This window comes from Carcharhinus amblyrhynchos, chromosome 3 (assembly GCF_965287045.1).
Source record: "Carcharhinus amblyrhynchos chromosome 3, sCarAmb.v2.hapA, whole genome shotgun sequence".
Taxonomy (NCBI): domain Eukaryota; kingdom Metazoa; phylum Chordata; class Chondrichthyes; order Carcharhiniformes; family Carcharhinidae; genus Carcharhinus; species Carcharhinus amblyrhynchos.
Window position 1 is genome coordinate 89,264,928 of NC_137326.1, and position 243,793 is coordinate 89,508,720.

A 243,793-nucleotide genomic window follows, 5' to 3' on the forward strand; every position below is an offset into this window, starting at 1 on the left:
AATTACAAGAGAGTTGATCCATAGCGATTTTCCTGAGCCATTTTCAGCCAAATCCGCTACATCTTTGAGATGGTACTCCAGTGACTTGGATGGTGGAAGATGGAGATTCTTGTGGTTGGTGACCTCAGGATCATAGGGGCTCAGCTGCAGCTGGCAACATCTCAGCTACTGCAGCAACAGCTGCCTTCTCTGTACCACTCCAGTCACTGACTGAGTGGCTGGTATTGGAGCTAATGGGTGAAGTTTTCAAAAAATTTATGAAATGTCTTTCTTGGAATGAAGGAATTTTCTTATGAGGACAGGTTGAGTGCATTGGGTCTGTACTCATTGGAGTTTAGAAGAAGGAGAGGAGACCTTATTGAGATCCATGGGATTCTCAGGGAGCTTGACAGGGTAGATGCTGACAGCTTGTTTCTCCTTGTCAGAAAGTATAGGGCCAGAGGGCATTATCTCAAAGTAAGAGGTCACTCATTTATGACAGAGATGAAGAGGAATTTCTTCTCTCAGAGGGTAGTGAATTGATGGAATTCTTTACCACAGAATGCTGTAGAAGCTAGGTCATTAAGTTCAAGGTTGAGATAGACACAATTTTAATCAGTAAGGGAATCAAGGGTTATAAGGATAAGATGGGAAAGTGGAGTTGAGGATTATATCAGATTAGTCATGATCTCATTGAATGGTGGAGCAGACACAATGGGCTGATTGGCCTACTTCTGCTCCTATGTCATGTGGTCTACCATTCCTCACTGTGAGTTGTCATCAACCTCCTGCAGTGATCAGGCAGACTCGTCAGCCCCAGCCACCAAATGATTGATATCTCTGCCACCTTCATCCTCCGGTCACAGAGGGATTACAAAACCTTGAGACGTCACACAATCGGCGAGCGAGCTGGTCCTTCTCCATGTAGCTGGACGTGATGTGGAACAGTTGTCCTGGTTATTTGAATACACCAATCGTCTGCTCAATGGTTTCTGTGCAGCTCTGGTGACTAACATTCCATCACCCTCAAGTCAGGGAGAAAGGGATCTGCAGAGGTGTCATGATCCAAGGGTAGAAAGGATGCCCTTTGTTGCCAACCTGTGACTTGTCGTTTCTTGTCACCTGATGGTGGATAGAGGTAGGGGTGAGGTGGAAGTGGGGGGTGTCAGTGGAGTTGGGAAGGGTGATTGCTGGATTGCTAGATTATTAGGAAAGCATCATGAAAGCATCATCTAGCCCTACTGCCCATGTGCACCCTCACTCCCACCTGTCTTCCATTCTCGGGATCCTCAGCAGTCTCTTCCTCAATGACCTTCTGCATGTCTTCCCTATTCACGGACATGTGCCACTCCTCGAGTTCATCCCCACTACAGAGCCAGATTGTGGAGGGTGCAGCAGACCACAACAATGCAGCAGATCTTCTGGAGATATATTGGAGGGCCCTACCAACCAGTCATAGCAACAGAACCACATCACTTGGTGATAGAACAGGTTGCACTGTGCATGGAACTGTACCGCTCGATGACAGGTTGGGTTACATAGTGTGCCTCATTGTACCGGGCCTCTACTGAGGTCTTTAGCCTCCTCACTGGCGTCAACAGCCACAACCTGAGGGGAAAACCCTTGTCTCCAAGGGGCCATCCACATAATATGGGGTATCCCATGAAGATTCCAGGCATCTGTGAGGATGTAGTTGTCATGCACACTCCCTGGGAAACCTGCATACAGTCACTGATTCATTTATAGCTGGATGCCTGTGATATCCCACAGAGGTTCCCTGTGAAGTCCTAGAAGGACTTTATGGTGTAGAAGTTGAGGGTTGCCTTACCTTGATGGCCAAGGGAATGGGTGTCTCTGCCACACGTGGTACCAAGTCCGCAAAGTCGTGACACAGGTGTCATAGAGTCTCTCTCATCAAGCTGAGTGTTCAAGACCACATATCTGACAGCTTCATGAAGGGCACATGAGTCCAATAGACCCTTGGTCTCCTTTATCACTTCATGTCCCCTGCAAAGCTGATGAAGCCTCTGGCCCCTGAACCTGCCTTGCAGCCCCCTTGCCTCCTTCTGTACGGTCTTCCCTTGGAGCCGCTGCATGTTGCTGCTGGAGTCTGTGTTCCTCCAGCAGAGTGATTAGTCAGATAGGTAACTCCACTGGCTCCATTTCGATATTGATCAGAATCCTGCCAGGGGTGAGAGAGAGAGAGAAAGTCAGATTGGTGTCACAGCCGCTGACCATCATTACCTCCCCTGACCTGGATGCAGACAGTCCCAGACCGCTCACTGGCACTTACAGCTCAGGTGCTCCCCCATTGCCAGAACATGACTGGCCCCGACTTATGCCCTCACCCACTTATTCTTGCCTGTAACCTTCCGCCTGGGTCTCCCTTTCCTCAATAGGGTCCTGTGCTCCCTCATCCTGACTGGCCAGAGTCTTATGGACAGGTATGTCCGCTTGCAGGTGCTGGGGTCTCAGCAGAGAAGCCATCCTCTTGATCCCATGCCACAAAGCTTGGAGCCCTGAACCCTGAGGATTCATCCCGTTCCTTGATTTTGAGACTGTTGGGAGCTAACATTGCTAAGAGTTAATGGGCAATAGTGTCACAAGCATGAGTCTCAGAAATGATTACTTTTTGCTTCAGCAAGAGGCAGTGCTAATAGACATCCTTCTTAGTCATACTACCTAATTCTGAAATCTCATTGCTTTCATGCCTCAGCACTTAAGTCACATGGAAGCTACTAGCCAAGCCCTCTCCCTTCACCCCCGCCCCTCACTCACCCCCCAACAACCACGTCCCCCCGCCCCCCCCCCCCGCCCCCCCCCCCGCCCCCCCCCCCCCCCAACACAATCCCCAGGCCGACAGAATGTTGTTTTCTCTTTAGGGATCTGGTGCACCTATCTCATTAGGCCTGGATCCTTGACTCACATCACACCCCATCCCTACCCCATGTGCCCCACAGCGATACCAATCCCATCCCCACCCAGGCTCCTTTGCTGCCTGCAGCAGCCTTACACAGCACTAAAAGCTAACTCCCGTGCCACAGATGGCAGACCCCTGGACAACCAACGCCAACTAAGACCCCCAGCCCATCCCATGAGTACAGTGGTATGCCCCTCAACAGTTGCCATCCTCTTTCTCTCCCACCACCCTCCCCCAATAACCCCACTCCCCACAGGACAACCCCGACCACCACCCCCCAACACCAGACACCCGGGACTCCACTCCCCCACTGCTCCTAGAACTGGCTAATGGCCTTTGTCCCCTTGGACTGGTGCTCGGTGGAGACAGTTGTGCTCACCTCCTCTGACCTGTTCAGACATCATGGTGCCTGGTTCGCACTTTTAAAGAGCAGTAGTAATTTGGTCTGGCACGATGTCACCACTGGTTTTGGGAAGATTTGAATGCTGCTGATGGATTCAAATTCATGTTAATCAGCGTAATTAGGGAGGGCCTGGGAAGGTCGCATTCAGAAACCTTGCTGTTGCAAATCCCGTTTTTGGCCTCTTGTGATTTTTAGCAGCCATAATGGGATCTGTGCCCATGACTAACGGGGCTGCTAAATTAAACCCAAAGCTCTATCATCATGACAGAGGACAACGTGTTGCACTGAGCTGCCAACACTCCCATGGAGCTATTGATCACTCTTCTGTGAGAAGAACAAACTGTAGGAGAACGTGCAAAGTGGCCCATACGTTCCAGTAGCCTTTCTGAAACTGGCACAAATGCTGGCGCCCAAAATTTTCTAATACCATCAATAATTACTGGTACGTATCATGAAGCTTCCTTTTGTCGGCTACCCTTTACAATATCTTTATTCTTCACTGTCGAGCCAGTATTCTATTCAGCAAACCGCCTCCTGGGCTTTCCTTTCCTGCTGCAGTGACCAGGTGAATTGCTGCTTGTGCCGGTTTTGAGGAGATTAGCAACAAGTGACTGTGATTGGAATGAGAAAGTGAAATAATGTTGTAATCCACTGTGATTGGAGTAGAAAAATGTGGCGAGGAAAAAACTGGTGTGTCAAGGTCTAATGCCCAGGGATAGTGACAGCAGGTCATCAATCTCACTCTCGCGTTTCTGTTCAGGTCATTGAACACTTCACAGTTTAGAATTCTTCTTCTGCTTCGGACATTTATGATTTAAGCCATTTCCCTCCAGGTTTGTTACTGAGTTTCTTTAGGGATCCAAAGGAAAGCAAATCTGCCTGTGTGCCCTCACCTACTCCACCACAATCCCCACTACAGGGGCACTGAACCTCGAAGTTCTTGCACTTAACACTGCGTGCTGTAACTGCCAGTTTTCTCTGGGCAAAATGGCAAGCATTTTATTCACCTCTTAAACTTATAAAAATTTCATCCACCAATTACACAAGCCATCTGTCACTTCTGTAGATTAATGAGTCTGACCTTCAGTTAACATATTCAGGCAATGGGCTCCATCAACCAACTACTGAAACAGATCGTAGTCAAAGGTGTGTTGTTGTTACAGTGACATAGAGACTAATCGCATATAAGGGGTTGTAGTTTCATTTATTTAGGCATGTGAAAATTTATACAGGGATAGAAAGCTTGAAGCCTTCAGCAGTAGAGTTGTCTGTGTATGTGTGCGCTGCTCAAAGGCAAAAGTGAAACCAAGATGCGATCACATGATACACTTTCCTTCCATTGATGCCATGTTGCTATCCCTAAAAGGCGTATCCCAACTCTATTCTAGTGTTTTAATAGCCTACTTTTCAAGAGTCCACAAGAGGCATAGCCACTTTGTTGAAGGACTGAATGCCTGCCAACACTGATGAACCGAATCATTAGTTAGGCACAAAGCGAGAAAAACTGAAAAAGAAATGCAAAGAACCAGTTCGATTTAACTCATGGATTTAACTCACTCAAAGGGTGGTGAATCTCTGGAATTCTCTGCCCGTTGAAGTGGTGGAGGCTGCCTCGCTAAATATTTTTAAGAAGCGGGTTGATGGGTTCTTGATAAGAGATGGGATTAAGGGTTATGGGGAGAGGGCGGGAAAGTGGAACTGAGCCACAACAGATCAGCCATGATCTTATTGAATGGCGGGGCAGGCTCGAAGGGCTAGATGGCCTACTCCTGCTCCTATTTCTTATGTTCTTATGTTCTTATGAACAAGGTAGTATTTTGAAATAAAATTGCAGCCTCAAACAGAAAGACAAATCTGATTTTTTTTTCCTTTAGTATAACTTCCAAGCTTTCATAGAAGCCAAAGCAACAGGCAATAAGAATCACTATGAAAATACAGCACATTATTTTAATGTCATTATCTGCTACTGGATGGAATTTTATAACATTATCACACCGTTTTGCAGCGGGAAAATGTTGTAAAGGTGCCTCAGGGAATGGTGGGGGGTGAGGTGGGGGCGGGGGGGGGGGGGTGGTTCAGCCACTCCTGGTGCCTGTTAAAGTGAAAGTTGGTCTGTCTGAAATCTTTGGGACTCCTCCCAACAGCTTCGCAATTGGTCCAGTGTGGCTGTCAGCCCCTCCTGCATTCCCCGGCTCTGTTGCTGCATCTCCAGCAGCTGAGGGAGAAGTGATCTCAGCAACCCAGCATGTAGTCTGAGTCCAGCTGTGTCCTCGCCTCCACAGGCTCCTGCACGCCAGAGGCCTCAGACGTTCCCTGTTCCATCCAATGTACATCAGCAGGTCTGTTGTGCGCACCCGACAGTGACCTAGAAACCAGTGACCTAGATGCCACTAATTTGACCCACCAATTTGAGAGTCTTTAGGATGGTGAGTTGCAGAATGGAACTGATGCAGAACTGGTGCCAGTCTGAAAGGTCCTTTCATCCACTTTATCCGAGGAGTCTTCCGAGTTGTCAGGGGCAGGATGGGTGGGAGCAGTAATGGGGCTGTGATGCCAGATGGCCTAGACGCATTGGGGTCCCTTCCTGCAACACAGGACACAAGATTAAGTGCAAGGGAAGGAAAGGAATCTGGCTTGCATGCAACTTACTTGAGATTTCTCCAACAAGTGGAGGATTGGCAGGTGCTCACATCTATGCTCCAGCCTAACAATGCTGTTGCTAATGGTCTGCACGCCCTCCTCTCTCACAAGCTCCAGTGCCCACTCCGCAAATGGGGTGAGGACCTGGATCTCAGGCATACCACCCCATTTTTGCTGTCTTCCGGCAATTATGGGTATTCTTCTCCTGCGGAGCCATGTAAAATCTGATAGCATGGGAACTCAGGGTTTGAGTGGGTGGCCCACAGAGGGCAAGGGTTGTGTTAAGGGTTGGGGGTCAGGGGCTGGAAGCATGCAGGGTGCTGGGAGTGGGGGGCATCTAGGGATCATTCAGAGGAAAGATGCTAGATGAGGTTAAATACTCACCCTTGCTGCCTTGATGAGGTCATTTAGTTTCTTACAACACTGCTTCCCAGTTCTCCTTGCCAGTGCCCTGGCACTTATCGTATGCTGCCACCACCTCCCATCCCTTCCATCCCTTCTTCTAGAACGGCACCTTGCTGGGGATAAGAGGGTATCCGTCTTGCCTCCACTGCCTCCAGCAACCTGGCACCATAAGCATTGGAAAAAAATCAAGGGGGGGGTGCTCTCTTCCACGAGAGCATTTCTCCCTGCACTGCCTACCTATTTGTCCATCCTTGGAGTTTTTATGGAGCTCTCCTTTGTAAGGGCAGATCAGCTGCAGGCAGTTTGGGCAAGTCACTCTAGTGAGTTTAAAGCAGTTGTTACCGTGGCGAGGGAGCCAAGTCAGCACTTGCCGGTGTGCTGATGGAGGGTTGGGGGACGAGGGTGGAATTTATGCCTGTGATAATTAGGGGCAGGGGATAGAGAGGGTCATTTCAGCCAGCTATTAGGGCCGGATGTTGGGGGTGGGAGGGGTGGGGGTGGTGGTGGTGGTGGTGAAGAGATGATGAGGAGGCCATATGACTGGGAGCCCAAGGTGAGGGGGGGTGGGGTGGTAATGTTGTGCTGGGGTGTTCTCCAATGTCTGTGAGGGGGAGACTGTATCCAGTCCGGGGTGGGGGTGGTTTCTGTCAGCAGAGCTTTTTTTTTTGCTTTCCCTTTTTGCGCATGTGCAGTTTGTGGATCCTATCTGAGCTGCAGGATATCTGGCAGCTAGAAGTGGCCTAGCCCATATTATCAAAGGCTGAGGAGTGCATTTGATAGGGTGTGAAAACTGGCCCAAAAAACGGATCAAGAACTCTCTCTATGTGTTTACCTTTGGATTAGGGGTTTGAGTGCAACCCATTCGGGAATAGTAATGGTCTATTCATTCTTGAGAGCTCATAAATGAAACACATTAGCAGCTTCAGTTTTGTTCCCAGGACTCCTGAGTCTACTGCACAAAACCTCCAAGCACTGATATGCCCATCAGACAACATAAGAATGGAGTGCAAATAGAAACAATCTCCTCTAAAATTGCAATTTAAGAATATCAAGAAAGTAAAACAGTGTAATATTCACAACATTATGATAGGTTTGCCTTAAATAGCATTCCACGCATCAAATTTTAAGGGCCATAAGTTTCCAATCCAAGAAATGTCCTTTCATCCATAACCTTTCTCTATTCTCCAGCCATCTCATTATCTATTTGCCATATTCCTCTCAATTCTCTGTGATTATCAATGCTGTTAAACTTACCTGATACCTTACCAGATGCTTGGTGAATATCAATAATCCAGATGGAGTACACTTCTTTTATTTCCTCTCAGTTTTGATGAGTTTTATAAGGTTGTTGAAGCATTGTCTAACTGTTAAAAATCTGTGGTGACAAAACTTGAGGAAGACATATCAATATTATGCACTCCTACAACTGAAGTGAGACCAAATGGCTTTTAGTTTTTAGTTTTTTCCTGGCTTCTTCTTTTGAAGAAAAAGATATATTTGTTACCCTCCAATCCTCCAGTACAATTTTCCTTTCAAAGGATTTTGAAAAGTTATTGGCAGACCATTATTCCCTGGTAGCCCTCTGGATCCTCATCTGGGCAGGGGAAAGGGCCTAGGTGAAATACTCTGTCAGAAAGTTGTTGCAGACATGAGGGGCTGAATCACCTCTTCTGCAGCGTAGGGATTCTATATTCTATATTGTCTAAGATGCTTCGTAAAACCTACCACTTGATCTAGCTTTACGGGGCCTATCCTAATGTTTCACTCTTTGGCTCATTGTAAATTTTTACCTGACTTTGCGCCTGAGATTTTATTTATTATGTCAAAATGCTATGCAAATGTCACTTAATATTTCTTCCATTTTCCTTAGCCTTGAATACAAGCTTTCCCCCTACATATATTAGCACCCTAGCCTGGCTATTATCATATTCCAAAACCAGTCATTGTTTGAAAAGCTTTCACAGGATATTTATTGCATGCAGTAGATCGTGTGACAATAATACAGGTCTGGGTGCATACTTCATCATCACACTACTGAGTGTTAAAATAATTCCACATTTGCAGCTTACCCATCAACCACATAGCTTTCCCCAGCCAAGAGGGCAGAAAGATAACCTATCCGAGAGTAATGAATCTGCCAGATATGTGATAATCGCATTGGTTTAGATTCCAAATTTTGCTAATTACATGTCAGGAGATTGCTCGCTCTGCTTGGCATGCAACTCCAACAAGCAGCCTGAAAATGAGAATCTCACATTCTTCAGAACCACAGGCACTGGTCTCTGTTCTATTATCTTCCATTATAGAGTATTTGGTAACAATGTTACCTCTAACATTTTAAAGTAAAATTTTCAAAAAATTAGGGAGAAAATGCTTTGTGGCTGCTGATATAAGAGACCAATATATGATATGTGGGTTAGGTTGATTTGTCTTGCTAAATTGAGCCTAATGCCAGGGGTATTAGCAGGATAAATGTGTGCGGTTACGAGAATAGGCCTGCGTGGGATTGTGGTCAGTACAGGCTCGATAGGCTGAATGGCTTCCTTCTGTACTGTAGGGATTCTATGACATTGCCTATTCTAGCACTTGTAAGTGATGACATAACCCAATAAAATAGTAGTTTTCGTATTTCTATGTACCTGTTCATTTTGCTTTGATCAGGACAGAGTGCATCAGAACCTGAAGTCAATTATGTATCTCAAATTTACATGTCCATTTTAAGGTATTTGAATAAAATTACCTGATACTACTTTGCATTTGTTTTACCATTAAAGGGAACAGCACAGCCCGCATGACATAAATGGTGTTACCTGAATATTTCTGACAATGCAGCCCCTGAACTTTGATTTTCTATTTAAAACAAGCATACAATTGACCTATCATGCCACCAGCAGTGGCTAGATGATGACACACCAGTGACAACTACAATATATTCTTTGGAATCTAAAACAATTATAGAAAGGCAGTTACTATATTGCAGAAGGTGAAATTTATGAAATTTCTTTTTCTGAATTGATGATATGCATTATATGTCATTTAGTGTGCTGTGAAACTGACAGCATTCTTCCACTAGCCTCAGCTTATCCTATACTCATGGGGAATTCCTGGCTGTATTAGTATGCCACAGAAACTTCATTAGGTCTTTGGAGCATCATCTACTCAGCAATAAACAAAGATTCTGCTGATTTCAGCATATGTCTGGCAGTTGCAGTGAATCCAGGATCACAGAAGCAGCTTAGTACTACAATGTTATTGAGAAAATGGATAATGTTTTTTGTGAAAGTAAACCAATAATATACCTCGCAGTTTCTTAGAATGCTGAGAATGCTTCTATTTCTGTAAAGTAGCCATAGGAATTTTTTCCACAAGTCTTACTTCATTACTGGCAGTTGGAGGAACACCCAGAATAACAGAAAATTGAGCTGCATGTTAAGAACCAGTCAGTCCAAAACACTAATTGAGAGATTTTAATGGCCTCACTTGTCCCAAAACCGTGAAATCCCGCCTCAGGTCAATAGACCTTCCCATTGTCCGTTCCTCGCCCGCTCCGATTCTGTGGTGGGCGGGACAGTAAAGTTCTGGCTTAAGTGTTTCTATGCAACTATTCTTCTAAATTGCTTAATAAAAATTGAAACTATCTAACACATTTATGTCATTCAGAACCCTCTTCAAGTCAGAGAATGTAGTCTCTCTGAATTTCAAATGAAACTGTCATTCAAAAATGTTCCATTTCATTGCAAAGATTAATGATCGCATCAGTTTTATGTGGATAGAGATTCACTCAGTAAATTGTTTGCAACTCTAATCACAACAATCTTTATGCTGCTATCGATTGATATTCAAAGTGATATTCAGCAGCAAATTTATGCTGTACTTGAGTTTATTTGAGCTAGGACTAGAAAATCTTTACTGCAAAGGAAGAAAAAATCTCAGCGAGAAAAAAGTGGGCCTGTGTGCCCATTTTCCAGGCGACACATTCACTGATTGATTACTGCAACTTGTAAGTGTACAATTGCTCAGAACTGTCTTTTTAGATTGGTGGCCTTAAAGCCATTAACTTAGTTGGAAACTGAACAGCATAATCATGCTCCAGACCGTTCAGAATTAATTTCGCAGGAGATCTGCTATATAATCTAAAAATGAGTTGCACATTTTTGTTATGGAGTGATTTTTATGTTCTTATTGCGCAGCTCATCTTACAAATATAAAACAGGTGTCTAAAAATCCAGATTTCCTGAACTGGTCCAGCTCCGGCTGCAATCCAGCCAGCTCAGTTTTACCTCAAAAAGATGCTCAGGTCCCTATCTATTATAAGCAAAGGGCATAATGTGTGCCTCAGTTCCAGGTCACCAAAGCTTTTTCAGTGTGTCACACTTTCATTACATACCAAAAATGCCATGTGTATCATGCATCTACAGCTCACTGCCTTCTCATAAATAAGACCATAAGACATAGGAGCAGAATTAAACCACTCAGCCCATTGAGTCTGCTCTGCTATTCAACCATGGCTGATTTTTTTTTCATCCCCATTCTCCTGCCTTTTCTCCTGACGCCCTTATTAATGAAGAACAAATCTATCTCTGTCTTAAAGACACTCAATGACCTTAGTCAAATATTGACTGTGTGCATTCAGGTCTCTCCATTCCAGCATCCAGTTTGCTCTCTGCATCAAGTTCATGCCATAAAGAACCAATTTCCATTATTATAAGCAAGTGTATATTTTCTGTTCACATTTGTTTTAAGGTCTATGCATGTTTTATAGAACGTGGCAGAGTGACACATTGCATAATAATTGTTGGTTAAGTCATCTTTTCTGCATTGATATAAATGGAAATTAAATGAAAGCAAAGGTTCATGTGGATGAGACATCACAACTCTTCAGTGGGATATTTTGATTGGAAGGTTGACACGAGGAATGAAATTATGTAGGTCAGATTGACTTGATTAGCAAATTCTACAATGAAATTAAATATAATCTTTAGTTACTAAAAATATAAAGGCATTACAAATACTAAAAATGCAAATAAAAGAGGTTCCTTTGCTGTATTCTATCAAACAGTATGTAAAATGCAGATGAGAGTTAAATAGTTGTTACTAAGGAAACTCCTCATGCTCTTCTAGAACCTGATCTTTCTTTGGAGTTATACTCAGGGCTGAATTTTACAGCTGTACCAGCCAATGATACCTCTGGTCCCGCCAAAGGTGACCCCATCCCTCCACCCTGCCCTATCGCACCAACCCCCCAACACCCAATGTGGCGAATGTGCAAGCCACATGAAGCACCATAAACTAAACTAAGTGCGAGGAAAGTTGATCGACGTTTACATTTTTTTTAAACCCCAAAAACAAAATTTAAATGTGGATGAAGGAATGGGAAATAGCACGTTCAATTGTATCAATAAAACTGTACCAGGTTACTATTCCTAAACACATCGATTTTTAATGCAAAAAACACAATTGCGTTCTACCACACTGCCCAATTATGCTGATTCATGGAAGATTTTTCATTTGTGGACATGCAAATAAATTAGAGCACAACCTCATCCAGCAATCCCCAGCGGTGTAAACCTTATAATAACTATCCAGTATAATGTGTTGCTTCAGAACTGTCATCTGAAATACACAAAAGCTGTTAATGGAGACAAGTGGCTAGATTCTCCTGCAATCAGCAATCAATAGCGCTCGAATTTGTGTTGGTTTTCCGAAATGAAGCACTGCTATAACTCATTTGAATGTCCAGAAGTGAAAAATCTTCCAGCACAATTGGGCAGTGTGATAGAATGCAATTGTTTATTTTTTTCTTGCATTAAAATTTTTATGTTTAAGAATGGTCATCTATTTGTATTAATACAACTAAAAATGTGTTTATCACCAAATTAAGTATTTTTAATAAGCACCCCAGTCCACCACTTGTGAGTAATCTGATTTTAATCTCCAGAAGTGACTTTTCAAACATTATGGAAGTTTTTACTAAGCTTCATTGCTGTAGGTTACTCAGCTTCCAGTAAATTCAATATTTTTTAAACTATATTTGGAAAATTTTAAAATGTGCCTACTAGGCCCTTTGCATGCAATCGCACAAGTTCAATTTGAAGCCCTCTTTGAACAGTAGCAAACATCCATAAAAGAAACTCACAGTAATATTTTAAAGGGTGGGACACCCTGGCCAATTTTGTGGTAGGGATCAGCATTAAAGATTGCGGTAAATTGATCTGCACTCAAAATAAACTCGTATTTAAAATTTTTCAATTTTTTTTATGCTGGTTTAGTCAATTACAGGCAGATTGCACCAGTAAAACCAATGCAAACTAAAGAAAACAGTTCCATAATTTGCTAATAAACCATTTAGGTCTACAAAGATGGTTTGCAGTTTGCACATCGTTATTTTGTAACCTGATTATTTGTTAAGGCAAAGATTGTTGCGTTACCCATGTTAATGTTTCAGGGAGCTTATCACAAATGTTGATTTTCACAATGGTTTATTTTCAGGTCAATCGTAATGGTCCCTTGCGGGTGTGAGGGAATATTCTTTTGGATTATGCCACTCTCTCTGTCTCATCTAGCTGAACACAATGAAACATGGTTTGAAAGATTTACTAAAAAAGGCCGGTTCTTTGATTTTGCAATCTATTCTGCCAGAATAAACAGCAAACTGTAGAACATCAAGGTTACACTGACTTAACAATGTAATATCAGTCTAATGACCTGGAAATTGAAGACATTCATAGATACGTTTCAAAGAAAGCTTGAGGAAGTTAGTGACACTATTACAGAATTATTGTATGAGTTTACATCTGTAGTCAATAAACATTAATGACATAAATTTGTTTGCAATAGTTTTATTTTGAAATCTTTTTAAGTGTCTGTGCTAAATTTTACTTAGCATTCTCAACGTCTATCAAATCTTCAATTTTACGGTAGAACATTTCAGAGACAAATCAGCTACACATGTATTTGTTATTGCAAATAAAATCAAAATGGCTGCATATTTTGGCAGCATCTTAAGTCTGTTATTCTTGAAATAAAGTTAGTCACAGTTACCTTGTTCTAACGTTAAGGCTAGTGCAGGTTGACCTTTTCACTCTGATAAAGGTCTCCCACAACGTGAAATGAAATTGTGTCAGTTATCTTTCAGGGATAACAGGGGGAAGATTTTTTCTATGTTCTATACTCTCCTCAGCAACAGGCCCTGCTCACCATTCTTCAGCCATTAATCCTCGGTTACATTGTGTTTTACCATCTGCAAGATTTAGTCAGGGCAACACTAAATCAGTCAGACAGAATTGTTCCCTCGAGGTACATTCTGCTCACATTTGATGCAAAGAAAGTCTCAGGGGAATTTTCAACCTGCATTTGTCCATAACAAAGTCACCTTCTCAAAACATTAAGTCTGTTTCTCTCTCCGCAGATGCTGCCAGACCTGTTGAGTATTTCAGTAGCTTCCATTTTCATTTCACCTTGTTCATTATTGCCTCATTGTCATCACAACAAACAAAGCTTTAACTGCTTATGAACCAACTGACAAATAGTCAGAACGTAACCATCATTTTCCTTTTGAATGAACCATTTGCTATATGATAAAGAAAGCAACATATCCAAATGGTTAGTATTATTAGAAAATTGATAGCTCACTTTTAGGCGACTGTCATGGACAGAGTTTGTGTCATAGGCGTTTACAGCATGGAAACAGGCCCTTCGACCCAACTTGTCCATGCCACCTTTTTTTAAAACTCTAAGCTAATCCCAATTGCCTGCTTTTGGCCATATCCCTTTATACCCACCAGACTATCTAAAAGCTTTTTAAAAGATAAAATAGTACCTGCCTCTTCTACTACCTCTGGCAGTTGTTCCAGACACTCACCACCCTCTGTGTGAAAAAATTGCCCCTCTGGACACTTTTGTATCTCTCCCCTCTCACCTTAAACCTATGCCCTCTCATTTTAGACTTCGCTACCTTTGGGAAAAGATATTGACTATCTACCTCGTCTATGCCCCTCATTATTTTATCGATTTCTATCAAGTCACCCCTCAGCCTCCTACACTCCAGAGAAAAAAGTCCCAGTCTATTCAGCCTCTCCTTATAACTCAATCGATCAAGTCCTGGTAGCATCCTAGTAAATCTTTTCTGTACTCTTTCGAGTTTAATAATATCCTTTCTATAACAGGGTGACCAGAATTGCACACAGTATTCCAAGTGTGGCCTTACCAATGTCTTGTACAACTTTAACAAACGTCCCAACTCCTGTAGTCAATGTTCTGACCGATGAAACCAGGCATGCCGAATGCCTTCTTCACCACTCTGTCCACCTGTGACTCCACTTTCAAGGAGCTATGAATATGTACCTCTAGATCTCTTTGTTCTGTAACTTTTCCCAATGCCCTACAATTAACCGAGTAAGTCCTGCCCTGGTTCAATCTATCAAATGCATCACCTTGCATTTGTCTAAATTAAACTCCATCTGCCATTCGTCAGCCCACTGGCCCAATTGATCAAGGTCCCACTGCAATCGGAGATAACTTTCTTCACTGTCCACCATGCCACCAATCTTGATGTCATCTGCAAACTTACTAACCATGCCCCCTATATTGTCATCCAAATCATTAATATAAATGACAAATAACAGTGGGCTCAGCACTGATCCCTGAGGCACACCACTTCAGTTTGAAAAAGAACTCTTTACAACCACCCTCTGGCTTCTGTCAAGAAGCCAATTTTGTATCCATTTAGCTTCCTCACCCTGGGTCCCTTAAGATTTAACCTTATGCAACAACCTACCATGCGGTACCTTGTCAAAGGCCTTGCTAAAGTGTATGTAGACAACATCAACTGCACAGCCCTCATCTACCTTCTTGGTTACCCTTTCATAAAAACAATCAAATTTATGAGACATGATTTTCCACTCACAAAGCCATGCTGACTGTCCCTAATTAGTCCTTGCATCTCTAAATGCCTGTAGATCCTGTCTCTCAAAATACCCTCTAAGAATTTACTCACCACAGACATGAGGCTCACTGGCCTGCAGTTCCCAGGCTTTTCCCAGCAGCCCTTTTTAAACAAAAGCACAACATTTGCCACTCTCTAATCTTCAGGCAACTCACCCTATCGATGATTCTATCGGTGATTCAAATATCTCAGCTAGGGGACCCACAATTTCCTCACTAGCCTCCCACAACATCTTGGGATATACCTCATCTGATCCCGGAGATCTATCTACCTTGAAGAGCTTTAAGATTCCAGCACCTCCTTCTCTGTAATCACTATTTATTTCCCCAAGTTCCCTAACATCCAAGCTTTTCTCAACAGTAAACACTGATGAGAAATAGTATTTAGGTGTGTTTTGTAATTATCTGTGATCAAAGTATGGGAGGTGTGTGTTTCCTTACCCACCGTGGGGTTGTTCCAATTTAAATAATTCCAGCTCCAGTCTTTTTTTTGTAAGTTTTAAAATTAAAAAGATCATTTATTATCCCACATTTGTCCCAGAGATTTAAAAAATTATGACACCTCACTCGAACAACTCTCAAATTTTCACTTGCACAAAAATTAGAAACAGATGAAGAAAGAAACAACAATTACAAGGTGTAATTGCCTCCATCTCTCTCACATGACAAGACTGTTGATTTTTTAAACAACAAAAACAGAAGATGCTGGAAAATCTCAGCAGGTCTGACAACATCTATGGAGAGAAAATGGAGCCAAGTTTTGAGTCAGGATGACCCTTCGTCAGTGCTTTTACTTGGGCTGATGCTTTGGTTGGAGTGACAGACTTTAAAGCAAAGTAAGTTCTGAGGCTTTTAGTCTGTTGAATTTTCGGGAGGTAGGTTCTCAGGCGAACCTGAAGTTAGAATAGATTTGGGAGAGTTCTTCTTCCACTTTAAACATATTGCTGCCCTTAGTTTTGCTGCATAGGTGACTTGTAACTGGGTCAATGTCAATGGCTTTCGAATCGTCTCTGTCTCTCCAGACTGATTCTTGATTTTTTTTAAAAAGCAGCTAACATACGAACATACAAGATTGGAGCAGAAGTAGGACATTCAGCCCCTTGAGCCTGCCCCACTATGCAATAAGATCATGGCTGATCTGTTTGTGCTTTGAATTCCACATTTCTATCTACCTCAGTAACCTTTGATTCCTTTGCCTAACCAGAATCTATCTACCTCCACTTTAAAAATATTCAATGCCCTGCCACCACTGCCTTCTGAGGCAGGAAGTCCTAAAGTCACACAACCCTTTGAGAGTAAACAATTCTCATCTCTGTCCTAAAAAGGTGACCCCTAGTTTTAAAACAATACCCCTTGAGTTCTGGACTCACCCACAAGAGGAAACATACTTTCCACATCCATGTTGTCAAGACTGTCAAGGTCTTATCTATTTCAATCAAGTCACCCCTCACTCTTCTAAACTCCAGTGGAAACAAGCCCAGTCTGTCCAACCTTACCCACTCATTCCAAGTGTCAACCTAGTAAACTTTCTTTGAACCATCTCTAACACAATTACATCCTTCCTAATAAATAAGAACACCAAAACTGTGTCCAGGATGTGGTCTCACCAATGCCCTGCATAAATAAAGCATAACGTCCTTACTTTGACATTCAATTCTTCTCATAATAAAGAATAGCATTCCACTAGTGTTTTTGATTACATGTTGTACCTGTGTGCTAATTTTTTGTGACTTGAGCACTAAAACACCTAGATCCCTCTGCACCATGGCGTTCTGCAATCATTCTCCATTTAAGTAACACTCTTTTTTATTCTTCCTGCCAAAGTGAAGAATTTCACATTTTCCCACAGTATATTTGCCAGATTTTTGCCAACTCTCAATCTATTGAAATATGTCTGCAAACTCCGTATGATGTCTTCACAACATGCTTTTCTATCTATTTTTGTGTCACCTGTAAAGTTAGGTACCATGCCTTTGTCCCCCTCATCTAAGTCATTAATGTAAATTGTAAAAGCTTGAGGCCTAAGCACAGACCCCTGCAGGGCTCCACTCATCGCATCACTGGCCCCTGCAGCTCCCACTCTTATCCAAACAAGCTGAGAACCTCAAACCTATTAGACAATTGCAGACACTCATACATTCCTGTCCTCTCAGTCCCCTTGCCTAACTCGCAATGAACATGGCCTGTGACCTGTTAGAAGTTCAATGTGCTTTTCCAAACAAGGTGATATGTTAGGCCAACAAACATCCGGTGTTGTGACTTTTCACACTTTGAGAGTTGGAAGCAGCCAAGGATCTTTGTTTGGGTGAGGGGCCATCACAATGTAATGGAAGGTCAATGAGATCCACTTCACATTCGGTGAACACACATGGTTTTGATGTTCCTGGCAACACATGGAGACAAGTTGTCTGTAAACCTCTCTCTCTAGTTTTGGTCCATATTTGATCCAGGATTAGCTGCAGCTTCTACTATCTACAGTCCAAATGCTAAAAATCAAATAATATTCTGGAACTCAACAACAAACACTTTTTAATACATAGCTTTAAAATTTATAATATCATCATACCTGTGATGATACAACATGACTACCAGAAAGACACACCTTGGATATGTAAACTTTTGATTGAAATATATTCAAGATAAATACAATAAGCTGCCAAAGAAACAGTTTGTCATATCCTTAGAATTGATAATTGGAGAAAAATATGTCCAACCTTCTTGTCTACAATAGTTGCCCATACCAATTCATTCTGCAGCATGATAGTATGTCCATTCAGAAATAGAAGACGACACTTAATCAATTTCTAGTATTCTATAGTCTATCTCATTGCACACACGCTAATATCTCACGAGAACTGTCACATTTTTAAGCATTGAGAAAGCAATGCTTAAAAATCTATCTTTATAAGCACAAAAAATAAAATAGATCTCATTTTACCTTAGCAGGCAGTGTTGCAAATTTGACAAATAACATTTATCATTCAGTGATAACAAACAGTAACATTTGGAATGCTAGAATAAATTCACTGCTACAAAATGAAAATAAAAATGACAGAAGTTGCATTTTCAACGTATAGGTGAAATGTGTATGTAAATGCATGGAAGAAAAGAGCAGAACTGGAAAATATGTAACAAAAATCACATCATGCAAGAAGATTTTCCTCACATGCATCTTAGACCAGAAAATTCAGAAAAAAAACGCAAACCTTTGTTCAATACTGGTCGAAGCAGTTCTATTTATCAGAATTCTACTGCCATCTACAGGCCCATGACAGCACTAGAATTCCTCACAAGTTTCAAAATTGTTCTTTGAATTAAATGTGAACAGTAAATAAGTGAGCATATACCGCAGAGCACTAAACCTACTACCGTGGTGTTCTGTAAAAGTGAATCATGAACGGAAATCACCTTAGACTAGCAGTTTTGGTATGCAACTTAGTCCCAGAGGGCATTGTGCAAAATTATTTACCAAACTGTTTCAAAGACAGTAAGAGTAGGATGCCCTCAATGAGGATAATTACAAATACATTCCTTGCCCCCTTCCAGCTGGCAAAATGTAACTATACTGGTTATTGCTATACCAGGGTTGACACATTAAGCCACAATCTGTGGATCAGATAATTGTAGTACGTGAATAACTTCTTTTTTGTGTTTTTGAATTCAGAACTTTTATTTTGAGAAATACTGTAAAGGGTTATAAAGATTCAGAAGCTTGCTATCCATCTCTCATTGTTTTTCTATCCATTGATTTCAATGGAATTAATAATCGTGAGGGCTGTCCAACAAGCTGTGTTGATTGGGTGGTCATGTGGACACTGGGATGGGTACAAAAGCGGTCATAGGTCATGAGCGCAGGTGTTCTCGCCTGGGTATGGGCAGACACACAGCATGTAAGAGCTGCTTAGTATTATCAATAAATCTCTGTTGTTGATGGTCCCTGATTGCCAGTTATTGCAAACCAGTACTTCTATAGGCTGTCTTGTCCATTTTACTATTTTGTTCAAAGTCAGAATTATCTTCAAAGAACATTATTCCAGTTGCCAGCTATCAAAAATGCTACCAAATACAGTTTGCTTAAATGCCAGCTTATATATTTCTAGTTTAATGGTGCAATATGCCTTTCCCTTTTACAGCACAATTGTCATAAAAACTCATTTATATTTCCTTGATTGTTAACATGCCACAAGAATGGATGGCTACCATGATTGATGAAAAACTTAAGCTAACAAAAAAATACATTATTTCTGTGTAATTGTGAGCCCTTGTGGTTGATCATCAAGTCAAGATGACTGATGGGCTCTGTGCAACAAGTGACCGTGCCAAGTTGTTCAGCCTCACAGGGAACAGTGCTGGCCAGGATATCTGGGAGTGAGTCTGTTGGAATACCGAAAGGGCTCAATAACAGATGGTGTTCCCAGAGACTTCCTTGTCACTGCAGCCAAAGTCACTTACATCAACGTGAAGGATGCTAGCAAAACAAAAAGCTACAATGGAATCTTGCTGATATTAGTGCCTGTTAGTGTCATAGTATGTATATTTGATGCATTACAGGCTTGGATTACAATGTAAAGAGACATTATACAAGATATTAAGTAATTACTTTAGCTGTCTATTTATTGACTGTGACATATTTAAGCAAACTGGGTGTCTAATCAGACGTTACCTGTTACCAGGCTGAAGAATCCAACCACAGATACGTAGCTTCCTTTTGCAAAGGGCGAGCACCAGAAGGTAATGCAGTCAAAAGTTATTTATCCCAGTTTTTATAAGAAAATTGGCAAAGTTCCTCAAAAAAGCTTGTTGGCAGGATGAAAGCAAATGAGGTCAAGGAGGAAACTGTAAACTCGATAACAAATTGACTTAATAGCAGCATGCAAAAGATAATTGCTGGTGGGAATAGTTCCAGCTGAGTAATGGTGATTACTGGCATTCTATAAAAATCAACCCTGACACTTTTGCTATTCTAATATTTATTAACAGTCTTATTTTGTTTTTTGAAAATGAGTATTTTTTTGTTTCTGCACTGTGGTAGGACCAATGACGTGGTGTCTCTTGACTTTCAAAAGATGCTTGATCAAGTTTCACACAAAAGATTATTAATTAGACACAAGGCTGCTGGATTCGGGAATAATTAAGAAACTGGTTGAGTAACTGAAACTGGTGAGGGCTCATGGTAGGTCTGAGTGTGAGGGAAAAGGTTGGGCGTTGCTGAGTTGGATGGCTTAGGGCTCAATGTTGGGACCATTGCAGTTTTTAATTCACATAAATGACCTGGATTCAGAAACTCTGTGCAAAATGGGCAGATTTGCGATTGATACCAAATAAGTTAGGTAATGAAATCAGGGGCACAGGTTAGAAATTTCAAAATGAGTTAAGCAAGATATGAAAGTGAACAAAATAACAGAGGATGAAATTTAGTGAAGTGCAGTGTTGCACAGAAACAAATGAGCAAAAACATGACTAACCACAGAACTGGAACAGCACAGAAGGGGGCCATTTGGCCCACCCTATTTGCATTGGATCCCTAAATGAGCATCATGACATTAATGGATTTACAGTAAGCTCTGACTTTCAATTGCCCTGCTTAATGCTGTTTTGTTTTAATTTTGTGTATTCATTAGGGTCTGTATTCTCAATTTGCATCAGTATTTTAGGTTTCACATTGGCTGACTCTGGTCCCACCCACCACCCCACACCGCACACTGCATTGCTCACCAGAGGTTAGGAGAGAATGTGGCCCAAGATTCGGGAACAGGAGTGCAGCACAAGGACAGAAATCTGATTGCCCTCAATTAGAAATCATAGAAACCCTACAGTACAGAAAGAGGCCATTTGGCCCATCGAGTCTGCACCGACCACAATCCCATCCAGACCACACCCCCATATCCCTACGTATTTTAAGCACTAATCCCTCTAACCTACACATCCGAGGACACTAAGGAGCAATTTTAACATGGCCAATCAACCTAACCTGCACATCTTTGGACTTTGATGATTGGGTGATGAATTATGACTAACTCAGGTTAGTTGGGGATAGTGGGGGGTTGGGGGGGAGGGGGGAGAAATACCTGCTCTTTCAATGGCCTGTGGTCTCCCCTCTGGCTCCATCCACAACTCCCCCAGATCTACCTGGGGCCCGGTACAGAGGTTCAACCCCCTGCAGCCTGTCAGGTAGAAGTCCAGACTCTGGGCCAAGGTGTCACCTTGGACTGGGAGTTGGTCAGAACTTTGCGTTGTTGAGTCACTGCCCTGGGCCACATCAGGGGTGAGGATGAGGAGGATAAGAATGAGACAGAGTGGGAAAAGAGGGAGAGACAGGAGGTGGAGGAAGTAGGAAAGAAGAATCAGAAAGGAAAAAGGGGGAGCAGGAAAGGAAGGGGAGAGACACAGAGTGGGAACGGAGAGAGTGTAAGATTGAGGAAGTTAGCAGAAATTTTCAGGGGTGCTGTGCATGAAACAAATGGTATGCTGCTCAGTATTTAGTGACTTTGTTACCTAATTTGTATTTATACAATACTTCTATCATATTCAGTGATTTACTCTATTTTATAAGTTATTCCAGCTAGGAATTCACATTTCTGCACATGTACAGTACAGTATTTCAAATTGTACATTGGCTTTTCCCACAAAGAAACATCTGAAGGAATCTAACTCCAGCATTAGCGCTGCTTTGCTTAAAATTGTGATTATCAGGAACAATCACAACTTTAAGTGAGGACTAACTGTGGAGACTAAACACTCCAACCAATTCAAAATTACAAGCAATACATCCAAAAGATATCTAAATACATCATCAAAACAGTGGAATCAGAAAAATCAAACATCAGACTGCTTTGGTCTGACTTCACCTTGAATATGGCATCGAGTTCTTGTTGGCCAGAAATATATTCAAGTTCTGCATGCTATTCAGGAATGAACAGCTAGACTGATCCCTGGTTTTTAGGGGCTTACTTTATGAGGAAAGACTGGAGAATTTAATATTTTCCATCCGAGAAAGGAGAGTCTCAGTAAATATAGAATAGTGCAGAGGAGGCAGAAAAGCCTGGTAAAGTTGGAATGCTTAGTTTCCTGGGAAACTGACCTATAACAAGTGTAAGATCAGACTAATGATTGCCTGTGAATGGGAGCTTTTTTTGGTTGTGTTTATATACCCCCATGGTTCTGATGTCTGCTGCTGTAAAAAAATGGTGGCCACCATGTAGATGTTGAGCATATTTTCCCTGTATTTTTTAGTTACCCAGGCATGGCAAGGACTAATATTAAAGTCTGGGTGTTTCAGAAGTGGGGCAGGTTTTCATTTGCTTGCTATCCTGCTTTGCATTGTTAACGGGTTGGTAGCAGAACAAAAACACACTGTTAAGATTACTGATTTAGTGTCAACTGTGGCTCAGTTGGTAGCACCCTCAACTGCGTCTGTAGTTCCAGGTTCTTGTCCAATTCCAGGCCCTGGGCACATAATTCAAGGTCAATGCCTGGCTGCAGTACTGACGGAATGCTAAACTGTCAGAAGTGCCGTCTTACTGATGAGACATTGAACCAAGACCCTGGATGTTACAATCCCATAGCCTTGAGGAATGAACCAACAAATGGCTATCATTTATCTTGTTTAGCTGAAATGTACAGTGTGTGAATGTGCTCTTTCTATTTGCAAAGAACTGGACCTGGTGTGTTAATGTATGTGACTTCCAGTGCATTCATAGTTCTGTCATACATCAGGCCTATTTTGAGCACTCCATAAAACAGCCTCATCAGGTCTCATTTAAATCACTGCACTTGTTTAGCTGGCATCTTGCTATTAAATCTCAGTCAGTTTTGGCCTCAAAATCATTTGTTTTTGCTGCTTGTACTGTAGTTGAGCAACTTGAGGAACTATAAGGGGGTAATGGCAACATTTTTCAAATGGACATCATTTTGGCTATTTCAGTTTGGTTAGAAGAAGAGCAACAATAGGTTGAAAGGCAACATGGAGCTGCAAGGGAACTATAAAAGGAAAGCTCACAGAAATCTTCATTTTTTTTCACAATGCATTCACACTGGGCCACATCCCTGCACTTTTCAGAGGAGCAGAAATTAAGGAGAGAGTCACAGCCCATCGCCATCTCCTGCAGCAAGATCTGCAACTCACTGTCCGACTGGCATTGCATTGAATATTTCAGTCAAAGTTCAACAGCATCAAATTATTTGCCTCTAGCGTTTTCTTGACAGTCACAAGTGATATAAGTAACATTAGTCACTCTACAGTTGATGCGTACATTGAGCAAGCAACCAATGCCACTTTTATTATAGCTAACAATTGCAACATGTTCCCTATAGATTATAGCATGTTAGGACTCTAAGGTTCATGCACATTGTAAACTCACTTCAGTCCAGGTTATAGTTATGGAACACACCATTATTCAGAGTCGTCTAACCAAGCTCACTACTTTCATTAATTACACCCTATTGATGTTGCACAACATCTAGGCTGCGTTTACTTTCCTGAAAACTGTTGAGATGCCTTTATCTCGAACATATCCTTCACCCCAGCACTCTGATTCCACACAGCTAGAGGGATGCTCTACTTGGGAACATGCTCTAGCGCCTGCAAAGGACACATGATTCCTTTCCTGAAGTCATAGAGGTTTACAGCGTGGAAACAGGCCCTTCAGCCCAACTTGCCTATGCTGCCCCTTTTTTAACCCCTAAGATAGTCCCAATTACTCATGTTTGGCCCGTATCCCTCTGTACCCATCTTACCCATGTAACTGTCTAAGCTACTAACTCTGGCAGCTTGTTCCAGACACTCACGACCCTCTGTGTGGAAAAATTGCCCTTTTGGACCCTTCTGTATCTCTCCCCTCTCACATTAAACTTAAGCCTTCTAGTTTTAGGCTCCACTATCTTTGGGAAAGAATATTGACAATCTAGCTGATTAATGTCCCTCATTATTTTATAGACCTCAATGTGATCACCCCTAAGCCTCCTACGCTCCAGAGAAAAAGTCACAGTCTATCCAGCCTCTCCTTATAACTCAAACCATCAAATCCCAGTAGCATTCTATTAAGTCTTTTTTGCACTCTTTCTAGTTTAATAATATCCTTTTTATAATAGCGACCAAAACTGTACACAGTATTCCAAGTGTGGTCTTACCAATATCTTGTACAACTTCAACAAGACGTCCCAACTCCTGTATTTAATGTTCGATGAATGAAACCAAATATGCCAAATGCTTCTTCACCACTCTGTCCACCTGTGACTCCAGTTTCAAGGAGCTGTGAATTTCTTTGTTCTATAACTCTCCCCAACGTCCTACCATTAATTAAGTCCTGCCATGCTTTGATCTACCATATGCATCATCTTGCATTTATCTAAATTAAACTCCATCTGCCATTCATCAGCCCACTGGCCCAATTGATCATGATCCCATCACAATTCTAGATAACCTTCTTCACTGTCCACTATGCCACCAATCTTGGTGTCATCTGCAAACTTAGTAACAATGCCTACTAAATTCTCATCCAAATCATTGGTATAAATGACAAGTAACAATGGATCCAGCACCTATCCCTGAAGCACACCACTGGTCACAGGCCTCCAGTTCGAAAAACTCTCTAGAAACACCCTCTGTCTTCTGTCATCAAGCTAATGTTGTATCCATTTGGCTACCTCACCCTGGATCCCGTGAGATTTAACTTCATGCACCTATCAGACCTTGTGAAAGGCCTTGCTAAAGTCCATATAGACAACATCAACTGTACTGCCCTCATGTACCTTCTTGGTTACCCCTTCAAAAAACTCAAATTTGAGAGACATGATTTTCCACTCACAAAGCCACGCTGACTGTCCTTAATCAGTCCCTGCGTCTCTAAATGCCTGTAGATCCTGTCTCTCAAAATACCTTTTAACAACTTATCCAGTACAGATGTGAGGCTCACTGGTCTGTAATTCCCAGGCTTTTGCCTGCAGCCCTTCTTAAACAAAGGCACATTTGCCACCTTCAGGCACCTCACCTGTGACTACTGATGATTCAAATATCTCAGCTAGGGGACCCGCAATTTCCTCCCTAGCCTCCCACAACATCCTGGGATATACCTCAACAGGTCCCAGGGATTTATCTACCTTGATGCGCTTTAAGACTTCCAGCACTTCCTCCTTTATTATATGTACACTTCTCAAGACATCACTATTTATTTCAAGTTCCCTAACATCCATACTTTTCTCAACAGTGAATACTGATGAGAAATATTCATTTAGGATCTCACCCATCTCTTGTGGATCCGCACATAGATGACCTTGTTGATCCTTAAGAGGTCCTACTCTCTCCTGTGTTACTCTTTTGCCCTTTACGCAAACTCTTTGGATTCTCCTTTGCCTTACCTGCCAAAACAAGCTCATGTCCACTCTTTGCCCTCCTGATTTCTCTCTTAACTCTACTGCTACACCCTATGTACTCTTCAAGGGATCCATTTGATCCCAGCTGCCCATGCATGTCATATGTCTCCTTCTTCTTCTTGACCAGGGCCTCGATATTCCAAGTCATCTAGGGTTCCCTACCTCAACCAGTCTTGCCTTTCACTCGAAGAGGAATGTGTTTACCCTGAACCCCGGTTAACACACTTTTGAAAGCCTCCCACTTACCAAATGTCCCTTTGCCTTCCCACAGACTCCCCCAATTAACTGTAGAAAGTTCCTGCCTGATACCATCAAAATTGGCCTTGCCCCAATTTAGAATTTTAACTTTTGGGCCAGGCCTATCATTCTCCATAACTATCTTAAAGCTAAAACAGTGAATTATGGTCACTGGTCCCAAAGTGATCCCTCACTAACACTTCTGTCACCTGTCCCTCCTTATTTCCCAAGAGGAGGTCAAGTATCCTTTCAGAAACTTTTAATGTCCTTTCTATAATGGTCTGCCCTAAAACACACTGTACTCCAACCAAACAGTTTTCTTATTGTCTAGTTAGGTTTTTCCCAAATACAAATATATAAGCAATTACTTCACATATCTAATTGAGGGATTTAACCTCTTACAGCAGGATCTGATGTGATAATAAAGTTGTTATACAGCAGCTTTATTAAGAGAACAAATGTATATGCTAACGGCAAAGTTCAGGCAGTGATTTGCAGCAAACATAAGCTATCTTGTTCCTCCCTGGGTAACAGTTTGCTTTCCATTTTGCGTATTGTCAACTTTCTTGCATATTTACCAGCTCCCTTTGTCTTGTTTCTTGCTCTTTAGTCTTCCTTCCTTTGTTCCAATTTGCAGCCATGGCAGAGCCCCTTCAAAGGATTATAATGGCAATCCAGCCCCCACCCCCATCCTTGACTCCCCTGCTGGTTTGGAGGATAGGTCTTGAGGAAAGGTTGAGGAAACTGGCGCTTTTCTCTTTAGAGCGGAGGAGGATGAGAGGCGACTTAATAGAGGTTTATAAAATGATGAGGGGGATAGATAGAGTGGATGTGCAGAGACTATTTCTTTGGGTGGATGTAACTGTTACTAGGGGGCATAACTATAAGGTTCATGGTAGGAAATATAGGAGGGATGTCAGAGGTAGATTTTTCACTCAGAGAATGGTTGGGGTGTGGAATACACTACCTGCTGTGATAGTGGAGTCAGGCACTTTAGGAACTTTCAAGCAGTTATTGGATAGGCACATGGAGTACACCAGAATGATAGGGAGTGGGATTGCTTAATCTTGGGTTTGGACATAGCTCGGCACAACATTGAGGGCCAAAGCACCTGTACTGTGTTGTACTGTTCTATGTTTCAGTTACGTTTCTAGAATCTCCCATCCCCTGCATTGTCTTCACAAAATCCCCTTCCCTGCAATTCTACTCCCTCACAGTCCTGACCTCATTGCTTTGGTCTCTCCCCATCCTTCCCACGTTCCCATTGCTACCTCACTAACCTGGGGTCCAAAGTGGTCTGCCTCATCCTCGCCATGGCCACCATACCTCTGAACCTCACAAACCTGCAGTTGGCCGTGTGTGTGTGTGTGTGTGTGTGTGTGTGTGGGGGGGGGGGGGGGGGGGGGGGGGGGGGGGGGTTGGGGGGGTAAGAGAGGAGACTGCACTCGGCTTCCCCACACTTTCTTTGCCACAGCCAGTTGCCATCCTCTCCCTCACCCCACTGTCCTGCTGCCATCTTCCTGGTTCTACTTCCACTTGCTACTACCCCCAATACTTGTGGGGAACAAATAATATGCAGTTTATGCTTTATTCCCATTATTTCTTGTAGATGTGCTATATGTTAGTAATCTGATCTTTTCTTAATTTCCTAAGCAACATAATGTGAAATAATTTAACTTCCTTTTTGAGTAAAAAGGTATTGTTGCTGGGTTATTTTTAAATTGAGTGCTCCATTGTGAATTGAACATTAGGCTTTTGAGAATGCACAGCTTAGATTCAGCAGGACAATGCCAAGACCAAGGAACTATAGCTGTGAAGAGCGACCCTGTTGCCCTGTTTATAGCCCCTTTACTGTTATCAAATTGTTAGGTCAATAGCCTATAGCTAATCAAACAAGAACGTAGTTTGAGAACTCTGATATAAATAATTTACTTTGTTCTGTAATACCTTTGAATCCTAATTAATGCACTGATTTTTTTAAACCTTAAAAATAAATCAGCCACATTTCTAAAGAGGTGTTAGATTTCATTCTGTCACAGCACTCACTTCTGAGTTACTTGATTGTGGCCCAAACTGTACTTCTGAATGAATATTACTTTTACCTTACCCATTCATCACCAAACCTCTATTTAACTGGCTGTGAATTGCTTTGACATGTCCTGAAATTGTGAAAGCAGCTGAATAAATGCAAGGACTTTATTTGAAGCACAGGGAAATAAAACTGAATATTTCTTTAATCTTATATTTTTTATTTAAGAAGATTTAATATGATTATGGGTTATATATATTTAAACCAACAACTCTACTACATCCAAGTTGCAGCAAACATTATGGCATATAGTTATTAGTAACTCATATTGTAAGCCATCAGATCCTGGAATCTTTATCTTAAGATATTTGCATATGGAAACATAAAGCTTAACTTAATCTTTGGTGATAAAAAAACTTCATAAATGTGATTCAAATCCAAGTCTCAAAATAATGAGGAGTTTGTGTGTATTGTATATGTATCCATAACTTCTATGTATTATGTACACTTACACAAACCTGAGTTAGCAAGCTTCCCATATGCAGATTACCAAAAGATTACTTAATTTACTCAATTTCCATCAATTCCAAACTTAATTATCTTAGAATTTGTGCAAAGTATGCTGGAAGCACTCCTGCACGAGTTCTGATAGTTCAGAATGTGTGTAAGGTCTGACCTTTACTCGAACTGAATCCCAGTAATACAGCAAATAAAATTAGACTTTTTTTAGGTTACCATTTTTAAGAGCATTTATTTCAAGAAAGCTTTCTTCAGTCAATCATATCTGCTCCTGCACCGCCCGTGGCATCAACAGAAATATGAAGGTCCTCCAACATCTCTGCTAAACTGATGCGTGGAGCACCATCATCATCAGTATCACTTTCAACTGGAATTTTTGAGGAATCTATGAACAAAAAATTATTTACATTTAAAGGATATCAAATTTACTACAATCATATTGTTAACTAAAACTCTGAATACAACAGTATCAAATGGAGCAGTTTGAATCCTCACGAAAATGATATTAAAAAGCATACAAGTTTTAACGGATTCTGGATCAAATAAGCTGTCTTTTACTGGTGATGTTATAACTAGTCAGCAAAATAGCGCATTTCAGTCAGAAGGCTGAATTTTACCGTCCCATTTGCCACAGGAATTGTACAGGGGCAGAATACGGACCATGCAAAGTCAGTTGACCTCGGGTTAGATTTTCTGGCCTTGGGATGAGCGTGGCCAGAAAATCCCAAGCAGAAAGTTTGCCTGCAGTACAAAATGTGGAAGCAGACACACCTAATCCACTGTACATTTGAAGATTTGCCAGATATAAAATTAATTTTTTTTTGATACTAGAGATTTGCACCACAAAACTATTAATTTTTCAAGTTTTTACACCCATTAATCCTAAGCAATGAATAACACTGATGCCATCTAGTGGTAAATGATGCCTTCTATACCTACTGTTAAACTGGACATATTTTAGATGTTGTTGCTCCACATGGCTGCAGAATAAATTAAGATAGATTTCTAACAAAGAGATTTGGGGATGGATGGGTATGGTAGAATGGATGGGTACGGTAAAAATAATATTCACTCCTCATGCTTCCCCTACAATAATGTCAATGCTGTTGTCTTTTAGGCCATTTTTGCATGAACCTTAATGCAAAACTCACCACGATAAATATTGACATTCTTCCTAATGATATCATCTTCCTCAAGGTCTTCAAGGAATTCCAAGTATTGTCTATGATTTAAAGAAATTTCTGTTATTTCATATTCATTACATCATTTTGGAATATGACATATTTTATTTTCCCCATACTTTCCTACTCCACATAGGAATGGATTGTGTTTGATTTTAGAAAGCAATTGTACATGCTTGTTCCACATGGCAATTTCTTCAACTAAAATTCAATAAATCTCATCATCCTAGGCAAGCACCAGGAATGGTGGCCATGAATGCTACCAAACTTAAAGAAAATTAACTGATTCTTGCCATTCATTCTCGTTCTGGCCTACATTTTTAGGCTTTAGTCCCACACTACATGGCTGACTTATGGGAACAAGAAGTTCATTCAGCATCTTCAGCACACTCTGTCCTGCAATTAATCATGGTTTATCTGTAACTCAACTCATCTTACCAATCTCTTCTGCACAGATTAATATCAAATTGCATTGCTCAGGTTTTAAAAATTTCAATTCATTAGGTACAACTTTTGAGCAGGTTCCAGATTTCCACTTTCCACTAATGATCACTAAATCTAGCTCTAGTTTCAAGATGCCCTTGTTCTCGATTTATCCATCAGACAAAACAGTTTCTTTGTACCTGCTTGTTTAAAACTATTTTAACACCTTGCTCAAATGACCCTCAAGTTTCTAAACTCAAAGGAATGTGAGCCAAATTTATGCTGCCTGTAATTTAAGACTCGGTATCTAATAAGGTGCATAAATACTGTAACTTCTCAAAGATCCACCTATTTGAAAGAATGACCCAGATTGGTCTGAACAAGACTTCACCTAATGCCTAACTAAAGTATCACTTCTGAATTCTAATGCCCTTAAGTAAAAGCCAACATCACATCAGCTTTTTGATTACTTTCTGTACCCACAAACTAGCTTTGCATAGATAACGCAATCTCTGTTCTCCCTAGCTCCTAGTCTCTCACCATTAAGAATGCACAATAAAGCTCAGCTGAGAGCCATACATTCATTTGTTAGTTTTAACAAATGTGCCCATAGGAAAATATTGCTTGACTGACACATCTGTGATCTATTTTCTCAAGTGCACAGTATTTATTTACATAAGATAAAGAGTGTCAAGTGCTTATAGTTTGTGCTGAGACTTAAAAAATCTGGATGATTAACACCTTTATAGGACTTAGTAAGAGCAGTATTTTAATGTAGAAAGTTATAAACGAATAGCCTTTTTAAAAATGCTTTTCCACTTTTACTTTTGGGTTCATTGGTTCTGTAGACTGGGTGACTAGACATAGAAGTGCCATAGGCTGGCATGGGCAAAATTTTTTGAATTTGCCTTTTAATAGATTCCCTCATCCAAAGTATGGATCATGGCTTCTCATGAGGGGCCATGAGCCATGACCCTTTGAAAAGCTGACCCAATCCCATGAAATTTCTGGGGAACCAGGAGAACCCTACAGCCATAATGAAATCAATCGGGGTGCAGGGTGTAGGCTTGCAAACTACAGCAGCCCGCACTATATGCCACACTGGTGAAAATTGGGGTTTGAAATCTAAAAAGCAGGTTCCAGCCACCAATTTTAAAGATCCACAGAGATTCCTCAACCCCACCAAAAAAATCAGTTCTGTGTCTCTGATGATAAATTCTTCTTGCATCTGCACAATTGCTGTAATCACCTAGTTTAATTCCTCATTCCAGTCTTATATATTGGACTGCCATTTACAATTTTCCAATCCAAAAGGATCATACCCAATCTAGAGATGTGGAAAACCATACAAATTCCAAATGAATTTTTAATATTCTGGAGAGGAAATTCTGTATTAAATCCATTCAGTTCCTCGCTGACATATTTTAGATTCCCTTTGTACAATTGTTATGGTGGTATTTTATCCTCTTTTTCCATTGTAAATATAAATACAATATGATTATTTAACAAATCCACCATTTCCTTATTACCCAAAGGCTTAATAATCTCTGCAAAAGTAGTGTAACAAGCTCCTCTTTATATAGTATTAAATAACATTGCTCTAAATTTTGCAGTCAACAACAATTGCATTCACTGCTGACTTTGAACAAAGCTGCCCAAGTAATCAGTGTTATTTGGAATTCCCCTTCCCAAAGTCAGTTTGAATCTGGCAAAGGGTTCCCCAGGTGTCCAGCAGCATTACTATTATTAAGCAGGATAACTCCCAATCACAGTGAAGTATTTTCATGGATACTGTAACTGCAAAATCCAGGGGTAGGATTCTCCCAAAAATATTCTGTCAAATTCATGACAAAAACTGGAGTAAATCCTGCTGGCTTTTTCACTGGGATTTTCAAAATGAATTTCCCCACTGTGTGCAGTGCAGAGTGCACTGGCGTGAGCCACATTAAAAATCGGGGGCGGAGCCTATTCGCATGCGAGAGGCTGGCAGCATAGCACTGAGTGGGCAACTGTGCATGTGCTAATCCATCATAGCAGACATTGGCACAAGCGAAGTAGGCCCGCACTACTGGCCTCCCGATCACCAGCCAGCCCTGTCACCCTGCATCGCAACCTCCGCGCCCACCGCCCCCCCCCCCCCCACCCCCCCCCCCCCCGCCCCCACAATCACTGGCCTCCCAGACATGCCTGGGCTAGCCTCGATCTCTCCTCCCTTTCCCCCAACCCAACCTGCAGCCTTGACCCACCCACACCCCACCTCTCCTCCTGTCTCCAGCAAGCCCCAATCCCACCCACCTGCCCCTATCCCACCCACACCCCTGATGTCCAGTCCTAATCACTGGTCTCCCTTCCTCTATTATTAACCCCGGTGCAAAGTGGCAGCGGGATCTCCACCCTCACCAATCTCCCCCAAAAGGCCCTGCTCCCTAGCCCTGTCCAATGCCTGAAGAGCCAATGCTCAACCTCGGCATTACCCATTGAGCAGTGCCAGTGGGCAAGGCTGGCACTGCCAATGCCCATGGGACACCTCCTCTTACCCCTAACCTCCTCGGGGGCCTCCATGCCCCCCTTCACTCCATCTCCCCACTAGGAAGGGGGAGCTGTTGTAAACCACACTAGAGTGGAACATTCCTGGTGAGGGCAGAGAGATGAGCGAGCCCAGAGACTTCAGTCCCGGGCCCCTTAATAAGATGGTAATTCTCACTTACATAAATTTATACAGCTCTGTGCCGATTTCTGGAGCAGAGTCGTCGGTGCCGGTAATCCGACAGCCAGAGATGCGTGAAGGCTGTGCCACCCAATGGGCAGCCTGCTCAACAGCCTCCATTTGAGTCTCCCAGCCCGCTGTGCTGGGAAACCCCCCCTCTGCCCATCCCATGCCCACCTTTATAAATACAAACTGTGCTGACCAATGTTACACTTAAATCAGGTAAACTCATTTTTTAAAAACTGGCCTTAAAAGGGCCAACTTATGCCAATATAGCTCAAGATTAATTTTGCAATGGCATTTCCTTAAATATATTTTTCATGTCTATGTCTGATCATCTTTCAAAATTGAAATACTTTCTTAGTTCCAAATAAATTGGTACTTCATCTTAAAGAAAATTACAATGAAAGTGTTGTTGGTGCAACTCCTGGATCTCCTAAGGAGACAGTAAGGGTGACATGAATACGTAAAAGAACATTTTGCACAAGCAACTCTTTTCAAAAAGGCTGGGATGGCCTTTTACATTTGACATTGCAGAATTTACAAATACATTTTTTGTTAGGTTTCAAGTTACTTTCAAAGTAATAGCCCCATAAACCTATTGTATTATAATCAGAGGGCAAAAAATACACTAGATTGTACTTTTCATCGTCTGTTCCCATGTCCTCATGGTCTTTGTCCAGTTCTTTAAGCTTCCAGTTCCTACGATGTTGCCTACTACCCCGATCATAGTTTTTTTTTATCAATACCTAGAAGAAAATGCATAATGGGTAGGCATACATAAATAATTGGTCAGTTATGTATTCTCATCAATCTACACATCTCTAACAAAATGAAAAATATTCTTTTATTTTACTAGAATATCTTGAATCGAAATCAGTTGGTTTACGCAAGTTAATCCTAAACTCCAACACCCTCCAAATTTTCTCAAAGTTTCATTGTCAGAAAAACATTCAAAAATGTAATTCTATGCTGGATAAAAGTTATTTCAATTATACTAACCACATATAGAATCACAGAAAAACTACCGCACAAACAGGCTTTTCAGCCCACAAGTTGCGCCGATCACATATCTACCTACTAGGCTTACCTATAACCCTCAATCCTATTAAGTCCCACATAAAATACCGAGAGACATTATTGTAAAATTGTGAAAAGAATGGGCATTACCCTAGGAAGGAGGAGAAAACGAAAAAATTGGGCTGATGAGTCTTGCTAAAAAAAAGGAAGAGGCGGCAGAGAAATTTGGTAAAGTAAGTTACACTGCCACAAACAGTGAACATAGAACATAGAACATAGAACATTACAGCGCAGAACAGGCCCTTCGGCCCACGATGTTGCGCCGACCAGTTACAAAAACAATGACCCACTAGCCTATACCAATCCCTTTTCGTCCATAAACCTATCCAGAGATCTCTTAAACACCCCCAAACTAGACGCATTTACAACTGCAGCAGGCAGGGCATTCCAATCCCTCACCACCCGCTGGGTAAAGAACCTACCCCTGACATCCGTCCTGTAGCTACCCCCCCTTAATTTAAAGCCATGCCCCCTCGTGCTAGCTTTCTCCATCCGAGGAAAAAGGCTATCACTATCCACCCTATCTAAACCTCTAATCATCTTATATGTTTCAATAAGATCCCCTCTTAGCCGCCTTCTTTCCAACGAAAACAACCCTAAATCCCTCAGTCTCTCCTCATAGGACCTCCCCACCATACCAGGCAACATCCTAGTAAACCTCCTCTGCACCCTCTCCAACGCCTCCACATCCTTCTTGTAATGCGGGGACCAGAACTGCACACAGTACTCCAAGTGCGGCCGCACTAGAGTAGTGTACAGTTGCAACATTACACTGCGACTCCTAAATTCAATCCCCCTACCAATAAACGCCAAGACACCGTACGCCTTCTTAACAACCTTATCTACTTGATTCCCAACTTTCAGGGATCTATGTACACACACACCTAGATCCCTCTGTTCATCCACACTATTCAAAGTCCTCCCGTTAGCCCTATACTCGACACATCTGTTGCTCCTACCAAAGTGAATTACCTCACACTTCTCTGCATTAAATTCCATCCGCCACCTCTCGGCCCAGCTCTGCAACCTATCTAAGTCTCCCTGCAGACTATGACACCCTTCCTCACAATCTACCACACCTCCAATTTTGGTGTCATCAGCAAATTTACTAATCCACCCAACTATACCCTCATCCAGATCATTAATAAAAATTACAAACAACAGTGGCCCCAAAACAGATCCCTGAGGCACACCACTCGTAACTGTACTCCATGATGAATATTTACCATCCACCACCACCCTCTGTCTCCTATCTGATAGCCAATTCCTGATCCAACTTCCTAGATCACCCACAATCCCATACATCTGCATTTTCTGCAGAAGCCTACCATGGTGAACCTTATCGAACGCCTTACTAAAATCCATGTATACCACGTCAACTGCCTTGCCCCCATCCACCTCTTTGGTCACCTTCTCAAAAAACTCAATAAGGTTAGTAAGGCACGACCTACCCGCTACAAAACCATGCTGACTATTTCTAATCAATTCATTACACTCCAAATAACTATAAATCCTATCCCTAATAATTTTTTCTAAAACCTTGCCCACAACAGAAGTAAGACTCACCGGTCTATAATTCCCGGCAAAGTCTCTGTTCCCCTTCTTAAACAATGGGACAACATTCGCTATCCTCCAATCCTCCGGGACTACACCAATGACGACCTGAAGATCTGAGCCAGAGGCTCTGCAATCACCTCTCTAGCCTCCCAGAGAATCCTAGGGTAGATCCCATCCGGACCAGGGGACTTATCTATTTTCAGCCCCTCAAGAATTTCCAGCACATCCCCTTTATCAACCGTAATACTGTCTATTTTACACCCCTGCAACCCAATGTCCTCCTCAGCTATATTCATGTCCCCCTGTGTGAACACCGAAGAGAAATATTGGTTCAATACTTCTCCAATCTCCTCCGGTTCCACACACAACTTCCCCCTGCTGTCTGTAACTGGCCCTAATCTTGCCCTGACCAACCTTCTGTTCTTGACATACCTATAGAACGCCTTAGGATTCTCCTTAATCCTATCAGCCAAAGTCTTCTCATGTCCTCTTTTAGCCCTTCTCAACTCACTCTTCAACTCCCTCCTAGCCAATCTAAAGCTTTCTAGTGCACTATCTGAGCCCTCCAATCTCATCCGAACATAAGCCTCCTTTTTCTTTTTAACCATCGACTCAACTCTTTTAGTGCACCACAGTTCCCTAGATCTACCAAATCCACCATGCCTGACAGGGACATACCTATCAAGGACTCGCAGTAGCTGCTCCTTGAAAAAACTCCACATTTCAGACGTTCCCAGTCCCTGTAATCCCCTAATCCAATCCATGCTTCCTAATTCACTCCTGATAGCCTCATAATCGCCCTTACCCCAGCTAAAATTGCTGACCCGAGGTTCATGCCTATCTCTTCCCATCACTAAGGTGAACGTAACCGAATTGTGGTCACTATCACCAAAATGCACACCAACTTCCAAGTCTAGCACCTGGTCTGGCTCATTTCCCAGCACCAAATCCAATATAGCCTCACCTCTAGTTGGCCTGTCTACATACTGAGACAAAAAACCCTCCTGCACGCTTTGTACAAACACTGACCCCTCTAGCGAGCTAGAACTATAGCAACTCCAATCAATATTCGTAAAGTTAAAGTCCCCCATAACAATTACCCTATTACTTTCACTCCTAACCAGGATTGTCTCCGCAATCCTTTCCTCAACCTCTCTAGAACTTTTAGGAGGTCTATAAAAGACTCCCAACAGGGTGACCTCTCCTCTCCTATTTCTAATCTCCGCCCATACTACCTCTACTGACAAGTCCTCATCAAACTTTCTCTCCGACACTGTGATACAGTCCTTGACTAGCAATGCTACCCCACCCCCCCTTCTACCTTCTTCTCTACTCCGACTAAAGCATTTGTACCCCGGAACCTGCAACATCCATTCCTGACCCTGCTCTATCCATGTCTCAGAAATGGCCACAACATCAAAGTCCCAGGTACTGATCCACGCTGCAAGTTCATCCACTTTATTGCGAATACTCCTCGCATTAAAGTACACGCATTTCAAACCCTGCTCCGCCCCACCCCCACTATGCCGTGCCTTGCATTCCCCAACTATGCCCCCCTCACTTTCACCCCCTTTCCTCACTTCCTCACTGAAGATAATGATAAGTTAGATAATGATAAGTTAGACAATGTAGGGATACACAAAGTAAACCAGATTGTTGGTCCATTAACAGATTGATATCAATGCTGTACAAGAACATTAGTAAAAGAACTACATATTACAAGAGTAGCAAGAAGAGTGAGGAACTTAAAATAATGGATACATGTTGATTATAATGAATTGCTCATTTTGTGAATGAAGGTTAAAACCAGTGTACAAATAGTTAGAAACTGAAGAGTTGCATCTTCAATAATATCATTAAATGCACTGAGTAAATCCTCTTGTGATCTTTACAATCAACTGCCCAACCCCATTCCCCACAAGGCAAGCTGTCTAATGTCCTCGAAATACTCGCAATTGTGTTCATCACCAGCTGTTATGACATCAATTATGCACAGAATTACACAGAAATTGCAACACAGAGCCAAGCCATTTGTGTCAACCAGCCCATGCTAATATTCATTGTTCACACAAACAGCTGAACCAGTGTGTGATCCATTGTTCTTAGATACTTATTTATAATTCCTTCTCTAACCTATTCTTAAATACTGAATCTGTTTCAGAGGAGAATCTTTGTAATGATGCTCACTTTCTAGTATATCGGCAATATGTTTTATTTGTTAACATAAAAACAACCCATTGATTAATTGCCTATACTATATCCTCCATTTACTGAGTATACTGCTTTTCAAATAAAACCAAGTTCATTTTTTTCCAAACAAGATAGTGAAGAAAAATAGTTATATTCCTATTATTACTGTTGACAGATATTTCTTACCACATCAGGAACATGCTGAGGATTCATCTTGTTCACATATTCATCATTGAGGTTTGAATTAACCAGATCAAACCTAAAAGTCAAAACAATTTTATTTAAATACATGTTTTTAGGCTACATGCACAGACCAACTGAATCCCCATTTTATTCAAATACATTTTCTTACAATAATTTCAATGTAATACTTGCAAAGATGCTTTAGCATTGCTCATTTTGTCAGGGGATACGCTATTTTGCTATTCCATGATCATATCCCCTGTAGATTTATTGCAACATTTGAACCAATGTGAAAAGCAGGTTTAAATCAAACAAAAGTCTGTTCAAGATTACTTAAATCAAGAAATTCTTAATTTGAGTACTGCTGAAAACAAGGCATGGTCAATGCCTTTTGTCTTACATTCATCAAGACAATTTGCAAAAATGCCAGTTTGAGGGGAAAACAACTATTTATACTGCATGAGGAGAGAATGCTGATTAATTGAGCCCTCACAGCCCCTTGTGCCACATTCTGGGTCACCATGTTCAGATGCCTGAGCTTCAGCTGCAATTCCCCCATGCTGACACTATGGTTAAGAAAGCCCACCAACATCTCTACTTTCTCAGAAGACTAACGAAATTTGGCATGTCAGCTACGACTCTCACCAACTTTTACAGATGCACCACAGAAAGCATTCTTTCTGGTGTATCATAGCTCAGTATGGCCCCTGCTCTGCCTAAGACCGCAATGAACTACAAAAGATCATGAATGTAGCCCAATCTATCACGCAAATCAGCCATCCAGCCATTGACTGTCTACACTTCCTGCTACCTCAGCAAAGCAGCCAGCAGAATTAAGGACCCACACATCCTGGACATTCCCACTTCCACCTTATTCCATCAGGATAAAGATACAAAGTCTGATGTCACGTACCAACTGAATCAAGAACAGCTTCTTCCCTGCTGTTGTCGGACTTTTGAATGACTTACCATGCATTAAGTTGATCTTTCTCTACATCCTAGCTATGACTGTAACACTACATTCTGCACTCTCTCATTTCCTTCTCTATGAACAGTATGCTTTGTCTGTATAGCGCACAAGAAACAATGCTTTTCACTGTATGTTACCATATGTGACAATAACAAATCAAATCAAAGCAAAGCAATTAGCAGAAGCTCAGGCTGTAGGGAGAGAATAAGGCTCAAAGCCCAGGAGCAGGAGCACAAGAAAGGGACAGGAAACTGGCAGCTGCTGAATGGGTGGTGAAATGCGAGTAACCAGTGGCAGGAGAAAGGGGAACAGGACAACCAGCTTGGCTCTGCCTCACGGCACAGAGATCTGGTTCTTGTTTGGTATGGGTGCCGGTTATGGGGAACAGTTGGGAGAATAGGGTTCGGAGACATACCAGCCATGATCAAATGGCGGAGCAGACTTGATGAGCCAAATGACCTAATTCTTCTCCTGTATCTTATGGTCTTATGGATAGCAATCACAGCGCAACAGCCAATTGCTGATATTTCATATAATAAAACACTGGCAGTTTTCCGAAATCATGTGCTGGCATCATTAGAAAAGCATGGTTCATGAATGAAGATTAATGTCGAAAGTGCACACCATGTGCAAAATGCTTATTAAATACAACTGTATTTAAGTTTATAGAATGTCTCACACTTGAATGAAATGCGTAAAAGTCATATATAGATTTAGAGTAACAGAAGTCAAATGAGTAGTTTATGGAAGAAAACAAAAACATTCACAGAACTATATGCATTTTAAAATGTACTTCAAATTGTATTGTGATTAAAGGATTTCACATCTTAACTCACAGCACTTTACAATTCTTAAATTAACTGTCCCCAACAGTTGGAAATTACTGACCCCAACACCAGATCCCCATGATTAAGCAAATGTCCCAAATGAGTACGGCAATAGTACTGTTGGTTAGTGTCCATCTCAGATGTTTTCTGCACCCAGACCTCAGCCAACATATGCTAGAATGAAAGTTAAAAAAGGTTACAAACAAAATCACAGCAAAAAATAATTACCTTTGAAAGAAACATTTTTTTGCAGATTAGTTTAGCTACAGGGAAACAGTAAAAGACATGCTGCAATTCATTACATTTACTTTGTAAAGTTTACAATAACTTTCAGAATTATCTCTTACAAATTTTATGCATCTGCAGAAATGCAAGATGAGAAAGAGATAAAATGTTTGCTAATGGAATACAAAACAGTTGAACCTAATTGGTCTGCTTATTGAAATATATTAGTTTCACATACTGCATTAATAACCTAGAACACTCTGGTCAGCATAGTGTATTGTCAAGAATGTAACCATCTCGTTCCACTTGGAAAAGTTTACTGTGGAACAACAGTTGAGAAATAAATTATTTATTTGTGTCATAAGTAGGCTTAGGTTAACACTTCAATGAAGTTACTGTGAAAATCTCCTAGTCGCCACATGCCAGTGTCTGTTCGGATACACTGACAGAAGTTAGCATGGCCAAGGCACCTAACCAGCAGATCTTCTGAACAGAGAAAACCAGAGCACCTGGAGGACACCCAGGCAGACATGGGGAGAACTCACAGACAGTGACCCAAGCTGAAAACTGAACCCATTGTGAGTCAGCAGTGCTAATCTATGTGCCACTGTATTAGTTGTTTATTTTTAAAATACTATTGGTAACTTTGAAGAAAGTAGCACCACAAATTCAAAATTTAGGTACACAAAAAGCAACACTTCACACAAAATGCAGCATTCCAGTGTCAAGAAGGCTTTGACTTCACATCTAGAATGCCCAGGTTTATCCTCTTGCAGCGATGCCCAATCCAAAATATTTTTAATTAGTACAACTGAGCACTAGCTAACCTTCAGAGAATCTCTACAGGACAGAAGGCCATTCGGCCCATTGAGTATGCACCAACCACAATTCCACCCAGGTCCTATCCCCAAAGCCCCATGCGTTTACCCTAGTCTCTGACACTAAGGAACAATTTAGCATGGCTAATCCACCTAACCCGCACATTTTTCAAGTTTCTTCAGTTGAAAAGGAACAAAGAAGCATGGTGGCTGAGGTCACCAGAAGATTGTGGGCTGCAGTGCCCCAGACCAAGTCAGAGTTACAAATGAGCTAGTCCAGGAAATCAAAATAAGACAGAATTTGTGCTTTCTTTGTTTTAAAATTGTGTTTTCAGAATACAAGTTAACAAATGTAATTGATGAAAGTTACACAATATAACTGAAGTACTTTCCCTTTGATAAGGTGCCGCATAGGAGACTGTTAAATAAGTTAAACTAAATAAGCCCATGGTGTTAAAGGCAAGATCCTGGCATGGATAGAGGATTGGCTGACTGGCAAAAGGCAGAGAGTGGGGATAACGGGGTCCTTTTCAGGATGCAGCCGGTGACTAGTGGTGTGCCAGGGGTCATTGCTGGGACCACAACTTTTCACAATATACATTAACGATTTGGAAGAAAGAAATGAAGGCACTGTTGTTAAGTTTGCAGATGATACAAAGATATGTAAAGGTACAGGTAGCTTTGAGGAAGGGGATGGGTGGCTGCAGAAGGACTTTGACAGGCTAGGAGAGTGGGCAAAGAAGTGGCAGATGGAATACCAATGGGGAAAAGTGTGAGGTTAAGCACTTTGAAAGGAGGAATGAGCGCATAAACTATTTTCTAAATGGGGAAATGCTTAAGAAATCAGAAGCACAGAGGGACTTGGGAATCCTTTAATATTCTCTGAAGATTAACATATAGGTTCAGTCAGCAATTAGGAAGGCAAATGCAATGTTAGTATTCATGTCAAAAGGGCTAGAATACAAGAGCACGGATGTACTTCTGAGGCTGTATAAAGTTCTGGTCAGACCCCACTTGGAGTACTGTGAGCAGTTTTGGGCCCCATATCTAAGGAAGGGTGTGTTGGCCTTGGGAAGAGTCCAGAGAAGGTTCAAAAGAGTGATCCCTGGAATGAAGAGCTTGTCTTATAAAGAACGGTTCAGGACTCAGGGTCCATACTTACATAGAACAATGAACAGTACAGCACAGTACAGGCCTTTCGACCCTTGATGTTGTGCCAAGCTTTGTCCGAAACCAAGATTAGGGAGTGGGATAGCTTGATCTTGGTGACGAGATTGCAGAGCTCTTGGCTTTGATCTTTGGGTCCTCATTTTCCTCCCAAAGAATCCGAGGATATATCCCATCTGACCCAGAGGACTTATCGACCCTTAGGTTTTTCAAAATTGCTAATACACCTTCCCTCAGAACATCTACCTCCTCCAGCCTATCAGCTTGTATCATTCTCTCATCCTCAAAAACATGGTCCCTCTCCTTAGTGAACACTGAAGATAAGTATTTATTCACTGCCTCACCTATCTCTTCTGACTTCATGCACAAGTTCCCACTACTATCCTTGACCGGCTCTAACCTCACCCTGGTCATTCTTTTATTTCTCACATAAAAGAGTAAAAAGCCTTGGGGTTTTCCTTGATCTGACCCGCGAGGGACTTCTCACGCCCCCTCTTAACATTGGAATAGTTTAGGTTAGAGGGTCATTAGATTGGTTCCACTGGTCAGCGCAACATTGAGGGCCGAAGGGCCTGTACTGTGCTGTAATGTTCTATGTTAACTCTCCTAAGCCCTTTTTTTTAGCTCATTCCTTGCTAGCTTGTAACCCTCAAGCAATCGAACTGAACCTTGTTTCCTCATTCTTACATATGCTTCCTTTTTCCTCTTGATAAGGCATTCAACCTCTTCTGTGAGCCATGGTTCCCTCACTCTGCCATTTCCTCCCCACTTGACAGGGACATACCGATCGAGGACACGCAGTATTTGTTCTTTGAACAAGCTCCACTTTTCATTTGTGCCTTTCCCTGACAGTTTCTGTTCCCATCTTATGCTCCCTAATTCTTGCCTAATCGCATCATAATTACCCCTCTCCCAATTATAAACATTGCCCTGCTGTATGGCCCTATCCCTCTCCATTGCAATAATGAAAGACACCGAATTGTGGTCACTATTTCCAAAGTGCTCTCCCACAAACAAATCAAACACTTGGCCCGAATGTGGCTCCACCTCTTGTCGGCTTATCCACATATTGTGTCAGGTAACCCTTCTGCATGCACTGTACAAAAACTGCCCCATCCAAACTATTCTACCTATAAAGGCTCCAATCAATATTTGTTGGGAGTTTAGAAGGATGAGGGGGTAACATACTGAAACTTACAAGATACTGTGAGGCCTGGATAGAGAGTGGATGTGGAGAGGATGTTTCCACTAGCAGGAAAAACTGGAACCAGAGAGCACAACCTCAGGCTAAAGAGACAATCCTTTAAAAACAGAGATGAGAAGGAATTTTTTCAGCCAGAGGGTGGCAAATTTGTGGAACTCTTAGCTGCAAAAGGCTGTGGAGGCCAGGTTATTGAGTGTTTTGTTAATAAGGGGATTAGGGTTATGGAGTAAAGGCAGGAGAATGCGAATGAAAAAAATATCAGCCATGATTGTATGGCGGACCAGACTCGATGGGCTGAGTGGCCTAATTCTGCTCCTATGTCGTATAGTCTTAAAAATCAACAGCAAGTCACAATTATGAGAAAATATTTGCAGCTTTTTTTTAAACAAGTTCATATGCAATAATCTATACAATTTCTTGATTAATATGTTTACCAAAAAGCTTTCATTAGGAAATAAAATTGTTGTGAAACAATTTTATTTTACTAATGATAATGCGGAGGCTGTGTCTAATATTTGGTCAAAGGCTGCTCTCAAAACTCTTGGGAACTGTGACACATTGTCATCTGCAGAAGTTGTAGCAATGTCAAACCTCAACTGTCTTAGGAGCAAATTTCAGTCCCAAGTCAGTTAGAAAATGAGGCTCTTACCGTACATTAACAAAAATAGTTAAAACAATCAAGTCAGTGTTAGCCTGTCTGTTTCAACGCCACAGTTTTCTATCCTATTGTTGATGTGACCTTTCTGAACGACTAATTGCTACAGCAACAGAATCTCTTGTTAATTGCAAGAAATACTGCAAACCATAGCGTGTCAGAAATCACCTTTGAAAGGTGGTTCTGTACCTCAAATGATAAGATGGAATTGCACGATAAAAGTAGATGGACCTATGCCAGACCAAAAAAGCTTTTAAAATCAAAACAAATTTGGATATTCACTAACTCATCACTCTAGTGATTGGAACAAAAAATCTCAATCGTTTCAACCACAAAAAGAAGGCTTTGTGGAATGATTGAGATTAATGCCACTTTAATGTATTTTGACTGTGCATGGAGTCCTGAATTGCATCACTCAAACCAGCCTCCCACCCACTGACACTGTCAACACTTCCTGCTGCCTCGGAAAAGCAGCCAGCGTAATCAAGAACATAAGAACATAAGAAATAGGAGCAGGAGTAGGCCATCTAGCCCTTCGAGCCTGCCCCGCCATTCAATAAGATCATGGCTGATCTGTTGTAGCTCAGTTCCACTTTCCCGCCCTCTCCCCATAACCCTTAATCCCCTCTCTTATCAAGAACCCATCAACCCGCTTCTTAAAAATATTTAGCGAGGCAGCCTCCACCACTTCAACGGGCAGAGAATTCCAGAGATTCACCACCCTTTGAGTGAAGAAGTTCCTCCTCAACTCCGTTCTAAACCGCCTCCCCTTTATCTTGAGGCTGTGCCCCCTAGTCCTACTGTCTTTTTTGAGCGGGAAGAGTCTCTCCACCTCTATCCTATCCATCCCATTCATCATCTTATACGTCTCAATGAGATCTCCCCTCATTCTTCTAAACTCTAACGAGTACAAGCCCAGTTTATTCAGCCTCTCCTCATAGCTCAATCCCCTCAACTCCGGTATCAGCCTAGTAAACCTCCTCTGCACTCCCTCCACATCCATGTGTAGAACCCTACACATCCTGGACATACCCTCTTCCACTTTCTTCCATTGGGAAATAGATGCAGAAGTCGGAGGACACGCACAAACTGACTCAGGAACTGCTTCTTCCCTGCCGCCAGACTGTTGAAGCACCTGAAATTGATCTTTCTCTACACCCTAGCTATGACTGTAACACTACAATCTGCACACTCTCCTTTCCTTCTCTATGAACAGTATGCTTTGTCTATATCGTGCACAAGAAACAATAAATTATATACCAATACATGTGACAATAATAAGCCAAATCAAATCAAAATGTACATCACTAACTTCTTAGCAAGAAAGGAATAAGAGGTTCCCACTGAAGTTTTCAGTGCAGTATAAATGTATTGGTATATGCCACACCATTTCTTTATTCCTACTTTTTATCTATTACAAGCATGAAAACCTACCCAATCACACTAAAGAGGTCTAAAGGATAAATAGGCTTCTACTTGTATACTAAAACATCTTTTTGCTGTATTGCACAATTACTTATTTCCTAAAACATCAAATATTTAATTCAAATTCCCACTATCCAAGAGGCAGATTCTTTAAATCTAAACAACCAATACAGAAAATATTACAGTTCAGACCCATTAGTATTTAGTCATTGGTAGTTAGCTATACTCCACAAAGGACCTTAGACATTTCTCTCCATTAGGTATATATCTCACTTGAGACACACCACTCCACAACCATGGGGCATGTTGAGAAGAAAGGTCTCCATGAACTGCCACAACCAGATGGGGATTGAACCCATGTTGTTGGTGTAATAATTCATCAGACTTTAATCATTTAGTCAAAGGAAACAACTGATCCCCCACAACGTGAAACAGATGCTTAGACGTACTAATGCATTGAATTTAAGATGGATTTGTTTTAACTACACAACAAAGGTCCACTTGGTTACTATGAAGCTGTTGTGGAAAATAGGAAAATATATGTTTTACAAATGTCAACAAATATTGAATACAACTCCATAAGAATAAAATCTTTCTGAATAACTGAATTTTCACAAGATTTTAGTATAACCCCAAAGGCCTCCCAATCGTGAAAAAAATCTGATACATGTAAACACAGTAGAACACTAATGAATGCCTGCTAGTTTGGAAGATTCTGAATGTTTTTATTTCTTCCTTCAATAATTCTAACAAAACCCAACATGTGCAAAAATTGTTTTCTTAGGTGTCAAGAAGAAAATACCGCTTCAAAGATAATCAGTTTACTTACCCTGGTAGATTTTGTGCCTGTACCAGGAACATGCTTACAGTCTCCGACTATGTCAATATCCATCACAATAAACTCCTCCAGCTGCCCAGGTTGATAAAGGCTGTAAAAGGGGTAGCGCCAATAAGTAGAACCATCAATTTCAGCAACTGCAAGTAATTAAAAAAGGCAAATTAGGACACTTCAACACCATCTATTGTGCCACTCATTTCCATATTGCAACACTGAAAGAATTATGTCATGTGCTCTCCCTGAAGGCAAGTCCTTGGCTCAGAGTCAGGAGATGCTTCAGCTCGAGCTGTTTTCTTGGCAGTTTTTGTCAGTAGCTGTTTGCCACTGCCTTCCACTTTTGAAGCAGGGTGAGGAGGACAAACCCAAATTTACCGCAGCCAGAACAGGAATCAAACCTGTGCTGGTACATTATTATGAACCACCTGCTAGCCATCTAACTGAACCGATCCCCCAGTGAAGGAATACAACTAATGTAATTACAAAAAAAGCTTTAAAAATACAAAGTAAACTTGAAAAAGTACAAGCTACACAGTTGATTTAGAGTAGAGAAAAACTTTAATACAACCGAAGGATTTAGATGACAAATTGGGAGAATGATGTACAACATACCACCTAAGCCAGCAATTATTTGCATCATCTATAACTACTCTACTCCAATTTATTTTGTTGATGCACGTAGCAAACTGGTCAGATCCATTTATTGCGTACAATATGCAACAGTTAAGAACCTGGAACTCCCTTCCCAACAGTATTGCCAAGATACCTACATCACATGGACTGCAACGATTCAAGAAGATAGTTCACCACTAACTTCTCAAAGGCAATTAGGATAACCAATGTATGCTGGCCTTGCTATTGGTATCAGTATCCCATGAACAAAATAAAAGGATCATGTTGTACAAGACAATAATTGTGCTGGAGTGGAGTAATAGATGTTCCTCAAGCTGTTCTATATATTTAAAAAATCATAACGGATACATTAATACCTCATTTCAATGTTTCCCAGAGATTTTCTTACACTTAGTATAAATAAAGAACCAGGGGACAGCAATATCTGTTGTAAACAAAAGCATCTACTTCTGCGGCAACTGAAGTGTACAGTAGACAAGCATACATTAAAGTATTAGATGCCTCGCTTTTAACAATCACATCCCAAAACATGCCACCCAAAATAATCTCAACCCTAGTAAAGATTTACTTCTGTTTAAATGAGTACATCATTAGCATATATATAATCCTCCATCATTGTCATAGCAGTTACTGACATTATGTAACGGACAGACAAACTTCAAGATATACCTGCAAATGCAAGTAAAAACAAACATAATTGCACAATGACTTTGAAAAAACATCTTCCAACCCTAGTTTGCATTAGCAAAAATTATTTCAAAATGAAAACACTCAAGTAGAACTGCAGGGAATCATGGTTGGTGTTTCAGATCAATTATTTAGTTCTAGTAATCATTGAAATGTAAATCGTTCTTTTCTCTTTCCCTACAAATGCTGCCTGACCTGCTGAATATTTCCAGCAACTGCAACATTTTTATTTTCTGTCATTATTTAATCCGCATTTCCTGTTGTCTCCTAAAACAATAATTCAAGCTGAATGCAGTTTCACGGACTCTCCTACAATAACTTATCTCGTGTCAGGCAGCTTTAAAATTATAGTAGCGGCATCAACACTGAACTTGTCTTCATGCACATTTTCCAGCAAGTGGGATAGGGAATTGAGACTGATTTTAGCTTAACCTAGACCACAGGCAGCATACAATCTCAGAATAAGGGCAAATCAATTAGGATTGAGATGAGGAAGAATTTATTTACTCAGATGGTGGCAAATCTTTGAAATTCTCTACCAAAGAGGTTTCTGAAAGCTCAGTCACTGAACACCTTCAAGATAGAGTTCAACAGATTTCTATACGCTAATGACAAAGGGATGTAGGGATAGAATGAGAAAATGGCACTGGGGTAGACAAATAGCCATGATCTAGCGAAATGGGAGAGTAGGCTCAAGAGGCTGAATGGCCTATTCCTGTCCCGATGTTCCCATCAGGGGCAACTGTATTGTTCGCATTGCTGCCAGGCATGAGATCACTAACTCAGCACAAATCACTGACTAATTACATTGAGCTTTATCAGCCAGAGAGGTCTCATGACCACCTCAACGGCATTACCAGTATTGGTAGATGGTATTCTGCAACACAACTGTCATAAACAATCCTAAACTGCACTCTTATTGTAAGCACTGCTTTCAATTATTCACCACTTGTTAACACTGGGTCTTCCCTGCAATACAATTACAATGTTATGCTACACCACTTTAAATTACTCACAACAAAATTATATTTTCGATACAAAAAATTTAAATTTGACATACATAAGCATTCAAGCTGTGTGCTCTTCACTTGCGATTGTCAGAATCCATTCATTGGATTGCAACCTTGAAGCTACTTTCACAGCATTCTTTACAGGATGGGCACAACCAATGAATCATTCAAGCTACACCATGTTTCAACTCTGCAAGCGTTGTAGTTCTAAAGCAAATACCTTGATGTACACAAAATCTCTACCACATATTAAAATCATTAAGTTGATTACCTCATTCCAGCCTGGATAAGGAAAAAGAAATTGTCAAGTGCTAGTGCATACCTGTAGCAACAGTACACCTGTAGATGAAGCTTTACATGAGTGACTTTAAATCAGTCATATATTGATTTTAGGTGAAGCAGCTTTGGCATTGTTGATCTAACAGTAACCTGGTGGCTCTACAAATTTAATTATTTCCAGCAGCTTACATTATCATAGTCGAATCATCAGTAACCCCCACCACGCTCCCCCCCCAAACCCCCGCCAAGCTTTCCCCAATTAGGATGTCAAAAAGTTTAGCAGTATATTTTTATCAAAGGATCAGCTTAAAGCTTAAGTGGAAAGCATAGTCTTGCCTCAGATATGTAACATCTTACAATTTTTTCTTCCTAAAAAGGGCATTTGTTCAGCCATTCTACCACTGTCTCAAAGCCTTCCTTTGGGCCACTGCACAACGGAGTATCACAACTGCTTAGAAATATACATGTATGTTTTTGATTTGATTTATTACTGTCAGATGTTTTAACATGCAGTGAAAAGTATTGTTTCTTGTGCACTATATGAAGGATACCGTTCATAGAAAAGGAAACGAGACAATGCAGAATATAGCGTTACAATCATAGTTAGGCTGCAAAGAAAGATCAACTTAATGCAAGGTAAGTCTATTCAAAAGTCTGATGGCAGCAGTGAAGAAGCTGTTCTTCAGTCGATTGGCTCATAACCTGAGACTTTTGTATCTTTTTCCCAACGGAAAAAGGTGGAAGAATGTCCAGTGTGCATGGGGTCCTTAATTATGCTGGCTGCTTTGCTGAGACAACGGGGAGTGTAGACAAAGTCAATGGATGGAGCTACGTTCACAACCTTTTGTAGTTTCTTACAGTCTTTTGCAGGACAGAAGTCATATCAAGCTGTGATACAACCAGAAAGAATACTTTCTATGTTGCATTTGTAAAGGTTTGTGTGAGTCATAGCTGACGTGCCAGATTATCTTAGTCTTCTGAGAAAGTAGGGGCATTGGTGAGCTTTAAACTATATGTTGGCATGGGGGGACCAGGACAGGTTGCTGATAATGTGGGACACCGAAAAACTTGAAGCTTGCGACCATTTCCAAGTGCAGGTTTGGTTAAAGCAATTTGCTGCACGACAGACTTTTAAATTCCAACTGCAATTACACACATGGCCACTGGATGCCCTTAAAACAAGAAGCAGCTTGCCAACGTGTAGACCTTTACAATTGTACAAAATACATACAATGCCCTATGAAAGTTATAATTTGAAGACTACCCTAGCTGTCAAATAGTTCTCTCCCATTGCCAAGAACTTCTAAGTTTCAATCACAGCCCTTTGTTAAGCTCAATGTTTGAGAACTTACATTGCCAGTGTAAGAGTTTTCCTCCCATCAAGCAGCACTACCTCAATGAATTCAAAGGCAGGCCAGTGAAAGTAAAGTTCGTTGCTATGATAATGAATGCCCAAAACAATATAAAGTTATTGACATACCTCTGTCAAGTTTCCATATATAGGGGGTGATTTTTTGGCTGCGTTGCACCTGGTACAAATCCCACTATATCGAAAAAATTCCAGCAGAGGCCTGAAAAGGGATTCGCACAGGCCCCCAAACAGTTTGCGATGTTCCTGGCCCTTCCCAGCAGATGTAATCAGATTTGTGACATATTTAAATATATTTTAATATTCAAAATCAGCTTAATTCTGAATCTTCCAGGATCATATGTTCCCAACAATCATGTATGACACATTTTAACAGGTTGGCACCGGCAGGATGTCAGTACCAAGGGGATGGGGCCTGAAGAGGGGGCCCGATGCTGATGAACATTGAGGGGGGGGGGGGGGGTTCCTTTAAATTCAACGAGAGTTTGGGGCATCCCTCAAAAACGGTACCCCGATTTCTGTGACATTGGGCTTTCTGGTGTGCTCAGCCTTCACACGCCAGTTTTCTGACTGAACCTGACACTTTGCCATTTTTTGGCAGAACTTCACCAATGATATTTCATCTGACTACAACTATCACCTTCACAATATTAACAAAAAGTCAGGTTGGACTAGAGGAATTCTGTTTAGTTCCATCCCACATTGAAATCTCAGGATCCAAGGGAGGGCAGATTATTGTAACCCCATGACCCAGCAAAAAAAAAAGTGTTCGACTGGAGGAGGGAAGATTACTTCAACACAACCTCTGTATCACCTACTGAGCAAGTTTACTGACTTTCTGGATCGCTTTCCTCCCCACTTATTCTTAAACTGCTCTCTCCCCTTCTTTTAATTTTTGTCATGTGTCCCCACCCCCTCTCTTTCCACCTCCCCCTATTCTTCTCAGCCTGGGTACTTTAAATTCAACACGAGTTTGGGGCACCCTTCAAAAACAGTACCCCGATTTCTGTGAAACTGGGCTTTCTCGTGTGCTTAGCCTCCACACGCCAGTTTTCTGACTGAACCTGACACTTTGCTATTTTTTTGGTAGAATTGCACCAGATGTTTCCGTACTCTCTCACTATTCTACAAAATGCATTCGATATTGATTCTCCATACGCAAAGCACCAGGCGATCAACTATGATTTATTTTAAAAATTGTTTAGGACTTAAATTGCACTAAAGCCAAATGGCATTTAAAATAGTCCATTTTGGATCCTCTCGTAAGAATTCCATACCCCACCCACAATCGGAGCGGACGAAGGGCGGACAGTGGAAAGATCTGTTGATTTCGGGTGGGATTTTCCACTCTTGGGTCAAGCAAGATTGTAAAATTCTGTCCTAAGTCTCTATTTTGTGTTCACTCTTTCTAGTTTTCATGTTATATTCCTCTGTCTAGTAAACCACTAGTACAATTCAAACACCCATTCCAGAGTTTATTGGGCCACCAGACCAACCAAATGGTATTCCTACTAATTTGCTGCTGTGCTAAAATATGAAAACAAACATCAACAAACTCTCTAATTTAGTATCAGTACAGCATATATTCATGTAAACAGAATTAGTTGTTAATATTACAGTGCAAATATGGGCAAACGTACTACAAAAACTTACTCTGCAGACTGTTAGGATCAATGAGGTGTATTGTGTTAGTCACACGAACGCAAATACAGATCTGTTTCATGTTTCCAAGGCTCTGAGCAAGTCGTGGTGGCAGGCATACTAAATTGTCCTGTTAAATAAAAAAAGAAAATTTTAAAGCTTCTTGTAATGTCTTTACTATGAAATGTTTAAAGGATCACTTCTACTTCCTTTATTATTGATCAAAATTAACAGAACCACTAAATATCTGCTACTTTATAATCACATTTTTTTTAATTTATAGCACGTTCATGTGAGCTCTGTTTGTTCATCTTCCCATTAAAAATTATGTTTCACATCTCCATACTAGCTTTAATGATCAATGCACCATGAAAAATGTCCATGCTGAATAATTACTAATTACAGTATAAGCAATGCATGTTTAGAATTAACAGTTGTATGGAAATATATTCTACAGGCTGTCGACACATCCAATAAAATAACAAACTTCTTAGACGTCGGCAATGCACTTGTCTAATTAAAGATTCAAATATCATGAACAGCTTTTAAACCACTGCCACTCCTCTATGAAAAAAATATCATTTCAAAGGATGGTACACAATAGTGATTGCCACAGAAATCCATTGAAACCCTACAGGGCAGAAGGCCATTCAGCCCATCGAGTCTGCACCGACCACAATCCCACCCAGACCCCATCCCCCATATCCCTACATATTTACCCATTAATCCCTCTCACCTACACTTCTAAGGGGCAATTTTGCGTGACCAAACAACCTAACAATTTCTATCCCAAGACTGTGTTAAAAGTATAGCATGAACAGCTAAACATCATTAGTCTAGTAAACATTAATATGGTAATTTAATTAGAATGACAACTTTAGCCAAATTAGAAGACTTGTTCCAGTGACATATTAAGTTGCATTTTTGCAAGTCACCACAATGAAACATCCATACAAAAGAAAATCATAAAGTGTCTTAAAATACAACATTATTACAAAAGTAGCACTTAAAAATGATTGCTTAAAACCATGTTATCACCTTACAGACAGGAACAATTTCCACAGAGAAAGTACTTTTGTAATTATAACTGTTGGAGTGGACATCATGGGAGATTAGACGCTGAGATGTCTTGTACCTTCAAAAACATAATATAAAGTTCTTTTATTGACTAAACAACATATTTTCCAGAGAATGAATTTTCATAATGCACTATACCTTCTTGACTAGCCCAAAATGTCTTCTCATTTAGTTTCTTGTTAGATGACTTGTATAAGGCAATTTTCCATCACCACCGCACCCCCCCCCACCCCCAAAATATAATGACAGGATAAAATGGAACTGGAGGCCAGCATTCTTACAGAGGGAATCTTCATTCAATTTAATCTGGGGTGACCCACCAATGTGCAATATAACAACTGACAAGTACAACACTCTGCATATATATTTACTTTTAATGTAGAAAAATATCTAAAATGCTTTGGAAATGTCATCTGCTAAAGAATTAAATATTAGAAGTGACCTTCAGCTGTATTAAAGTGGAGTGTTATAGTTAGGGTCATAAAAGCAGAAGGTTTAGAGATGGTGCGCAATCAGAAGGGCTGAAGCAGGGATGAAGCCAGATGAGGTTATAAAGTAAAAGGTGATTTTTCAGATGCAAATTTGGGAAGATGGGACTCGCGGGAGGATGGTTATTCTTTATCAATGTAATCTTGCATAGGCTGATCTACTGCTGTAGCGGTTTCCAGGGATTGCTATGACCTTGCAGTTTCAAGTGCTTTTAAAGGCCGAGTTTCTGCACGTGTTTGAATAGTTTAATTTGATCAGCTGCCTACTTACTTGGTGACACTCCAGCATCTACACATCATAGAATGCTACAAATCCATACGGTGAATTTATTGTCATGTTTGTTCTCTCACCACCACCTTTAAGACCTGACTGGCAGCAATGTGCTTCAGGATTCATCCAGTCAATGGTGGTGTTACAACTGAAGTACTCTAGCCAGAATACATTCTGTGCTCTTGCTAGTCTAAGGCCAGGATTTTGCAGTCAGCAGCAAAGCAAAAGCACTTGTTCATTGTTGACTGTTTGGCAATCTGTTGAAACCACCTCAGCAAAGCTTTTGGCAGGGTACAGCAGTTTTAAAGGTTTGTGACAGATTTCTGATTGAAGAGATTCAGGTATATGTGGGAAAGATAGGCAGATTTGGAAGGTGATAACATGGGCAAAGGCATCAGAGAAAGAAGGGAGATTGAAGAAAGGGTTGACAAGTGACTGAAGGTGAATTACTTTGAGACAGAACATAAGAGGAGATGGAAGAGAAACTACAGACAGATGTAGCTTTGGTAGGAGGGATGGAAAGCAGCAGAATATTAAGTTTTGTTGGAAGATCATAAGGAGCAACTGCCTTAAAGAAACCCATCATCGCGGGAGAAAGAAATCATGGAATAGACTTTCTGCCCAGAATAATCTATCGAGTTATCGATGATTAATGCACAGAACGAGGCCAAAAACACTCCAACCAGATCTGGTGAGGAGAAAATCTTTGAAGAGGTAAAGTTAGCAATGGATGCACAAAACAGAAAGATTGGCAAGAGACAGTGGGGCAATTTAGGTTGCTGCTCATTAGTGCAGTATTGACTCCCACTTCATGAAATCTTCAACTTAACACTCAAATTTTCACAATACATTCTATTTTAATTCTTCAGAAATTATTACTGTGCCCTATATACGGGCATATGTAGTTTATAACCTTATTTCTTCAATGTTCTACTGACACAGATAAAAAGTATTATTTGAACCTCAGTCATTCTGCTTTGTCAGTGGAAGAACAGAAGTTACAAAATATATCTTATTACATTTGCGTATTTAATAACAAATCTAACTGTAGTTGAGCTATGTATATATAAAGATCGGGGGAACCCTAAGAAACAAAAGGTAAGCACCCTATATTAATCCAAGAACAAAACGCGCTCCCAGGGAAATACATACATTTGCTTAATTAAAATAAAATTATCTGACCAAAATGAATACCAATTGCTAGGATTGAAAACTTACTAGAAGAAAATTAAGGAAATTTAAACGAGTGATTATGGAAGCAGCCAAAATTTTATAAGAATGTAAAAAAATTTCAATTATCAATGTAACAAAACCATCTGAAAAATAATTAACAAAGTGTAAAAAAACTTATCTTAATTGTCTTGCTATCCTAACAATTATTTCAGTTTGTCTTCAATCCATTTCAGTATACACAAACGGTGACAAAATACAATTTGATTAAAAATTCAATTCATTCCAATTATCCAAGATTAAAGAATCCAAGTTCAGTTTAATAAATTGCACAATTACTATAATAGCAGAAAAATAAAGCAATAATCAGGAATATGATCCCATAAGGACTACTTAGTATGATTCAAACAAGATTTATTAGTAATACTCCAATAATGCTAACACACATATGTATGCACTACAGAACAGCCACCACATCCTGACATTAAATATACATTCCAGTTATAGACAAAATAACTGAAGAAACTCCAGGAAGATGAGAAGGAATACATAATTTTGACAAATTAGATACTTAGGTTTGTAAAGTTCAAAATACAACCTGCCTTATAGCACCACGGGGTTACCGACTGCAGCAGTTCAAGAAGGCAACTCACCACCACCTTTGCATGGTCAAACAGAAATGGGCAATAATTGCTGGCTCTTCCAATTACGCCCACATTCCAGGAATCAATGTGTCTCTCAATTGTTTAGTTTTGCTCAAGATACGTTTTTTATACCTACTTGCAAGGAACTGTACATTGCAGGAAATCCACCATCTTTTGTGCATGTTGCTTGGATCCATAATAGAAATCCAGACCATCTAAAATCAAAAATTCAGTCAGTGTCAAGGCTAAATATTTGTGTTTTGAAAATATTCAAAGAATCAATTTCAAGAAAACGGTTGTACATAAAAAGATTAAGGCAGAGTCATAACCTTGCACTGCTTTATGCAAACATGGCTCAAATTTACCTTTCAAATAGTCCAAATCTTAAAGTCGGAGATGGTTATTTAATTTTGGGAGCATAATTTCAAATAGCATGTCTCAAACTCTACTTTGGCACTTTATTGTCATGAAATTTTATCTGCATCGCCTTGATACTGTACTGTGCAACAAATATTGTATGAGTACTTAATATTTTCTTGCACAGTTTAGTTTATGAGAATTAATTTACTTATTTTCAGAAAACAGGAAATTGAATTGGAGAAAATATTGCTGTAAGCTACTTTTCACCTCCACACACCTGAGAATTCACAGCTTCCCTTGAAAACTGTAAAGGCTATAACTGAGCCATATGGAGATGAAAGATTGAATTTGTAGTATTTCTTGAACTTAGCCAGAACATCAATGGATAGCAAAAACAAGTCTGACTCCTAGTCCTAATATTAGTGAAAGCACCTTCCTAGAAAGGATGTGCACATGAATTTTAGGGAAAATTGGTCAAGTTCAGCTCTGATGCCCTCTCAAATAATCCAATTGCTTCTCAGACTTTCACGTGACTATTTGGCCAACTTACAATTGCTCGTCAAACTGGCAACTTCAATATGCGTTATAAGGAGCGGCAAAAACATAAATATTGCAAGAAGTCTGAGGCACTTCAAACCTGTCAAGACAGAACTAATCCACTTACCGTGGATTTCCTTGACACGAAGTGTGTTTTGATGCAGTTTATGTTTAAGGATTAATTGTTCCAAGTAATAAAATGTTTTCTTATGTGAAGTCTAAAGAACAAACAACAGAAATAGGAAGGAGAAACTACTAATTTAGTCAGAAATAAGATTGTAATAAAATTATTTTCAAGTTATATAGTGTGAAAAATCTTCACACCAAACTATTCAAAACAAATAAAATTTCAAATGATAAACACATATCAAAGCATGCTGCAAGATTTTGATGAGGTATATCTACAGAATAAAAGTTTCACTAAACCAGGTCAAAATTATCTAACATAATGTAGTGTCAAATGGTTTCCACTCCAACTACTGCCAGTTAATAGACATATTTGGGTTGCAGCTAAGGGGGCACAGTGGCAAGCATTGCTGCCTCAAAGCGCCAGCAACGCGGGTTCGATTCCCAGCTTGAGTCACTGTCTATGCAGAGTTTACACATTCTGCTGGGGTCTGCGTGGGTTTCCTCCAGGTGCTCTGGTTTCCTCCCACAGTCTGAAAGTCATGCTGCTTAGGCGCATTAGACATGCTAAATTCTCCCTCAGCATACCCAAATAGATACCAGGATGTGGCGACATGGGGATTTTCACAATAACTTCATTGCAGTGATAATGTAAGCCTACTAGTGACACTAATTTTAAAAAAATGTGTACACTTACTCGCAACTGACAGCACTGCATTTTTAAAAGTTCATTCTTGAAATGTGGGCACTGCTGATGAAGGCAGCATTCATTGTCTACCCCTAATTGCCTTTGCGAAGATGGTCGTGAGCTATTTGAACCTCTGCAATCCATGTAGTGTAGGTATGGCCACAGTGTTGTTAGGGAGGGAATTCGAGGATTGTGACCCAGTGACAGCGATGGTATAGTGATATATTTCCAAGTCAGAATGGTGTGTGGCTCGGTGGGGAACTTGCTGTTGGTGGTATTCCCATGTGGCTGCTGTCTTTGTCCTTCTAGATGGGAGCAGTCGCGGGTTTGAAGGTGCTGTCTGAGGAGGCTTAGCGAGTGGTAGAGAGAGTGAATGTTTGTGGATAAGGTTTCAATCAAGCATGCTGCTTTGTCCTGGATGGTACCAAACTTCTTGATTACTGTTGGAACTGCACTCATCTAGACAAGTGGAGAATATTCCATCACTCTCCTGACTCGTGCCTTGTAGATTGCAAACAGGCTTCAGGGAACGAATTACTCACCACAGGATTCCTAACCTCTGACCTGCTTTTGTAGCCACAGTATTTATGTGGCTAGTTTTATTGCAGTAAAGAATCATACATTTAACAGTATTTATACATCTATCTTTTAAAACATAATAAATGCAAAGGCTTTTAAATGTTACTATTTCACAATTAAAACATTTTATTCACCTTTTGTCGGACTTGTACCACTGCTTTCCAATAGTCTTTAGCTTCAACACGATGACAATCATCACACATCTGTTGCAGGATGACAAAATCTATCACAAAAACTTGCTGCAAGATTGCTCCACTCATTACCTGCACACAAAATCCTCTGTTAGGAAAGTTTAAAACACGTTGAATATTAAATGCTGCAATTTAATTTTGTAATTGCAATTAGTTGCACAGATAAGAACTGCTTCATTAATCAAAAAGTCAAGACACCTAGGAAATATAAAGCATTCAAACATGTACAACGAGTAGTAAATTCTGTCAAGAAAAACTAGACAGAGAAAAAGAAAAAAAATCGAATACATTGTCTCGTACGAAAAACTGATCTTAATATCTACAAAATATCTGCCTCAAACCTCATACTGAAACAGCATAGAACATAATGGCACAGTAAACCACTAACTGCCTGAGTTAACATTCCAATTTTACATTAATATTCTCAATGCTTCCAGTTAAGTTATTTAATGTAACAGAGGGAGAATGCCACTTCAGGAAGCTTCAGATTTAAAACACAACAACACTTTCCCCAAAAAAGTATTCACTATTGTTGAAAAATTATTTTCTTCTCACCTCCTTTTGAACTGTAAGTTTGACCTTTATTCTTTTGGAATGAGGTTCGGTCCAAATAAAGCCAGCATCAATTAGACGTACCTGAATAAAATAAGTAACTAATGCTGAAAATGCAAACAAAATATCTCCACAATTTATTTTCCCCACTAAATAAATTTATACTTAAAAAGAGACTTGTTCAAACTAGCAATATTTTATTTCATACTTAAAATTGTATGAAAATTCCAGGATTAAGTATTTGTTGCTAGTTCAATCACCAGACCATCCCAAAATGTCACACTTTGACATTTTTTCCGTCTGCCAAGTTTCTCCCCACTTCTGGTAAACCTTTTTTAAGCTATCAGGTAAAGATATATATGAAAAATAGAATCCCTACAGTGCAGAAAGAGGCCACTTGGTCCATCAAGTCTACACTGACAACAGTCCCACCCCGGCCCCATCTCCGCAACCCCACACATTTACTCCACTAATCCCTCTAACCTATGCACCCCACGACACTAAGGGGCAATTTAGCATGGCCAAACTAACCGACACATCTTTTGATCTTGGGAGGAAATCAGAGCACCCTGAAGAAACCCATGCAGACACAAGAAGAATGAGCAAACTCCACACAGTGACCCAAGCCAGGAATCGAACTCCGGTCCCTGGCGCTGTGAGGCAATCTCCCAACTCATCTGGCTTTCATGAAAACAATATGATGCCCTCTAAATCTAATACATTTTTAGTTCCTTGTCCAACCAAACCAGCCTTCAATAAAAGTCTCCTCCATTTAATTTGAGTGGGTTTTAGTGTATTCACTCTCAATAGTAGCATTCAAATGGCAGCCTTGATTTTGTTTTCTTGCATATGTCCTGTACTGAACCCACAAACTTCTGATTCAAGAGACAAGTCTATTACTAACAGAGCCACAGCTGATATTATAATTATTGTGAATAGATTGTGATCAGGAGATACAGCTCTGCTTAGCATGCATGACCATGTTGATCTTATTTCTATCAATCAATAGTTCGAATTCCTGCCATCAGTTTTCCACAACTCGTATCAAAGTCACAAATGCAATCTATATCACTGTGACATAGATAAACAATCAGTCCTTGTTTTTCTCAGTCCATCTGCAGCTTTTGGGACTCACTTATCAAAAGTCTGGAAGTGCTTTCCACTGTCATCCAGCTGGCACTCACCTACGCCCATGCTCACCTATTCAGCTGTAGCCGGAGAATCACCTTCTCGTCAGGCTCCCTGCTCTGTTATCTGTAACCTCCCCAAGGATCTATCCACACCCCTTCTTATTTTTCAATGACATGTTGCCCCTTGGCAACATCATCCAAGAATACTGCAGTAGTTTTCACATGTACATTGATATCATGTACTTCTCCCTTGCTACCAACTATAAGTAAACTACCACACTGTCCTACCTAACATCAAATACTGGATAAGCAGAACTTTCCTCATATAAATATTGGGAAGACCAAAGCCACTGTTGTCATGTCCCCACCAAGCTCTGAACTCTAGCCAATGACGCAATCTCTGGTAAATACAAGACTAAACAAACTGTTTGGAACTATGGTGTCAAATCCAATTCCAAGGTGAGCCTCAGATCCACATATTTGCATCACCAAAACTGCCTCTTTCCAACTCCACAACACTGCTTGATTTCACCCATGTCAGTGCTCATTTGTTGTTGAAACCCTCAACCATGCCTTTATTACTTAGATATGATTACTCTAATGCACTCCTAACTGCACCCTCAGATTCTACTCTACATAATCCCACATCAGCCAAACTTCTGATGACCATGTCTTAAGTCCTGTTCAATCACTTTTGTGCCGACTGAGCTGTAGTGACACCCAGTTAAGCAAGACCTTTACTTTAAAATTCTCATCCTTATTTCAAATTCTTCCATGGTCTTACTCTTCCCTACCTCTATCCTACACTCCTACAATTCTGGCTTCTTGAGCATTTTGATTCACCAAATACTGATAGACTTCAGCTATTAATGATCTAAGCTCTGGAATTCCCTCCCTAAACCTCTCTGGTTCTTTCCCTTGCTTTCCCCCCTTAAGACACACCTGGAAACCTACCTTATGTTCATCAGTTCAAATATTTTCTTATGGGGCTTGGTTTCAAATTTTATTTGATAATGTTCATGAAACTAGTTGGGATGTTTTATATCATTAAAGGCATCATATAACTAGCAGTCAATGTGTTAATAAAAAACTCAACAGGATTTCAAAACTATTGGTTTGTACAGACGTTGATGCCCTAATGAATTACTACTTCTGTTTTTCAAGATTCAGTGCTGAACACAAAAATTCAAAACTCAAATCAATAAAGCAATGACTGCGTTTACTTTGCTCTTAATTTTTTAAAAAAATTGCAATTTCCCATGTGTATTTTGCAAAATTCAGCACAAGAAATTTACAGAAAGAGACACTTTCTGATTCAAGATAGAAGCATGCTTGTTGTGTTTTTTTTTGTTTTTATTCCAATTCAATCAAATCAAGTCCAATTCAGAGTCTCAACAAGTTGAGACATTCCCGATCCAAGCTGACAAGACAAGGTTCTCACCTCCTGTCTTGGGCTTGATCTACATGATCCAAGCTGACTAGAGTAGGCATAGATTCTCCTCCTAGGCTTGATCTCATTTGCATCTTTGCCAAAAGGCTGCGATGCCACTTTTAAAAATTGCTTCAAATGAAGCTAAAATGTAACTTAATGACTTCAACCAAGCACAGCATGTCGATACTACACTTGATCTATGTCTAAACATAAATACATTGAGGGTATGATGAAAAGATGAGGAAATTTTTAAGTTATAAACAACAGCAATTGACAAAATAGTATTTAAACTCACCAGTAAATCAGCAATGTTATTACTGTAATAATTACTGAAGCTAATATGAGAAGGCAATGCTGGTGTTCATGCACAACTGTGAAAAATATTCAAGTAGCATAATTATCAATGGATTTGAATTCCATGGCTAACATTTTTCATTGGATAGCAAAACAACGACAATTTGAAGCTAGGAAGCATAAATATTTTGACTGAAATTAAATGATCATCTCTGAAAAGCAAAACATAAAATGAAATACAATTTTGCCATAAGATCCTGTCTACTAACTTTGGTCAAAGCAGACTTCAGTTTTTTAAGGCACAAAGTTAAAAGTTCTCTTGATTCCAATGCACACTGTATCCACGTTCCTGGAGGCTGAAGATATCTGTGGAGCAAAACCAAACGTCATTAACTGAGTTAATTCATCCAGGAAATCATCAAGCCATTACTCATTAATATATTTGTCAATCAAGGCTGATATTTGTCCACTCAACTTCTGAAAATATTGCATGCCAGTGGATGGATATATCCTCAATGATCAATCACTGGATAGCTACAAATGTCATCTGCTGGTAAACTGCACTGTTTAGCTAGTTGAATCCTACAAGTCATTTATAGAAATTTTAATCCGCAAGTCTTCATTCTGCACCTGACAGTCTGCATTTAGCTAAGCCAACACCTTGCATAATTAAATTTGGACACTTAGTATTTCAATGACTTTCAGACACACATCTGACATAGCTTAAAAAGAAATACACTGTTAGTAACATTTACTGAGATTCAACATACTAAGGCTCAACATTCTGATAGTAAAAAAATTGAACAGCATTGTTTCCCATGTTCAACACAATTTAAGCATATTAAATACTACACAGCACCAGGGACCTGGGTTTGATTTCAGCATTAAGTGACTGTGAGGAGTTTGTACTTCTCCCCATGTCTGCATGGTTTTCTTCTGTGTGTTCTAGTTTCTTTCCACAGTCAATAGTTGCGCAGGTTAGATGGATTAGCCATGGTAAATGCCTGAAATTACTTGTATAGAACAAACGGGAGGGTTTGGATGGGATGTCCTTCCAAAGAGTCAGTGCAGACTCGATGGCCTCCTTCTGCACTGTAGGGATACTACGGTTCTAACACAGATTCAATTAAGTGTTTTTTCCATATCAATTTTTATAACTGTTCAGACTTTTGACTCAAAATTATCTGCAAATTAGTAGCCATTTCAATATGAATTTAAAACAAAATCAGATTTCAAATAGCCCAGAACTGGCTGGCTGAAAACAACTTTATCTCTGCGACAAAATTTCAAATAACGCTTTTGTTTACCATCTGAACTGCGGAATGAGAGAGCAGAACGCGATTGTTGGAAAGAGTTTATGACTATTTATGATGGTGGATGGCTGACTGAAAAAGCCAATGAACCTAGGCTAAAGAAAAATGCTGTTTACATGGTATATTTTGAACTCCACTATCCGTTGCTGTTGGAGACTATCAATGTGTTGGAAAATATGGCATTTAATCAGAGTGCTGTATTATTCAAAGAGGTATAATGAGATTAACATAGAACTTAGCTTTTCATTTAATATAAAACAATTTTAGATTATAAAAGCAAGAAGCCAATTTTAGTTTATAATAATGGAGAATAATTCTAAATATATTTACAAAGTTATCTCGGATACACAGGAAATTGTGTGTGCCTGGATAACTGATTTCATCCAGAAAAGATGTAAATATATGAATCAAAGAGGAAATTTATCATCTTTGACAACTATGAATTACTAAAAAATTGCATGAAGTATAAAATTTAAATGTCTTGAAAAGCCACAGATTTATTAAATCTTTTCAGTCCAATCTTTCTAAAGTCAATTTAATATTTAAACAATGCCAAGGTAGCTGCCAGAAAGAGAAACATTGGCTCAAATGTTCTGATCTCCAAATCATCAGAGAACGGACATACAATCCAAGGCGTGTATCGAGGTCTCACGGAAGTGGAATTGCCCAAGAAGTTTGAACTTCTAGTCGAAAATTCCTATTAGGAAATTGTGTAGGAATCCTACTCAAAATAATCAACTCTGAGCTAGAGTTGAAGATTTCAGACAGTTCTGTCAGACTTAACTAAATAGTTACCAGGAAATCTTTTTAAAAAATTCCAGCTTGTTCAATTAAGAGACCAGTGTAATGGTTGATGATAAACTGACAAGTGTGCCTATCAGTGGCCAATCCATTTTGAAATATCTTTGATTAGACAAGCTGGAAGGACAACTGTTTTCAGATTTAAAACAACCAGATCAACCAGAATGAGTCCCAGTGTTCTGCAGAACCCAGTTCGGGAAATGCTGAACTACCCAAATCATTTTTAAAAATTTCTGATTCTTAATGTTTCCATGTCGATACTAAACCATCAACTCACAAAAAAATTCAGGTTGTTAATTATACACAGGAGAATAGGGCATTTTATAATAAATAAATGCCTCCTACAAAAATATAAATAGACAAATTTACATTCAGCCTGGACTATAAGTGCTGCCCCTTGCACAGTAATTCAGTTAGGAATCAACAGGCAACCAATTCTAACAAAATTACTCACTATGAAATTTCAAGCACAAAAAGATCAATTCTCCCAAATTTATCTGTTTCAGGGAAGCACTTCATTTTACCTCAACAGACCAACATCTAAAATTTAAATTAGTGAAAATGTGTTGCTTTCAATGCCATTATCACATAAACAGGCTTTTCTGAATGACAAAAATAGTCCAAATTATTTCTAGTCCACAACCATTACCTTTCACATTGTTTGCAGAAATTAACATTTACTTGTTTTGGGATTCCTTCTGTGATGTCAACTTGGATTCGCAAGCAGGCAACGCACATGTTTGCAGGATTTGGCGAGATGGGAACACCACACTGGCAGCACAGGCTGAGAACAGAAGCAAACCAACTGAATTTGAATCCAAGAGATTACTTAGTTTACCCCATACATGAAGGTCTAGATCAGTAAAATACACATCTCAAACCTCTGGTTCAATGATCAGGAAAAGAAAAAGTTCAGCCATACTAATAATAAATTAAATACTCTACTTACATACGTGCCTGGGTGCTTGCAGCAGGTTCTGGCATATATTCCATCACGGTGATGTTGACCAATACAACGTGTGCAGATCTGTAAGAGAAGGCAAAACAAGTATGTCAGCAAGCTAATCATTAGATGCTCAAGCCCTCCCTCCTCTTCTTCCCCCACTCACCCATTGAATTCCCACTTCCAAACAACCAACTGTCCCTCCTAAACTTTCTTTACTCCACTCCCTCCCACTCACCTCCACGTTCCCATTCCCCATCACCATCTCTATTCCCTCCATCTCACCCCTGCTATTTAGCCTATTCACCCCATTACTCACATCCATCCCTTTCTACATTTTCTCCTCAAATCTCTCTTCTCAAATCACCCTGGCCTTTACTCCCATCTCCCCTTTTCCCCATTTATTCCAACCAACCCTCCACATAATGGCCCATCCCTTTACCCCCATTTATCTTCTCTGTTCTCCACACCAACTACACTTCCACCATCTCCATATCCCCCCCTCAATAAAATTTTACTCCTCCCTCCAAATCTCTGCCCTGTCACCCCAATATTTCCCCTTTTCATCTGTCTATCACCCTTCATCCCCTCACTGACAGCACTTCCCCATCTCCCCACCCCATGTCACCCCCACCAATAATCAACCCAGTGTCTCCAACATTCCCCCCACCCCCTCAGTTCCCACAGGTGTCTCCAGCCCATCACTTTGCTCCCCCCACATGCACCATATCTCCATGGGCTGCTGACGCTCCCCCCACATGCTCCATATCTCCATGGGCTGCTGACGCTCCACCCACCTGTCCCTCACAAACCTCTGAGACTCTTACCACACCAGTGCACAACCCTCCAATACCTCACTCACTCCCCTCCCTTATGCACCCGCCCCCCCCGGACTCAAACATGCCCCCACTATCAGTTGAACCATTAGACCACACCATGCCAAAGAATACCATACCTTCTCCCATGACCACATGAACCACCCTCATTCCTCCATATATGCCCTCCAGCCCCCTCCCTCTCCCCTGTGACACCCACCTCCCCACTGCCCCTCCCCCTCACCCCCAAGCCACCCCACCCCCCACTGCCCCTCCCCCTCACCCCCAAGCCACCCCACCCCCCACTGCCCCTCCCCCTCACCCCCAAGCCACCCCAACCCCCCATCCCCACTGCCCCTCCCAAACACCACCCTGCCCCTCCCCGCCTTGCCCCTCCCCCTCGCCCCACCCCCGCCTTCCCCCTCCCCCTCGCCCCAGCCCTGCCTTGCCCCTTCCCATCCGTACCATCACAATACCACGACCATCCCTCCTCCTCACATGTTGTGCCCTTTACCCCGCCCCCAGTTCCCTCCACGTGCCCCCCCTCCCATTATTCTTCCTCCTTCTCCCCTCTGGCAGCGGAAGCCCTGTATTTGAATGTACCGGTTTCTTGTTTGGAGTCACGAGCCTGTTCTCCAACAGCCCGAACCCCGCGCCGCTCGCGCTCCAACCTGACCATCAGCCGCGGCTCCGATTAGCTCCGGCGGACTGAGCGACGCGTGCCGCCCCGAAGCCCCCTACCGGTTTCCGGTTCCTCTGGCAGAGCTGTCCACGACGCGCCTGTCAGTGACATTCAATACTTCGCCTTGACAAATAGAATTGTCTAGTTACTTACATTACTTATAAATAATGACCTAAAACCCTTTTTTTAATTATTTTAACAAAATAGATGAATACTTGTCTTGCTTTGCTGAGAACAAGTGTCCATGTTTGTCCCCCATTTTTCCCAAACTGGAAAACTGAACAACAGTTTCCAAACTGTCAGAACTCAAAAAGAACCAGGAGATAAAGCCCATGTTCAGTTAAAACATGTCAATGCGGCATTCCTTAATTCGTACAGAGGAATACTTACAAAAATAGTATTATCATCACAATTCCAGACTGCACTGATTTCCAATGACGCATCCATACCCAGAGGATACTGTACAACTGTGCTCCAGAGTCACCCACACAGGCAGGCAATCTGATAGAAAATCTGAACATAATGTTTTGGTATTTGTTTGAATAATAATTCAACTTTTTAAATTTGAATAATAAATCAACCCCTTTCATTCCACTTATTCATATGTTTAAGACTGGCAGAAATTAATAATTGATTACAGCTGATCAACAAGTTGTTAAGGGATATAAAGTTGAACAGGTATTTATTTTGATTAACCAATTAGATAGATAGTAATATCATGGCACAAATTATCTCCAGATCTTTGTTTTGGTAACTGAATGGGTTGGGTGGTGCCCTGGGAGGAAAACTGTACATAATGTTTTGGTATTTGAATAATAATTGAAGATTTTCATTTGAATAATAAACCAACCCCTTTCATTCTACTTATTCATATGTTTAAGAATGGCATAATTTCACATTGGTCTTAATCACGTGCTTTTCAAAAAAGCTGACAGCAGATACTAACATTTGACAAAGGCCACACATTTCTGAACTGTAATATTCAATCACAGGCCACAGCAATTTAGTTCATTGACAGACTGGCAGGAAATTAATCACCTCACAGTTGTGACAGCAAGGTGGCACTGGGACCATATATCCCATAATTCCAAGACTGAAAAAAAGTATTAGTTGATGTTGGGCTGCGGCTGCGTATTTGGGACTGCTGATAGTAATCCTCTGAGCAGTCTAAATTTCACACCTCTCTCAACTCTTCCATTGTTGTCAAATTATTAGACTGCTATCTGACATCCAGTCCTGGCTAAGCAGAAATGTCATTCAATTAAATATTGGGACGACTGAAGGAGCTTTTGTTTTCAAACTGCTCCAAACTCTCAGTTCCCTAGCTGCCTACCCCAAACCTCTCCATGGCAACAGTCTGAAATTAAACCAGTCTGTTTGCAACTTGGTATCACATCTCATCTCAAAACGAGCTTGCAAGCTCATTATTTGTTCCATCACAAAGACTGCCTATTACCACCTGACTAACATCACTCAACTTTTCTCCTGTTTCTGCTATCTGCCCTACCTGCATTTGAAATGACCAACTCATGCCTTTATTACCTCCCACAGGCTCTGTCCTATGTTATTTACTGCTTTGGCTTAGCTGAAGGAATGCAAAGAGTTCTGGATAGCTCCAGCATCTAACCAATGAAGGATAAGCAATATCATCTTTTGCATGAATCAAATCCTTATCTTGTGTACCCCAGGAGCCTGATTCTTTCTAAAGAGTAGATCTTTCAGTTTTTTGGCAATTTGTGCAAGAGCCCATTCTGGTTATATGATGCCTGATAGCTCACTTACATGAAGTGTCAAGACCCAGATGCTGTAACGAATTTCTGAAAAATAATTATGCATTCACTCGAAAAATTCCTGAAGAAATCTCCTTGTTGATGATGGTCAGTGAGCTGGCTGAAGATTCTTATATTCCTAGGGAGTGAACATGCAAGCTGAGGAAAACTTAGTACAGACCAACCATAATTATATTTTAATCATTTATAGAATTGAATCTGTACTTTATGCCACAAGCTTTAGCTCCCTCTGCATACTATTTGATCCAATGCAATCTCAGTTACCTCAAAATGATTTCAATTTGATGTAGTCTTTGGAGTTTTTATCAATCATAGTTATCTATTGCAAGTCTGCTTTACAAGTATTCCATTTGCTGCTAAGTCTTACAATACATAATAACCATCAAGATATTTTGTTGTAACCGAATAATTAAGATACAATCAAAATATATTAATAAACCATCATTATAAATTATTGTTATCAGAAATTCCTACTGCACCTTTAGGACATAAAAGCTGCAACAGACATGAGAGCAGATTTCAGTGTGAGAGTGATGGAAAATGCAGGCCTTGGAGTGAGGCGGGGGTGGGGGGTGGGGGTAGTGAGCATAGGAGTGAGAGGAGAGGAAGAGCAGACCCTGGAACGAGAATGGGGCCATCAGTATATGAGAGGGAGGGTGTAAGAGTGTGTGTGTGAGAGAGGAGTGCATATGAGAGAGAGTATTTGTGTTTGTGTCTTTTTGGGAAGAGTTTGTGAGAGGGTGTGAAAGAGTGTTTGTCTATGTGTGTGTGTGAAAGGGGTGAGCATAAGAGAGGGAAGAGTGTGTGCATGTGTACGAGAGTAGACTGTGAGAGAAGAGCGTGCGTGAGAGGTGGTAGAGTGTGAGTCTATGTGGGAGGGGGGTATTTGGGTGCACATATATGTGTTTGGGAAGAGTGTGTGGAAGTGGGAAGAGAGGAGAGAAAGAGTGTGTGTATGTTTGTGAATGTGTGTGTTTCATCCCCTGTCTCAGGAACCTCAAGTCACCCTCACCCCCCTCATATCAATATTAATCCTTTTGTTAATTATCAATTTAATGCTTTGACATTTCTTTTGCTCAGTAAGTCGTTTTTCTCATCCTTCAGGTTTTTTTGAAAATCATTTTTAATGCTGCGTAAAAACCTTTTATTTCCAAAATCTGTTCATTGGCCCCTTGAGTGAGAAAAAAATTGAAATTGGGACCCCACACAAGCTGGATTTGGACTGTACCTAAACTAATTTCCTCTTTAAAAGCTAGCCATTGCTTCATTACGTTTCTGTTTGCAGGTCTTTACTTTACCCAGGCCTGATCCCTCCTCGTTTCACTGAAATTAGCATTCCTCCAAAGAAATATTTTTATTCTTGATTGATCCTTGTCCTTTCCCATTACTAATGCAAACTTTATAATATAATGGTCAGTAGGATGGCGTGGTAGCACAATGGTTAGCACTGCTGTTTCACAGCTCCAGGGACCTGAGTTCAATATCCGACTTGGGTCACTGTCTGTGTGGAGTTTGCATATTCTCCTCGTGTCTGCATGGTTTCCTCAGGGTGCTCTGGTTTCCTCCCACAGTCCAAAGATATGCAGGTTAGGTTCATTGGCCATGCTAAAATTGCCCCTTAGTGTCTTGAGATGCATAGGTTAGAGGGATTAGTGGGTAAAATATGTAGGGATATGGGGGTAAGGCCTGGGTGGGATTGTGGTCGGTGTGGACTCAATGGGCCGAATGGCCTGTTTCTGTACTGTAGGGTTTCTATGATTTCTATTTCTGAGCTGCTATCCACCCAGATATTTGCCATTTGGCCTACTTAATTTACAAGACTAAATATAACAATGCCTTGTTCTTCATTGGGCAACAAACATACCAATAAAGAAAGGTTTCTTCATTACACTTCTGAAATTCCTGCCCCTCTGTCCCATTCAATATTAGATTTGTTAAAGTCTCCCATTACCACTGTTGTGTAGTTCATATCCCTCTCTGTAATTAACCTGTTATTCCATTTCTTTCCCATTATCTGGTGGCTTTTAAATATACCAAAACAGCTCCTGTATTATTTCTTAAGCAGATACTTTGCTTTTATCTCATTTCAGGTATCACACTTAGAAAGAGCACTGGCAACGTTGGACCTCATACGTGATTATGCTTGGGCAAGATATTGCAGCAATTTGCAATTGCCTTCTGCAGATGACAGTATTCATTTCATGACTGACCAGAATTCTCTCCTGTTCTTACCACCTGCCATTTGTTTATCTTTGAAGGATTTTACAAGTTGATACTCAAACTGGCCGTGTTAGCAATATACTTCATTCACAATCAAGACCTAGGGCGGAATTCTCCATTTTTTGGTATAAGTGCAGTGGCATGCAGTTTTGATGGTATCATTCCCACTGGTCAGAATGGCAATTCCGCACTTGGAGCATCATTAATTATGCACAGGTCAGGAGTTGATTCGTCTACCCGCTGTCATCTGGCAGGTTTGAAAGTACCAGGGCCACATTTAGATGCCAGTGCAACACACTCATATCATTCTCTCCTGCCTACCTTCACCAGGAATCTGATCAACATGACATCCAGCCATAAGCAAAAGGCTACTTCACTCAAAAGGAGGCAGTACCTCACTTCAGCCACCCTCACTTTGAGGAGTCTGGGCAGAGGCATGTCTTCTACCCAAGGAATGGCTCCAGGAAGCATCCAGATGTTACTTCCCTGACTTGAGAGGCTGTTTCCCAGCAGGTCAGCATAACTGGCAATCTCGCCAGAAACGCAATGGAAATGCAAGAAGCGGATGAACAATCTTATCTGCTCTGCCGGGGAAATCATCTTTCAATTCCTCCAATACCAGACTCTCATCATGGCACCGTGTACTCAGTGGGTGACTCTTCATGGATTGCACTTATGCATTAGCGAGGGACACATATCAACACACTTTCTGATGGCCACCACAGTCCCAACTGTCATGTTGCTCACACTCCAAACCTTGTCCCTTTGGGTCAGGGCTCACTATTCATAAGGGACATGCATTTCACCCATCCCCATTGATTACATGCCTTTCTTTCTTCTTCACATAGGCCAAGGTGGCTAGTGGAGTGCCCCAGGGGTCGGTGCTGGGGCCTCAGCTTTTTACCATTTATATAGATGATCTGGAGGAGGGAACCGAGTGTAGAGTGTCGAAATTTGCGAATGACACCAAGATTGGGGGAACGGCAAATTGTGCGGAGGGTGTGGAGAGTCTGCAGAAGGATCTAGATAGGCTGGGCGAATGGGCCAGGAAATGGCAAATGGAATTTAATGTTGGCAAGTGTGAGGTGGTCCACTTTGGTAGGAAGAATGGTGGAAGGACTATTACTTACGGGGCGAAAAACTGCAGCAGGCGACGGTGCAGAGGGACCTCGGGGTCCTTGTGCATGAGTCGCAAAAACCCAGCTTGCAGGTGCAGCAGGTGGTCAGGAAGGCGAATGGGATGCTGGCCTTCACAGCGAAGGGGATTGAATATAAAAGTAGGGAGGTCTTGCTGCAGCTGTATAGGGCATTGGTGAGGCCGCAGCTGGAGTACTGTGTGCAGTTTTGGGCGCCGCACCTGCGCAAAGATATTTTGGCCTTGGAGGGAGTGCAGAGGAGGTTTACTAGGCTGATACCGGAGTTGAGGGGGTTGAGCTATGAGGAGAGGCTGAATAAACTAGGCTTGTACTCGTTGGAGTTTAGAAGAATGAGAGGAGATCTCATTGAGACGTATAAGATGATGAATGGGATGGATAGGATAGAGGTGGAGAGACTCTTCCCGCTCAAAAAAGACAGTAGGACTAGGGGGCACAGCCTCAAGATAAAGGGGGGCGTTTTAGAACGGAGTTGAGGAGGAACTTCTTCACTCAAAGGGTGGTGAATCTCTGGAATTCTCTACCTGTTGAAGTGGTGGAGGCTGCCTCGCTAAATATTTTCAAGAAGCGGGTTGATGGGTTTTTGATAAGAGAGGGGATTAAGGGTTATGGGGAGAGGGCCGGAAAGTGGAACTGAGCCACGACAGATCAGCCATGATCTTATTGAATGGCGGGGCAGGCTCGAAGGGCCAGATGGCCTACTCCTGCTCCTATTTCTTATGTTCTTATGTTCTTATGTAACAAATGCAAGAGAACTCAAACTGGGGTAGTGACGGCCGCGATCAGTTCTCTCACAGAATTCAAGGAGGCTGCAGCTGACCTCGCTGGGGAGGACGGGCTTTGCTCCTGTGGCAATATGGAGATTGGCCTCTCCTAAAAATCTAGCACAGATCACAGCTTCATCACTTCATCAAATCCTGATGATCATATTGAATAAAATGTACTCTGAAATAACATCTTTTCTTTCTGGTAGGCACCAGTTGATTACAGTCAGACAGACAGCTAAGCAGCAGCCAAAGCCCATGCAGCACATCTGAGGACGAGGGGCCTCTCAGAGATCTGTCATGGCATGCATCTGCACCCTCCACTAGCACAGAGACACACGCCTCAGTGGGCATAGTTCAAGGTTAGTCTCTGGGTCACTTTCTGGAGAATACTTACTGGTACATCCCTGCAGCAGTCAGAGGCAAGAAGTGCTCAGGTCTCTAGGACTCAGAGGACAGATCTCATCCCTGTCAGATGATGAGCCTCTGGAAGCAGCTGCCAGCTCACTGGTGAAGGTACAATGGCAGGCAGAGGGCAGAAGGAACATCAGATAGAGATTCTAGAATCACTCAGCAAACTAGAGCGCATGATGGAGGACTCCATCTGCGTTCTGTCAGATGTTGTGGCTCCAACATGCGAGCGCCTCAAATCCACCAGAGGAAGGTTGGCAATCACCACGGAGACCCTGGTCCAGCAGCTTTTGCCACATTTGTGCTTGGCCCAGCATACAATGGGCACACACCCTGGTTGGTACCACCAGGATATGGACCACATGTGGCGTCCCATCTTCTGCAGGAATCATGCCAGAGCCCCCCCTCTGGCATTCACAGTGTGGATCCTTGGAAACCCCCAGGATCAGCTTCAGCTAGAGGTTCCCACTCAGGACACTCCAAGGATGTGCAGCCGAGAGTCTCATCTGTCAGTATCCACAACCACTCCAGTAGCACAGGTTCCCGAAAGCACTTTTAATCCTGAGCAAAAGACCTTTATTAGGCTTGGGCCCTCCAGGCCTCAGTCCACGACATAATGTCCACCAAGGTCATCATAAACATCAGGTTGTAGTAGTCGGCAGGCTGCCCTCAACCCTGCTGCAGATGTTGGGGCTGCACCACGGTGTAATGGTCAGGTTAGGAAAGTTAAAATATTTTCACGTCAATGTTCCAGTCAACCAAAGGCATTTTGATTTTATATTTTGAAATTCTTGTACCTCGAGGTTTAACCATTCTCCTGCTGATGTGATAGTGTCCCATTCTAAAATGAATATTAACGTGATGTCAACCTCAGTGCAGCTGGTCTCCAGACCCTTGTGTGTTGTCCGGAAAATGTGTTCAAATCTTTATCAGTAGCATATAATGGGAAAGTTTTGAACCCTTAGTCCTCAAAGGCCAGCAATGGTTCAGGATAGCTCATCAGCAATGATAATCTAGCAGTATCTGGGTCTCCTCACTGTTAGTGTACAAATCCAAGACATGCACTTTAGGATCAGAGCTCTAAGCTGGTCCGCATCTCATTAATGTCAGTGTTTGCATCATTAGATGGTGTCAAAACCATCAAGTATTGTCTCATACCACTGTTATTCCTCAAAGGGCTTTAAGTTGACAGAGTGAACATATTAGCTGGTCACCACTGATCAAACCTAAGATCAATCCTAGCAAGTCACGAGCTCAGAATGCACAAGTATGAATGCAGAATTCGTTCTCTCAACAATGGTTCAGCTGTCTCCTGAGATGACAGAAAATATCTTGGAGGGCTAGGAGAGATGTTTCCAGATTACCTCGCTTAATTTTATTCCTGCTGGAACCTGTCAGCCATTAAAGTATCTCGGGCATGTCCCCCGTGTCTTCTTTCCTCCATGGCATACTGTCGCTGAACAGCCCCCTGAGCTTTATGCATCTCCTCATCTTCTGATGAGCTCACATCCTCCTACAGTTCACCATCTGGCAAGGGCTCACCTCTTTGCATATCCAGATTGTGAAGGGCACAACACACAGCAATCATGTGAGAAATAATTTCCAGTGCATATTGCAGAGTGGTCCAGGCATCTTTAAGTTTAAGTTTATTTTATTAGTGTCACAAGTAGGCTTACATCAACACTGCAATGAAGTTATTGTGAAAGTCCCCTAGTCGCCAAACTCCGGCATCTATTTGGGTATTGAAAGAGAATGTAGTATGGCCAGTCCATCCAACCTGCACATATTTGGACTGTGGGAGGAAACCAGAGCACCCAGAGGAACCCACACAGACACAGGGAGGACATGCAGACTCCATACAGCCAGTGATCCAAGGCCAGTATTAAACCTGGATCCCTGGTGCTGTGAGGCAGCAGTGCTAACTACTGTGCCACCATGCCATCCAATTCGTGACTTCTGAAGTACATCTTCAAAAGTCCTCTAGTCTGCTCTATAAGGGAGCGTGTGGAGCTGTGAGCACATTGCACTTCTTCTCAGAATGACTGAGGGCAATGCACCAGAGCCATCAGCCAGAATTTAAATGGATAACCCTTAACCCCAGCAGACATCCCTGCAGATGTTCTGGCTCCCCAAAAATCCCAGGCATCTTCAAGTGACTGAGGATGTAGGAATCATGGCAACTCCCAGGGTATTGTGTACGTACATGCAGGATGTGCTTGTGTGGTCACACACAAGTTGCACATTGATGAAATCGTAGCCTTTCCAGTTTACAAATATTAGGGGCTGTTGCCAGGAGCCACATGGGTGCAGTCTATAACATCCTGCAATTTTGGGAAGTGTGAGCTGGTTGCAAAACCAGTGAATCTTTAAACCTAGCTATGTTCATCCAGAGCGAACTGGATAAAATGATGGGCCCTCCTGTAAAATGTAGCAATTTGTTACTGACACAGAGGTGCCCTACAGGTCTCCTGTTGATCCCTGGAAAGACCCAGAGACAGAGGAAATGAGTGCTGTCCTCACCTTCAAAGCCACTGGCAGGGGAAAGCCTCCAACTCCATGTGGTATTAGATCTTCACTAAGACTGACATTTGTGATATATAACATCTCTGGTCAATTGCAGGCATGCCCGACACTGCCTCTCACTCACTTGTAAGTAGGTCACTCTTTGATGATAAATCCTCAGGGAGCCAAGTCACCTCTGCTGTCTCTCCTCCTTACCCACCTTTCTATGATCAGGCTCCCATGTGCACACTGATGCCTCTCCCTCCTTCTATGGTGAATGAGGTCCTGGGGGTCCTTATACATGAGTCACAAAAACCCAGTCTGCAGGTGCAGCAGGTGATCAAGAAGGCGAATGGTATGCCGGCCTTTATAGCAAGGGGGATAGAATATAAAAGCAGGAAGGTCTTGCTGCAACTGTACAGGGTACTGGTGAGGCCGCAGCTGGAGTACTGTGTGCAGTTTTGGTTGCCGCACTTGCGCAAGGATATTTTGGCCTTGGAGGGAGTGCAGAGGAGGTTCACTAGGCTGATACCAGAGATAAGGGGGTTAGACTATGAAGAGAGACTAAATAGACTGGGTCTGTACTCACTGGAGTTTAGAAGGATGAGGGGGGATCTTATAGAGACGTATAAGATAATGAAAGGGATGGATAGGGTAGAGGTAGAGAGATTCTTCCTGCTTAGAAAGGATAGCAGGACTAGAGGGCACAGCCTCAAGATAAGGGGGGGCAGTTTAGCTCGGAGTTGAGGAGGAACTTCTTCACTCAAAGGGTGGTGAATCTCTGGAATTCTCTGCCCGTTGAAGTGGTGGAGGCTACCGCGCTAAACATATTTAAGTCACAGGTAGATAGGTTTTTGACAGACGAGGGAATTAAGGGTTATGGGGAGAAAGCAGGAAAGTGGAACTGATCCACTTCAGATCAGCCATGATCTTATTGAATGGCGGGGCAGGCTCGAAGGGCTAGATGGCCTGCTCCTGTTCCTATTTCTTATGTTCTTATTAGCTCTTTTGCCTACTCTCTGAAAGATAGCATCAAAAACCATGGGGGCAATTCTCCCAAAAACTCTTAAGTGCCATATTCCCCCGGCCCCCCTCCCCAACCTGAATGGCCAGTCCTGACCATCCCTTTTCCTCCATCTACCCGTGATCCTTATGCAGAGTGGCAGTGGCACCCACCTCCATCGATCAGCCCCTATAGGCCGCACCCTAATAGCCCTACCCCTTTGGCACTGCCTGATGTCCAGTGGGCAGATGAGCCTTGGACATTGCCAGTTTGCCCCTTGGACAGTGCCAGTGGACCAGACTGGTAATGCCCAGGGGGCACTACCCCTTACCCCAATGTCCTGGGTGGGCCTCGATGGCCATAGTTCCTTCTAGCAGCGTCGGCCGCCAATTCCCCATTCGTAGGGAGCTTTGTAAACACTGCTGGAGTGAACCACACCTGGCAGGGGAGTGGACACTAGCAGACCGAGAGCTTCAGACCAGGCCCGCTAACGATATTTAAATGTAGATTTAAATACAGAAATCAGCTCCATGCCAATTTACAGCACAGAGCTGATTACTCTAAAAAACGTAGCCTCGAAGACATGCAGAGGCCATGATGCCCAGCGGGGAGCCTGCTAAACAGCCTCCACTGATGTTTCCTGGTCAGTTGCACTGCTAGAGCTATGCTGTGGGCTGGGGGAAATCACCCCCAACAATGGTTAAAGGGTATAGGAAAGGAAGGTCTGATTGTGAGACCTAAAGCAGATGTGGGGCTAAACCCTCAGGGAGACAAGTCACCTCTGCTGTCTGGGTCTCTCCTCCTCACTCTCCTGTTCATGATCAGACTCCCATTGTGCATACTGATGCCTCTCCCTCCCTCTGCATTGAATGAAGACTCAGCCTGGAGCCATGGATCCATTAGTCCTTTTGCCTTCTCTCTGAAAGTAAGCATCAAAAACAATGGGGGAGATTCTCTCAAAAAAAACTCTTAAGTGCCAAATTCCCCCCAGCCTCCTCCCTCCGCAATCCCGACCACCTCCCTCCTTGAGCCAAATGGCCAGTTCTGATAATCTCCTTTCCTCCATCTACCCATCACTCTTATACAGAGTGGCACAGGGACCCACCCCCACCAATTGCCCCCTATAGGTCCCAACCTAACAGGCCCTGTCCATTGGCATTGTCTGATGTTCGGTGGGCAGTGCCAAGGTGTCCCTTGAGCATTGCCAGTTTGTCCCTTGGGAAGTGCCAGGAGGCAAGACTGGCAATGCCCAGGGGCACCACCCCTTACCCCCAGCATCCTTGTCAGAGGCTTTCATGGCCTCTCTTTAGCATGGTCAGCTGCCAGCTCCCCATTTGTGGGGACCTGTTGTAAACTTTGGTTGCCTTGATTACATTGTGCCTGATGGAGCCTTCTCCTAACACACATGAGATGAGCAGCATTCCATTCTGGAGGTGTGAGATCTGGAGACCTGTGGGGGGTGATAAGATGTCAATGAGATCATTAAACCAAATTAGCCAGCTCCAGACTCCATTCTTTGAAATGGCATAACTATGACCATCAGATTCAATGATTGGAATCCATCAGGCCTGTGCATTTATTGTTATCCTGTGCCTGTCCTTCACTGATGGGTTGGCAAATATGATGTACTTATGCCTCCTTCGCTATCGCCTTCACTCCCAGGCTGCATTCTGCCCTTATACTTTGTCGATGGTGAGACTTTGTGCTGAGGCTATTGAGTTTTGTCTATGATTTCAACAGCGCTAAATGAAACAATTGACTTTCAGTGCTTTCTGGGCAATGAAGTCTCCCTCCTTTGTAACTGACCTGGATTCTGTCCATTGTAGCAATGATAACAAGTGGGTGTGTGTAACAAGAAGAAGCCCAATAGTCCAGCTTAGCAGTCTTCTCAACTCATAGCCCCATCAGACAAAACCAATCTCACTTTTCTTTTTGCATCACACCATTGTTCTGGAAGCTAAAGGTGGTGCTGCGACACCTGTACTTCAGGACGAGGTTCAACCCACCCTTCCTCCCTAACATTTCAATCCCCCACCCCCCCCCCCCCCCCAGCGAATCACCACATTCCACATGAACCTCTATCCATCCTATCTGGAGGCTGTGTGCACCGCAACATACAGAGAAGAATTCCCTCCCCACACCCCTACACCACCTACTGAGAGCTTCAAATACCATTGCCCCCGTCCCATATTATGTCTTCTCTATCCACAGTTTGCTGCCATTAAATGTCTCCAGTGACCAACACCACAGCCCAGTACAGAGTCCACCAAACCAAGGGATATCAACTGTAGTACAGCCCTGCACACCAAGTTATGCAATTTTTCTATGGAGCACACAGCTCTTGCTCCTCTCTAAAGCTGTGGTAAACAATGATCCCAATGATTGCTGCTGTTGCAATGTCTCCTATCTCTGATTTCTGACTGAAGTCCTCATACCCCAGGACCTCCTGCCATCTGTGACTCCTTTCCCATTTTGAAGAAAGAATCCCTACACTCTGTGACTCATGTCTGCCAGCCCCTGAACTAAAATTGAAAGCTTGACACATTCCAACAGTGACACTTCCAAACCACACCAACCAACTTCTGAGTTTCGGTGCGAGCCATCCTTAACATGCCATAATAATGACAATCCACCCTCTCCCAGGCCATTCCAAAGTCGCATGCATCCTCTTCCAGTAAACAATGTGTTATTCTTTGGCCCCCTTGCTTACTACCAGCATTTCATGTACCCTTGTCAGTGTCCAGCTTCCCACGCCTTGTTGTTCCCTCAGTATTCCATTTTTTGTCATCCTCCACCTCCCTGCACCTTTGCCTTCCATGGTGCTTGCGCTTCCTCCCCTGCCCTTGCACAGGCCTACTTTCCCATTGTCCTCTTGTTCTTGTCAGTCCCACTCTTACCTTGCACCCCACCCCCAGTCGAATTTTGGTTGGGCCAAGTGGAGGTTCCTGAGTCCCTGAGCACCATGCTGTCTAAAGTAAAAGTAAAGTTGATGTAGATCCCAGATGACCTCAGGCTGCTCTCCCCTTTGAGGGGTGCAGCTGACTGGTGGTGATTTAACGTTGAGGATTACTACACCTCAGGGGAGGGGCAAGGTTGAGAAGGCGAGGCTTTCATGAATACCCTTAGCTGGTACACAAATTCAACCTGCGCTGTCGGCATCGTGCTGCATCCCCAACCAGCTATCTAGGCAACTGACAAGATCAGCATGGAGCTGAAAGGCATGAACTGGTCTGTTCCAGTCAAGAAACATTCACCACAACAAGGAGCAGTGCTATGGCGGATAGGTTATCTATGTTACACGCACCTTTAAGTCTCAAGAAAACTGAGGTCCACCTTGTGCATGCCACTTTTTGAAACAGGTTTGAGGCTGACGTAATTTCCCGCTGGTGTGACGTAAGTTTGGTACGTGTAGGGAGACTAACAAATAGCCATGTGACTAAGCATTCATTACATACAAATGAGTGCAATGGCATTCATGCCACACGGAATGAATGCAGGTAAATCAGCCTGCCATTGGGAAAATTGGTACGGGTTTTTATGCTGGCGAGTTTCAGAATTTTTGCTCTTGCTGGAGGCTCTGCTCCTGCTTACCACTAAACCTGCCACAGGCGGGATGACAGAATTTTGCCCCTACCATGGGACTTGTACCCAAAGCTTTTGGCTTAGAGGCAGGAACACTAACTCTGCACAAGACCTTCTATTGCTTTTTTGTAACATTTTCCATAAACTGCCACTCTGCTTCCTCTGTTGTCCTTTAACTTCCCTGAATACCTTGTATTAAAGAATATTAAGCATTCAATCTCTACTTTTGGATCAGACCTCCTTTATCGCCACTACATCATATATTCCATGTGGCTACTTGCGCTTGCATTTTAACAATCTTACTAAGCACACTTCTTGCATTTACACAATGCACTTCAAACCTAACTTAGAATGCTGTATTTTCTGCAATTCTGCCTAATTCTGCGTTACATCTCTAACTGTCTCTTCCAGGCCTCTTGTACTCCTCGTTTTGATTTTTTTCATTTTGCACCTTGGTGCTTTCCTGCCGAATTTGTTCACATCCTCCCCTGCAGCCCCAGTTAAAGTCATAGAGTCATAAAGTTACATCATGGAGACAGGCCCTTCAGCCCAAATTGTTCATGCCGTCCTTTTTTTTAAACCCCTAAGCAGTCACCAAGTTGAATCCTCAAGCGGATAGTTAACCTACCTTTGAAGCTGGAAACAACCAAATTGGTGGAGAATTGCTGAGTTCAAAAGGTAAAGGAAAATAATTTGCAAGAAATGTGGGACAGTTATGGACCAGGAGAACAGAGCTATTAGAGACCAGGGGTGTTTCTAAGTTGTTATTTAAACCATGGTGCAGATATTGCAAGAGAAGCTTAACCTTGAGAGAAAAAGTCTCAGCCCTTACAAGGCAACTGTTTGGAGTTGACCTCAAGAAAGTGCGTTGAGAAGTTCTAAGTGACCAAAGACTTTTTGAGGAAGTCATAGCGGAAAAAGGAACATTCAGTTGAGGATTTTAGGCTGCTGTACTTACGGTTATATTTTGTTGTGCTTTTCAGTACAAAGTATTTGTAATTTCCCAAGTCGGTGTTTCTTTAATGATGTTTGCTTTCCTTGATTCTTGTTTATCAAAAGTGATTTGCTTTAAACCATGAAATCTTGTGGCTTCATTCTTTCTGTAGTGAACTGGAATTTTGAATTTCTCTTTAAAAGTTAACAACATCTATGGGGATTGTAACACTTCTTATACCGGGTCTTGACATTGAGAATAATCCAGAAGACTTTGAGGTCTGGATCTTTGAATTCCTCTTTAGCTCCTTAAATTCTGTCTACGGGATCTCAGTCCGATCTTTCCCTATATCATTAGTTCCAACATGAACAACGTTTACTTCTCTCCCACCCAGCCCTCGAAATGTTCTACACCCTCTCTGTGATGTTCCTTACTCTGGGACAAGAGAGGTACGATATCACATAGGACTCACAATGATGGTAGCAGAACCGCCAGACAAATCCCCAGTTATCACTGCATTCTCACAATTTGCTCTAATCTCCTATGTCACACAATGTCAGGTTCAGGACAGCAATCCTTTGATGTGTCATCACCTTCACTGATGTTCAATGCTACTGAGAATGCCATGCTCCTGAAGGATCCCATACTGTCTATCTCTTTGTGCACTTCAGGGTGGCCTCCCACTTGTTATTCTGGTCTATCTGGCAATGGGATAACCATTTCCTAGAATCTTTGATCCAGAAAACATTCATCCACCTCTGTGCTCGGTCGCGAAATCAACTGCATCGTGAGCTCAGAAATGCTTGGTCTGAACTTAAGCAGCTGAAGGCTTATGTGGACTCTGGGGATACATTCTGAAGTTCCCCATGATGCAGAACAGATGGCAGCTGTCCCTCAGTTCTAATTTAAAACTTCTCTTAAAAAAAACCTTAGATTATATTGGTGCTAACTAGGCTTACATATTTTAAATGTATTAAATTAATTATTTTTCTACTCACTTTTCCAAGTGAATTAACCAAAGACTGATTATACACTCCAACTTAATAAGCATCACTCAGATTAGTAAACACAAGAAACCTAATTATTGCATATCTAACTGTAATGTCTGAACTATGTTAGGGGTTGTGGGTTTTAAACAAAAAGAAAGAGATGTGGTTTGCAGACGTAGATTCAAAATAAGAACAGGTTTATTGTCGTAGATGTTTACTGAGCAGAGTAGAAAATGAAACTGAGCAGGAGACTTTGAAACCCCAATAAATCACCAACTTGTGACCAGCTCTTAAGGGAATTGAACAGCCTCCTACGTATATAACATCCTCCCTAATTTGCTTCTGTAATCATGCCAATACATTATTTCAATGTTATATGTAGGAGCAATAATGCTTGAGACATAGTACTATGCATCATAAATAATTATACACAATCAATAAGAAATTTGGGGCCATCTATTCCTCTGGTTGTATACAACATTCTGGAATTTGGCTGTCCTTGACCCTAGACGTATGATATGGAACTTCAGGAGACACTTCTACTTGTGGAACTAATTATACATGGTATAGTAGCTGAGACACAATGATCAAACAACTCAGATTCAACTAAGTTAACTGTAGTAGTATTCACAACACGAGGGACTAAAGAAATTCATACTTCTGGAGATGATGCAGAAAAATCATTTTGAGAGGACGATTGGTCAGCATGGTGTTGCCAAACTAGTTCACCTTTGGTTCGAAATTGGATCCGTTTTTGCTAAAACTATGCTGGTATCCATTTCTCTCTCGTGGCACAATTACATGATAACACTTAATCTCCTTATTGAATCGAATATTGCTTTGCCCTCACGTCACGTCTAACAGCTTGAGATTTATTGTTGACGTTCTACTATCTCTGAAGTTTCTGGAGGTAATAACAAATCAAATGTAGTTCTCAACTTTCTCTTTAGGAGTAGTAATGCAGGTGAACTTTGGGTACGCACACGAGTAATGTTTCTTTAAGATGGCAAAAATCTGTTCATGTGACATGATTATGCACCTAGCTCTCTTGAAGGTTTTAAAGAATGTTTCAAGGATTGTATGAATCTTTCAGCTAATCCGTTGGTTGATGGATGATAAGGCATGGATTTTGTTTGCTGAATACTATTTACTTTGAAATAGTCCTCAAACACTGTAAACTAAACTGTGAAGCATTGTCATTAACAATCTGTTCCAGTTTACCAAATCTTGCACAACCTTTGTCAGGTTTTTCAATGGTTTGTGGTAGGTATCAAGGTAACAACTTCTGGCCACTTTCTGTGTGCATCAATTATGACAATGAAAATGTAAGCCTCAAATAGACTAGCAATCATTGCCATAGTACTTTAGGCCATTCCCAAGGGTGTAAAGGAGCCAACAATGGTGTATTTCTTATTTGCACAGGGTTGACACTGTCCCACCTTTTCTTCAATCTGGGCATCCAGACTTGGCCATCAAAAATAATTATATGCCAATTTCTTCATCTGGACTATACCAGGATGTCTTTCAGGTAGTTGTTCAAGAATTCTTCTGTGCAGACGAAGAAGAATGATCACTCGGATTCCCCACTAGAGACACCCACATTGGACAGTCAACTCAAGCTTCCATGACACGTATGGGCCATGATTCTCCCAAAGGTGCTGACTTGGTGGGAAAACTGTTCTAATTCCCGGCTGTTCTGTCAGTTCAGCTTCTCACCTGCATCTTTGCACTATGTGCACTGAAGAGGTCCCAGTCAGGACCCAGAGGGGTGTGGCTTATTGTTGGAGTTTGACAATTCAGGAGTTCTGCGCAAGTGCAGTGGCCCCAAACTGCCAACCTCCTGTTTGCTGGCCAGTCCGATCACTGGCCAGCCTGGCACCCTCCAGCCTTCCCCACAGCCCAATCACGATCCCCACAGCAATTCACAGGCCAGCCCTGACCCCTCCACTGTCCCAGAATGCCCCAATGTCCAGGCTCCACCACCCCCAGGCAGTGGCGATCCCCCCATCCCCCCTCACTGCAGCAGACCCAGGGTCAGACCCTCCAGAGGCAGGCCACCCCCACCACCGGCAGACAACCCCTCCTCACTCCCAGTCTGCCCCAATGGCAGCTCTCCCTCCATCCCAGACCAATCCTGTCTGCAGAGTGGCAGCAGGACACCCCACTGATCACCCTAGGCCCCACCCATAATAGGCCCCACCCCTTTGGCACTACCCATGCCTAATGGACAGTGCCAGGTTTCCCCCCTGGGCATGGGCACTTTGCCTTTTGAACAATGCCAGGGGCACAGGCTGGTACTGCCAGGGTGCCCATGCCCAGGGAACACTACTCCCCGCTGCCCAACCCGCTGGGGGGCCCCGATTGCCCCCCTTTACTCCAGCAGAGTCTCCCGCTAGTTCCCTGAATGTGGGGAGTCTGAACCCCACCAGAATGAAGTCCTCCTGGTGGGGTGGGAGATTCAATCAGGACCTGAAAGGACCCGATAATTAACTAATATACATATTTAAAATAGATTAAAAACAGATTTAAATGACTACCTGCCTTCCCGCCAGTTTCCAGTGTGGTCTGACCAGCGACTGTTCGCCACCTCTGGGAGATGCGTGTGTGTTCCCGGCGTATGTGCAAATCCCTGTTCAAAGTCGCAAACGTGCATCTCCCACCGCAACCCGACAGAAAAGTTGTGAATTGCAATGGGAGAATCACCAGGCATGATTTCAAATCAGAATGTGAACAATGCGTTCCAGCTATTTCAATACCATATCCATCACCTTCCCCATCACAGGATCATGTCTGGTATGTTTCTTAACTTGAAAAGCTGTCATAGGCAAATGATCTAGTCGCAAGAAATAAAGAATATTGGCAAAACAAGTTGGTGGCATCTGCTCAATAGGGAAAGGTAAGCATGATAATGCACCAGCATTAGCGTGGCACTTTGATTGACAAATCTTTATATCATAGGAGTGTGCAGATAAGATCAGTGACCACCTTGCTGATGGGCTAGCAACTAATAACAGTTTGGCTTTATACGACCCAAAAATGGTAGGTAAAGGTCCATGATCAGTCAGTAATGTGAAATGATGACCTTCTAAATAATGATGAAACCTTCATGCACCAAAGATTTTACTCAATGCTTCTTTTTCCAGCTAACATAGTTAGATTTAGATTCAGCACTAGTCATAGTATGCAAAGCCAAAGCTATTGATCGTTCTTCTGAAGGCATAATATGTGATAGTGATAACTTTGGATCAAAATTAATACTTCAGATTTCTGCAAAGCATCTTTGACATGCTTGTACGCTTTCTCACATTCTATTGTCCAGTGCAATGACTGTTTCACACATAGTAAATTATTCAATAGCTTCAATACTGTAGGTAAGTTAGAAATAAATTTGCCATAATTTACTAATCCTAGAATGGATCCCAATTGCATCATATTTCTAGGATGTGGTGCTTCTAAAATATCTTCCAAGTTTTTAGGTGCTTTATGTAGGTTTTAATATGAATAACGTGACCCAAAAACAGGACCGACATCTGGAAAAAGTCACACTTTTTGCTTGAAAACATTCCAACGTTGCTTCTAAATTATTTAAGTGCTCTTGTTCACTGGACCCTGTAATTAGAATATCATCCACGTAATGATGTACACCAGAGGAACCACTTAAAATCTGATCCATTGATCTTTGGAATAGGGCTGTTGCAGAAGTCATTCCAAAAGACAATCTTTCATTACGAAAAAGACCTTTATGAGTAATGATGGTAAGCAATCACTGAAATTCAGCAGCCTCATTCATCTATTAAATATGCTTGTGAAAGATCAATCTTGCTGAATTTTTGCCCAGCTGATAAACCAGCAACAAATCTTCAATTAAAAGAAGCGGACATTGATCAGCAAACAATACTGGATTCATAATTGTTTTAAAATTACCGCAAATACAAACTGCTTCAGGTGAAATGGGGTAACTCATTGTAACTGGCTCTAACACATCAGTGTTAACAAGTCATATTAATTCTACTTTGACCTTCAGACAAATTGCATATGGCACTGCATTTGCTGTCAGACTTTTTGGTTCATAAGTTTCACTTTAATTCCCTTCATTGAGCCAAATGTATCTTTGAATGCATTCTTGTATTCATCCAGAAGGTGCTATAGGTCTGATTTGCCATTGATCAATCTGTTGTTAACACTGCAGTTAAGCTTTCTCTTCTCCAACAATGATCTTCCAAATAGAGCTGGAAAATTACCATGGATAACATGGAGAGACAACTCCACTGTTTAACCTCTCTACTTTGACCATGATGTAACCTTTAAATGACATGACCTCTTCCAAGTAGATCCTTAAAATCACTTCAGCTGGTTTTAAAGGAAGATGCTGCAGCTTTTGTTAATATGTAGTCTCAAGAAATAAAGATACAGCAGCACCATCCTAGTACTCTACACTTAACTTTGGAATCACCCAAAATCTACTTAATTCACCCTATGCGGATAAGATGTTCAGTTGCAGCTCTTCATCATATTTCTGGACATTCTCTTCTTCACAGTCATAACTTTTTCTTCCATGTTGTGAATTATTTTTGTAGCATTCTTGTAGAATTCTTTTGTAAAATGCAACTTTGCAGCATGATGGCACAGTGGTTAGCACTGCTGCATTACAGTGCCAGGTTCAATTCTCGGCTTGAATCACTGTCTGCAGAGTCTGCGAGTTCTTCCTTTGTCTGCATAGGTTTCCTCTGGGTGTTTTGGATCCTCCCACGGAATGAAAGATGTGCTGGTTAGGTGCAAAGGCCATGTTAAATTCTCCCTCAAATTGTCCTTCTGAACAAATGCTGAATTGTGGCGACTGGGGAATTTCGAACCTGGGTTCGTTTCCCGGCTTGGGTCACTGTCTGTGTGGAGTTTGCATGTTCTCCCTGTGTCTGTGTGGGTTTCCTCTGGGTGCTCTGGTTTTGTCCCACAGTCTGAAAGACGTGGTGGTTAGGTGCATTGACCTAAACAAGTGTGGCTAGGGGAATTTCACAGTAACTTCATTGTAATGTTAATGTAAGCCTTGTGACTAATAAATAAACTTTAACATTTTAAATAACCCAACTCTGTAACCCATTACACTATTGTTTGAAAGTGGTTGGAAAGTTCATACAACTTGTAAATAAATGGTGTATCTAAAGTTTTGATTATTATACCTTCAAATCAATATTGAATAAATATTTTTGGGAAAGTAGCCAGAATTTTACTTTGAAAGGAAAATATTTGATAGGTTGTGGAAAAGCTAATCATGCTTGCTACCGATTTTACTGTGCAAATCTTAACATCAAAAGCAATTATTGTTCTCACCGCTCCTTCTTCCATCACCCTGATACAATGCACTGGGAATGAGCAATGTTTGGAAGTATGTAATGGGTGCTCCTATAAATAGAGTATCCATTAGGCGGCACGAACCGTGGCTCTAAATACTTTGTTGAGGGAACAGCGCATTTCTCACAATGATTGAGTTTTGATCCTTCCTACCTCCCGTTCAATTTCACTTGCAGGCTGAAAAGTAGAATCTACCAAACACAGAGGGGAATGAACGAACCGAAATGAACTTCATGGCAATTCCTGAGGATTGTTTGAGACGTCGCTTAGCCCCGCATAAAGACAGAATTCGTGTTTTAAGAAAGAACATGATCAAGCCACTCCGGATCAGTCAGAGTAAAAAAAGGGAATGTTTTTGCAGGACCGGCAGGTTTACCCTGTTGCCGGCGATGGGGTATTCCCGCAGTGGGAATGCGGCAGATCGTGTTGTCAGGAACAGAATAAATAAGGATCTCTGGTGGAAGCGGCGTTGGCTGGGTTCGGGAGGCGAGGATTCGTGTCGCTGCCTGTTCACACTCAGCAATAGTGCATTTTTGACCCCCTGTTTCCATTATCGCTTGCAGGGCTTTCACTGTCTGTGACCCAGCTCATCTTGTAGACGGATCGAGCACCAGAGACGCTGCCTTCTTTGCGCAGGTCCCTGTTTTAGAGGATGCTGGTGAACTGATTGTTTGATTCTCTCCCAAGTTTGTAGAATAAATGATAGAAGACACAATGACTCTGTTGTCTCTTTTAGGCCGCATTATGCGTTATTTTCTCCTGAGGCCGGAAACTTTGTTCCTATTATGCATTAGCCTGGCTCTTTGGAGTTATTTCTTTCACACGGACGAGGTGAAGACCATCGTGAAATCGAGCCAGAATGCGGTGAAAATGATGAAGGGGAAAGTGGTGGAGATCATTCAGAATGATCGGTTCGGGGGGCTGGACGTCCTGGAAGCCGAGTTCTCCAAAACCTGGGAGTACAAGAGTAACAATGTGGCTGTTTATTCCATCCAAGGCAGGCGGGATCATATGGAAGATCGATTCGAAGTCCTGACTGATCTGGTGAACAAAAGTCACCCTTCCATTTTCGGGATTTTTGATGGGCACGGGGGAGAGGTGAGTCCAACAAAACCAACAGTCTTGAGATCCTTTCAGTTCGCGACGTGGTCCTTACCATCTATAGTGGGGGGGATGTCTTTAAGTGTATCGCGAGCTTTTAGAAGATAATAGAAAATGTTCGGAATACTCACAAGGTCTGGCAGCATCTATGGAGAGAAACGGAGGTAATGTTTCAGGTCGGTGACATTTCATACGAACTCATCGATCTGTAATGTCAACTATTTCTCTCCACAGATTGCTGAGCATTTCCAGTGTTTATAATGTCAGATTTCCGGCATCCGCAGCACTTTATTCTTTAATAGAGCTTACTAAGGTACCAGACAACTGATGGAGCAGATGATGTATTAAAAACCGCATCAGCTGGACTCTGGACTTGAAGTTCAAGCTTTTGAAGAATTGTGACTCCCCTTTTGAAATCACGTTATTAAAGACTAAGATCGCCAGTTATTTGGTCAAAAAGACAAACATTGCAGATTGAGTGCGTCTAAAAGGTTTGAAATAGAATCCACATAGACGTCAGTTTTAGAATGGTAGTTAAAGCTGTATTTGAAATTGCAATTTCATTCTTACCACGGTGACATTTCTGTACATTCCATTCATATACGTGGGGTATTGTGTTCACTTTATAATATGAAAGGTTGGCTTTGTATCCAAATTTAAGAAATGACTGAAGTTCTTCATAGATTGGTTTCCTTCTATAGTGTACCTACTCTGCCCATCACCACGTCTATGCTGACTCTCTGGGGAGATCTTCTGGCTGCGGCCGCCCTAATGCTGGAAAATCCCACCCAAGGTCAATGGACCTTTGCGTGTTCCGTGTCCCACCCACTACGATTTCCATGGAAAGAGAGACGGTAAAATTCCAGGCTCTGAGTCTGAAGGACCACTTCACCTAGTGCCATTCCTCCACCTTCACCCCATAGTTCCACATATTCTTCCTTTTCAGATAATCATTTCCTCTTGAATGCCTCAATTGAATTGGTTTTGATCACAGTCTGAGGCTGTGTGTTCCAGATCCTAACAATTCGCTGTTGAAAAAGTTTTTCCTCATGTTGCCATTGTTTCTTTTACTTATTGCCTTAAATCTGTGCCCTCTTGTTCCCCGTCCTTCCATCAGTGGAAAGTGTTTTTCCATATTTACTCTTTATAGACCCCTCATGATTTTGCTCAGCTTTATCAAATCTCCTCTCAAACTCTTCTCCAAGAAAAACAGTCCAACATCTCCAGTCTACCTAGATAACTGAAGCTTCTCATCCTTGGCAGCATTCTCTCAAATCTATTCTACACTCTCTCTCTAGTGCGTTCACATCTTTCTGAAACTACAGCCTCCGGAACTGGGCACAATACTCCAGTTGAGTCCAAACCAGTGTTTTACACTGGTTTAACATAACTTCCTTACTTTTATACTCTTTATCCCCGTGAATAAAACCTCAGCTGCCATATGCCTTATTAACCACTCTCTCAACCTGTATTTCCTCCTTCAAGAAATTATGTATGTATACTTGTTTCTCTGCACATCTTTAGAATTCTACCCTTTGTTTTATATTGTCTTTATGTTCTTCCGACCAAAGTCAATCACTTCATATTTATTCTGCCTAACTGTCAATGATGCTTTGAAGTTCTGCACTATCCTCTTGTACTTCCATGTTTTGTATCATCTATAAGTTTTGAAATTGTGCTTTATAGACCAAAGTCTAGGTTATTAATATACATCAGGAAGAGCAGGGATTCTGATGCTGATCGCTGGGGAACTCCACTACAAACCTTCCTCCAGTCCAAAATCATCCATTAATCACTATTATTTCCTTTCACTCAGCCAATTTTCTATCCACATTGTTGCTGTCCCTTTTTGTTCATGAGCTATACCTTTGCTCATAAGTCTGTTAGAACAGAAGAACTAGTAGGCCATCTGGCCCCTGGAGCCTGCTCCGTCATTCAATAAGATCATGGCTGATCTTTTTGTGGACTCAGCTCCACTTACCCGCCTGCTCACCACAACCCTTAATTCCTTTCTTTTCAAAAATTTATCTGTCCTTGCCTTAAAAATATTCAGTGAGGTAGCCTCAACTGCTTCACAGGGCAGGGAATTTCATATATTCACTGCGCAGGGAATTCCACAGATAGGGCAGGAAATTCCACTTTTTCAAACGCCACATTGACAGAATTACCTCATCAATCCTCTCCATTACCTTATCAAAAAACTCCAGAAAGTGAATTAAACATGATTTGCACTCAACTCATACATGCTGGCACTCTTTAATTAATCCATATTTTCCCAAGTAACTATTACTTATTGTTTCTATAAGTTTCCACACCACTAAGGTTAAACTAACTGGCCTGTAGTTTTTGGGCATAGCATTACACTCTCTTTTGAACATGGGTGTAACATTTGCAACTCTTTCAAATCTCTAGCATTTAGTCCCCTTTTGTCTAAAGAAGGCTGAAAAAAAGGCTCCGTTTCCACTATTACTACTTTCAATATGTGTGGATGTACCTCATTCGACTCTGCTGTTCTACTGTCAACTTCAAGTATAGACAGCCTAACCGGTACCCCTCATCACTTACCTTCAAATGCCTAAATTACCTCTTTTTTCGCCAAGACCTACACAACACATTCTTCCTTGATGAAGACAGATGTAAAGTGTTAATTTAGTACCTGAGCCATGCTCCCTGGCTCCATGAGTACACTACTTTTTTGGTCCTTACTCAGCCTGACTCCTCCTCTGATTAGTTGTATTCCCGTAGAATACTTTTGAATTCCCTTTCATATTAGCTGCTGTCTCTTTTCATACTCTGTCTGTTTCTCTTATCTGCTTTTTCAATTCCTGGCTTCTATAATTCAGCCTGGTTCTCGATTCTGTTATCCACCTGATATCATTCAGGCACATATATTTCCTTTTTCATCTTAATCCCTATATTTTTTGTCATCCACAAACTTTGTCCTACCTTTTCTCTTTGTAGAAATATACTTTGACTGTGCCCAAGCTACCTTAAAGGCAGCCAATGCTCAGTTATAATATTGCCTGTCAACCTTTTTAATTTCCAATTTACCTGGGGTGAGATCCATTATTACCCCACTAAAGGAGTGACATGGTGGCACATGATTAGCACTGCTGCCTCACAGCACCAGGGACCTGGGTTTGATTCCTGCCTTGTGCCACTCTCTGTGTCTCCTCGTATCTGTGTGGGTTTTCTCCAGATGCCCCAGTTTCCTTGTCTTTTTCCATAGTCAACCTAAACCTTTGGATTCAATGATCACAATTCCTAAAACATGGTCCTCTCCTGACACTTGGGGTGGAATTTTCCCATCCCACCCGCCACAGGAATCGTAGCGGGGAAGACAGGACCATGTAAATGTCTGTTGACCTTGGATGATATTTTCTGGTCTTGGGGTGAACGCGGAAAATCATATCCTAGGTCTACTTCAGAATGGACCAGATTTATCCGTGCCTACATTTTCACTGGGCTGGAAAATTTTTCTGAACACACTGTGGGTATGCTTGCCCCTCTGCCCCTTACAGTAACACTATGCCAGTTTGTTTCAGATAATGAATGTCCCCCATTATAATTATTTCATAATTCTTGCACCTCTGTGTAATTTTCTTGCAAATTGTTCCTCTACATTTTTCCCATTAGTTTGCTGCTTATTGACTACGCCAAGCCATGTAAATTTTCCTTAACTCGCACCAGATTCTGTTCTCTCTCCAGCAGTATAATATTCTACTTAGTACATCCTCTCCCCTTCTCCTTCATTGTCTATCTCTCCTGACCATCTTGTATCCAAGAATATTTAAGACCCAGTCCCACCCTTCTTTGAGCTAGGTCTCTGTTACAGCCACAACATCATATTTCCACATGACAGTCTGCACCTGTACCTCACCAATCTCATTTGTCACACTGCACACATCAACATACATGTGCAGTAACCCACTTCAGGCTATTAATTTCTCCCATACTCTGAACCTACATAATAAATTACTACTTCCTATTCCTGTGCTATTTCTATCGCACAGCATCTTGTAGCACCTTATCACCACCTGGTTCCCACACTCCTACCCAGTTAGTTTCAATCCTCCCCAATTGTAATTGCAAATTGCCGTGTAAACTCAGTTCAGGCACAATCCATCCAGCCTGTATTGATCCCATCTCCCCAGAGCTGGTCCCACTATCCCAGGAATCTAAAGCCCTTCCAGTTGCAACATCTTGGCTCTCTTGGCTGACAGTTTCTAAACATGTGAGATGGTATTGGTCTGTTAATGTTTCATGTTGGATAATCCAAATTGTTGCATTGGTAAATTTGAGATAGTATATTGTGGTCATAAAGATAACCATGATTCCCTTAATGGAGGAAGTAGGGTGATCTGGAAGAGTCGAAGAATTTAGAATTCAGTTTCAAAAATTAGCAAAACTGGAAAAGTCCATAAGAAAGCAACTGGATATAGGGTCAAAGGACTTGGAAATGCTGAGTCTTGTATCAAATGATATTGAATATAAAAGTCAACATATAATGATGAATCTACATAAAATCTTAGTAAGAACATAGTTGGAAAGTATGGTGTTTAGTTTTGAATGCCACATTGTAGATATGCTATCTTGTAGGTCTACAAGTATAAGTTCATGTTGGACAGATAAACCGCAACACTGTTGTTAAGTGGATTGCTTCAAATTCTGCAGTTAGCTTTTGTGGTGAAAAGTCTGATCCAGGTGACCACAGCCACATGCTGGATTTAGAATTGTATTTGCATTTGGTGAGTAATAACGGGCTAACATCCTTTCATGTTTCTAACATGTGCACGATGAGAAACTCACAGTGATCCATATTGCATACTAAATTAACAAACAGCTTCTGGGTTGATGTTATTTTAAAACATGTGCATATTGGACTTCCTATGAGATAGTTCTCTAGGACCAAGTTTCAGAATTGACATTTCATTAAGAAGTGTATCCATATGTTCTTCGGATCTATTTAATAGCCTTTCTCTTGTGCAGAAACAACTGTAGGGTTGTTAAAGGTTTCCAAAGGCAGGACCTAAAATTATTACACCAAATTCCAAATGTAATTGTACGGGCAAAGAAAAATTCAAAGGGTACAGCAATAATGTGGACTTTGTTTGGAAATGATGATCACGGATTGCCCTTATGTGGCTTTGTGTCGCGCAGTATAACAGAACTGTAACATGAATTTGAAGACATTGTTCAGTGTTAACATGCTCAGAACAGGTCGTAGCAACCAGAGATACTACACCCAAATGAATCATTGTGTTACTATGGTTTCAAAGGTAATATCCACAGTCTGCAATCTATGTTACACAATGTTTTTACACATAAAGACAAAAATCAACAAACCTTGTCTGAAAAGGCGACCTTTTTAAATGTTAATTATGCTGAAGCTAAGGAGTTGGGCTTATCGGGATTGCCATTTTATCATTTTGGGCTTTTCCTGCACCGTTATTGTTATCAGTTAGTACAGGTTTTTGCTTCAACTCTTAATGGTGTTTATTTATTCATTTGAGGGTCTTCCTCAAATTAGGATTATTTTCATATTGCTAATCTTTGTGAAACATATCCCATTATATTACAGTTGTCGCATTCAATCTGCTGTGAACCTAGATTTATGTTGCACATGTTCCAGGAGTAAATGGGAAAACGTGGCATTCTTGATTTTGATCTTCAGAAGTGTTTGCAATGTGAATGTTTAACCATAGCTGCTGGAAAAAATTATCCATGTGTAACCTTTTATGAAGACTGGTTTACCTTTTTAGTTCATTGTCATGTGGGTTTGTGAAGTTAACAGTAGGGATAGAGCTATTCGTATTGCTTGTGGGTTTGGGGAGAAGTGCTCAAAGCTGGAAGAGTGAGCTGGTTCAATAGACAAGTGAGTAGACCTTTGACTTCAGCAAGTGAGCTCATCATCTGCGACCTTGCATTTCACAGTTCTGCAAGCAGCTGCACCCTATAGCCAGAGTAAGACGTGTTTGTATTACTAAATAAGGTATACATTATCAATCACCTATGCCCCACTCCTTCCTTCCAGAATGAATGTTAATTTAACATTCGATTGCAAGTCAAATGTCCCTTAGGGTACACATGTACTCACTGATAACTCTTTTTTTCTATGAAAGGAATTCGGTTGCTAACTTTAATGTGCACATGTACTGTATATTTCATTCCACTTACTCCTTTCAAATTAAATACCAATTGGTATATTTACAACCCACATCGATCGCCTGGAATGTGACAACCAGCAAGTATTTAATAAAAGATGAAGGTAATGCCTGAGTACAAGGATAATTCCCTTTGTTTGTCAACCCCATGTAAAATCTGCAGCTGGATTTAGAAGATGATGATCGGATTTATAATTATAATTAGTGTTTGGTTGTTCATTTTTGCATTTATTATTTCATAACCACTAGTTATGTTTTTTGAGAAGAAGATTGTTCAAAAGAGGAAAACCTTCAAACATTATAAAGTAATCTAAACAAGAAAAATAGGACCAGATCTTCTGTTTTCTGGAGGATCATAATCTGAATGTATCTTGGAAGATGCACTCGGGAACCCCTCTGACATCTTCACACAAGGGCTGCACAGAAATTGTCCAGGAAGTTTCAATCTTAAGTTTGGCAATTAACCTGCATTTGGTACCCTCTGAAACTCCAAATTAAAATCAGAAACTGTGGATGGTTACTTAGCAGAATTATTATCCAAGATAAACTAGAAGGATTAAAACTAGTTTTAACTCTTGGGTAACTTTAGTACTTTACTATGAACCCTTCCCTCACTGGCCCACCTGGCCAACACCCCCCACAACCTTCTACCTCTACAGCATACCCCCCCCACCATGCAAAATTGGCCCAGTGATCTCTGACCATCCAACAATGCTTTTACTACCCTTCAGACCTTTGACTGTCCCTCTGACCACGCGTCTACCAGCTCCCCCCACTACCGAAAAGCCCACCTTCCCCAATCCGACCAATCCTTCCCTCTCACCCACTTACACACTTGCCTTGTCTTCTAGCTTGTCAAAGTGGCTGGAACATTCAAACTTATGGAATACAGCAGCTAGTAAACCAAGAGACATGGCCTCTTTTCTCCCCAACAATCCTACATGTCACTGAAGGAACATCAAAGCTCCCCATGCCGAGATCAGAAGTCTGTGCAAGAGAAACTCCAGATTAAGGTCAGAAAATATGAGTGCAGTGATATTCCAACTATGATTGTCACTCCATGGAAGATTCGGCCCTTCACTACTGACAGTGGTCACAGAGTGCAAACATTAACGGATGCTAGACAAACCTACACCTAATAAAACAGTTGTAACAGAATTCTGCTTAGAATTAGAGCTCCAGGAAAACATTGCCAATTATTTTATTTTGTTCCAACCAATTTAAAATATTTAATTGTGAATTAAGCTTTTTCACCGGTAAGTATCAAAATTCGCACAACTCAACATCTAAGGTGATTGGAACACCAACCACCACTCTAACTTCAGTCATACACAATCCTAACATGGAAATATCTCAGGTAGAATTTTCCCAAAATATTTCTAATTGTCAGAACAGCATAAAAATTGAAGTCCTCTGTGCTGGTCTTTTCGGCAAGCCTGGCACTGCAATCTTCTGGCATTCTGTCCATTTCTTTAACAGCTGGGAGCTTTGCACCAGTATGTGGGGACCATTATATCGGTCCTAGGTACACCAGTGAAGCTGGCTTCAGAACATTGGGTACCATTGCGCAGGGCATCCTGAACTGCTTGTGAACTGGGAAACCTCCTTCCAAAATCCCCATTACCACCCCACACTGACAACTGTCACTGACATCGGGGCAATAGGGCTCTCTTGATGAGTTCTGTGGTGGATGCCCCAACATGCTCCCTCATCACGACCCCCCCTGTGGGCCTCCCTTACACCCCAAACAGCACCCTCTCCCTTGCGTAGGTGCCCCGTTATTGTGCATAGCCCCATACCTATTCAGGTCCCACCCCCTTGGCACTGCCCCAGCACAATTATGGTGCCGCTCAGGTACTGCCAGGTTGGCACTGCCCAATCATGCCCCCAACTACTCAGGGGCTTCAGTGGCCTCTGATTTCCCCCTGGTATGGCCATGGTGCCTGGAACCTGCTACTGCAGAGCAGTAGTGAATCTCAGTGGTATTAATGTCATGTCTATAATAGCAAAAGACGAGTGGCAGGTCAGAAGATTGAACAGAATATTAAGAACAGCAAAGAATGACTGAAAGATTAATAAGGAGGGAGAAATTATAATATGAGAGAAAAGTAGCCAGAAATATATAAAAACAGATTTTTAAAATTAATTATTAGTCACAAGTAGTCTCACATTAATACTGCAATGAAATTACAGTGAAAATCCCCTAGTCGCCACACTCTGGTGCCTGTTCGGCTACACTGAAAGAGAATTTAGTATGGTCAATGCACCTACCCTGCACATCTTTGGACTGTGGGAGGAAACCAGGGCACCTGGAGGAAATCCATGCAAATTCGGGGAGAACATGTAAACTCCACACAGACGGTGCCCCAAGTTGGGAATCAAACCCGAGTCCCTGGTGCTCTGAGGCAGCAGTACTAACCACTGTGCCACGTAAGATTCCATAGATGTTAAAAAATAAAGTGAGCATTGATCCTCTAGAGAGAGAGAGAGAGTCTGGAGAATTAATAATGGAAAATAAAGAAATGATAGACAAACTGAAGAGATTTTTTTATGTCTTTCCTCACTGTAGAGGATACTAATAACACCCTAGAAATAATTGTGAATTAGGATGAGAAAGGGAAGGAGGAACTTAAAACAATATAACCACCAGGGAAAGGGTACTGAAAAATAATTAGGACTAAAAGTCGCCAGGTCCTGATGAACTTCATCCTCAAATTTTAAAAGAAGTAACTGCTGAAATGGTAGAAGAATTGGTTTTAATTTTCCAGTATTTCCTAGACTCTGGAAACATCCAGTCAAATTGGAAGATAGCAAAAGTAACTTCTCTATTCAGGAAAGGAAAGTGACAGAAAGCTGGAAACAGGGTAGTGAGCTTAACATTATCAAGGAGGTTATAACTGGGCAGTGAGAAAATCTCAATGCAATCAGGCAAAGTCAATATTGTTTTGTGAAAGGGAAATCATGTTTGATTAGTTTATTGGAGCTGTTGAAGAAGTAACAAGCAATGTGGTTAAAGGGGAACCTGAGTATGTGCTGCACTTGGATTTCCAGAAGACATTGAATAGTGTGCCATAGAAAAGGTTACTACACAAAATGAAAGATTATGTCTAGGGCGTAACATCCCATGCAGATGAAGGCCAGAGCCCCCACACCAGGTTCTGCAAGGTGCCAGCAGGAAAACACCAGCATGAAAAGTTTTGAGAACAGCAGGGAATGCAGATGTCGAGACTCACCTGAATAATGCCTGGGGCAGCCTGCAGAGTTCAGGATGGAGGCCACCCACAATCTTGGACCCTAGAACACCGCAGTAGTGGGTCAGGAGATCATTTAAAGATGGACCTTCCAGATTTGGCGCCCTGAAGGGGGTTCATCTTCCAACCTCAGAATATTTTCGGAGATCCATCTTAGTCCTCAGGAGATCTGCCTTTTTTCTTCAATGGTGAGTCAGTGATTCGGGCACCTTTTTAGTATGGCACCTGGGCACAATGACACACCATGCAACATCCAGGCCTGCTCCATCACTGAATACAACATGAAACACCCAGGGACAAAATTACTGAGGTCGCAGCTGGAAGATTTGGTGTGTATTTTTGCTGGCCACCGGCAACAGGAAACATTGCACGTTCTTGCACCCAGCATAGCACTTTATCTCAAAATGGGAGAATTCTACCTGTGGTAGCTGCTGAGAAACTCTTGCCGCTGAGCAAGCAACCCAGTTAAGTTACAGATGAAAATGGATGCAAGTTATATCAACAACTTGCTAATCCCTCCTGTCAAAGATTAAAAATCGTACTAAAGAATACAGGGGTAGTTGACGAATACAAAGTTTATTGAAGAGATGAGTGCAAAATGTGATATGATGTAGGCAAAAAGTATTGAAGACAACATCACTAAGTTTCCTATTAGCACAAGACTTTAATGAATTAGTAGCTTTGGATTTAAGTGTGGGACAAGGATAGAAACATTTTCATTTTACATTTCAAGAGCAAGGCAACTCGTTCAGTCTTTCCACAAAAATACATGGGAAAAACAATGAGTAATTGTGGATAAAATCATAGAAAAATGGATTGGGATGGGAGCATCAGCTAAATTCCTAACTGACAACAGGGGGGACTTTGGCAATGACAAATTTAAAGATGTGCACAAATATGAACGGTGAATAATTCAGCTGAAAGTCCCTTCAGGAGTGGGCATTGTGAAATAAATTATACAGTGATTTGATGAGATGCTTCACAAGTTCTTAGCTGATCAAAATTGTAAGCTCACATCTGTCTTGATATGGGCAGTACATGCGAAGAATTCACTTCAAATAGTTTGGGGCTATAGCCTATTTGAGCTAGTCCATGGGAGAGATCCAAAAATAGCTTTGGTGATGTATGATCACCCCCATCCAAGGTTCACACCTTGAAAGGGTTCTACCTTTTCCAGGCACTTGAATGGCCTGCATGCAGGCAAAAGGGCAATCAAGGCAGAAGTCTCAATAACAATTGCAGTGAGGTGATGGTGTAGTGGTATTGTTATATGACTAGTAATTAAGAGACCCAAGGTAATACTCTGAGGTGGCGAAATTTGAATTCAGTGAAATTCTGGAATTAAAGATGTAATGATGACCATGAAACCATTGTCAATTGTCATAAAAACAATTACCTGGTTCACGAATGTCTTTTAGGGAAGGAAATCTGCCATCCTTACCCAGTCAGGCCTATGTGCAATTCCAGTGCACACCAATGTATTGACTTTTAAATGCCCTCTGAAATGGCTGTGTAAACCCCTCTGTTCAAGGGCAATTGGGGATAGGCAATAAATGCTGCCCCAGCCAGTGACACCCAAATCCCATGAATGAATAAAAGCAATTGCATTAGACAATTAGCATTAAACTTTAATCCCGTGGATTTAGTAAACTATAAAAGAGAGGAACAGAAAGAATGGAATGGTGAGGGTCAAGACATAAGGTGTAATGAGAAGTAGTAATTCTCTAGCATGGCAATTAAACTATTAGGGTACATTCATTTAGATGATAAGCTTGCAGAATCTGAGCAATTGCTAGAATGTGATAAAGAAGTCTCCACTTCACATATGCATATGTTTGATAGTAATGAGGATCAGAATATGTTGATAAGGGCTGGATAACAATGGACAAAGTGATACTGATACACAACATGGAACTGTTAATGCTAAAGAACAACAATCAAAAGTTGGCACTGGGGTAACGTACATACCAATGAATAGATTGCAATCATTGTCGGGAGAGCAGGAAAAGCCACTGACAAGTTCAAACATTGGCTGAGTGTTCAAGATGATGAACTATGGACTGAGATCTATGAACTGGCAAAATGTGAAAAGCTTGAAAATGCAATTTCCCATAGCTGATCTGGAAGTGACCGTGACTTCAGGAAAATATCACAAACTGGCAACAGAATCTCTGATAGCAGGAGGGAGAGCTCATATAGTAGTCATCAGAATGAGATACGAGAGCAAGTAAAGGCAGCCATTTGATTAAAACAGGGCTATAAAACAAACCAGGAATGCCATTAGAAGTAGAAACCTTGAGGGCCCTATTTTCCCATTTTGATTCGAAGTACCGGGTGCTCTTGAAACTGGGAGTGTTTCAGATCCGACTTTTAGACCTGTTCTGAGGCGCCACCCCCCCCACCCCAGATGCACTCTGCTTGCAAAAATATCAGTGAGTTCACATCGTGCTGCACAGGCCTGTGGGTGGGGCTTAACGTGCCCAAACAGCTGTGCATGTGCAGAAAAATAATGGTAGAATGATGCTCCCTTGTAACACCCCTCCTGGAATGGATAATGCCTCTGCCTGGCCCCCACAGACATTGCCCCATCCCTCAACATTACTGACCCCCTTATCCCCCACCCCCTTCACCACCCAGACCAATCGCTGGCTCCACCTCTCCTTTCCCCTCACTGATCTCAGGCAGAGTGGCAGTAAACCCCTCTCTTCCCTCCACTGATCTCAAGCAGAGAACTGTTGGACCAAGATCCCCCCACCACCAATTTCAAGCAGAGAGCTAACGGACCCACCTTTCCCCTCCCCCTGCCCACTGATCTTGAGCAAGAACCGCCAGCCATTTAGTACTTACCTCCTCACTAACTGGAGTGCCCAAATCCGACTTTTGTAGAGCATGTCTGTTTTGCACCAATTCTGCATGGGCGAACACAGTGATAAAGGGGGAAGTGCCAGTAAGGTTGGGCATGCAACCTATTACGTCAGTTTAAAAAATGCAAATGCATTTAAATGGCTATTGTGCCGGTTTCAGGTGTGGTGCCGATTGCAGCCATTTTCAGGCCTTGGTAAAGGGGGAACCGATGCAAGGGCAAGCACAGATTGCACTACTCACCTCATGCCCGACTTTACCCAGATTTCGTGCCCAAGAAAGGCTTAGCTTGATGGTGAGGTCAGGCCCTGAGTCAGGAAGTTTGAGTACAAATAAAGCAGCACATATACTAAAATTGGAATAGTGCAGAGAATAGTATGGCCCCTGCGCAAGGATGACACGCAAATTTGTGAAGATAAATTGATAAGAGGGACATTGGTGTGTTATAATAGTTTATGGAAAAACATATTTTTTATTTGTATAAGCTTTTCTTAAGAATAGAAAGGGAAATCTGTGAATATTTTGATTATGTTGTTAAAGATACATGGGTGATGGGCACTGTTTGAATAAGGACTAGGATCACATATAAAGACAGTCATCACAAATGATGGGTGCTGTGGGGGCTAGGGTGTATCATCATCCCCAGTAATGACATTCAGTTTAATAGTTAAGTATTTCCTTTGTCGTTTGTTTTAGTTATAATGCCCCACAAGGACTATCCTCTCTCATTTTTGTTTAATTTGTTTTTGGTTTACATTAGTATGAGTATTAAGAGAGTCACCGTAACTGGTAGATGGTGGGAGGGTGGGAAAGCAGTTTGATTAGTTACATTTCCTTTTGATGTTTTAGTTACAGTGCTCCACATGGGGCTATCATCCCTGTCAATTTTATTTAATTTATTGATGTTTTTTGTTCTAATCAAATACAAATAAAGAGAATCACCGTGACTGGGGACTGGGCTTCGTCATCATTCCTGAGAATGATATTTTAGTATGATTAGTTAAGTTTCCTTTGACGGTTTGATTTTTGTTACTGTGCCCCACAAGGGGCCATCATCCCTTGTCAGTTTTGTTCAACTTAGATTTTTAGTTCTATTCAAAAAGAGTATAAAGAGAGTCAGCTGGGACACAGTGGGTAGTAATTAGGAGGCAGAGATCTGTAAGACTGCATCCTGTGAATAAGCCTATTATCAAGGAAAAGGTCTTGTCATGTTCCATGCTTGATCTGGTTTGGAGCCATTTAACATGAGGTGCACATCCCAACCTCTAGTCTCATCCATCAAATCTTGATTGACCCTTTCCTTATCAAACTACGCAGTTCTTCTAGTCAGAAGGGACCATGGAGAAAAGCACGGAAAGCCAGAAAAGGGCAGAGCAAAAGAGCTATTCGGACATAAGAGATGCAGAAGCAGAAAAGGCATGTTGGAAAAAGAAAAACAATTCAAAAACATCAGTAAAAATAAGTACATCCTCCAATGACCTCATGTAATATTGTAGGAGAATGTATATATTATAATTTCTATATGCATGGTATATTTTGGTTTATTTCATTCAAACTGAGAGACTCTACCTAATTGTCTACACCATCATCTGAACATGGCAAATTTGATGCAATTTATTGATTCAGGATGGGATTCTCTGGTCTCATTGGAGCAGAACCCGTTACGAGCGAAAATAGAAAATTTGGCATTCTAGCCAAAACTCCATTCATTTGCAGTAGCACTGGAAAATCCCAGCCGCAATGAGGATGGAAAATTTCGACCACAGACTGCAGTTGTAATTTAAATATTGAGACATTGCTTGACCGTGTCAAAGGTGTTTACTAAATATTTGCTATTGAAACACAGATCTTCCACCAGCTTGCTTGAAGTTTATAGTTGAAAATATATTTGTATATTCTGAGACTGCTTAAATATTTTCTTAGATTCTCAAGCTCTGTGAGAAAGCAGTTTGCTATTTTACATTTCCTGGTGCCCTTATCCCTTGTATTGACATCTCAATCAAAAATAAATGATATTTTTATGGTTTTATCTATTTAACTATTTTACTGCTGTCTAAATATTCACTATCAAGAGAACTTACAAAATTAACCAAGTATTAACATCATGGCCAAATTAACAAACAAGGAAACCTGTGTACATAACATACTGGGAAATTGTCCAAATAGTTTAATGTTTAGCAAAGAGATGTTTTCAGGAATTTAACTGGCTATTTACCAGTCTGGTGTCATCATTTTACTCAGCTTGCAATTGCCTCCCAAATTTAAGAACATAAGAACATAAGAAATAGGAGCAGGAGTAGGCCACCTAGCCCTTCGAGCCTGCCCCGCCATTCAATAAGATCATGGCTGATCTGTCGTGGCTCAGTTCCACCTTCCCGCCCTCTCCCCACAACCCTTAATCCCCTCTCTTATCAAAAACCCATCAACCCGCGTCTTAAAAATATTTAGCGAGGCAGCCTCCACCACTTCAACGGGCAGAGAATTCCAAAGATTCACCACCCTTTGAGTGAAGAAGTTCCTCCTCAACTCCGTTCTAAACCGCCCCCCCTTTATCTTGAGGCCCCCCCTTCCCTACAACTTCTAATAATCATGTCAGATTTTTCTTCCTGCCACTGAAATGGATCCTTTGAAAATCACAAGTCACATTCTGTATGTGTGCCATCCCATTTTATCCTTCTTGATCACTCTGCTGCATTTGACATGATCAACCACACCAGTCATCTCCAAATTCTTTCCATTGTCGAACTAAGTGAGGTGCCCTCCACTCTTGCCCAGAATGTTTCCAGTGGAGGCTTCTTGTCCTGCCACTGCAACATTACCTGAGGAGTTCCTCAAGGGTCTGTTCTTCTCCTCCCCTGCACCCCCCCCTTACTCATTAGCATTCTAACTTTCATCAACCTCATCCAAGGACAAAGCATCAGGTTCTTATGTATGCTGATGATGGACATCCAATTCTATCTCTCCATCATCTCTCTTGATCCTTCTGCTATTGTCAGGCTGCTTGCTTGATGACCAGTTATTGGTAAATTGCAATTCCCTCCTGTTAAATATTGGAAAGATCAAAACCATTGTTCTTGGCTTCTGCCACAAACTCTGCTGGTCACCGTCTCAGGTTGAAACCAACTGTTTTCAACCTCAAGGTCCCATTTTATTGTGGGCCAAGCTTCAGATCCCATTGCCTTTCTGTTACAAACACCATTTACTTCCATTTCTGTAAAATTGTCTATGCACCCAATCTTCAGCTGGATCACTCATCCTCCTTGCCTTTGTCATTAAGGTCTGACTGTTGCTACACTCCTGTTAGGGACCATTAATGTATAAAGTAAGAATCTGAGCATTCCAATTAACTGACAGAAGTATCCACAAGTTTTCCATTTTTAAACACAAATAAACATTGTATATCAGTCAGGATTAAATAAAGTAAATACTATAAAGTTAACACCAAAGCATATGAAGTAATAAGTTGGGTGGGATTTTCTGTGCTGCTGTAGCATGTTTCACTGTGAGAGAAGCAGCCTGCCATTGGCTGGCAGCAGAATCTTCTGATCCTGACACTGTCAATGGAGTTTTCTGGCAGTGGGAATGTTTACCATCAGCGGAACTGGAAAACCCCAGCAGTGAGAATGGCCAGAAAATTACAGCCATTATAAACTCAGTTTCACTTTTTACCCTATCTCTCACCCAATCCTGTAAAGAGTTCCCTTATCTTCCAAAATCTTGAAAGCTCACTCACCTTCTCTGGGAAAATATCACAGTTCTCTGGATTCACCCTGGTTTCTCTTCAGTGTTCCAACTATTCTCCCACATACAAAGAACAACCCAGCATGGGAAACAGGCCCTTCGGCCCAACGAGCCCGCGCCGCCGCATCACCCTACACCTATTCTACCCTGCGTGTCTACGAATGGAACCCCTAACTTAGCCAGATTCAGGGGAGAATAGTGTCAATTTGGTAAACCAATCAGCCTAAGAGCACATCTTTGGGGTGTGGGAGGAAACCGGAGCGCCCGGAGGAAACCCACGCAACCATAGGGAGAATGCACAAACTCCCACAGACACAGGCCCAAATCCATGTATCTGCACAGCTAGCAGTGCTAGTCACCGAACTGTTGCGGTGCCCGTCTACCGGTCCAGGATCAAGCACACACACCGACACGAAGTACTAGGCCACTCCCGGAACCTCCAAGAGCAGCCCACGCACGACCCACCGTGTGCATGCCCCTCGTTTGACAACGAGGTGGACCTCCACCTGCGGAATAAAAAGACAAAAACGTTAACTTACAAGTCTGCATTTCCGGTGTCTCCCGAGGCTCTGACCTTATTTAATAGCCCCTACTATAACCCTCCATCCTCGTTTCGCTCATGTGTCTGTCTAATTGAAACTTAAACGAGTCCAACGTTCCCACCTCCACCACCCTACTCGGTAGCGCGTTCCATACCCCCATGACTCTCTGCGTAAAGAACCTTCCTCTCACATCCAAATTATACCTCTCCCCCCTCACCCTTAAATCGTGACCTCTCGTATTTGTACCCAGTCTAGGGAGCAGTCTCTCACTATTGACTTTATCTATTCCCTTCAGTATCTTATATACCTCTATCATGTCCCCCCTCAATCTCCGTCTTTCCAAGGAGAAAAGTCCCAGTTTCTCCAACCTTTCCTCGTAACCCAGCCCCTCCATGCCAGGCAACATCCTGGTAAACCTCCTCTGAACCCTCTCCAGAGCCTCCACGTCCTTCCGGTAGTAAGGTCACCAGAACTGGACGCAGTACTCCAAATGCGGTCTAACCAACGTTCTGTACAACTGAAGCATTAGACGGCAGCTTTTATACTCTATACCTCTTCCTATAAAGGCTAGCATTCCATAAGCCTTCCTAACAACCTTCTCCACTTGTGTGTCGCAACCTTCATGGACTTGTGAACCTGCACTCCCAGGTCCCTCTGTATTTCTATACTCTTAATTGGTCTACCTTTTATCACATAGCTCCTCTCTGCATTATTCCTTCCAAAATGCATCACCTCGCATTTGTCAGGATTAAATTCCATCTGCCACCTATCTGCCCAATGCACCAACCTATCTATATCCTGTTGTATCACCTGACATTCCACTTCAGTACCCGCCAACCCTGCCATCTTGGTGTCATCCGCAAACTTGCTGATCACACTACCTACGCTCTCTTCCAAGTCGTTTATGTATACTACAAAGAGGAGAGGTCCCAGTACTGAGCCCTGCGGCACACTACTGGTCACTGGCCTCCAGCCCGAAAAGGTCCCCACATAAAACATTTTGTTAACTTTTGGCTAAGCAACCCTCCAATTTACTTTATTGGACAATGGATTCCACAGCTAAAGCAGGGCCCTCCCAATGACACCTTAAAACATCAAAAAATGCTCTTGATTTCGAACCTTGTTATCATAGTTTCAAATTGCAGCCAGATAATCAAACTGATTATTTCCAGAATTCCAACCACAACAAGGTTACTGCCTTTCACAGAGGATTACTGTATTTTTTTTCTTTTGGCCTCCAGCTATAAATATTACAGTAGCTTTTCCTCTTATCAACTTGTCTTACATTGTATACGCCAGCTCCCTGGAGTACAGCCACATATAGACAGTAGATTTAGTCTTAAGTTTTCAAAGTTTATTTATTTGTCAAAGTAAGGCTTACATGAACACTGCAACGAAGGTAGTGTGAAATTCCTTAGTTGCCTCACTTTGGCACCTGTTCGGGTCAATGCTTTCAGACTGTGGGAGGAAACCTTACGCAGACACGGTGAGAACATGCAAACTCCACACAGACAGGGAATCGAACCCTGGTCTTTTGCATTGTGAGACAATAGTGCTAACTACTGTGCAACCATTCCACCTATCTGGCTTTATTTCTTAAGTTCCAAGGCGCTACAAGCTACATGATACCCAAAGCTGATTCCATGTCTTAGCTGCTTTCAAAACAGAATACCAGGCTTGCCTGATGGCTATGTACTAATTGAAGTTACAGAGAGAAACTCAAAACAAAGAATCTCACTAAATTCTGTCCATCTCCATGGTAACTGGCAAATACAAAATCACAGAATTGTTACAGTGCAGAAGATGAACATTTGGCCCATTGTGTTTTATATTGTATACACCAGCTCCCTGGAGTACAGCCACATATAGACAGTAGATTTAGTCTTAAAAAGTTTTTAAAAGTTTATTTATTTGTCAAAGTAAGGCTTATATAAACACTGCAATGAAGGTAGTGTGAAATTCCTTAGTTGCCTCACTTCAGCACCTGTTCAGGTCAATGCTTTCAGACTGTGGGAGGAAACCCCACGCAGACCACCATGACTTAGTTCCCAGGTAGAAATGCAAATTAATCATCTTTCAATTCCAAAGTTAATTTGGGAAACCACATAAATAACTTGTCCACATTTATTTCAGTAAAGGATATCAGGTTTCCAGTTCTTTAGCTGAGTAAGTCCATCTGCCTTATTATTTACTATTTTCCTTTTCCAACATCATTCTGTGAATACAGGTGATGTTTTGAATTGTTATTATCTTATGCCTGTGTGGCTTGCCAGCCTCTAGATACTTACTGGGGTTTTTCCCCAACTGAACTCGCATTTAAAATTCAAAGTACAAAGAACAAAGAAAAATTACAACACAGGAGCAGGCCCTTCGGCCCTCTAAACTGACATGCTGCCTGACTGAACTAAAACCTCCTATCCTTCTGGGGACTGTATCCCTTTATTCCCATCCTATTCATGTATTTGTCAAGAAGCCCCTTTAAAAGTCACTATTGTATCTGCTTCCACCACTTCCCTGGCAGCAAATTCCGGGCACCCACCACCCTCTGTATGTAAAAAAACCACTTACCTCATACATCTCCTTTAAACCTTGCCCCTCGCACCTTAAACCTATGCCCCCTAGTACGTGACTCTTCTACCCTAGGAAAAGATTTCTGACTTCACTCTGTCCATGCCCCTCATAATCATGTAGACTTCTATCAGGTTGCCCCTCAGTCTCTGTCATTCCAGTGAGAACAAACCAAGTTTCTCCAACTTCTCATAGCTATTGCCGTCCATACCAGGCAACATCCTGGTAAATCTTTTCTGTAACCTCTTCAAAGTCTCCACATTCTTCTGATAGTGTGGCAACTAGAATTGAACACTATATTCCAAGTGTGGCCTAATTAAGGTTCTATAAAGCTGCTACGTGACTTGCCAATTTTTAAATTCAATGCCCTGATGAAGTCAATTTCTAAAAGTAAAATGCTAAGTCCTTAAAACATATGAACAATGACATTAGGCATACATAACATTTCTATTTCTTTCCCTGGGCAGCATGGTGGCACAGTGGTTAGCACTGCTGCCTCACAAGAACCCAGGTTCAATTCTGGTTTGGGTCATTGTCTTTGTGGAATTTGCACATTGTCTCTGTGTCTGTATGGGTTTCCTCCAGGTGCTCCAGTTTCCTCTCACAGTCCAAAGATGTGCGGGCTAGATGACCATGTTAAATTGCTCTTTAGTGTCAGGTAGACTAGCTAAGGTAAATGCATGGGGTTATAGGGATAGGGCCTGGGTGGTCCCTACCCTTCTGCGCTGTAGGATTCTATGGTGCTCTCTCATCCTCCACGCTCCATAGACTTCAGGGTATTCAAAACTTTGCTGCGGGCTGACTCATTTTAGCTTCTGGCCCCACAACACCTCCGATTTAAAATTCCCGTCTTCTTGTTCAAACCCCTTTGTAGCATTGTCTTCCCCATTAGTGTAATATTCTCTAGCTCTAAAACTTTCTGCATTTCTCCAATAAATCTATCTATATGCGCCCCTACTTTCTTTGCCATCACTGCAACCCTCACCAGTCATTAGCAGTTATGCCTTCAGATATCCAAAGTCCAAGGCAAAGAAGGTCCAGGCTAGGTGGATTGGCGATGCTAAATTGTCCCTTAGTGTCGGGGGTCTAGCTAGGGCAAATACATGGGGTTATGGAGATTGGGGCTGGGTGGGATTGTGATCGGTGCAGACTCGATGGGCCAAATGGCCTCCTTCTGTACTGTAGAATTCTATGATTCTATCTGGGCCCTAAACTCTGAAATTCCATTTCCAAGCCTGAACACTTAACCGCCTCTTTTTGTTTTAAGAACATTGTTAAAACCAATTTTTTGATGCTGAAGATACCTTCTGATATCTCTGCTTTGTTGCCAATTGTCTGATTCAGCATCTGTGAAGCATCTTGGGACATCTTTCTATGTGAACTTGCTGTTGTATTCCTCACAGCCTATACAGAAAGCAGAATTGTATTCTCTCAATCTAGATTGCTTTCAAACTCAGGCCTCAAGAGGTGAAAGGATAATATACTAACCCACTGTTTCATCAATTTCTTTAAAGTTTTTAAATGTAGTGTAATATTATCTCAGTAAATCTAAGTGAAAAATGAGTTAATTACATAAAATTTTCCCATCTCTAACTTTTTCTGTGAAAATATCAATCATTTATGCACCATGGACTACATGTCACCACCAGCCATTTTTCTAAAGTGGGATTTTGTACAGATGTGCTTGACCACAATTATTTGCACTTTGTGCCTTTTTAAATACTAATGGCTGCATATTTAAAGGTGCAGCTGAAATACATTGTAATGAATGAAAACTTATATTACAGATAAGAAGACTCTCTAAAATTTGAAATGTCCTTAGTTAAAGTCTTTTGCTAAAAATGTTATTAGAAATTTTAGGCAGAAAAATCATCTCAAAAGCAGCACGTTTTTCATTGTTACTTTTATGAAGTTATTGGAATATTCTTACAGAAAAATATCAAAATGTGTAATTTTTAAATTTGTTATAAATAATAAATGCTTTTACAACCCAGTTGATAATTTAAATTGCAACTAAGGACTGAAGATAAGCCTGGAGAGGAGCGCTGAAACAGAGACTGGCAGCAACATAATTTTATGCCAGCAGCTGGTGTACTGATTTGCCCAGAGTCCTTTTCCTGGAGGCCGGGTTGGGATGGAAGTGGTGGATTGTCTATTAAAAGTCAAAAGTTATTAAATTAAGGCCATAGATCAGAAGCCAATTGGTCTGCAACAACCCCCCCCCCCCCCCCACCCCCCCAGCACAGGTAGCTCAGCAGCGACCTGGAGGCAGTATTCTGGCAGATATTTGATTTTGATTTATTAATGTCACATGTATTAGTAGACAGTGAAACACATTGTTTCTTGTGCACTATACAGACAAAACATACCTTTCATAGAGTACACTGGGGAGAAGGAAAGGAGAGGATGTAGAATATGATATTACAGTCATAGCTACGGTAAAGAGAAAGATCAGCTTCATAGAAGGGAGGTCCAATCAAAAGTCTGATGGCAGCAGGGAATAAACTATTCTCAAGTCGGTTGGTACATGATCTTTTTCCCAACGGAAAAAGTTGGAAGACAGTATGGCCGAGGTACATGGGATACTTGATTGTACTGGCTGCTTTTCCGAGGCGGCAGGACGTGTAGCAAGATATTAAGGTCTAACCCACCCCCACCCTTGCCTCAAATCTGGCCACAGGTGTGTCCCTGCCACGATGGAGACCCATCAATTGTAGCCATTTTTAAAATTCACCTGTTTTACAAATTGTTGAAAGAATGTGTTGTGGTGGAAGTGGCCACCCTCTCCCTGACCTGCAACAGCAAACTGCTTCTCCTGCAGCTTTGAAAGCACTCCTTGTAATCACTAATTAACCATTCAAAGCTAAATCGCTTGTCATGTCACTCACTGTTCCCAACACAATGGGGGTCAGTACTCTTTAATATCAGGGACTGCACCTGAAACAAAATGCTGCCCCAAAGGAACCTTGGCTTATGCTATGGGTTTGATGTTAGTGGGAAGCTTAACTAAATGTGGAAAGAGAGCAAAAGTGTATTTAATTTGAAATTTATGTTGTGTCCATCAAAGCCACATTTTTCCGATTATTATTTTTAATGTTGTCATCATATTCTGATATGTAGGCTTCAAATCAGCCATCAACCTCTATACTTTCAGATGGTATTAACTCAAAATTGAAATATTTGCATTGCACAAATGCGTGCAATGGTAACTTGTACATACGAACATCGTATGAATTGATTTGTCTGGCATTATTCAGAAGGGAGCAACACATTAGATTAATTTTGCAGTTAGTGCTCAGGGATTTTTGTTGTGCAGTGGAAAGGTTAGGAGATCACAGCTTCAAACCTCATTCAGAAGAATGGTACTTCTAACGGCACCCAACTACCTTCACTGTGTGGGGCCATTACAGTTAGCTGCCAGGTGAGTTTAGCTGTTCTGGACTCAGGAGATTTTCATCAATAGGCAAAAGTAAAATCAACTGAGCTGATCATATATCAATGTGACCTTTCTTCTTTCCATCTTTCATAAGAACAAAAATTGCATTACTAAATTGACTTTAGGACACCCAAAGCATTAAGTATTTTTTGAAGTGGAGATAGGGCCTGGGTGGGATTGTTGTCAGTGCAGACTCGATGGGCCAAATAGCCTCCTTCTGCATTGTAGGGATTCTATGATTCTAATGTAGGGAAACATGGTTGCCAGTGTGCACAGACCAAAGTTCTATAAATGCCAGTGAGATTAATGACCATATGATATTTTTATAGTGATGTTGACTGAAAGACAAATATTGACTCGGATACCAGGAGAGCTCCCCTGGCATTTGAATAATGCCATAATATGTTTATAGCTACCTGAGAAGACAGACATGTTATTTCTGCATAATCTGATTTGCCTAACAGTAGAGTTGATGAACACCAGCCAGTTTTTTTTTGTAATAAGTGGAAAGGTTCAAATTCAACGTCTGAGAGTCATTTATATAATAGGACATTTTGCCATCTAGTCACATTTTTTAAAATGTGTCTTTTGGATGTGAAGATAGCTGATAGGACCAATGTTTATTGCCCATCTTCAGTTGCCCTTGAACAGGTAATGGTGGGCCACCCACATCTAAGCAGCATGCTACCCATTTAAGAGGGCATCGAGGGTCGAAGACTCTGGTGTAGACTAGAGTGGATAAGGACAGCCCTCTCCTGAGGACATTAGTAAGCCAGGAATTGTGTGATAATCATTACTGAGACTTGCATTATATTCCAGATTTATTAATTGATTTTTGCATTTCCCCAGCTGTTGGGGGGGGATTTGAACTTGTGTCCCTGGACTATTTGTCCAGGTCTCTGAACTACTAGTCAACTAACATTACTGTCATGTTACAACCCCACCGGTACCCCCATATAAATGTGTTTGGATCAGTAATTATATTGAAATAAAAACATTTTTTATGGCATATTGTCATTGTTCATATAAACATCTATAACTCTGTTTATAGGATAAAGTGTGTATTTATTTGTGCCATTAATTTCATAGCAATTAACTTCATATGAAGTGCAGTAACTTCATTTATGTCAGAAATATTTTCACTCTTATCATGTAAGATGCATTGTCACTTTAAATCAAATCATACAACTTGATTGCAAAAACTCTGAATGTCCTTGAGAAAAATAATCTTATTACACCAGAAATCTATGTTTACAATCAACACTAAGCATGACAAAAATAGAGTATTGCATTAAATAAAAAATCTGAGGTTTAATGTGATGATACAGACAAACTGGTTTCTATACTGATGCTAAGTGAAAGATAGAGATTGGCATTTATGTTTCCTCACACAGTAGGTAGAGATCACAGGCCAGGTTATTGGGATTACATCAAGTGGAGGTAAAGTGCTTCGAAGGAGGTAAGTCAAATGCTGAGTTGTCAATTAGCATTCAAATGCATATCTAAGTATTCAGTAACAGGGTGGCACTGAAGAGACTGCACTGTAGCTTCCTATCCAAATTTCCTTTTGGGAATGGTGCCAAGAATGGAAAAATCCCTGCAGGAAGGAAGAAATAGTCTAAAAGCAGAACATACAAAAAATTAGAAAGTTGGAGTCTTTTATTAATTGAGTCAGTGAATCATGAGAGTGAGAGCTATGTAAGAGTTTGTCTTGGAGATGCTTTCATTAATTCCTTCAAAAGATTACAACACATTTCCATCAAATATAATTGTGCAGTATAGTGAATTTATTTTCTGACAATATCGTAAAAATACTTTATTTTCTGTCTCATTGAATTTGGTTTTCAACTGTATCTACAGCTGATTAATAAGGATTTGTTCTCAGTGATAATTACTACCCGTGTTCCTATCTGCTGTTGGTTCAGTTTATTAGAAACTATTTAAGTGTCCGTACGACCAAAGTGTTGAAAATGTTATCATGTTCCTTATAATACTTTGATGCATTTTTGTGCAATACATTATCAAACTATCAATTACACATTACTGATGGAACTTTGTTAATCTGTAAAATGACCCAAAGGAAAATGACACAGAGCTAAAAATACAGGTTGAAGAAATACTGACAGCCGTGACTCAAAGCTATACTTAGGCATGTGCCTGTGAAAGGACTAGAGGTTACAGTTGACATCATTCTATGTTGGTAAACTTCGTATGTGAATGAACTGAATAGTATTGCAGCAAACTATCTGCTTTCTTTTACTCCTTACCACTTTGACCAAATCTTTGGTCACCTGACTATCTCCTTATGGTGACTTGATGACATATTTTGTTTTGGAATGCGCCTGTGAAGCATCTTGAGCGGTCTTATGTTAAAGGCACCATATAAACATAAGTTGCTATAAGTTGTTGTTGGGTGGTGATTTAGTTTAATTGGTGTTAAAATTGTGCAGTAATTAGTTTTACCAATTTGAAAACATATTGTATGACTCCAGTTGAAATAGAAGCCACTGTGGAGGGCAAAATGACATAATCATGCCTGACATGGTAAAATTAATACTGGGGACTCGGATTCAATTGAAATGGTAAAACGTATAGAGGTTATGCTGTAATAGAAATACTACTATATTATGATGGCTAACACTACACAGAACAGTAATGGAATTTTAGGAGCTTCATGTCATTTTTGTCCTCCACTGTAGCTGAACATGAGAACCAGAGCCACCACCACATAATCCAATTTCTGCTGAAACCTTATACTTGGGTAGATGAAGGTCATAACTTGTTTGGGTTATATTTGTCTGAAATGTTCCTAATATGTTGTTGTTATCATTTTTTGAAAATGAAGGCCCTAGGGTTAGAATTATATTAATTGGACCAATGGAGATGATCAATTATTTGCAATAAAAATTATTCAAGCTGGAAGACAAAAAGCGGCTTATGAACAAAATTGTTCATTTTTATTCAGTGTATAACTACTGTAGACAAATGTGCACAAATGCTCTGTTAGATTTTTCTGATTTACATAGAACAAAGGTATCCTGGTGATCCTTGCAGCATTTAACATGTCTTCAACACATTACAGAAACTGGCCGGAATTCTCCAACCTCACACATGGTCGGGATTATCTGGTCTCGCTGTTGTGAACAGAGATTTGGCTGAACGCCAATTTCTCTGTTCTCATTGGCGGCAGTACTGGATATGCAAAACCAGAGAATTCCTGCCAGTTAATCCATTGTGAATCCATCGATGTAGGTGGAAGTGCAGTTTGCTTCCTTACAAATATTAGTGCAAATGATTTTGGGGAAAAAAAATTAATTCGCAAATGACAGCAGAACTTAGTGTTCACACTGATTTGGTTGGTGAGGATTGGTATTGTCAGAACTGTGTAGGTGTTTGCCACGTGCTTATGTTTTTTCTTAAGGGGCAGTTCAACAAGGTAAAGCGACTCACACAATACTTTATCCATGTTGTAATTGAGAAAATGACAAATTGGATATAAGAGACCAATCAAGCCTATTCCTTCTATCATTAAAATCTACCCAATGTTAACATCCCAGAATATATGATTATTACTTATCTATGAGCTCCTACCTTTACAATTCTCAATGTAATTTGACAGAAGAGTTAACTTCGTTGAGTCATTGATGCTGTCTGCCTACAATAGTGTTACAATCAAAGTGAATAGAAGGATAGATGAAGATACATGGCTGTACCATCAGAAGATGTAGCATGAGCTCCAAAATTGCAGCATAGTCTACTAGTGTAAAAATAGGACAGTTACGGGACTGAGCTGATTATTTATTAGAATCAAATCATGCTTACTCAGCTTTCCATCCTATTCGAAAGTGAATTTGTCAGAAAGCAGAGACCCACAGCCTGAGTTTTGTCCACAGATTAAATATCGACCTGCCCTACAATCTATTTACATCATCAGTTATTTGATAGTACGTCTACTGCAAGTTCTCACTGACTATTAACTGCAACAGTTCAATGTTTCTATGTATCAGCTTGCTACAGTACCTTTAACATAGAAATAGTTAATGGTGCTGCAGCCAGTAAAACAAAACTTTGTATATTCAGATTGAACATTGAACATTGAACTGGAAACAGTTGAAAAACTGCTACCTTCATGTACAAGCTTTAAGCAAAATGTTTTTCACATGAAAAGAAACCAGGAAAATATTCCCTCCATGTGCTATACGCAGCAAACTGTAAACATATCCTTTAAAAACTGTTTTGTAGAAAGAATTAAAGAACAAATGATTTTGCACTTATATCGTACCCCTCATAATTTCGAGCACCCAAAGTAATTCACAGAGCCTTACTTTAACATGTCATCTAAAAGATGTTAGCTGAGATTTTTCACTCCAATTCATGTTGGCGGCTTGGCAACAGGAGCAGAAAATATTGCAAAGTTGTAAACAGGTGACATGATTGTCCCCTCTCCCTGTCAGTGATGGGGCATGTTACCCAATGAATGATGGTCAAATCAGGAACTTCACTTGAAAACATACATGTATTTATCAGGGCGGCGCGCCGGAATCATTTCCTCCCCATCAAAAAATCCATCCATAGCAGTGGGACAGCATGAAGCCTGACTGATCTTCAAAGGTTCTTGAACCTTCCACACATCTGATGAAGGAAAGCTTGTAGGATTACTGTCAAATAAACTGGTTGGACTTTAACCTGGTGTTGTGAGACTTCTTACTGTGTTTACCCCAGTCCAACGCTGGCATCTCTACGTCATGACTACCATCGAGCAGACCCCCAGGAGAGTTCAGGTGAGTGCAGTGCTTGGGACAGAGGGTCATGTACTCCACAGGTAATGCCAGGGCACCCCCTGACACTACCCAAGAAGTGCCAGAGAGCGCTCCAGGGTTAACTGGCTTGGTCACCTTATGCTAGGGCGGCCTTTAAAAATGGCGTTCCAATCTTTGTGTTTCTAAATCATTGACGGAGTGAGTGAATCAGAGACCACCCTGCTAGCCATACGTCATGGGATCCGTCCCTGAACATTTTTTTCCTAAGTCCCTGTTTCTAAGTATGAGAATTTATGTAGCACTTGTCAATTTTGTCACGTGCCTCAAAAGAAATCCTCCCCATCCTTCCATAAATCATTTGCCAGAAGCTCATTTTTAATTTAGTTTTATTGACTGTAATCCCAGATCACGATCTAAATCAGCTTTTCCTTTGGAAGAATCAAGTTGGTCTTATCTGACTGCATTTTACAGTTTTTTGTTCAGGGAGGCCAACTGTTGAAATTTCTCAGTAAAATCAGTATCTTATCTGGGATTAAACAGAGAACCCTCTTCACCGTATGGGCTTTATCATGTGCCCTTATAGCAACAGAATGATGCCTCGCTAGATTTTTACTTTTAACAATCAAATAGTAAGATAATAAGTAAAAAATGGATATGGTACTGTAGATTTTACAACAGTTAAGCATTTATTAATTCCTCACCCAAGTAGAAAATCGCAATTGCTGTGCTGCACTATAATTTACATCATTTTCTCATGTAAATGCCCTTGGAATCCGCATGACTATATTTCTTCAAAGCTCTAGTTGAATTCTTCAGTTTGAATAAGACAGTAGTCACCATCATTGAAGCGGTCATCGCTTTCCCTCTGCCATACCTCACCATAAATCTTCCTAGCGTCTTTCTCAATTCAGAAACCACAGGAACTGTAACTTGGTCAGGTAGTGGTGGAAAAGCCCGAAGTAGATGAGTAGGAAGACAGTGGTGAAGAAGAAATGCCATGCATTATTTATAGCTTAGATCTCCACATAGTGAGATACTGAGTCAATTTGGCCTGTTGCCTGGGCAGGGAACAAAAGCTTCAGAGGTGCCACTTTGCTGGATGGTAAGGCAATAGAGTTTTGCTGCAGAGGCTTCAGATGAGGGAAGTAAACAGTAGAAGGCTGTTGGGAATGCACAACAAAATATTTGGCTTGAAAGTCTGCGTGGAGTGTCAAGAAGGAGTCTAATAACAATTAGGCTCAGGGCTTTGTGCAGACCTTGTAGTCCAGTTTTTCTAGTATGGAAAAGGATGGCGAAATCCACATTTGTGGAACCAACTATAATGTTCAATAGCTCACTTTTCATTGCAACACAAGCAGAAGCCACCCAACGTCTGGCTGCTGCAGTGGATGTTCAAACTTCTGGAGTGCAAGGTCAACATTGGGCACTAAGGAGCCTTGTGTTAACACATCCTTCAAACAGTATATATAAATCGTTACATCAGAGAAAGAGGCCTTTCAGCCCTTCCTGCCCTTGTAAGATTTCTACAAGAGTAACCCATCCAATCCACTCCCTTTTTGCCCATAGCCCTGATTTTTTTTTTTCTCTCCAGATGTTTGTCCATTTTGAAAGGCCTGACTGGATGTGTTTGTACCACACACTCAGGTTGTGCATTCTGAGCCTAACTGCTCATTGCATAAAGAAGGTTTTTCCTCATGTAACCATTGATTCAATTGAGACAATGGCTGGAATTTTACTGCCTCGGGATTTTACGAGCCTCGCCCAAGCGGGGTTGTAAAATGCTGGCCAATTTCTCGCTCTATTCTGTCTCAACCCATGATGACTTTCAACACTTCAATCCAAACTCCTTTCAATATAGTATAAGGAGAACAGTCCTAGCTTCTTCAATCTAATAACCATTATCGTAAACTTTTTCTGCACACTTGCTGAAGCCTTCATATTCTTCAGATGCTCAGAATTGAACCAGTTGAAGCCAAACCAGAGTTTTATATAATTTCATTGTAACTTCCTGCTTCTAAATTCTGTGCCTCAATTTCCATATACCTGTTTTTTAAACCCCTTTCTCAACCTGCCCTTCCACCTTCAACAATGTGTACGTACACACCAGGTCACTCAGTCCTGCACCCTCTTTAGAATTTGCCCTTTATATTGCCTGTCCTAATATTTCCTACCAAAATGTGCCATTTCACACTTCTTTGCATTAACTTTCATCACTCATCCACCTATTGCACCATGTTCTCTCAAAATCTATTTCAAAGTTTTGCATTGTCTGCAAACTTTAAATTGAGCCCTACACACTTAAAATTTCCCCACACCGAGGTTAAATTAACTGGTATGTAATTCCTGAGTTTATCCTTACAATTTTATTTTAAAAATATTATGATATTTTCAGTTCTCCAGTCCTCTAACACCACCCCACGATCTAAAGAGAATTGGAAAATTGCCAGTACCTCAGGAATTTCCACCCTTACTTCCCTCAGCATCCTCAGATTCATCCTACCTGGTTGTGATGACTTATCAATTTTAAATTCAGCCACTCTTTCTCCTCTTATCAATTGTTGATTTTCACAGTAACTTCATTGCAGTGTTAATGTCAGCATATTTGTGACACTAATAATAAATGTGCTTTATTAATCTCAATTATCTAATTTTTCACACTGATTTAGGCAGCGTCTTCTTTCTTGGTAAAGACCAAATGTAACATATTCATTTAGTGCCTCAGCCATATCCTCTGCCTCATGTGTTCATTCCAATTTTCATTCTCAGCCTCATTTTACAACCTTTAATGCTTTATATATTTATGGAATACTTGGTTCCCTTTATGCCAGCTGCTGGTCCCTTTTTGTACTCTCTCTTTGCCTTTCTTCATACCGTCTCTGCTGCATTCAGGTTGGTTCTCATTTATATTGTTAACCTGACATCTGTTTTCCTGCTAAATTTTATCCCTACATGTTTCATCATCCAGCAAGATCTGGCTTTGTTTGCCCTACCTTTCCTTTTGTGGGAATGTATCTCGACAGTACAAGAACTACCTCTTCTTTAAAGGCAGTTTATTGTTCTATTATAGTTTTGTCTGCCAATTCTTAGCTATTACCATTTGAATCGGATGGAACCTACAGAAAGTAAGTCAATTTCCACTGACAATTTTGTGCTGAATAAATCAATACAATACAGCAAAAATGAAGAATCTACAACACCTACATCCTCCTCCAACACCATCACCAGCTCCCACACAACCCCATCTCCCCCAACCCCCAGGCACCTTTGTGACAACTGTGACAAATATAGAAATCTCTGTTTCTATGCCATACAGTTTTGAAATCGCCAGAGTTCAAGTGAAAGCTTTATTCCCTTGCTAGGAGTAAAAATGGAGAATGGGAGATTGGTTGCCATGGAAACTAGGTGAAGTTGATTGTATTGGAAATTAGTTGAATTGAAGCTGCTTTATCTTAAGTCTGCTTATCTACTGTCGATTGTTAGCAGGTCCTTGGGATTCAGAAGTTCTGTCACAGATTTTTATCAGCCCTGTGTTTTAAGCTTGATTTTCACTTGTTCTGCCTGACATTATCAGATTGCAAGCAACCTGAAAATGGCAGTAAGCCACTTATCACACTGTTTATGCAGTTTGCTGCCACTTACCATCCTGTTTACGCATAGTTTGCTACCATTTTGTATCAGATTCTGAGTAGGGTAACAGGAGTTTCAAGCAGGAGCCTACGATGAGCCCTATGATGTAGCTAGGATCCTGAAGCAATTTCAAAGCCTTGATATTTCAAATAATTTTAATTTATGATCTCCGTAGAGACTAATAACTTTTAAGAAGAGATTTAAACTTCCAGCTATTAGGTGAAAGGATGTAGTTCCCACCATATTCTCCTGTTTTATAAAAGATTTCACATGGTAAGACTTTTACTTTAAATTAAAAAATTATTGACTAAACACTATTTCTTTTTGTAGGCATCTTATAATTTAACTACAGAAAATGATATCCCCTTGTAGACTCAACAGTCATCATAGAACAGAATTATAGTTTTAACAGACAATCCATTGTTGCTTCTAGCTTCCAATACTCTACCAAATCTGCTTCTCTGAGTAGTAACTTTGACCATTTCCAGGCAATTTTCTCAGTTTTTGAAGAGTCACTTAAATCAATCAACAGCGGTAAAGCTTGCTCCAATGATTCTTCTTCCCCTGGCCACACCAGAACAAATCTCCTAGAATCCATAGATTCTGCAGGATATGTGTCTTACATAAGAACATAGGACTTAAAAGCAGGAATAGGCTTTTATTGAATGATTCACATTCAATAAAAACACAGCTGATCTGGATATGGTTTTAACTGCACCTTCCTGTCTGCGCCCACCTCCCCCCTCACCCTCAATACCCTTGACTCCCTTATGTATCAAAAATGTTTTCTAAATCAGCTTTGAGTAACCCCAATGGCCCAGCCTCCACTGCTCACTAGGGAAGAAACTGAATAATGACCCTCAGAGAAAAAAAACTCCTAATCTCCATCTTAAAAGAAAGAGCTCCTATTCTTAAAATGCATCCCCTAATTCTGGTCTCTTCCACAAATATCCATCCTATCAACTCCCCTCAGGATCTTGCATGTTTCAAAAATAAGATCACACCACATTCTTTTAAATGCTAATGGATACAGGCCTGGCTTGTTCAATGTTTCTTCATAAGATCAGCCTTTCATCCTAGGAATGTGCAAGTGAACTTCTCTGAACTGCTTTTTGCACAATTATATCCTCCTCAAATAAGGAGACCTAAACTGTACATGGATGTAATCCCACCAATGCCTCGCACAGGTGCATTTAAACTTTCTTGGAGATTAATTCTCCTTGCAATAGACACCAACATTCTCTTTGCCTTCCTAATCATTTGCTGTTCCTTTATACTAACTTTTTGTGATTCATATAACAGGCTGTGATAACTCACAAAGTCAAGCAGTCTTCTCCCTCTGTTGACCACACAGAACCTCTGCTATCTGTCTGTGACATTCGTTAATTGGTAGGGATGCCTGGAATCTGTTCTCAAAATGAATTCTGCCCTCTTTCCCATGGCAACATGAAACATATTAATTCGTGCCAAGTTAGAAATGCTAATCAGTTATCCTTGATCTGAAATGTAAATAGTTTACAGCACAACCATTTACAAGCTGATACCTACAATACCTTTCTGGGACTTTGGGAGATCAGAGACTACTCATGGTAAACTCAGAGTGTTTACTATGATTTGTCTCTAAGTGTAAGTATCTTGCACCTCCTTCCCAGCAAAACAATGTAAACCTTCCTTTAACTTCCAGCAATCAAATTACCCAGGCTTCCTGTTAGGCACACTGCATATAAGATCACATGACCCTCTTAATTTGCCCTAAATTTAAAGCTACAGTCCAAAAATATAATAATCTGATAAATCTCCTAATTGTAACACTTTCTACAAGTTGATTTGATGCCATGATAATATCTAATCTGGAAGGGACAGTTTTTTCCCCCCAGTAATCAATATCCAATGATTAGAGGCTAATTATGAAGCCTGAAAATATATGCCAACCCTGTACTTAGTGAGTACAGGACACTGGTTTTTGTTTATAGTGAATTCATCAGCTTGTGGAACCTATCTTTGCCAATAAAAATAAGACAGAAATGTGGAGAAACTGCACCCTCCATTGACATTGTTACTGATGATCAATATGCCTCCAGTAAGTACACACAACAGTATAAATAATTAAGCTCGCAGATGCAGACTTTCCAATTGGCATCACTGCAACTGTGAAGTTAACAGCAACTTCTGGCATCCACATGTGCAGTTAGGTGTAGAAATTCAGAAGCTGCAGATCATGATTCCTTGCCCGCTCATTGGGTATGTTGTCAAAGTCCTTGCACAGTAATCTTTAGAAATCACTTGAATCAACATGAATGTCCTCATTTTATGCTGTAATCTTGCTGTACTGGGACACAGGTTTGAAGGACATGATAGACAACTGATTTAAGCCATTCTCTACCAGATTGGCTGGACCTCATAAAAGATTATTAGGTCTGACTCTTATCTGTGAAAACAACTTACTATTCCAGGATCATCCTGAAATGCAAAAGTTAATACTATTTTTGTAAACCATCTTTTTTAAAACTCTCGCTGTAGTCTCCTCCACCCTCTGCTCCAACAACAGATGTGAGCAGCTGCTAGATTTCTTTGTCATCATGATTGAGATCATTCATTCAGCTGCTTCTGCCACTTCCCTCCTTTCCTCAGCCCAATGTGTCATATTTCTTCAGGCCCTAGCCTGGAACTTGTATACTGCTCTAGTTTTTCTGCTGTCCCCCCTCAGACCTGTTCCATGCTCATCTTGTCTATGAGACACATCTTGTGCTCTCTTGACTTTAGTCTGACTCAACTTGCCTTCCACAATCTCCATGCTTTGCATTCCAATTTAAACTTAACTTAAAAATTTCATGCCCATTTTTCTCAGAGCCTTGTGTTTGAATCTCTCCAGAGAGCTTTTTGCCAGTCCCTGTCACTTACATCAAAGTCACAAATGGCATCCTAGGTGACTGTAACAAAGAAAACTATCCTTCATCATCCTTCTAAACTTGCCTGCAAATTTAGGGAGATATTGGAAAGGAAATGAGTCTCCCATTGGCTGCAGATCTTCATTTCAGAAGGCCCACTGCATTAAATGCCAATCAAACATTTAACTGGGCAGAAGTGTACCATCTGCCTGATCAAGGACCTTGGGGACAGGTTCCCTCCACCCACAGCTGCTAATCAGTCAAGGGCTGACATATTTATTGCTCAGCAGCACCACTGGGATGGCAGTGGTTGCACTGATACTGCACCCACCTCAGGCACAGGTGAATGACAGCAGGAAGGAAGACATTTGCAGGGCGGTGGTTGCAGAGGAAGGTTCAATAGAAAATGGTGTGCGTAACTCTCAGTGGACCAACCTGATGTTGGGTTCCTCAATCGGAACCTTGGGATTCTGGCATGGCAAGTATCTCACCTACTGCTGAGTAAAGACCAGAAGCAGTAGTATGAGGCACTTAAGTGGGCATTTATTGACTACTTAAGGGTCTCATTCTTTGACTGAAGTGAAGATTGTCCACTGACCTTCCCATCATGGACTTAATCAAGGCAGTGGCAAGAAGACAGCAAGATCCCCACTTGTTACCCTCCTGCCAAATTAAATGCCACCCTGTGCCACCAAACTTGCCATGATGTGGGTATGCCGGCGTTGGACTGGCGTAAACACAGTAAAAAGTCTGACAACACCAGGTTTTAGTCCAACCGATTTATTTGATCATAGACTCACAAGCTTTCGGGGTTAGTCCCTTCGTCAGGTGAATGGAGAGTTCTGGCCTCAGACAGAGCATATAAAGCACAGACAGTTTAGAGATTACTGATTAGAATGCGAATCCTTACACCTAACCTGCTGTTCAAGACCTGAAGTGGCTGATAATGTGAGTGGAAGGAGCACTGATCACAGTTTAAAGAGATGTGTATTGTCTCCAGACAGTACAGTAAGTGAGGTTTTGCAAACCCAGGCAAGTCACGGGGGTTACAGATAGTGCGACATGAACCCAAGATCCCTGTTGAGACCGTCCTCATGTGTGCGGAACTTGGCTATCAGTCTCTGTTCAGCGACTCTGCGCTGTCGTGTGTCGTGAAGGCCGCCTTGGAGAATGCTTACCCGAAGGTCAGAGGCTGAATGCCCGTGGCCACTGAAGTGTTCGCCAACAGGAAGGGAACAGTCTTGCCTGGTGATTGTCGAGCGATGTTCATTCATCCGTTGTCGTAGCGTCTGCATGGTCTCCCCAATGTACCATGCTTCGGGACATCCTTTCTTGCAACGTATCAGGTAGACCATGCAGACGCTACGACAACGGATGAATGAACATCGCTCGACAATCACCAGGCAAGACTGTTCCCTTCCTGTTGGCGAACACTTCAGTGGCCACGGGCATTCAGCCTCTGACCTTCGGGTAAGCATTCTCCAAGGCGGCCTTCACGACACACGACAGCGCAGAGTCGCTGAACAGAGACTGATAGCCAAGTTCCGCACACATGAGGACGGTCTCAACAGGGATCTTGGGTTCATGTCGCACTATCTGTAACCCCCGTGACTTGCCTGGGTTTGCAAAACCTCACTTACTGTACTGTCTGGAGACAATACACATCTCTTTAAACTGTGATCAGTGCTCCTTCCACTCACATTATCAGCCACTTCAGGTCTTGAACAGCAGGTTAGGTGTAAGGATTCGCATTCTAATCAGTAATCTCTAAACTGTCTGTGCTTTATATGCTCTGTCTGAGGCCAGAACTCTCCATTCACCTGACGAAGGGACTAACCCCGAAAGCTTGTGAGTCTATGATCAAATAAATCGGTTGGACTAAAACCTGGTGTTGTCAGACTTTTTACTGTGTTTCCACCAAACTTGCCACAGGGAAGTGTATTGAATTCTATCCTTTGACATAATTGATTACATCCATCCTTCTTCCAACGCCTTTTCACCTTTGTCCATGTATATAGGACTGCACTTTACTGATTCCATGCTTAGACATCTAACCATAGCTTCAGAATTGCCATCAATGTCTTCTCTTCCTACAGCAAAAAGGGTGGCACAATGGCGCAGTGGTTAGCACTACTGTCTCACAGCTCCAGGGACCTGGGCTTAATTCCTGGCTTGGGTCACTATCTGTGTAGAGCTTGCACGTTTTCCCTGTATCTGCATGGGTTTCCACCGGGTGCTCTGGTTTCCTCCCACAGTCCAAAGATGTGTGGGTTAGGTTGATTGGCCATGCTAAATTGCCCCTTAGTGTTCCCGGATGAATAGTTTAGAGGAATTAGTGGGGTAACTGTGTGGGATGGTAGGGGTAGGAATGGAGGGGGGGATTGTTGTTGGTGCAGACTTGATGGGCCAAATGGCCTCCTTCTGCACTATAGGATTTCTGTGATTCTATGATTTCTTGTATACATGCTACCATTCAACAACAACCCCATAAACAGTTTCAGCATGTATGCGAACGTAACCCAGCCTACTGCTACCAGCACTTCTCTTGACTCCTCCATTATCCTGGTGAACCTTTTTTGCACTCCAGAGCTTTCATGCCCTACTGGTACTGTGGTGACCAGAACTGCAAGCAGTACTCCAAATGCAGCCAAATCAAGATTTTATATAGCTGCAACAGGATTTCCTAACTCCTGTACTCAGTGCCTTGGCTGATGAAGGCTAGCATGCCAAATGCTTTCTTAATCACCTCAGCCACCTGTGTTGTCATTTTTAGGGAATTGTGGACCTGCATACCCAGATTTTTTTGCACGTTAATGTTCCTAAGGGTCCTGCCATTTACAGTATAAAAATTAAAATTGATCCTCCAAAATGTAGCACCTCGCATATGTCCAGATTAAACTCCATCTGCTATTCCTGTGCCTGTCTCCAATCTATCTATATCCTGTTCTTTCCTCTGACAATCCCCTGCACAATCAGCAACTCTACCAATCTTTGTGTCGCCTGCAAACTTTCTAATTGGACCCCCTACATTTTCCTTCAGATCATTTATATCTACTACAGAAAGAGATGCCAGCACTGATCCCTGAGGAACACCACTAGCTACAGACCTCCATTCTGAAAAACACCCTTCCACCACTGCGCTATCTTCTATAACCAAGGCAGTTCTGTATCCATCTAGCCAGCCCAACAGAATCCCATGTGATTTTAATTTTTGTGCCATTTGGGACTTTATCAAATGCTTTCCTAAAGTCCAGATAAACTACATGCCCTTCCCTCATCAGTTATCTTTGTCACCTCTTCAAAAAACTCATCACGTTGGTGAGACATGACCTTCTCCATACAAAACCATGCTGCCTTTCGGTAACCAATCCATCTTCTTCCAAATGTGTGTATATCCTGTCCCTCAGTATCTTCTCCAAAAGCTTCCCCACCATGGACATCAGGCTCATGACCTATAATGTTTTGGATATTCCCTGCTTCGTTTCTTAAACAAGGAACAACATTAGTTATTCTCCAATCCTCTGGAACCTCGCCAGTGGTCAAAGAGGATGTGAAGATAACGGCTAAGGCCCCAGTTATTTCTTCCCTTGCCTCCCACAGTAACCTGGGATAGATTCCATCCGGCCCTGGGGATTTGTCTATCTCAATGCAATTTAGGATCTCGACACTTCCTCCATCGATATGTTGACATTCTCTAGAGCGTTCACACACCCATCCTTGACTTCAACATCTGTCATGGCCTTCTCCTTGGTGAATACTGATGCAAAGTACTCATTAAGGATTTCACCCACTTCCTGTGGCTCCATGCGTAACTCCTCTCCATTGTCCTCGAATGGGCCTACTCTTTCTCTTGCTACCCTCTTGCTCCTAATATATGCATATGAAGCCTTGGGATTCTCCTTGACCCTGTTTGCTAAAGGTATTTCATTGCCCCTTTTAGCCCTCTTAATTCCAAGTTAGAGTTCCTTCCTACTTTCACTATATTCCTCAAGAACTTTGTCAGTTTTTAGATGCCTAGACCTATTGTATGCTTCCTATTTCCTTTTCACTAAGCTTACAATTTTCCACATCGTTCATGGTTCCCGAATTCTGCCATTTCTACCCTTCGTTTTTGTGGGAACATGTCTGTCGTGCATTTCAATCAACTGTCCAAGTAGTGCAATTGAGATGAATAGTGGATGGTAATGAAATTGAGATGAATATAATGTAGACATTTTGTTTGGGGGGAATGCAAGTCAGATTTTGGGAGAGCAGGGTAATTACTCATTTCAGCCTTGGAAGTAGTTTAGTAGAGTTAATGGACTTTTGTTTATTTACATGTCTCTGGAATTTCTGATTAGAGTGATCGATAGGGTCATGTGATGATGTGGTTTGTGTGCAGAGGGTCTGTAGCAGAGGGAAACAGCTTTGGCAGAAAGCAGTTTAGTTCGTAGCTGAAACCTGGTTGAAGTTAGGATTTTGCAGGTATCTGAAATTCTTTCTCTCTCTGAAAGCTTCAAGACTGTCTATACTCATTGTAGCAAGTATAATTGAGGTTGCTAACAGTATTTACTGTGGCATTTTATGTCTAAGAAGAATGTTGCTTATTTGGAACTTTAAAAAACAATAACTTGGAAATTTAAGTTCCTTCCTTTGTTAGAGTTATATTTAAAATGTGTTATTAAATAAAGTTTGATTCACTATAGCAGATCTCAATATTTTCAATCAAATCATTCCTGGACGTAAGCATCCTGTGCCTTCAGCTACCTAAGCCTAATTTATACGATGGACAGATTTTAAAGAAACTATTTGAATTTGAAGTCAGGTGCTCTTGACATTGACCCTTATGGTTTCATTTTAACTGGATACTTCAAACATAGTTTTAATTATCTCACTTAAATCCTTCCCCTGTGCCACCTGGATATAGATATGTATTTTTAGTATGCACATTTAATTTTCCTTGTAACCAAATGTGTTCCCATATATTTATCCCATTCATTTTCGTTAACTATTCTGGAGCTTTTCCATTAATTTGCCCCAATTTCTTTAAATGTCATCATTTTCTAAAATTCATTCATGAGGTGTCAGCATTAATGCCAAGGGCCACCTCTAATTATCCTTGCGGATATCTCATCCTAAGACTATGACCTCTCATCCTAGAATACCCCACCAGTGAAAGCATCCGCTTCACATCTACTTTATCCATACCTTCTATCATCTTGAATAACTCAATTTGATCTCCCCTCGTTCTTCTAAATTCCAGAGGGTATAAACTGTTCAATCTCTCTTCGTACAACAAACCTCTTATCTCTGGGTTCAATCCTGCCCATTCACCCAGTATTTCATCTGTACAGTATCAAATAACCCTATAATAACAACAGTGTCATGTGTGAATTTTTTAGTCATTCAATCATACCTTTCTTTAAAAAAATGCATTTACCGCAGCCCCATAGAAGTCAAATAACCAAACCTTTAAGGTAACAATTGAAGAAACAGCAAGCACTTGACACCTATTTATCTTGTGTAAACATTGTGGAACTGGCAGAATCGATCACAGAGAAAGAACAGTCAATCAGGCAGTGGCTGCAACAGAATAATGGATATCTAGCCACACCTCATTATGCATTCTTGGCTGAGAGCCCAGGCACCTATTAGTCAGTTGAAACAGCTGTGCCCAAGGGAAAACATTCATATTTGACAGCTCCTTTTCCTTAGAACTATTTCTTAATTGCTTAAAATTTATTTGGAGGTGTCATAGCAGGTGAAAGAGGGTATAAGGGGCCATGGAGGTGGATTGAGGGATAATGGCTTGGTATGAAGGGCCATCGGGGAGTAGGTGTAGAGGCATAGCTTCTCATGGAGGGCAAGACCTTTGAACTTTCAAAAGGTTCTCCCATCCAGACCACTGTTCATGACAACTCTGAGATAATGTGAACCACGACCCTTGAAAAGCTGGTCTGATTCCATGAAAATTCCAGTGGGCTAGGAATGCCTATTCCTGCAATGGAGCCAGCCAGGATGGTACTGCAATTTACAGACTCATACCAACTTTCACCAACACCCTGCCTTGTTGAAAACTGGGGCACCACAAATGTGTTTTGAAATTCCAGAATCCAGTCCCGGCTACCATTTTTAAAGATTCAGAGTGTCTCCAATTCAGCAAAAATCCAGCTCTATATCACCCGTCCTTCACTATCCCTAGGTAAAAGTCCTGGAATTCTCTCTAACACTGCTCAGAGCCTACCAACGCCAAATAGGTTCTTGGTTCAAGAAAGCAGCTCACCACCAATAACTCCTCAAGGTTAAAGTCCAACAGGTTCATTTGGAATCACAAGTTTTCAGAGCCCTGCTCCTTCGTCAGGTGAGTCACTCGCTCACCTGACGAGGGATCAGCATTCCGAAAGCTTGTGATTCCAAGTAAACCTGTTGGAATTTAACCTGGTGTTGAAGACTTCTTACTGTGTCCACCCCAGTCTAACGACAGCAGCTCCACATCTGTGAAATTCACTACCCCAAAATGCAGTGGATGCTGGAACAATGTGTAAATTTTAGGAGGAGTTAGGCAGATTTTTAATTGGTAATGGGTTGAAAGGCTATGGGGAGAAGGCAGGAAAATGAGGATGACAACACATCAGCCATGATCGAATGGTGGAGTGGACTCAATGGGCCAAATGGCCTAATCCTACTCCTATACATAATGAACTTATTGGTTCTGCCGTGGTGTCCCGTCCTATTCCTGGACCATTACCTCCGGAGCTCCCAAAGATGTATGCTTTACTTCCTCCTTTTTCTTCTTGACATATTACCTCTCAATACCATCTGAGGAAATATGGTTCCACGTGTATCACCTAACTATGTCTCATTCAATGTTTCCACTGCTTATTCAACACTGGATGAGCAGAGTTTCTCCAGTTAAATATTAGGAAGGTCAAAGCCATTGACTGGGATTTAATGCAGCCCACCATGGAGGGAACCATGGCAGTCAGGTCCACTTAGTCATGGAAGAAGCCCTGCATTACTCTCATGACAGCAGCAAAAAACCTCCCCTGATTAAGTCGGAGGGCAAAAGGGGCAGATGTGGGATTCCCGGCCACCATTGACAGGATGGCTGAGATTTTCCAGCAGTTCCAGCCCCTCCACCAATGCAAAGCAAGGTTAGAGAACTTGGCATTCAACCAAATCTCTGTTCAATGCAGCAGGACCAGAGAATCCCACAGACATGAAATATTGATTAGGTTCATTTATGTGTCAGTTAAATAAGCCTTAAATCTGCCGTTTGCCTAATGATAATTGACTGGCCTCAGTTTTGCCACCCTTAATTCTAAGTGAACACATCATGGACTGATGCCCCATTCCAAGACTTCAGTACATTATTGAGGCTAACAATTTAATCATGGAAACTTTGCAGTGCAGAAGAAGGCCATTCAAGTTTGCACTGGCTCTCTGAAAGATCATTATATCTAGTCCCACTCCCTTGTCTTATCACCATAACCTTGCACGTTCTTTCTTTTCAGTAATGTCATGTAAAGATGCTGGTTTTTGGATGAGAAATCAGACTAAGATTCTATATGCCTCTTCACTGTATATAAAACAAAAACGTCATGACATTATCTGAATAAAATAATAAAATCTTGTTCTCCAAGTGCTCAGGCTGACATCTATTCCTCAAAAAGCATAACTAAAATTGATAACATTTAAATTTTTTTTTCATACTTTGTGAAATCTTGCTGTGTGCAAATTGGCTGTTTGCTTGCCTAGAATACAGCAGTGGCTATATTTATAAAATACAATTCATTGGTTTTAAATGATTCTGATACCCAAAGATCTTAAAGGCACAATATGAATGCAAATTTATTTCTAAGAATTCTAAGTCTTGGAATAAATAGAGAGCCCACTTTGCTTCCTTGATATCGATTACTCAAGGGCATCTAGGATGGGCAATAAATTCTGGCCAGCCAGTGACACGCGTGCCCCACAAATGAAGAAAAAAGTCATATTGATAGATTTCATGGATATGGAAATTAATAATTTACTGTAAGAGCTCTACTACAGTTGAATATCCATTTATCAAATTAGGCAGAAGAAATTCTAATGACTCAGAGCCATTTTGTTTTGAAACTATAGCGCAGCACAAGCAGTGGTTTCCACTCTTCTCTTTGGAATCCTCTCCTTATCCAGAAAACTAGGGAAAAACCTACTCTTAAGCACAAGCTCCAATGAATATCACCTGCTCTTAATTTAGTCTTTAAGTGACCTAGGCTTTAGCATCCTCAAGAGTAACCAAATCCTTTTCCTGTCTTAATATTCTGACAAACCTAGAGGCTGCATTCTTAATATGCTATCATATCCAATGCCAGGGGTCCGCGTTCGATTCCCAGTTTGGGTCATTGTCTGTGTGGAGCTTGCACGTTCTCCTTGCATCCGCATGGGTTTCCTGCGGGTGCTTGGGGTACCTCCCACAATGTGAAAGATGTTCTGGTTAGGGGCGTTGATCTGACCAGGCGCCAGAGTGTGGCGATTAGGGGAATTTCACAGTAATTTCATTGCAGTTTTAATGTAAGCCTTACTTGTGATGAATAAATAAACTTTGCTTTATCTCTGCTGCACATTCTTTCTGAATTGGCAGGATAGCTTTATAACATTCTGAAAAATGTTCCTAATTAATGTAATTTGCAAATTCTCAGAAATCTAGGAATTGCCAGCTCAGCATCTAACACAGAATAATTTCATAAGTAAACTTGCAAATTTTTTTGTTCAGTGTGTTTTTAAATAAGGCCAGTTCTGCACCTGCAGAGGCAGAAATTAATGTCCCTTTGCCAGTGTGCAAACTGCAATGAAAAGCATTTTTCCTTATTGCTTTCCAGTCATCAGATGCTACAGTGCCTTGAGTGTTTTATATGTGAAATTGTTTATGTTAAGCGAATGCTTTTGATCTAAATGATTTTCTGTCAACTTGATATTGTGAGGCTTCAATTATCTTTTGAACAGTAGTGAGGAGATGACATTCTGGGCTAATTGGAATACAAAAATGGTAAAGCAGGCTTTTTTCACTTTTCAGAATACTGAAACTCCAGGTAACCACTTTAGTGTCATATACCCCTGGCGCTTCAAATAATATTAAATTGTTATTCCTTGCCTGGAGACTCAAATTTCAATAACAATTTCAGGCTGAATATTGCAAAGAAAAAGATTTGTATTCATAATAATGCTTTACATGACCTCAGGATATCCCAAAGCACTTTCCAATAACAGCAATATGAATATGAGCAGATAATCAGTTTTAGTGATGTTGGTTCCGGGATAAGTATTGGCCAAGTGAAAATTCCCCTGGTCTTCGAAATAGTACAGTGGGATCTTTCACATGCAACTGAGAGGGCAAATGAAGAATGGCACCTCTGAAAGTGCAGCACTCCTTCAATATTCTACTTGGAGTCTCTGCCTAAGTTCTGTGCTCCTTTGGCATGGAACTTAAACCCACAATCATCTGACCCACCTTGCTGGAACCAATGTGGTTTCTTGGGTGAGACAAAATCAGTTACATCAAAAAGATAATGATGCATTAATCCTATGGTATAGTTAAGCCTTTAAGATTGCTTTGGAGAGTTGTTACTTATCCCTAATCATTTCCAACTTCATTATCTGGTTGTGATTGCTATCAGTCCCGATCAATAAACATGTCATAGTTCCATGATTAATGTCAGTTATGTACTGTTATTGGGAAGAAAAATGCTGACATAACTGAATTGTTGATCAAATCAAAAACTGGGTAACTGAAATTTTACAAAAAATCTGATAACTGACCAGTAAAGTTCCAAGTGAGGCTACTTGTGAAGTGTAAACAATTTAAATTCCTTAGTTAGGGCCTTTATATTAATACAAAGATGTGTGAAACATGGAAATAAAATTAATGCGTTGAATTCTCCCACTTTAACTTTTTTAAACTGGTACATTTTTGTTCCATGTTCCATGTCTCCAAGATGTGCAGTGGAGATGATATGCACCCACATAACATGGTCCATAATCTATGAAGTAAAGCCAATGAAGAGCAGCTAGGAAGTGTTTAGGATGGATTCACAAAGAGCATGAGGCAGCATCCATATTCGTTGATGCTTCTCTTGAATTACTCTTGAATTACTGGATGCAGTCAGGAATAATTTGGGTGATATATTTTTCACTGTCAATGAGAGGAAGAAATTTGCAGATTTCACCAAAAGTTGGATGTGGCTGAAAAGGTGATGAACAGGAACAATGGATGTAGGAGAAAATGCTTTGGTGACCAAACTGGGTGAGTATATTTGCTGATTCACGTACATCAAATGTCTCAACTGCCACTACCTCCATTACATTATTCCTCACACCCATTTAAGTTTCAGCAGCAATCATCCTTCACTTTCTGTGAAGTTTTGTAACTCTCAGTATCCATTCACCACTGCTGCACACCCGAATCATTACAAAATGAGACGCATCAGTTTGACGACAACCCTCACCAAACTAATTGCATACCATCGGGTGAATATCTAACCTTCATTCATTTGGAGGGCCAATTTTTCCCTTTGTAGAACAGAATGTGAAGCATGAGAGAGAGAATTGGAGGTGACATGCCACAAATGGTCCAGCTTACGGGTGCGCAGGAGGATGCCCTGGAGACAAGTAGCATATGAGTCTTCCTCAACTGCAGATGAATAGACTACTGGCTGGTGACTGCATTAAAATACCTTCGACATGCTTACTTATGTTATTTAATCAATGACTGAACTAATGAGATAACTGAGTATGGTGATTGTCAAGAATGTCACCGCATGAATAATTAATATCCTTGTCTTTTGTCTCCCACGGCTTTCACATATAGAGCAGGTATTGGTGGAGATAAATGAGGACAATTTATCAGAGAACTTCATTCCTTCTGAAGGTGCACCATCACAGAATATACAGCCATGCATCATTGCAAATACTCAACCACGATGGGTTCATTTCGATATTAGCATTTTTCACAATTCACCTGTGCGTGAGTGGACAGTGGTGGCGGCTGAGAGTTTGTACTGAGGGAGGCATAGTGCTCTCCAAGCTTTGGTCAGCTGGAGGCAATTAAGAAGGAGAATGATAGAGTGGCCTCAGCAACATTTTAACATAGTGGCAAATGTGCCACACATACAGTCTACAATAGCAGGGAGGATAGAATCCCTACAGTGCAGAAGCAGGTCATTCTGCCATTGAGTTTGCACTGACTCTCCAAAAGAGCACCTTACCCAAGCCCACACCAACCCCCTTTTTTATCTCTGTAACCCAGTGTATTTGTCATGGCTAATTCATTTAACCTACACATCTTTGGACACTAAGGGACAATTTAACATGGCCAGTCTTCCTAACCTGCACATCTTCAAACTGTGGGAGGAAACCGGAGCACCTGGAGGAAACCCACACAGACACAGGGAGAACAATGCAAACTCCACACGGTCACCCAAGGCTGGAATCAAACCCCAGTCCCTGTGCTAATCATTATGCCACCATGATGAATGAGTCCAACTTAAACAGTCGTGGATTGTTGTGAGATGAACTGCCTGCCTGGAACTTCAAAAAACGTTTATGCAGGCTATGACCACAAGCATCCAACATGTCTGCACCTTAGCCATAATGACATGCCTTATCAGTGGCCTTGCAACATTGTTATCATTCTTCAAGATAATCTGTGAGAGACCGAGAGGAGTTCTCGTGTTAGCCCAGGAGAGGAATGATGGCAAAAAGGACATGCAAGTGAGAACTTCACTCAAAACATTCTCACTTTTCGTCAGTTGCCTCCCCCACCATTGCGCCCCTCCCTCGTGCATCTCCCCACAACTTCATATAGTTCACAACATGCTAGCATGTGTGTGCCACTGAAGTTAGCAACCCAAGCACTGAACATATTTTGCTATAACAGTTGATGGTCTTTGCATTGAGCTTTTTCTTGCATGACCATGTTATGGTCTTTTGGTATTGCACTGTGGTTTGATTAATCCCATGTTGCTTCTTGTATTCCTTAACTTGTTTCTGTAATTTTTTGTGGGGGAAAAGGCAAAACAATTGATATAAAGTCGGTGGACAAAGATAATTGAAGAATTGAATCACCGTGTTACAGCACATTACTCAGGAAAAACAGAAGCAAGGTATATAGGAAAGCAATTTATTCCTAAAAAACGGCTGAGACAAAAATAGGCTCTGATTGATTTGTACGAAATTGTATAGTATAGCTTCAACGCACAGAGCAGAAGAACTGCTTTGAAGGCAATTGTTCTCTTCACTTTATACAAGCATTATTGTTCATAGCCTAGAAGTGGGATGAATCATATTTTTAAACTCTGGGGGAGGACTTTTCATTTCGACAGAAAATTCTAAAATGCCCTGAAAGCTCGAAGTTTATTAAACCATCCCCTTGTTTTGAACACTTCCAGTCTCTTTGCTTTGGTTTACATTTGTCTTCCATTGAAATGAATTAATTACGATCTACAGATGTTAAATGAAACCTTTAGAAAGTTCTCCTGAATTGGCTGCAGCCATTTCTCTGCTGGTCAGAGGAACACAATTATCATATCTGTTCTGCTGGCTGCCTTTGTTATTTACATTTCCTTATTGCTGCATTTTAGGTCTCGCTACCTAGTTGGATGGCTATGCAGGCAGAATCTGTAAACAGTCCTGACTGCAGCAGAAGAATTATTGTATTCTGTATGCAGCACAGAATACATGACCACATGAATTAGGAACAGTAGGCCATTCGGCCCCTTGAATTTGCTCTGCCATTAAATAAAGTCATGGCTGATCTGATTGGGGCCTCAACTTCCTGTCTGTGACCACACTCCAAAACCCTTGACTCCCTTATTGATCAAAAACCTTAACTCAACCTTGAGTATATTCAAAGACCCAGCCTCCACTACACTTTGCAGACCAGAATTCCTCTGAGAGAAAAAAGCTCTCCTTATAAAATCACAAGACAAAGGAGCAGAATTAGGCCATTCGGCCCATCAAGTCCACTCCACCACTCAACCATGGCTCATATTTTTCTCATCCACATTCTCCTGCCTTTTCTCCATACCCCAATCCTCTTATTAATTAAGGACCTATCCTATCTCTGTCTTAAAGATACTCAGTGACTTGGCCTCCACAATCTTATCTCAATCTTAATTGTGAGACTCCAAGTTATAAAGTGTGTTCCATAGTTCAAGACCACCCCAAAAGAGGAAACATCCGCTGAGAACCTACCCTGTCAAGTCCTCTCAGGATCTTGTATGTTTCAATATGATCACCTTTCATCCTTCTAAACTCCAGTGGGTATAGGCTCAATCTGTTCAACCTTTCCTTACAAGATAATACTTAATTCCATGAAACAAATGAGTAAATCTTCTCCAAACTGCTTCAAATGTAATTATATTCTTTCTTAAGCAGAGACCAAATTGTACAATAGTACTGCAAATGTGGTCTCACTATACCGCTTCAGCAACACTTCCCTACTTTAATGCTCAATTCTCCATGCAAGAAATTCCAATGTTTCTTGCCTTCCTAACCACTTGCTGCACGTGCATACAAGCATTTTGTGATTCATGTACCCAGGTTCCTCTGTACCATAGAGTCCTGCAGTCTCTCTCATTTTGAATAATATACTCCCTTACAGTTCTTTTTACCAAACTGAACAAGTTCACATTTTCCACATTATACTTCAAAAATTTTGCGCACTCTCCTAACCTATCTAAATCTTTTGAAAACTTATTTTCCTCCCTACCTTCTGCATTATAAACAAATTTAGTTATCATTCATCTAATTCTGTGATATAGGTTATTTAAATATATATATTTAACTAAATTAATTTGAAAAGTTGAGCAAAAAGCAGATTATTTGCATGAAATTTCTTGAAGCTACTCCCCATACTTTGTTAGAAATACAAGGTTTCCAAAGCAATTGGGTCGCAATATCTTTTTTTTTCACAGGTTTATGGAGCCTTCTGTCAATCTCCCATTAAGTCCTGCTTCAAGGAATGCAGATCTCATTGATGAATGTGTTTTAAAGTATGTTTAAACTGCTTGCCTGTGGTAGGCTTGCTTAGGTGTGCCTGGTCATGTACGCTTGACCTTACAATATTGAGCGTTAAATATCAAATGCCATGTGTAGCTGCAAGCTGTAAAGTCTGAAAGAAGTTAGTTAACTGAAAGGTGGCACATGCTGCTCAAGGAAATTAAAGTGAATAAATTAAGATTTTTAACATGTAAGTTTAAATGTCAGTGAAAATGGATTTTTGAACTCAAGCACCACATCAAGACTTGGGAAGATGTAAGAATGGCCAAAGACAAGTTAGCCTCCCATTTTTGATGCAAATGTGAAAAAGGATGTAACTTTCTATAAACAAAACCAGAACACAGATTTTGCAATTCAGTGGGAATACAATAAAAATATTGGGAAAAGGCAGACTTAGCAAGGCAATTGAAATAAAGAGACAGTGCAGTATACATAGAACTTGCATTAGTTCAGATACCAACACAGTCTACATTTTACTAGCATACATATATATGACAGCGATAAATTTGTTTCCGATATCATGAGTATTACCATTGAAATATTAGACGATTTCCCAGCCTGACTGTGTGGGTGTTGAAAACTGCAAATTTGTGAACCTGGGGAGTATAAGATTTCTTGCAAGTACTGAAAGTCTTCGGGTTAAAGATGAACCTGAACATTTACCTTGCCTAATAGCGTCAAGTGTCACTAATTGTTTACACAGTGTGAAGTGAACAAGAATCATCTGTTTCCTTTCCTGCTGTAATGCTCAAATTGCTGATCAAAATCAGTTTTCCTGGTGATTGTTACCAGAAAATTGATAATAGAATTGGAGAGATAACAGAGTGAGGGGAAATAAACATTCTCAATTCAGTGTCACAACTTTATCCGTTTCCTCATTATCAGCTTAAAGTAGATCATTTGAATAAATGAATAGATGATTTGAAAAGTGTTGCAGCAAATACTTCACATCAAAATCATGGAATTGTCATATACAACATAATGAATAATAATACATAATGAACCATTTTATATGTATCAATTGATTTCAGTACTGTTGATGGTGCAAAGTTAAGTCCTGCCTTCCCTTCTCCACTGTGAAACATCCTGAACTACTCGCCCTATCTCTTATACCCATACCTCCAACAACATTTGTAATGAGCTTTTGACTTCCCTGTCACTAAGTTTGAGATAATCTGTTCAGCAGCCGCTGCTATTTCCCTCCCTTCCCAATTACATCAAGCCAGATCTTTCTGAGATGTGATGCTTGAGCAGAAAAATCCATTTTCATTGACATTTAAACAGTTTAAACAGTTCCATGTTAAAAATCTTAAATATTCATTTCAATTTCACAGATTAGCATGTGTCACATTTCAATTTACCAACTTCTTTCAGACTTTACAGCTCGCAGCTATACATGGCATTTTTGTATTTAACTCTCCTGTTGTAGGTTAATTGCACTTGACCAGGCACACCCATGCTAAGTCTACAGCAGGGAAGTGGCTTAAACATGTCTGCTGGAAATAATCCTTAAAACCCTTTCAAGATGCTTCAAAGAGATCTACCGACAAGCCAAACTGTCCCTAACATACTCTCCTGCATCAGCCCTAAACATACAGCTTAGTTTACCTCTTATTTCCCTCATGCCCTCAAGTTCCCTCATCGCTCTCAAGTATCCTCCTGTACTTGAGAGCGATCTCCTGCTCCTTCAGCCCAATTCCCACCAAACGGCTGATCGTACAAATTCCCTACCCAACCCCATGTTAGTCAACAGTGTTAATTGTTCCATCTCCTAAGGTATGGCCTCCATCTCCTTCAAATTTGCCGTCATCATTCCTCTTAAAAATCCACCCTTAATTCCAGTGTCATTGCAAACTACCACCTCATCCTCGACCTTCGCCAAGGTCCTTGAATTTGCTGTCACTTCCCAAATTCCTGTTCATCATTCCATTATACCATATTTAAGCCTCTCAATTTCAGTTTCTGTTCCTACCAATGAGCTGAAATAGCCGTTATCAAAGTCAAATTAAATTGGGGATTCTTCTTGGCAGGGTTAAAACATTTAGCACGGTTGACTACACCTCGACATCATCCAGCTGTGTAGGGCCGCCCTTGCCTGCTTCTATTTTTACTTATCCAGATGCAGTCAGAGAGCCACCTGCAACGGTTTATTTCTTGCATTGTAATGCCTGCAGGCAACCTTCCTCACCTCTCCCCATCCTCTCTGAAGTCTAACACATTCAAAGCTTTATTGACCGTATCCAGTTCACAGCAAGTCTTGTTCACCTATTAATCCAGTGCTTGTTGAAAAGCACCCACTCTGCCAAAGCCTCAGTTTTAAAGTTCTTATCATTGTTTATACAGAGTCTCCTCCTCCCTATCACCATAACCTCCTTCAGCCCATTAATCCCCCAAGCTTTACGTACCTCTAATCCTGGCTTTTTGCGTATTACTTATTTTAATCGTTCCTCCATTAGTGACTGTGCCTTCAACTATCTGAGCCCCAAGTTCAGAAATTCTGTCCCTCAACCTTTCTGCCTCTCTTCCTTTTTAGTGCTTCTTAATTTTTTTTTAACCAAGTTTTTGGTCACCAGTCCTAATAACTCCTTGCACTGTTTGGTGTCAAATTCTATTTGATAATGTTCCTGTTAAGTGCATTGGGCCATTTTAGTACATTAAAGGTACCATATATAAATGTGACTTATTGGTGTTTTCATCATGAGTTCCACCATTTTTACACAACATTAAACTGTTAATTTTATCCAAGTGATAGGTTCCAGGATACCATACTGCCAGCAATGAATTTACTGCAATGATTCACCAAAAAAGACTTATTCATATGGTATCTTTCATGACCACTGTGTACCCAAGTGTAATCTGTGTTGTCTTGTAGGACATGCCAATTTGTGCACAGTAAGCTCGCACAAACAGCAATGTGATAATGACCAAATTGTCTGTTTGTTCATGATATTGATTGAAGGATAACGCTGGCAAGGATACCAGGGATAACTCTCCTGCTCTTTTATGAAATAATGCCATGGGATTTTTTCCACCACCCAAGTCCGCAAATAGGAACTCAGTTTAATGTCTCATCCAGAAGTGACACCTTAAAAACCCCTACAATGCTGCACTGAAGTAGATTTGTGTGCTGAAGCCCTGGAGTGGGATTTGACCCCAGAATCTTTTGACTCTAAGACAAGAGTGCTAGCAAGTGAGGCATGGATGACCATGGACGACCCACCCAAAATATTGCCTGGAATATTCTGACCTTACCTATAGCTGGGATTCTCTGGTGTCACTGCATTGAATAGAAATTTGACTGAGTGCCAAATTCTCCATTCTCGCTGACAGTGGTGGGGCGGACGTAGAATTCTCTCCATCACTTATTCACGAAGAAAGCTCAGTTATCTTGTATTCTGGAAGTAGATAGATAAACTGTAAGAATGCTTTGAGAGTTAAAGGGCAGTGGTAACAAAGAATAAATTAACAAAGTTATCATGTATAGCAGGCCGGGAGAATCACGCATTGACTGATTCGCGGGGATTTGCGCCGCACTTGTGTCTCCCAGGATTTGCATTGACTGGGGGATTGAGGTTGAGGGTGCAGCCCTGCAGGGGTCCCGGGCTGACCAGCAATTGATCTGGCCAGCAGTCAGAGTTCAGGGCCACTGTGCATGCATAGTAGCCTACTGATTTTAGCATTCTGGGCTGGAATAGGCCCCAGTCCCTGAAATCTAATGATATTCACGTCAGTGGCCTCTACAGTGCCTCTGAACTCCCACTGAAAAGACCAGCACGAAATACTCCAGTTTTCCCGTGAATTCAACGCATAGAATTTTTTTGAGAGAATTCCGTCCCTTGTTTCCATCTCAATATCTTCCTTCCAGGTGGAACAGTCTATGAATAATTAAAGTGAAAGCATTTTTTAAACAAATGTTATGGATAAGTTATTTTGGTTTCAATTGAAACTTGACATTTGACATTTCTGCTGTTGAATTTCTTCTGCATTGGCAACCTATCAAAAGAACAGCAAACTCAGGGCTGACCTTGAATCATGAACTATAATTTCTCATTTTGTAAAAGTGACACCTTAAAAACCTCCACAATGCTGCACTGAAGTAGATTTGTATGCTGAAGCCCTGGAGTGGAATCTTATCACTATTTGCAGGTAAAAACAAATTAATTTAATAAAGTATTTGTTTTGGTGCACAGACTAAGATCCGTTACTCAATAGTTAAAGACCTTTTTTTAAACTTTTGTTTACGACTGGTCATAACTGGTTGGTTCTATTTTCGACCTATTGCATGGAATAGTTCCAAAAGTACTGAAAGCAATCGCTCCTGCCTCAGTAAATACTCAGAAGTATCAAATGAATGCCACCACCTCTGCTTTCAAATTCTTTCCTGCTTAAATCAGCTAAACACATCTGTAATTACATATTTAGTAAATAGAAAGTAACAGGTGATGCTTTCAGCTATATATTGTAGTACATTATCTTCCTAAATCTCTTGGAGTTATGACAGGATTGAGATAGTATAGCCCAGTAAATTAACATTCGTCACAAGTATGATTATTGTCCTCAAAATGTCACAAAAAAAACAACATAAATACTCCTCTGCTGCTACCATAGAGCCAGATTTACCCTAACCTCCTTCAGGCTTTAAATTAATTCTCTCTTCTTCGCAAAACCTACAGCTGTCAATCAAAACCACGACCTCAGGATGTCAATCACCTTGAATGTTTGGAATTAAATGGGATTATTTGATTTATTAATCTCTGCCAAATATTTTAAATTGCCCGCTGGTAGAATCCACATCCAGTGCTCAAACCGTTCATACCGGGGATTTGCAGCAACACATGTCTCAGTTCATCTCTGAGAGACAAATATTATACAGAGTATCATAGGAACTTCATTCCAGTAAATAAAAACCTAGCTGTATTCTGTGTATATTTTGGTCAGCAATGAAGGGCAGGGACACATCGCTGTTTACAGGCTAAGAGTCTGAAGCAAAGAGTAAGTGAGCTTTACCAGGGCTCTTTCCCAGAACTCCATCAGAATTCCACCTTCAGGTTGCCTAGAGGCTGGGAGGAATGGAGGTTCCATTCTGTTAAAGGAGTGATTTCTCGTAAAGGGATATTTAATTAGCATGGGTTACAAGATCGCACCAGCACCTAGGTTTCAGAGGCTGCAGCAATCAGAGGAATGGAGAGGAAACCTGGGAATATTGCTGTCTGGGTCTTTCACCCTTACTGGCAGCTCTGCTGCAGCAGAATCTGAGGGCCTGCAGTGAGATGAGTTCTTCAAGGGATGGAGGAAGAAGACAGTCTCTCCAACCAAGCAGGTATGGCTGGTAGTGGCCGAGGAAGTCAGCAATAGAAATATTGCCCCTCCATCCCGGAGGTGGTGCAACAAGAGGATCCAAGATCTCAAAAGGGCAGGCGGATGAGTGGCGTAACACTTTATGATATCAAGTCTCACGTTCTGATCTTCCCTCCTCAGGATAATACACCACGTTCTACACAATCCTCTTGTCTCCAGGTGCCTCATGTTCCCATCTGAGCAGCCTACACACACTCACTCATATCCTATTTCTCTACCACGTGGAAGTCTCACAAAGGATCCTCTTCCCTTCTCTCCACATAAGCCATATTGAATACTTGCACTTCTCTGTTTGCTCTTCCTGCGAGAGAAAGAGCACACAACGTGGCAAGAGAGAGGAAGCCACAACCGGGACAAGATGGGTGGCCCTCCAGTGATAGGTAACTTGTTGACCATCGTCATTGCATACTCACCTGTTCCATAAGGAAAGAGATCTGATTCCAGGAGGCAGATCTCAGCAGTGACCTACAATGAGAGCCTTTGTTTCACTAGAAAATCTCTGCCCACTGTGCGGTCGCCTCGATGACTTTGGCAAGTTGCTGACAGATCAGGAATCAAGTGACCTGACTCAGAAATCTGGAATTCTGTAATTGCCTTTTTAAGTATCTTAATTACTTAACAGGTTTAATGGGGTCCCTCGCTTCAATTCTGCTCCCTTATGAAATTCACAAATCAGAGATTCCTTACAATGCAGTAGAAGCCATTCTGCCCATCGAGACTGCACGAACCATAATCCCACCCAGGCCCTTTTCTCATAACCCCATATATTTATTCCACTAATCCACCTGACATTAGGGTCAATTTAGCATGGCCAATCAACCTAACCCGCACGTCTTTGGACTGTGGCCCTGATCTGTCATCCTCTGTTTGCTGGCTAGCTCAATCACTGGCCAGCCCGGGACACCCACAGTGCAGCCCCCACAAGCACTCCCAGGCCAGCCCCGATCCTACACCCCCATCCAGGAGTGCCTGGATCTCCAGCATTCCCACTGTAGCACTGACGATCCTCACCCCAGCAGACTGAGCCCCAGGGAGGCAGATCCACCTCCCCCACCACGGTAGACATCCTCCTACCTGGCCCCATCTGCTGACCTTCCTCCAATCCTGACCGGATCCCAATGCAGAATGGAAGTGGGACCCCCCCCCCACCCCTACTGATTGCCCCTAGGCGCCCCCCCCCCCCATGGCACAGCTCAATGCCTGGTGGGCAGTGCCGAGGTGCTCCCTGGACATTGGCACTGCCCAGGGAGCAAAGTGCCAGGGGCACATGTTGGCACTGCCAGGTACCCAAGCCCAGGGGGAACCACTGCCCTGCTGCCTGGCCCCCTGGGCCACACTGATTGCCCCCCTTTCACTCCAGCAGGGTCTTCTGCTCATTCCCCAAAAGTGAGGAGTGACTCTAAACCCCGCCAGAGTGAAATTGTATTGGCAGAGTGGGAGATGCTATCGGGTCCAGAGAATTCAGTCCTGGGCTTGATAGTCACATTCAAAATAACATTAAAATACGATTAAAATAACCTACCTGCTGTTACTGCCGATATCCAGCTTGGTTCTGACCATGCTAGATATCCGTCGCTGGGAGATGCGCGCGGGTCAGGAATGCATGTGCAAATCCCACAAATTGGTGCATGCGCAATTCTCCTGGCCCAACCCAGGAGACTGGAGGGAGGCCAGCGATTGGGGGGTGGGGGCGGGGGTCTGCCAGGTGGGGAGGCCTGCCCCTCGGAGGGTGGGGATCTGTCTTCCGTGGGGTGGGGGAGAGGTTCTGTCGGGGGTTGGGATGGGAAAATCTCAGCCCACGTCTCCCCTCCTCTTACGAGTTGTCTAAAGTGGGTGCATGCTGTGCCTTATTCTAATATCTACCTCTAAGTAAGAGATAATAGCTCCAAAGTGAATGTAAAAGCTCTGAATCAAAAAATGTGCCTCCAAAGCAATCAAAATAATTTCCTACCTCATCAAAATAATCTCTAAAATGTAAAAGTAACCCCTCAGCACAACTACTGTGAACAAGTACTTTCACTGGCAGCTGAGGAAGCAGCTGTAAGGCTTCAATGGCATATTGGCATAATTCCCTGTCATGGTTTCAATTGCTGCTGTGTTCTGGATTTGCTTTCACTTGTGACTTCCGGGCAGCTTGGGAAACATGTGAACCCACAGTTCAACTGCAAATGTTATATTCATACCACTATAATTGAATGGAATTTGCAGGGATTTGTGATAGTGAACTGTCGGCATTCACTGTCATTTGCCTTCTGAATCTGATCATAACTTCAAGACTTAGAGCAAGCGCAGATTAACGCAGGAATTCTGAGGTTGCCCTCTATCATTCATTGCTTTGACACAGGCTGTGGTGTGCTCCATTCCTAACTTCCACCTCACGTCTCCCACTGAGACATCAATCACTGAAATCAATTGATCTGGCCATTTCCGCTATTATATTACAAAGAACAAAGAACAACCCAGCACGGGAAACAGGCCCTTCGGCCCAACGAGCCCGCACCGCCGCATCACCCTACACCTATTCTACCCTGCATGTCTACGAATGGAACCACTAACTTAGCCAGATTCAGGGGAGAATAGTGTCAATTTGGTAAACCAATCAGCCTAAGAGCACATCTTTGGGGTGTGGGAGGAAACCGGAGCACCCGGAGGAAACCCACGCAACCACAGGGAGAATGCACAAACTCCCACAGACACAGGCCCAAATCCATGTATCTGCACAGCTAGCAGTGCTAGTCACCAAGCTGTTGCGGCGCCCGTCTACCAGTCCAGGATCAAGCACACACACCGAAACGAAGTACTAGGCCACTCCCGGAACCTCCAAGAGCAGCCCACGCACGACCCACCGTGTGCATGCCCCTCGTTTGACAACGAGGTGGACCTCCACCTGCGGAATAAAAAGACAAAAACGTTAACTTACAAGTCTGCATTTCCGGTGTCTCCCGAGGCTCTGACCTTATTTAATAGCCCCTACTATAACCCTCCATCCTCGTTTCACTCATGTGTCTGTCTAACTGAACCTTAAACGAGTCCAACGTTCCTGCCTCCACCACCCTACTCGGTAGCGCGTTCCATACCCCCACAACTCTCTGCGTAAAGAACCTTCCTCTCACATCCAAATTATACCTCTCCCCCCTCACCCTTAGATCATGACCTCTCATATTTGTACCCAGTCTAGGGAGCAGTCTCTCACTATTGACTATCTATTCCCTTCAGTATCTTATCTTATATACCTCTATCATGTCCCCCCTCAACCTCTGTCTTTCCAAGGAGAAAAGTCCCAGTTTCTCCCACCTTTCCTCGTAACCCAGCCCCTCCATGCCAGGCAACATCCTGGTAAACCTCCTCTGAACCCTCTCCAGAGCCTCCACGTCCTTCCGGTAGTAAGGTGACCAGAACTGGACGCAGTACTCCAAATGCGGTCTAACCAACGTTCTATACAACTGAAGCATTAGACGGCAGCTTTTATACTCTATACCCCTTCCTATAAAGGCTAGCACTCCATAAGCCTTCCTAACAACCTTCTCCACTTGTGTCGCAACCTTCATGGATTTGTGAACCTGCACTCCCAGGTCCCTCTGTATTTCTATACGCCTAATCAGTCTACCTTTTATCACATAGCTCCTCTCTGCATTATTCCTTCCAAAATGCATCACCTCGCATTTGTCAGGATTAATTTCCATCTGCCACCTATCTGCCCAATGCACCAACCTATCTATATCCTGTTGTATCACCTGACATTCCACTTCAGTACCCGCCAACCCTGCCATCTTGGTGTCATCTGCAAACTTGCTGATCACACCACCTACGCTCTCTTCCAAGTCATTTATGTATACTACAAAGAGGAGAGGTCCCAGTACTGAGCCCTGCGGCACACCACTGGTCACTGGCCTCCAGCCCGAAAAGGTCCCCTCCACAACTACCCTCTGTCTCCTATTGCCCAGCCAGTTCTCAATCCACCTAGCTACCTGACCTCGTATCCCATGCGCCTTAACCTTTTCTACCAGCCTACCATGAGGGACTTTGTCAAACGCCTTACTGAAATCCATGTAGATGACATCAACGGCTCTCCCATCGTCAACCGTTTCTGTCACCTCCTCAAAGAATTCCACCAGATTTGTAAGGCAAGACCTCCCTCTAACAAAGCCATGTTGCGTATCCCTAATCAGATCGCAACGCTCCAAATGCTCATACATCCTACCCCTAAGCAGCCTGGGATAAATACCATCAGGCCCTGGAGCTTTATCCGTCCTTACGCTACCTAAAAGCCCTAGCACTTCCTCCCTCGTAATAGATATTTCCTGCAACTGATCCTCAGCTCCCTCCAAGAGACCGCACGATTCCGAACCCCTCTCCTTCGTGAATACCGACGCAAAGTATTCATTCAGGAGCTCCCCCATTCCCTCCGACTCAATACATAACTCCCCACTTTTGTCCCTAAGAGGACCAATTTTCCCTCTAACTACTCTCTTGCTCCTAATATAGGAATAAAATGCCTTTGGATTTTCCTTAATCCTACCAGCCAAAGCCATTTCATGCCCTCTCTTCGCCCTTCTAATTCCCCTTTTTAGCTCCCTCCTACTCTCTCTATATTCCTCCAGCGCACTCTCCGTACCCAGTTGTTTCGACCTAACATACGCCTCCCTCTTCCTCCTGACCAAGTCTTCAATACCCCCTGTAATCCACGGCTCTCTAATCCTACCTTTCCCATCCTTCCGCTTAACCGGAACATACCTCCCCTGCAACCATTTCATTTTGACCTTAAAAGCCTCCCACTTGCCAACTGTGGACTTTCCAGCTAACAGTCCCTCCCAATCAGTGTCCTGCAGCTCCCTCCTAATCCTGCTATAGCTTGCCTTTCCCCAGTTCAGCACACTCCCGTTCGGCCGGCACTCATCCCTTTCCATTTTTATCCTAAAGTAGACGGACTTGTGGTCACTGTTCGCCACATGTTCGCCTACCTCTACCTCAACCACCTGCCCTGGCTCATTACCCAACACTAAATCCAGTATAGCCCCTCCCCTAGTCGGGCTAGTTACATACTGCTCTACAGACCCTTCCAAAACACATTTCACAAACTCCTCTCCCTCCGTACCCCCAGCTCTAGGCCCCCTCCAATTCACTCCAGGAAGATTAAAGTCACCCACTACAACCACCCTATTCTTCCCGCACCTATCCAAAATGCCCCTGCAAATGCCTTCCTCCACTGACCTCGGGCTGTTGGGTGGCCTATAGTACACCCCTAGCAACGTAATCTCTCCCTTTTTATTTCTCAACTCCACCCACAGTGACTCAATCCCTATCTCTTCCATATTGTCCTCCCTCTGCACTACTGTGATGTGCTCCTTTACTAACAGTGCCACCCCTCCACCTCTCTTCAACCCTCCTCTGTCACACCTAAAACACTTGTACTCAGGAACATTCAGCTGCCAGTCCTGCCCTTCACGTAACCACGTCTCTGTTACAGCCACCACATCTAACTTCCTCACAAACATCAAGGCCCTAAGCTCATCCGTTTTTCCTGTCACACTCCTCGCATTGAAACAGACACAGTTCAACCAACGAGTGTCCCTCGGAACCTCCTTCTCCCTGATAATTTTCCTTTCACCCGACTCTCTCCCAGCCACATCCCCACCCCCCCCCCATTAGTTTAAACCATTCCTAAACACCCCAGCTAACCTCCCCGCTAAGACACTAGTTCCCCGCCCATTCAAATTCTCCCCACCCCTCCTGTACAGTTGCCCTTCTCTCCTAAACACCTCCCAGTGATCCACAAAAGTAAAGCCCTCTACCCTACACCAATCCCTCAACCATGCATTCAGCTGCATGATCTCATCATTCTTTGCCCTGCTGGTACTGGGCAGCAACCCAGAGAGTGCCACCCTGGAGGTCCTGCTCTTTAGTTTGGACCCCAACTCCCTAAATTGCCTACGGACCTCTACCCTACTCCTCCTTCCTATGTCCCCCTCCCCTACGTGTGCTATGACCTCAGCCTGTGCCCCCTCCTCTTTCAAAATTCCCTCTACCCTTTCTGTTACATCCTTTACCCCTGCTCCAGGGAGGCAGACCACCATCCTGGAGTCACGCCTCTGCCCACAGAACCTCCTATCAATACCTCGGACCCTCCCATCCCCTACCACCATCACCTTGCCAGCCCCCTTCTGTCCCTCTAAGTCAGTCTCCCCCTCCTACCTATCTTTCTGTGCCCCTGTCGACGAACCTTGGGGGGCCTCTGGGGAGGCCGGGGAACCCTGACTACTCTTCTTCTTCCTCTTTCTCCTCCTAACAGTCGTCCACCCTTCCTGCTCTTCAGCCCTTGGGACCTCTTCCTGCTCATGGTTCCTAGCCATTAACTCCTCGTTTTCCCTGACTAGAAACGCATCTTCCTGATGCCCCTCAAGTTGCCTGACCCGGGCCCTCAAGCGCTGCAGTTCTAAACATTTAGTACAGATGGGGACCTTGGGGACACGTGACGCCACCAAGAACTCCCACATGCGGCACCTGACACAGCTTATATTCCTCCCTATATTCCCTGCCATGTCCCAACCTCCTGTAAGCGCCAAAAGTTAGAAATGTGCAACACCCCTTCTCCAAGCCTGCTCTCGCCTAAGCCCAGCGAGCCAAAGCCCTTCTCACTCAGCTCCCACTCACTCCGCTGCCCACTCCCGACGCTGCCTGCTGTGTGCTGCTACCCCTTTTTTATACCCCCCGCTCCCCCTTACCTACAATCCCCTTGCCTAACTTCCGGTATTAAACACTTCATAGAAAGTCTGAACTATGTTTAATGAGGTGTATGCAGCTGAGTTTTTAATGGCAAACTGGATAATAACTACTACCGAACAATTGATTTGGCCCTTAAAAAATAATTTTATGTTTGGGTATTGTTAAATATCTCCATTTTGATTAATTTCTAGATTTCAAAAACTAGTTTATTTTAAATATTTAAAACAAAATTTCATGATGTTTCAGCTTCTACCTAAATTGTAAGTGTATGTCTTAATCTTTATTTCACTGTCTTGAGTTTTTAACAGCTGATTTGGTTATCAGTGTTTTTTTCATTTTCTGATTTGCTGTCTGTGAGAATTCGTTTATGTGATTGACAACTTAATGATATAATTGCAGCTGGATGCTGGGAATCCCCATTAGCAACACTCTGATGAATTGCATGTTGAGTGAGGTAACATTCTCACCACAGAGATTGCTGGATCTTACATTGAGGTTTTCTTGTCAACACTGAATGCACTTGCTTTGCCACTAACTGCAAAATCCAGGCTAATAAAATTAATGACCCACCTCTCCCAAAAGGGCTGCTCACACACAACCTAATACACTGCTGTTAGATGTGGAAATTGCGGGTTAGAGATGACTTCCTAGCAAGTCTTGAATTTCTCCATTTTTAAACCCACGCTCACTCGCTCCTGCTTGCTAAGCACCATATACAGACACAAAATTACCCGCAGGAAGAACATTTTTGGAACATTTCTTTGTGAATTTTATGCGTGTCCGGGTGATAAATGTTTGTGCTCAGGAATGTGACTTTGCTTATTTTGTACATTCAGCATCAATGACTAAATATTCCTAAGTGTTCATAATGCCTTCTGTGGCAGACTAAAGATCCTCAGTTGAATCTGAGAGACTCAACTAGGACTAGGGGCACAGCCTCAAGATAAAGGGGGGGGGGCGGTTTAGAACGGAGTTGAGGAGGAACTTCTTCACTCAAAGGGTGGTGAATCTCTGGAATTCTCTGCCCGTTGAAGTGGTGGAGGCTACCTCGCTAAATATTTTTAAGACGCGGGTTGATGGGTTTTTGATAAGAGAGGGGATTAAGGGTTATGGGGAGAGGGCGGGAATGTGGAACTGAGCCACGACAGATCAGCCATGATCTTATTGAATGGCGGGGCAGGCTGGAAGGGCTAGATGGCCTACTCCTGCTCCTATTTCTTATGTTCTTATGTTCTTAGATTCAACTGAGCCCCACATGAGAAAAACTTTTCACACTCCACCACTATAGCCCTTTTCCATTTTTTTAGAAGGCCTTCCCCACCCAATGCCAACTGTTAGCCCCTCAAAAATCAAACATAGTAATTATTCAGAATAAAAAGAAAATACTTGTTGAAAGCTAATCATTTAGGTTTACTTTTCTCTTAGTAATTTTGAAAGTCCATTCATGGTCATGAGGTGCACCATATTTCTACCAACTTAGTTTGAAATAGCGCAATCTTCCCTGGAAAATTTGTGGAGGATTTCAAACAAAATGCTCCATTTTTAAAAAGAATTTTGTGTTCTTCCCGTTTCTCACAGCTGTCAGTAGAAGAATCCTAGGTTTACTTGATTATGGATTTCTCTTATTATTATTAATGCTTATATTCATCAGGGAGATATTGCCGTCGCAGGAATCGAAGTGGGGCAAGGAGTGGAACATAGAAAGGCCCGTTGACCTCAGGTGGGATTTTATGGTTTTGGGGCAAGCGAGGCTGTAAAATCTCACCCAAAGGCTCTTTTTGACACCTATACTAAGAACTAAGAATTCAGGTATAACACTATAAGAATAAGGAATTAGGTCAATAGATCAATCGAGTCTGTTCTGCTATTCAGTCACGGCTGATAGCTTTCTCAACCCCAATCTCCCCCTTTTACCTTTACTAATCAAGAATCTATCTATCTATCTTAAATATGCTCAGTGATCTGGCCTCCACAGCCTTCTGTGGCAATGAATTCCATAGATTCACAATCCTTTGGCTGAAGAAATTCCTCCTCATCTCGATTCTAAAAGGTTGTTCCTTTATTCTGAGGCTGTGCCCTTGGATCTTAGTCTCTCCCACTATTGGAAACATCTTCCCCACATCCACTATATCCAGGCCTTTTAGTATTCTGTAAGTTTCAATGAGATTCTACCCGCCCCCACCCATCCTACTAAACTGTATTGAGTACTGACCCAGAGTCCTCAAATGCTCCCCATATGTCAAGTTTATCATTCCTGGGATCATTCTTATGAACCTCCTCTGGACCCACTCCAGGATCAGAGTATAGAGCAGTAAAGCCCCTTTAACTAACAATTTCTCTGTTTAAAATAAGTTTAACATTTCAAAAGAGACTGTGGGAGGGTAAAGTTCAGCAGGAGATGGGGTGATGGGGGCAAAACAGGCAGTATATCTACTGCCCATTCCACATCTTGCCCAGTATTCCTGTCTGCTGATGTCAGTAGGAATTAGGACGATTAAACAGGTGTGCCTAGCGCTCATTTTATGCCTCAAAGTTTAATTTTATCCTCCACAAGCCCAGCCAACAAACAAAAAAGAGGAAATGAAACTGCAGTATCTTTTAAATACAAAATTAAGGATTTGTGATGTAACATTTGTTTTAGACATGGACTCCAGAAAATATTGACTTTCACTGGGAATTTAGCAGAAAGATTGCCCGTTGGATTATGTCAGATAAAAGGGCCTTATGTATTTGCTTAAAATGTATGCAAATCCATATTTGAAAATGATTACATTATAAAAATATATGCTATGCTTTTAGTAAAAATGTAATAAAGAGCAGGCTTGCCCTGAGCTTGATCATTCACAGCCTCCTCACAAGTAAAATTCTGTCTGCCCCATTGAGCTGGAAGTGCGTATAGTTGATTGACTCAGGAGAAAGGGTCGATTACAATCTTCTCTTGCAGGAATAATCCGTGAGACTGAATGAGTGAACTTTGAATTGCTGATGAGGATAACTTATTGTGCTGAGAAGGACATTATGCCAGCTTGCTGATAAATCTCGTTCCAGCTTGCCTATTTGTCTTCATGTATTTACATTAATTCACCTGCATCTGTGAAGTAAATGCAATGCAGTGTTGTAGCCGTAAGTTTGTATGATACCATATATTGAACTCTTTTTGTCAGAAAACACATTTGGTACTTAAAGGAGAAATTAGTATTGTGAGTACTCGCAATTTACAGTACATTACAATTAAACCATTTTAAAATAATTTGAAATGTTTGTGATAGCAAAGAACTAATTAGAATGGTACCTTGCATGCTATCTTTCTTGATCCCCAGTTTCTTCTTAATTTTTCTCCTTATCACTTATCCCCTGAACACAGTAGATCATTCTCGAATATGTTTCCAAATTCTTGATCCTGTTCTCATTTAGTGTCCACAGTTCCAACAGGCATGAGATAGCAACCAGGACGAAAACAGCCAACTGCATTGTTCAGTTAATTATGCACCTCATCATGATACTGGTTAGAATGGACAAACTCATCTGGAACTGGCCTGTCTTAAACGTTTCACTACCTCAACACAGGAGAAATAAATCACCGCTTTGTCTTCGGTTCTCCAGTTTCTAGTATTGGAGCAAATCGAAGCTCCTAGAGCCTGGGTGGGATTGGGGTGGGAGTAAAATTAGAGAAATAATGAAGCAAAATACTGCAGATGCAGGAAATCTGAAATAAACATAAAATATGCTCAAAAGCATTCAGTTTGAAGGGGAGCATGGCCTACTCCTGTCTATAATTTCTACGTTTCTATGAAATATCAAGTTTGGCAGCGTATGTGGAGAGTGAAACAGAGTGAGCTTTTCAGGTTGATGATCCCTTTAGAGAAAAATGTTGTTGGCCTTGTTGACGATGTTTCTGCCTCTGGCCACTTTTCCTCAGGGCTGGCTGAATACAGCGTATGTGGAGAGTGAAACAGAGTGAGCTTTTCAGGTTGATGATCCCTTTAGAGAAAAATGTTGTTGGCCTTGTTGATGATGTTTCTGCCTCTGGCCACTTTTCCTCGGGGCTGGCTGAATACAATGTTGGTAACCCACCAACCACAGAGGGAAGTCAATTGATGTGGGCAATTAAGCAATTAACAGCAATCTTCTAATTTGCAATTTTCCAGTGCCACACATGCTCCATACTCTTCTAGCCTCTTGGCAACTCAGAAGAAGTGCTTGCACGATGGAAGTGACAGCAGCATGAAGTTCATCATTTCTTAATAGCAAGGCTAATGTCTTCTACCGGCAAAGTCTTCCTGTTAAGTGAGGAGCTCCTGGAGATGGATGTCTCTAAGTGCTGGGGGTGCTGCATTGGCATAGTGGTATTGTCACTGGACTGGTCTGGCCTACATGTAATTCCAGATCCATAGCAATGCGATTGGCTATGAAATACCATTAGGGATGAGCAATAAATGCCTGGCCCAACCATGATGCCCACGTCCTAGGAACGAATAAAGAAAAAAGCTGCACCATTCATACTTAACACACTTCCACTGTGTTCCTCATGTTCCTGCTGCTTTTCCTCAGCAGGACTCTCACTGCAGACACAGCGAAGGCTGCCAGCCACCATTGCAATGGGATGTACTGCATTGACCATCCCTAGTTGAGCAGAGATCCAGAGATGAGTTCTTAATGGACCGTTTTCAGGCAGATTGAACCAGAGAGCATGCTATTGCTGCCAACAGGGTTGAAATCCAAGAAAGAATGAAAATGTACCAAGTTTAGGAAATACAGCAATGGAAAGAGAATGTACAGAAAATGGGAGTAAAAACCTGTAGCCAAGTCAACTCAGAATTTTTTCACTAACTAGCTGTGAGAAATGGGGAGAAAACAAAATAATTTTTGAAAAGACAGAGCATTTTGTTTGAATTCCTCCACAGATTCTGTGGTGGAAATAGTTAGAATTTACAGGAAACAGTATAAATGGCTAATGACAGCCATTTGCACCATTTCTGTATTAATCCTGCTGATCTCCAAAGTTACAGCAGGAGATTGGAAAGTCCCTGTGAAAATTTAGAGTCATTTTATATAATCCAATTATCACATTCATTTATGAGGTTGCTCTTTGTGTTAATCCTTCATGATAATTATTCAAAAGTTCAGTTGATTGTTTTAAGCAGATTCGTATGATTAAACACCAGTTGTTGAATTAACTAATCCCTGAAGAGGAGCATGCAGATTGTGGCATTCAGCTAACCTGCACCCTGTTCTTTACTTCATGTTTGCTCATGCAGTCAGTCTTACTGCCACTGTCCACTGGCTGCATGCACCAGCAGGAGATCCATATTACAGCTGGCTTGTGTTACTTAAAGGAACATAAGAACATAAGAAATAGGAGCAGGAGTAGGCCAACTAGCCCTTCGAGCCTGCCCCGCCATTCAATAAGATCGTGGCCGATCTGTCGTGGCTCAATTCCACATTCCCGCCCTCTCCCCATAACCCTTAATCCCATCGGAAGCTTGCAGCTCTTAAAAAGGAGGTGCATAATGGCTAGCATAAGTAGTGGGAATCCTTTATGAACTAATTGCCTGTGAAAGAGTGAACATGGCTGAATGTACAAGATAATGCATGCCAAGGTTTTCTAATAATGCACTGGAAATCTTAGTGCGTAATATGGAGAGAAGACATCTGTTGCCACAGTGGAGCTGGAGGCATTCAAGACGTATGCACAAGAATGGGGAATAGTAGGACAGAGGTCAATGCCACGATTGTCGCTCCAAGAACATTGACGCAGTGCAAGAAGACTAACGATCTGACATAAGTTGACAAAGAGGACAAGGTCAATCTCCAAGTGGCATATCCTACTGACTGCACCACCATCCTCATCCACCACTCAATTCTCTATCTCCCTATGACCCCACTGCTAACAATCTCTGTTAATCAGTATTGAATGCATATAGTTCATCTCACCTTCACACACTTAGTATTGTGGTAAGCTTCATACCTTCAACTCTCAGTCTGTGCACACTGGCAATTATTCAAGATGACAGTTGTGTTATCCAAGTGCATTGCAGGGCATTCACTGACACACTTTCCTATTTTTTTGCAAGCGTTAATGCGATCAGGCAGCGGAGTGTGGCAACTAGGAGAATTTCACAGTAACTTTATTGCAGTGTTAATGTCACTAATAACCTTTATTTAGAGAATTTTAGTCACATTCCATTTCATCATAGCAGGCCATCACAAAAGAGAGAGAGCAATTAGTGAATTTGATTGACCAGTTGAACTGGTTGCATTCTCAGACTGGATCAGATGTTCCTGTGCTGTAATTTTCTTTGTTCTCTTTGGGGTTTTAGTTCAGTCAGGCAGCATGGTCCGTGCAGGCTTGGAGGGCCAAAGAACCTGTCCCTGTGCTGTAATTTTCTTTGTTCTTTGTCCTTAGTTCTGACCTATTGGAGCTAAATACTATAATGAAATATCACAAAATAGAGAATGCTTTAAGGGCTAATGGAACACTTAAGCAGTTAAATTTGAATGAATACATACTTAATTCCCCTCCTTAGGTGACCCAAAGGGCATGAAGCCAGTAATTTTTAGCAATCCATCACATGCTAATCTTCGTGTTGGGTATTCCAGTGCAGCTGGTTTCATTATATTTCTTTTGGGTAATAATTAAAAATGTTGTCCTTTGGCTTTGGAAGCTAAGAAATTAAAAAGGATTGTTGGTGCTGAAACACAGCCTCTTCTGGAGGCATTGGATATGGCATTCTATCTGTCAAATAATTCAAGTGAGATTCTGCACTAAAGATAGCATGCCCATTCAGTGTTATGTAGGTAATCATTCATTGTGGGTAATGTATACTACAAAAAGCATGAATGAGGAAGGACTTTGCTTTGACCTCGCTGGCTTCAAACAAATGTTGAAGAGAAAGAAAATCTCTAAAATTAAATGGGTGGCATGCACGTCAGCAACAGGTAAATTTTTTACAAAAAGAAATGCATGTACAAAAAATTGTTAGGAGTCTTAGAGGAGGGGCGTCTCGCAATGTAAGGCTTTGTATAGAATAAGAAGATCATTGATTTTCTTTATTTTGAAACTTTGTGCAGGTAAACTGTAATTTAAAGAGAAAAGGAAATCTGTGAATGGGATATTAATTGCACCTAATTGTATGCAGTTTATCTGTCTTGACCATGGGAAGGGAGAGTCATTTGTGTCCCTATAAATAAGAGGACTGAAAATGTGATTGTTGAATTAGGTGGTTCATGTTTATAATGTGCATTTCTGTCAATAAATTCTGATAAAAGTGAGTGAAGATAGTTCTATACTTCCCCACCTGGCTTTCTAGAATAATTTAAGAAGCACTTGAATGCTGTGATGGCAAGGCAATCATCTAAGTAGGCAGATGGCTGCCTTTTTCTGTATTTCACTCTAAGATGTTGTTAGCCGGAAAAAACAATATAGCTATTACATTCTTTGTTCCACTCAAAACATCAGACAAAACTTTTTTTGGAGTTTTTAATTAGCCTTTATTCAAGCTATAGCATGGGAAACTTGTTTCCACATGTGACACACAGATTCCCAGAATCAAACAATAAAATGGTCATTATATCTTTAGATTCAACTACAAGTAATTAGCATACACCAATCAAAATTATACACTTTATTCGAAGCTAATCAATATCAAATCCCAACCAATAGTACTGATTTTTTCATTCATTTCTCACAGCCGTGTTCAACTAATAATAGCAACCCTACGCTTGCCTAATTACAGTATCCAACTGTCAACAGTGCATGTACAGAGAGCTACATTATCAGTAAACACATGTCTATGGTCTTTGATTGTCTGGCACCCTTATTAGTGACTTATGACTTCTATTAAAAACCATTTGCAGTCCTGAGCTGCTATCTGGAAAGCAGTGATATATGTGGTTATAAAAACAGAAAATGCTGGAAAATCTCAGCAGGTCTGACAACATCTGTGGAGAAAGATTGGAGCCCAATGTTACCCTTTTTAGAGCTGAAGACAGTAGAATTTAAGGTAATATTTATACTGTATGGGTGTGAGGTGAACGATTGACAAAGATGTCATCCACAAAAAGACAAAAGAAATGTAAATGGTGGTGATCATGGCTAAGAAGGGTGCTGATAGCGGCCCGTTAAGATATCAGAGTATGTAAGTAGCAGGATAAAGGTAAGCAGAGTGTCAAAGGATAACCTGAGACATGTACCAAATGTCCCTAGTGTGTGGGAGGATGAGGTACTGTGGTGGAGTGGGAGGAGGGGAAAACCATTGGGGAGTGGTAGGAGGAGAGATTAAAGTGGGTGGAAAAAGATAGAAAGCAAAATTTTAAAAAGGTGGAAAAATGAAACAGTGGAAGAAGTTTAAAAAGCATAGTTACAGCCTACAAATGTAGTTGCAGCTCTCATGTGGCCTATCAAAGCCTTCTTATCCATTGTATTTGCAGCTGTGCTTTGCAGCTCCAGCAGTTTCCCAAGAACTTTGCTGCATTGTATGATTTTTAATGCTTTTCAGATGTCTTATATTGCTTATATCATGCCAACTTTTTGAGATCTATATACATCTTTCTGATGTGTGGTCATTTGGTTCTTTGTGTTTTAATGAGTGGTGCTACAAGCTTTAAATATTAGGCACATTAAAGACCATATTATGAGATTAGAATTGCAGACAATAAAATAATGCCGGTGATGACTGTTGCCTTGGCCTCAAAACTTTCTTAACGTCAGAGCAAAATTATTGCTATGAATAGTAGTACTGACATTTGGATTTGACGCAGGCACAGTCAAAATGTTGGCCAGAGAACATCATCCTGCTTTAGGGTTCCCAAATTGACCTTACGTGGGTTTGCAGAGTATCTAAATAGTCATCTGAGTATGTTAGTTCTTCTCCCCCTGATTTCAGTAGAACCTGAAGTATGGAAGGAACATTAATGGAAGTAACATTAATGTGTCTGTACTGAGCAGTGTCTGATTTGCCACCTTTTTTGAAACATGGGCACAATTTCCACAATGTTCCTTAATCTTTTCACAATTTGTGTTAGCACTTCTGTGTTGCCTCACACAGAACTCTAGGATAAACAAATCATTTATTTTTTGCATAGCTGTTATTTTGGGAAAATATTAGGAATTATGTTCCTAGTGAAGAATAAACAGAGCAAATCTAGTAAAAGTTATACATGTATGTCCTGCTCTCTATGTAAAGCAACATAAATTATTCTTTTTGAAGGTATTTTTATAGTAGAACTTGTCTCAAAACCTAGCTAATGTTAATTGTGAGTGTCTCAACCTAGAACACCAGTTTGCGGTGATGCGTAATTTTGTTTACAGGAATGGCACGAGGAGCCATGTATGATAGCCAATGAGAACACAGTAACCAACCCAATAATAGTATAACATTTGTTAAAGACGGTTTATTATGATAAAGATGATACATATATACATGAACAGTACTATAATATTCTAAGATGGTTACGTCGTAAGAACGACTAAACACAGTAGAAATTACCCTTTTGATCCAAAATACATTTACAAGATCTGAACCCTTCCCTGTTCCCAAACAACATCCAAATCAATAGATCTATAAGTAAAGCCTGGCTTATAATTACCACACTGTATAGGATTGAGGAGTTATTCTGGGGAACGTCTCTTCTTGGTTTAGTGAAAATATGATGTTAACTATCTCTACAAAGGTTTCTGCACTCTTGCTTCTGGTCAGTGAGCTAGAACTGGCTTACAGGCTGGCAGCTGGAAACTGCCTCCCTGTTATTTAGAAAGTTTGGCTATTATACTATTTTTCCCTTTGATTGTTCTCTCTGCGTATTGGTTGTCTGTCCCTTCCACTGCAGTAGTTCTAAAAGATTTAACAAAGGAGAGAGGTGGGCCAGATCATTCTCTGGTGGGGAGCAGGGAGGAGGAGGTGGGTCAGATGTATCTCTGGTGGGAGGAGGAGAGGGAGGCCCAATCATTCTCTGGTGGGGGTAGGGGGAAGGGAGGCCTAATGGTTCTCTGGTAAGGGGAGGAGGAGGAGGGAGGCCCGATCATTCTCTGGTGGAGGGAAGAGGGGAGGCCAGATGGATCTCTGGTGGGGGGAGGGTGGCAGTGGGGGGAGGCCAGATCATTCTCTGATGGTGGGGGGGCGGCCAGATGGTTCTCTGGTGGAGGGGAGGTGGGAGGCCCAATCGTTCTCTGGTGGGGGAGAGGACGAAGAGAGGAGGAGGAGGCCAGATGGTTCTCTGGTGGGTGAGGGGGGAGGCCTGATCACTCTCTAGTGGGGGGAGAGGAGGAAGAGAAGGAGGCCAGATGGTTCTATGGTGGGGTGGGGGGAGGAAGAGGAGGAGGCCAGATGGTTCTCTGGTGGGGGGGGAGGGAAGCCAGATGGATCTCTGGGGAGGGGGGTGTAGTGGAGGCAGAGGGGATCCATTGCCACTCTGCAGGCGATCAGTGGGGGGGAAACTGGGGCAGAGGGTCGCAATTGGCCTGGGTGGTGGGTGGTGGGTGGATAAGGGGGACAGTTATGTTGTGGGGGTGAAGTAATGTCTATGGGGGCCATCGCTCCCGCTTTTTGCTCCCGTGCTGCCTTATCCACTTTTTGCGGCCCGGGAGCGATGTGACAGGGGAGCGTTTTTTGATTTCTTTTTTCATTGCCCTTGCGCAGTTGAAGGCTCCGATCGAAGATGCAGCCTTTCGGGCGCAATAAGCCCTGCCTTCAGCGTGATTCGGACTTGCAATTTTTTTTCAGGCTGAGTGCGTATGGGGTCGCCTGAGAACAGAGTTTACAAATCAGATCTGAATTGCGCCCAGATTCAGCACTTAGAATGAAAATGGTAAAATTGGGCCCTTGATCTAGTTACGAAAAGGAATGCATCCCGTCCCTACACCATTACGTTGCTACCATATAAGGCACAAAATATTTTTGAAATACTTCAGAGTCTCTTTGGTTGTTTTTGTTCATTCCCAATGACTTTTACACACAGTTCTATTTTAAGTTAAGCTCCTTAATCTATGGTTTTTCTCATTCTCACTAATGTTGCTGCTGCAGACATTGTTGCTCCAACTGGAAACAGACTTAATTCAAAAAATACCTCCCAATCTTCACAAACACAGCTTCCTCCTGCTGCCAGAAGGTGCAGAAACCACAGTGTGCCAGTATCTGGTTGATTTAAAAGGTAAGAGTCAGTTGTGAAAAAAGATACTATATTCAAACATGTGAAGAAGGGCTTGGCTTTGTTGGCAAGGTACCAAAGTAGGATCAGCACTTCAAAATGCCTGTTTCCTTTGGAACTGCAAATTAACATTCATGCAACAGTTTTGCCAGCACGAGTCTGAGTTAAGAAATTTGAATATGCGTTTTCAGACCTTGCCTTATAAAAAAGATTTGATTATTAATATAAATTTTTACAATCTAAGACAGCACAAGTGTCACCTGAGGTGACTGCAGAGAAACAGCAGTACACAAGAGAAAACTGTTCTATCAACAATGTGCTCTTTCAGCATTTTTATTTCTTGCTTACTGATTCATTTTTATTACTGCTAGCCTAAGGAGTGCATGATGTTTTTCAGAGAATAGAATTATAGAATCCCTACAGTGCAGAAAGAGGCTGGCCGGCCCATCGAGTCAGCACCAACTCTCTGATAGAGCGTCCCACCAGGCCCTCCCCTCTGCCCTAACCCTGTGACTACGCGCATTTACCATGGCTGATTGATCTAATCTACATATCTTTGGACACTAAGGAGCAATTTAGCATAGCCAACCCACCTAACGTGCACATCTTTGGACTGTGGGGGGAAACCAGAGCGCCCAGAAAAAACCCATACAGACACAGGGAGAAAGCACAAACTCCACATAGACGGCGTCCCAAGATTGGAATTGAACCCAGGTTCCAAGTGCGGTGAGGCAGCAGTGCTAACCATTGGGTCACCGTGCCACTTCTTTTTTGTGGATTATTTCTGCAAATGATAATTTCTTGCATGCCACTTTTCAGATTAATTTACATTTTACTAACTGTAATGACTTTAAACTGGGAACTGAGCTTGGCCTGCTTGAATGTGAACTCCCTACTTAAGGGCCTAATTTATGGTCCAATCAGGGAGCTCTAGGCAGTGTCAGTACTTTGCACTCCTGATGTTGACTGCATACTGGGAGCACTCTGTACAATATTGTTGGATCTTGTAAATAAAGGAATTCTAGTGAAGGGATTTTCGCCTCCGAGGACTTATTACATTAACTTTAACATTTTTAACCCAACTTCTATTGCCTGTGGTTAGAAATTTGTGATCAGAATAAAACACCGACAAGATCAACACCATTTCGAGATGATGTTAGGAGCAACTGACTGCAACTTTCTGCGAGATTCTGCATAATAATAGTTTATAATCTTTGGACCATTACCTCCGCATAAACAGTTTCAAAGTGGAGAAGAAAGATTAACTGATCACTTTCTAAGTGTAACTTCCCATCCCTTGGCTTTTTCATGAAGCTAACGGATGCAGCATGCAGCCCACATGCATGATTTTTGACACTCTTGCCAGATTCCATTGTGATGCTTTTGTCACACTGTTTCCTGTTGTCCCAGGAAATAAACTAAATTTTTTCCCTGGCAAACAAGGTGACAAAGATCTTAGCATTACCTTGTGTCACGTACTAACCGGTTGATTGTGGACACCATGGCAAACTGTATTTGCCTTATAACTAAAAACAGTTTCAGACACTTACTTTGTTGTTTTCTTTCAAATTATTATAGCTTTGTCATTAAATTTGAATATACGAACAAGGAGCAGGAGTAGGCAGGCAGCTCCTTGAGCCTATTTAATAAGATTACGGCTGATCTGATAGTAACCGGAAATCTGCATCTCGCGTATCCTAATAACCTCTCGTCCTTGTTACCAAGAATCTGTCCACCTCTGCCTTAAAAAAAATTTCAAAGACTCTGCTAGCACCTTTTCAGGAAGGAGTTCCAAAGACTCACAACTCTGAGTGAAGAGGTTTCACCTCATCTCCATTTTAAATGGGCAATCCCTTATTTTTAAACAATGATCCCTTTATCGAGGTTCTCCTATAAGAGGAAACATCCTATCTAACAAAATTTGTCAAAGCTTCATTCCCAGTTCTTGTTGGAATGGAAGCTTCCATCAGCTACAATCCAGTGGATATATTCTGTGTCTCAAAACATGTGATTATAACATCATATGGACCAGACTGTTTCAAAAAGCAAGATTGGGTTGTGGTGAATGGCGCCATCTGCTTTTTTTCTTAGAACCAGAGGCTCCTATCTCTTTCACCATTAACCAAGAGTGATATTCCAGCTGTACAGTGACCATTTCCAACAAGAGATCTATCTTCCCATCACAGTCAATGGCACCATTGCTGAATCCCCTACACCCTCGGAATTACCATTGATTAGAAACTAAACTGAATTAGCCATATATATAGAATAGCTACTAGAACAGGTCAGTGGTTGGCTGGATACTCACCTCCTAACCCTTCAAAGCCTGTCCATCATCTACAAGGCATAGGCCAGGAGCGTGATGGAATACTCTCCACTTGCCTGAATGAGAAAAGCTGCTAAGCTAATCCTGGATAAGGCACCACACTTGATTGGTACCTCATTCACTACCTTAAAACATTCACTTCCTTTCCCCACCAATGAACAATGGCAGCTATGTGCATCATCTACAAGATGCACTGCAGGAACTCACCAAGGCTCCTTCACTAGCACCTTTCAAACCCATGACTTCTACCCCCTGGAAGGACAAGAGCAGCAGATGCATGGGAACACCACCATCTGCAAGTTTCCCTGCAAGCCAAGCCAAAACTTTATCACTGTTTATTCACGGTCACTGGGTCAAAATCCTGGTACACCCACAGGGTTGTTAGGAAGGGTTGTTAGAATGGGCAATAAATACTGGCCTAGCCAGTGAAACTCATGTCCTGTGAAACAATTTAAAAAATCAAATTAAAGGCAAAATCTACAAAACAAATACACATGAAAATGTTGTTGCAAAGAATTCTGATGAGTATTGGTAGCTTTTTATTTATTGCTGGATCTTTGATTACTTTTCTATATCCGTGGCAAAATACTATGGCCGGGATTCTCTCAAAAAATTCTAAGTCCCCAACGTACAGGAAAATGGGAATAAATCCTTCTGCTTTTTTCAGTATGATTTCCAGAATGAATCTCCAACTCCTGATCGCCTTCTCCCTCCCTTTCCCAGTCATCCCAATGCAGTGTGGCAGCGGGTCCCCCACCTCCACTGATTGCCACCCCCCAAATAGGCCCCATACCCTTGGTACTGCATGATGCCTGGTGCAGGGTGCCAAGGTGCCCAGTGCATTGTGGTAGTTTGCCCCTTGGGTGGTGCCAGGGGACCAGGCAGGCACTACCCATGGGGCACCCCCTCTCCCCTGACCTCCTGGGGGGGCCTCTCTTCCCTCCAGCAGAATCAGGCTGCTTGTTCCCCATTAGTGGGGAGAAAGAGTAAACCTCGCTGGAGGAACCACTCCCGGTGGGGGAGAGATGCTAGCAAGCCTGGAGACTTCAGTCCTGGGCCCGCTAACCAAATGCAAATAACGGTTTCCATATTGTAATCAGCTTAGCGCCAATTTCAGGCACAGAGTTGATTATGCTGAAAATCTTCGGTTCAGAGACTTGCAGAGGCTGTGATGCCCAACATGAAGCATGTGAAGCCCTCAAGCAGTGCAGCGGGCTGGGAAAATTGCCCCCATGTGTAGATAACGTCACTTTGGAAATTGCATTTATTGAGCCCAACGAAATAAGAGTTAACAGCAGCGCGGAGTCAGTTATTAATCCAGAGTTTCACTTGTGCAGCAGAGATTGTATGCATTAATTCAGCTCCTGCACAAGTACAGGATCAAACCTGAGATCAGGTAAAACGCCTGTTCTTGTCAGCTTGGATCTAGCATGTTCCCTTTGTGGAGACCATACATTTAGTTTAATTTGAACTTGAATTGTTTTTTTGGAACAAGCAAAGAGATGGATTAAGGACTTGCGCTGTCCACTGCGCATTGGATTTGTAACTTTGAGAAAGGAATAAAAATTTGTTTAAAAATTCAACTTCCATCCTTCCGACCTCACTGAACTCTCCAAGTGATGAGATTGTCACTTGGAGAGTTCACGAATGTATTCAGCGATAACAAGTATAAAGAGAGGCTTAATTAAAATAAATATTTAGATTTAATACTAATTCTTTTCAACTATTTGATTTGATGAGATTGATCTTAATATTTACATTTATTTATAATTGTATCAAGAAACCTTTCCTTGGCCTTTTATCACAAAATAATATTCATTGCTTGAAACTGTTTTAATACAGTCTGTGACTCTGATTGCTAAAACAGCCTAGAGTACTATAAATGGTAATGATATATATAGCTCATGTTTTGGCTGCCAGTACTGGAACATTACAGAGCTGCAAGGCCAAAAGCAAAAATGTTCAGTGTTGCAAAGAGCATCAAAAGGCCTAGATGACCCAATTCCTTCACCATTGACCAAGTAGCAGCTGTGCTTCAACCGGCCTGCAGGGCCCCTGCCCTCAAGGTGCAAGTTATACCCCAATGAGTGCAATTGACTGTGCTCGTTCTATTGTCAGTGAAGTACAAAATATTACAAGACCTTTGGTTCAACACAGTGATGGAAAGACATGATGAGTTAGATCCCCTAGTCAAGATAACCTATCACTATTTGCATATACTAAAATTTCAGCTTCATTACATTATTATGTATAACCATCTTTGAGAAGGGTGAGGAAGGTAAGATTACAAATCTTATGTTTTAGCATAAGCCAGTTCCTTACTGCAAGAAATTAATTTCTGAATTTACTAATTTCACACACATGACCAGCAAGTTGGAAGAATGTTACTCAAATGCAAGTTAGGAAAATGCCATTAGAAGTTCAGTCACTGTTGCTAAACAAGTTCAGTTGTGTAAAAGCACTTTGCCTTGGGGTTCAACAAAGGCACTTTAAATCAAGTGGACTAACGTGTATACACCCAGTGTGAGTGACTGAAGGCTAGGGAAATACAGGAGATGTTTGACCAGGGACTTAAACTGTCATCCCAGAGCATGTAGACATTGTTAATATTGCTGGACCCTAGGGAAGTAAAGGAGAGCTGCTTAGCTCGATGGCTAGCATGTGGATCGGGTTAACACCAATAGTATGGGATTCGATCTCTGTTCTAATGGAGATGGACTCAATGTTTGCCACCTTGCCCTATCTGTAATGAAAAAGGAAAGTACTAGGGCTTGGTAATCACCAAGGATCTACCTTCAGGCAGAGAACTCAAGAAGCAAAAGGACAAGGGCAGCAGATAAATGGGAACACCACCACTTGCAAGTTCCCCTCCAAACTACTCACCATCCTGACTTGGAAATATATTTTGCAGTCCTTTGCTGTCTCTGGATCGAAATCCTGAAATTCCCCCCCCTAATGGCATTGTGGGTCAACTCACAGTGCGTGGACTGCAGCTCACCACCACCTTCTCAAGGGCAACTAGGGATGGGTAATAAATGCTGGTCAGCCAACAATGCCCCACGAATGAGTAAAAAAAGCAGAAAGTTATTTATTCGTCACAAGTAGGTTTACATTAATACTGTGAAAATTAAGTTACTGTGAAAATCCTCCAGCTGCCACACTCCAGCGCCTGTTCAGGTACACTGAGGGGGAATTAGGCATGGCCAATGCACTTAACCAGCATGTCTTTCAGACTGCGGGAGGAAACCAGAACACCCGGAGGAAACTCACGCAGACACATTGAGAACTCTACATAGGCAGTAATCCAAGCTGGGGGTCACACCTGGGTCCCTGGTACTGTGGGGCAGCAGTGCTAACAACTGTGCCACTGTGCTGCATGTGACAATAATAATTCGAATCAAATTTCTGACGCAGAGCTACATAATTTATGCAAATCTTCATTTTAATGTATTCTACATTTCTCCCCCTCCCCACTCTCCCCCTTCCCCCACCAGGAGTGTTTCACTTGTAGGGAGCTTGTGGCCCACTCCATTGGAGTGAAGGGGGGGCCATTGAGGCCCTCCAGAAGTTTGGGGGTAAAGGGGAGTGCCAGCTAGGCATTGCCAGCTTGGCAGTGCTAGCCTGACCCCCGGCACAGCACAAGGAGCAAAGTGGCAATGCCCAAGGACGCACCTTGGCACTGTCCACCAGGCATCAGGCAGTGTCAAGGGGTGGATCTTAATGTGGGCATGGCCTAATGGATCGGGAGATCAGGGCTGTCGCGGGGATTGGGGGAAGGCAGAGACCAAAGTGGGCCGGGAAGGGAATTGAGGTTGGCCAGAAATTTTTGGGGGGGGGCAGCTATCGAACTGTGGGGGAAGTCAGATGGCCAGCATTGCAGGGTCATGGGCTGGCCAGCCATCAAGCAGGATTTACTCCAGTTTTTACGTGAATTCGACACTTAGAATTTTTTTGGCAGAATCACCCCTCATATTCTGCACCTTGTCTTTCCTTCTCCCCTATGCACTCTGTGAACAGTATGTTTGTCTGTATAGTGCAAAAAAAAACTTTTCACTGTATCCCAATACAGGTAAAAATAATAAATCAAATCAAGTTCAATAAATGTATTCCAGCAGGTCATCACATGACTCACTCTCATGCTCCAACCACTTGATAGATAACGCATTCATCCTTGTGGTGTACTGCTTTCCCATACCAACTGGATATCAAAAAGACTCATTACCCAGTTTGATGATGTTTGACTGCCAGTAAAATAACTCTCCCTCTGCCCATTTTCAATATTTTTATGTCTGGCAAAGAGAAATATTCAAAGAAATTGCAAGAAAAACAATCATTTTAAATGTCCCGATGATTTTTCTCACAAGATTGCACACAGTAGTGTCTGAAGATTGAACTTCCCTAGCCCTAGAGACTCCAGGCCAATCCTGGAGGGTTAACAACCCTTAGTTGTATATATATTTTCACAGTAACTTCATTACAGTTAGAATGTAAGCCTACTTGTGAATAATAAACTTCTCTTTTCCAGTTGTGTAAGCAGTTAACTAAGTGTGGCAGCGGTGGCACATTGGTTAGCACTGTTACCTCATAGCACCAGTGACCCAGGTTTGGTTCCCGCCTTAGGAGGCTGTGTGGAGTTTGCATATTCTCTCCATGTCTGCATGGGTTTCCTCTGGGTACTCCAGTTTTCTCCCAAAGTCCAAAGATATATAGGTGGATTAGCCATGGTAAAAATGCGCAGGGTTATAGGGATGGGATGGGGAGTGGGGGAGGGGGAACTGCTCTTTCGCAAGGTCGGTGCAGACTTGATAGGCTGGCCGAATGGCCTCCTTCTGCTTTGGAGGGATTATATAGTAGTGGAAAGGACCAATATTCCCTGTCTGCACTGTCCATGGGTGACTACTTGGTAAATTATCCCTTTTAGTTTCAGACGTTGATTTCAAACATTGTTTTGCATTGTTATACAAGATCATGCTGCTAAATGCCTCACTGTCATAAAATGTTTTTTCTTTAAGTGATACCCAGCTGAAACTCTGAGTGTCAAAGGTATACTTCACAGTGAGAATTTTAATCAAAAAGCATCTCAAGTTTTAATTGAAGAAGAGTATATTTCACAATGCAGGGCAGCATTTGCACAAATCCCATCACTTCAGTTTGGTGGTGTTGTGCCACATTTTAGAAAGGAAACATTGTTGGCCATGACATTTACTGAGATGAAAAATTTTAGGTGTCAGAAATTAATGATCATGGGCTGAAAGCCTAGATTTTCATTGTGAAACGTGTCCAATTTCTAGGAGCAGAGAAATGGAGCTGGCAAAGGAAATTGTGCAAGGCAGCTTTTTGCCAATTCCCACCTCTAAAACTAGCCACAAGGGCAGGACTTTCCTGTCCCACCCATGGCCGGGATTTTCTGGTCCCATTGGAAGTCAATGGGCCTTTGACTGCCTCTCCAAATTTTTCATTCCCGCCTATAACTGTTTCCACCTTGGGCAGGAATGGAAAATCCTGGCCATTAGACACCCAACACGTGCCGTTGAAAAAGGAAAAAGGCTTGATCATCCCTGCTATTTTCTTGCTTTGCACAACATTCCCACATTTTGTTGTTAATCATATTATTTAATAAAGATCACAGCGCCTTTCGACAAGAATATTGTATCGCCAGTTGTATTAATAAGTGACATTCTTAAACTGGCTAAACATTTTTTTATCACTAAGATGAAACAAGTAACAGCACAAGCATAGCCAAAGTTGTAACATGGTGCACGGGAGAAGATGGTGCCTGTTTTGCCTTTAACACTTGTGTGTGTAAGCTTAAGCCTGTAAGTATTTAAAATTAGATTCAGTGGTTTAGTGTTTATTGCAAGCTAATGTGTAAAAATCAAACAAATAAACAAAAAAACCTTAAAACAGACTAAAAGGTAATTACCTATAAATGAATGGAGACTGAGATAAGGGCTGGGATTCTCCCAAAACAATTCAAAGTCCCCAGAGTGTGGGAAAATGGGAGTAAATCCCGTGGTTTTTTTTTCAGTGTGATTTCTCGAATGAATCTCCAACAGCCTATGCATCAAAGAGCACCCTAGCAGGGAACTCTGGTGGCGGGGCCTATTTCCACCCAAGAGACCGGCAGCGTAGTGCTGGGTAGGCCACTGTACATGCGCCGATCTGTAAGCATGGAGATTGGCGCATGCATTTTAGCCTCACCCATTGCCAGCTTCCCAATTACTGGCCTTCAATTGCTGGTCTGCCCCCCAACCCTCCATCGCTGGCTTCCTGAACCCCGCTCCCCCACCATTGCTGGCTTCCTTGAGCATCGCATTGGGCTAGGAGAATCGCCTCCAAGGTAAGTAAATGGGAAGGAAATTATAAATCAGCAAAGGAATCACCAAGAAATTGATAGAGAGAGAAAATAGTAGAGTGAGCCAATGAGAAATATTAAAACAGGTTGTAAGAGTTATTACAAGTATGTAATGAGGAAATGTTTAGCAAAAACAAGCCTGAATTACTACGAGCCAGAGACATGAGCCTTGTGGATGGAATTTTTATTTGAACTTACCTGTTCATACCACAGGGCCAGTGACAGATCGGGAACCCAATCATTGAAGCAGGAACCTTTTAACTCGGTCACTGCTGGAGAGATTTTCTGGTCCTGTCAGGGGCAGGCATCGTCACGGACGGACGGGAAAATTTAGGTCCCTCTGTGCTACACTCTCTCCCTGTTTAAATAATATTTTGTTTTACCAATCTTCTTACCAAAGTGGATAGTTTCCCATTTTCCTCATTATACTCCATCTGCCAATTTTTTACCCACCTACTAATTGGGCCAAATTTTCCCATAATTTGTCAAACTGTCAAGCTCAGACTGAATCCCAGCATGCATCTCTCCAGATACAAAGCCAAGTTTTCAGACCAGATGTTCTGACACGCTCACAAAAAAAAAATCAGGGATTTGTCACTGCGGCAGGGAAATGCCACAGTGGAATTGTGGCAAGGAACTGTGGCTCCACAGGTATCAGGGTGCCATCTTTATACCAGCACCCACCCCTCCCCCAGTGAACACGGAGGATGCTCCCCACCTCCCCACAACCACAGTAGGGGGACCCACTTCCTCCCTTGCTCTGCCCACCACTATAGTTTCAGGGTGACTCTCTCCCCTACCACCACTATCTCATAGGCTCCCCCCCGCCAACAAGTATCAGCTCTCCCTAATACAGATAACATCCCCCATGGGGCTACCCAGAGTACCCAGCAGTGGCACTCCCTCCTGGTACATATTGGCACTACAGATTGACAGTGGTGACATTCAAGTACATTACATCTACTGGTTTCCCTTCATCCACCCTGCTCATTACATCAAAGAGCTTCAATAAATTTGTCAAATGCAACTTCTCTTTCATAAGACCATGATGACTCTGTTTGGTTACATTACAATTTTCTGAATATCCTATTACTACTTCTTTAAATAATAGAACCCAGCATTTTTCCAATGACAGATGTTAGGCAAACTGGCCTAGAATTTTCTGTGGCGCACCACATTGCAGGTACCTTTAATATGTACCACAAATGAAAGAGAGTCTACTCTCTCAGTGTCCAGCTGGCGTGTGACCATATATAAAGAATAATTCAGGTCAGTAACCAGTATCCTTGAAGCACATATGTTGCCTTCATTCTGCCCCAGTTACTGTGCCATCTACATTTGAATTATCAGAGTAAATCAAAAGGATTTACTGTGATCAACTTCATCTGACTATATGATATACAATCCCAAATTCCCATTCACCAACAATCACATGCCTGTTTTCAAAGTGGGATCAGGACCCCTTCACACAAAAGAATTTCAGGCGCTGACTCTGGACCAGAGTTATTTTTAAATGTAGTAAACTACCTAATTCACTAGCAAGTAAGGTCAGTTGTTTCCCTTCTGCTTTAGAGGTCCCCAACAGCTTTTCCCTAAAGAATTTAACTTGAAATACACGTCAATAAGGGTGCCCCTGTGTTGACATAGCCTTGTGGTCATGGACCTGCCTCATCAGTGTCCAGCTCACCAGTTGGGGCTGTTGAGAGTCCAGAGCTTCTGCCCCCCTGTTGGGCCAGCAAGATCAAGTGCCCTCTTATCATGCTGAATAGGATGGTAAGCCAAGAAGCAGACATTAAGAGCATGGTGATTACAGAGACCGCCATTTAGGAGACCACTTCAGGCATGCGGCCAGTAAGTGCAGCCTGGGATCCCCATTTGATTCCATGTTGAAATGCCGAAGAACATGGGAAAATCCAAGCCATTAACTCTCTTTCTCTCTCCATGGATGCTGCCAAGCCTGCTGAGTATGTTCAGTGTTTTCTGTTTTTATTTTATTCTTGCGCCCTTAGCTTTCCCAGTGTTCCTGAGAAGCGCCACCCCAGTAGTTGCATCATGACCGATGGAAGGCTGTTGATTTTCAGATGAGGAGACGACAGCATGCAGGACAACTTTGAGTAGCCGCAAACCTAAAAGGCCTTGGTGTGAACAGCAGCATCTCCACATGAGCAGCCATCTGGATTGGGCTTCTGTGGTGCTTATCCTACACATAAGTTGTGGTCCACTAATTCCATGTGCCTTCCCTATATTAAGTTCTACTTTCCCCATTTTCTGTAACAACCTTCCTAAACGGTTCTTAAGTGATCACAGATATCCTCAGAGATGCTCCCGCATGCTCACTGTGGTAGTGGTGGAAGTGGAGTGGAAATGTCTTTATTTTGAGGCTGGGAGGCAGGTTTGCTATTTTGTCTTTCTATTTGATCCTTAGCTTTTAAATTGTTGCCACTAGTCCTGAGGTTCTCGTCCACATTTAAATCATCTATCTGATTTATTTTGTTACTCCTAAGTAGATCTAGCAATGCCACATGGGCATTGCTGCTTGAAGAAGGATTCCTACACAAGCTCCTTCTCTGTCCTAATCAGTGATTTGCTCACTAAAATCTCCTAGAAGGATACTTCTGCATCTACATAGAAACTAAAATATATAAAAGAAACAGTCCATCTAACCCAACCAGTTCTTGTCGGTTTTTACTCTCCAGCTGTGGGCAGAAAGTCTAGATCAGATTTACGCACCTTGTTTCCATAACCTTTAATCCCCCTTTTTCTTCATCAACATAGCTAATGTAATTTTGAATATTGACACAAGGCCAGGTCTTAACTCTTTACAAATCAATGAGTTTTGAATGAATCAAAATCTCATCCACAATATCCTCCATGAGTTGCATTCTGTAACTCTCTGTATGAAGAATATCATTTATCTGACCTGTCCACAATTCATAAAACTGTAGTTATACTATTGTAACTTTTTTTTAATCTTTGATTCTGATGCAGTGACATTTCAGCACAAAGAAAATGCAGATCGTTTGGTCAGCATCGTTCTGGTTGGAGCTGGATAATCTGACCACGTGTATTGCCGTGGGTTTATTGAATCAGATTTTTTTTATGTTGCACAAAGGTTTAACTGTTGTGTGGTGACCTTTTCAAACAACCGCAATTACACATCCACAGAGGTACAAGAGTTGATCTGACTGCAGTGCACTAAAGGCATGTCGAGGCTGTAATGCTGCATGACTGAGAGCGATTATACACTGCTCTTTCCCAGGTTGCAGATCATTCAAAGGCACAGTCCAATCTCCACTTCCCATCCGAGTTTGCTTTTTAGTTGGCAGGTGATTTTCTTTAATCAGAATTATTTCAACTTCTCAAGGATTGGGAAAAGAAAGAAAATGTAATTCTGCAAATGCCTTGATGTGGTCCACATGACACTGCTGCTTCGGGGAAGGTGAGCATTAGCCTCACTCTTGGCAGCTTCTGTAAATTAATTTTCATGCTTTAGGGAATCGAATATTCTCTCTGTGTCTCGTTCCCCTTCTCCCAGAATGATGGTAATGCTATATTCCTGGCTGTGTTATTGAGAAAGAAGTACCAAAGGAGTCTTGAATAGAGAAAGGATTCAAATATCTTATTCAGTTAAATAAAGAGTAATTGTATTTAGTTAGTGTGTCAATTGCCACTCTGAGTGAAATTGTCCTGTCTTACTGGCATCCAGCTGAATTGCCAGTATATTTAAGGGCAGTGTTATAATTCTGGTACCAGCACATATATATAAGGATTAATAGGTTATTGTAATATCAGATAATAGAGATTTTAGAACCCTCACAAGAATTCCTTCAATAAATCAAAACAAAATTTCTGAGGCCCAGATGTTCTAAGCAGCGGCAATAATAAGCAGATTGCCACTGCATTTGAAGATTCCCCCAACTCAACACAGCTGAGCACTTCTTGAGGGATATTCCAATCCCAGCTGTCAAGTGGATGAGTGAGTAAATGAGTAGGAGGGTGAGTGAATAGGTTGGTAGGGTGGGCACATGGGTGAGGTGGTTAGGTAAGTAGATAGTTGGGTCAGGGAGGTTGTCGGGTGGGTGGCCCAGGTTGAGCAGTAGTTAGATGGTTGGAGGGGGTCAGATCAGGGTGGTAGTTGGGTCAGGTTTGGGATAGTCAGGCAGTCGGAGGGTGGTCAGGTTAGGGAGGTTATCATGTCGATTGGGTGAGGTTGAGTCTTTGACAGATTGGGTCAGGTGGGTAATTGATGGGGTTTTGATTGGGAAGTCAGCTGTGGCATTAACCAGGTATTAGGTTATGTTTATATCTGTCTAATATTTCCTGCGTGAGTATTTAATTAAATAATGTAGAACCATCCAAAGTTGGAGACCTTTGCATAGGGTCACAGGCAGCAGTCAATTGCCTATCCGAAGGTTAAACTTTGCGGGTCATTCCCACACAGGTCCCTGCATCAGGATCCCAATGCGCATCTTTAAATGTATGTCCAATTCTTGTTGATCTGGATACTCCAGGATTTGGCCCTACATGTCTTGGTATAGTTAAGGAGAAATAGCCTTCATTTGTATATCTAATGTAGTGTGCACACAAATGTAATATCAAAGCTAACATTAACCAGATGTTGCAGCTGAGGCTACCTTGTAATTAATCTAACCACTTTCCAACATCAGTGTCTGGCTATTTGGAGTGAAACTCCTTGAGCTTACTGAATGAATGTAATTTGTTCTGACAGATCTCACACTTAACAAAATATGCTGTTGCACTTAATGAAATGGGATATCTACACGTTATGGTGCTATACATTAAGGCCTACACATTATGATGTAGAAGAGGCAATCCAGATACTAGATGGGTTTAAAATTGATAAAAGAGGAGGTATAGCATGTGTTGTCTGCTATTTAAAAGTGGATAAGGCACCAGAGCTGGATGAGAAGCATCCAAGAATAAAGCGGGAACTGAGAGTAGAAATTGTGACAGCACTGTCATGAAAAAGCATTGGCCAGCAGGATTATGGAAATTCCCAAGACTTTTTATACATGTATAAAGAGCAAGAGGATAGCCAGGGAGAGGGTTGGTCTACTCAAGGACAAGGAAGGGAATCTACACATGGGACCAGAGGAAATGGATGAGGTATTAAATGAGTACTTTGCATCAGTATTCACCAAAGAGAAGAACTTGGTGGATGATGAGTCTGTGAAAGGATGTGTAGATAGTTTGAGTCAGTTGAAATCAAAAAGGAGGAGGTATTAGAGTTCTTGAGAAACATTAATTAGACATGTCCCCAGGTCCTGATGAGGTATACCCCATGGTGCCGAGAGAGGCAAAGGAGGAAATTGCTGGGCCTTGAGAAAAATCTTAACATCCTCACTGGCTATAGGGATGTCTCGGAGGATTGAAGAATAGTCAATGTTGTGCCTTTGTTTAAGAAGGGTACCAAGAATAATCCAGTTAATTACAGACCAGTGAGCTTTACATCAGTGGTAGGGAAATTATTGGAGCGGATTCTTCGAGACAGGATTTATCCCCACTTGGAAATAAGTAGACATGTTAGTGAGAGGCAACATGGTTTTGCGAAGGGGAAGTCGTGTCTCCAAACTGGATAGGGAGAAATTGTTCCCACTTCAGAAAAGAACCAGTGGGCACAGATTTAAAGTAATTGGTGAAGGATGCAAACACAACACGAGGAAAAGCTTTTCCCACACTGCTGGTCGGTAAAGTCTGGAATGCACATCCTGGGCAGAATTTTATAGCCCTTCTCACCAGTGGGTTGTTCCATTCCCGCCCAAGTGAATGGAGTTTTAAATGGCTCATTGCATTTTGCCTCCCACCCCTCCATTTCAAGCATTTGTGTGCCTACCTTTTCATTTGTAATTAGGTAAAGTATAAATAACCTAGATGCACTTAAACATGGTGCTTTAAAAAATGTTCTGCCATTCTGTCTTGAAGGCATTAGCTAATGCTGGTTCATTGTGTCTTTACCATTTTTCTTGGATTCTCAAATGCCAGAGCCACTGATCCATGTTACTATTATCTTCATTTAGGTCAGATATTTAGATCACATAAGCTGCTTACAACGTGGCCAATGATATTTTTGGTGAGAAATTGGCATGAAAGACGTTGTCGTAGTGGAAGCAGCCAGTAACAGTTAGAAATGCTTGCCCTGTATCCTGCTTCACAAAAGACTCTCTATTTGCAAATGCTAACAAGTTTCCTTCATCAACATTTCTTTTTTGGCATTGTAAAATTATTCGAATTGAATTAATACAGGGTTCCCATTGTTTACTTGCAATGTAATCAAGGAAATGAATCTAAAACCAGTACTACAAATTAAAAAAACTTTGTTTTTGACCATTGCTTACTAGTTCATTTTATATTTAGGCTGACCTGCCCACCTAATCCCACCTTGCCAGCACTTGGCCCATAGCCTTGAATGTTATAACATGCCAAGTAGTACTCATCCAGGTACTTTTTAAAGTATGTGAGGCATCCTGCCTTCACTACCCACCCAGGAAGGGCTTACCAGACAGTCACACCCTCTGAGTAAGAAGTTTTTCCTCAAATCTCCCCCAAACCTCCCACCCCTCACTTTTGACTTGTGTCCCCTTGCAACTGACCCTTCAACTAAGGGAAACAGCTGCTCCCTATCTATCCTGTCCATGCTCCTCATAATCTTGAACACCTCAATCAGGTCACCCCTCTCTGCTCCACAGAATACAACCCAAGTTCATCCAGACTCTCTTTATAACTTAAATGCTCCATCCCAGGCAACATCCTGGCAACATGGTGGCACAATGGTTAGCACTGCTGCTTCACAGCACCAGGGACTCGGGTTCAACTCCCAGCTTGGGTCACTGTCTGTGTGGAGTTTGCACACCTTTCCCTTGTCTGCGTGAATTTTCTCTGGGTGCTCCAGTTGCCTCCCACAGTCCAAAGATGTGCGGGTTAGGTGGATTGGCCATGCTAAATTGCCCATAGTGTCAGGGGGATTAGTTAGGGTGAATGCATGGGGTTATGGGGATATGACCTGGGTGCGATTGTTGTCGGTGCAGACTCGATGGGCCAAATGGCCTTCTTCTGTACTGTCGAGGAGTCTATGGATTCTATGAATCTCCTCTGCACCCTTTCCAATGCATTCACATCCTTCCTATAATGTGGTGACCAGAAATTCACACAGTACTCCAGCTGTGGCCTCACTAAAGTCCTATACAACTCCATCACAACCTTTTTGCTTTTGTAATTTATACCCCAATCAATACTTAGATATCACAAGCATGCATATCTGACGAATGAAAAGACAAAATAACTGAGTTGATCCTATGCATGTATGAAATAAAAACATTATGGAACATTTAGGCCACAAAAATGCAGGCCTTTGTGTGTATTTATAAATCTTTTAATTTGGAATCTATGAGTTATGTCTATGTTGACTTATTGTAAATAAATCTTCATACTCATCTCCAAAATGAAAAATTGAACTACTTGGCACCAGGTAATTTATTGGAAAAGAGTTGCACATCTGCAGCCCTCTTTTAAAAGTAATTGCAAGCAATCAGCATTCTGGGGCCAAAAATGATCTGTCATAGAATTCCTACTGTGCAGAAGGAGGCCATATGGCACTAACCACAATTCCATCCAGGCCCTATTCCCATAAACCTACATATTTACCCTGCTAATCCCACCTGAGACTAGGGTTAATTTAGAATGGCTAATCAACCTAGCCCACATATCTTAGGACTGTGGGAGGAAACGGGTGCTCCAAGGAAACCCACACAGATATGGGGAGAATGTGCAAACTCCACTCAGTCAGTAACCCGAGGCTGGAATTGAACTCGGGTCCCTGGTACTGTGAGGCAGCAGTGCTAACCACTATGCCACCATGCTGCCCAGATTATGCATGCTTGTAACATCTAAGTATCGATCAGAGTATAGATTACAAAAGCAGAGAGGTCATGATGGAATTGTCTCAAACTTTGGTGAGGCCACAGCTGGAGTCATTGAGTAGCAAAGGCCACGTATTCACACGGTGGACGCAGTGTATTACATAACAATTGGAGGTGAAGGATAGGTGGTGCAACTTTAATAGGTGCTAGAAGTAGTGTAATGGAATGTACTTGGCAAGACAAGGTTGGGATATGGTAACTGCACAAGATGTTGGTGAATCTACAACTGTGCTCACTTTTGCTGATGTTGATTGGTCATGAAGCTGCTTCCTGAACTAACTAATTCCAAGATCAGGGAACAGTGCTCCTGCTGCTGATATTGGCGAGAGCAACAGGTTTCTTCCTTCCCTTGTGGGAAAACAACTATTTTCATTCTGAAAGCACCTAGAAGTAATTGAAGCATCAATAAATGTGCACGCTACTACTTCTGTGTATTTGGCCGGGATAGAATATGTATGTTTTATTGCACAAATTGAATTGTTTTATTGTACAAATCAAAGTGTTTTAATGTGTGAGGTTAATATGTATTTTTACCCTCAGAGTGATTTTCCCAATTGAAATTATTTCCAAAAGCACATTTTTGTGAATTTTAAAACAAAGAAAATTATTTATTATCACACATTTGTCCCAGAGGTTTAAAACTCAATGTCTCACACGCGCTATCACACACACAAAAACTAGATACAGATGAATAATCTGGAATTATCTCAGTCTCTTTCATAGCAGGCCTGTAGTTTCTTGGATAAACTGATGCTTAAGCTGGAGTGGAGGCCTTGTAAAAACAAAGGATTCTCAGTCAGTTGTTGACTTCTTGTAGTTTAATTTGCAAGGAGATCGGCTGTCAGGTGAATTTGAAGTTGAAACATGTTAAGGGAAGAGTTCTTTTCCCACTTTCAAGATATAGCTGTGTGTTAGCTTGGCTGTGCAGTTGGCATGCAACTGGTTTGATGGCATTTCTGATGTTATCTGTCATGTTTTTAACCTGAACAGCTTCTGCTGTTATTTTTAAATAACATTCACCTGAAGAAGGAGCTTAAGGCTCTGAAAGCTAGTGCTGTCAAATAATCCTGTTGGACTTTAACCTGGTGTTGTGAGACTTCTTACTGTTATTTTTAAAAGCAGGTAATAAACATGGCTGTCTTACCCATGTGACCTGGTACAAGGCCAAGGTTCTTTTCCAACAAAATGGGGTGTCAAGCTAGGAAATATCCTGTCTTGTGGCTTCTCACACCAAATGGAGCTACCATAGTACCATGAAAGGTTAATGAAACCTATTTCATATTCAACGAATACCCACCGAATTTTGACATCTATATTGTCCATGCAAAACAGTGAAACTAATCAGCTGGAATATCATAGTCCTGTATTTTATGGTTCATCCTTAACAAAGGAGTGGTAAATTTCACAAGTGGCCTTGATTATCCATATGTAAATAGGTATTTGCCTGAGTTTCAGGTCTCCCTGGAATTAATACTGCCAAAGTCACATAATATACAGCCATTATCTTAAAAGCTTTTGTGTCGACTTTTAAACATTGTACAGCTTTAAGATTTGTAATTTCCTCATGCCTGTACTGTGCATGACACATTACAATTCCATTTCTGCCATGGCTTTTTAAATAGTGGACTTCAGCTAACGCACACTGTGCAAATTGGAAACTCGGAGATTGCAATTTATTGTCTTAGGCTGAACTGGAAGGATCCAACCCAGGGACTTTATCTCTGGGCTTGGAGCATGCATTCCCCCCCAAAACCCTCAGAACTCATATTTGTATTATTATCAGAATCATAACCTCGTAACAGGAATTCCTGCTCTGACAATGGGTGTTGTTAGACTACGTGAAATGTGCGAATTCCTGTCAGATAAATCAAAAGCCAAGTTCTATAATCACAACTCAATTTTAGTCATGGGCTTAAAAATAATAAAATATACTATAACTAGGTCACGATTGAGCCTATCGGCAGCAAGCGTGGTAGAGAAACAATTTGCAATTGGAGGAGCAGTTCCTCACCAATTCTATGACTTCTATGTAAGGCGATGACATTTCTCTCATTGGTCAGCCCTGCAGTTGAATTTTCCAAGGCTTTTTGGGTGTTTTCAACGGCAAATTCAGGTGCCGTCCCTGATTTTTGAACCCTGTAATAAATGTAACTATTTAAACACTTATTTCTAATAGAAAATGCAAAGAGAGCTGCTTTAAGTCAGTGTGCAAAACAGATGTTCACAAAATACGCAAGGGACAAGATTCCAATTTTATCATGCGTATGCTGCCTGGAAGTAGCTGTTGTTTTAAGATTACAGGTCTTTGTGCTGGGTAATGAAACACATGCTGTTACTATCACATAGCCTTTCTCAGCACCAATTACTCTCAAGTCAGTTTGAGGCAGTTAGATACAGAGTAGAGGTCCATTTATTTTATCTCAGATACATGCACCAAGTTGTAATTTTGTATTTTCCATATCAGCCAGCAGCCTCTCTGAGTGATTGCATTAGGGGCTGGATTGAGACTGTGAAATTCATCTTGACTTATCGAATAGCTTCCTTCTGTGGTGTAAACATACATTCATGGAAGAATTATAAAATCCCTACAGTGCAAAAGGAGGCCATTCGACCCATCGAGTCTATACCGACAACAACTCCACCCAAGCCCTATCCACATAACCCCACATATCTACCCTGCTAATCCCCCTGACTCTAAGGGGCAGTTTAGCATTGTCAATCAACCTAACCTACACATCTTTGGACTATGGGAGGAAACCAGAGCACTCAGAGGAAAGCCACATAGGAACAGAGAGAACATGCAAACTCCACATACTGGTGGAGTGCCCCAGGGGTCGGTGCTGGGGCCTCAGCTTTTTACCATTTATATAGATGATCTGGAGGAGGGAACCGAGTGTAGAGTGTCGAAATTTGCTGATGACACCAAGATTGGGGGAACGGCAAATTGTGCGGAGAGTGTGGAGAGTCTGCAGAAGGATCTAGATAGACTGGGCGAATGGGCCAGGAAATGGCAAATGGAATTTAATGTTGGCAAGTGTGAGGTGGTCCACTTTGGTAGGAAGAATGGTAGGAAGGACGATTACTTACGGGGCGAAAAACTGCAGCAGGCGACGGTGCAGAGGGACCTCGGGGTCCTTGTGCATGAGTCGCAAAAACCCAGCTTGCAGGTGCAGCAGGTGGTCAGGAAGGCGAATGGGATGCTGGCCTTCATAGCGAGGGGGATTGAATATAAAAGTAGGGAGGTCTTGCTGCAGCTGTATAGGGCATTGGTGAGGCCGCAACTGGAGTACTGTGTGCATTTTTGGGCGCCGCACCTGCGCAAAGATATTTTGGCCTTGGAGGGAGTGCAGAGGAGGTTTACTAGGCTGATACCGGAGTTGAGGGGGTTGAGCTATGAGGAGAGGCTGAATAAACTGGGCTTGTACTCGTTAGAGTTTAGAAGAATGAGAGGAGATCTCATTGAGACGTATAAGATGATGAATGGGATGGATAGGATAGAGGTGGAAAGACTCTTCCCGCTCAAAAAAGACAGTAGGACTAGGGGGCACAGCCTCAAGATAAAAGGGGGGCGGTTTAGAACGGAGTTGAGGAGGAACTTCTTCACTCAAAGGGTGGTGAATCTCTGGAATTCTCTGCCCATTTGAAGTGGTGGAGGCTGCCTCGCTAAATATTTTTAAGACGCGGGTTGATGGGTTTTTGATAGGAAAGGGAATTAAGGGTTATGGGGAGAGGGCGGGAAAGTGGAACTGAGCCGCGACAGATCAGCCATGATCTTATTGAATGGCGGGGCAGGCTCGAAGGGCTGGATGGCCTACTCCTGCTCCTATTTCCTATTTCTTATTGACCACCATGCCACACATTCTAGGATTCTATAATTCTACAATCAAAGAAGATGTTCATCTAATCAGGATTGGCTTGAATGGAATGCAGATCCAAAAAGACAATTATCTAACCAATGAAAGAAACTAGTTGCCCAAGCCATTTTTAAAAATGAATTTCCTGATTTTGGGTAAGTCTTTCTCCTTTCTCATAAATACCAGTTACCACAGGCTGAAATTTACTGTAGCTGAGGAACAAAAAGCACAAATGTAAGATAAAGCATTGCTTGTCTCTGCCATTTAATTTCCACGATACTATAAGTTGCTCTAATTGGGAGATCTAACTGGCACATGCCCTTTACAGGGCAACTGGGACTTGTGTAAACAGAGCAAACAGCTGTGCATCTCCTTAACCCAATTTCCTTGAAGGTTTGAGAACTGAAAAGTGCAGTCTGAGCCAAGCAGTGTAAGGCAATGATTTCAATTTCAAATCAGGTAATGACAAGGAAAAAGTATGTATTAAGAGAGAGGAAAAAAAAGAGACAGAAAGAAAAAACCAAAAGCTGTAAAAGTGAGACTTGGGCCTGCATTCTCTCAGCACACTACGCTGCTTGATTAGCGCAGTGGGCTGGAAGACATCAGTGGCGGCTGTTTCATGGGATTCACATTGTGCTGGACACCACAGCCTCCACGCGTCTCCCAGGCTAAGTATTTTAGCGTTATCAGCTCTGTGCTGGAAATTGGCACAATGAACGATGAAGAAATGGTGATATATTTTTCAAGTCAGAATGGAATGTGACATGGAGGTGAACTCGGAAGGTGTTGTATTCCCTTGAACTTGCTACCCTTATCCTTCTGTGTGGTAGAAGTAGCAAGTTTGGGAGATCCTGTTAATGAAGACTTGGCAAGTTGCTACAGTGCATCTTGGAGTTGATGCACACTGCTGCCAGAATGCACTAGTGATGGCAGAAGTGAATATTGGAAGTTGTGGGTGAGATGCCAATTAAGTAGACTGCCTAATCCTGAATGGTGTTAAGCTTCTTGATGTTGAAACCAGACTCATCCAGGCAAATGGAAAGTATTCATACTTCAGAGTTGTAAATGATGGAAAAGCTTTCAGGAGTTAAGATATCAGTCATTCAAAGCAGAATGTCCAACTTCCTATCTGCTTTTATAGTCATAATATTTAACGGGCTGGTCCAGTTAATTTTTTGGTCAATTGTAAATTCCATGATGTTGATTGAAGAATTTAACAGTGGTAATACATTCAATGTGCATAGAAAGTGGTTAAACTCTTGCTGAAGATGGTCATTGCTTGGCACATGTGTAGCATGATGGTTGCCAGCTACTGGAAAGCCCAAGACTGCATTTTGTTTCCCAAGTCCTTACTACATTAGCACGGACTGTGACATGTCGTTGAATGTTTCTAATTCTGATGGGTGTGGGTGGTTGGGCCTAAGATTCTCCCTTTAGAAATCCTTGAAGGATCTTGGGTGTTTAAAAACCAACAGCAATGTATATTGATACTTATGCCTTTATTAAAAGGCAGCAGCATTTTTCAACAAATTATTGGCAATTATTTAATCACTTTGAAGGTTCCATCCTCTCATTCTTCATTTTTGGTTACCTTTTCAATGATCAATAATATCTCAAACTACCTTGATAATCGTTCCAAATGTGCCTCCTCTTGAACTTTAAAGGATTTATTAACCCTATGTTAATGTAATAGAAAAGTAATTAAAATTTCTGCTCCATTAGCAAGCACAAGAGAAAACACAAGAGGTAACAAAATGATGAATAACAAAGTGAATGTTCCCAAAAATGTAAAAAACAGTCAATGATTTATACCCTTAAGAAGACTAAAGCATTAACATATTTAGCACTTTGTTTGTAACTTTCCCAAGTGACTTTCATATTTGAGAATTGTTAGCAGAGTTTTATGTTAAAGAAAATAGATTTTGAATTATCTGAAAATCAGAGAAATTTCAAGAGTCTTTTTGGACATTTTCTTCATCTCTTCAATTCTCACAAGATGAATTTCAGAACATAAATCTATTATAGGAATACATGCTAAATAACTCAAAATCCTTGTCACCGTCAGAAGGTACTGCCAGAAATTTTAATGATGAGAGTGAATCAATTGTGGACCTAGTAGATTGACTTCCTTCTAATTCTTTACTTTCTAGACTTGTTAGGAACAGTGAACTGTTCATGTTACTCATAATTAGACTGGTTTTTAATCCAGGAACTGACATCTGATTTAACTCTTCTGGGCTTAATTCAAAAAGGGAATTGCTGTCATGCTAAATGGCAAAACCATATTCCTTGTTATATGATCATCAATTTTAACCTTATTAAAAGCACTAAAGAATATCTGTATAACTCTGCTATGAGAATAAGATTCTTCCACTTTGCCATATGGTACAATTGATATTTAAAAACTGGAACGTGCAAATACTATCAGTGCCTAAGTTGCCAAGCATGAAAGCAACATGAAGGTCACTGGCAATGAGCCAAAGAATTAATCACAAAATCTAATAGTGCACTAAAAATGAGTCACAAATTAAAATAGCCCATATGGTAACTCATAAAAGATTCATTTTGGATTGATGTTCATCCTGGTCTTTACAAGGTTACATTTCTGTACAACATGAAAAATCCCTCCTCTGTTTTAGTGATTTAACTGACTTGAGTTGTTGTCAAATAGGTGCAGTCTTCATCTGCATTTTTGAAAACTGACTTTTGCTGAGGCCAAAAAAATTACTATTCTTCAAACTAGTAATTGATTCTCTATTAATTAGTTTTCTCTATTAATTAGTTTTCTGAATATTGGAAATTATTTCTTTATAATACATGGAAATCTTTGAGACATTCTGTACTCATATGCAGGGTGGGATTTTCAACTGGAAATTCCTGTCCAAGGACAATGGACCTTTAAATGGTCTGCCAAATTTTCTGTTCTGCTTTCTACGATTTTTGCGATGGACGGGATGGGAAAATTGTGCCCCTATTTTCTGATGTTTTGACCAGCCTATCCTTTTCTTCTCAGTGCATAGCTGATTCATGAAATGCCCTTTTTTTTTGCTGCAGCAACCCCCTCATGTAACATAAAGGGTTTAACTTGTGCGTGGCCTTTGTGAGAAGGCCATGCACATTAGAGGGATTGTTGGTCTGGATAATAAGACACTTTGGTAAGGTTAAATTTGAATCATAGAACCCTACAGTGCAGAAAGAGGCCCTTCGGCCCATCGAGTCTGCACCGAACACAATCCCACCCAGGCCCTATCCCCATATATTATACCCACTAATCCCTCTAAACTACACATCCCTGGATAGTAAGGGGCAATCTCTTAGCATGGCCAATCAACCTAACCTACACATCTTTGGACTGTGGGAGGAAACCGGAGTACCCGGAGGAAACCCACGCAGACACAAGGAGAATGTACAAACTCCCCACAGACAGTGACCTGAGCCAGGAATCGAACCCAGGACCCTGGAGCTGTGAAGCAGCAGTGCTAACCACTGTGCTACCGTGCTGCCCATTTGGCTACATAATACTTAATGTTAAAAGTTTAACAGTAAATTCTGTTTCTATTACATCTATTCAGGAATATTGTGATTATTTCTATTCAAAACTTCTGCCAACACACATTTCAGTGAACTCTGCCCCATTTTGCTGTCCCAACAGATTGTCAGGCATTTCTGTTTTTCTATATATTACCATAGCCTGAACTGCTTGTTGAGTCACCACATTTGGAGATAATTGTTAATACCACTCATTTTCTCTTTACTTTGTAATAGTCCATTATTGCTCAAACACAGAGATCATCTGATTTAAACTTTTCAACAATTAGGCCCAACTTTTCACAGAGATGAAAGGGCTCCACACTTCAGGCAAAATGGCACGGGGGTCCAGAATCCAGAAGTCCCACCCAGTTTCTAGCACCCACAACTTAAGCCAGAGTGAGAATAGGGAAAAGGAGGAATTTCACGCTAGCACGATTAACTAATGCAGCTGCACATTTAAAAGTACACCTGCCTTCACTCAGAAGCATTTTTTGTCACTTGGGTTTCTGAACCACAAAGTGGGGACTTTACAGATTTGAGGAAAAAAAAACCAAGACCTGCCTGAGGTCTTTGGAGAGAACAGGGCTGGAATTCTCTTGCCATTCATGCCCCATTGCTGCTGCAAGCAAGGACGGAGAATTTGGCACTCAGCCAAATCTGCACTCACTGCAGTGCCACCAAAGGAACCTGCCAGCATGAACAGCTAGGAAATTCTGACCCTGAAAGACCCTAGGATCTTTAAGAATAGAAGTGAAAATGCATAAAGAGCAAATAAAGTCTGTGGAAATGTTAAACTGTCAAGACCCTAAAAATCCAGCATGCTGTGTCAAAAAAACTGTGCTTTGCAATTTCAATAGTTGTTTGTTGACATAAGCCTGAGGACTATCATTATAGCATTATTACTGCTTGACTGCTTCCATAATTTACCATTATTACACTGGAAGGCCCTGTAAGTGCACAGTTTGATTGACAGCTCCAAGTGCTTATGAAATGATTAGCTGTCTTTGATGTGGGCCTATAACTACAAATGTTTGTTTTTACAAGGCAATTAAGTACTTGAAGTAATTTACATATTGAATGGACTTTTGTCAATGAGTGTTTTTATGTATAGTGAAGTCTGTAATATAACTTCATCTTATTTCATCTCAGCATGGTTTTGAAATCTGCCTATGGAAAATAATGGGAGAATTGGCATAGAGAGTGTAAAGAAAAAGGGTAGTGGGTGGGTGCCAACCAATGTAGATTGGCATACATTGGCATTAAGTTTTAAATGTGTTACTAAGGGATCATGGTGATAAGTGGAGGTCATGGGTTGACACCAATTTGAGATAGGGACTATAACGGGCTTTGGAAGTGAGTAAAAAGGTATATGATGGTACAGAGGGTGAATAGAGGAGCATTGGTAACATGAAATGGCATGACAGGTGTATGGAGAGTTTTTGGGGTGAGACCTGCTTTTTGATTTACTGTCTTTATTACAAGAACAAAGTCCCAGAGCACTAAGGTGGGCCTTTTAAACAGCCCATCATGGCACTTGGCAGCCCCTGTTTCTGAAGGCGGCAGGTCTGTTTCCATACATACCCACCTCCACGGAGTAAAAATCTAGTGGTTTGGATTTGTGGAGTCAGGAACTTTCCTAACTTCACACACCTGACTTGGGAGTGAAAATTCTAGTTTTATTGTGTATGTGCTGTACACCTGAGGGTCCATGGGGCTGACATATCACTCCACTATACAATCATGTATTTAACTTGAAAATACATACATTGTTATCATACTTTTCCTCTGTTATCTCCTGGCAACAAATCCTGACAAGAATCAAACTGCATTTATTACTTATAACAAAACATCTCCTCCAACTGTGCTTCTTCTGAGGCAAAATGGACAGTGTTTTGGCATCTCGCTACTGAGTTTAAATTTTTACTATCTTGTACAATTGCCAATTGAAAAGCAACTAATAATTCAACCTACTTAACAGCTAATCACAGCACTTTCTTACTTTCCTAGTTAACCTGTCTCAAACCACCCTGCTATTAAAGCACCAAAGAAATATGTATTCAACAACTAAACTTTAAACAAATTAAGGTAAATTTGAACAGAATACTGTAAATTGTGATTAAACTGTGATTAAACATAAGGGCCGGGATTCTCCAGCCACTCGTGCCAGTGGGATTTTCTGTTCCCGCCAACAGCATACCCCCATCCATGGGTTTTGTGGCTGTGTGAAGTGACGGCAATGGGAAATCCCATTGACAGCAGCGGGACCAGAGAATCCTGCCGCTAACAAACAGTGTGCTGCTGGGAAACACATGGCTGGAGAGGCCGTAAAATCTCACCCACAATATTTCTGGTGTTACATGGGGAGGAGTAAAAATGATTCACATAGCTTAACACTCCAAGTCTGATCGTAACAGGATTCTCTGTGAGTTTAGAAGGATAAAGGTATTTATGCACTGTCTGTTCTTAACTATTTCCATGCTGAATGTGAAGAACCTAGTCTGGTAGACTTTATTGAGTTTAAAACAAGAACGGGGTTAGTTTAGCATCAGTTAAAACCCATCCAGGTAAACAAATCAGGAACATTTAAAAAGTTAAACCTGGGTTTGCAATGCCCTCGCCCACGCTTCCCACATCCCCCTCCCTCCAGCACCACCATCACTACACACACACACAAACAAGCATGAAAAATTTACAAGTAATACTGTAAGTAGTTATTTCCTTGGACAAATTAAATTCAATGCTGAAAGGTAAAAATAAAATGAGTTCACTGTTTACGAGCCCCTGGCTGCAGTAGATTTTTCTCAACAGTGGTCTTGAGGCTTCAGGAGTTGAAGCCCTTGTAAAACTGCAATTGCCAGAAGCAATTTATTTTTTAAATATGATGATCTTTTCCAGAATTTGATGATTTCTCAATCTAAGATTGCTTTCGGTGAGAAGTTCTCTGTCTCTGTCCTGGATTGTAACTGAAAATAGAGATTGGTTTTTTAATTTGGGGGAGAAAAGAGAGCTGTTTCATTGGCAGCTTTGCCAGATTGCATAGTTTTGACAGTTGCATGCTGTATTCAAAAGAGATTTTAAAAATGTTTTTTCCAGTATCCAATCACATGATTTCCCCCCCACCACCCCACAGATACAAACACACACATGTCTCACCCATGATGGACCCAAATTCTCCCATCGTGCCCACCACAAGACCATGCCAAGGTCCATTGTCCTTAGGCGGGATTCTCTGATTTTGAGGCGAGTGTGGTTAAAGAATCCCACCAATAATTTCAGAAGATATTTGTCAAGCTGATGCATAAACTGCCTGTGGATGTTGTCTCTGGCCTATAATGTTCCAGCATTAGCTTCTGAATGATTCACCATCCATCCTGATGTGATAGGAAAAATACCTTTCTATACTCTAGTCAATTTCCTATTCCTGCTGAAGAGGTAGCCTTATAGAAATACAATGTGAGGCCCAGTACAGATTTCAGCGGCTTTATTTCTCTTGTACTGGAAATAAAGTCTATTGCTTGGAGGATTACAACTCAGACTCTCTGTTTCAATCGGGTTAAATAAGTTGTCGTCTTGGGGAACCACGACAATCAGCAGGTGTGGCATTTCATAGAAGGATGTTGTGGCGTGCCTGAATTATAATTCATGTTGGAACTTTCCAGAAACTAGTCAATTTACAATGCCAGACTTGTAGCGGCCATTTTAACTCAATGCGTTTCCTTGCTTTTAAAAGTGTTATTTTTAAACAGTTCAATCAAATATTTGATAAGGCAGTGAAATTGCAGATTAATATCACTCATGCAGAAGTCATGTAGTGCAATGTTGGCTTTTCACATTTTACTGGCCTCTTGCTGCTTGATTGTGGTTTTGTTTTTGTCACTCCCTGACAGAACTCAAAACCATACATAGACGCAGCTGGTTTGGTGATGATTGTATCTGTAAGTATTTGGCAAATTCACAGATACCTTCAGAAATGTCACTGGTAATTTGAAATTACACTGAGTTAAGTTCAGTTCCTTCTAGAAAATCAAGGCTCCTTGCAGTCGCAGGTTTGAATTTCAATCTTAGCATTCCCCAGATATTTTAATGTTCAGTCATGGAAGTGAAGAATGTTCTGTGTTTTTGCAGAGTTATTGGAAACTTCTCACTGCCAAATTGTTAGTTCAGGGGAGGAAAGGAGATATAAAACACCTAGCTCTGCAGCAAACATGGCGGCTGCCGCCTGAGGAGGAATTACAATAATTACTCCCTCCAGCCAAAGGATGCTTTGGATAGATAACAGTTCCTGAGACTGCTAAAAAGGATAAATCATGAAAAGTTCAAAATGGATCCACTGAATTCCGAAATAATGGCGTCCGAAGCCCACAGCTATGAAGCTAATTTAAAATGTGCCTCTTGTGTACTGTGCATTTATATTACAGAGAATGGAAAATGTATATCGTAACATATTAAAATATTCTGGACAATTCAGATATTGTCCTATTGTAGCTTTGACACATTGGAAGCAGAGTTGAGTGAATAGGATTGGGTTTGGGTGTTTCTATGAAACAAAATCCCAAGTGGTGACATTCATCTCATCCTTAAACTGGCTTTATCAATACTTTGATAAATGCCACTTTGATCTTTGCACTCTCTTGTAGGATTAGTTAGCCATAAGAAAACAAGAAAACTGAAAAAAACTGCTTCAGTAAATCACAAATATAGAAAGCATAGTTCAGCTGCTGCTGAATATTGAAGAGTATGTAAGGACAGAAAGCTGGGAAAAGAAGGAGAGGTTAAAGTTGACAGTAACACAATGGAAAGAGATCACCCAAATTCAGGGAAAGAGGACACAGAAGGAGTTTGGGTGGTGATGAGGAATGATAAAGGTAAGAAATCATTTATGAGTGTTCTACAGGCCCTCGAACAATAACCACATGTTAGGACAGGGTTATCAAAGAAGAACTAGTGGGAGCTTGTCAGAAAGGTGTGGCAATTATCATGGGAGATTTTAACCCACGTGTAGACTGGAAAAATCAGATTGGCAAAGGTAGCATAGATGACAAACATGTACTGTTTTTGGAATAATTTCTTAGAAATTATGGGATGGCACGGTGACGCAGTGGTTAGCACTACTGCCTCACAACGCTAGGGGCCTGGGTTCAATTCTTGCCTTGGGTGACTGTGTGGAGTTTGCACATTCTCCCTGTGTCTGCGTGGGTTTCCTCTGTGTGCTCCGGCTTCCTCCCACAGTCTGAAAGATGTGCTGGTTAAGTGCATTGACCTGAATAGGCACAGAGTGTGGCCACTCAGGTAATTTCACAGTAACTTCTTTGCAGTGTTAATGTAAGCCTTACTTGTGATGAATAAATAAACTTTAACTTTTAGATCAGCACTTACTGGAACCAACAAGAGAGCAGGCTATACTAGACATAGTATTGTGCAAAGAAGTAGAACTAATTAATGACCTCATACTGAAGGTGTCTGAGACACCAGAGGTCATAATATGATTGAATTTTACATTCAATTTGAAGGAGAGAACAGTGGGTTGAAGACTAGTATTTCAAACTGAAATAAGGGAAAGTAGAGGGGCATGAAAACAGAGCTAGTGAAAAAGATCGGGCAGTTTGGATTGAGAACTAGGCCATTAGAGATGCAGTGGCAGACATTTAAGGAGATATTTTTAAATACTCAGAATAAATACATTCCAACAAGGAAGAAAAATTCCAAGGGAAGGACCAACATTCCTGGTTAAGTTAAAAATGATGTGGAGGTGCCAGAGTTGGACTGGGGTGGGCACAGTAAGAAGTGTCACAACACCAGGTTAAAGTCCAACAGATTTATTTGGAATCACGAGCTTTCAGAGCACTGCTTCTTCATCAGCATGGCATATACAGGCAAAGACAAAAGCAAGATAATTACAGATTGAATGCAAGTCTCTATAGGCAGTCAAGACTTTACAGTACAAATAATGTGCATGGAGAGACAGCGATAATCACAGGTTAAAGGTGTGTGAATTGTCTCAAGCCAGGACATTTAGTAGGATTTTATAAACCCAGGCAGTATGGTACGGGTTACATGTAGTGTGACGTGAACCCAAGATCCTAGCTGAGGCTGTCTTCATGCGTACGGAACTTGGCTATCAGTTTCTGTTTGGCGATTTTACATTGTCGTATGTCTTGAAGGCTGTCTTGGAGAATGCTTACCCAAAGATCAGAGGCTGAATGCCCTTAACTGTTGAAGTGTTGCCTGACTGGAAGGGAACACTCATGCCTGCTGATTGTTGCACAGTGTCCGTTTATCTGTTGTCGTAGCATCTGCATGGTCATGGTTTGGGTAGTCTGGCAAGTGGGAAGGGCGGTGGGGAGAGGCTACCGATTGAGAGACTGGTGACTGTGGGGAGGGGGGGTGCAGTGCGCATGTGCTAATCTCTGCACTGACAGATTGGCGCATGCGTAGTGGCCTGCTCAGTGCACTGATGCTGGCCTCTTGACTGGAATGAGGCACCCCCACCCCCTGCCCCACCCCACTTCCCCCCATCAGCGTAAATCCCCCTGAGGCACTCTGTGATGCACAGAGTGTCAGAGATTTGTTCAGCTAAGTTCCCCCATTTCTGCCCATTCAACACTTAGCTTTGTTTGGGAGAATCCTGGTGCATGGTTCTCTTTCCCACAGCAGAATGGATTAATGACATACATTCTGAGTGGTTGTATTCAGTAGTTCTAGTTAGAAATATCTGATGTGCAGCAATTCACACGGAGGAGAACTTCAAGTTCAAATTTTTTTTTCTGAAATCCATCAAATATTTGAAAATTCGGATATTCGCTGGGAAAGAGATTAACTTTTCATAGTGCCTTACTTGAAAACACCTCGGTATTTACATTAACGGCCAGCAATGTCACAGAAATAGTCTAATCCATGATGAGAGTGGTTGAATTCCTACAACATTTCTGTATTCTGTAACACAATTGTCATAAATATTTGGTTGACATTCCTTTCAGCTTTCCTATATTTTTCTGTGCAGTCGGCTGCGGAATATGTGAAGATACACTTGCCCGAGGCTCTGAAGCAACATCTACAAGACTACGAAAAAGATAAGGAAAATAGTGTGTTGTCACATCAAACAATCCTGGAACAGCAAATTCTTGCAATAGACCGTAAAGTGCTTGAAAAACTCTCTGCTGCATATGATGAGGCAGGTAAGTGTCTTGGAAAACTTCCAATAATCAGGGAAACTTTAATCATTTTTAATAATTTGGTGCCTTTTTTTTCTCTCGCAGATTACTGACAGTAAAAACAGTACTGCATTTACAACACAATCTGCTGAAAGCTGTATTATCACTAAACACCTTTACAAATCTAATCAGTGTGACCATTTACATTACAGACTGAAATGGTAATACACATGTCATTTGTGTACAGGCCTGTGAACCTGAAAATGAATCTAATGTTCAACACACTGTGTTAATTTGCACTACAAGTGGATGCTGGTCTAGTGTAATATATTATCAATTGAGATACTGTTATGTCGAATGGCCTCACTTCTCTAAGTTAAACACCAAACACGTATATTAACATAACATAAGATAACATAAGAAATAGGAGCAGGAGTAGGCCATCTAGCCCTTCGAGCCTGCCCCGCCATTCAATAAGATCATGGCTGATCTGTCGCGGCTCAGTTCCACTTTCCCGCCCTCTCCCCATAACCCTTAATCCCCTCTCTTATCAAAAACCCATCAACCCGCGTCTTAAAAATATTTAGCGAGGCAGCCTCCACCACTTCAACGGGCAGAGAATTCCAGAGATTCACCACCCTTTGAGTGAAGAAGTTCCTCCTCAACTCCGTTCTAAACCGCCCCCCCTTTATCTTGAGGCTGTGCCCCCTAGTCCTACTGTCTTTTTTGAGCGGGAAGAGTCTCTCCACCTCTATCCTATCCATCCCATTCATCATCTTATATGTCTCAATGAGATCTCCCCTCATTCTTCTAAACTCTAACGAGTACAAGCCTAGTTTATTCAGCCTCTCCTCATAGCTCAACCCCCTCAACTCCGGCATCAGCCTAGTAAACCTCCTCTGCACTCCCTCCAAGGCCAAAATATCTTTGCGCAGGTGCGGCGCCCAAAACTGCACACAGTACTCCAGCTGCGGCCTCACCAATGCCCTATACAGCTGCAGCAAGACCTCCCTACTTTTATATTCAATCCCCCTCGCTATGAAGGCCAGCATCCCCTTCGCCTTCCTGACCACCTGCTGCACCTGCAAGCTGGGTTTTTGCGACTCATGCACAAGGACCCCGAGGTCCCTCTGCACCGTCGCCTGCTGCAGTTTTTCGCCCCGTAAGTAATAATCCTTCCTACCATTATTCCTACCGAAGTGGAACACCTCACACTTGCCAACATTAAATTCCATTTGCCAGTTCCTGGCCCATTCACCCAGCCTATCTAGATCCTTCTGCAAACTCTCCACACCCTCCGCACAATTTGCCGTTCCCCCAATCTTGGTGTCATCAGCAAATTTCGACACCCTATGGCTATTGTTCTTTTTATTTTGTTACTGGTTTCCTCATGTCCCCTCATTTCCTGATGAGTTGACTCCTTGCAATAGCTTGATTACACAGTTGTTGAATGTGACTCTCAGCAGTGTGAGTGTTGTTCACTAATCATCTATCTGGAAAGAACATTGTGAAAGACCTCAATCTCATCCTTCTTCACTTCCCACACAAGAAAAAAACATTCCTTGCCACATGTTCACTGCCCATCATAATGGTTGGAGTAAGGGCAGCATGGTGGCATACTGGTTAGCACTGCTGCCTCGCAGCACCAGGGACCCGGGTTTGATTCCCAGCTTGGGTCACTGTCTGTGTGGAGTTCACACATGTCTGCATGGGTTTCCTCCGGGTCTCCAGTTTCCTCCTGCAGTCTGAAAGACTTGCTGTTAGGTGTATTGACCTGAACAGGCACCAGAGTGTGGCAACGAGGTAAATTTCACATAACTTCATTACAGTGTTAATGTAAGCCTTACTTGTGACTAATAAAATAAATTTTAAAATTTGATAATAAAATAATAAATTTAATAATTAATAAATTTAAACAGCTGTAGTAAACAGCCAGGATATGCACTCTATACTGGTGTTAGTCCCATTAAATCGGCAAATGAACGAGTTAATGCCTGTTCAAGCCACTTTGCCAGATTATACCATGATTGACTGCAGCATGCATTGTTGCAATTAGTTTGTTCAGTCACACAGTTGATCCTGAAAGGGGTGAATGGAGGCCACAAGAAAGCTAAACAATTTTTTTTTAAATTACCTTGATATGAAGCCAAGAGGGATATGAGTACTCCAGCCAACTCCTGATTGAAAGCGCAGGCAGTTGCTGGTAGCAGCTCATCCAATGCAATTCCCTTCCCCCTACTTGGCTCTCCTGAGAATCATAGCTGGCCTCAGAGCCAGCACATCTTGCTGACCCCTTACCCATCTCCTTCCCCTACTAGAACTGGCAAGCTGCCTCTGGAGTTGTGAATAAAAATAACGTGTGACTTTCATGCATATAGTGCCTTTCACTCTGTCAGGACTTATCAAAGCACTATACACCAATTAAAGAATGGTACTTGAAGTTCAATGGTACAGTCTTAATGAGGCTGGGGGCAAACCAATTTACCATTGTCGTGCTGCCAGACACAATAGGTGTTTCTGCTGCATTGCACTGGAATTGATATATTTTTAAAGCCATAGCTTTTGGGGCAGATCCAGCAAAGGTGCAGATGAATGATTAAAAAAAAGGGAATGATACAAATGATAGGAATCAAGGCATCTTAAGCAGTTGGGTTGTGGTACTGATGACCAATGAACTGATTGAATAGCAGGATAGGTAAAATAACTCCTCAGAGACCGGTGTCCCTTCACCAGATTCCCTTTATTTACAGATTTATCTCCGCTCCTAAGAGTGCTTCAGGTACAAAATCAGAATCCAAAGTGTCAGTAGACCTGACATTCCTCAAGATGTATACAGGTGAGGATCCCTGATTGGGTAGACAATCATTACCTCAATCGGGGAGCTCATACTCCAAGAGGCCAACCTCATGGGCCTTGTTGAGTTCATTATAATAGCCTTGAGGAATTGAATGGCCGGCTCCTTTTTGTATGTTTTCCTGCATCATAATTTAAGATGACAAAACCAAAAACATTTTACATTCAGGATTAATTTCAGCTTTGTAGTTTTGTCTCAAAATGGGTCCCATAGAGTTAAAGTTGATTTGATGCTCTTTGAATTAAATGTTTGAGATCTTAATTAGTGTGGGTGGATTCTTAGGCTTATTAGAATTATTAAATATAAGTTTTTAAATGCACATAATCGATGAGATTGGAGCTGTGGACTGGATATATAGTAAAACTAGTGAGTGAACCACAAGTGATTATTCAATACCCATATAATGTCATTGGTAAAACTGTGAAACTTCCACGTACAGAAAAAGCAAAGTCCCTAAAAGTGACCCCTCATACATACGGAAGCTCAGACTCTCACAAGAACAAATGACACCTCATATAAAATAATTCTATACAGAGAATGAGGTAGCTATACACAAAGCAGAACACCCCTCTCCAAAACTGAGAACTATGAGACCGCACCCCACCCCATCCCAAACACACACACAGACAAAAGTGAAGGCCCGTATTCTCCTTTATTCTCCTCATTAGCTCCATCCTCCACAACCTGAAAACTTGCAAGCTTTGCCTATTTGGCTTTGAGATCCACCAAAGAACAGCCACTGTATTTTTAATTTTTTTTAATCTATTGTGAAACAACCTTTTCTGACCTTCCAGGCTGAAGAACATTGAAGACTTGGTGGGCCATTCTCCCAGCTTGTTGCACTACTTGAGCAGTGCAGCAAGCCAGGAAGCACCAGCAGGGCCTATTTCGCGGGCTTCCCGCTGGGCACCTCAGCCTTTGTGGGTCTCCAGAACTAAGCATTTTGACATAACTGATGCAGAGCTGATTACAATATGGAAATCTACATTTCCATATTATTAGTGGGCCCAAGACTGAATTCTCTGAGCCCACTCGCATCTTCCCTCCACCAGGATGTTTACTCCTGCTCCCCACTAACATGGAACAGGCAGCCCAATTCTGCTGGAGGGAAGAGGCCATTGAGGCCCTCCTGGGAGGTTGAGGGTAAGAGGGGTGTCCCTTCAGTTCTACCTGGCAACCTGGCACTGCCAGAGGGAAAAACTTGCACTGCCCAAAGGGAACCTTGTCACTGCCCACCAGGCATCAGAGGGAGTGATGGCCATCAGTGGGAGGGGGATCGGGACTGTCCAGTGGGAAGATCAGGGCTGGTCATCAGGATCTGGAAGCCCAGGGGAGATTGGGGCTGGTGGGATTGGGGGGTGGTGGTGGGTGTGGGAGTGTGGTGGACATCGGGGCTGACCTGGGGAGGTTTGGGGGGCGATCCAGCGATCAGGGTGTGGGAGTTGTCGGAAGGCCAACGATGGGGTTTGTGGGACTGGCCAGCGATCGGGCTAACCAATGATCAGGAGGCTAGTGATGTTGGGGCGGGAGGTGGGGGGGGCAGGGCCAGCGTGCGTGCTCATGGGCCCACTCAGCACTACGCAGCTGGCCTCTCAAGTGGGTATAAGCCCCGCCCCTGATTCCCAGAGTCAATCCCACTGGGGCAGTCTGTGATGCGGAGTGTCAAAGATTCATTCTGGAAATCACGCTGAAAAAACTGGCGGGATATACTCCCATTCTCCCACACATTGAGAACTTAAACGTTTTGGGAGTTTTAAGGAGTTGGGGGGAGGTTGGTTGGGGGGAAGAGGGGGGGGTTAGTGGGGAGATTCCATTTTACATCTCCTGATTTTATCTCCATTATTTCAACAAGCATTGTTTGATAAAACAATTCTATAAGATGTATAAGTAAATATAGAACTCAGTGAGTGGAAATGATAGAAATAGAGGCAGGACATTATAAGGAGCTTACGACTCACCCATACCCAATGAATGCAAACATTCTGCTGGCTGTTAACTCAGAATTCAAAGCCAGAGTTCTGGTCACCACCTGCTGGGTCTGTGCATGATTCAGAGATGGGAATGCTACTACTAAGACAAAGGTGTGCTCAAATTCAAGGTGTTAAAGTGCCAAATAGATGAAGTATTATTACTAAATGATTTCTAAGGCTGTCTTAGTTGAATACTGCAAATTCATTTTAAAGCATTAATTTCTATGTGATGATTGTTAAAATTAATAAGAATACAAAAATGCACATTTTTGCTTATATAGCTAACAGATTTTTGGTTCTATTAAATTCATTAACCAGTGACAGTGCACTGTACTGAGTTCTGCACTGTAGGGATTTTATGATTCTTAAAACTTTATTCCCTTGCTCTAACTGCAACACAATTTTCTGCACTCTCTCCTTCTCTATGTACGATATGTTTTGTCTGTATAGTGCAAGAATCAGTACTTTTCACTGTATGCTAATACATGTGACAATAATAAATCAAATCAAAATCAGACCAAATCAAATCAAAACAGTGACCTTCTTCCCAAACGGTTATCCGAGTTCTTGATCCTCAAATCCCCAGCAGTGATTGCTACTGCCTATCCGATTGCATATTATATTTTATTGTATTTGGTTCCAAATGATAGTAAATGTCACTTTATCTTTCGAACATCATAATTAATTTGTTCAGTCATTTAAAGCTAAAAGAAATATAAAACATAAAGAGGAACATGTTGCAGATGGTGCATTTTCTCATACAGCTACTTTTAGGCCACTTTTACTGGGCAGCTGTGCAGAAAGTGTCTCTTTGTCATGGGCTGGCATGTGCCTTGCCAAACTGAGAAGTGTAGAGAAATTTAAAAAGGACAATTTTAGAATTTCTTAAATTTTCTAAACATTGATCATGATTTCTCCAGCGTTGCCACCTGCTTTCATGAACGTGGATCAGCCCCTGAATTTATTGTCACCTTCCAAATACATGTATACCTTTCCTGCAATGGCCTTTGTGAATCCATTAAGTCAGATTCTTTTCTCTGCCAAAGCAGCAGAACAACCATCTTTGAGAGCATGATTATCTTGCATTCACTCTCCTCAAGTAGTTTGTAGCCTTTGAAACCATGCTGTGATAACACCTCTGTTGTCCTTACTGGTTCCACTCTTAATTATCCGATCCCATCAGTCTCCAATAGTAGCTCTTTCTCCCGGCCCTACACCATCCTTCTGTTCATTCTGGACCACAATAAGTGAAAATAGGCCTTAAATCACCTCTGTCAAAACCACCCACTCGTCCAGGAATATCCTTGAGAGCGAAGATAACTTACAGTTTAATTCTCCACCCACAACTTTATCTTTATTTCTTAAGTTCTTTCTCCTCTGCTGTTACCCTTTCCATTTGCAAACAGCTGTCATCACTGCCCTTCACAAATGTCCATTCTAGACCTTGCTGTCCTACTACTTCTTCTCCAATCTCCTCCTATTCCTCACCAAACATGTTGTTGCCCCTCAAATAAAATACCTCAGTCCACCTTTAAATCTTTCTAATCAAGTTGTGTTTCCTGTCACTACACTGAAACCGTTCTATTCAAAGTCAAAATGATCACCTTTTGACTGTGATCACGGTTCAACATCCTCTGCATTCTCCTTCGTTCCTACGGAATCTATAACCTGGTCAACCATACACCCTCACTTGGTTCACTTCTACCTGTTCAATCATTGTCAGGGACTGTTATGTTAACTGTAGTACGAAGTCTCACAACACCAGGTTAAAGTCCAACAGGTTTATTTGTTAGAAAAATCTACTAGCTTTCAAAGCACTGCCCCTTCATCAGGTGAGTGGGAGTTCTATTCACAAACAGGACGTATAAAGACACAAACTCAATTTACAAAATAATGATTGGAATGTGAGTCTTTACAGGTAATCAAGTCTCAAAGGTACAGACAACGTGAGTGGAGAGAGCATTAAGCACAGGTTAAAGAGATGTGTATTGTTTCCAGACAGGACAGTAAGTGAGATTTTGCAAGCCCAGGCAAGTCGTGGGGTTTACAAATAGTGTGACATGAACCCAAGATCCAAGTTGAGGCTGTCTTTATGTGTGCAGAACTTGGGTATCAGTCTTTGCTCAGTGACTCTGCATCGTGAAGGCCGCCTTGGAGAACACTTACCCGAAGATCAGAGGCCGAATGCCCATGACAGCTGAAGTGTTCCCCAACAGGAAGAGAACGCTCTTGCCTGGTGATTGTTGAGCGGTGTTCATTCATCTGTTGTCATAGCATCTTATGGTCTCTCCAATGTACCATGCCTCGGGACATCCTTTCCTGCAGTGTATCAGGTAGACAACATTGGCCAAGTTGCATAAGAACATAAGAACATAGGAGCAGGAGTAGGCCATCCAGCCCTTCGAGCCTGCCCCGCCATTCAATAAGATCATGGCTGATCTGTCGCTGCTCAGTTCCACTTTCCCGCCCTCTCCCCATAACCCTTAATCCCCTCTCCTATCAAATACCCATCAACCCACGTCTTAAAAATATTTAGCGAGGCAGCCTCCACCACTTCAACGGGCAGAGAATTCCAGAGATTCACCACCCTTTGAGTGAAGAAGTTCCTCCTCAACTCCGTTCTAAACCGCCCCCCTTTTATCTTGAGGCTGTGCCCCCTAGTCCTATTGTCTTTTTTGAGCGGGAAGAGTCTTTCCACCTCTATCCTATCCATCCCATTCATCATCTTATACGTCTCAATGAGATCTCCTCTCATTCTTCTAAACTCTAACGAGTACAAGCCCAGTTTATTCAGCCTCTCCTCATAGCTCAACCCCCTCAACTCCGGTATCAGCCTAGTAAACCTCCTCTGCACTCCCTCCAAGGCCAAAATATCTTTGCGCAGGTGCGGCGCCCAGAAATGCACACAGTACTCCAGTTGCGGCCTCACCAATGCCCTATACAGCTGCAGCAAGACCTCCCTACTTTTATATTCAATCCCCTTCGCTATGAAGGCCAGCATCCCATTCGCCTTCCTGACCACCTGCTGCACCTGCAAGCTGGGTTTTTGCGACTCATGCACAAGGACCCCGAGGTCCCTCTGCACCGTCGCCTGCTGCAGTTTTTCGCCTCGTAAGTAATAGTCCTTCCTACCATTCTTCCTACCAAAGTGGACCACCTCACACTTGCCAACATTAAATTCCATTTGCCATTTCCTGGCCCATTCGCCCAGCCTATCTAGATCCTTCTGCAGACTCTCCACACCCTCCGCACAATTTGCCGTTCCCCCAATCTTGGTGTCATCAGCAAATTTCGACACTCTACACTCGGTTCCCTCCTCCAGATCATCTATATAAATGGTAAAAAGCTGAGGCCCCAGGACCGACCCCTGGGGCACTCCACTAGTCACCATCCGCCAATCCGAATAGCACCCGTTGACCCCCACTCTCTGTCTCCTATTTGACAACCAATCCTCTATCCACGCTAACACCCTACCCCCAACTCCATGTCCCTCGACCTTCTGCAATAACCTCTTGTGAGGCACTTTGTCAAACGCTTTCTGAAAATCTAGAAAGACCACATCCACCGGCTCTCCTCTATCCACCGCCCTAGACACATCCTCATAGAACTCCAGTAAATTTGTCAGACACGACTTCCCTTTAATGAAACCGTGCTGCGTCTGCTCTATCAAGCAATTCCCTTCAAGATGCCTCGCAATTTCCTCCTTAATGACAGATTCTAACATTTTACCTACCACAGACGTTAAACTAACCGGCCTATAATTCCCCGCCTTTTGCCTGGCACCCTTCTTAAACAACGGCGTAACATTAGCCGTTTTCCAATCATCCGGCACTTCCCCGGAATCCAGCGACGTTTGGAAAATAACCACCAAGGCATCCACTATCACCTCCGCCATTTCTTTCAGAACCCTCGGATGCATTCCATCCGGTCCTGGGGACTTGTCCACAATCAGCCCCTCCAGTCTGTCGAGCACCGCCTTTCTAGTAACAGTAATGTCATTAAGACCCTCCAGTCCTACCACCTTTCTATCACTAACACCCGGCAAATTATTCACGTCCTCCTCCGTGAAGACAGAAACAAAAAAGTTATTCAATACCTTAGCCATATCCCCATCCCCTACCACTAGGTCCCCTTTCTCATCCTCTAAAGGACCAACATTCACCCTAGCCAGCCTCTTCCTTTTTATGTATTTATAAAAACTCTTGCTATCCTTTTTTATATTAAGCGCTAGCCCAGCTTCATAGTTTCTCCTACCCTTCCTTATCAACTTCTTTGTCAATCTTTGTTGACATTTAAACCTCTCCCAATCCTCTTCTCGCCCACTACTCTTAGCTACTCTAAATTCCTCCGCTTTTAGTTTAACACTTTCCTTCACCTCCTTTGTTATCCACGGCTTATTACCTCTCCTCCTACTATCCTTTTTGACCATCGGAATAAATTTCCGTTGAGCACCAAGAAAGATCTCCTTAAAGATCCTCCACTGCTCCTTAACAGACCCTCCCTCCAACGCGCTCTCCCAGTCCACATTCGCCAATTCTTCTCTCATCCTACCGTATTTCCCTCTATTCAAACAAAGGACGCGTGTCCGGGAACCCACTTTCTCCTCCTCCATCTGCACCAGAAACTCCACCATACAATGATCACTCTCCCCAAGAGGATCCTTCACCACAAGGTCCCTAATTCTACCCGCTTCATTACATAGCACCAGATCCAAGATAGCTCGCTCCCTCGTCGGCTCCAACACACACAGTTCGAGGAAACTATCCCGGCAGCATTTCAAGAACTCTTCCTCGAGCCCCCCACGTCCAACATGGGTCGACCAATCAATATGCAGATTGAAATCCCCCATAACTACGGCCGTCCCATTCCTGCACGCCGCACTTATTTGCGCGTTAACAGCCCGCCCCATCTCCAGATCATTATTCGGGGGCCTACAGACGACACCCACCAGCGTCTTCCTCCCTTTGCTGTTCCTAATCTCCACCCACAACGATTCCACCCTCTGTTCCTTGGCTCCAATATCATCCCTTGCTACCACCGTGATGCTATCCTTAATCAGCAGAGCTACGCCCCCCCCTTTTCCCTCCTGCCTATCCTTCCTAAACACTTGATAGCCCTGTACATTCAGCTCCCAGTCCCTGTCACCCTGCAGCCACGTCTCTGTAATGGCCACCAGATCGTATCCATTTGTGTCGATCTGCGCCACCAGCTCATCCACTTTATTCCGAATGCTTCGTGCATTCAGATAAAGTGCTTTCATCCCAGCCTTCACCTGGACCCTATTTGCTGCAACGCCACCAACTATAATCACGCCCCCTACTCCCTCTATTATTGGGACATCCTTGGCCTCTTCCCTTATATGTACACTCTCCTTAACTTTAGACCTCGTAAGGTCACCTACCCTCACACCCTCCCCCCCCCTAATTAGTTTAAAGTCCTGTCTACAGTCCTCTTTACTCGATTCGCCAGCACTCTGGTCCCAGCACGGTTCAGACCAACCCCATCCCTCCCGAACAGGTCCCACCTACCCCAATACTGGTGCCAATGCCCCATAAATTCAAACCCATTCCTCCCACACCAATCCTTGAGCCACCCATTCACTTCCTTAATCCTGTCAACCTTACGCCCATCTGCACACGGTTCAGGCAGTAGCCCAGAGATAACCACCTTGTCGGTTCTACTTTTTAATTCCATTCCCAGCTTTTCATACTCCCTCCCCAGATCCTCAGTCTGCATTTTGCTTACGTCGCTGGCACCCACATGTACCACAACGACCGGATTCTCACCCTCCCACTCCAGATTCCTCTGCAGCCCAGCTGCGACATCCCGTACCCGAGCACCAGGCAGACAACACACCCTTCTGTGCACTTTGTCATTGTGACAAAGGACAGTGTCAATACCCTTCACCCCACTATCCCCAATAACTACTACGTTCCTTTTCCTTTTCTCTTTGCCTATGTCCTGCTGCAGCACTGTACCGTGTGCAGCTTGCTCACCAACCTCACCTGCCTCGTTCTCGTCCAACTTGGAAGCAAGAACCTCAAACCTGTTATGCAGATTAAGAGGCTGAGGCCTCCGCTCCTCACCCCCCTTCCTCTTCCCAGTAGCCCCCTCTTGTCCCTGACCCTTAGAGTTAGCCAGTCTAGGGGGGGTGGATGTCACTTGCACCCCATTGACAATGGCACCCTCTCTCCCCTTGATGAGCCTCAGTGTCTGTAGCTCAGAGGCCAGCTCATTTACCCTGAGCTGGAGCTCCTCCAGCAACCTGCACTTACTGCAGACATGGTCACTGGGATGAACCCTAGGGTCCACCACTTCCCACATCATACAGAAACCACACATCACATGCCCCTCCATTATTTACTGTAGTAGTTTTGAAAAAATTTTTTTTGTTTTTTTTTTGTTTTTCAAACGAACTCACCTGGCCTTTTTCCTTCCAGCCCTTTTTGATATTAAGCCCTAGTAGCTCACTCTGCTTCCCTCTCACTCCGCTGCCCGCTCAGACGCTGCCCGCTGTCTACACCAGGCCTCCTTTTAAACCTGGCGCTGATTTAAATCTGATGAATCACAACTGCCTGCTAACCACTCCCTCAGAATTCTTAAAGCAAGAATACTCTTATCCTGTTCTTATGAGGGCATCTTTCAGCGTCTGGAGGTGTCTGTTGTGATCCTCCTCATCTGAGCAGATCCTGTGTATACAGAGGGCTTGTCCATAGAGAATGGCAAGAGTATTGCACCATGTACCTGGTGGATGCTGTTCTCATGTGAGATGATGGCATCCGTGTCAATGATCCGGCATGTCTTGCAGAGATTGCTGTGGCAGGGTTGTGTGGTGCAGTGGTCACTGTTCTCCTGAAGGCTCAGTAGTTTGCTGCATACGATGGTCTGTTTGAAGTTATGCAGTTGTTTGAAGGCAAGAAGTGGGGATGGCCTTGGCGAGATGTTCGTCTTCATCAATGACATGTTGAAGGCTCCGGAGACGATGTTGTAGCTTCTCCGCTCAGGGGAAGTACTGGACGACGAAGGGTACTCTGTCCATCGTATCCAGTGTTTGTCTTCTGAGGAGGTCGGTGTGGTTTTTCACTGTGACGTGTCGGAACTGTCGATCGATGAGTCAAGTGCCATATCCTGTTCTTATGAGGGCATCTTTCAGCGTCTGGAGGTGTCTGTTGTGATCCTCCTCATCTGAGCAGATCCTGTGTATACAGAGGGCTTGTCCATAGAGAATGGCTTCTTTAATGTATTTAGGGTGGAAGCTGGAGAAGTGGAGTATCGTGAGATTGTCCGTGGGTTTGCAGTTTAGTGAAGTGCTGAAGTGACCGTCCTTAATGGAGATGCGTGTGTCCAAGAATACAACCGATTCCGGAGAGTAGTCCATGGTGAGCCTGATGGTGGGATGGAACTTGTTGATGTCATTATACCATTGTTTCAGTGATTGTTCGCCATGAGTCCATAGGAAGAAAATGTCATCAATGTATCTAGTGTATAGCATCAGTTGAAGGTCGTGTGCGGTGAAGAAGACTTGTTCGAACCTGTGCATGAAGATATTGGTATATTGAGGTGTGAATTTGGTCTCCATGGCTGTTCCGTGTGTCTGGATGAAGAACTGATTGTTGAAGGTGAAGACATTGTGGTCCAGGATAAAGTGGATGAGTTATAAAATTGCATCCAGAAACTTGCAGTTGTGAGCATTGAGTGCTGAGGCAGTTGCAGCAATGCCATCGTCATAGGGGATGCTGGTGTAGAGTGCTGAGACATCCATTGTAACGAGGAGTGCTCCTGGTTCAACTGCTCCAATGTGTACTGAGTTTCTGTAGGAAGTCCGTAGTGCCGCGAAAAAGTCTGGGGGTTCTTTGTACAGTGGGTTTCAGGATGCCCTCGATGTAGCCGGAGAGGTTCTCGCACAGGGTCCCATTGCCCGATACTATGGGATGGCCAGGTGTGTTTGTCTTGTGTGTCTTTGGGAGGCAGTAGAGATCTCCAACGCGGGGAGTGTGATGAGTGGGATGAGAGCACGGAGTGTGGTCTGAAGGTCCGAATCAAAGGTCTTGATCAGTCTGTTGAGTTGACGGGTGTGTTCTGCGAGTAACTGTCTGTCATGTTCCCCATTGTTCAGTTGTCGGAATACTTCTTTGCAGTAATCTGTTCTGTACTTCTGTTAAGAGTACCACAGGGATCTGCCCCAAGGCAACAACATCTACAAACACTGGATCAGCTTCCACATCAATGCTGGCAACATTCAACTACATCCTTCTGCCTCCTATCTCCGCTTATTTGCAGCCTTTATGTTATGAGACTTCTTGTCTAATATCCTGCCTTGGATCAGCTGCAGTTTCCTCTAAGTAAACAAAAAGCCATTGTTTTTGGCTTTGACCGCATATTTCATTGTTTAACTGTGCAGTAATTAATCCCCTATATAAACAGTGAGCTGTGTTGAACATAACCCATCCCAATGGGACCATTACAAAGCAAATAATGTACGCATGAAGGACTCGGATTTTCCTGTTCCAAGACTTGTTTGTTATCACAGCTTGATTTCAGTGTGATACTAGATATTGTGGAATAACTATTAAAGTTCCTGATCCATTCAACAGAAGATAGAGAATTAACAGCATTTATAAACTTTTAAAATCCCAGTATTGATTTAAAGCAATTTACTGGAAATATAAATGTTAATTCACTGAATAATGAAATCTATCTTCACATCATTATTGATCACACATCACATCATCATCACATTCCTCCGGATGTTCCAATTTCCTCCCACAGTCCGAAAGACGTGGTGGTTATGTGCATTGGCCATGATATGTTCCCCATCAGTGCACCCAAACAGGCGCTAGAGTGTGTCAACTAGGGGATTTTCACAATACCTTCATTGCAGTGTTAATGCAAGCCTGCTTGTGACACTAAGAAATAAACTTTAAAGCTTTATTTCGTACCACTCTATTTGCTCATGGATTCACTTACTGCTGCACCCCTCCCTTGCTCCTCATTTATATTCCCTCATCTAGTTGGCTAATTCCTCCTCAACTTTCTCAGTGTTGCTCAGTGATCACCAATTGAGATCCATTTCTGCAAAATGCGACACGTATTGCAGGTCTTCCCCCTCCTCCATATGTTGTATGTTCTCTGTATTGGTGCAATGCAATTTGTCCAGAACACAGGGGGTTAAATACTATTCAAAGCTGGGATTTTAATTACTGACCTTTCAGTTAGAAATCCCATGCAAGAACACTGAAGTTAAACAGCAAGGATTCCATTTAACTAGTGTTTACTCAAACTACCCAATTTAGCTGCTGGCTGGGATTAATGATTTGTAAACTTAACCCCAGTTTCAGCTTGGGCTGGGTGTGGGAAGCAGAGTGAGAGGGAAGTGGCCATCATCGGACCAGTGTGAGACCTAGGCATTTTGTGGTCACGACTCAATTTTGTGTTCTTACCCTGGCTCCACCTGAAGCCACTAAGATTGATGTGGAGACTGGCCTGTCTGGTTGGGAGGATACGGGGATCACAAAGCTGGAGGCCACTACTAGGACCCAAGGAAAAATATCCAGCGTGGATGATTATGTGAAATTGAGTGGGAGTGGAGGGTGTGGCGTTAGAGAAGGTGGGAGCAACCCAGGACAGAGTGGCTACAATTTTATATGTGTCAGGTGGTGTTCGGTACTCTGCCACAAGAATCCTTAAATCAACTTAAATTGAACTTATTCATATTACCTCTGGACATGAAGCACTTTTCACTATTAAATTTGTATGCCATGTCTGAATTATACTGTCAAACACTGGAGCTTAAATGTCAAATATTTATGAGACACCCGGAATGCCTTTGTTGGGTGCTTTTGGTGTGTCCAACAACCCACAATTTACATATAGAGGGGGAGTGGTGGATTGGTAGCCAAAATTTAACATCTGACACAAGCAGGGTTAAATTCAAGGGTGAAGTCTCCCATAGCACATTTAGAGTCTAGCCTGTTGGAATCTATTTACAATCTAGGAACTGTGAATTCTAAAATCTGGATCTAACCGAGGCATAAATCTGAAAAAATAGCACAAATGGATCTGTTCAATTTGTCATATTCTTTAAATAATGGTTACTTAGAGTAAATTGTTATTAGCAACTCACCAAGGCTCTTTCAATAGCACCTTCCAAACCCACTATTTCTATCATCGAGAATGATGTGGGCAGCAGATGCATGGCAGCACTGCCACCTGCAAGTACTGATCCCAGGGCACATACCATCTGGCATGGAGATATATCACCATTCTTTCATTGTCACTGGGTCAAAAACCTGGAATTTCTTTCCTAATCGCACTGTAGGTGTACCTACACAACATGGACTGCAGCTGTTGAACATGGCAGCTCACAAACACCTTCTCAAGGGCAATTAGGGATGGACAATAATTGTTGGCTTCGCAAGTAATATTCACATCCCAACAACAAATTTTGAAAAAAGAATTAAGTTGCTGATGAGAGATAAAGTAGAAACTTGACCCTCCTTTTCCCCCGGTTCAGGTAAGCTGCAATCCAATCCCTTGTGGAGTTGAGTTGTAAATCAAAGAAGTATGATGCCTAAATTACCTGAATTACAGAGCAATGAATATAAATGTTTCTTGGTGTAGTAAAGCATGTTTTTCAAAAGGTAGGCATAGTATTTGGAAGGAATAATGAAAAGCAGAAATATCTCCAGTAGCGCAGACAATTTATGTACAGGTGACAGCTATTCATGAAAGCTTTCTTGCAAACTCAACAGTCATTCTTAAGTAGGCGATGACTTACTCGGCATTTCCATTTCTGTATTGTGAGTTACTGATTCTCGTAGTTACAATGTGGTTAGTAACCAATACAGTTTGTTATTAAGTAGATAAAATTTGAAATCCCAGATACTTACTAAGAGAAAGAACCACAAAACTTCATGATTTTTAACAAACAAAAGAAATATTATTTGTACAAGAGTCAACAAGGTAAACTATCTTTTCAATATTCTAAAATCCAGAATTAACATGGGCTAAACATTAATAAAACGTGGGTGAATATATATATATATTTTACATGTAAAATGGATATATATACAACAAATTGCACATTAAAGGGCTGAAACAACCAAAACAAATCTCATGAATTTTCATGGAAACCACCCAAACGTTAGTGAACACTGTGAATCACAAAATATCATTTAAACATGGATTTTGTGCACTATGTCCAAGCACGTGTGGCCTGTCTTGCTGTCACATTCTTGTGCCAGGTGTTGTCCTTCAACCAGAGCCTGGCCTCTGTCCCAAAAGCACAGAAGCAGTCTGGAAATATAGATTCCCTCTCATATTGAAAGAGATTAAGCATTACCACCAGCTTCAAGTAAAATCAACTGTTTTGTAGCACAGCCAGCTAATGCCTTCTGTAGCAATGAAATTCCCAAAGGGAAAGTTATAAACATGGTTAACTGTGAAGTGACTATGCATAACATCAGAGGAAGTAAATAGTATTATTAGCATGTTATTTGCAGATCTGTTAATACTTGAAAATCCAAATTTCTCAAGAAGTACTTGGAACTTTATAATTTACCTCGAAAGTAAGAATAAAAACATGGAAATTTGCTCAGGGGCTGACAGACTGAACATAGAACATTACAGCGCAGAACAGGCCCTTCGGCCCACGATGTTGCGCCGACCAGTTAAAAAACAATGACCCTCTAACCTAAACCAAACCCTTTCCATCCATAAACCTATCCACGGATCTCTTAAACGCCCCCAAAGTAGGCGCATCCACAACTGCAGCAGGCAGGGCATTCCAATCCCTCACCACCCTCTGGGTAAAGAACCTACCCCTGACATCCGTCCTATAACTACCACCCCTTAATTTAAAGCTATGCCCCCTCGTGCTAGCTTTCTCCATCCGAGGAAACAGGCTATCACTGTCCACCCTGTCTAAACCTCTAATCATCTTATATGTTTCAATAAGGTCCCCTTGCAGCCACCTTCTTTCTAATGAAAACAACCTCAAATCCCTCAGTCTCTCCTCATAGGACCTCCCCTCCATATCAGGCAACATCCTGGTAAACCTCCTCTGCACCATCTCCAAAGCCTCCACATCCTTCCTATAATGTGGGGACCAGAACTGCACACAATACTCCAAGTGCGGCCGCACCAGAGTTTTGTACAGTTGCAACATGACGCTGCGGCTCTTAAATTCAATCCCCCTACCAATAAACGCCAAGACACCGTATGCCTTCCTAACAACCCTATCTACTTGATTCCCAACTTTCAGGGATCTATGTACACATATACCTAGATCCCTCTGTTCATCCACACTATTCAGAGTCCTACCGTTAGCCCTATACTCTACACATCCCTTATTCCTACCAAAATGAATTACCTCACACTTTTCCGCATTAAACTCCATCCTCCACCTCTCGGCCCAGCCCTGCAACTTGACCAAGTCTCCCTGTAGACTAAGGCACCCTTCCTCACTATCTACCACACCTCCAACTTTGGTGTCATCAGCAAATTTACTAATCCACCCAGCTATACCCTCATCCAGATCATTTATAAAAATTACAAACAGCAGTGGCCCCAAAACAGATCCCTGAGGCACACCACTCGTAACTGAACTCCATGTCGAATACTTACCATCTACCACTACCCTCTGTCTCCTATCCGCCAGCCAGTTCCTAATCCAATTTCCTAAATCACCCTCAATCCCATACATCTGCAATTTCTGCAGAAGGCAGAACATGTTAACCTAAATAAAAATTAAATAAATTCAATAATAAGAGCCATTGAAGTAGATATAATTTAATAAAATAAAGAATGGGATAAACTACCTAAAGTTCCTTTGGGTGGTGATGTAGTTTAATGTTACCTTTTTTCTCAGTCTTACAATATTTTAAAAACATTATTAACTACAATTAAAGTCTATTTTTATCAGAATCATTGTACAACTAACTTCATAGCCCTGTACCCATCATTTTTGTTTAAATCTTTAACAATATATATTTATCACAACGTTATGGCCAACATATTCATAATTTTTAAAATCAGATTCCAAAATTACATAAGTTTTAAAAGAAATCTGTTTGAAGTTTGCTTTGGGCTACAACCCAAAAAAGGAATTTTCCATTGCTGGTAATAGCTACACAAGATCACCACTATACGACTGAAAATCTGTTAAGCAAACACTGAAATATTCATATTAGATACACGAAGGATGCTCTTGACCCCTCAATGGATGAGTGTTCAGCAAGGAAACTAATTGTTTTCTGTCTAGATTGGTGTCATTCATATGTGATACTAAACCAAATCTTAATTTATTAGATACAATGGAAGAGAAAAATACCAAACGAAACATAAACATATTCAACTACCACTGCCCATGAAAAATTGTTTGGTAATTTTTGCAGGTACAAAACATTCTGAACTGTCACTGAGGTTGCTGGTTTTTAAGACCTACTCAGTCAAATTCTATTTTATTATGTGAATTCAAGATTTTTTTTACTAATTTGGGGATCACATTCTACAGTCAAATTATCCACTAAGTCAAATTAACTTTTTATTAAATAGGGTGATATGTTTTTCCTGGTGAATTGGAGATCTTACTTAGTGATTCCACCCAGTTACCCATTAAAATGGTAATCAAATCTTCTTGATACTAGCCTTGAGGTTATTTACATGGCATATATGCACATGTTTAAACACTGGTAATTGTTTCAACAAACTATATACATTTCAGTGCAGTCAGTCTTGAGTTTGACAGCATTTTAGCAAAATGCTAAATTGTTGGAGCCCTGCGACACCACAATAAAATTCTTCAGAATAATCGTAGCTTGTAGCTAACACAATGATCAGGGGAACGGTATTGCAGAAGCTGAAAGAGATGATTAGAGTGATGAGTATGGTGGGGGATGTGGGGGCAACATCATCATCCCCATGACATGGCAACAGTTCACATGAAAAGAAGTAAATTGAACAAAATAAGCAGAATACAGAGAAATGAAGACACAGTCTTCAGCGGATAAGAAAGGGGTTAAAAGTGTGCAATTAAGTGCTGTCTTTCCCATCCTCAGGACATCACACATTATTTCACATGAAATTCTTTTTTAAGTATAGTCACTGTTGTAATATGGAGAGCTGCAATAGGCAATTTACAGAGAGCAACATCTCAAACAGGAATGTAATAAATGATGAGATTATTTGCTTTTAACGGTGCTAGTTAGATATAAATGAGGACAGGACGCCAAGAGAACATAGCCAGGGTGGGGGGAACTCTGTCTGCGTATAACATTCCAGCTGTGGTCCTCCTTTCAGTCAGTTTCAGTTTTATTTTGTGTCCCACTTGCCAAGCCTGCTCCTGTACAGGTACAGAGCAGCCTTGGATGGAATCCATACTCAAAAGACAGGACATCTCAACCAAGAATATCTCTGCTAAGGTCATGGGATTGCAGTGTTACAAAGTTGCAGTTGCAGAGGCATATGCCTAGGTGTGTGTTAAAACGTTACATTTGTAAGCTTTTACGCTTAAATCACTTTATTTGCTTCCACCACTTTCCCATGTTGTTTATTTTTAGTCGTTGCATGCAAAATGGCCTTGTCACTTGTTTTGAGTGATAAAACATGAATTGATGTTGATCAGTGGGAGGCCTGTGGAAGGGATGATTGATTGTTTACGTGACTGCTTTGTACTGGCGGAATGTCGGAGGATGTGGCTGTCAGATGATGGATAGGGTAATCCTGACAATGATGAAGCCGCCCCTGACATCCTGGGCAGAAATGTACGTCACTGCTGATGCATTAGCTACATCATATTCCTCCTCCTTCTAATCATCTGAATAGGCTTTTTACTCTGTGCCTTGTTCTTGCACCTTGCTGCTGTGCAAGGCAATGCAGATTGCAGCATACCACAGGCACACTCGAGATCCAGGAGTGGATCCCATGACGTCTCCAGGTCTATCAAAACACCTAAAGCACATCTTCAGCATGCCAAAGACTTGCTCAATAAAACATCTGGTTATCCTGTGGCATTCTTGCATTGCTCCTGGCCCTCAGCTCTTAGATTGCATGTGGTATTATTGACCATGTCTTCTTCGAAGTGTGCAGAGATCTTATTTATTTTTTAATGGGATGCGGGCATCACAGGCTGGGTAAGCATTTATATAGAACAGTGTATGCAGAACACTTGCAGAACTGATAGATCAGAGTTCCAAAATAAAGATTAGATGTACAAACTTCCATAGTTGTTTTAATAACCTCCAAATTTATCACAGTAATCTCTCAACACTGCTACTGTGAGCAAAATCTTTCACAAAAGAACGTTATGAGGTTTCAGTGATTATTAGGAATTTCCATGCAGTGCTGCTGAAGCCCCTGGGCACAACCCTCTCTTCCCAGCATTGCACTCCCCTGGTTGCCAGATGCACACCTTCAGAGACCAGTTGTGCTTCACACTTTCTGCTATCATGCCGCCATAGATGGATTTTTTGATGGGGGCAATGATTCCGACGTACTGGCCTGGTGATGAGATGTAATAAGAACATAAGAACTAGGAGCAGGAGTAGGCCATCTGGCCCCTCGTGCCAGCTCCACCATTCAATAAAATCATGGCTGATCTTTTTGTGGTCTCAGCTCCACTTACCCGTCCACTCACCATAACTCTTAATTCCTTTACTGTTCAAAAATTTATCTATCCTTGCCTTAAAAACATTTAATGAGGTGGCCTCAACTGCTTCACTGGGTAGGGAATTCCACAGATTCACAATCCTTTGTGTGAAAAAGTTCCTCCTCAACTCAGTCCTAAATCTACTTTCCCTTATTTTGAGACTATGTCCCCTAGTTCTAGTTTCACCTGCCAATGGAAACAACTTCCTGTTTCTATCTTATCTATTTCCTTCATAATCTTATATGTTTCTGTAAGATCTCCCTCATTCTTCTGAATTCCAATGAGTATCGCCCCAGTCTACTCAGTCTCTCCTCATAAGCCAACCCTCTCAACTCCGGAATCAACCTAGTGAATCTCCTCTGCACCCCCTCCAGTGCCAGTGTATCCTTTCTCAAGTAAGGAGACCAAAACTGTATACAGTACTCCAGGTGTGGCCTCACCAGCACCTTATACAGCTGCAACATAACCTCACTCTTTTTAAACTCCATCCCTCTAGCAATGAAGGATAAAATTCCATTTGCCTTCTTAATTACCTGCTGCACTTGCAAACCAACTCCTTGAGATTCCTGCACAAGGACACCCAGGTCTCTCTGCACAGCAGCATGTTGCAATTTGTTACCATTTAAATAATATCCATTTTGCTGTTATTCCTGCCAAAACGGATGACCTCACATTTACCAACATTGTACTCCATCTGCCAGACTATCACCCACTCACTTAGACTATCTATGTCCCTTTGCAGACTTTCAGCATCCTCTGCACACCTTGCTTTCCACCCATCTTAGTGTCATCTGCGAATTTTGACACACTACATTTGGTCCCCAACTCCAAATTATCTATGTAAATCGTAAACAATTGCAGTCCCAATACTGATTCCTGAGGCACACTACTAGTCACTGATCGCCAATCAGAAAAGCACCCATTTACTCCCAGTCTTTGCTTTCTGTTAGTTAACCAATCCTCTATCCATGCTAATACATTATCCGTAACACTGTGCATCTTTGTCTTATGTAACAGTCTTTAATGTGGCACCTTGTCAAATGCCTTCTGGAAATCCAGATACACCACATCCACAGGTTCCCCATTGTCCACTGAACATGTAATGTTCTCAAAGAATTCCACCAAATTAGTCAAACATGACCTGCGCTTTATAAACCCATGCTGCATCTTACCAATGGGACAACTTATATCCAGGTACCTCACTATTTCTTCCTTGATGATAGATTCCAGCATTTTCCCCACTACGGAAGTTAAATTAATTAGCCTATAGTTACCTGCCTTTTTTCTACTTCCTTTTTTAAACAGCAGCGTCGCATTTGCTGTTTTCCAATCTGTGGGGACCACCCCAGAGTCCAGTGAATTTTGGTAAATTACCACTAGTGTGTTTGCTCTTTCTCCCGCCTGGAATCCTGGGTGCATTCCATCAGGACCAGGAGTCTTGTCTACCTTTAGCCCCATTAACTTGCCCAACATTACCTGTTTCTTGATAATGATAGCTTCTATGTTCTCACTTGCTATAGCCTTCTTGTCATCAATTTTTGGCATGTTATTTGTGTCTTCCACTGTAAAGACTGACACAAAATACCTGTTCAATCCCTCAGCCATTTCCTCATTTCCAATTATTACATCCCCCTTCTCATTCTCTAAAGGACCAATGTTTACTTTCACCACTGTTTTTTATACATTTGTAGAAACTTTTGCTATCTGTTTTTATATTCTGAGTTAGTTTATTCTCATAATCCATCTCACCTTTCTTTTTAGCTTTTCTCATGGCTTTCTGCTGACTTTTAAAGATTTCCCAATCCTCTAGGTTCCCACTAATCTTTGCCACTTTGTATGCATTTCTTTCAATTTGATACCCTCCTTTAGTTCTTTAGATATCCATGGCTGATTGTCTCTTTTTCTACAGTCCGTCCTTATCACTGGATATACTTTTGTTGAGCACTGTGAAAGATCGCTTTGAAAGTCCTTCACTGTTCCTCAATTGTCCCACTATGAAGTTTTTGCTCCCAGTCTACCTTAGCCACTCCTCCCTTATCCCTTTATAGTCTCTTTTGTTTAAGCACAAGTCACTGGTATTGGATTTTACTTTCTCATGTTCCATCTGTATTTTAAATTCAACCATACTGTGATTGCTTCTTCCAGGAAGATCCTTAACTGCAAGGTCATTAATTATTCCCATCTCATTACACAGGACGAGATCTAGGATAATTTGCTCCCTCGTAGGTCCCAAGGAAGCTATCGCGGATACATTTTATGAATTCCTCCTCAAGGCTGCCTTGACCGATCTGGTTTGACCTGGGCAGGACTGGGACTAATGTCCTAGGGGAGTGTTTGCTAGAGCAGTTGGGGAGGGTTTAAACTAATATGCCAAGGGGATGGGAGCCTATTTAAGGAGTCCGAGAAGGAAGGAGCAAGGACTAAATGTGGGGAGAAGGTTCCAACTACATCAAAAATCAGGATAAAAGTTAAAAGGAAAAGAACTCAGGAGATGTTATTAATGGAAGTGTTAGAATTCAAAAGGAAGGTACAAAAAGCAGTATAAGGGCACTTTATCTGAATGCTCGTAGCATTCAAAACAAGGTAAATGAGTTGACGGCACAAATCATTGCGAATGAGTATGATTTGGTGGCCATTATAGAGATATGGTTGCAGGATGGTCACAACTGGGAGTTAAATATCCAGAAGTATCAGACTGTTCGGAGGTATGTAGATTAAAGTCACCCATGATAATTGCTGTACCATTTTTACATGCATCAGTTATTTCTTTGTTTATTTCTCGCCCCACCATGATGTCATTATTTGGTGGCCTATAGACTACAGCTATCAGTGACTTTTTCTCCTTACTATTTCTAATTTCCATCCAAATGGATTCAACCTTTTTTTTACCATAGAACCTATATCATCTCTCACTACCACCCTGATGTCATCCTTAAATATCAGAACTACATCATCTTCCTTACCTCACTATCCGTCCCTCCGAACAGTCTGATACTTCTGGATATTTAACTCCCAGTCGTGACCATCCTGCAACCATATCTCTATAATGGCCACCAAATCATACTCATTCGCAATGATTTGTGCCGTCAACTCATTTACCTTGTTTTGAATGCTACGAGCATTCAGATAAAGTGCCCTTATGCTGCTTTTTGTACCTTCCTTTTGAATTCTAACACTTCCATTAATAACATCTCCTGAGTTCTTTTCCTTTTAACTTTTATCCTGATTTTTGATGTAGTTGGAACCTTCTCCCCACATTTAGTCCTTGCTCCTTCCTTCTCGGACTCCTTAAATAGGCTCCCATCCCCTTGGCATATTAGTTTAAACCCTCCCCAACTGCTCTAGCAAACACTCCCCCTAGGACATTAGTCCCAGTCCTGCCCAGGTGTAACCCGTCCACTTTGTACAGGTCCCACCTTCCCCAGAACCGGTCCCAATGCCCCAGAAATCTGAAACCCTCCCGCTGACAGCATCTCTTCAGCCATGTATTTATCCAATATATCCTCTCATTTCTACTCTGACTAGCACATGACAACGATAGTAATCCTGAGATCACTACCTTTGAGGTCCAATTTCTTAACTTTCTTCCTAGCTCACTGTATTCTGCTTTTAGGACCCATTTTTTTTTACCTATGTTGCTTGTACCGCTTGTTCACCCTCCCCCTTCAGAATGTCCTGCAGTCGCTCCAAAACATCCTTGACCCTAGCACCAGGGAGGCAACATACCATCCTGGAGTCTCGTTTGCGGCCACAGAAACGCTGCCTATTCACCTTACAATTGAATTTCCTATAACTGTTGCACTGGTACACTTCTTACCCCTCTCCTCTGCAGCCGTGGTGCAACGAGTTTCCCTAAAGAGGTCATTCACCTCAACAGTATCCAAAACCATATATCTGTTTTACAGGGGAATGGTCACAGAGATTCCTGCACTACCTACCTATCTCTCTTGCACTGTCTGGTGGTCACCCATTCCCTTCCTGCCTGTGGACTCTGAGCCTGTGGTGTGACCAACTCTCTATATGTGCCATCCACGATACTCTCTGACTCAAGGATGTTCCATAGTGTCTCCAGCCGCCGCTCCAGCTCTGAAGCTCAAGCTTCCAGGAGCTGTAGCTGGAGACACTTCCCGCACACATGCTGACCCAGGGGACTTGAACTGTCCCCAGCCTGCCACATGGAGCAAGAGGAGCAAACAATGGCTTGGAGTTCTCCTGTCATGTCTTACCCCTTTAAATTAAACTTTTGAAAGATGTTTTGTTTCAGATATATACAATTTTCTAGAGCTCCTTGTTACTATCGAGCATAACCTTTTCAAAGTATAAACCACAGAGATTACACAGAAACTATAATAGTGTACAACGCCTACAATGCCAAGAGCAAAAAGAAAAAAACACTTACCAATCAGCATTCTTGCTTGTCGCCTCTGCTGCCTGTTTCACCGAACTCCCTGTGTTCATCCAACTCCAAAAGCACTTCTCTCAGTCAGACAGCACTCATCGTGCTATATTTATTATAATGATGTTCCCCATGTTGAACATCGGGAAATGTGGTCCGTCACTGACAGGAAAGATGTGGGGGAGAAGGGACACTTGGGCCATGGTTTCACACCAACATAAAACACAACTTTTATTTCTCACAATATTTTCTGTTCCCATTGCCGAATCCACCCTATGCAAATGGAATGGAAAATCCCAGCCCTAGTCTCCAATTCTCCAGCCAAGTAAGCCCACCAGCTATTTCATGGTCTTACATTTTTACTGTTTACCCCTTAAATCATCATGGCCTTTTAAGCATAATCAAGCTGCATTAATTGCATTTAATTAATTTTAATCTTCCTAGAATTAAAAATTACCTCTAAAATATTGCTACGAATCATCAATTGGGTATTTATGGCATGTGAACCCTCAGTTAAATGCAAATCATGATAATATGGCTGTACTTGAGTAATCAACAGCCAGCTGTGCTAAGTGGGTTGCTCGGGTGCAATGTAATGCGCTGCAGTTAAATATGCAAATCAGATTAAAGCTGGCTGCCTAACCTGCTGTTAATTTCCCTAGTTTTAACCCCCACATGCTCCCAAATCCATGTCCTCCCACACATTAAAGTGTAATGCCTTGCATCTTAATGTGGTACTTACTCAGTATTGCATTGAGATCTCAACGTAGGTTATGTGCCCAAGTCTCTGGAGTAGGGTTTAAAGTCAGAACCTGCTACTCAGAATTGGGCTGTAATCACCAAAGTCAAGGCTAACACATAAAAAGTTACTATACCAAATAAAGTCATTTAAGAGCAATTTGCTCACCCATCCACATATCAACAATATTACTCACTAGCTAAGACTTCTACCTACTGCCTTCATAAGATTATTTATTTCTTGTGCGATCACCCAAATCTCAAAAATTGCAAGTATTTATATAAGTGAACGTCAAACTCTGTGTGGTCAAAATGTGTAGAACAAGTTACACAAAAAACACAGCAAATCCATTCACTTGTGTCTACACTATCTACCTTGCTTTCTCAGAATCCAAGTCTGCTGCTTCTATATCTTTGAGGTGGAGATATATCTATATATATCTTCACCTCATAAATATATTATATAAATATTATATATATACATATTTATGTATGTATTGTTTTTATTAGAATTGTTTTAAGATTTGAAAATATTTTTTGTTCAAGTACAATATTGAAGTATTCAAGTATATTTTTTGTCTTTCTCCATCACCACTCAATCAGCTTGTTTTAGTCTTGCCACATGTTCTTGTTTTAACTTCAGGGACAAACTGTGGAATATAGTTTCCACGGGCATAACTAGAAAACGTGCTTGAAATTTGTTAGTTTTTAAGTTTCCTCTAAAATGTAGTTGCATAATCCTAAAAGTCAAATTCTTCATGTACCAGAGCATCGGATAACGTTAAGTGTTCCTTTTTCTTTGCTTTCCATGATGAAACGTTTCTCAATGTAGTAAAGGGTGGTAAGCTGGTGAATTTTTCTTAATACAGCTGAAAATAGTTTTATCAACAAAATAAACATTTTTAGTATGAGGGTCTGTTAGTTTTTTTGGGGGGGTTGCTGTTTAATCTCCAAATTTACTTATCCAAGCAACAGCAGACAATTTAATGAGGGTACTCAGGAAACATTTATTAAGCAACAAAAGTTATACTTAACAATTTAGGCCATGACTTTACTGACATAACACAGTTCGTTTTTGCCAATTCAGTGTAGCGCACGAGGTGACACAGTGTAGTTAGCACTGCTGCCTCACAGCACCAGCGACCCGAGTACAATTCCGGCCTCGGAGCACTGTCTGAGCGGAGTTTGTACATTCTCCCTGTGTCTGCATGGATTTCCTCCGGGTGCTGTGGTTTCCTCCCACAGTTCAAAGGTGTGCAGGTTAGGTTGATTGGCCATACAAAATTGACCCTAGTGTCAGGGAATTAGCAGGGTAATTATATGGGGTTACAGGAATAGGACCTGGTGGAATTGTGCTCGGTGCACTGCATGGATTCTATGACACAGGATCTTCTCTCTCTTATTCTCTATCTATCTTTATTTATCTCTCTTTCTGTCTGTATGCCTATCTATCTATCTATCTATCTACATATATAAAACTTAACTGTCCAGTTTCAAATTTGGCATATACCTGGTAGCTTAAGACAGCTGCATTTTAACTGTTTCCAAACCACAACCCAGATGCATGATAGGTGATGTTACTGATTCCTGATTGGCTCATACATCATGTGATCAGGGCCTGAGTCCAAGTGGTGCATCATCAGTTTCTGATTGGTTTCCTGAGGGTGATGGTCATCTGTTGATGTCATTTCCTATCATACGCTGATTGGCACTCCAAGGTGTCAACTACTTGTGAGACTGTCTTTCTCGTGAGAGCTGTTTTCATCATTTCATAAAATTTTACGACTTCCTTCTATGATGATCAGGGCCGTAGGGCGTTTTTAATGTCAGCTTATTTGAGATAAGGGAGCGCATAATGTCCTGTAATACTAGACTCCTCATTCCTGATGTCTAATTGATATATAGGCAACAGTATTATGTGCATTTTTTCTATTGTATGTTTCTGTTCTGCTTGATACAAGTCATTTATTAGTGCATGGTACAAGTCACTTAAAAATACAGAGTGGTCCACAGCTTTACAAAAATTGCAAAGTTACAGAAATTACGAAGTATTTAAAACACTAATAAAATCATTGATTGAAAGTGATTGATGTAAAGATAGTGAGATTCACTTAAATATATAACACGCTACATTTCTAAGTAATAAAAGTCAAAAGAACTATCAAGTTACAAAAGCTAATTACAAAACTTAATTCTAAACTTACAAAGTCAAAGAAGGAAAGTAAATGCTTTCTTTCAAAAACATCACAGGGTGAATTTTACCGGCCCACCTGCCACAGGAATCAGAGCGGGCAAGGGACAGACCACAGAAAGGTCCGTTGACCTCGGATGGGATTTGATGGTTTCAGGATGAATACGGCTGTAAAATCCTGCCCCACAAGTAAAACTGCACCAATTTAAGACATAAAGCTGAATGTTTTAATACCTGTTTTTCTTTGTACAATAAATTTCTGAATTTAGGGAATCCAAACTGACAACTTTTAATGTCCAGGGAGGTTGATGGTGCCAGACTGACACCATTCAACCTTGAAGTTTTGCATCATTGTCTTGAGGCCATGTGGTACTTTTCATTTATCAATGTGAGTGTGATGCTAATGAAGACCAGGTCAGGTGATGTATCCGCGTTCCAGAATTCAGCAGAAAATCATGCTGGGGTCGAAGCACTTTGATTACTTGACCATTGGCCATAACTAAACTACAAACTTATGGGAAATAACTCTGAAACCTACCTTTTCTATATGTCCAATATCCCACCTCTGAAAAACCTGAGTTAAAATGGCTAAAAATGTTTTAAAAGAGAATTAAATTGAACCATTCACTGGCCAAAAAAATACAGAGTGGTCCCCAACTTTACAAAAATTACAAAGTTACAGAAATTACACAAAGTATCATTGGTTGAAAGTTATTAATGTGAAGGTGACCAATTAGAGTCAAAAAAAATTTAGTTTATAAGAAACTAAGAAAATGAAAAGCATTTGAAGAGCCTTATTGAACTAGAGTAAAAGGTGGAAGGTACAATTCATAGAATCCCTACAGAGTAAAAAGAGGCCATTTGGCCCATTGAGTTTGCACCAACCACAATCCCACCTAGGCTCTACACCCATATCCCTACATATTTTACCCACTAATCTATGCATCTCAGGACACTAAGAGGCAATTTTAGCATGGCCAATCAACCTAACCTGCACATCTTTAGACTGTGGGATGAAACTGGAACACCCAGAGGAAACCCACACAGACACGGGGTGAATGTGCAAACTCCACACAGACAGTGACCCAAGCTGGAAATTGAACCCAGGTCCCAGCAACTGTGAAGCAGCAGTGCTGACCACTGTGCTACCGTGCTGCCCTGATTCAATTCAATTCAATTCAATCGTGAACCAGTGTAAAAGATACAGACAACACAAATGCAGCTGGTTTTGGTTATAAGTCATTTACATTTAAAACTACTCAAAATCTTAGGCTGGTTCAGTAGATTCACCCAGATTGCATGAATATAATTGGAAACAAGCAGAAACGCTATCCTGTGATTCTTTGTACTTTAATAAGCTCTTGAATATTTGCCATTTCCCCTCAGTATCCATAATATCCCTATAAACTTAATTCACTAATATATCAATTTAAGTCTTCAGCAATTTTATTTTTGTTTTTGTTTGAAATTAACACTAGATTCTCATCACCGTTGGTGTTAGGTACCAATTAAAAATGAATACTGTTGCGTCCCTATGACAATATTGCAAACTACCTGTCCGATACATGAGCGTGAGCAGAGGATCCCAGCAATGGTTAAGGTCAGAGGATCCGGCCCGAAGGTTAGCACGGTGGCACAGTGATTAGCACTGCTTGCCTCACAGTGCCAGGGACCCGGATTCAATTCTGGCCTTGTGTAACTGCCTGTGTGGAGTTTGCACGTTCTCTCTATGTCTGCACGGATTTTGTCGGGATGCTTCGGTTTCCTCCCACATTCCAAAGATGTGCAGGTTACGTTCATTGGCCAAGCAAAATTGGCCCTTAGTGGCACATGTATAAGTTAGGGGATTAGCGGGGTAAATACATGGGGTCACAGGGATAGGAAGGGGCTGGCCTTGCTAGAATGCTTTGTCAGAGGGTCAGTGTGGACATGATGGGCCTTCATCATGTCTCTTTTGAAGGATGGGTTATATTCTTCTTCAATTCCACATCTTCACTCTCTCTGGTATTCAGTGCTTCACCCTCTGATAATCCTTTTGTCTCACAAATCACTTCCTGTAATTCCTTTCACGGATCTTTTTCCCATAATGAACTGTTCACATTTCTGTGTCTTGAATTCCACCTACTAATTATTAATCCATTCTGCAGAATCCAGCATTATTCCTCACAGTTTTCCATGTCTTTCAGTTTGGAGTCACCAGTCAATTCTCTTGTGTCCTGTGAACTTTGGATGCAGAAATTTTGAAACGTTACAATATGGCAAATGAGATCCGTTTTAGTAGAATATACTATGAATGTCTTCATAATCAGAGGTTAAATAATAATATTTTAACAATTATATTGTCATATATGTAGTTCTGGCCATGGTTCCCTCATTCAGACCAGTTGATGCACTAAACCTATCAACAAAGAACAACCCAGCACGGGAAACAGGCCCTTCGGCCCAACAAGCCCGCGCCGCCGCATCACCCTACACCTATTCTACCCTGCGTATCTACAAATAGAACCCCTGACTTAGCCAGATTCAGGGGAGAATAGTGTCAATTTGGTAAAACCAATCAGCCTAAGAGCACATCTTTGGGGTGTGGGAGGAAACCGGAGCGCCCGGAGGAAACCCACGCAACCACAGGGAGAATGCACAAACTCCCACAGACACAGGCCCAAATCCATGTATCTGCACAGCTAGCAGTGCTAGTCAAACCAGTTCTTGTGGTTGTTTTCAACAGAATAACTCAAAGCTGTGCCTAAATGCATCATTACCCTCTTTCTTCATCACCGCTTCATTATAGTCCTGCTACATCCATTTTTCATGATTAATCTCCCTGCCATCATCAATCATTCTAACAAATTATGATTGCCAGTGTTTCAAAAAAAAACTTTGCTCATATTTGAAACAATGTACAGGATTAATAGTTCAAAACAACCACTGAGACAAGAATTTGTAAATAAATATATATTTTTGAATGTACTTGTTCATGGAGCACTGGTCACTGTCACATTGCTGTTTCAAGGGAGCCTTCCAAGCAGAAATTACTGCTGCGTTTCCCACAACAGTGACTACAATGTCAAAGTGCTTCATTGGCTGTAAAGCACTTTGAGACATCCTGAGGTCATGAAGAATGCTATATTAATCATAAACTATTTTCTTTACAAGGTCACAGCTTTAGAACCTGAAGGAGGGTTACTAGCAGAAATCATAGAATCCCTACAATGCAGAAGAACAAAGAACAAAAAGTACAAAGAACAACACAGCATGGGGAACAGGCCCTTCGGCCCAACGAGCCCGCGCCGCCATCTTAACAATGTGTTTTTCCTGCTCCACCCTTGACCCATGTCTATGCTTATGGTACCCCCATTGGAAACCAGATTAAGGGGAGAATAATTTAAGGACAATTTGTTACACCAATCAGCCTAAGAGCACATCTTTGGGGTGTGGGAGGAAACTGGAGCACCCGGAGGAAACCCACGCATCCACAGGGAGAATGCACAAACTCCCACAGACACCAGCCCAAATCCATGTATCTGCACAGCTAGCTGTGATAGTCACTGAGCTGTTGAGGTGCCCATCTGCTGGTCCAGTTTTAAGCATACACAAACGACGCGAAGTACTAGGCCACTCTCGAAACATCCAAGAGCAGCCCACACATGACCCACCATGTGCATGCCCCTCGTTAGACAACAAGGTGGACCGACGCACCTGCGGAGTAAAAGAGACAAAACATCAACACATGTAGCATTAGATTTCCAGGAACGTCCCCAGGCTCTGATCCTTATTTAAAACCGTCTTCTATAAACCTCCATCCCTGTTTCGCTCATGTGCCTATCTAAGTAAACCTTAAACAAGTCCAGCGTGCCTGCCTCCACCACCTTGGTAGTGCATTCCATACCCCCACGACCCTCTGTGAAAAACCTTCCTCTAGCATCCAAATTATACCTCTCCCCCCTCACCCTAAGCTCATGGCCCCTCATGATATTTGTCTCCAATCTTGGAAAAAGCCTGCCACTGTTTACTCTATCTATACCCTTCATTATTTTATACACTTCTATCAGATCCCCCCTTAATCTCGTCCATTGTGTCCACACTGACCCTCTAACAGAGCATCCTACGAATGCTACCCCATCCTATCCCTGTAACCCCATGTATTTACCCCACTAATCCCCCTAAGTTATACGTGGGACACTAAGGGCCAATTTTGCATGGCCAGTGCACATATAACCTGCGCATCTTTGAAGTATGGGAGGAAACTGGAGCATCCTGATGAAACCCATTGCAGAACAGGGAGAACGTGCAAACTCCACACAGGCAATCACCCCAGGCCAGAATCGAACCTGGGTCCCTGGCGTTGTGAGGCAGCAATGCTAACCACTGTGCCACCATGCTACCTTTCGGGCTGGATCTTTTGATCTCACCCACAGCTGGGATTCTTTGGTCACACTGCACAGATTTAGCTGAGTGCCAAATTTTCTGTTCTCACTTGCAGGGACGGCGGTGCGTGGATGGCTGGAGAATTCCAGCCAACATTATCACTAGCAAGCAACATCCAGATCAGATATACACCAATTATGAATATAGGTCAAAAGGATTACAACACAGCAATTTGATAAGGAAGAGTGATAATGTGCAATGAGCCATTGCCAAAAGATTCAATATATAACCAAATTGTCAAATAGGCTGCACACCAGTGAAGTATTCAATTCCTCACTATACATGTTTTAACATCAGTAAGTTATAAACTGGTGTTAAGACTTTTGTTTTGTCAAACAGTTCACAGAGTTTGGTCTTGTGGAACAAATACATCAAAACAAAGATTACCAGAATATGTTTCTTTTACTTAAAAATCAGTAAGAGATTACAATTAAGCATCTAATAGTACAGTCACACTGTAATTCCAGATTATACATCAGCATGTGTAGGTCCATTCCTTTACTTTAAGCTCGAACCACTATAAGCAAAATCCTCTTAAGCATATACAAACAACAGGGGATGGTCAGTTTGGCAGGGCTCGATGTAGCAGCTTAACTGGCAACCAACCAAGTTACCCTCTGATTGCAATCCCAAGTCTCTTTTTACAATGTCTTCTTTACCCTTTTTCATGAATGGAACTGAATGTTACATTGCCAGGATCTTATCGTCCCTTTAATAATAAGTTGAGTTCACTATCTAAACCACTGGGTGAGCACATCCTTATGTTATCAACCATTCACTGATTTTTCTATTTCAACCACGAAATGATTTTTATCATTAGTTTATTAAAGCATCTGTGGGGCTTGAGGCCGGACCTAAAAATGTAATTGTGTTTGTCATACCAGTCGGAGACGCTCCTGCCGAGACCACGCTTATTTGTAAGAAAAAATAAATTTACAGCACTCAGCAGTTTTTACTTTCCTTCAAAAAGTCTTTTAGCTTTCCAAAGCAACCTGGTACACAAAATGTGGCCAATTCTTTAGTATAGTCACATTACAGCAAACTGTAAGGAAAATAAAACTGTTTTCAGACAGTGATCAATTCTTTGTATTTTGTACCACGTGCTCAGCTATATTTGCACATTACTTGAAGGCTTATTAATGTCTTCACTATTACATTGTTAGACTGCCAAAGTGTTCTTACATTTAATAGGGCAGATTTTCTTCTTATAGCTTTTAGCCATAAAACCCTTGGACTGATTATTTGAAGGATATTTGTGCATAAAGGATCTCCTCTGTTAAGCCTGTAACAGTCTTATTTTCGGGCTATTTAAATGAATGGGCAGAAAACAAGGTGATTTTCTTACACGAGAGTGATTCTATTTGCTCAATTTATCTCCAGCCACTTTGTCCAAGTGATTCCTCACATCCAGCTCCTATAAGAGGAAAGAAAATATGCCCTCATATCAGTAAATTAATCTACTGATTTTGCATTGTACATATGTGTATTAATAATTCTGATGTTAAACTAATCATCTGAGAAAATATTTTCAAGCTTTTTTTTGGAAGTTCCAGTTAATTTCAGATATGTTTGCAATTAACTGGAACTTCCAAAAAAAATTGGAATGGAATATGAAGTATATTATTCAATGCAGCATTTAGTATTTTACTGAAATTATCAATAAATATCAATAAAGCAATATTAAAATTACAGTGAGAGGGCTGGGTTTTGGAGAACAAGAAGAGGTTTGACATTTTGGGCTGTGTCCTGATGTGCAGAAAGCAACCTCCCCCCCGCCACCCCTCCACACTGAATGAGATGCCTTCTTCTTTCACATCTCTTTTTTAATAGGCCATAAAAATTGACCTACCTGCTCCTGCAGGCCTGCAAACAGCTATTATATTATGGCATTGGCACTGTGTTATCCAGGTCAATGGGCGTGCTAACAAGTCTTATAGACCTATAATTATTTATTTACATATGATGGGCTGCCAATTTTGGTGCCCACCCAGCTAGCGTATAATGGAGGTCAGCTCAGAGATATGTGGGCAGATGGTGGACCAGCCACCTGACCCATTTTATGTTTCTTCTCTGCCAAAAACAATGCAAAGGTAGGTGGGTTGCCCATTAATCAGCTACTAGCTTAAGCTCTTTCCAAGCAGGCAGTTTAATGTGAAAGGAGTTGACTCAAATTCACGAAAACAAACTTCTGTTTATTTAACACTTAAGGTGCCAAACTAAAACTTACAACAGTTACAACACTTTAACTCTTTTACTGAACATTAACTTTTTAACTGAACATTAACTCCTTAACTTAACATTAACTGATACTACCCGATTTAATACAAATGTCCAGGTTTGTTCCTGATGTAGATTCTGTCCTCATGGTTCTTCTTTGATGATGTTCTTTAAAGTTCATTCATCAGTGTCACAGGTAGGCTTACATTAACACTACAATTAAGTTACTGTGAAAATCCACTAGTCGCCATACTCCAGCGTCTGTTCAGATTCACTGAGGGAGAATTTAGCATAGCTAATGCATGTCTTTTGGACTGTGGAGGAAATAGGAGCACCCAAAGGAAACCCACACAGACAATATGCAAACTCTGCACACACAGTGATCCAAGTCAGGAATCAAACCCGGGTCCCTGGTGCTGTGAGATAACAGTGCTAACCACTGTGCCACTGTGTCACCCTTCTTGTGAACAATTGATCTCTGAAGACAAAAGACCGAAACATGTCTTCTATCCCCAAACTGTCCCAACCTTCCAGAAAATTCTCTGGCACAATGGTCTAACCGAAAACCAATCACATTTTCTGACTAGGTCAATGAAGTTACTCACAGAAAGCTCCATAATGCTTAGTTTAAGTGGTACGTAGGTCACATTGCCTTAACCCGTATATGGGTGTGGCTCTGCCATGTCGACCTCAAACTAAACTATTTCCCATATTTGGTCAACACAGGAAAGATTTACTACGATGCTACCGGGACTTGATGGATCGAGTTATAAGAAGAGGCTGGATAGACTGGGACTTTTTTCTCTGGAGCATAGGAGGCAGAGGGGTGATTTTGTAGAGATCTATAAAATAATGAGGGGCATAGACCAGCTAGATAGTCAATATCTTTTCCCAAAAGTAGGGGAGTCTAAAACTAGAGGGCATAGGTTTAAGGTGAGAGGGGAGAGATACAAAAGTGTCCAGAGGGGCAATTCTTTCACACAGAGGGTGGTGAGTGTCTGGAACAAGCCAGCAGAGGTAGTAGTAGAGGCAGGTACAATTCTATCTTTTAAAAAGCAGTTAAATATTTACATGGTTAAGATGGGTATAGAAGGATATGGGCCAAATGCAGACAATTGGGATTATCTTAGGGGTTTAAGAAAAAAGGCGGCATGGACAAGCTGGGCCAAAGGGCCTGTTTCCATGCTGTAAACCTCTATGATTCTGTGACAAGAAGTGCCAGGTCACAGTTCACAGACCACATCCAGCACACAGCAACTTTACAGCTTGCATCTGTGTTTGATTATAACTTGACCAAAATTCTAGCATCCTTTGCTCTTTAAAGCCAGTATTGGCATTATTGTTATTAAAATCATTGTACAGTTGTTCTGTCTCTGTTCCACCCCTTACTGTCCAAAGATGTGTAGGTTAGATGGATGAGCCATACTGAATGTGCAGGGTTATGGGAATAGGGTTGGGGAGAAAGCCTGGATACACACTCTCTATCAGAGAGTCAGTACAGACGGAATGGCCTGCTTTTGTACTGTAGAGTTTCTATGCAAAACACACCTGGCTGGACACGTAAAACCCAGGCCATGTTTAAGATCATTTTTTCTTCAAAAATTTATCAAATAGAAAATCTCAAGTCAAGCTTTAGTCATTAACTTCCAAGTAACTTGGAATAATAGAGCTATTTCAATAAAGTGAAGTTGCCTAAGTTATGACAAAGGCCCTGATTTTCACTCCTGGGTCAGGTGCACAGAGCTGGGAGAATTCCTCGCCATGCGAACCTAACTTTTAAATTTGGCCTGCCAAACGTCTAATTTTTTTATCCAAGGGGTAGGCTAGAATAGGAGTCAGGGTGAGTGATCCAGAAATAGTGAGGAATCAGATTTGAGCGCAGATGAAAGGGGGACAATCAGAAAGGCCCCTTTATGAGGTTAGTTATGAATAGTAAGCCAAGGCGGAGATGTCATAGCCTTGTCAGATGAATGCCAAAGCTGTAAATGTTCTTCAGCTGTAAGCTGAGCCTGGAATGGATGGCCCATTGTGGGCATTCCGTATGGGTGTGTTGTCATTGTTGTTGCCTCATGCAAGTGTACCGATTTGAACTACTGAAAGCATAGAGTCGATTCTCAAGACATAGCCATGGTGATGGCATCATCTTGCTACTACTACCTGGCAGAAATCATGCAGTCATGTATGCCAAGGTTCAATGGGTGGCTGAATGATAAACAGTGCCATGATCATTATCCCATCCATTTGTCCACTGGCCACCTTTATCACCTGTCTACAGTGATTCACCATCACCAACAAACAGCTGCTTAGGCACCCTGGCACTCTCCATGGTCATTTGTTCAACAGGATAGATGTGTTGCAACCATGTTGACCCACCCACAGTTCAGGCAATTCACCCTTCACTCTTTCAGTTTGCAACAACAGCATGAATTTGTGCAGTGCATGCAGGGATATTGTTCTTCATTGTGTCTGCGCATTATAGTGCTCACTCACATGTTCTGTCCTTATCTACTTGAGCCATGTACACATAAACACCTCAGTACTGAAGCAGAGGTATGTGCCAAAATCTGACCAGAGTGGAGGTAGCTGTTGATTTAAATTGTCAGCTGCCTCTGTGAAAAGCACGTATGTGAAATATGCCCTACTACTGTGTTTGGGGGCAGCCCTTAGATTATCAGGCAATTGCTCTATTTTCACCATGTCTGAGAGACCCTCCATTGTGGAAAAAATCTGGGCCAAAATGTTGCTAATTGATACTTGTTGGGCAAAGTGCTGTTTCATGTAGATGAAATTAAGCAGTCAAGTATATATTAATATAAATGAAATTTAAGCCTTCGGGTGCATTGTACCTTGTATATTTTTATGCTACTTTAGAAAGTATGTAAATCATGTTCCTGATCTATTCCTGCGTATAATTATAGCATCGCCTGAAGTGTTCTGTTGGGTACAGGGCTTTGAAATCTTGGAAACAGCACCTCCATAATAATATTGAGTATTTGATGCATGACCTGACTCAATGGCATAACAAACAATAAGCACTATACACAGCAATAGATGGTAAAGGCCGAACCATCATTAGGAAGTATTTTAAAACTGTTTAAATATTTTATATTCTTCACTGGCCAAAAATGTTTTGAAATTCTCTTGTATTGGAACTATCATTATTTCTGCTGATGGTAAATCCATAAGCAAAAACCTATAATATCAAAACTGCTAGATTTGCTTCATTTCTTTATTTCTGATAATAACAAGTATATTTTGTTTACAGGCACAACTTGTCTGATTGCGCTGCTGTCAGATAAAGAGCTAACTGTTGCAAATGTTGGAGATTCCCGTGGTGTACTGTGTGACAAAGAGGGAAATGCTGTTCCTCTTTCACATGACCACAAACCTTATCAGTTGAAGGAAAGAAAAAGGATAAAGCGGGCAGGTAATGCAAAAGGAATCTTATTAATCTTGTGTTTCTGGAAAAGCTAAATTCAGTGTAAACTATCATGGGTGTAATTTTATCATCATGTGGGATACCATTGAACTGGATACAAAGAACAAAGAGCAACCCAGCACGGGAAACAGGCCCTTCGGCCCAACAAGCCCGCGCCGCCGTCTTAAAGCATTTTCCTACACCTACCTTGACCCGTGTGTATGCGTATGGTACCCCTATTGTAACCAGATTCAGGGGAGAATAGGGACAATTTGTTACACCAATCAGCCTAATAGCACATCTTTGGGGTGTGGGAGGAAACCGGAGCACCCGGAGGAAACCCACGCACGCACAGGGAGAATACGCAAACACCCACAGACACAGGCCCAAATCCATGTGTCTGCACAGCTAGCAGTGATAGTCACTGAGATGTTGTGGTGCCCATCTGCTGGTCCAGTTTTAAGCACACACATCGACGCAAAGTACTAGGCCACTCTCAAAACATCCAAGAGCAGCCCATGCACGACCCCCGAGTGCATGCCCCTCATTAGACAACAAGGTGGACTGACACACCTGCGGATTAAAAGAGACAAGACATTAACATGTAGCATTACATTTCCAATATCGTCCCGAGGCTCTGACCCTTTTTAAAACCGTCTCCTATAACCCTCCATCCCTGTTTCATTCATGTGCCTATCTAAGTAAACCTTAAACAAGTCCAGCGTGCCTGCCTCCACCACCTTACTTGGTAGCGCATTCCATACCCCCACGACCCTCTGTGTGAAAAACCTCCCTCTAGTATCCAAATTATACTTCTCCCCCCTCACCCTTAGCTCGTGACCCCTCGTGATATTTGTCTCCAATCTAGGAAAAAGCCTGCCACTGTTGACTCTATCTATACCCTTCATTATTTTATACACCTCTATCAGATCCCCCCTTAATCTCCGTCTTTCCAAGGAGAAGAGCCCCAGTTTACCCAATCTTTCCTCATAACCCAGTCCTTCCATACCAGGCAGCATCCTGGTAAATCTCCTCTGCACTCTCTCCAGGGTCTCCACGTCCTTCTGGTAGTAAGGTCACCAGAACTGGACGCAGTACTCCAAATGCAGTCTAACCAACATCCTATACAACTGAAGCATTAGACGCCAGCTCTTATGCCCTATACCCCTTCCTTTAAAGGCTAGCATTCCATAAGCTTTCTTCACAACCTTCTCCACCTGGGTTGCCACCTTCAGAGACTTGTGCACTTGCACTCCCAGGTCCCTCTGCATTTCTATACTCTTAATTGGTCTACCTTCTATCATGTAACTCCTCCCTGCATTATTCCTTCCAAAATGCATCACCTCGCATTTGTCAGGATTAAATTCCATCTGCCATCTATCTGCCCAGTATACCAGCTTATCTATATCCTGCTGTGTCACCTGACAATCCTCCTCACTATCTGCCAATCCTGCCATCTTGGTGTCATCTGCAAACTTGCTGATCACACCACGTACACCCTCTTCCAAGTTGTTTATATATATCACGAAGAGAAGAGATCCCAGTACTGGGCCCTGCGGCACACCACTGGTGACAGACCTCCAGCTGGAAAAGGGATCTTTGTGTACCAATACTGTTTACAGTTGGATAGTGCCATAAATCAATCCCTGCTCCTGAATGGTAAGGTCTCATCACATCTGATATTAACCATTGAGTTGGCAAGTTGTAACAGTAACGAACAACTTACTACCAGTGCAATTGAAGACTGGGTTACTGTCAACATCAGAACTGGCCCTCAGGAATGTGAAGGGGAGAGACCAGGAAGAGGGGCAATCAAAGTAAAGAACAAAGAAAATTACAGCACAGGAACAGGCCCTTCGGCCCTTCAAGCCTGCACCAGCCATGCTGCCCGACTTAACTAAAAGCCCCTACACTTCTGGGGACCATAACCCTCTATTCCCATCTCATTCATGTACTTGTCAAGATGCCCCTTAAACGTCATCTACCGTATTCGCTTCCATTACCTCCCCCGGCAACGAGTTCCAGGCACCCACCACTCTCTGTGTAAAAAATCTGCCTCAAACATCTCTTTTAAACCTTGTCCCTCGCACCTTAAACCTATGCCCCTAGTAACTGACTCTTCCACCCTGGGGAAAAGCTTCTGATTAGCCACTTTCTCCATGCCTCTCATAATCTTGTAGACTTCTATCAGGTCTCCCCTTAACCTCTGTCATTCCAGTGAGAACAAACCAAGTTTCTCCAACCTCTCCTCATAACTAATGCCCTCCATACCAGGCAACATGCTGGTAAATTTTTTCTGTGTGTTCTCCAAAGTCTCCACATCCTTCTGGTAGTGTGGAAACCAGAATTGAACACTATTTCCAAGTGCGACCCAACTAAGGTCCTATAAAGCTGCAACATGACTTGCCAATTTTTAAACTCAGTACCCTGGCCAATGAAGGCAAGCATGCAACATGCCTTCCTGACAACTTCTCCGCCTGCATTGCCACTTTCAGTGATGTGTGGACCTGTACACCCAGATCCCTTTGTCAATCAATATTCTTAAGGGAGGAATAAAGAAGCGGGTAGTGACTTAGAGAGAAATAGCAGTGACAATCAAGAGGGAAGTTAATGGCATCAGTTGCAGGACCCAGAAGAGGTGCAATGGCTGACAGTGGCTGACACAAATTCAGGTAATTTTATCTTTAAATATTACTATTGTTCAACATGGTATGACAGTGAAAAACATGGGATTTTAGGCTTCATAAAGAGAGAATATGTACCAAAATAGGAACATTCAGTTAATCTTTTATAAATCACTGGTTAGGCCCCAGTTGGGGTATTAATTCTGGGCAATACGTTTTAGAAAAGATGTCAAGGTCTTAGAGATGATGTAGAGAATGAATAGAGGCTATTAATAAGGGCGGTACCACAGATGTAGGAATTCAGTTACTTGGAGAGACTAGAGAATCTTAGGTTGCTCTCTTCAAAAGAAAGAGGCTTAGAGGGAGGTTTAATAGAGATATTCAATATCATGAGGGGTTTTAATACGGTAAATAAGAGAAACTGTTTCCAGTGGCAGAAAGGCAGAAAACCAGAGATCACAGATTTAATGTAAAAGAAGCAGAGATTCTCCCAAAAATGTTGCTGAGTTTGTGGGAAAAATGGTATAAATCATGATTATTCAAGTTCAGACTCAAATATCTCACACTCTGTGCAATGCAGAGGTCACAATCAGGAATATTATTAAAAGCTCAGGGGATGGGCCTATTCACGGCAGAGTCTGACAGTTCCGCAACTCTGTGCATGCACAGTGGCTCCCGGTTTGCTGGCCAGCTCAATCGTGGCCTGCACAAGCATTCCCAGGCCAGCCCTGAAACCCCGCTCATTCTGGACCACTGCAGCTCCCCCCACCCCCGGCAAGCAGTGATGATCCCCCCCACACCCTCACCCCAGCCGACCTGACCTCCTACCCCCCCCATCCCCATGGAAGGAAGACCTTGCTCCTCCCAGGAGGCAGACCATGCCCTCAAGAGGAAGACCCCCTCCACTGGCAGAACCCACCCCCCCTTTACCCCCGGCCACCCCAATTGCTGGCCTCCCTCCAGTCCCGACCGAATCCAAATGACAGAGTGGCAGCAGGACCCCTCATCTCCACCGATCATCCACTAGGTCCTGCCCCCAAAAGGCCATGCCCCCTTGGCACTGCCCAATGCCCAGTGGGCAGCCCCTAGGACACTTTGTCTTTTGGACACTGCCAGGCATAGGCTGGCACTGCCAGGATGCCCATATCTAGGGGGCACCACACCCCCACCGTTCGACCCCATGAGGGACCCTGATTGTCCCCTCTTTACTCCAGCGGGGTCATCCTGCCAGTTCCCCAAAAGTGGTCTCCACAGCGCCTGATTTCCGGAGGTGGGAAGTGCGTATGCATCGGGAACACATGCGTGAATCCCAGAAATCAGCACATTCGCACATTTCCCAACCAAACCCACCAAAAGATTTGCAAGTTGGAATGGGAGAATCGCCCCCATAGAATTCCTACAGTGCAGGAGAAGGGCACTTGATCTATTGAGCCTGCACCGACAACAAACCCACGCAGGCCCTATCCCCATAACCCCTTGTATTTACCCTGTTAATCCCCTGACACTATGGATCAATTTCGCATGGCCAATAAACCTAACCCACACATATTTAGACCGTGGGAGGAAACGAGCACCCAGAGGAAACTCACGCAGACATGGGGAGGATGTGGAAACACCACACAGACAGTGACCCAAAGCTGGAATTGAACCTTGATCCCTGGAACTGTGAGGTAGCAGTGCTAACCATTGTGCCACCGTACCGCCCAACATGACAAGGGGAAATTCTTTACACAGTGTGCCATTAAGATCTGGAAGGGACTGCCTGAAAGGCTGGAGGAAACTGATGCAGTAATAACTTCCAAAAGACAATTCGATAATTATTGAAAGGGGAAAATTTGCAGAGCAATGGGGGAGTTGAGTAAAATAGACAATTATTTCAAAGTGCACGATAGGTTTAAAGCCTGGTTCGGGGTTTTATTTTTTCCTACAGTTGCAACCTAAAGACATTCTCTTTGAGGTCTCTTTCAGGACTGCATGATAGACTGCAAGCAGACCTGGGCAAGCCAATTTTGCAGCGAGGGCCTCAAAGCAGTAAACCCATTTAGTTCAGGTGTGCAAAGGGCCTTTATCTGTTGAAGAATGGGCAGTGCATGGTGATTTTCTTATCTCAACCAATATGGCTGATTATGCACTTTCACCTCAATGAGTTGCGCTCTTCCTGCTTGTAAGAAAACGTAATATTTTATATTACTTTGACTGAGTGTTAATTACATTATCTATGATTTTTCTTTAGAAATAAGTGAACAGTTGACCCTTCTGGTGAATTGACTATTCCATGGAAACTAAATGACCACAAAATGTCCCCTGCCTTTCGTCACAGATACCTTCTTCTAATTGGTTGATTTTTTTAAAGAGGTCTAATTAAATAATACAATAATTTAGACCATTCCTTGGAATTTATAAGTGGTAATGAGGGAGAAACTATTTCTGCTGGTTAGGAAGAACCAGAGTAGGGGAAAAGCAGCATCTCAGGACTGAAATTAGAGACTGCTTCTGCATATAACATTTTGTCGAAGTTTGGAATTCAATTCCACAAATGGTAATTCATGCTAGACTTTGAGATTGATCATTTTTTGTTAACCAAAAATATTATGGAATATGAGGCAAAGGTGGACATGTGGAGTTAGGCCACAAATCAGTCATGGATGTTACTGAATGGCAGAACAGCCTCGAGGGGCTGGATGGCTTTCTCCTGTTCCTATGTTCTTAAACACAAATGGCAACCATTACAGCTATATACAGAATTCCTAATATGTAATTAAATAACTGTAATAATTTATACAGTACAACTGAAATTTTAAGTATATTGAAATAAGAGAGCTTAATTTTATCCTACTTCGATATTTTGTAGCTACATGGACCAATCTCAGATTTGGGTCCATACTGATCGCATGATACCATGACACAATCAGAAAGTTTACAAACTCATTTCTATCACTACAATGGAGCAACATTATATCATAGTAACATATAATACATATGTTTAAAGTATATACATGCTTTATTTTATTATAGGTGGTTTCATAAGTTTCAATGGCTCGTGGAGGGTCCAAGGAATTTTGGCCATGTCTCGTTCCCTCGGAGATTACCCTCTCAAAAACCTCAATGTCGTCATCTCTGACCCTGATATCCTGTCTTTTGACCTGGATAAACTACAGCCACAGTTCATGATCCTGGCTTCAGATGGTCTGTGGGATGCTTTCAGCAATGAAGAAGCAGTGAGATTCATCAAAGAACGCCTTGATGAGCCACACTTTGGTGCAAAGAGCATTGTTTTGCAATCTTTTTACAGAGGATGTCCTGATAACATAACTGTAATGGTGGTAAAATTCAGAAACAACAGTAAGACTGAAGACCAGTGAATGGCACTGAGCACATGAGGGCAAGGTTCTTCAAGTAACGCTGTGCAAATTTTAGCAATGTGTGTGATAATAATAGTAAAGGTCATAATATCCACATCTGAATGGTCAGTGCTAGACGGCTTGTAGAATTGGACAAACCAAGTAGCCGCACATTCATTTTAACTGGCTAAGGTCAAAAATCACTCTTTTTATCTATAATCATTTTCAAGTCTCTTCTTATAATATTTCTATTATATATAATACAATGCACAGTGCAAATCTTATGCTACAATGCTAAACTAATTGTGATCAACAGTTTTATAAAGAATAGCCAATTTAAGCAATAAAGCAAAAACTAATTAACATTCAGGAACGCTGTTGCTGATTCAGTGGTTTACATAATCAGTAGAACAGCTACTGAGCAGCCATTCATTGAGTAACTGTGAATTAAAAAAGCTGAACAAATCTAACTAACCCTGACAAAAGGGCAATTCTTTTAACAAACTGCATGATAAAAGGAGAATAAATGTATCTGCATAGTTTGTAGCATAAATTCTTAGGCACATAACATATGGACAGTTGACATGTGACAAATATTTACTTGTTTAGATTTGCTTCTCTTTTTAGCTCTTCCGTGCCACACACACCATAAGCTCCTTTCTTTAGAAAGAATGGCAGAGTGGTATAACTTACTAACTTTTCTTTGGCCTTTATCATTGCTGCTCTGTGATCAGCTGACAAAGGTCAATGGAGGCTGAGTAAGATGTATACATTCTTCCAACTAATCCCCTAACACATGGAGGCTCGGTGACTCAGTGGTTAGCACTGTTATTTTACAGTGCCAGGGTCCTAGGTTCAATTTCTGGCTTGGGTCACTGACTGTGATGAGTCTTCACATTCTACCTATGTCTTTGTGGGTTTCCTCTGGGTGCTCTGGTTTCCTCCAACAGTCCTAAAGACGTGCTGGTTAGATGCATTGGCTATACTAAATTCTTCCACAGCGTACCCGAACAGGCTCCAGAGTGTGGCAGCAAGCAGCTTTTCACAGTAACGCCATTGCAGTGTTATTGTAAGCTTACTTGTGACAACAATAAATAAACTATATAGTCCACCAAATTCAAGCTGTGTTCTAGAGTACACACAGCAGACATTTTGACATTACAGCCAATAAAAGTTAAAATCGAGAGAGATGTAAAACTTGTGGCAGATCCAACGACATTGCCCTTCCTGCACTATCACCCAAAGTCAGGATTACCCCTACACATGCGCTGTGATTTATTCACATTATAAATATTTGGAGTGACATTCTCAGACTTTAATAAAGTATGCTTGATCTGTCATACTACCTCCATATTTTAATGTAAAGATCTGTTTCTCAGGATGACTCAAGATCATTGTCATGCAATCACTACTCTGCTTTTTGATTGGCAGGTTTGACAAAGTGGCAAGACTTTCAAGAGTCTTTTCGATATGGCAATGCTAACAAGATTGTTCCAAATAGTAGGACAAAGCAAGTAATCAATCAGCTTCTTTCCAAATTGTCTCAGTTGTGATGTAGGATTTACATTAGGAAGAGTTTATGGCATTGTGTTAATAGGCTTTTGTGGTAGCATTCTCTTCCTGGTGCCAACATGGTTGTAAGGAGCATTCCACTTCAGAACTCAGATGTAACTGGTTAAACAGTCATTGAAAATTTAGGCCAGGATTTTGCTTTTACTGCCCAGGCTAATGGGATCCTCTATTGTGCAGCAAGTCTCTGGTTTAATGTCACATTTGGGCAGTCCATGTTGTGCCTAAGCATTTACTCAGCAACTTCAGAGAGCCAGTTCCCCTGAAAGGATTTATATTCTACATACATCAGATGCAGTGCTGAAAAATCTACCTGATGGACACTGAACAAATATCAAACAAAGCATGCTGAGTTAATGATAACTATAGAGCATGAAAAATTCAAAATCAAACAATAGAACTTTTCAGTGCAACAAGAATATAGAACAATTAAACTAACTTTTTTTTTCATTTCTCACTGGCCCATAGAGAACACATCCCAGTGTTTAAATTGTTTATCAGATTATAGTTGACTGATCATTACATCAGAATTGTACATGTTCAAAAAAGAAAAAGCAAACATAAATGTAGACCTCAGGCATCTAGTTCAGAACAAATTTATAAAACAAATTAAGTCTAATTATTATACTGATTATAATAAGAGGAAACTGCTCAGTTTTCTGCTACCTCATTAAAACATGAACTGTCCTGTTAAAGTAACATGGTAGTCACATTTTGATTTGGATGGTATGTGAGCTTATCCTCATTGATATAAAGGGAGAAGAGAAAGGTTGAACAAGTGTCCTCTGAGTGCCAAATGTCTTGCATCTTAAAGCATCTAAGTTTGCAAAACGAAAACACATGTATTTTATTAATTTACATGTAATAGCATTACCCAATCAGCTCTTATTTCGCCATAAAAATCATCTCAATAGGTATGTAATTTGATCAAAACTATAAAAAGAATAGTTCAAGCTGAACAATATTGCTAATACTGCGTGAATGAACTCCAAGTCAGATGCTGTTCTATTGTCAGCAGTAGCAATTTGCCAGTCTTAATAGGATAACGTTTAAAACACAATCATATTTTCATATCACCAAGATGAATAGAAGCAGTAAAGTGACATTTTTCTTCATCTCCTAATTTTAGCAAAAAGGTAGACAGAATGGAACTCTTGCATATATCCTCAGCTACTTTCTCATCAAAATCAGTAAATGAAAACAAATATACATCCCAGTCTCAAATTAACATATTGCAGGATCCAAAGTGAGTACATACTGTAATCATTAAATTTACATCAGCAAAACAGATGTAACATTAGTTTTATTATCAGCTTGCAATATGCATCAAATCTGAAAGCCATCTTTTAAATTAAAATTGTTTCTTACTTGGACCCCACTTGGAACCAGATGTATGACTACTGGACTTGTCCAGCTTTGCTCACAGACTCATTCACTCAGATTAGCAAAAATAAAATTTATAACATTGCCTGATGAAGCAATATGTTGTATTTGGGGTGCACTATTGCTAAATCTTTTGACTGGATTAGGTCTAATTGCATGAGTGATTTCTGATAATTCTTGAAAGTCACATTTATATCTGTCCATATTTCTGAGATGAATGCAAAAGTTCCAACATGCAGTATTGGAAGTTGTCTAAAATTACGAAGTGTCATTAATTAAGAAACCTTAGGTCTGACACTCCTTTGTTCATGAACAGGTGTGAAAAAGTAGACATGTGTAAAAAGCTGCAATTAATCAATTGTCCATGCTCCCAGCATCCCTACCCTTCCAAGAAACTAGAAATGTCTGCCAATGTTGAGAAAAGGGCTGGATGAACTTATTAAAGGTTCATAAAGAAAACAAATGAGCAAAGTTGTGTACCGATAGACATTATTGTAAAGATGATTGTTTTACCAATAATCAGATCAGATGTAAATGATGATTATGAACAAGAATGCCTGGTGACTCCTGAGGTACCACTCTAATGTAAACACAATGGAGCAGATCCCTGACTGTCCTTGCCCAAAGCTGGAGACTTTCTCCTAAATTCTGGGGCAGGGTGACAAGCACTGGATGCTGCAAACACTATTGGGTCGGGCAATAGTACTAAGGACTTCTGCTGCAAAACTAGCCTAGTCCCTAGCCAAGCTATTCCAGTACAATTGCAACATTGATATATACCTAACAATGTGGAAAATTGCCTGGGGTGCCCTGTCCACAAAAGCAAGACAAATCTAACCCTGCTAATTACCATCCCATCAGTCTACTCTCACTGATCATGGAAGGTCGTTGTCAGTGCTATCTAACAGCACTTACATAACAATAATTTTCTGAAGTCCAGTTTAGGTTTCATTAGGGCAATTCAGCTCCTGACCTTATTACAGCCTTGGTCCAAACTCAAGAAGTGAGATGAGAGTGAATGCCCTTGACATCAAAGCCACATATGACTGAATGTGGCATGAAGAAGCACAAATGCTGAAATCACTGGGAATCAGGGGGAAAACTCCATTGGTTGGAGTCATGCCTAGCACAGAGGAAGATGGTTGTGGTTGTTGGAGGTCAATCATAGTCCCAGGATATCACTGTAGAGTTCCACAGAATAACGGCCTAGGCCCAACCATCTTCAACTGCTTTATCAGTGATCTTCCCTCCATCATAAGGTATGGTGTTATGAGGTAGAGATAGGGGTGTTAGCTGTGAATTGCACAATGTTCAGTACGATTCACAGCTCCTCAGATATTGAAGCAGTACATAGCCACATGCAGCAAGACCTGGATAACATTCATTCTTCAGCTGATAGGTGGCAAGTAACATTCATAACATATAATTGACATGAGGCAATGACTGTTTCCAACAAGACAGAATCTGACCATTCCTCTTGACATTCAATGGCATTGCCATCACTGAATCCGATTACCATTGCCCAGAATTTGAACAGGACCAACCATATAATAACTGTAGCAAGGCTGGGAATTCTTTCCCAGTAATTAACTCAACTCCTGTCTCCCTAAAGGCTATCCATCATCTTCAAGATACAAGTCAGAAGTATGATGGAATACTCTCCATTTACCTGGATGAGTGCAGCTCCAATAAAATTCAAGAACTCCAATATCATCCAGGACAAAGCAACCTCGTTGATTGATATCCCACACCACTATAAACGTTCGCTTCTTCCACCATTGATGCATAGTGGAAGGAGTATGTACCATCTACAAGAGGCACTGCAGCAACTCACCCCAAGGCTCCTTCAGTAGCAACTTCCAAATCCATGACCTCTACCACCTAGAAGGATAAAGACAGCAGATTCACAGGAACACCACGGAAACACGGGCAGCACGGTAGCACAGTGGTTAGCACTGCTGCCTCATAGCTCCAGGGTCCTGGGTTTGATTCCTGGCTCGGGTCACTGTCTGTATGGAGTTTGTACATTATCCTCGTGTCTGCGTGGGTTTCCTCTGGGTACTCCGGTTTCCTCCCACAGTCCAAAGATGTGCGGGTTAGGTTGATTGGCCATGCTAAGAAATTGTCCCTTAGTGTCCAGGGATGCATAGGTTAGAGGGATTAGTAGGTATAATATGTAGGCATAGGGGGGTAGGGCCTGGGTGGGATTGTGTTCGGTGTAGACTCAATGGGCTGAAGGGCCTCTTTCTGCATTGTAGGGTTCTATGATTTCAACCGCCCCTGGAAGTTCCCCTCCAAGCCACACACCATCCTGAATTTGAATTATACTGCCATTCCTTCACTGTTTCTGTGCCAAAATCCTGGAACATCCTTCCTAACAGCAGTCTGGGTATACCTACACTACATGGACTGCAGCAGTTCAAGAAGGTGTCTGACCCCTATCTTCCCAAGGGCAAATTGAGATGGCAGAACAAAACCTAACCAGTGACACTCATATCAAATGAAAGTTTTTTTTTCGCAGAGTTCTGTTGAACCAGTAATGTCTGCAAATTCATCAACAGCCTGATCCCAAGCTGATCTGCCTTTCCAAGGTGCAGCACAGCCCTTAGAAAGGCCTAAATTGGCCAAAGAAAACATACCTTTTAAGTCTTCAGTTCCTGCTGCAGCTCAACTAACTGGGGAAGATAATTGATGTCTCAGAAAATGTGTGGGGCCATTGGAAAGCCTAGAGGCCTATGGGTGGGGGTGGAGAAGCAAGTTGCTCATTCCAGAAACCCAGCAGAACCAAAACTGGCCCTCAGCTATTAGTCGCACCCACTCTGGCCACAGGAATTTTGAGACCAAAATGTTATGACATAGGAGCAGGAATTAGTATCAGAGTGTTCTCATTACAAGTTTGATGAAGCAATCAATATTTGGCATAACATCATGAAGAAGGATTAGCAAGAAAAACTGCAGATATCCACAAATGCAGAAAATGTGGGAGCTTCATGAGTTGTAGTTAATTTTACCCTAGCCACTGCCTCAGTGTGCCTGGCTGAGAGAGAAGCAATGATGGAGGAGTGTCAGATTCAACAGGGAGAATGTCGTTGACATCTGCCACTTGTTGCATTAAGACCAATAGAAGCAGCTAAGGTCTGCCTTGTATTTTCTATCACAGAGACCTTCCAAGAATCCACAGGGGATATATCAGGAGTCAGATGACTCCCATGTACTGCTGCGTTGGAATGGTAACAAAGTCTGTTATTCTGATGCATCCTGCCACATATAACTCAGCAAGAATTAGCAACTGGCCAATACCGACACCACCACAAACAACTATACGTTCTGATGAAAAGTCATCAACCTGTTTCTCTTCACTGGTGCTGCCTGACCTGCTGTGTTTTTCTGGCTTTCTTCTTGCATTTGTTTTGCAGTTCTTTATCACTTTTCAAGTAACAGAAACATCACAGACTGTTTTACAACACAGTAAATGGTGGGCGGGCACTGAGCAGAGGAAAAGGAGAAGGAACTGAGATGGGTCAAGACATATGCACTGCCAAAGCAAAGTGTTCAGATACTTTTGAAGCTTGGAGGGAGGTAACAAGGCAGAACAGTTTCTGAGAAGAGTTTTAAAGAATAATAACTGAGTGGACACCAAGTGAATAATACTGCTTTGGAGGAGCCAGTGAGTTCAGACATCTGGGGAGAGGCATTCAGATAGAGTAAAGCCATGGAAGAATTTTCAAATGAGAATAAATATTTTGAAGTCAACTTGTCACTGCAGGTAGGGATACAGGGACATAAAGAGCTCAATGGCCAGTTCCTGCAATGAGCTCCTCAGTTGAACTAATTATTTTACTTATCACTGATTGTAAGTTCTATGATACTTACAATCATAGAACCGTTATTTGCAATCCATGTTTATTTCCCATGCACTACATGTATTGTGCCATTTCTACAAAAGAATGACAGACTGCACAGAATACTAATCTTCAGTTTAGCAATGTATATGTTTAATGTCACATCTTCCTTGTGTGTGTTATGAGCCTTTTGCTGTTGGTCAATATGTCCTATAACAGGCTAATGTTGAAGGATTCAAGAATGGCTGCATGTGGGGCTAACTCTGAGTGATGTCCTAAGTTCACTTATTGCAATGGACTCAGTAATATCTTGGGCAGTGCTTATGTACAGGGCTGCTCCAGGGTACAGTAGTGCCTTTGGCATGCATGTTAACTGGGAGTAAGGCATTCTGCTCCATGTAGACACTGCAGGAAACCTCTTTCACAATGGTCATTGGTCAGCATGGATAGAAAATAGTGGGCATCTCTCCTCAGTTGCCAGTCATTATTCTCCAAGTAATCTGAAGCCAGAATTGATTGAAAGCCAAAATCTGATGTCCAAAGCCTCCATAGCAGCAGTGCAGCTTTTTGAAAAATCCTCCTTCTGGTCCAGTGGCCCAGAACTCTGATATTGCCATATACTTAATGGCAGGTTGCTGTACAAACAACCATATTGACCCATGGCATCATTCATGGGAGAGTTACCATTGAAAAACTAGATATAGGGCATCCTGCTCTCACTACCAAACCACCTTCTATTGTCACTCAGAAGGAGATAAACAGCAACTTGTTGCACCCAATTTTAACTCTGTGTGAGTGGGTGGTTTTTGATTGGGTTAAAATCTCACCCAATATTTCTACTGTTGTTGCCTCCAGATGAAAGTAGACCCCCTTTGGAGTTAGTCTCAAGAAACCTTAGTAAGAACATACAACATGCAAGGCCTAAATCAGCTAGGCCTTCAGTATCACTGCCAGCACTTCCTTACCTGTCTTTGGCATCCTCATTAGTGTCAACATTTTCTGTGTGTATTTGTGCTACTCCCTACTTCAAGTGGTTTGTGATAGTTGGTGCACAGGACTGTGTGATGCTGCTTGGATATGGTGAATGGCTGAGTAAATTCTCCTTAATCTGTGAAGAAAGCAGATGGTACATAATTAGTATACAACCAATATCACCATTTGCATAGTGCATTGTATTTACATTATTACATGCTTGAACGCAGAGTCAATGGACATGTTCACAATGTATATGAGCCGTATAGTATCTGATTAATAGGATACTTATGAGTTCAGTCTTATAAGTCAGCCTGCACAGATTCAAACCTTTCCACAGTTTCATAAAGCAGATCAAATCACCTTGAAAAAAGATATGTTTTATGCCATTTCTTTCTGACTAGTATGTGCCGAACTCATTATTGCAATCAGATCTTGTCACATAACATATAGCACAGAGATTTGTCTTCACCAGCTGTGTGATAAGCATTACTTGGGCAGGGTGCAGGGATCATGCAGCAGGGAGGATTGCTTGCTTATAACAGAGGCTACCAGATTTTTCAATCTTTTAAAGGGAACTCGGGACTAGTGTTATAGACATGCATTCCACCACTACCTGCATTTTCTTTTTGCCTTCATCCAGATAATGCTTAGGCAGTAAAAATCCAAGATTTCCCTTATGTCTTTTCAAACTGTTTCCTGACCAATGGAGGGTAAATATGTATCAACTCATATTGAACACATACTTCACACAACTCTAAGATAGAATGGGACTTGGGCTTCACACAAACTTGTGCCATATTGTATCAATCCATATAAAGGATGAAAATGAAAATAGGACAGATTCAAAATAGTAACAATGGGTTCTTATTTTCCCTGTTTATTACCACTGTGAAATGTGTTACCAGCATACCAATTAAAAAAATTCTGTCTTAATTCAAAACACTCAGAATTGTAACTGTATACAATAATTCAATGTGGGGGAGGAAATACTACATCAGACAAAGAATAACTTTCACATCACCAAGAATGCATTAGTCAGTGTATTTCCATGGCTGAAACTACAATATCCAAATCCTAAAACGTTCCGAACAGGAGAACAGTTTTAAGTATTTGTATATTTTTAACAACTGGTTCCAATTTTGTTCATATTGCTGCCTTATTTTAAATCCTATTTTATTTATTCTTTAATACTTACTTTTGTTTAATGAATCTGAACATGGTGTCTAGGATAAATATGGTTAAAATATACAATAATTTCTTGTTTTAGGTTCTGAAGACCTGCATGGCTCTATATTTGTCTCTAGGAGACAGTACAGACTGCAAGTAAAGAATCTGACAGGGTGTTTTGGATGTAAATAAACCATACTGTCTTAGTTACGTACTGGGCAACAAAGTTTCATCCTTTGTATGCCGAGATTGTACAGTACATGATTCCAGGACATTAATTACATTACTAAAATTAGTGGCTAGATAGAACTGGTGAAATGATTATGTATAAATACTAACTATATGTAAATCACTGTGACGATGAACATCTGAAAGTGTCAAACTACTGAAAATGTGGGCAAGCAGCTGTGTTGTGCAAACAATAAAATAAAAATATGGATTTTTATTTCTGAGTTGAATTAATTTGTCATGTGACAGAAGCTATTTGAGGAGATAAGGAGAATGATTACAGTAATTGAAGATGGAGCAATATGCCAACTACAACAATTCCTCACATCACTTTGCACAAAGTACCTGAAATAAATGCTTTCCAGAATGACTTTCCTGTGGGTAGATTTATTGAAGGTCCCTGAATGGGTAATTCGATATTCCTCTTTGCATCTGTGTAACAAGATTGCCACCTCTGGTTCGACATATTCCTGGACATTCCATCATATGATCTCACCCCCACTGATTGACCAGTGACACATCCATCCTCATTACCTTCCCTCACCAGCTGGAAAGAGATCACGTTCTTTGTTACACAGTTGATTGATTTTTCACTCAGGCCTTTTTTAAATCTATCTTTAAAACCAGTAAGCATAAGTGGTCAAAGAAAACAGAAAAAATAACATTTTTCATGGCCCCTTCATGTTTCACCTGAATTGCTTGCAACAGTATCTAGGACATAAATCTTTGATTCTTGGTGACAGCAGGACAATCATGGAGTTTGTTAATTCTGCTCTGTCTCTCTCTCTCTCTCCCTCTTCTTTCATTTCTCTTCCCATGTTTATTTCATCAGAAATGCCAAAAACGTGTGTCCAGATCTACTGCCCTAACAAATGGCAGGGCAGAATTTCTAGCCTCTTTTCCCATCCAGATTCCTGGGATGAGAAAGCTGAGATGCCTGCTTGGAATGGATTTCTTTCTTATTCTTTCATGGGATGTAGCATTGCCAACAAGGCCAACATTTGTTGTCCATCCCTAATTGTAGTGAGCTACTGCAGTCCGTCTGGTGTAGCAGTGTGGTACAACTGAGTGGTTGCATTTCAGAAGACAGTTAAGAGTCAGCCATTTAACTGGTCATTACTTGTGTGCAGCCACAAGCAATGGTAGCAGATGGCCTCAAGGACATTG

At 41.8% G+C, this 243,793-nt stretch overlaps 2 protein-coding genes and 1 non-coding gene across 5 annotated transcripts; 2 read left to right on the top strand and 1 right to left on the bottom strand.

The window, feature by feature from the left end:
- Positions 1 to 28,154: 28,154 nt before the first annotated feature.
- nmd3 (NMD3 ribosome export adaptor) lies at positions 28,155 to 65,656 on the bottom strand. Of its 3 annotated transcripts, none has more exons than XM_080185476.1 (16): positions 65,527 to 65,656; positions 64,119 to 64,192; positions 63,847 to 63,949; positions 61,321 to 61,417; positions 58,199 to 58,279; positions 57,587 to 57,715; positions 56,187 to 56,277; positions 55,299 to 55,377; positions 52,551 to 52,647; positions 51,525 to 51,642; positions 45,888 to 46,033; positions 39,626 to 39,738; positions 37,771 to 37,843; positions 33,400 to 33,506; positions 29,598 to 29,668; positions 28,155 to 28,831 (listed from the first exon to the last, which is right to left on the bottom strand). In XM_080185476.1, the coding sequence occupies exons 2-16, from the start codon at positions 64,156 to 64,158 to the stop codon at positions 28,698 to 28,700; spliced, it is 1,479 nt and encodes a 492-aa protein (XP_080041602.1). In that variant the 5' UTR covers positions 64,159 to 64,192; positions 65,527 to 65,656; the 3' UTR covers positions 28,155 to 28,697. The 3 variants fall into 3 exon arrangements, with proteins under 3 accessions (XP_080041602.1, XP_080041601.1, XP_080041603.1); XM_080185475.1 differs by having other exon boundaries at positions 63,815 to 63,949; positions 64,115 to 64,192; XM_080185477.1 differs by lacking the exon at positions 63,847 to 63,949 and having other exon boundaries at positions 64,115 to 64,192.
- A 21,054-nt stretch (positions 65,657 to 86,710) lies between these two features.
- Positions 86,711 to 242,843, top strand: ppm1lb (protein phosphatase, Mg2+/Mn2+ dependent, 1Lb). The gene is made up of 5 exons (XM_080185478.1): positions 86,711 to 87,401; positions 189,492 to 189,666; positions 227,345 to 227,506; positions 233,137 to 233,479; positions 234,894 to 242,843. Exons 1-5 carry the CDS (start codon positions 87,003 to 87,005, stop codon positions 234,943 to 234,945), a joined length of 1,131 nt encoding a protein of 376 aa, XP_080041604.1. The 5' UTR covers positions 86,711 to 87,002; the 3' UTR covers positions 234,946 to 242,843.
- On the top strand, positions 100,008 to 100,110 carry LOC145341635 (U6 spliceosomal RNA). Its single transcript, XR_013886402.1, has one exon. It is a non-coding gene; the product is annotated as a U6 spliceosomal RNA (small nuclear RNA).
- Positions 242,844 to 243,793: the final 950 nt, after the last annotated feature.

Excerpts from the sequence above, each read along its gene's own strand:
- nmd3 (XM_080185475.1), bottom strand. The coding sequence starts at position 64,158 with ATGGAATATATGCCAGAACCTGCTGCAAGCACCCAGGCACGTAT. Across the intron at positions 51,643-52,550 it reads AAATTGTTCCTGTCTGTAAG|GACAATTTAGTATGCCTGCC; the intron begins GTGATAACATGG and ends TTTATTTAACAG. Across the intron at positions 29,669-33,399 it reads ATGGGAACAGACGATGAAAA|ACAATACTTGGAATTCCTTG; the intron begins GTACAATCTAGT and ends TTTAAATCATAG.
- ppm1lb (XM_080185478.1), top strand. The coding sequence starts at position 87,003 with ATGATAGAAGACACAATGACTCTGTTGTCTCTTTTAGGCCGCATTATG. Across the intron at positions 189,667-227,344 it reads TGCTGCATATGATGAGGCAG|GCACAACTTGTCTGATTGCG; the intron begins GTAAGTGTCTTG and ends TTTTGTTTACAG. Across the intron at positions 233,480-234,893 it reads AACAGTAAGACTGAAGACCA|GTTTGACAAAGTGGCAAGAC; the intron begins GTGAATGGCACT and ends TTTGATTGGCAG.